At 41.0% G+C, this 282308-nt stretch overlaps 49 protein-coding genes across 72 annotated transcripts in view; 31 read left to right on the forward strand and 18 right to left on the reverse strand.

The window, feature by feature from the left end:
* Positions 1-4390: 4390 nt before the first annotated feature.
* On the forward strand, positions 4391-8455 carry RB195_017417 (uncharacterized protein; the record flags this gene model as incomplete). Of its 2 annotated transcripts, XM_064184411.1 has the most annotated exons (7): positions 5982-6158; positions 6223-6561; positions 6616-6948; positions 7003-7152; positions 8091-8155; positions 8273-8368; positions 8422-8455. In XM_064184411.1, 7 exons carry the CDS (start codon positions 5982-5984, stop codon positions 8453-8455), a joined length of 1194 nt encoding a protein of 397 aa, XP_064040293.1. The 2 variants fall into 2 exon arrangements, with proteins under 2 accessions (XP_064040292.1, XP_064040293.1); XM_064184412.1 differs by lacking the exons at positions 8091-8155; positions 8273-8368; positions 8422-8455 and adding an exon at positions 4391-4494 and having other exon boundaries at positions 6071-6158; positions 7003-7236.
* Positions 8456-16935: 8480 nt separating this feature from the next.
* RB195_017418 (uncharacterized protein) lies at positions 16936-17336 on the forward strand (the record flags this gene model as incomplete). Its single annotated transcript, XM_064184413.1, has 2 exons — positions 16936-16998; positions 17046-17336. 2 exons carry the CDS (start codon positions 16936-16938, stop codon positions 17334-17336), a joined length of 354 nt encoding a protein of 117 aa, XP_064040294.1.
* Positions 17337-21129: 3793 nt separating this feature from the next.
* On the forward strand, positions 21130-23134 carry RB195_017419 (uncharacterized protein; the record flags this gene model as incomplete). The annotated part of the gene is made up of 6 exons (XM_064184414.1): positions 21130-21306; positions 21371-21700; positions 21755-22075; positions 22130-22459; positions 22514-22846; positions 22901-23134. 6 exons carry the CDS (start codon positions 21130-21132, stop codon positions 23132-23134), a joined length of 1725 nt encoding a protein of 574 aa, XP_064040295.1.
* A 2305-nt stretch (positions 23135-25439) lies between these two features.
* RB195_017420 (uncharacterized protein) lies at positions 25440-28324 on the forward strand (the record flags this gene model as incomplete). 3 transcript variants are annotated; one of them, XM_064184417.1, is made up of 4 exons in its annotated part: positions 25440-25540; positions 25856-26413; positions 26452-27607; positions 27686-28324. In XM_064184417.1, 4 exons carry the CDS (start codon positions 25440-25442, stop codon positions 28322-28324), a joined length of 2454 nt encoding a protein of 817 aa, XP_064040296.1. The 3 variants fall into 3 exon arrangements, with proteins under 3 accessions (XP_064040296.1, XP_064040297.1, XP_064040299.1); XM_064184415.1 differs by lacking the exons at positions 25440-25540; positions 27686-28324 and having other exon boundaries at positions 26019-26462; XM_064184416.1 differs by lacking the exons at positions 25440-25540; positions 25856-26413; positions 26452-27607 and having other exon boundaries at positions 27746-28324.
* On the forward strand, positions 26639-27628 carry RB195_017421 (uncharacterized protein; the record flags this gene model as incomplete). The annotated part of the gene is made up of 1 exon (XM_064184418.1): positions 26639-27628. One exon carries the CDS (start codon positions 26639-26641, stop codon positions 27626-27628), a length of 990 nt encoding a protein of 329 aa, XP_064040298.1.
* Positions 28325-28376: 52 nt separating the features above from the next.
* On the forward strand, positions 28377-28628 carry RB195_017422 (uncharacterized protein; the record flags this gene model as incomplete). Its single annotated transcript, XM_064184419.1, has 1 exon — positions 28377-28628. The coding sequence occupies one exon, from the start codon at positions 28377-28379 to the stop codon at positions 28626-28628; it is 252 nt and encodes an 83-aa protein (XP_064040300.1).
* Positions 28629-37426: 8798 nt separating this feature from the next.
* On the reverse strand, positions 37427-37705 carry RB195_017423 (uncharacterized protein; the record flags this gene model as incomplete). The annotated part of the gene is made up of 1 exon (XM_064184420.1): positions 37427-37705. One exon carries the CDS (start codon positions 37703-37705, stop codon positions 37427-37429), a length of 279 nt encoding a protein of 92 aa, XP_064040301.1.
* A 52-nt stretch (positions 37706-37757) lies between these two features.
* On the reverse strand, positions 37758-38336 carry RB195_017424 (uncharacterized protein; the record flags this gene model as incomplete). The annotated part of the gene is made up of 1 exon (XM_064184421.1): positions 37758-38336. One exon carries the CDS (start codon positions 38334-38336, stop codon positions 37758-37760), a length of 579 nt encoding a protein of 192 aa, XP_064040302.1.
* A 117-nt stretch (positions 38337-38453) lies between these two features.
* RB195_017425 (uncharacterized protein) lies at positions 38454-39443 on the reverse strand (the record flags this gene model as incomplete). Its single annotated transcript, XM_064184422.1, has 1 exon — positions 38454-39443. The coding sequence occupies one exon, from the start codon at positions 39441-39443 to the stop codon at positions 38454-38456; it is 990 nt and encodes a 329-aa protein (XP_064040303.1).
* Positions 39444-39734: 291 nt separating this feature from the next.
* On the reverse strand, positions 39735-40049 carry RB195_017426 (uncharacterized protein; the record flags this gene model as incomplete). Its single annotated transcript, XM_064184423.1, has 1 exon — positions 39735-40049. One exon carries the CDS (start codon positions 40047-40049, stop codon positions 39735-39737), a length of 315 nt encoding a protein of 104 aa, XP_064040304.1.
* A 7334-nt stretch (positions 40050-47383) lies between these two features.
* On the forward strand, positions 47384-52931 carry RB195_017427 (uncharacterized protein; the record flags this gene model as incomplete). 5 transcript variants are annotated; one of them, XM_064184426.1, is made up of 10 exons in its annotated part: positions 47438-47573; positions 47679-47811; positions 50618-50705; positions 50770-51108; positions 51163-51495; positions 51550-51882; positions 51937-52115; positions 52182-52269; positions 52323-52661; positions 52716-52931. In XM_064184426.1, the coding sequence occupies 10 exons, from the start codon at positions 47438-47440 to the stop codon at positions 52929-52931; spliced, it is 2184 nt and encodes a 727-aa protein (XP_064040306.1). The 5 variants fall into 5 exon arrangements, with proteins under 5 accessions (XP_064040305.1, XP_064040306.1, XP_064040308.1 ...); XM_064184427.1 differs by having other exon boundaries at positions 51937-52070; XM_064184428.1 differs by lacking the exon at positions 52323-52661.
* Positions 52932-55255: 2324 nt separating this feature from the next.
* On the forward strand, positions 55256-55948 carry RB195_017428 (uncharacterized protein; the record flags this gene model as incomplete). The annotated part of the gene is made up of 1 exon (XM_064184429.1): positions 55256-55948. One exon carries the CDS (start codon positions 55256-55258, stop codon positions 55946-55948), a length of 693 nt encoding a protein of 230 aa, XP_064040310.1.
* A 176-nt stretch (positions 55949-56124) lies between these two features.
* Positions 56125-57114, forward strand: RB195_017429 (uncharacterized protein; the record flags this gene model as incomplete). Its single annotated transcript, XM_064184430.1, has 1 exon — positions 56125-57114. One exon carries the CDS (start codon positions 56125-56127, stop codon positions 57112-57114), a length of 990 nt encoding a protein of 329 aa, XP_064040311.1.
* Positions 57115-57231: 117 nt separating this feature from the next.
* RB195_017430 (uncharacterized protein) lies at positions 57232-57810 on the forward strand (the record flags this gene model as incomplete). The annotated part of the gene is made up of 1 exon (XM_064184431.1): positions 57232-57810. The coding sequence occupies one exon, from the start codon at positions 57232-57234 to the stop codon at positions 57808-57810; it is 579 nt and encodes a 192-aa protein (XP_064040312.1).
* Positions 57811-65525: 7715 nt separating this feature from the next.
* RB195_017431 (uncharacterized protein) lies at positions 65526-67517 on the forward strand (the record flags this gene model as incomplete). 3 transcript variants are annotated; one of them, XM_064184434.1, is made up of 4 exons in its annotated part: positions 66083-66163; positions 66226-66347; positions 66405-66835; positions 66907-67517. In XM_064184434.1, the coding sequence occupies 4 exons, from the start codon at positions 66083-66085 to the stop codon at positions 67515-67517; spliced, it is 1245 nt and encodes a 414-aa protein (XP_064040315.1). The 3 variants fall into 3 exon arrangements, with proteins under 3 accessions (XP_064040313.1, XP_064040314.1, XP_064040315.1); XM_064184432.1 differs by lacking the exons at positions 66405-66835; positions 66907-67517 and adding an exon at positions 65526-65961 and having other exon boundaries at positions 66034-66323; XM_064184433.1 differs by lacking the exons at positions 66083-66163; positions 66226-66347; positions 66405-66835; positions 66907-67517 and adding an exon at positions 65526-66017.
* On the forward strand, positions 66870-67517 carry RB195_017432 (uncharacterized protein; the record flags this gene model as incomplete). Its single annotated transcript, XM_064184435.1, has 1 exon — positions 66870-67517. The coding sequence occupies one exon, from the start codon at positions 66870-66872 to the stop codon at positions 67515-67517; it is 648 nt and encodes a 215-aa protein (XP_064040316.1).
* Positions 67518-67575: 58 nt separating this feature from the next.
* RB195_017433 (uncharacterized protein) lies at positions 67576-68106 on the forward strand (the record flags this gene model as incomplete). The annotated part of the gene is made up of 2 exons (XM_064184436.1): positions 67576-67731; positions 67855-68106. The coding sequence occupies 2 exons, from the start codon at positions 67576-67578 to the stop codon at positions 68104-68106; spliced, it is 408 nt and encodes a 135-aa protein (XP_064040317.1).
* A 203-nt stretch (positions 68107-68309) lies between these two features.
* RB195_017434 (uncharacterized protein) lies at positions 68310-76161 on the forward strand (the record flags this gene model as incomplete). The annotated part of the gene is made up of 3 exons (XM_064184437.1): positions 68310-68370; positions 75146-75222; positions 76039-76161. The coding sequence occupies 3 exons, from the start codon at positions 68310-68312 to the stop codon at positions 76159-76161; spliced, it is 261 nt and encodes an 86-aa protein (XP_064040318.1).
* Positions 76162-81994: 5833 nt separating this feature from the next.
* Positions 81995-85173, forward strand: RB195_017435 (uncharacterized protein; the record flags this gene model as incomplete). Its single annotated transcript, XM_064184438.1, has 10 exons — positions 81995-82098; positions 82154-82244; positions 82309-82397; positions 82474-82566; positions 82971-83055; positions 83682-83849; positions 84144-84257; positions 84353-84528; positions 84645-84829; positions 84914-85173. The coding sequence occupies 10 exons, from the start codon at positions 81995-81997 to the stop codon at positions 85171-85173; spliced, it is 1365 nt and encodes a 454-aa protein (XP_064040319.1).
* A 2833-nt stretch (positions 85174-88006) lies between these two features.
* Positions 88007-96725, reverse strand: RB195_017436 (uncharacterized protein; the record flags this gene model as incomplete). 2 transcript variants are annotated; one of them, XM_064184439.1, is made up of 11 exons in its annotated part: positions 88007-88043; positions 88100-88296; positions 88353-88427; positions 88482-88593; positions 90846-91001; positions 92190-92269; positions 92328-92480; positions 92659-92702; positions 93907-93987; positions 96170-96353; positions 96678-96725. In XM_064184439.1, 11 exons carry the CDS (start codon positions 96723-96725, stop codon positions 88007-88009), a joined length of 1167 nt encoding a protein of 388 aa, XP_064040320.1. The 2 variants fall into 2 exon arrangements, with proteins under 2 accessions (XP_064040320.1, XP_013300221.2); XM_013444767.2 differs by lacking the exons at positions 92659-92702; positions 96170-96353; positions 96678-96725 and having other exon boundaries at positions 93907-94053.
* Positions 96726-97077: 352 nt separating this feature from the next.
* Positions 97078-97410, reverse strand: RB195_017437 (uncharacterized protein; the record flags this gene model as incomplete). Its single annotated transcript, XM_064184440.1, has 1 exon — positions 97078-97410. The coding sequence occupies one exon, from the start codon at positions 97408-97410 to the stop codon at positions 97078-97080; it is 333 nt and encodes a 110-aa protein (XP_064040322.1).
* Positions 97078-97698, reverse strand: RB195_017438 (uncharacterized protein; the record flags this gene model as incomplete). The annotated part of the gene is made up of 2 exons (XM_064184441.1): positions 97078-97510; positions 97583-97698. 2 exons carry the CDS (start codon positions 97696-97698, stop codon positions 97078-97080), a joined length of 549 nt encoding a protein of 182 aa, XP_064040321.1.
* Positions 97699-100013: 2315 nt separating this feature from the next.
* On the forward strand, positions 100014-109046 carry RB195_017439 (uncharacterized protein; the record flags this gene model as incomplete). 2 transcript variants are annotated; one of them, XM_064184442.1, is made up of 9 exons in its annotated part: positions 100014-100115; positions 104691-104711; positions 104917-105133; positions 105426-105554; positions 106316-106434; positions 108408-108560; positions 108636-108783; positions 108848-108942; positions 109008-109046. In XM_064184442.1, the coding sequence occupies 9 exons, from the start codon at positions 100014-100016 to the stop codon at positions 109044-109046; spliced, it is 1023 nt and encodes a 340-aa protein (XP_064040323.1). The 2 variants fall into 2 exon arrangements, with proteins under 2 accessions (XP_064040323.1, XP_013300222.2); XM_013444768.2 differs by lacking the exons at positions 100014-100115; positions 104691-104711 and having other exon boundaries at positions 104926-105133.
* Positions 109047-109881: 835 nt separating this feature from the next.
* Positions 109882-117177, reverse strand: RB195_017440 (uncharacterized protein; the record flags this gene model as incomplete). 2 transcript variants are annotated; one of them, XM_064184444.1, is made up of 16 exons in its annotated part: positions 109882-109995; positions 110336-110450; positions 110509-110571; positions 110634-110891; positions 111012-111100; positions 111182-111282; positions 111380-111473; positions 112738-112812; positions 113198-113295; positions 113429-113543; positions 113603-113741; positions 113823-113880; positions 114017-114193; positions 114838-114858; positions 116487-116631; positions 117139-117177. In XM_064184444.1, 16 exons carry the CDS (start codon positions 117175-117177, stop codon positions 109882-109884), a joined length of 1701 nt encoding a protein of 566 aa, XP_064040324.1. The 2 variants fall into 2 exon arrangements, with proteins under 2 accessions (XP_064040324.1, XP_064040325.1); XM_064184443.1 differs by lacking the exons at positions 114838-114858; positions 116487-116631; positions 117139-117177 and adding an exon at positions 114348-114366.
* Positions 117178-119584: 2407 nt separating this feature from the next.
* Positions 119585-120463, forward strand: RB195_017441 (uncharacterized protein; the record flags this gene model as incomplete). The annotated part of the gene is made up of 1 exon (XM_013444770.2): positions 119585-120463. One exon carries the CDS (start codon positions 119585-119587, stop codon positions 120461-120463), a length of 879 nt encoding a protein of 292 aa, XP_013300224.2.
* A 3398-nt stretch (positions 120464-123861) lies between these two features.
* Positions 123862-124299, reverse strand: RB195_017442 (uncharacterized protein; the record flags this gene model as incomplete). The annotated part of the gene is made up of 1 exon (XM_064184445.1): positions 123862-124299. The coding sequence occupies one exon, from the start codon at positions 124297-124299 to the stop codon at positions 123862-123864; it is 438 nt and encodes a 145-aa protein (XP_064040326.1).
* Positions 124300-129533: 5234 nt separating this feature from the next.
* On the forward strand, positions 129534-138826 carry RB195_017443 (uncharacterized protein; the record flags this gene model as incomplete). 2 transcript variants are annotated; one of them, XM_064184446.1, is made up of 13 exons in its annotated part: positions 129534-129656; positions 134113-134289; positions 134467-134529; positions 134631-134758; positions 135565-135655; positions 135835-135951; positions 136528-136674; positions 136770-136853; positions 137089-137267; positions 137328-137476; positions 137556-137722; positions 137781-137917; positions 138757-138826. In XM_064184446.1, the coding sequence occupies 13 exons, from the start codon at positions 129534-129536 to the stop codon at positions 138824-138826; spliced, it is 1632 nt and encodes a 543-aa protein (XP_064040327.1). The 2 variants fall into 2 exon arrangements, with proteins under 2 accessions (XP_064040327.1, XP_013300225.1); XM_013444771.2 differs by lacking the exon at positions 129534-129656 and having other exon boundaries at positions 134119-134289.
* Positions 138827-139474: 648 nt separating this feature from the next.
* On the forward strand, positions 139475-151305 carry RB195_017444 (uncharacterized protein; the record flags this gene model as incomplete). Of its 2 annotated transcripts, XM_064184448.1 has the most annotated exons (29): positions 140598-140645; positions 140734-140839; positions 142184-142263; positions 142405-142521; positions 142919-143038; positions 143102-143182; positions 143291-143456; positions 143564-143695; positions 144009-144166; positions 144250-144358; positions 144419-144573; positions 144785-144894; positions 145008-145119; positions 145180-145248; positions 145548-145641; positions 145699-145831; positions 147045-147237; positions 147297-147402; positions 148054-148136; positions 148202-148273; positions 148359-148501; positions 148641-148730; positions 148826-148924; positions 149565-149662; positions 149824-149920; positions 150017-150122; positions 150176-150289; positions 150383-150535; positions 151171-151305. In XM_064184448.1, 29 exons carry the CDS (start codon positions 140598-140600, stop codon positions 151303-151305), a joined length of 3279 nt encoding a protein of 1092 aa, XP_064040329.1. The 2 variants fall into 2 exon arrangements, with proteins under 2 accessions (XP_064040328.1, XP_064040329.1); XM_064184447.1 differs by lacking the exons at positions 140598-140645; positions 140734-140839 and adding an exon at positions 139475-139523.
* Positions 151306-151823: 518 nt separating this feature from the next.
* Positions 151824-156006, forward strand: RB195_017445 (uncharacterized protein; the record flags this gene model as incomplete). Its single annotated transcript, XM_064184449.1, has 9 exons — positions 151824-151887; positions 151988-152061; positions 152219-152379; positions 152859-152976; positions 153066-153147; positions 153215-153389; positions 155393-155467; positions 155625-155750; positions 155883-156006. 9 exons carry the CDS (start codon positions 151824-151826, stop codon positions 156004-156006), a joined length of 999 nt encoding a protein of 332 aa, XP_064040330.1.
* Positions 156007-168990: 12984 nt separating this feature from the next.
* Positions 168991-173582, forward strand: RB195_017446 (uncharacterized protein; the record flags this gene model as incomplete). Its single annotated transcript, XM_013444777.2, has 9 exons — positions 168991-169085; positions 169146-169240; positions 170176-170285; positions 170390-170526; positions 170662-170791; positions 170847-170966; positions 171042-171142; positions 172574-172672; positions 173453-173582. 9 exons carry the CDS (start codon positions 168991-168993, stop codon positions 173580-173582), a joined length of 1017 nt encoding a protein of 338 aa, XP_013300231.1.
* Positions 173583-173820: 238 nt separating this feature from the next.
* RB195_017447 (uncharacterized protein) lies at positions 173821-175017 on the reverse strand (the record flags this gene model as incomplete). The annotated part of the gene is made up of 5 exons (XM_064184450.1): positions 173821-173841; positions 173931-174119; positions 174196-174295; positions 174525-174607; positions 174928-175017. 5 exons carry the CDS (start codon positions 175015-175017, stop codon positions 173821-173823), a joined length of 483 nt encoding a protein of 160 aa, XP_064040331.1.
* Positions 175018-177385: 2368 nt separating this feature from the next.
* Positions 177386-182434, reverse strand: RB195_017448 (uncharacterized protein; the record flags this gene model as incomplete). Of its 2 annotated transcripts, XM_064184451.1 has the most annotated exons (6): positions 177386-177587; positions 178614-178753; positions 178983-179092; positions 179325-179543; positions 181260-181341; positions 182192-182434. In XM_064184451.1, 6 exons carry the CDS (start codon positions 182432-182434, stop codon positions 177386-177388), a joined length of 996 nt encoding a protein of 331 aa, XP_064040332.1. The 2 variants fall into 2 exon arrangements, with proteins under 2 accessions (XP_064040332.1, XP_064040333.1); XM_064184452.1 differs by lacking the exon at positions 178983-179092 and having other exon boundaries at positions 178614-178737; positions 182192-182290.
* Positions 182435-183605: 1171 nt separating this feature from the next.
* On the forward strand, positions 183606-184031 carry RB195_017449 (uncharacterized protein; the record flags this gene model as incomplete). Its single annotated transcript, XM_064184453.1, has 1 exon — positions 183606-184031. One exon carries the CDS (start codon positions 183606-183608, stop codon positions 184029-184031), a length of 426 nt encoding a protein of 141 aa, XP_064040334.1.
* A 7110-nt stretch (positions 184032-191141) lies between these two features.
* RB195_017450 (uncharacterized protein) lies at positions 191142-191986 on the forward strand (the record flags this gene model as incomplete). Its single annotated transcript, XM_013444780.2, has 5 exons — positions 191142-191334; positions 191397-191518; positions 191569-191679; positions 191733-191818; positions 191872-191986. 5 exons carry the CDS (start codon positions 191142-191144, stop codon positions 191984-191986), a joined length of 627 nt encoding a protein of 208 aa, XP_013300234.2.
* Positions 191987-193526: 1540 nt separating this feature from the next.
* Positions 193527-193945, reverse strand: RB195_017451 (uncharacterized protein; the record flags this gene model as incomplete). The annotated part of the gene is made up of 2 exons (XM_064184454.1): positions 193527-193756; positions 193837-193945. The coding sequence occupies 2 exons, from the start codon at positions 193943-193945 to the stop codon at positions 193527-193529; spliced, it is 339 nt and encodes a 112-aa protein (XP_064040335.1).
* Positions 193946-206231: 12286 nt separating this feature from the next.
* On the forward strand, positions 206232-206647 carry RB195_017452 (uncharacterized protein; the record flags this gene model as incomplete). The annotated part of the gene is made up of 2 exons (XM_064184455.1): positions 206232-206337; positions 206418-206647. 2 exons carry the CDS (start codon positions 206232-206234, stop codon positions 206645-206647), a joined length of 336 nt encoding a protein of 111 aa, XP_064040336.1.
* Positions 206648-207741: 1094 nt separating this feature from the next.
* Positions 207742-209456, reverse strand: RB195_017453 (uncharacterized protein; the record flags this gene model as incomplete). The annotated part of the gene is made up of 6 exons (XM_064184456.1): positions 207742-207856; positions 207910-207995; positions 208049-208159; positions 208210-208331; positions 208394-208479; positions 209389-209456. 6 exons carry the CDS (start codon positions 209454-209456, stop codon positions 207742-207744), a joined length of 588 nt encoding a protein of 195 aa, XP_064040337.1.
* Positions 209457-211557: 2101 nt separating this feature from the next.
* Positions 211558-235098, reverse strand: RB195_017454 (uncharacterized protein; the record flags this gene model as incomplete). Of its 4 annotated transcripts, none has more annotated exons than XM_064184460.1 (15): positions 211558-211605; positions 216739-216751; positions 216795-216798; positions 216870-217026; positions 217091-217150; positions 228064-228108; positions 228185-228247; positions 229489-229529; positions 229621-229699; positions 229879-229928; positions 230024-230098; positions 230277-230333; positions 231477-231649; positions 234426-234436; positions 234513-234515. In XM_064184460.1, the coding sequence occupies 15 exons, from the start codon at positions 234513-234515 to the stop codon at positions 211558-211560; spliced, it is 879 nt and encodes a 292-aa protein (XP_064040338.1). The 4 variants fall into 4 exon arrangements, with proteins under 4 accessions (XP_064040338.1, XP_064040339.1, XP_064040341.1 ...); XM_064184459.1 differs by having other exon boundaries at positions 229879-229937; XM_064184458.1 differs by lacking the exons at positions 211558-211605; positions 216739-216751; positions 216795-216798; ... (2 more) ...; positions 234426-234436; positions 234513-234515 and adding exons at positions 226811-226885; positions 235070-235098.
* RB195_017455 (uncharacterized protein) lies at positions 213985-214266 on the forward strand (the record flags this gene model as incomplete). The annotated part of the gene is made up of 1 exon (XM_064184461.1): positions 213985-214266. One exon carries the CDS (start codon positions 213985-213987, stop codon positions 214264-214266), a length of 282 nt encoding a protein of 93 aa, XP_064040340.1.
* RB195_017456 (uncharacterized protein) lies at positions 218931-227819 on the forward strand (the record flags this gene model as incomplete). 2 transcript variants are annotated; one of them, XM_064184462.1, is made up of 7 exons in its annotated part: positions 218931-218998; positions 221034-221142; positions 222402-222512; positions 225307-225530; positions 225778-225922; positions 225997-226140; positions 226431-226550. In XM_064184462.1, 7 exons carry the CDS (start codon positions 218931-218933, stop codon positions 226548-226550), a joined length of 921 nt encoding a protein of 306 aa, XP_064040342.1. The 2 variants fall into 2 exon arrangements, with proteins under 2 accessions (XP_064040342.1, XP_064040343.1); XM_064184463.1 differs by lacking the exons at positions 218931-218998; positions 221034-221142; positions 222402-222512 and adding an exon at positions 227676-227819 and having other exon boundaries at positions 225442-225530; positions 226431-226541.
* Positions 234532-234979, reverse strand: RB195_017457 (uncharacterized protein; the record flags this gene model as incomplete). The annotated part of the gene is made up of 3 exons (XM_064184464.1): positions 234532-234539; positions 234606-234725; positions 234865-234979. 3 exons carry the CDS (start codon positions 234977-234979, stop codon positions 234532-234534), a joined length of 243 nt encoding a protein of 80 aa, XP_064040345.1.
* A 1603-nt stretch (positions 235099-236701) lies between the features above and the next one.
* RB195_017458 (uncharacterized protein) lies at positions 236702-250108 on the forward strand (the record flags this gene model as incomplete). The annotated part of the gene is made up of 9 exons (XM_064184465.1): positions 236702-236834; positions 238363-238476; positions 242308-242429; positions 245005-245131; positions 246545-246698; positions 247999-248071; positions 248313-248455; positions 249450-249585; positions 249980-250108. 9 exons carry the CDS (start codon positions 236702-236704, stop codon positions 250106-250108), a joined length of 1131 nt encoding a protein of 376 aa, XP_064040346.1.
* A 1396-nt stretch (positions 250109-251504) lies between these two features.
* On the reverse strand, positions 251505-253448 carry RB195_017459 (uncharacterized protein; the record flags this gene model as incomplete). Its single annotated transcript, XM_064184466.1, has 4 exons — positions 251505-251527; positions 252249-252341; positions 252455-252536; positions 253368-253448. 4 exons carry the CDS (start codon positions 253446-253448, stop codon positions 251505-251507), a joined length of 279 nt encoding a protein of 92 aa, XP_064040347.1.
* An 82-nt stretch (positions 253449-253530) lies between these two features.
* On the forward strand, positions 253531-254790 carry RB195_017460 (uncharacterized protein; the record flags this gene model as incomplete). The annotated part of the gene is made up of 2 exons (XM_013438096.2): positions 253531-253653; positions 254548-254790. The coding sequence occupies 2 exons, from the start codon at positions 253531-253533 to the stop codon at positions 254788-254790; spliced, it is 366 nt and encodes a 121-aa protein (XP_013293550.2).
* Positions 254791-254928: 138 nt separating this feature from the next.
* RB195_017461 (uncharacterized protein) lies at positions 254929-265359 on the reverse strand (the record flags this gene model as incomplete). 2 transcript variants are annotated; one of them, XM_064184467.1, is made up of 12 exons in its annotated part: positions 254929-255069; positions 255130-255244; positions 256052-256129; positions 261464-261588; positions 261733-261847; positions 263361-263509; positions 263571-263659; positions 263735-263867; positions 263964-264065; positions 264980-265078; positions 265142-265237; positions 265336-265359. In XM_064184467.1, 12 exons carry the CDS (start codon positions 265357-265359, stop codon positions 254929-254931), a joined length of 1266 nt encoding a protein of 421 aa, XP_064040348.1. The 2 variants fall into 2 exon arrangements, with proteins under 2 accessions (XP_064040348.1, XP_064040349.1); XM_064184468.1 differs by having other exon boundaries at positions 263720-263867.
* A 593-nt stretch (positions 265360-265952) lies between these two features.
* RB195_017462 (uncharacterized protein) lies at positions 265953-266324 on the forward strand (the record flags this gene model as incomplete). The annotated part of the gene is made up of 1 exon (XM_064184469.1): positions 265953-266324. One exon carries the CDS (start codon positions 265953-265955, stop codon positions 266322-266324), a length of 372 nt encoding a protein of 123 aa, XP_064040350.1.
* Positions 266325-267716: 1392 nt separating this feature from the next.
* On the forward strand, positions 267717-269036 carry RB195_017463 (uncharacterized protein; the record flags this gene model as incomplete). 2 transcript variants are annotated; one of them, XM_064184470.1, is made up of 1 exon in its annotated part: positions 267717-269036. In XM_064184470.1, one exon carries the CDS (start codon positions 267717-267719, stop codon positions 269034-269036), a length of 1320 nt encoding a protein of 439 aa, XP_064040351.1. The 2 variants fall into 2 exon arrangements, with proteins under 2 accessions (XP_064040351.1, XP_064040352.1); XM_064184471.1 differs by having other exon boundaries at positions 268431-269036.
* Positions 269037-271746: 2710 nt separating this feature from the next.
* Positions 271747-279366, reverse strand: RB195_017464 (uncharacterized protein; the record flags this gene model as incomplete). 2 transcript variants are annotated; one of them, XM_064184472.1, is made up of 16 exons in its annotated part: positions 271747-271809; positions 271892-271993; positions 272791-272895; positions 272951-273010; positions 273084-273191; positions 273250-273378; positions 273438-273512; positions 273573-273668; positions 273730-273836; positions 274807-274882; positions 275219-275287; positions 275449-275493; positions 278607-278735; positions 278795-278884; positions 278944-279025; positions 279263-279366. In XM_064184472.1, the coding sequence occupies 16 exons, from the start codon at positions 279364-279366 to the stop codon at positions 271747-271749; spliced, it is 1440 nt and encodes a 479-aa protein (XP_064040353.1). The 2 variants fall into 2 exon arrangements, with proteins under 2 accessions (XP_064040353.1, XP_064040354.1); XM_064184473.1 differs by lacking the exons at positions 278944-279025; positions 279263-279366 and having other exon boundaries at positions 278795-278803.
* A 1748-nt stretch (positions 279367-281114) lies between these two features.
* RB195_017465 (uncharacterized protein) overlaps positions 281115-282308 on the forward strand; it is a gene marked incomplete at both ends in the record, with an annotated part of 7279 nt that continues 6085 nt past the window's right edge. The window contains 3 exons of one of the 2 annotated variants that reach the window (XM_064184474.1): positions 281115-281255; positions 281320-281470; positions 281526-281656. In XM_064184474.1, the coding sequence (XP_064040355.1) occupies positions 281115-281255; positions 281320-281470; positions 281526-281656 (423 nt within the window). The remainder of the gene's footprint in view (positions 281256-281319; positions 281471-281525; positions 281657-282308) is intronic. The other variant, XM_064184475.1, reaches the window with a different exon arrangement.

Below are 282308 nucleotides of genomic sequence, written 5' to 3' on the forward strand. Positions count from 1 at the left end.
CAATTCTCACTTGGTTCTCCAGACCACATTTCACCAAACTAGCCCGTATAGCTTTTTCTCACTCCAGACTGTGTAATGTGCCCACTCGACTTTTACTCAAGGCGTCGGTTATGAAAGGCAGGCAGAAATTGATCTTATTCGAGTCAACCACTGTAGCCTATTCTCGCTGCGCACCAAGATCTGACCTACGGGCTACGTTAGAAGTGTAACCGTCAGATTTCGCGATAGGTTGCGCTAGGTTGCTCGCATCGATCCGCTCCTGCACATTTGACGTCACCCTTAGGTCTGTCCTAAACGTGTTTTTAACGACAGATTTCTTAGTTTTATAAGGGTGGGCGGAAAGACAGTGAACTAAGATATTTTTGTTGCTAGGTTTTCGGAACCATCGTGTCCTCAATTCATCTTGGACCACCGTATTTTACATTAAGGAAAGACAGCCAGTATTATATGGACTTCTCCCTTTTGAACCGTATGTAAGGGACTGCTAGTTTAGAATCTCAAAACAAGTGCCCATCTCGCCCTGAGCGGGGCAAACAATGCAAGAGCCATCAATGTAACGGCAGTACAGGAAAGACTTCCATCCAGAATTGGTTGTTCCACTTTGCACATGAATGCAACGGCTAGTGTGGGAGCTAGTCTTTGTCCCATGTCCAATCCCCTGACCTGTCTGTAAGATTGTCCTGCCCAACAAAAAGGGTGCACTTTAAGCATTCATCCGGGATCCTCATAACTTGCCTTATGGAAAAACCGTGCAAGACTAGGGTGTCTCGGTGTTCCACGAATAGCTCGAACACAGCTTGCATTGCAGCCCTGTTCAAACAAGCAACACTGTTCAACGTTGTGCAAACAATTTGGGATTATGGTAGATCTCGGTTGGATACAGGACGTCGTTCAGAGATGATTGTCCGACGCGTTTTGAATTAGCATCTAGGACAACTCTAATTTTAATGGTTTGAACTAGTAGGTTTAAAAACCGCCTGGTGTGGAATGTAGTAAATAGGTGTGTCTTTCGACGTGCGTTCCAATGGACTGTCTTCTACAATATTGCGACTCAGTTGCTCGTCTATAATTGGACAATATTTCGACCTATCTGGTTCTTTGTGCAGGGAATTATAAAGCTTATGTAACCTACTAAGAGTTATTTACAGTTACTAAGTCCATTTTATTTGATTTCCATGGGAGCTGTACGTATATGCGTTTGTTCCGTATTTCGATAGTGTCGTAAAACTGCTGCATAATTTTGTTGATAGTGATACTATCTCGAATACCTAACCCTTTCAAGTCCCACATAAGAGAAAGATCAGGTAGCTCTTCCGTGATGGGAAAGATACCCAGTAAACGTTTAGTATTGTTTCCCGGTTTACGCCGTGTTCACATCCTGTAATAACGTATCCAAAAATGGTTGAGATTCTGAGAAGTCCCGATGGTAATCTTTCGACAGAATCATTTATTTCTGCGATTTTGTTATAGTAATCAATTTCTAATGAGAATCTCCTGAAGAATATCGAGAGAGCTGAGGAATTGAGGTGACACTATACTACAAAAGTGAGCCTACCTAATATCTAATAATGATAGCGGGGAATTATGATTCTTTCGGTAGTAGTATCCGTGATCAGCAATGTGAACACTTCCTTTTTACCAAATTTATCAATGGTTTCAAAAGGAACGACAATTCGGTTTATGCTATTCACCTCCAAATGTGGATAAAATGTAGGACGCAGCAGGAAAGGATGGGAAGTTGACCCGATCTACAAGAGAAATTAAGATGATGCTGCGACTTGCGCCTTGTGTCAAGAAGAGTATACAGTCATCAGTATTCCGTTGTCGAGGGAATTATGATATTCACTGTTAGTGCCATCAAACGCGATGTTGAAATAGAACTTAAATCAGCGCGAAGGATATATACCATTTGTTCATAGTCGGACGGATCCTCCTCCTGGTCCTCTGCAAGAGTGACATGAGCTGGAACTATGCCCGACTAATACGAAATTTTAAGTGTCCAAGAGTTGGTGAGCGGTGCCCATCAAACGCACGCGGAGGTGTTATGGAACGAGCACTGTGCATCTGAGCTGAAACTGAACTGTACCGACGGGAACGGGATGAAATTTGCGATGTAGATGTTCTTGGGGAGCGGATTTTACTGCGTGTTGGACGATCCTGAAAGTAATTATCACTTTGTTTCGCTTCCGTAGCATCGCGTATACGACTACTGCTTCTACTTCTTGACCGACCACTATCGCAGAGAGAAATGTTATGTAGACCTTGACCGTTTTTACATGGTGGTTTAGAGCAACTAAAGTAAAGAACTAAAGTGTGGTGATGAAAAGCATTTGAAGTACTTATTTCAGCCCTTAATTCGTAATTTTTGTGCGCTTGCGGTCCTATATCTGTTGCAGTTTTTAATTCTATGGGGCCCATTAGATGCTATTTGTAAATGCTTTGAGTGATCCGATTGGACACTGCGTTTACCCGTGCAGAAGTATCGTAGGCTGAATAGCTACTCGGTCAAACGTGCAAATCTGACTTCGTATTTTTTTAATGAGCTTTCGAATCTCTGTTGTAAGTGTCTCCATTGTCCAAGGATTAGCATCATCATATTCTTTTGCGAGTAGTTTCCTCTGGATACTGGGAGGAGACTTTTGACGAACCTTGCTCTTGTATTCCCTTGCATCAATATATTTTTCAGCCCGGGAAAAAGGATTAATTATTGATGATGTGATTCACTAATGTGATTCACAGCTTCGCGAAGCTGAGAAGCATTCTCGGATGATTGCGGACTTTGATTAAGGTTTTGAGGGAACATTCATTTCTTCATTCTGGAACTGATCTTGCTACTGTTTTACCGCATCATTGTAACTAGAACCTTTGCGAAGTGAATATTTAACAGCCCTAGCCGCTTCCCCTTCGCACTTATCTAAAAGGATAGGTAGCTTTTCGATATCTGTGTAAGGCTGTTCATGCACAAGTTCCGAGAACATCTCCCAAAAGGTTAAGATTCCGGCGGTTACCGTAAAACTCTGGAATCTGAAGGTCGTTTCTATACCAGTGAGAGGAGATAGTCTAAAATGGATGTGTAACATCAAAGAATGGAGGGAAAGGTGTGACATTCACAGGCTGCGATGTTGATGAAGTAGCTTGTTGGCCGAACTTTTATCGCTCACGACTGTCAAGATGTCATCTGAGAACGAGGTGCGCATCTCCTGAGTTGCAAGTTTCGTTGATCTCATTTCGAGATTTTGAATGAACTCTCGAGCTATTTCGATTAGGAACTCACCCTGACGTTCAATCCAGAAGCGTTCGAATTCTTGAAGGTAATCTAGAGAAGACTCCTCACCTTTACTAAATAGTAATATGGTATCCCTATATATGGCGGTTACGTACTCAAGTTTCATTTCCAGCTTGAAGGATGATTCCTTTTATGCAATTTCTTTGGGTACGAATGAAAACATAAAGATCTTTGCGAACCGTGGGAAAAGTTCACCCCTCCTCGTGTTTATCACAATCAGAAATGACCTTTTGGATATCACTGAGATGTCGTGTGATACGTTGCTTAGAGATTGTGACAGCAGGATGAGGAATGACCAGAAACGTTGAGAAACACGAGGAAGCGAGAGCGTGAAGCTGTGACGATGAATCTAGAATGATGTTAACTGGATGTGATGTGCCTTCTATATGTTTAATCTTGATATCATGAGGAAGAGGCAAATATAGCGCGGATGTTGATCGAATGAGCACGAGCGGACCATTAATTTACCGTAGATGATCTTTCTTATAGCATGCATGTCACTGTATCTGAAGAATGCATGGGAAAGAGAGAAATAAGAGAGACCAGAAAAATGGAATCCGTAGAAACATCTTGATCCCTCACCGTCTCTGACACACGAGGGAGACCTGTTTATGATTGGGAAGCCCTTTAAGTTATCGGTAAGAAAATGTAAGAATAGTTTACCATAGCAAGTAACGATACTGAAGACTGTATTGTTGTGGTCTTCAATGCGAGGGCGCAGAAAACCTTTATATCTTACAATAGTCCGGCTTTCGGCAACAAAGCCGAATACAACCACGGATAAAGGAATGCTTGCTTGCTACCAACCGCAGTTAACGAGCGTCCTGAGTGGTCTAAAGGATTGAAGTTAAGGGGCTCCGTAACCCTCGTATACGATCCTAAAATTCATCACCGAAAGATAGTGGTACCGAAGTCAATTAAACAATGCTTGGAACAGAAAGTAGGCCGGCCAAGTTGAAAACATGAGAGAATGAAAGATGAATCAATGAAAGACAGAAAAAGGAAAAGTCGTGTACCGAGTGGTGAGATCAAAAATAACATATCCGGGCTGAATGTTCTCGAGGGAGACCGCCGACGAGATGGGGTGATGTTTTCGCCACACGGATGGATCGGCTGAGAACTCAGCTGGATACAGCTCGGGGACCTCGTCAACGTCACTCGCAAAACTCGATAACATCTTGGATGACAATGGCGAAGGAACGAAAAGGGTGGAAGAGATATTGGGGCTAGCACATCCAGTGGAGACGGGGCCATGTTAGTATCTAAGTAAGACTTCATGGAGCTGTGCAGGCTGATGTTTAGAAGGACAAATTGTTCCCTGCATTTAGCAAGGAATGCACAATATTCCTTCAAAAAAAAAATAAGTGTCGCTAGTGTCACTTAACCATTAGACAAAGAATTCTCTCTTCTAGAATAAACATGGATTACAATTTCTTAAAAACTCATTGACTCATTTCTTCTTAGTGCATTAGGGTCACAAACAAAGTGTCAAATGGATAAAGGTCTTTAATCCCTCTGGCGACGATAATGGTCGATGATGGACAAAACAGAGCATACTCGTCATTTGTATTCTGTGTCTAATAGAAACAGTAAAGCCACCGATGCAGAAAACGATGTTTAATATGAAGGAGTTGTACCTAGTAGTACCGTCCGCCGTTTGACTCCGTGTTCTTGAAGAGGGAGATTTTAGCCTCAAACAACTGTGCTAACTTGAGAAGCCAGCAAAGGTCATAGATGATTCGAGAGTTTATTCTCGACCCTTCCCGAAAAGGAAAAAAGGAAAAAAGAATGAAGAAGAAGGTGATGATCAATCCGTTTGAAATGTGCCTACATGTTCGACTTTAACTCAGAATCGTTGAGGTTCCCGAACACTTTTTGTAGCCTATGCCAAAGGCAGCAAGGACCAGCCTGGGGTTTTGAAAAACACCGACCCATCCATGAAAATTTGTCGCTTTATAAATGATCCGTGTTTGAGATCAGATTCCCTAATTTTGAAGAGCACGGAGAAATAAGGCGGGCGGTATTACAACGGTGAGACTAATGCTCCATCCTCAGCACCAGTTCTGGCTTCAGCGGCCTCACTGATTCTGCTACACGGTGAAAACAGTCAAAAATATATCGTATTTCCACTTGACATTCATTTTAATTGTCTAAGAGAGCAGGAATTGATAAATCTTAAAGATATAATAGCAAAAGATTTTTGAACAACATAAATTCTCAGTCAGGTGTATATAAGATTTCATAGACACCTACCTTTTCATTTTATTTCTTAAATTTGAGATAAGAAAAGTCACAATTTAATTCTCATCCCTATATATATATATATATATATATATATATATATATATATATATATGTATGTATATATATATCTGATATATATATCTGATATATATATCAGATTTTCTGCTGTACACACAAACACATAAGTATAAGACAATTATAGGCATATATTTGCTCATTTAAGAAACTACAATGGTGACTTGTTTATAGGATGTCGTCCATACGTTATTGATTAGTTGCAAAACATCTCCTGCTTCTTTTGATTTCAGGGCTCTAACAATAGTCTCTAACGTCTCTCATTGCTTCACCACGTATAATGAGATTATTCTGTTGACGTGGCATTACAGCATTAACGCTAATCGCTACATGTATACGTTTCTTTCTCAGAGGTTTAACATTCTCCTCAGACGTTATGAAATCTTTCATAACGGCTGCGATAATTTTTAACCCCATGTTCTATGTGGGGTTTTCTGTGGCTCACACAAGACCTTCTTACTGCAGAATATTATGTTTGGACGCGTTGCTTCAAATTCATCTTTTCACCCTGCCTGGTTTCAGACTATGTTGTAGAGTAGAGGAATCTAATGAGGTGAAGTTCTTTAAGTGTCTAGTTGGCAAACAACTTTCGATACCATCTACAGATCCAGTTTCAGTGTTACCAGCATCTCTGTAGACTTGTAAACAAATATCCGACATCCGAGTGTCCCGGAATCTGTCGATTCACGGCGGCAGAATACAATAGAATCGGCGCTATAGGCCCTGAAGAGGAAGGCAGAATGCCTTCTAAAATTTGTTTGAACCTTGCTTGGATTACAACTGCGACTCCAACTCCAACAACAACAGAAGCAACAATGCGGTTGCGCGCGGCCCGCTCAATCGCGTATTTCAGAGACCTAGATACGGAATCCAACACTTGCGAAAGACTATGCGAAAGATTATTCAATAGAATTGTTGACGATTCCTCTTCTTGTACTCTAGCCAATGACCGTAAAGTGAGTATGCACACAGCTATCAAATTCTTGTGCTGTTTACGAATCCACTTTCAGTGTTTTTTTAAAAGTTGTCGATATATAATTGGTGACGTCGCTGACCTAGATGATTATGAGGAATGTCCTTCTATATGTTATTCTATGTCAGATGGAATGCATTATCTTTATCTACCTGTGCCATTGACAATGAAGGCAGTTAGAAACATTTGCAACACCTTTGATTTCCCAGAGAATACTAGAAAGCCTCGAAGAACAACGGAAAGTACAACAGCAGTGACCTATCCAAAAAAACAAGTTTTCGATTGCACAGAGCTATGTGAACACGTATATCCTGAAATTCTTGAGCGTTATAAGTACCTTTGTCCGGTTCGAGAAAAAAAACTCTATTACGTGAGTTTACACACACTCAGCTTCTTTTCACGCTACTTACAAGTCCACTTTCAGTGTGTTCTCAGTTCTTGTAAGGAAGTTATTAACCGAACAGTTATGGACGATGGCAGAGATCCCAAGGATGCTTGTCCCAAAATGTGTTTGTCCATGGCAACCGCAATGCTTGGCCGCAACATGGATAGACGACTGTATGGAAAAGAAGACGTTAGTGAATTTTGTTCGAGTATTGATTCGACCACAAAGACCACTACGGAGTCTCCAGCAGATATGGTGACACAGGTGTGGTGACTGGTAGAACAGTTCCTTAACATGAGCAAATAAATTATTTCACGTCCTGATATGTTGTCCTTTTTTCTGTTGCAGCCACGAGTAACCCCATACAGCTATCGTGAAAGCATTGCACTGATATTCTTAGCGCAGTAACACCAGTCTTGCGCATGCATTTATATTGAGGTTTGAGTGCAAATGCGAATTATGAAGAATGAAAACGCCGAGTATGAATTATTTTCATTCTAATTTTCAAATGTTTCTCGAGCTACTGGCAAGTGTAGATCAATTACGTCTTCTTACCTCAAAGGAATAGACAAAGTGATCTTCCACTTAACGTTTTGAGCATTCTTCTTATTCGTCGAAGCTTTCATGGCCGTGAAGGACAATGCTTCGTAAGAGCATAGACTGTGCTGAGATCAGGATCCTTATTTTTGCCATCCACTTGCATCAACTAGGACTTAAAACTGTAAACGTGGTAATTCTGTAATGGAATCTGTGGTCTAAGAAGTCTGTTTTCGAGTTTTAAGATCCTTTGCGATAACGTTTATGCGAATTGTGTGGAGAAAGAAGTGTGATTACGTTATCTATTCCTTTCATTCACATGCACTTTTATGCATATTATTGCTATATATATACATATATATAATATTATATTATATTATACATTATATATTTTCCGGTCGCTCCGTCTCACTGACTATTCGCCGCCATAGCCTTTGCAAGAAATCAGGCAGGTTGCACCATATCTGAAACAGTCTCCTGGTTTACCTGTAGGACAAATAATGCAGTTTGGTGTTGAACAGATAGTATCGTACATGCGATTCCGAACTAGCTGGGATTTCAAATTATTTGGTGCTATTTCAACATTCCAGAATGGGCTATCTAAGTACGCTCAAGCAAGAGACCACCTAATAGCAGAGCTCATTTTAACAGATATGTAAGGAGAGCAGAAAGGGAAAGTCTCGTTTCAAATGTTTGGATTTCATAACCATTAAAAACAGCAATTTTGCGAGTCACAGTTAGCGATTCCGTTCTCTCAACACGCCCACTGTAGATGCTTTTGCGGTGTGGAACATGATGTTAATCACTGCTTTCTTCATTTGAAATGGATGAGCAGGGAGAAAGTAAACCGAGATGTTCTTGTTACTAGGTTAGTGATATTATTTTGTTCGATAAGCCAACCTTAATGTATAAGAAATTAAGCCAATTTCCTTTCTCGCTCTTTAATGGAGTCTGAAAGCAGACATTGTACAACTTCTCGGTCAACTATTGCACTAGCTCCATTGCAATGATTCCTTAATGGCATCACGCCACGAATCTGAGGTGGCACGAATGGTACGAATGTCAGGAGGAGTATTCGTATACGGGATCGTAGATTATGGAGAGAAGGGTGGTTCCGTCCATTTCTTCCTAAGAAAAATTTCATCCGTGAGTGCTGAACTAAATGTTACGTTACTATGTGATTTTAGCGGGTGCGGGACATGAGGTACCTGCGAAAACCAGCTGACCTCACCTCCCTTCAGGGCCGCGCACCTCCGCGTAAATACGGCTGCCGCTCCACCAGCTAGACATCTCAGCGGCTGAAATCACCTAGGCTGCCCTCACTGCTCTCTGATCAAGGCCCCACGCTACGCTCGCCACGCGACGACGCGGAATACTGCGAATTTGTAAGGAAGAGGAGTGGAAAACGAATTGACGCAGAAAGTTCTAATGGTCCTGCTATCCAATTAAAAAATATATCATTAGAGGCATGTCATAAAGTTCAAAGAGTAAAAGATTTGATGATTGATAAGAGTGACATGCACGATCTGCATTGACTTCATTTGAGCAAGTTCTCACAAATAAATGTTAACTCAAAAAGATGCGGCAGGGAAAGGAATAAAATACATATATTTTCGCACATCTCATAATTTTACACATTTTACGTCCTAACTGTTCTGTATAAACGCAGTGCATAAGCATGCGTTTGTCCGATGTCGTTCAACGAATTCAACATTCAACTGCAGCAACTATGCGCACAACAAATTTTCGTCCTTATTACTTTGTATACACTCTTCAAACCCCTTTTTACATTTTATCTTTTCAAAATCTTATATAGAAGTAATGTTTATATAGAGCGTATATCAAATATTTTATAACTTGCTTGTACGTTTTATACAATAAAACTTTGTATATTTCTTTAAACTTCTTTCGACAGCGTTTTATCACTTCATTTCTATCTATTCCGCACTTAAAATCAATAACATGATATTTTTGTAGAATGGAAAATTTTGATGAATTTGCTATACAACTCACAAAGTATCTTTGCATTTCGTGTAGTGACGCTTCGGTTGTCCAAGCCCTCCGCGACCGTTTCAGTCTCAAGTGAATCAAAGGTTTTCTTCGAGTCGACGAAAGTGAGAAACAGTTGCATCTTATACTATCGCGATACTTCTATGAGTGTTGAAACGGTGTGTATGTGGTCAATCGTACTGAAACCTTTCCGAAAACTTGTTTTCTCGGATGACGGTCCTTCATCTAATGTTCTTTCTATCCTGTTTAGAATCACTCTTGTGAAGAGCTTGTAGATGACAGACACTAAGAGGATTGGGCGATAGTTGACGACATCTTGTGAGTCCCCTTTTTATACAACAGCACGGTATTGCTGGTTTTACATTGCTCAGAAATCTTGCATTCCGACAACCAGCAAGTGAAGAGCCTCGCTAGTGCGTTGATAAGGGGTGGTAGAAAGTCCTTCGGATGTTCAGAGTTGATCCTGTTGTCAAGCACTGTTCATCACCAACATGATGGGATGTCGGATGAATTCAAAAGAGAGAACTTCTCTCTTTTGAATTCATCCGACATTCCATCATGTTGATTCTGGAATGAGATATCTATTTTTCCTAAACTGGTTAGAAGGCAAGTAGACGTGGGGGTCGCCCCATACTCATTCCATTCTAGGTCGTGGGCCTCGATGTAAAATGTTTCAGGCGTTCCCTTAAGGCCAATTTTGACGTTGAAATAGCCAGCCATAACCTTGTAGGTGTTATCTTTTCTGGAGAACTTCTCTAAATCCAAATAAAAGGCTTTGACTTCTTCCTCTTCGTAGCCTGTTACTGGAGTGTAAAAGAAGAAGTTCAAAGCTGACGTTGAATCTCATCTTCTCATCCGTTAAAGTCCAATTCGGTCGTTATTTGCTCGATAAACATCGACTCATGATCGTCGATAAAATAAAAACCATATTCGTGGTGAACAGGACACGAACTCCACCAACTTCAAAACTGTCGCTTGTTCTTAAGCGCAGTTCTTCTTCAGTGTCATATACAGCGTTCAGTGAGTGGCGCAGTCTCTTCCCACTCAGTCCGATGGCATCGTTGTTATTCACCCCAACTTCCATCGTATCTTCAGCGACCGCTTCCTATGCAAGTGTACCTGCATTGTAGGTGCAGATTGTCATCATAGTCCTTTTCCTTTTCGGAAGCCTGCAATCCCGTCCTTCCTGAGGCTACTGTGTCAGTTTCCTTCGGAATGAGGAGTCTCTTTCATGTTACTGTGTTTTGCATATAATTTTAAAATCTACGGGCAGGTTTTCGGCCTCTGGTCTCATGAGCTTTGGGAAAACGCTTCGTCCTCTCGGAGTTGACAAGTGGAGCTTATTTGTTGGAGGTGACTCAAAACCGCCTCCTTTCACTTTTCGGTCACTTGATTGCAGGCTTTTGGCCGGACCGGCACAGGAAATGTAGTAATATTATGAACCGACCCTAGCACAGTAGAAACAACTGAGTTCAGGCACTCGTCGCTCTTGGACCGCGATTATCCCCATATCCGCCACCTCGCGGCACGTCACGAAACCCTGCGACTAAGCGGCTGTGACCCCTCCCCTAATGAAGGAGAGCTTCTTACACGTTTATTTCTCACTTGGTTCTTGTCAGTTCTTCAAAAGCAAGGAAATATCTGGGACAATGCTTGACTAAATACCTCTCGTGCACCTGCAGATAGTCTTTAGTGTTCAACGAACGAATGCTTTAAGCAAAAGGTGTGGGCTCACATTTGCAATTTTCTTTTCCTTACTTAAGTTATATGCTGCAAAAAAAAAACACGCATTGTTTCGTAACAATTTCTTGCAAGTGCGTTTTGTTTACGTAATTCTGTTACAAATTTTATGGAAACAATAGGAGACCACAGAAGATGTGATGAATTAAGCATGTTTCGATGTGATGTATCCTGCTTGCGTACGACTTTTCAGTTTGGCGCAGCAACAAGAATGTTGCCGCTGGTTTCTTCCTACTGTAGCATTTCCACAGTCGGCGGGCATATGAGGGCCGACACTCAGCGCCTTGGGACCTGGTCTTATTTTAGCACCCCGCTGCATGCGTCCCCTTTTGAATGGCGCTCTTCTCGCCTTTATTTTGAATTCGCATTTGAAGTTGAATTGTGTTTTTTCGCTGTATCGAAATCAGCCATATGAGTGCTAGTCGGCCGGGTGCCTCTGGTGGAGTATCCGCCATTCCACATAACCATGTAGGGACGACACCCTCAGTCAAATGCCGTGTACCCACGTTATCGTCCTACTTGTCTTATTTTGTATCCTGTTGCGTAAAAAATATAGCGAGAAAAAAATCAGTCAGTGATCATTTTTCAAAGTTTTCTTTTGTGCTACTGCGTCAATCTTTTTTCCTCGTCTCTTTTGTCTTCTATATGTAGCTAAAGCTGCAATGAGCGAAGTCCACAAGTTATTGTTATGAAGAAAATGTGCCCCATTTATCATCTTCGTTTTGCAGGAGGCAGCAGCGACCGAGTGCTCGTGTTTGATTAGGTCCGTATGTTTGTTTGTTCTTTCGTTGAAAACAAGGAACATTGGCTAATTTTTCTTCCCTCCCTTTTCCCGTCCCTCACCCCATTCAATAATGTGCGCCATCTCACTCTCCACTCTTCGGCTCTCGTTTTAGTCATTCCACGATTTTAGTGTCACATTATCGAGAGAACCCTTAGTGACGGTAAAATTTTACAACAACTAAATTATCAGTACAATTTTTGTAAAACAGAAACTGATACAGAATAACGTGTAAAGGATAAAATGTCTGGCGTTAGTCAACCCGCTTGGGATGCACCACCACGTTCACTTCAATTCAGAATCCTTTAAACTTTACGTGTAACTGGTCGTTTGTACCTCTTAAACTGCCCGCAGAGTTGCGCTTTGTTGTGGACTCTCAATAACCATCAAGCGCAGACACGTACGGGAGGCGCCAGCCGCGCGGTTGTGAATTCTGCGGGCTGCTGCGGACGTTTGAGTGTAACTGACCTGCGCAATGACTTGCGGGGGCTAGCCGATATGTCAGGTCAATGTTCTTATCCTCCCAGACAAGTCTGGAACCAATTTATCTACTTAGGAGGGATGAAAAGCTTGGTAAGCATGAGGGCTGATTCAAACATCCACTCTATCGTGCAGGCAGCGGAACCTCTAACGGACTGCGCTGCACCCACGCGGCTGCGCGTAAAACAGGGGTCGGCGGATTTTTGAACATCCCTTAACTGTGCCTCAAGAGATGGTACGAAGAAGAGATTAGGCTACGCTGCTACCTAAATAGCTGACTCTGCTCACCTACCGCTAAACATCATACTCTGCATCATCGACTTGGTTATAACTCACGAGCTACTTAATTATTATGGGGAATCACGCACATCCAGTGGGATTTTGTGATGTGGGGTAATCTCCACGTTGTAACCATACCAGAACCAAGAGACATCCTCGGGTGAAATAAGAGAGAAAAGTGCATCTAATAGCTCCAAATTTTACGTATATGAAAATTTTCGTTAAAAACGAAATTCCAACTTTCAAGAATAGCAAGAATGAGGATTATCGTTATTACATAGTTCCGAAGCTTTTTTGAAGTCTAGTCTCCAGACAAATTTAACCAAAGTCAAGCGTGCGTTGAGAATTTCTCAACAGAAGGTCGTAAGAGGGGTGTTAGAGAAGGAGGTGGTCGTATGGCTTAGTAGAGGAAAAAAATGAAAAGATCAAGGAGAAAAAGAAGAGGGGATTGTCGTTTCCAAATGAACTTATGTTGAGGATGCAAAATGTTAGAAAAATTGATGGCGTGGAGTATTTTTTTAAAGATTTTGTTAGTATAACTTGACATCTTTTGGTTCTAGTTTGTGAAAATAATAAATGATTGAAGGACATCCAGATTAGGATAAATGCGAGGAGTCATGAGTATGAAGGCAAGAAAAGAAATGTGAATTATACAATGCGTTCGGAACGCAGACTTGCGGCTTTTCTTTAAGTGAGTTGTTTAAAAAAAAACTTCATCAAGAAATTACAAAATATTGAGTATGAGAGAAGGAATCAGAGAGTGATTATCCGGTAGTCGGCTGGGAGCTGATCGATAAGACAATAATTCTGGGTGGTCAGGGTTCAATCCATGGCAAAAGCGAGATTCTTGCATTTTGTGTACGACAGTTAAAACAGCACATTTTTCATCTGACAAGGACGAATTTATTATTGTCACTCGAAAAATCAATTTCGATGTTGTTACTGAGCGAAAAGACAGCTACAGTCGCAATTAGTAATGAAATTAGTACAAAGTAGGCCCCACGAGTTTTTGAATATCGACGCTCTATGTGGATTTCATGCAATCATGCTGACTGCGATTTGTAGAAGGAGATTTCCTTTATATTTTCACTAAGCTTGGTGCTTCTAGCTTCCCTTTTTTTGGAAACTAGTTGAGAAAAATTCTAAATTTTGTCTTAAATTTTCGAATTTTTCTCAACTAGCTTTTGAAGGAACCATTACACCTACAGAGACCAAAATTTCCAGTGGAGGGTTCTGCATTCATTTTCTATCAAAATATGGCATCGAATGTTTCAACAGTGCTACAGTAATCTCTCAACGGGAAAGAGTACGAAATTTCAGATTTTCGGCAACGCTTCAAAATCTGTTTGACTTCATACAAAGTCCAGTAACTCAGCTCGTAGTTCATAAAGAAGAATCCTTTTCGAAGTACGTTGTAGAGGAACATTTTTGCTACAAAGGTTCGTTTTACTTTTTTTTCCCGATCGTTTTAGTTCTCTCAAAAGCTATTTGAAAAATGTTGAGAAAAATGTTGAATTTCTCAACACTTTCTAATTTAGCTTTCAAAAAACCCGAGGGTCGCTGAAGAAGATATTTTAGCCCTTTATAATTTAAATCTTCTCTTACAGAAAGCAGCCACCTTGGTCTTCCTCCGCCTCTTCTGTAGTCCGTTGGTCGTATTTATTTCAAGCTTCTAAAATCTGACCAGTCCAGCAATAATTTCCAATCAATGCCTGATTTTAATAGCTAAAATGACCTCTTAATAATACTTATTTGCGCCGAAAAGTGCTCTACATACAATTTCAGAAAAACTTCAGATAAAATGTTGGCCCCAGTAATTTTTTTTTCGGTTTCGCAAAAATCAAGTTTCCGCCGTTTCCGTTGTTGATGAGTAAAATTGTTTGTAGGTAGTCTCAAATAGTGTGAAAATTTTCTTAAAATGTGTTCTCCGTCGTTTCCAGCTGTTTTTTTCTTCTCAATTTTTTCCATTTTGCAGAAATAATGGTTCAGTAATGGTTTTTTTTACAGTGAGCTATCAGTGGCGTCTATATTACTTTATATATTTTTATTTTAATGGCGGCAATTAAAATTAATATCCATTGTAGCGCTACTTATTAATATTTGGCATATTATATTATTTGATCTATTTGTTGAACGTCGAATTTGTTTCTTTGATTCTATTTACTATAATTAATTTTTCATTGCTACGTGGTCGGCTATACTAGAAGGAATGACCAAGAAGGGGTTGCTTTCTGGAGGAACTTCTATGGAGGGGATCGTTATTATTTTTCCCAACTACACCTCGACCCTGGATGGACCCTCTATATCTCTGTCCTGTATTATGCACTGCACTCTGTGTACCACGCAGCGGTGGGACCATGAACAGGGCCAACATTTATTGCCTGAAATATAGGGGTAATTAAATCAAATCAAATCATGAGTACAAAAAGGACAACACTTACAATTACTTGGCTAAACGAATAACGGAGGAAGTGAAACAAAACAGCAACTGAGCGAACTGACCATGTAACAAAGCCAACGAAAAAAAAAACAATTTAGGTTCTAAAAAGTAAGCGTTGAAGAGAGAATAAGAAGCACTACAGAGAAGTGCAGCGCCAGAACCGAAGTGGAGAAATACTGGTGTGCAATGCAAAAGCTCAGACGACAAATCGTCTGCCCTCTTATGAAGCCCTTTGTCAAAGATGTGCATCGAGATAACTCCTGATGCAAAAGCGCCTGAGGTGTGGAACTTCTTACAGCAGTTAAAGTCGCCCATGCAAAAATCTTCTAAGCAATAAACGCAGACCCTTCGTTTGGCAACACTGCGCCTCCAATCCTCCACTGCGGGAACAACGAAACAACGAATCTGAATAAGGATTCCTCGCGGCAGCACAAAAAGCGCAACACATGAAGCGCTCCCTAAAAGCACGAGTAGCGCCGCCTTCAAATCTTCTTTGCGGGTGTTCGTGGCCCCTAAGATCTTCAATTGTTTGATGGAAATTTCCCTTTGCGTGGCAAAATTGCTGTGTCACTTCATGGATTTGCTGTCTCCTTGCTTTCCGCGCACGGTATGCCTCCTCTTTTTGTCCTTCTTCCTGTCGTGTCGCTAAAATCAGCGCACCCTCTTCTTCCCCTTCCCGGTCGCCAATTTCTTCTAGATAGCCTACATTTTCCATAATTACTTCCCCTTCTTGGTTAGCGGCAATCTTCCCTTCTGACGAAATGTTGGAAGGCAGGACTGGTGCCGCGCTCAAACGAGAAGTGTCGTCTACAGAGGTTTTCAGCTCGCAAAGCGCCTCGATTTTCTGCTTTTGAAAGCTCCTAGATCCCTATTACTGTTCCTTCAAGAGCGCTGTGAGAAGTTCGCCAAGGATGATGCGTCGAGCGCACAACATCCGGAGCCGGTCAGCCGTCACAGTTTCGACTGAATCGAGCTCCGTGGGTGGGGTTTGTTGTCCACGTTTTGTTCCTATTTTTTCATAAAGGTCCCATACTGCTTTTGGAAGAACGTCTGTTGATTCGGTGTATTGGGTAGGTACTCTTGTGACATCCTTTGTCCTACTCACTTTTAGCCTGGCTATATAGCCTTAGATATTTTCCACCATGTGCTCACTACAACCACCACCTACACCAAGCCATGAGATCACTTTTTATTGTCCAAATACTACATGGACCGCCGCAACGGTTTACCGCCTCATACTGGCATGGAGGTGACTCTGGGCATCGAACTGCGATGCACAGCGGAGGTTCGTCCTCCGCTAGGGTCTCACAAGCAGAGAAGGAGTCCGACGCATCTGATATTCCGACTTCCTGGAATCGTGAGCCTAGCTAAGAGTAAACCACTGTTAAGATTCACCACCGTCTTTACAGAATGTCGCAAGGTGGCTTCCTGATCCATATAGGTTAGGCGACGACCTGTGATGAAAGCTATGCTCGCTGTGGCAGGGCTGCTTAGTTTGGGGAAAAGTATTTTTGCAACTTCAGCAACTGCCTCAGTACTCACCACACTGGGTCCTGACGTCGGACGATACGGCGACCGATGAGAGGCAATCAAATCTCAGGTTGCTCAACTCTGATCTGCATGCCCTTCCCAGAGCTGCAGAGCGTATCAAATTTCAGGCGATCGCTCTAAGGAGACCAAGTGTTGAAGAAGCGACGTACGACAGATGAATGACGGTACACTCGTCATTCGTGGAGAGAAGGTGCCGTCGCGAAATGTGGCAGTGCTGGTTTTGTTGTGCACTTATCTGTCGTCCATCTTGTCGATTCTCACTAGATCCTGTCACTTCGTCTGGCCATTCTTCGCCTCTTTCCCCTGCGTCAAAAACCCACTAGCATCATCAACTGCTACTCATCAACATCAGAAGCCAATGAATCGGAGTTGGACTCGTTTTACGAAGAGTTGGAGGAAGTGATCCGCAGCAAGACGTCCTATAATTTCGTTGTCGGTGACTTCAACGCAAATCTAGGAAGGATTACAGAAGAGGAGATCAGGATTGGAAGATTTGGAATAGACGAGGAAATGATGGCGAGACGTCTGGGGGACCGGAATGTTTCAGTCCCCTAGTCGTCCCGCCGACATCTCGTCGTCCCGCTGGGGTGTTGTCCGCCGCTCGCTTCTTCCATGAAGGAAGATCATTGTCGGTGGACATAGCAATCACACAATGACACGACTTGTGCGGAGATTGAACACATACTCTCCAACCGGAGGTGGTGTCTACTTGACGTCTCGATAGACCATTCTTTAGTAGTGGTTCTAATCACTGTCTCCTTCGTGCGAAAATAAGACCTAGCCACACGATGGAAAAGAACATCTGCTCGAGGAATCCTTGTTCCAAGGTGGCTGGCACATCGAGGAGGACCCGAACGTGGATTATGAGATGCTGCTCAGGGGATTACGAGCCTGTGCTGAACGTGCTTGGAAGCTGCATAAGACAAACTTGGATTGAATTTCGAGGACCACCAAGGACTTCTGGAAGCAGCACAAAGAGGAACGAGTCTAAATAATAATAATAATAATAATAATCCCGATAATCCCTATTAGTGAAGCTCCACCATGGATTCTCCCTTCAGAAGTGCAATTCGCTATCAAAAGCATGAAACCTGACACAGCCGCCGGACCTGATTTTAAATCAGCACACTTTCTTCGGGCTGGTGGTCATCGAGTTCATGTAATCTTAGCAGCGCACATGACGTCCTGCCTTTAGAAAGAAGGGATCCCAGACCAGTGGAAAACCTCGCGAACCGTTCTTATCCATTAGAAAGGCGACCGAGAGGACCTTCGGAACTACCTCCGATATGCTTGCTGAGCGTGATATACAAAGTGTTCACTAAGATCATCCTTACGCACTTATCTAGGACGCTGGATGAAGCCCAGCCTCAAGAACAAGCTGAATTCCGTCAGGAGTTCAGCTGCTTGGACCATATCCAGACCGTGTAGAGGGTCATAGAGGTTTGCCGGCAATAGCGAATGTCATCTTGTTCTAATCTTCGTGGACTATGAGGAAACCTTCCACAGAGTAGATACGAATATCCTCGCTGGTCGATCAAGGTGTAGACGACTCCTATGTGAGGACATCCAATTGTTACGATCGATGCACCACTAGGATACAGCTTTTCAACCGCCCCCCTCCCCCCAATACCCATTGGGGGGAGAGGGGTACGACAAGGCTATACTATATCGCCGAAGCTGTTCACGGCTGCATTGCAATGGATAATAAAATCACTTTCTTGGAAAGAAAGTTGCATACCTGTTGATGGAAGATTCCTCCCCAAACATCTTTTTAAGGATGACATCGTTCTCTATTCGAGCAGTACCAATGAAGCAGAGACGATGTTCAACGAATTGAACGAAGCAGCAAAGAGAATATGACTACGAATAAATAGAAAGAAGACACCGTTCATGAAGAACGCCTACTGCGAGGACGGAGGAGTACAACTTGAAGGAGGTACTGAATAGAAGAATGAGAACAGCGTGTGCAGCACTCGCAGCCGTCAGGGAAGCTACGGACCAACTGACAGACCAATATCTCCACCCCCTTCTTTTTGACTCGAAAGTTCTTCCAGCGTTCTGTTACGCGGCGGAGACGTGGGCACTCACCACTGCCACGTCACACAACACCTAGCCGGTCTTCGCAGCTCCAACATACGAGCAATGTCCTGTCGTCACGACCCAGCGGTATGTATATCGAAATCAAAGCATAAATGTGCCGGGCACATTATGAGAAGAATCGACGAAAGATAGACTAAAAGAACGCTAGAGTGGATCCCAAGAGATGCTAAATGCCCTCGAGGGAAAACCGCCTACAAGATGGGATGATGTGTTCGCCACACAGATTGACCAGCTGGGAACTTAACTGGATACAGCTCGGGGACCTCGTCAACGTCACCCGCGAAACTCGATAACATCTTGGATGACAAGGCGAAGGAACGAAACGGGTGAAAGAGATGTTGGGGCCCACACATCTAGTGGAGGCGGGCCATCTAAGTATCTAAGTAAGACTTCATGGAACTGTGTAGGTTGGCGTTTAGAAGGACAAATTGTTCGTTGCATCTAGCACTTTTCCTGCGAACGATATCACGTCGCTGACCATAGGTAGTTAAAATCATCCAGATTTCCTTGTTACTGGCGGACATGTGGGGAAATAACTTAAAATGGATCCTACTTGAGTACCAGAGTATAGGATGAAGGCGCTAATACTTGCCACTATTCTGCTGTGGTAACGAACACACTATCAAGTTATTCATTCAAGTTCTGCAATTGAATCAATCATTAAAAGAGATTTCGTAACGTTTAGAGAAAATGTTCGACATTCAGAAAACATATATTTTTAGCAATTGACGATAATGCAATGATACTTTGTGATAGAATGATCATGTTCTACGTGGTGGTGCAATTAGAGACGTTGGAGATGATTGTTAATGCACACAATTTTACGGAGGCGTAATATTTTTCGTATCTAATCGGTAAGGAACGCACAATATTTCTTCAAAAAGGAAAAATAAGTGTCGGAAATGTCACTTAACCATTTGACAAAGAACTCTCTCTTTTGGTATAAACCTGGATTACAATTTCTTGAAAACTCATTGACTCATTTCTACTTAGTGCATTAGGGTCACAAACAAAGTGTCAAATGCATAAAGGTCAAAACGGAGTCATTTGTATTCTGCGTCTAAAAGAAACAGTAAAGCCACCGCTGTAGAAAACAATGTTTTATATGAAGGAGTTGTGCCTAGTAGTACCGTCCGCCGTTTGACTCCGTGTTCTTGAAGACGAAGATTTTAACCTCAAGCACTCTGTGAGACCCTCTGACCCTTAATGGCTTCTTAAGTGAGCACAACTGTGCTCACTTAAGAAGCCAGTAAGGGTCAGAGACTATTCAAGAGATTATTCTCGACCTTTCCCGTAAAGGAAAAAAGGAAAAAAAGAAAAAAGAATGAAGAAGAATTGATTGATTGAAAAGAATTGATCAATCCGTTTGAGATGTGCCTAAATGCTCGACTTTAACTCATAATCGTTGAGGTTTCCGAACACTTTTTGTAGCCTATGCTACAGGCAGCAATGACCAGCCTGGGGGTTTTAAAAACTCCCTAACCCATCCATGAAAATTTGTCGCTATATAAATGATCCGTGTTTGAGATCAGATACCCTAATTTTCAGGAGCACGGAAAAATAAGGCGGGCGGTATTTCAACGGTGAGACTGATTCTCCATCCTCAGCACCAGCTTTGGCTTCAGCGGCCTCATTGATTGTGCTACACGGTGAAAACAAAGGGGTGTCAAAAATATTTCGTATTTCCACTTGACATTCATTATAATTGTCTAAGAGAGCAGGAATTGATAAATCTTAAACATATAATAGCACAAGATTTTTGAGCAACATAAATTCTCAGTCAGGTGTATGTAAGATTTCATAGACACCTACCTTTTCATTTTATTTCTTAAATTTGAAATAAGAAAAGTCACAATTTAATTCTCATCCCTATATATATATATATATATATATATATATATATATATATATATATATATGATATATATATATATCTGATATATATATATATCAGATTTTCTACTGTACACACAAACATATAGGTATAAAACAAGTATAAGCATATATTTCCTCATTTAAGAAACTACAATGGTGACTTGTTTATAGGATGTCGTCCATACGTTATTGATTAGTTGCAAAACATCTCCTGCTTCTTTTGATTTCAGAGCTTTAACAATAGTCTCTACCGTCTCTCATAGCTTCACCACGTATAATGAGATTATTCTGCTGACGTGGCATTACAGCATTAACGCCAATCGCTACATGTATACGTTTCTTTCTCAGAGGTTTAACATTCTCCTCAGACGTTATGAAATCTTTCATAACGGCTGCGATGATATTTAACCCAGTGTTCTATGTGGGGTTGTCTGTGGCTCACACAAGACCTTCTTACTGCAGAATATTATGTTTGGACGCGTTGCTTCAAATTCATCTTTTCACCCTGCCTGGTTTCAGACTAAATTGTAGAGTAGAGGAATCTAATGAGGTGAAGTCCTTTGAGTGTCTAGTTGGTGAGCAACTTTCCATACTATCTACAGATCCAGTTTCAGTGTTACCAGCATCTTTGTATACTTGTTAACAAACATTCGACATCCGAGTGTCCCGGAATCTGTCGATTCACGGCGGCAGAATACAATAGAATCGGCGCTATAGGCCCTGAAGAGGAAGGCAGAATGCCTTCTAAAATTTGTTTGAACCTTGCTTGGATTACAACTGCGACTCCAACTCCAACAACAACAGAAGCAACAAGCGCGGCCGGCTCAATCGCGGATTTCAGAGATCTAAATACGGAATCCAACACTTGCAAAAGACTATGCGAAAGATTATTCAATAGAATTGTTCAAAGTTGCTCTTCTTTTACTCCACGCAATGACCGTAGAGTGAGTTTACACATAGCTATCAAGTTCCTGTGCTGTTTACGAATCCACTTTCAGTGTTTTTTTGAAAGTTGTCAGGGTGTAATTGGTAGCGTCGCTGCCACAGATGATTATAATGAATGTCCTTCTATATGTGATTCTATGTCAAATGAAATGCATTATCTTCATCTGCCTGTGCTTGTGACTATGAAGGAAGCTAGAAATATTTGCTCGACGCTTGATTTCCCAGAGAAGGCTAGAAAGACTCTCAGAAAAACCGCAGCAACAACAGCAGTGACCTATTCAAATGAAACATTTTCCAACTGCGAAGAGCTATGTGAATACCTATTCAGTAGAATTGTTGAGAATTTTCATTGCACTCATTCGCAAAGCAAACAAGTGAGTTTACACTTAGATATCAACTCTCTGTGCTGTATACGAATCCACATTTAGTGCCTCCTTGATACTTGTCTATCTATAATTAGATCTGAAGTGAGCACCTATCACGGAGATATTGGCGAGGAATGTTCCGAAATATGTATATTCATATCAGATGAAATGCCTGACAATGATATAGCCAGATATATGACTACAATGGAAATTAATAGATTTTGTGCGAGCGGAGTATCACCAAAGAGGAGTACAAAGCCTCCAAGAACAACAGCAGTAACCAACCCATACGAAGAATTTTCCAACTGCAAAAAGCTATGTGTATACGTATTTTCTAGAACTCTTAAACCTTACAAGTTCTTTTGTCCGGATGGAGGAAAAAAATACAACACTGTAAGTTTACAAACAGTTAGCTTCTTTCCACGCTGCTTACAAATCCACTTTCAGTGTGTTCTCAGATCTTGTAAGGAGGTTGTTAAGCGAACACTGATGGACGATGGTCAATATGCCAAAAATGCTTGCCCAAACCTGTGCTCTTCCATGGCTATTGCAATGCGTGGCCGAAACCTGGATGGACAACAGTTTAGTGAAGAACAGATCCGTAAACTTTGTTTAGAAATTGCACCGTCAGTAAGGACTTCAAAGCCTCCAAGAACAACAGCAGTAACCTACCCATACGAAGAATTTTCCAAATGCGAAAATTTATGCATGTACGTATTTCCTAGAACTCTGAAACCTTTTAAGTACTTTTGTCCTGATGGAGGAAAAAAATATAACCCTGTGAGTTTACACACAGTTAACTTCTTTCCACGCTACTTACAAGTCCACTTTCAGTGTGTTCTCAGTTCTTGTAAGGAGGTTATTAACGCAACAGTTATGGACGATGGCCGAGACCCCAAGGATGTTTGTCCAAAAATGTGTTTGTCCATGGCAACCGCAATGCTTGGCCGCAACATGGATAGACGACAGTTTGGAAAAGAAAACATTAGTGAATTTTGTTCGAGTATTGATTCGACCACAAAGACCACTACGGAGCCTGCGGAAGATATGGTGATACAGGTGTGGTGACTGGTAGAACAGTTTCTTAACATGAGCAAATAAATTATTTCACGTCCTGATATGTTGTTCTTTTTTCTGTTGCAGCCACGACTAACCCCATACAGCTATCGTGAAAGCATTGCACTGATATTCTTAGCGCAGTAACACCAGTCTTGCGCATGCATTTATATTGAGGTTTGAGTGCAAATGCGAATTATGAAGAATGAAAACGCCGAGTATGAATTATTTTCATTCTAATTTTCAAATGTTTCTCGAGCTACTGGCAAGTGTAGATCAATTACGTCTTCTTACCTCAAAGGAATAGACAAAGTGATCTTCCACTTAACGTTTTGAGCATTCTTCTTATTCGTCGAAGCTCTCATGGCCGTGAAGGACAATGCTTCGTAAGAGCATAGACTGTGCTGAGATCTTATTTTTTTTTTTGAGATCTTATTTTTTTTCCTTATTTTTGCCATCCACTTGCATCAACTAGAACTTAAAACTGTAAACGTGGTAATTCTGTAATGGAATCTGTGGTCTAAGAAGTCTGTTTTCGAGTTTTAAGATCCTTTGCGATAACGTTTATGCGAATTGTGTGGAGAAAGAAGTGTGATTACGTTATCTATTCCTTTCATTCACATGCACTTTTATGCATATTATTGCTATATATATACATATATATAATATTATATTATATTATACATTATATATTTTCCGGTCGCTCCGTCTCACTGACTATTCGCCGCCATAGCCTTTGCAAGAAATCAGGCAGGTTGCACCATATCTGAAACAGTCTCCTGGTTTACCTGTAGGACAAATAATGCAGTTTGGTGTTGAACAGATAGTATCGTACATGCGATTCCGAACTAGCTGGGGTTTCAAATTATTTGGTGCTATTTCCACATTCCAGAATGGGCTATCTAAGTACGCTCAAGCAAGAGACCACCTAATAGCAGAGCTCATTTTAACAGATATGTAAGGAGAGCAGAAAGGGAAAGTCTCGTTTCAAATGTTTGGATTTCATAACCATTAAAAACAGCAATTTTGCGAGTCACAGTTAGCGATTCCGTTCTCTCAACACGCCCACTGTAGATGCTTTTGCGGTGTGGAACATGATGTTAATCACTGCTTTCTTCATTTGAAATGGATGAGCAGAGAGAAAGTAAACCGAGATGTTCTTGTTACTAGGTTGGTGATATTATTTTGTTTGATAAGCCAACCTTGACGTGTAAGAAATTTAGCCAATTTCCTTTCTCGCTCTTTCATGGAGTCTGAGAGCAGACATTGTACAATTCCTCGGACAACCATTGCACTAGCTCCATTGCAATGATTCCTTGGAGGCGTCACTCCACGAATCTGAGAGCTGGTACAGATTTCAAGTGCAGTATTGTATTCGTATACAGGATCGTAGATTATGGAGAGAAGGGTGGTTCCGTCCACTTCTTCCTAGTTGGCGTTCCGGCTCTACTTTCTACAACGAGATCGATTCTATTGGATTGGAGCAGCGTTGAGCATGCGCCGCATCTTTCGGGCCGTTTTTTTACGGCAATTGGGAAGAAATGGACAGAATTACCCTTCTCTCCATAACCTACTATGCTGTATACAAATACCCCAGCTGAAATCCCTACCACCTCAGATTCGTGGGGTGATGCCTTTATCAAGATGTAAGAATAATTTCATTCGTGAGTGCTGAACTAAATGTTACGTTACCACGTGATTTGAGCGGGTGCGAGACAAGAGGTACCCGCAAAAACCGGATGAGCGCTCCTCACCTCCCTTCAGAGTCGCGCAGCGCGTAAATACGGCTGCCGCTCCACCAGCTAGACATCTTCCACGACCGGCTGAAATCACCTAGACTGTCCTCACTGCTCTCTGATCAAGGCCCCGCGCTACGCTCACGCCGCGACGACGCGGAATACTGCGAATTTGTAAGGGAGAGGAGTGAAAAACGAGATCCTTCCATCCAATTAAAAGATATATGGTTAGAGGCATGTCATAGAATTCAAAGAGTAAAAGATTTGATGGTTGATAAGAGTGATATGAACGATCTGCATTGACCTCATTTGAGCAAGTTCTCACAAATAAAGGTTAACTCAAAAAGATGCGGCAGGGAAAGGAATAAAATACATATATTTCCGCACATCTCATAATTTCACACATTTTACGTCCTAGCTGTTCTGTATAAATGCATAAGCATGCGTTTGTCCAATGTCCCACGGATCTCCCTCACTAGAGGGATCACAGCCAGTTAGTCGCGAGGCTGAGGTGTCCCTGGGTGGCGAATAGGGGGCTAATCGCGGACCAGAAGCGACCTTCTGCTTGCCCAGAGACGCAGATGGATTCAGGGGATGGACTCCCTGTTTCTGCTGAGCTAGGACTGACTCATGACATCCTCATGTATCCCGCACGTCGGTCCGGCCAAAAGCCTGCAATCAAGTGACTGGGAGGTGCAAGGGAGGCGGTTTGGAGTCGCCTCCAACAAATAAGCTCCACATGTCCACTCTGGGAGAACGGAAGTTCTCCCAGAAACTCATGGGACTACAGGCTTGCAACCTGCCCATGGGTTTTAAAATTTTTACGCAAAACACAGTAATAGAAAAGAGTCTCCTGATTCCGGAGGAAAGCCTGGTACGGTAGTGCCAGGTAGGACGGGGTTGCAGGAGTTATGTAGGCTACCAAAACGGAAGAGGACTAAGATGGCGATCTGTACTTATAACGCACGTACGCTTGCATCGGAAGCGGACATCGAAGATCTGATAATGCAAGCCAAGAAGATCAAGCACAACGTCATCGACTGACCGAGACGAGACGACGTCACCCTCTCAACGCCGTATATGAAACTGGAGAAGAACTGTTCTTAGGAACATGCGACAGTAGAGGTGTTGGTGGAGTTGGCGTCCTCGTCAACAGGAGTATGGCAAAGAACATCGACTCTTTCGAACAACTTACGACCCGAATCAGACGTCTGCGAATGAGAAGATGTGGTCCAACACCAGCTTTGACTATCTTCGTCGCTTACGCTCCAACATCAAGCTACGAAGAAGAAGAATTCGAAGCTTTCTATATGGAAATGGAAAAGTTTTACCGAGAAGATCATGCCTTCCACAAGGTCATAATTGGCGATTTCAACGCCAAGGTTGGCCCAAGAAGAACGCCGGAAGAACTTCACATCGGGACTCACGGCCTACAATGGAATGACCAGGGGGAGAGGCTCTCCGAGTTCATCATAACGACCAAGACCATCCTTGGGAACTCGCAAATCCAGAAGCCCTCCTCTCTACGCTGGACGTGGGAGTCACCCGGTGGAGGGTATCGTAATGAAATAGGCCACATCATCGTCAATAAAGGTTCTGCCTGACGGACGTCGGTGTTGTACCAAAGTTCTATACGGGATCGGACCATCGCCTCCTCCGAGGAAGATTTCCCTTCACAAGGAGAGCAGAGAAAGCCGCCAAGTTCAGAGAGAGAAATCCCAGGACTACCATCAACTGGGATCTCTTCGCTACGCTAGCCGGCTTTTGGGAAGATTCCGCAATGGACAACATCGACGAGGAATATGACCGGCTTGTTGAACACCTTCACGACTGCGCGAAGAAGGCTGAGAGTTTTAAAACCACCAAGAGACGCCTATCTCTTCAAACTCTTGAGCTGATACGCCAGCGTGGAGCAGCACGAGCTGCAGAGAACCAAGAACTCACGTCCGAGCTCGCAAGGCTTTGCAGAGAGGCGATAAAGGAAGACCTTGAAGAGAGAAGAGCAGAAGTGCTGGCTGAAGCTGCAGAGGCGGGGAAAAACATCCGCTATGCCCGTCGAGACTTCGCCAGTCGCAAGACGAGGATGACTGCTCTCCGGAGCCCAAAGGGAACAGCCATTGCATTAAGAAGAGGGATAGAGGAAATCATCTACGACTTCTACTCTGATCTCTTCGACAGCCATGTCCACTTGCCTCCTCACCATCTGAGGGAAGACGGACAAGTCATTCCAGAGGTTCTCCCGTCCGAAATACGACATGCTATCATGTCAGTAAGAAATCATACGGCATCCGGTCCCGACAGAATAAGACCAGAACACCTGAAGAGTCTTCCGCCAGTACTCATCAACACCCTGGCGAGGCTCTTTACACGTTATCTGTCGGAATGCAAGGTTCCTAAACAGTGGAAGACCAGCAAGACCGTGTTGTTGTATAAAAAGGGAGAACCACATGACATCGGCAACTATCGCCCAATCTGCTTACTGTCCGTCATCTACAAGCTCGTTACAAGAGTGACCCTTAATAGGACTGAAAAAGTCTTGGATGAAGGACGACCGTACGAGCAAGCAGGGTTTCGAAAAGGATTCAGCACGATTGACCACATTCACACTGTTTCGAAACTCATCGAGGTATCACGAGAGTACAAGATGCCGCTCTGTGTCACTTTCAGGAAAAAGGCCTCCGACTCAGTTGAGACGGAAGCGGTCGTGGAAGCCTTGGACAACCAAGGCGTCCCTACTCAGTACGTAAAGGTACTTCGAGAGTTGTTATAGTAACTTCAAGACCGGAATTTCGCCATTCTACAAGAATATCATCATTGACGTGAAAAGGGGGATCCGCAGGGTGATACAATCTCACCAAAAATATTCGCAGCCACCGTCGAGAACGCAATGCGAAAGTTGGAATGGGACGACATGGGAGTGAAGGTTGATGGTCGGCAGCTACACCATTTGCGGTTTGCTGATGGCATTGTGCTGATAACACTTAGCATCAGCCTGGCGGAACGAATGCTGACCGAATTCGACGAAACATGTGAATGCATCGGTCTTCAGCTGAATCTACAAAAGACGGTGTTCATGAGGACCGGATGGGTTTCAGATGCCCCATTCACGCTCAACGGAACGAACATATCCGAATACACCAGCTACGTTTATCTGGGTCGGGAATTGAACATGATGAACAACCTAACTGCCGAGCTGGGCAGAAGGAGACGAGGGGCTTGGGAAGCGTACAAGAGCATCGAGGATGTAGTGAAGAAGACCAAGAATACCCGGCTCCGTACTCACCTCTTGAACACCTCCGCACTTCCTGCTTTGACTTATGCTTCGGAAACCTGGGCATTTCGCAAGCAGGAAGAAAACGCAGTGATCATCACTGAACGCGCAATTGAGAGAGTGTTGCTAGGAGTATCCCGTTTCACGCAAGTGAGGGACGGGACTCGAAGTTCTCTCCTATCGATCGAAGATTAGAGACGCCGCCGCATTTGCCAAGGAAAGTAAAATAAGGTGGGCCGGACACGTGATGCGCTTTGATGACAACCGTTGGACCAGAGCCGTGAGCGACTGGGTTCCCCGCGATATTAAGCGCACTACAGGAAGACCGCCGACCCGATGGACGGATTTCTCCACGAAGTCCTTCAAAGAAAAATATGATGCTCTTCGTGTCCCATGCGAAAAGAGGAGCCACTGGGCCACTCTGGCACGCGATCGGGGCAAATGGAAGAATTACTGGCTCTCACTCGACCAGTTCGAAGATCAACGGGAGAAATCATGACCGAAAAAAAGAGAATTGGGAGTAGAGAAAAAGGAAATAAAAATGAAAAATGAAAAGGAAACGAGTGTTATAGGTATGTGTGACCATATCAACGGATTGCAGGGGCTTCGCTGCTAGCCATTGTTGTAATCGCACGCCTCTTGTTCAACAGTCTGTGCCGCTCCCAGCGCACGGCCTTCCTCCGCGGAAAGCCACAGGGAGGAAAACCCCGGCCCGGACAGTTCGAAACATCTTAACTCGATACATGTGCACTTTCCTGGGCGCGGACTGAGGGGACGAAACGTTGTTAATGGTGAGGTGCGGATGATCGACCTCTATGACCCGAAGTTGGCCCAACCAGGGGTTGTACAGCTTGTGAGAAAGCCCTAGGTGGGGCATGCAATCGCGTAAAAAGACGCGATCACCAACCTTAACTTTGAGTGGACCCAAGTGGAACTGATCGTACTGATGCTTAAACTTGCGACTTTGACGTTCGTTATAAGTTGCTGCTGCTCTCCAGGCTGCGTGAAAGGTAGATACGAGATCCTCTATATAGACGCGAGATTCGTTATCTCCAGGGGTATGGCGCTGCGAATCGTGTTGGATCAATAAGTCTATATTGAAGACCAGATTCCTCCCATATCAGGAAAAAGGGAGTGTTACCCGTACAGTAGTGTTATACATGAAGGTACATGCCGCCACATGTTTGTCCCAATCCGATTGATTATCACTAATATATGCGCGAAGCATTGGATTGAACGTGGCGTAAACCCGTTCGCACGCGAAATTACCCTCATGGTGGTAAGGGGTCGCATAGTACCGGCTGATCTGCAGCAGCTCACCTATCTCGGAAACTACCTCTCCTTTAACCTAAGAGGCGTTATCAGAGACGAGTTGGCTCATTACACCAAACTTCAGATTACATTCAGTGATTATTGCATGTGCTACTGTGACTGCCGAACAGTCAGGTAGCGAAGCTGCGATCACGAGCTTGATAAAAATGATCGATCAACGCTATAATGTTCTTGTTGCCAGATTCAGTGGTGTGCAACCAGTCAGGTCGACATACACCCTGTCAAAAACCGCGCCGCTGATGTCAGGAAGAAGACGCTCGCGGTTCATCTGCTGCGCCCCCTTACGCTGACAAGGTACACAAGAACGGACCAGGGCGAAAACATGTTCTGCCATTTGGGGCCAAAAGTATATCCGAGAAATGAAATCTTGCAGAATCTGAATTTTTGTGCCAGTGAAAATGCCCACCTGCCGAAGGACTAGCATGGAGTGCCAGGAAAATAGGTTCGCGCAACATTTTTGCTACCACCAAGCACTTAAATCGCACTCGTAGAAGCACGAGATGCTCCACTGGCGTAGAGACATCGGTTATTCCGGATAGTGCACTTCTCAGCAAGTGCTAGAAGGTTTTTCGGCATCCGAAGGGTGGTCAGAGAACCTCTGCGTCTCAATCAACGTCATTACCGCTGAGCGATTAGATTTCTGCGCAACTAAAGCACCGTAAGGACGAATTTTCACTGGGCTCCCTGCGAACACTATCGGAGATCTCAGTGAGCAGATCCTCGCCCTACACAAATTGATACTCAGAGGGAATTCTATATGTCATCGGACTTCGGAGAGTCATCTGAGAAACGGACCTAGCTATTTGCGACGCTAGAAAGGGCGTCTGCAACCACGTTCGAGGACCCCTTAAGGTATTCGACTGAGACATCGTAACTCTTCAGCTCAACTACCGATCGGGCTAAGTTATCGTGGGTATGGTTATGTTTCAGCAGAAACATGAGTGGTCTGTGATCCGGAAGAATTGTAGTGTAATTATCGTATATGGTTGCGCGAAAGAACCGAGTTGCGCTTATAATGTCAAACAGTTTGATATGAGTGGGACTCCATTTACGCTGAGAATCAGATAATGCGTTACTGAAGTATCCTACAGCAACTAACGGACCCCCTTCATGGGTCTGTTTTTGAAATAAGGCTGCTCTACCACTACTTGACTACCATCGGTGTGCAAATAAAACTCATCATCAGCGGGGAAAGGCTGAGCAAAACTTGGACGAGAGACACTCTCTCAAGCAGAGGAAGAACTCCTCCTGTTCCGCTCCCCAAATAAACCTGGCTTTGTCCATTGGAAGTGCGTACAGGGGTGCGGCGATTAAAGAGAAATTCGCTATGAATTTGCGGAAGAAATTCGCCATGCCAATGAAGGCTTTAACCCCTTTGATCAAGGAAGGTTTGAGAAACTATCAAATCGCCCTCAGGTTGCGGTCTGCGGGGCTACAGGAATTGCCCGAAATCTCATGACCCAAGAAAAAAATCTTTGATTGCGCAATTTCTGTCAGCTTCTTATCCAATACCTTTTTGTTAAACCAACGAAAGCGATAAAGGACCTTTCTAAGGGAGGCGAAATGGCCGGGAAGTCGTTGTCAAAGGCGACAATATCGTCTAGGTACGCAAAGCTGTTGGTTTCCAAGCCCCCCAGTATACGAGACATAGCTCGATAGAAGTAAGCGCCGGCATTTTTGAGACCAAAGGGAAGGTAAAAGAACTGGTACACTCCACGGTGGGTTACCCACCCACCTTTGTCTTGATTCTCAGGTGATAACAAAAACTGCATATAACCTGACGCTAAGTCCAATCATGATAACGATTATGATTATGATATATAATAACGGGCTTATTCTGTCACGTGTGTGTGTGTGTGTGTGTGTGTGTGTGTGTGTGTGTGTGTGTGTGTGTGTGTGTGTGTGTGTGTGTGTGTGTGTGTGTGTGTGTGTGTGTGTGTGTGTGTGAGTCACGAAATTTAAAAGGGGGAGTGCGACGGGTCCACCGGCGTCAGATACCCATAGAAGGGGGTGCAACGAGTCCACCGGCGTCGGATTGGTGCGCCGGCGCCAGATACCTATAGAATGTGTCGCGACGGGTTCCGCGGCGTCGAATTCCTGTGTTTTCGTGTAGAAATATCGCACAATAACTTCGTGTACATGCCACGAAAGGTGAATTGTACGTTGCAAACCTTTCATAGTCGTATCCACTTTCCGCTTTGCTTTTCACCTCTGCGATTCTTCCGTTCTTCAGAAAACGGGAACATGAATGCCAACTGTTGCTTAGATAGTAGCCAACTGTTTACATGATCTGATGTGGAACGCTATCTTTGTCGGTACGATGATGTCATTCACTTCATTTTATGTGAAACATCATTCTGTGATAACTGTTGGGGAGTACAAAAGGGAATCCTATACTTTGAGTAATGATTCCAAGTCGTGTCTATATTACATTGGTATTGAAAGAGTGCTCAAAAGTGAAGTTTGAATGAAAATGTATGAAAATGTAGAACTGAAACTTTTTTTTGGTGTTCGCTCCGCTCGTCTTCACCGATCAAAAAGAAATAACAGTAGCGACATTTTTTGTAAGATTAGGATTGCTTTTTTCTATCAACGCTTCCTTCAATTTTTTACCCGAAAATTTAAGCATACGTGAAAGATTTTATGGTTTCTCTTTAAACGCTAAGTTCTATATTTGGAGAACAATCAAACTTGATTTTTCATCTATGTTCCTTTCAAATCTCTACAGTTTGGAAACATTAATCGAAGTATGAGTTTCCTTCGTTCTCAACTATTAGCAAAGAACGATTACGTGAAAACATTAAATTACGTGAATATCACTATCGCAGTGATCAAAATAACGTTCTACGTCAGATCGCGTAAACTGTTAACGACTATATACTGTATTTTAGCAGCCGTTCGCAGGTGCGTTTCCTCCTTTTGAAAAAAGGATGACGGCAGCGTTAGAGAGACATGCTGGGAAGTAGTAATGTGAAGGAACCATAGAAACATATTCTACTGCGTTTTACCGTCTCTCCTCACTCTATAATCTTCTGACACCGGGGCGTCATTCCGACCCCATGGCACCCGTTTTACAGTTATCTGGCTCTGCGGCAGGAATTTGACGCCGTAGGACCCGTCTCGCCCAATTTTACCGCGTTGAGGCTCTAGCGCACCAAACCGACACATTGGTATCCGTCTTCCTCTCTTTTTGGAATTTCTTGACTGAGACACACACACATACACGGACGCACACACGTGACAGAATAAGCCCGTTACTATACCGTGTGATAGTTTGCAAGCTTGGGAGTATACATTCACATAAAAGTTTATTTACCCTCACTAACATATGAGAGAAACTAACTCGCCTTATCAAAGGCAACATACATCCCTACACAGCTTTGCACAATCGGTAACAGGTAGAGCGGTCGCCTATCAGGTGCATGGCGATGGTTTGGCACCTCACGGCTGCGGACTTTTGCATCATTATGGAGTATTTTCGTGACACACAGACAAACGCACACACACACATACACACACGGACTAAGCGCGTTATTATATAGCATGATTTTCATTAATCAGTGATGGCGAGCGGAGCGAACACCACAGAAAGTCTGAAGTCTGGCTTTAGCCGGACGCTCAGACTGCTATATAACAACGGGCTTATTCTGACACGTGTGTGTGTGTGTGCGTGTCAGTCACGAAATTCGAAAAGGGGGGTGTGTCGGGTTTGTGCCACGGCGCCAGATACCTATGGAACGGGGTACGACGGGTCCCAGGGCGTCGGGTTGGTGCGCACGGGTAAAGCTATAAAATGCGGTAAGACGGGTTCCACGGGTTCGAATTCCTGTGTCATGGTGTAGCAGTATCACCCAGTAACTTCGTGCGCATTTCCGAAAAGGTAAATAGGACGTTGCAAACGTTTCATAGTAGTATCCACTTTTCGCGTTGCTTTGCACCTAGACGACCCCTCCGTCCCTCAGAAAGTGGAAACACGCATGCAAACGGCTGCTTACATAGTAGCAAGCTGTTTTTATGATATGGCGTGGAACGCTAACTCTATCAGTACGATGATGTCGTCTACGTCATTTCATATTAAAACATTATTCTGCGATAACTGTTAGCGAAAATCTAGTACTTTCAAATGGTGTCTACACTGTGTTGGGAACGAAGGCGTGTTTGAAGCTAAAGTTTGAATATTCTCCAAGTGTGGAAGAAACGCGTTCAGAAAGAAAAGTAGGAAACCTCCCGCCTTTATCTGTAATAAAAAAGAGGAAGAAAGCTTTGTTGGAACTACACAAATTAATTAAACTAATTTCAGAGAACAACAAACTACTATTAATTTTCGTCGGTCAGTGAAGAGGAGCGAAGCCAACACCACAGAAAGTCTGAAGTCCGGTTTTAGCCGGACGTTCAGACTGGTAATGAATATTTCGTCTAATTTGAAGAAATAAGCGCAAATCCTATGAACAGCCCTTCCTTCCATGGAGATGTACCCTCGTGATATGCCAATGGCAGAATTGCGGAGGTGTAAAAGTAACTAACGGGGCTTGAGGAAACTTTGCCCGTTTTCGAGCCACACATTCGTCAAAAGCAAATTCTCGAAATATAATGGAAATCAGCGGCTCATTTACTTTCGAATGATATTTTGCCCACTCCCAACGATCCCGACCGTTTGCGACTTATAAATCCGTCGGCGATGGATTTTGGGACACAAATTAGTAGCGGTGTTGTAGCTCACTGTGAGGAACCATTAGTGAACCATTATTCCTGCAAAATGGAAAAAAAAAATGAAAGGAAAACAGCTGGGAACGACGGAGAACACGTGTTAAAACCATTTTCACACTACTTCTGACTGTTTACAAGCAATTTTACTCATCGACAACGGAAACAAACGGTCGAGAGTTCGATCCCCGTAGGAAATTTGATTTTTGCAAAGAATAAAAAAGATAATGGATAAAGTTTCTGGCGTTAATCAATCCACTTGGGATGCGCCTCCACGTTCACTTCAATTCAGAATCGTTTGAGGTTTACGAACGTGTATCTGGCCTATACAATGACTTGCGGTGGCTAGCCGATGTGTCAAGTCAGTGTTTTTATCCTTCCAGACAAGTCTGGTACCAATTTATCGACCCCGGAGGGATGAAAGGCTTAGTGAGCCCTAGGGCGGATTCGAACCTTCGATCGATGGTGGAGGAAGCGGAACCTCTAACCGTTACACTACACCCGCCCCTGATTTTTGATTTTCGCAAAACCGAAGAAAATTACTAAGACGAACATTTCACCGGAAGTTTTTCTGAAATCGTATCTAGAGCAGTTTTCGGCACAAATAGGTGTTACTAAGAGTTCATTTTAGCGATTAGAACCAGGCCCTGATCGGAAATTTCTGCTGGACTGGTCGGATATTAGCAGCTTGAAATAAATATGAATCAGAGGTAACAGAAGAGGCGGAGGAAGGTAAAGGTGGCCGCTTTCTGTGAGGGAAATTTCAAACTATAAAAGGCCAAAATATATTTTTCAGGGACCCTCTGGTTTTTTAAAGCTAACTGAGAAGTAGTTAAGAAATTTAGCATTTTTCTCAACCTTCTCTAAAATAGTTTTTGAGAGAACTAAAACCATCTTGAAAAAAGTAAAATAGACTATTGTAGCACAAGTCTTCCTCTACGACATACTTCAAACTGAATTCTTCTTTATGAACTACTAGCTGAGTTATTGGACTTTGTTTGAAGTCAAACAGATTTCGACGCGTTGCCGAAAATATGAGATTTCGCACTCTTTCCCGTTGATAGATTACTGTAGCACTGTTGAAACATTCAATGCCATATTTTGATAGAACATAAATGGAGAACCCTCCGCTGCAAATTTTGGTCTCTGTAGGTGTTATTGTCTTGTTCCTTCAAGAGCTAGTTGAGATCAATTCGAAACTTTGAGACAAAATTTAGAATTTTTCTCAACTTGGTTTCAAAAAAGGGGAGCTAAAAGCACCAAACTTGGTAAAAAAAAACTATATATATATATATATATATATATATATATATATATATAAGAAATCTTCCACAAATCGCAGCTAGCATTATTGCATGAAATTCACTCAGAGCGTCGATATTCAGAAACTCGTTGGCCCTATATACTTTGTACTAATTTCATTCCTAATTGCCACTGTAGGTGTCTTTTTCCTCAGTAACAACATCGAAATTTCTTTTTCGAGTGATAATAATACATTCATCACTGTCGGATTAGAAATGTACTCTTCTAACTCTCGTACACTAAATGCATAAATCCCACTTTTGTCAGGGACTGATCCCTGACAGCCGCAAGAAACTGCGATACATTACCATCAAGGACTGCAGATAAGATTCAGCCAACCCCTACACCAGATACACACTCTTTGATTCTCCTTGATTCTTTCCCTCATACCCATATTTTCCATTTTCTTGGTGAAATGTTCTTCAAAAACAACTACCTTAAGAGCAAATCCTCAATGCTTCGTTCAGAACGCATTGTTCTGATGTTCAGACTTGATTCTGTTGGGACCGCGTGGAGCACAGTTTTTCACCGATATGATGGGATGCGGGACCTCGAGGGATAGGACTTCTGGAAGGAGATTTCCATGGAAGTGGTTGTCGAAGAGATCTGAGTAAATCGTGACGGACTTTCTCCATCCCCTTCCGATCCGGTGGTTGATCCATCTGGGTTCCGCAGACCAGTTATTTTCATTTTACGATTGAATTGATTTAAGAGCTGAGAGACGTAGCGAATGCTCTTACTCACCACTTCTGCTTCAGCCAATACTGGTGGTTTTCTCTTTTCAAGGTCTTCTTTTATCTATGCCACTTCTCGCGGGTTTGGATCTGAGTTCATGGTTGCCTACAGCTTGTGCAGCTCCATGCAGACGTGTTAGCTCTCGCGGGTTTGGGTCTGAGGGCATGGTTGCCTAGAGATAACAAATTCATCACTGTTGGATGACAAATGTACTCTTTTAGCTCTCGTACACTGAATGCAAAAATCCCACTTTTGTCAAGGACTGATGCCTGACAGCCGCAATAAAAACGGCCACACATCACGCTGCACCATCGAGGACTGCAGGTGAGATTCAACCAACCCCTACATCGGATACACACTCCTTGATTCCCTCACTTATCTCCATATCTTATATTTTCTTGGTGAAATGTTCTTCAAAAACAACTCACTTAAACGCAATTCCGCAATGCTTCGCTCAGAACGCATTGTATAATTTATGTTCTTTTGCTTCCCTTTATACTCATGACCCCTCGCATTTATCCTGATCTGGATATCCTTCATTTATTTATTATTTTTCCAAACTAGTCCCAGACTAAAAGTGTGAAATTATACCAGTAATATCTAAAAAAAAACTTCACGCCATCTATTTTTCTAACATTTTGCATCCCTCAACATGAGTTCGTTTGGAAACGACAATTCCCTCGCTTTTCTCCTTGATCTCTTCATTTCTTCCTTTGCTGACAAGTCTTACGAACCCCCTCCTTCTCTGACACCAACGACCTTCGATGGGGAAATTCTCAACGCAATCTTGACTTTGGGTCCATTTGTCTGGAGAATAGACATCAAAAAAGCTTCTGACTTACGGGATAACGATAATCCTCATTCCTGCTACTTTTTGAAAGTTGGAATGTTTCTTTTTTAACGAAAATTTTCATATGCGCAATTTGGAGCTATTTGATGCACTTTTCTCTCTTATTTCGCCCGTGGATGTCTCTTTGTTCTGGTATGGTTGCAACGTGGAGATAACCCTACATCACAAAATACCACTCGTACCGAAGTGAGCGGCAAACAGGATTTTACTGCCGTCGAGCGTTTGGTAAAACAACACCCGCAGGACAAAGAACACCTGTTCGATGAAATATATCTCTGTCGTATGAGCACATGTAATGCTTCAAATGACAGATTAGTGTGCTGATAATTGTTACCATAGAGTTTCATCACCAACGGCGGGTGCTGCTTCGAAACTCATCTGTCATGGATCACCTTGATCACCTTGACTTTCTCCCGTTGATCTTCGAACTGGTCGAGTGAGCGCCAGTAATTCTTCCATTTGCCCCGATCGCGTGCCAGAGTGGCCCAGTGGCTCCTCTTTTCGCATGGGACACGAAGAGCATCATATTTTTCTTTGAAGGACTTCGTGGAGAAATCCGTCCATCGGGTCGGCGGTCTTCCTGTAGTGCGCTTAATATCGCGGGGAACCCAGTCGCTCACGGCTCTGGTCCAACGGTTGTCATCAAAGCGCATCACGTGTCCGGCCCACCTTATTTTACTTTCCTTGGCAAATGCGGCGGCGTCTCTAATCTTCGATCGATAGGAGAGAACTTCGAGTCCCGTCCCTCACTTGCGTGAAACGGGATACTCCTAGCAACACTCTCTCAATTGCGCGTTCAGTGATGATCACTGCGTTTTCTTCCTGCTTGCGAAATGCCCAGGTTTCCGAAGCATAAGTCAAAGCAGGAAGTGCGGTGGTGTTCAAGAGGTGAGTACGGAGCCGGGTATTCTTGGTCTTCTTCACTACATCCTCGATGCTCTTGTACGCTTCCCAAGCCCCTCGTCTCCTTCTGCCCAGCTCGGCAGTTAGGTTGTTCATCATGTTCAATTCCCGACCCAGATAAACGTAGCTGGTGTATTCGGATATGTTCGTTCCGTTGAGCGTGAATGGGGCATCTGAAACCCATCCGGTCCTCATGAACACCGTCTTTTGTAGATTCAGCTGAAGACCGATGCATTCACATGTTTCGTCGAATTCGGTCAGCATTCGTTCCGCCAGGCTGATGCTAAGTGTTATCAGTACAATGCCATCAGCAAACCGCAAATGGTGTAGCTGCCGACCATCAACCTTCACTCCCATGTCGTCCCATTCCAACTTTCGCATTGCGTTCTCGACGGTGGCTGCGAATATTTTTGGTGAGATTGTATCACCCTGCGGATCCCCCTTTTCACGTCAATGATGATATTCTTGTAGAATGGCGAAATTCCGGTCTTGAAGTTACTATAACAACTCTCGAAGTACCTTTACGTACTGAGTAGGGACGCCTTGGTTGTCCAAGGCTTCCACGACCGCTTCCGTCTCAACTGAGTCGGAGGCCTTTTTCCTGAAAGTGACACAGAGCGGCATCTTGTACTCTCGTGATACCTCGATGAGTTTCGAAACAGTGTGAATGTGGTCAATCGTGCTGAATCCTTTTCGAAACCCTGCTTGCTCGTACGGTCGTCCTTCATCCAAGACTTTTTCAGTCCTATTAAGGGTCACTCTTGTAACGAGCTTGTAGATGACGGACAGTAAGCAGATTGGGCGATAGTTGCCGATGTCATGTGGTTCTCCCTTTTTATACAACAACACGGTCTTGCTGGTCTTCCACTGTTTAGGAACCTTGCATTCCGACAGATAACGTGTAAAGAGCCTCGCCAGGGTGTTGATGAGTACTGGCGGAAGACTCTTCAGGTGTTCTGGTCTTATTCTGTCGGGACCGGATGCCGTATGATTTCTTACTGACATGATAGCATGTCGTATTTCGGACGGGAGAACCTCTGGAATGACTTGTCCGTCTTCCCTCAGATGGTGAGGAGGCAAGTGGACATGGCTGTCGAAGAGATCAGAGTAGAAGTCGTAGATGATTTCCTCTATCCCTCTTCTTAATGCAATGGCTGTTCCCTTTGGGCTCCGGAGAGCAGTCATCCTCGTCTTGCGACTGGCGAAGTCTCGACGGGCATAGCGGATGTTTTTCCCCGCCTCTGCAGCTTCAGCCAGCACTTCTGCTCTTCTCTCTTCAAGGTCTTCCTTTATCGCCTCTCTGCAAAGCCTTGCGAGCTCGGACGTGAGTTCTTGGTTCTCTGCAGCTCGTGCTGCTCCACGCTGGCGTATCAGCTCAAGAGTTTGAAGAGATAGGCGTCTCTTGGTGGTTTTAAAACTCTCAGCCTTCTTCGCGCAGTCGTGAAGGTGTTCAACAAGCCGGTCATATTCCTCGTCGATGTTGTCCATTGCGGAATCTTCCCAAAAGCCGGCTAGCGTAGCGAAGAGATCCCAGTTGATGGTAGTCCTGGGATTTCTCTCTCTGAACTTGGCGGCTTTCTCTGCTCTCCTTGTGAAGGGAAATCTTCCTCGGAGGAGGCGATGGTCCGATCCCGTATAGAACTTTGGTACAACACCGACGTCCGTCAGGCAGAACCTTTATTGACGATGATGTGGCCTATTTCATTACGATACCCTCCACCGTCCAGCGTAGAGAGGAGGGCTTCTGGATTTGCGAGTTCCCAAGGATGGTCTTAGTCGTCATGATGAACTCGGAGAGCCTCTCCCCTGGTCATTCCATTGTAGGCCGTGAGTCCCGATGTGAAGTTCTTCCGGCGTTCTTCTTGGGCCAACCTTGGCGTTGAAATCGCCAATTATGACCTTGTGGAAGGCATGATCTTCTCGGTAAAACTTTTCCATTTCCATATAGAAAGCTTCGAATTCTTCTTCTTCGTAGCTTGATGTTGGAGCGTAAGCGACGAAGATAGTCAAAGCTGGTGTTGGACCACATCTTCTCATTCGCAGACGTCTGATTCGGGTCGTAAGTTGTTCGAAAGAGTCGATGTTCTTTGCCATACTCCTGTTGACGAGGACGCCAACTCCACCAACACCTCTACTGTCGCATGTTCCTAAGAACAGTTCTTCTCCAGTTTCATATACGGCGTTGAGAGGGTGACGTCGTCTCGTCTCGGTCAGTCGATGACGTTGTGCTTGATCTTCTTGGCTTGCATTATCAGATCTTCGATGTCCGCTTCCGATGCAAGCGTACGTGCGTTATAAGTACAGATCGCCATCTTAGTCCTTTTCCGTTTTGGTAGCCTACATAACTCCTGCAACCCCGTCCTACCTGGCACTACCGTACCAGGCTTTCCTCCGGAATCAGGAGACTCTTTTCTATTACTGTGTTTTGCGTAAAAATTTTAAAACCCATGGGCAGGTTGCAAGCCTGTAGTCCCATGAGTTTCTGGGAGAACTTCCGTTCTCCCGAAGTGGACATGTGGAGCTTATTTGTTGGAGGCGACTCCCTTGCACCTCCCAGTCACTTGATTGCAGGCTTTTGGCCGGACCGACGTGCGGGATACATGAGGATGTCATGAGTCAGTCCTGGCTCAGCAGAAACAGGGAGTCCATCCCCTGAATCCACCTGCGTCTCTGGGCATACACAAGGTCGCTTTTGGTCCGCGATTAGCCTCCTATCCGCCACCCAGGGACGCGCCACGTAGCCTTGTGACTAACCGGCTGTGATTCCTCGAGTGAGGGAGATCCGTGGAGCTTGGGGGTAGTACGACAAAATGTAAAGTTATATATCGATCTGAGGCACTAAAAAAGTTGGAACGATCGAAACGTAGATGTAACTAGCTGCATATATTTAAGGACTCATTTGAGAAGAAACAGGTAGAAGGCATCACGAATTTCATTAATACACAGAAACTTTTATAATATATCACAATCAATCGGGCCTGGATCCGAAAAAGTCGTTCAGGGAATCTTCGGACATCGGACATTTTCGGACAGCGGACATCTTCGAAAAGGAAATTTCTTATGTGATCCTCTGCCTTATCATGCTGCTGTCTTAGTCACCGACTCTAAGATATCTGTGTAGGAGTAACTCTCACAGCTGATTATTTGTTCATATGTTCTTCTCGTTTCATACGGCTGCTGTTCACCATCAACATCGGCATTTGCGTAACGCCACTATTGTTTACCTACCGTACCACTTTGTCACTCGCGTCGCTCTCGGATACGATAATGTACATGATACATTGGCCAAGGTCAGTTGCCACGTGAAACGCACCAACAGAGTTGAGTGAACGAAATAACTTGATTACTATTCCTAATATTAACACTAGAGCATCTTTTCCGCAAAAAGTAACAACATCTTTGCAAACGCTATACCATGGACACCCCTCTTGCGGTGAGTGCAGCAAGTGCTTGATATGAATCCAGTGAGTCCTATTTAAACATTTACGATAACTTGTAGGTGCTGGGGATGTAAGAATGGTGGTCTAACAAGGGCCTTGTCGCGTAACAAGGAGATGAGGGCAAAGTGTAATGATTGCGGGACGTGTTATACAGTCGTGGTCTCCCCGCAGAAAAAAAACATCATTGCTGCTGACGGATCAAATGAGCATGATTCACGTCACAATTTGGGGAGTCTGCGGAATTAACGACGACGGCGCGAAGAAAGTTCGGCTGTGTACGGATGGTGCATCAAAAAAGATGACGTCGACAATTTGCGTTACCTTGGCTACCTTTGGAGAATCCTCACTTATTAAACGCTTGCACGCTTTATTCGGAGAATACGACGCACGATAGTTTTGCCCATCTTCGCAGACATTTGTGTTCGCTTGAAATAAAAAGAATATTTTATTTTCAGGATTCATATAAAGAACAGAAAATTGTATGAATGTTCGAATACAGTGAAATAAATGGCTGCTCGCGTTCCTCCTCAAATCTCCTCAAACTCTCCTTTTTCGCAAAATTTCACGAAGTAGAAGCTACCGGCATTAGGTAATTGCCGGGAGTGCAGGACCTTGCTGTTTTTGAGAATTTCTAATTAGAAAAAGTGGGTTCAAATTTCATTGATCACATACACATACTGACATTCTTGCAAAAAAAAACACGAGAGAATTACGAAAAGATAAAAAGATTGAGAGACTCGGAAATAACTACTCTCTCCCAACATCAGTAACCAAAACTCTGCAGAAAAAAAAACGAACTGAGAAGGTTATGGAAGATAACCAAACTCATGAATATTCAGTGACACGTCGTTAGGTGCCTCGTAAGGAAGTTCGATCGACAACGCCATTTTCCACGCAGTTCTGGTTTTTCTCTTGGTTTCAAAAAATGAGAAACCCACTGGTGCAGTTCTATAGGAATTTTAGAGGGAAGTGGATGTGATCGCACTCATAGAAGTGATCTGCACCTCTAAGTCTATCTATTCGTGGACAGATCTCACCCTTGTCAAATTTGTGGCATACTCTCTTTAAACGAGGTCCATCGTCTCGAAAGTCTTCTGAAAATTTTTCTTTCGAAAAGGCTTTAAAACAAGCTGAAGTTTTGATACTATGTAGTCAAAAAGCAACTTCGTGCTTCGTAAAAACAGAGACGCTCGAGGCCTCACTTTTTTCAAGGAGTTCAAGGATTTTCTGTGCACCTACAGAAACAGAAAAAGAAACAAAAAATACAAGTGGAATACAAATTTTTACAATTATTGTTAATTCTTCTTAATTATCACAATTTACAGATCTAAAGTAGATTTTGGTTTTTCTCTTGGTTTCAACAAATGAGAAACCCACTGGTGGTGCACTTGACCTGCTTATTCCGGCTTGTCAGCAATAGATTAGCATTTGTTCATCGATCAATCTCACTGATGCAATAGTCGACGTTCCAGGCGTCAGAGCTTCCAGGAAGTACGGAGACTACGGTATTTTACGCTGGTGCATGTGATGAGCACGTGGACTGTAAGGCTGATGCAATCGAATTACGGATTCTCAGCTGATGTTTTCCTGTAATTTCAGGATGCTTTTTCTTCTTAGAGCATGCTGCTCTGCTCAAACTCAGAATAAATAATAAAGATGAGATAAACATGTATGTCGAAAAATCTCGTGATCGAGGTATCCAACTGTAAATTTAAAAAAGAAGATCTTCTCCTCTCTTCATTTCAACTTTCGCAAATTTCTACAAGCTGAAGCTATGTTAGGTCTGATACGAATAATATTTTTTATTCCATGTCTTCAAGTACAACACTAAAAACGTCGCTTATTTACTACGTGAGATCGTAGGACCAAAACTATCAAAACTAAATTTTACAAAGCACCTAATTCTTTGGGTTGTGCATGAAATGAACCCAGTACAAACTGAGAGAAAAGCTATCAGCTCTAGTTTATCAATTTTTTAAACAGATTTCCATTATACAAAATAGAACTTTGCCCTCGAAGCTACATGATCCAGTCCTTAAGTGGATGCTTTCATGAAGGTCGCCGTTGTTTCTTGAACAGACACCAATGACGTCGTGGTCTCTTATAGAGTGGATTCGTTGCTGAATCCTTATTCACTGTGACGCTTGGAGCTGAGAAAAGAAGTTGACTGAGCTGTAATATTTGAGCTGCTCCTTTCCTCTCCTCTGCAAAACATTGCACGAAAAGGAATAGACTGCATGTTTTGGTACATGTAACGCCCTATAAACAGGAGGGAGCAAGTCATGTGAAACCCAGCTGACGTCAATGTCGCGTACGCAGTGCACCCTACATCCGCAAGATCAGCATGCGTAAAACACACACACACGCAGCAAACAAATTTTGTGTTTACTGCACAGTAAACTAGCCAAAGAACGCATTGTGTAGAATTTGCAACGCCAGTGAGTTCATTAGAGAACGCGTTGTTGATTTTCGGATTTACCATGTGAACGATCAAATAAAAACTTAGAAGGAAAGTATATAACTATGAGTTTCGTAATATGGACAAAAATAAAATTATCAGTAAGCGCATTGACGCTGCATATTTAATGTGCTGCTGGTGGAGAAGCGGTAAGCTGGCAACAGTAGCCAAATTTCTAGTTCATAAATAAAGTACACAAAAGACAAAAGTTAGGAAAATGTTGAAGAAAATGGACGAAATCTTCTGAAGAATTCAAATTCTATACTTTGTGAAATGTTCTGTACTGCAATTAGAGCGCAGTTATCGCTTCAGCGCAGTTTTCTAATTGTTTTACCGTTGTACTCGTTATACATTTACTGCAGCTCGTTTCTGATACATTATAACACTACTTGGTTATGGCAGCGGAGAGTTTCCGACGAGGGTCTCTGGAATTCATCGACTGTCTCCCCAGCAGGAGTTGGTTGTCGATGAATGGACCAATCATAAGATCTATGTACCACTTTTTTCACTTGAGCAAGCGCAACTCCCTGTACTACTACGTACTTTAGAAAGTCATTCCAGTGGTTGCGTTGTCTCTGTCTAAATTGCTTTTCTAGGTTCTCCTCCTGAACACTAACAACCTCAAGCACCTTCCTGACTCGTCCTCCGAGCAATACAAGAGCAGAGTTGTGAATTGGGTCGTCGTCACTCTTTCTAAGTATTTCTATCCGGTGAATGTTTTTTTAAAGGTTGTCTCCTCCATAAAAAGAATTGGAAGGTTGTTTTCGCATTGTCGTATTTCTTAGTTCAGAGAACAGCAGAAAGTTCGGTCTCGTCTAACTTCATAATAATTCTTCCTTCGAAAAGAAAACTCTTAGCCTTAGCTTCACAAACCGTTTCATCAATTGAATAACACACAATGAAGGTGAAGTACGATCATAATCTCACAAAGTGAACTCCTGCAGTTTTGCACACTCTGACCAGGAAAAGTTCTTTTTTTTACAATGGTTGTTCAAAATGCGATAATCAGCTAAGCGACAGCTACTGCTCCCCTTTAAAACTTTGTGATGATCTACATTCTGTTACTATTATATTGTGAGCTAGCTTGTTCTGGTTGTTTACCAATGAAAAAAGCAAGAAATCAAAGTATAAATGGTACCAGTTTTCTCCGCATCTTCGAAGTTTCGTAGTTCTATATCACTTTGAAAGCGGAAAACTACTAAAAGAAGAATTTCCGACTATTTTAAAAAAGGACATAACTATGGTTTCACAGATACTTAACTGTTCAGAAAAATTCTTCCAAAAATGATGTGGATGTAGTACGGATTTCCGGTGGAGTATTCGTATGCAGGATAGTATATTATGGAGAGCGTTCGAGCGTGCAGAAGTGTCCTAGGCGGAACAGGTACTCCGTCTGTGCAAATCTATTGAGAATCTATCTATCAAATTAAATGCAATATTTTTTAATGAGCTTTCGAATCTCCGTTGTAAGTGTCTCCATTGTCCAAGGATTAGCATCATCATATTCTTTTGCGAGCAGTTTTCTCTGGATATTGGGAGGAGACTTTTGACGAACCTTGCTCTTGTATTCCTTTGCATCAATATATTCTTCAGCCCGGGAAAAAGGACTAATTATTGATGATGTGATTCACTAATGTGATTCACAGCTTCGCGAAGCTGAGAAGCATTCTCGGATGATTGCGGACTTTGATTAAGGTTTTGAGGGAACATTCATTTCTTCATTCTGGAACTGATCTTGCTACTGTTTTACCGCATCATTGTAACTAGAACCTTTGCGAAGTGAATATTTAACAGCCCTAGCCGCTTCCCCTTCGCACTTATCTAAAAGGATAGGTAGCTTTTCGATATCTGTGTAAGGCTGTTCATGCACAAGTTCCGAGAATATCTCCCAAAAGGTTAAGATTCCGGCGGTTACCGTAAAACTCTGGAATCTGAAGGTCGTTTCTATACCAGTGAGAGGAGATAGTCTAAAATGGATGTGTAACATCAAAGAATGGAGAGAAAGGTGTGACATTCACAGGCTGCGATGTTGATGAAGTAGCTTGTTGGCCGAACTTTTATCGCTCACGACTGTCAAGATGTCATCTGAGAACGAGGTGCGCATCTCCTGAGTTGCAAGTTTCGTTGATCTCATTTCGAGATTTTGAATGAACTCTCGAGCTATTTCGATTAGGAACTCACCCTGACGTTCAATCCAGAAGCGTTCGAATTCTTGAAGGTAATCTAGAGAAGACTCCCCACCTTCACTAAATAGTAATATGGTATCCCCATATATGGCGGTTACGTACTCAAGTTTCAATTCCAGCTTGAAGGATGATTCCTTTTATGCAATTTCTTTGGGTACGAATGAAAACATAAAGATCTTTGCGAACCGTGGGAAAAGTTCACCCCTCCTCGTGTTCATCACAATCAGAAATGACCTTTTGGATATCACTGAGATGTCGTGTGATACGTTGCTTAGAGATTGTGACAGCAGGATGAGGAATGACCAGAAACGTTGAGAAACACGAGGAAGCGAGAGCGTGAAGCTGTGACGATGAATCTAGAATGATGTTAACTGGATGTGATGTGCCTTCTATATGTTTAATCTTGATATCATGAGGAAGAGGCAAATATAGCGCGGATGTTGATTGAACGAGTACGAGCGAACCACTAAATTACCGCAGATGATATTTTTGATAGCATGCATGTTACTGTATCTGAAAAATGCATAAGAAATAGGAGAGACCAGAGAAATGGAATCCGTAGAAACATCTTGATCCCTCACCGTCTCTGACACACGAGGGAGACCTGTTTATGATTGGGAAGCCCTTTAAGTTATCGGTAAGAAAATGTAAGAATAGTTTACCATAGCAAGTAACGATACTGAAGACTGTATTGTTGTGGTCTTCAATGCGAGGGCGCAGAAAACCTTTATATCTTACAATAGTCCGGCTTTCGGCAACAAAGCCGAATACAACCACGGATAAAGGAATGCTTGCTTGCTACCAACCGCAGTTAACGAGCGTCCTGAGTGGTCTAAAGGATTGAAGTTCAGGGGCTCCGCAACCCTCGTATACAATCCTAAAATTATTCACCAAAAGATAGTGGTACCGAAGTCAATTAAACAATGCTTGGAACAGAAAGTAGGCCGGCCAAGTTGAAAACATGAGATCAATGAAAGACAGATAAAGGAAAAGTCGTGTACCGAGCGGTGGGATCGAAAATAATATATCCGGATAACAGGTCTATCGTATTTCCGATGGGTCACGGCAGTGCACGGCAAACGTGGATCGATCCAAGGTATTGTTGGAAAAAAGAAGGACTTTGAGGTCTGACCCGAATGGATCGCACATATGCGGTTAGTAGCAAACACTAGCTGCCAAAAGACGCTGCGGGAGGATCTTCCAAAATACAGGCAGAAGAAGATTCTCGAAGTAGCACGAAGAAGGACAAGTCTGAAATAGTGCCGCAGAGATCTCCGCGAATATAATATTCTGCTAGCAGTCCTGTTGAGCGAAGACGAAACACGCACATCTTTTCGTAGTGAGATGGAAATCATTACGGGGAGGTTCTACTCGATCCTTTTTCGTTCATCAACTCCTATGTCAAGCCCGACCATCCCCACCGGTGAAGCTCGACCATGGATTCTCTCTTTGGAAGTGCGATTCGCTATCAAAACCATGAAACCTGGCACAGCCCCTGGACCTGACTTTCCAACAGCAGACCTTCCTCGAGCTAGTGGCCATCCACTTCATATAACTGGATGCACTGGATGAAGCCCAGAAGAACAAGCTGAAGTCCGTCAGGAGTTCAGCTGCTTACACCACATCCAGAAGGTCATAGAGGTTTGCCAGGAATACCGCCTGCCCCTTGTTCTAACCTTCGTCGACTATGAGCAAACCTTCGACAACGTAGAAATGGATGAAATACTGTCAACGCTGGCCGATCAAGGCGTGGACGCGTCGTATGTGAGGACGTTAGTCAATTGCTACGATCGATTCACCACTAGGATACAGCTTTTCTACCACCCCCTCACAATACCCATTGAAAAGGGGGCGACAAGGCGATACTATATCGCCGAAGCTGTTCACAGCTGCACTGCAATGGACAATGAAATCACTTTCTTGGAGAGAAAGTTACATACGTGTTGGTGGAAGATTCCTCTCCAAACTTCGTTTTAAAAACGACATCGTTTTTTTTTTCGTGAAGTACCAATGAAGCAGAAGCGATGCTCAAAGAACTGAACGAATCAGCGAAGAGAATAAGACTGCGAATAAACAGAAAGAAGACCCAGTAAATGAAGAACGCCTACTGCGAGGGCGGAGAATTGCAACTTGAAGGAGGTACTGAACAGAAGAATGAGAACAGCGTGTGCAGCACTCGCACCCGTCAGGAAAGCTACGGACCAACTGACAGACCAATATCTCCACCCCCTTCTTTTTGACTCGAAAGTTCTTCCAGCGTTCTGTTACGCGGCGGAGACGTGGGCACTCACCACTGCCACGTCACACAACACCTAGCCGGTCTTCGCAGCTCCAACATACGAGCAATGTCCTAGATGTACAAGAAGATGATGTACAAGATGGGATGATGTGTTCGCCACACAGATTGACCAGCTGGGAACTTAGCTGGATACAGCTCGGGGACCTCGTCAACGTCACCCGCGAAACTCGATAACATCTTGGATGACAAGGCGAAGGAACGAAACGGGTGAAAGAGATGTTGGGGCCCGCACATCTAGTGGAGACGGGTCATCTAAGTATCTAAGTAAGACTTCATGGAACTGTGTAGGTTGGTGTTTAGAAGGACAAATTGTTCGTTGCATCTAGCACTTTTCCTGCGAGCGATATCACGTCGCTGACCATAGGTAGTTAAAATCATCCAGATTTCCTTGTTACTGGCGGACATGTAGGGGAAATAACTTAAAATGGATCCTACTTGAGTACCAGAGTAGAGGATGAAGGCGCTAATACTTGCCATTATTCTGCTGTGGTATCGAGCACTCTATCAAGTTATTTATTCAAGTTCTGCAATCGAATCAATCATTGAAAGAGATTTCGTAACGTTTAGAGAAGGTGTTCGACATTCAGAAAACAAATTTATTTTTTTTTAGCAATTGACGATAATGCAATGATACTTTGCGATAGAATGATCATATTCTACGTGGTGGTGCAATTAGAGACGTTGGAGATGATTGTTAATGCACACAATTTTACGGAGGCGTAATATTTTTCGTATCTAATCGGTAAGGAACGCACAATATTTCTTCAAAAAAAAAATAAGTGTCGGAAATGTCACTTAACGATTTGACAAAGAACTCTCTCTTCTGGTATAAACCTGGATTACAATTTCTTGAAAACTCATTGACTCATTTCTACTTAGTGCATTAGGGTCACAAACAAAGTGTCAAATGTATAAAGGTCTTTAATCCCTTTGGCGACGATAATGGTCGATGATGGACAATACAGAGCATACTCGTCATTTGTATTCTGTGTCTAATAGAAACAGTAAAGTCACCGATGCAGAAAACGATGTTTAATATGAAGGAGTTGTACCTAGTAGTACCGTCCGCCGTTTGACTCCGTGTTCCTGAAGACGAAGATTTTAACCTCAAGCACTCTGTGAGACCCTCTGACCCTTAATGGCTTCTTAAGTGAGCACAACTGTGCTCACTTAAGAAGCCAGTAAAGGTCAGAGACTATTCAAGAGATTATTCTCGACCTTTCCCGTAAAGGAAAAAAGGAAAAAAGAATGAAGAAGAAGGTGTTGATCAATCCGTTTGAGATGTTCCTACATGCTCGACTTTAACTCAGAATTGTTCGAGGTTTCCGAACATTTTTTGTAGTCTATGCTACGACCTGCAAGTACCAGTTGGGGGTTTGAAAAAACCCGATTGTAAAGTCGCTGACAAACCTCCCTTCGTCTGCGCTACTAAAATGTCCTTACCCTTCCATGAAAATTTGTCGCTTAATAAAAGATCCGTCTTTGAGATCGGATTCCCCATTCTTGAAGAGCACGGAGAAATAAGGATGGCGGTGTTTCCACGGTAACACTAATAGTCCATCCTCAGCACCAGTTTTGGCTTCAGTGACCTCATTGATTCTGCAACACGGTAGAAACAAAGTGGTGTCAAAAATATTTCGTATTTCCACTTGACATTCATTATAATTGTCTAAGAGAGCAGGAATTGATAAATCTTAAACATATAATAGCACAAGATTTTCGAGCAACATAAATTCTCAGTCAGGTGTATGTAAGATTTCATAGACACCTACCTTTTCATTTTATTTCTTAAATTTGAAATAAGAAAAGTCACAATTTAATTCTCATCCCTATATATATATATATATATATATATATATATATATATATATATATGTATATGTATATGTATATATATATCAGATTTTCTACTGTACACACAAACACATAAGTATAAGACAATTATAGGCATATATTTGCTCATTTAAGAAACTACAATGGTGACTTTTTTATAGGATGTTGTCTATACGGTATTGATTAGTTGCAAAACATCTCCTGCTTCTTTTGATTTAAGAGCTTTAGCAATAGTCTCTACCGTCTCTCATAGCTTCACCACGTATAATGAGATTATTCTGTTGACGTGGCATTACAGCATTAATGCCTACATATATACGTTTCTTTCTCTAAGGTATAACATTCTCTCCAAACGTTATGAAATCTTTCATAACGGCTGCGATAATTTTTAACTCAATGTTTTATGTGGGGTTGTCTGTGGCTCACACAAGACCTTCTTACTGCAGAATATTATGTTTGGACGCGTTGCTTCAAATTCATCTTTTCACTCTACCTGGTTTCAGACTAAATTGTAGAGTAGAGGAATCTAATGAGGTGAAGTTCTTTAAGTGTCTAGTTGACAAACAACTTTTGATATAATCTACAGATCCAGTTTCAGTGTTACCAGCATCTCTGTAGACTTGTTAACAAACATTCGACATCCGAGTGTCCCGGAATCTGTCGATTCACGGCGGCAGAATACTATAGAATCAGCGCTGTAGGCCTCGAAGAAGGAGGCAGAATGCCTTCTGAAATTTGCATGAACCCTGCTTGGATTACAACTGCGACTCCAACTCCAACAACGACAGAAGCAACAATGCGGTTGCGCGCGGCCCGCTCAATCCCGAATTTCAGGGACCTATATATGGATTCCACCGCTTGCAAAAGACTTTGCGAAAAATTATTCAATAGAATTGTTAAAAGGTCCTCTTCTTGTACTCCACGCAATGACCGTAGAGTGAGTTTACACATAGCTATCAAATTCCTATGCTGTTTACGAATCCACTTTCAGTGTTTTTTTGAAAGTTGTCAAGGTGTAATTGGTAGCGTCGCTGCCACAGATGATTATAATGAATGTCCTTCTATATGTGATTCTATGTCAAATGGAATGCATTATCTTCATCTGCCTGTGCTGCTGACTCTGAACGAAGTTAGAAATATTTGCAAGACCCTTCATTTCCAAGAGAAGGCTAGAGAGCCTCAAAGAGCAACGGGAAGAAAATCAGCAGTGACCTATCCAAAAAAAGAAGTTTCGGATTGCACAGAGCTATGTGAAACCGTACTTCCTGAAACTCTTAAACCTTTTAAATACTTTTGTCCTGATGGAGGAAAAAAATATAACCCTGTGAGTTTACACACAGTTAACTTCTTTCCACGCTACTTACAAGTCCACTTTCAGTGTGTTCTCAGTTCTTGTAAGGGCGTTATTAACGGAACACTGATGTACGATGGCCAAGATGCCAAAGATGCTTGCTCGAAACTGTGTTCATCCATGGCGTGTGCAATGCGTGGCCGAAACATGGATAAACAACAGTTTGGTGAAGAACAGATTCGCAAACTTTGTTTAGAAATTGCACCGTCAGTAAGGACTTCAAAGCCTCCAAGAACAACAGCAGTAACCTATCCATACAAAGAATTTTCCAATTGCGAAGAATTATGCGTGTACGTATTTCCTAGAACTCTTAAACCTTTTAAATACTTTTGTCCTGATGGAGGAAAAAAATATAACCCTGTGAGTTTACACACAGTTAACTTCTTTCCACGCTACTTACAAGTCCACTTTCAGTGTGTTCTCAGTTCTTGTAAGGAGGTTATTAACGGAACACTGATGTACGATGGCCAAGATGCCAAAGATGCTTGCTCAAAACTGTGCTCATCCATGGCGTGTGCAATGAGTGGCCGAAACATGGATAGACAACAGTTTGGTGAAGAACAGATTCGCAAACTTTGTTTAGAAATTGCACCGTCAGTAAGGATTGCAAAGCCTCCAAGAACAACATCTGTGGCCTATCCAGAGGAAAAGTTTTCTAGTTGCAAAGAGCTATGTGAAATCGTACTTCCTAAAACTCTTAAATCTCATGAGCACTTCTGTCAAGATGGAGGAAAAAATTATAACCCTGTGAGTTTACACACAGTTAGCTTCTTTCCACGTACTTACAAATCCGCTTTCAGTGTGTTCTCAGTTCCTGTAAGGAAGTTATTCACCGAACAGTTATGGACGATGGCCGAGATCCCAACGATGCTTGTCCCAAAATGTGTTTGTCCATGGCAGCCTCAATGCTTGGCCGCAACATGAATAGACGACTGTATGGAAAAAAAAACTTTATTGAATTTTGTTCGAAAAATCTATCGTCTGGGAGCACTGCCAAGTCTCCAATAACAACAGCTATCCAAAGGACCTATCCAAAAGAAAAGTTTTCTAATTGCAAAGAGCTATGTGAAATCGTACTTCCTAAAACTCTTAAATCTCATGAGCACTTCTGTCAAGATGGAGGAAAAAATTATAACCCTGTGAGTTTACACACAGTTAGCTTCTTTCCACGCTACTTACAAACCCGGTTTCAGTGTGTTCTCAGTTCCTGTAAGGAAGTTATTCACCGAACAGTTATGGACGATGGTCGAGATCCCAACGATGCTTGTTCCAAATTATGTTCGTCCATGGCAGCCGCAATGCTTGGCCGCAACATGGATAGACGACTGTTTGGAAAAGAATACATTAGCGAATTTTGTTCGAGTATTGACCACAAAGACCACTACCAAGCCTTCGGCAGATATATTTGACACAGATGTGGTGACTAGTAGAACAGTTCTTTAACATGAGCGAATAAATTATTTCACGTCCTGATATGTTGTCCTTTTTTTCTTGCAGCCACGACTAACCTCATACAGCTATCGTAAAAGCATTGCACTGATATTCTTAGCGCAGTAACACCAGTCTTGCGTATGCATTTATATTGAGGTTTGAGATCAAATGCGAATTAGGAAGAATAAAAACGCCGAGTATGAATTATTTTCATTTTAATTTTTAAATGTTTTTCGAGCTACTGGCAAGTGTAGATCAATTACGTCTTCTTACCTCAAAGGAATAGACAAAGTGATCTTCCACTTAACGTTTTGAGCATTCTTCTTATTCGTCGAAGCTCTCTTGGTCGTGAAGGACAATGCTTCGTGAGAGCACAGACTGTGTTGAGATCAGGATCCTTAATTCTGCTATCCACTTGCATCAACTAAGACTTAAAACTGTAAACGTGAAAATTCTGTAGTGGAATCTGTGGTCTAAGAAGTCTGTTTTCGTGTTTTAAGATCGTTTGCGATAAAGTTTCTGCAAATTATGTGGAGAAAGAAGTGTGATTACGTTACCTATTCCTTTCATTCGCATGCTCTTTGATGTATATATATTATTATATATATTATTATATTATATATTATATATTTTTTGGTCGCGCCGTCTCATTAACGTATTCGTCGCCATAGCCTTTGCAAGAAATCAGGCAGGTTGCATCATATCTGAAACAGTTTCCTGGTTTACCTGTGGTACAAATAATGCAGTTTGGTGTTGTACAGATAGTATCGTACAAGCGATTCCTAACTAACTGGGGCTTCAAATTATTCGGTGCTGTTTCCACAATCTAAAATGGGCTATCTAAGTCTGCTCAAACAAGACCCCACCTAATAGCAGAGCTCATTTTAACAGATATGTAAGAAGAGCGGAAAGGGGAAGTCTCGTTTCAAATGTTTGGACTTCATAATCATTAAAAACTGCAATTCTGCGAGCCAAAGTTAGCGATTCCGTTCTCTCAACACGACCATGATGCCTTTTGCCGCGTGGAACATGCTGTTAATCACTGCTTTCTTCTTCATTTGAAATGGATGAGCAGAACCAAAGGAAACCAAGATTTTCTTGCTACTACTTTTGTGATATTATCTTGTGCGATAAGCCAACCTGGGGGCGGGTGCAGTGTAGCGGTTAGAGGTTCCGCTTCCTGCACAATCGATCGGAGGTTCGAATCCACCCTAGTGCTTGCCAAGCCTTTCATCCCTTCGGGGTCGTTGACTTGATACCAATCTTGTCTGGGAGGATAAAAACACTGACTTGACACGTCGGCTAGCCACCGCAAGTCGTTGTATAGGCCAGTTGCATGTTCGTGAAACTCAAACGATTCTGAATTGAAGTGAATGTGGGGGCGCATCCCAAGCGGATTGATTAACGCCAGAAACTTTATCCTTTATCCTTTAAGCCAATCTGGACGCATAAGAAATTAAGCCAGTAGCCTTTCTCGTTCTTTCATGGAGTCTGATAGCAGACATTGTTCAACTTCTCGGGCAACCATTGCCCTAGCTCCATTGCAATGATTCCTTAATAACATCACGCCACGAATATGAGATGATATGAATTTCAGGTGGATTATTCGTACACGGGATCGTAGATTATGGAGAGAAGGGTGGTTCCGTCCATTTCTCCCTAACTGGCGTAAAAAACGGCCCAGAAGACACGGCTTCGAGCGTTCCGGCCCTACTTTCTACAACGTGTTCGATTCTATTCGATTGGGGCAGCCTTGAGCATGCGCTGCATCTTCCGGGAAGTTATTTTACGGAAAGTAGGAAGTAAGAGAAATTTCCACGGATCTCCCTCACTAGATGGATCACAGCCGGTTAGTCGCGAGGCTACGTGACGCGTCCCCGGGTGGCGAATAGGGGGCTAATCGCGGACCAAAAGCGACCTTGTGTTTGTCCAGAGACGCAGGTGGATTCAGGGGATGGACTCCCTGTTTCTGCTGAGCCAGGACTGACTCATGACATCCTCATGTATCCCGCACGTCGGTCCGGCCAAAAGCCTGCAATCAAGTGACTGGGAGGTGCAAGGGAGGCGGTTTGGAGTCGCCTCCAACAAATAAGCTCCACATGCCCACTCCGGGAGAACGGAAGTTCTCCCACAAACTCATGGGACTACAGGCTTGCAACCTGCCCATGGGTTTTAAAATTTTTACGCAAAACACAGTAATAGAAAAGAGTCTCCTGATTCCGGAGGAAAGCCTGGTACGGTAGTGCCAGGTAGGACGGGGTTGCAGGAGTTATGTAGGCTACCAAAACGGAAGAGGACTAAGATGGCGATCTGTACTTATAACGCACGTACGCTTGCATCGGAAGCGGACATCGAAGATCTGATAATGCAAGCCAAGAAGATCAAGCACAACGTCATCGGACTGACCGAGACGAGACGACGTCACCCTCTCAACGCCGTATATGAAACTGGAGAAGAACTGTTCTTAGGAACATGCAACAGTAGAGGTGTTGGTGGAGTTGGCGTCCTCGTCAACACGAGTATGGCAAAGAACATCGACTCTTTTGAACAACTTACAACCCGAATCGGACGTCTGCGGATGAGAAGATGTGGTCCAACACCAGCTTTGGTTATCTTCGTCGCTTACGCTCCAACATCAAGCTACGAAGGAGAAGAAGTCGAAACTTTCTATATGGACCAGGAGAAGTTTTACCGAGAAGAACTGTTGAAGAATAGAATGTTGAAGAAGAATCATGCCTTCTACAAAGTCATAATTGGCGATTTCAACGCCAAGGTAGGCCCAAGAAGAACGCCGGAAGAACTTCACATCGGGACTCACGGCCTACAATGGAATGACCAGGGGGAGAGGCTCTCCGAGTTCATTATGACGACTAAGACCATCCATGGGAACTCGCAATTCCAGAAGCCCTCCTCTCTACGCTGGACGTGGGATTCACCCGGTGGAGGGTATCGTAATGAAATAGACCACATCATCGTCAATAAAGGTTCTGCCTGACGGACGTCGGTGTTGTACCAAAGTTCTATACGGGATCGGACCATCGCCTCCTCCGAGGAAGATTTTCCTTCACAAGGAGAGCAGAGAAAGCCGCCAAGTTCAGAGAGAGAAATCCTAAGACTACCATCAACTGGGATCTCTTCGCTACGCTAGCCGGCTTTTGGGAAGATTTCGCAATGGACAACACCGACGAGGAATATGACCGGCTTGTTGAACACCTTCATGACTGCGCGAAGAAGGCTGAGAGTTTTAAAACCACCAAGAGGCGCCTGCCTCTTGAAACTCTTGAGCTGATACGCCAGCGTGGAGCAGCACGAGCCGCAGGGAACCAAGAACCCACGTCCGAGCTCGCAAGGCTTTGCAGAGAGGCGATTAAGGAAAACCTTGAAGAGAGAAGAGCAGAAGTGCTGGCTGAAGCTGCAGAGGCGGGGAAAAACATCCGCTATGCCCGTCGAGACTTCGCCAGTCGCAAGACGAGGATGACTGCTCTCCGGAGCCCAAAGGGAACAGCCATTGCATTAAGAAGGGGGATAGAGGAAATCATCTACGACTTCTACTCTGATCTCTTCGACAGCCATGTCCACTTGCCTCCTCACCATCTGAGGGAAGACGGACAAGTCATTCCAGAGGTTCTCCCGTCCGAAATACGACATGCTATCATGTCAGTAAGAAATCATACGGCATCCGGTCCCGACAGAATAAGACCAGAACACCTGAAGAGTCTTCCGCCAGTACTCATCAACACCCTGGCGAGGCTCTTTACACGTTATCTGTCGGAATGCAAGGTTCCTAAACAGTGGAAGACCAGCAAGACCGTGTTGTTGTATAAAAAGGGAGAACCACATGACATCGGCAACTATCGCCCAATCTGCTTACTGTCCGTCATCTACAAGCTCGTTACAAGAGTGACCCTTAATAGGAGTGAAAAAGTCTTGGATGAAGGACGGCCGTGCGAGCAAACAGGGTTTCGAAAAGGATTCAGCACGATTGACCACATTCACACTGTTTCGAAACTCATCGAGGTATCACGAGAGTACAAGATGCCGCTCTGTGTCACTTTCAGGAAAAAGGCCTCCGACTCAGTTGAGACGGAAGCGGTCGTGGAAGCCTTGGACAACCAAGGCGTCCCTACTCAGTACGTAAAGGTACTTCGAGAGTTGTTATAGTAACTTCAAGACCGGAATTTCGCCATTCTACAAGAATATCATCATTGACGTGAAAAGGGGGATCCGCAGGGTGATACAATCTCACCAAAAATATTCGCAGCCACCGTCGAGAACGCAATGCGAAAGTTGGAATGGGACGACATGGGAGTGAAGGTTGATGGTCGGCAGCTACACCATTTGCGGTTTGCTGATGACATTGTACTGATAACACTTAGCATCAGCCTGGCGGAACGAATGCTGACCGAATTCGACGAAACATGTGAATGCATCGGTCTTCAGCTGAATCTACAAAAGACGGTGTTCATGAGGACCGGATGGGTTTCAGATGCCCCATTCACGCTCAACGGAACGAACATATCCGAATACACCAGCTACGTTTATCTGGGTCGGGAATTGAACATGATGAACAACCTAACTGCCGAGCTGGGCAGAAGGAGACGAGGGGCTTGGGAAGCGTACAAGAGCATCGAGGATGTAGTGAAGAAGACCAAGAATACCCGGCTCCGTACTCACCTCTTGAACACCACCGCACTTCCTGCTTTGACTTATGCTTCGGAAACCTGGGCATTTCGCAAGCAGGAAGAAAACGCAGTGATCATCACTGAACGCGCAATTGAGAGAGTGTTGCTAGGAGTATCCCGTTTCACGCAAGTGAGGGACGGGACTCGAAGTTCTCTCCTATCGATCGAAGATTAGAGACGCCGCCGCATTTGCCAAGGAAAGTGAAATAAGGTGGGCCGGACACGTGATGCGCTTTGATGACAACCGTTGGACCAGAGCCGTGAGCGACTGGGTTCCCCGCGATATTAAGCGTAATACAGGAAGACCGCCGACCCGATGGTCAGATTTCTTCACGAAGTCCTTCAAAGAAAATTACGATGCTCTTCGTGTCCCACGCGAAAGGAGGAACCACTGGGCTACTCTGGCACGCGACCGGGACAAATGGAAGAATTACTGGCGCCCGCTCGACCGGTTCGAAGACCAACGGGAGTCGAGGTGATCAAGGTGATCAAGAAAAATTTCATCCGTGAGTGCTGAACTAAATGTTACGTTACTATGTGATTTTAGCGGGTGCGGGACATGAGGTACCTGCGAAAACCAGCTGACCTCACCTCCCTTCAGGGCCGCGCACCTCCGCGTAAATACGGCTGCCGCTCCACCAGCTAGACATCTCAGCGGCTGAAATCACCTAGGCTGCCCTCACTGCTCTCTGATCAAGGCCCCACGCTACGCTCGCCACGCGACGACGCGGAATGCTGCGAATTTGTAAGGAAGAGGAGTGGAAAACGAATTGACGCAGAAAGTTCTAATGGTCCTGCTATCCAATTAAAAAATATATCATTAGAGGCATGTCATAAAGTTCAAAGAGTAAAAGATTTGATGATTGATAAGAGTGACATGCACGATCTGCATTGACTTCATTTGAGCAAGTTCTCACAAATAAATGTTAACTCAAAAAGATGCGGCAGGGAAAGGAATAAAATACATATATTTTCGCACATCTCATAATTTTACACATTTTACGTCCTAACTGTTCTGTATAAACGCAGTGCATAAGCATGCGTTTGTCCGATGTCGTTCAACGAATTCAACATTCAACTGCAGCAACTATGCGCACAACAAATTTTCGTCCTTATTACTTTGTATACACTCTTCAAACCCCTTTTTACATTTTATCTTTTCAAAATCTTATATAGAAGTAATGTTTATATAGAGCGTATATCAAATATTTTATAACTTGCTTGTACGTTTTATACAATAAAACTTTGTATATTTCTTTAAACTTCTTTCGACAGCGTTTTATCACTTCATTTCTATCTATTCCGCACTTAAAATCAATAACATGATATTTTTGTAGAATGGAAAATTTTGATGAATTTGCTATACAACTCACAAAGTATCTTTGCATTTCGTGTAGTGACGCTTCGGTTGTCCAAGCCCTCCGCGACCGTTTCAGTCTCAAGTGAATCAAAGGTTTTCTTCGAGTCGACGAAAGTGAGAAACAGTTGCATCTTATACTATCGAAAACTTGTTTTCTCGGATGACGGTCCTTCATCTAATGTTCTTTCTATCCTGTTTAGAATCACTCTTGTGAAGAGCTTGTAGATGACAGACACTAAGAGGATTGGGCGATAGTTGACGACATCTTGTGAGTCCCCTTTTTATACAACAGCACGGTATTGCTGGTTTTACATTGCTCAGAAATCTTGCATTCCGACAACCAGCAAGTGAAGAGCCTCGCTAGTGCGTTGATAAGGGGTGGTAGAAAGTCCTTCGGATGTTCAGAGTTGATCCTGTTGTCAAGCACTGTTCATCACCAACATGATGGGATGTCGGATGAATTCAAAAGAGAGAACTTCTCTCTTTTGAATTCATCCGACATTCCATCATGTTGATTCTGGAATGAGATATCTATTTTTCCTAAACTGGTTAGAAGGCAAGTAGACGTGGGGGTCGCCCCATACTCATTCCATTCTAGGTCGTGGGCCTCGATGTAAAATGTTTCAGGCGTTCCCTTAAGGCCAATTTTGACGTTGAAATAGCCAGCCATAACCTTGTAGGTGTTATCTTTTCTGGAGAACTTCTCTAAATCCAAATAAAAGGCTTTGACTTCTTCCTCTTCGTAGCCTGTTACTGGAGTGTAAAAGAAGAAGTTCAAAGCTGACGTTGAATCTCATCTTCTCATCCGTTAAAGTCCAATTCGGTCGTTATTTGCTCGATAAACATCGACTCATGATCGTCGATAAAATAAAAACCATATTCGTGGTGAACAGGACACGAACTCCACCAACTTCAAAACTGTCGCTTGTTCTTAAGTGCAGTTCTTCTTCAGTGTCATATACAGCGTTCAGTGAGTGGCGCAGTCTCTTCCCACTCAGTCCGATGGCATCGTTGTTATTCACCCCAGCTTCCATCGTATCTTCAGCGACCGCTTTCTATGCAAGTGTACCTGCATTGTAGGTGCGGATTGTCATCATAGTCCTTTTCCTTTTCGGAAGCCTGCAACCCCGTCCTTCCTGCGACTACTGTGTCAGTTTCCTTCGGAATGAGGAGTCTCTTTCATGTTACTGTGTTTTGCATATAATTTTAAAACCTACGGGCAGGTTTTCGGCCTCTGGTCTCATGAGCTTTGGGAAAACACTTCGTCCTCTCGGAGTTGACAAGTGGAGCTTATTTGTTGGAGGTGACTCAAAACCGCCTCCTTTCACTTTTCGGTCACTTGATTGCAGGCTTCTGGCCGGACCGGCACAGGAAATGTAGTAATATTATGAACCGACCCTAGCACAGTAGAAACAACTGAGTTCAGGCACTCGTCGCTCTTGGACCGCGATTACCCCCATATCCGCCACCTCGCGGCTCGTCACGAAACCCTGCGACTAAGCGGCTGTGACCCCTCCCCTAATGAAGGAGAGCTTCTTACACGTTAATTCTCACTTGGTTCTTGTCAGTTCTCCAAAAGCAAGGAAATATCTGGGACAGTGCTTGACTAAGTACCTCTCGTGCACCTGCAGATAGTCTTTTAGTGTTCAACGAACGAATGCTTTAAGCAAAAGATGTGGGCTCACATTTGCAAATTTCTTTTCCTTACTTGAGATATATGCTGCAAAAAAAAACATGCATTGTTTTGTAACAATTCCTTGTAAGTGCATTTTGTTTACGTAATTCTGTTACAGTCAGTGATCATTTTTCAAAGTTTTCTTTTATGCTACTGTGTCAATCTTTTTTTCCTCGTTTCTTTTGCCTTCTATATGTAGCTAAAGCTGCAATGAGCGAAGTCCACAAGTTATTGTTATGAAGAAAATGTACTGCATTTATCATCTTCGTTTTGCAGGAGGCAGCAGCGACCGAGTGCTCGTGTTTGATTAGGTCCGTATGTTTGTTTGTTCTTTCGTTGAAAACAAGGAACATTGGCTAATTTTTCTCCCCTCCCTTTTCCCGTCCCTCACCCCATTCAATAATGTGCGCCATCTCACTCTCCACTCTTCGGCTCTCGTTTTAGTCATTCCACGATTTTAGTGTCACATTATCGAGAGAACCCTTAGTGACGGTAAAATTTTACAACAACTAAATTATCAGTACAATTTTTGTAAAACAGAAACTGATACAGAATAACGTGTAAAGGATAAAATGTCTGGCGTTAGTCAACCCGCTTGGGATGCACCACCACGTTCACTTCAATTCAGAATCCTTTAAACTTTACGTGTAACTGGTCGTTTGTACCTCTTAAACTGCCCGCAGAGTTGCGCTTTGTTGTGGACTCTCAATAACCATCAAGCGCAGACACGTACGGGAGGCGCCAGCCGCGCGGTTGTGAATTCTGCGGGCTGCTGCGGACGTTTGAGTGTAACTGACCTGCGCAATGACTTGCGGGGGCTAGCCGATATGTCAGGTCAATGTTCTTATCCTCCCAGACAAGTCTGGAACCAATTTATCTACTTAGGAGGGATGAAAAGCTTGGTAAGCATGAGGGCTGATTCAAACATCCACTCTATCGTGCAGGCAGCGGAACCTCTAACGGACTGCGCTGCACCCACGCGGCTGCGCGTAAAACAGGGGTCGGCGGATTTTTGAACATCCCTTAACTGTGCCTCAAGAGATGGTACGAAGAAGAGATTAGGCTACGCTGCTACCTAAATAGCTGACTCTGCTCACCTACCGCTAAACATCATGCTCTGCATCATCGACTTGGTTATAATTCACGAGCTACTTAATTATTATGGGGAATCACGCACATCCAGTGGGATTTTGTGATGTGGGGTAATCTCCGCGTTGTAACCATACCAGAACCAAGAGACATCCTCGGGTGAAATAAGAGAGAAAAGTGCATCTAATAGCTCCAAATTTTACGTATATGAAAATTTTCGTTAAAAACGAAATTCCAACTTTCAAAAATAGCAAGAATGAGGATTATCGTTATCCCGTAAGTCCGATATTTTTTTTTTGAAGTCTGTTCTCCAGACAAGTCGACCCAAGGTCAAAGGTCGTAAGAAAGGTGTCAGAGGATGTTGTCGTGAGACTTGTCAGCAGAGGAAAAAATAAAGAGGTCAAGGAGAAAAAGACGAGGGGATTGTCCTTTCCAAATGAACTCATGTTGAGGGATGCAAAATGTTAGAAAAATAGATGGCGTGAAGTATTTTTTATAAGATTTTGCTGGTATAACTTCACATCTTTTGGTCCGAAACTAATTTAGGAAAATAATAAATAAATGAAGGACATTCAGATTAGGATAAATGTGAGGAGTCATGAGTATGAAGACAAAAAAAGAAGTGTAAATTATACAATGCGTTATACAATGCAGCCTTGCGGCTTTGCTTAAAGTGAGTTGTTTAGAAAAAAATTCATCAAGAAAATAGAGAATATTGAGTATGAGAGATGGAATCAGAGCGTGAGTATCCGGTACGTAGTCGGCTGGGAGCCGGTCCAATAATCTTGGGTGGCCAGGGTTCAATCCATAGCAAAAGTGAGATTCTTGCATTTAGTATACGACAGTTAAAAGAGCACATTTTTCATCCGACAGCGACGAATTCATTATTATCACTCGGAAAAGCAATTTCGATACTGTTACTGAGCGAAAAGTCACAAATAGGGATAAAATTAATACAAAGCAGGATCCTCGAGCTTCTGAATATCGACGCTCAAAGTGAGTTTCGTGCAATGATGCTGGATGCGATTTGTAGAAGGAGATTTCTTCTATATTTTTACAAAGTTTGGTTCCTCTACATCTTTTTTTTTGAAGTCTAGTTGAGAGAAATTCTAAATTTTGTCTCAAATTTTCTTTGATTTGAATTTTCTTGGAATTTTTCTCAACTAGCTTTTGAAGAAACCATAACACCTGCAGAGACCAAAATTTGCAGTGGAGGGTTCTCCATTTATGTTCTATCAAAATATGGAATTTTTTTTAACGGTGCTACAGTAATCTCTCAACGGGAAAGAGCGAAATTTCAGATTTTCGGCAACAATTCAAAATCTGAAATTTCATTGTTTCGCACGGCCACTTCTGTTAACATTGGAAGAGAAGAGAAGGAAGACAAGAGTCTATCGAGCTTGATAGGAAAATTGCGGTCAGTAACGACTGCACACCTATGCGACCTATCACAAAACGAGCACAAACCCGAAACAAATCTGGTGTGGAGAAAGTACCCTTTTGTGTACCGTTTATTTCCGATGAGGTTAGCGCTGCTATTCGGAGGTGTCTGAGGAAAGCTAAACTTGAAGAATCTGTTGCCATCGTAGAGCTCCCCCCTAATAACCTTAAGCAAATACTCATTCGGAATCTCCTATATGATCGTATTTGCACGTCACCGGAGTGCAAAATATGCCCCGATAACAAAGAGGGTGATTGCATGAGCTCATGTGTTGTTTATATGATTTCCTGTGTGCAGTGTGGTGACGAATAGATAGGAGAAACAGCTAGACCACTATGTATTCGAGTCAAAGAACACCTGGACGGCAAAAGGAAATCATGTGACTCCACTGCATTGGGTGGTCACAGGGTGCGGCGTCATAACGGAGAAGATTTTGAAGTTAAGATCACGATTTTGGCGCGCGAACCTAGCATTGCGGCGCGCAAGGCTCTGGAGGCTTTTTGGATCCACTCCAAGAATCCAAACATGAATCGCAAGGAGGAATGCCTCTCCATTACGCGGGAACTCGCGCCTTATTTAAGGCTGATATTTGATTGCGCTAGTCACCTCACAACAGGTATATAGCAGTGGCAGGACAGTCAGCTGATCCTAAGGTACGACATTATCTTCTACTATTAGCTATGAGGCCCAACGGTTAACGCAGGACTTTCTTTGTCGGGCGGAGAGGATTAATCACGTTGGATTTTACCCCTTTCAAGCTCTGAAGAAGGCGATATTGCCGAAACGTTAGCCACGAATAAAGGATTATTACTATTATTGAAGCATCAAAATGCCGAGGTTTATCGAAAGTCGCACATGGAGATTCAAAATCTGTTGACTTCATACAATTCATAAAGTGCTTGTTTTGGTGCATGTACGACCTTACAAACACGATGGAACCAAAATATGGTATCGAGTGTTTCAACGATGAAGTAAGCCATGTGAAACATAGCTGACTTCAATGTCGTGTAGGTAGTGCACTTTAACCCTACATCCGCAAGATCAGCATCGCTTGCATAAAACACACACACACAACCAATAAATTTTGTGTTTACTACACAGTAAACTAGCCAAAGAACGCATTGTGTAGAATTTATATCGCTAGAAAGTTACGACTCTGCTAAAGATCACTTCAAACACATGCTCTCATCATTTAAAGGCAGCACACCACGAATCTGAGATGGTGCGGATTTCAGGTGGAGTATACGTATACGGGGTCGTAGATTATTGAGACGGGGGTAGTTGTGCTCATCTCTCCCTGCATCATTGCAAACAGCCGCCTCTAGAATGCTGTTTTGTACGACGCCATCTATTGCGACGCTCCACCACTTTTGCCGCCTCCGCCCTGCGGTTCGTCGAAAATCAATTCGGACTGCTAGGCAGTGGGAGGCGATGCGCGTGCAAGGGTGGCGCGCTGCAATAGAAGGCCTCGCACAAAACAGCATTCAGGGGCGGCTGCTTGCAGTGATTGAGCGGAAGATGAGCGAAACTACCCCGGTCTCCATAATCTACGACCCCGTATACAGATACTCCACCTGAAATCCCTACCACACCAGATTAGTGGTATGGTGCCTTTAACTAACAAAAATAGCCAGTGAGTTCATAAGAAAACGCGTTGTTAATTTCTAGATTTACCATGTGAATGATCAAATAAAAACTCAGAAAAAAGTACATAACTATGACTTTCATAATATGGACAAAAACAAAATTATCAGTGAGCGCATTGACGGTGCGTCATTTATGTGCTGCTGGTGGAGAAGCGGTTATCAACAGTCAAAATTATCAACAGTAGCCAAATTTTGAGTTGATAAATAATGTACCCTCCACAACGGTTTACCGCTTCATAGTGGCGTGGAGGTGGGCGTCGAACTGCGATGCACAGCGGAGGTTCGTCTTCCGGTAGGGTCTCCCAAACTGAGAAGGAGTTCGACACATCCGACATTCCGAATTCTCAGAATCGGAAGCCTAGCTAAGAGTAAACCACTGATAAGATTCACCACCGTCTTGGCAAAATGTCGCAAGGTGGTTCCCTGATCCATATAGGTTGGGCGACGACCTGTGGTGAAAGCTAAGCTCGCCGTGGCATGGCTGCTTAGTTTGGGGAAAAGTCTTCTTGCCACTCCAGCATATTCACTGCCTCAGTACCCTGCACACTGCCGTCTCAGACGAGAACAGTTTCCACAGACGTTGACCTGCATGTCCTTCTCGGAGCTGCAGAGCGTATCAAATTTCACATGATTGTTCTGCAGGAGACCAAGTGCAGAAGGAGCGACGTACGACAGGTGAATGACGCTACACTCGTCATTCGTGGAGAGAGTTTCGTCGCGAAATGTAGGCGGTGTTGGTTTTGTTGTGCAACCATCTGTCGTCCATCTTTTCGAATCTTACGAGATCCTGTCACCTCGTCTGGCCATTTTTCGCCTCCACCCTCTACGCCAAAAATCCATCAGTACCATCAACTGCTACTCACCAACATCAGCAACTGATGAATCCGAATTGGACGCGTTTTACGAGGAGCTGGAGGAAGTAGTCCGCAACGAGAAGTCCTACAAATTCGTTGTCGGAGACTTCAACGCAAAACTAGGAAAGGCCACAGAAGAGGAATACAGGATTGGAAGATTTGGACTAGGGGACCGGAATGAAAATGGCAATCGTCTCGCCGGGTTGTTGTCCGCCGCTCGCCTCTTTCATGGGAACTCTCTTTTCATGAAAAAAGATCATCGTCGGTGGACATGGGATTCACCAACCGGAGGTGGTGTCTACTTGACGTCTCAGTAGTACCATCCTTTTGTAGTGGTTCTGATCACCGTCTCCTTCGTGCGAAAATACGACATAGCCCCACGATGGAAAAGAACATCTGCTATCGGCAAAACGGCAAACGAAAAAGAAAAGAAGTCGTCTGCGACGATTTGCGAGGACTCCTTGTCCCAAGGTGACTGGTACATTGAGGAGGACCCAAACGTGGACTACAAGATGCTGCTCATAGGATTACGAGCCTGTGCTGAACGTGCCTCGAAGCCGCGCACGACAAACTTGGATCAAATCTCGAAGACCACTAAGGAACTGTTGGAAGGAAAGGCTTGATCCGAATGCATCGCACATTGAGCGGTTAGTAGCAAACACTAGCTGCAGAAAAGCGTTGCAGGAGGATCTTTTAAAGTACAGGCAGAAGAAGATTCTGGAAGCAGCACAAAGATCGAGTCTAAAGAAGTGCCGCAGTGATCTTCGCGAATATAATATTCCGCTAGCAACCTTGCTGAGCGAAGACGGGACTCGCACGTCTTCTCGTCGTGAGATGGAAATCATTACGGATAGGTTCTACTCGAACCTTTTCCGCTCATCAACTCCTGTGTCAAGCCCGATCATCCTCACTGGTGAAGCTCCACCACGGATTCTCCCTTCGGAAGTACGAGTCGCTATCGAGAGCATGAAACCTGGCACAGCCCCCGGACCTGATTTTATATCAGCAGACTTTCTTCGGGCTGGTGGCCATCTGCTTCATGTGATCTTAGCAGCGCACATGACATCCTACTTTCAGAAAAAAAGGATCCCAGACCAGTGGAAGACCTCGCGAACCGTTCTTATCCATGAGAAAGGTGACCGAGAGGACCTTCGGAACTACCGTCCGATATGCTTGCTGAGCATGTTATACAAAGTATTGACCAAGATCATCCTCACGCGCACATCTGGGACGCTGGACGAAGTCCCGCCCCAAGAACAAGCTGGATTCCGCCAGGGGTTCAGCTGCTTGGACCACATCCAGACCGTGTCAAGGGTCATAGAGCTTTGCCGGGAATACCGCTCCTTGTTCTAACCTTCTTCGACTATGAGGAAGCCTTTGACAGCGTAGAAACGAATGCAATACTGTCAGCGTTGGTCGATCAAGGTGTGGACGCGTCGTTTGTGAGGACATTAGCTAATTGCTACGATCGTTGCACGACTAGGATACAGCTTTTCCACTGCCCTCTCACCATACCCATTGGAAAGGGGGTACGACAAGGCGATACTATATCGCCAAAGCTGTTTACCGCTGCATTGCAATGGATAATGAAATCACTTTTCTGGGAAGAAAGGGGCATATGTGTTGATGGAAGATTCCCTTCGAACCTTCGTTTCGCGGACGAAATCGTTCTCTTTTCGAGCAGTACCAATGAAGCAGAAAAGATTCTCAACGAATTGAATGAAGCAGGGAAGAGAATAGGACCACGAATAGACAGAAAGAAGACACAGTTCATGAAGGTGCCCACTGCGAGGACGGAGGAGTACAACTTGAACTAAAGACGCAAGCTCCCAAATCCAAACTCCGTCATACGTATACCTCGGACGTTCTATGAACATGGAAAACGACTTGAAGGAAGAACTGAATGGAAGAATGAGAACAGCATGGGCAGCATTCGCAGCCGTCAGGGAAGGACCAACTGACGGACCTAGATATTCGTACCCATCTGTTCAACTCGACAGTCCTTCCAGCGCTCTGTTACGCAGCGGAGACGTGGGCAGACACCGTGGCCACGTCTAGGAAGCTAACTACTACCCACAGAGCCCTTGAGAGATGTCTTCTGAAGTTTAACCGGCGCACACAACACCTAGCCGGTCTTCATAGCTCCGACTTAAGAGGAATGTACCGTCTTCCCAGAATGGATCCCAAGGGACGCTAAAAGGGAGACCGCCAACGAGATGGGGTGACGTATTCGCTACACGGATGGACCAGCTGAGAGCTCAGCTGGATACGGCTCAAGGACCTCGTCAATGTCACTCACGAAGCTTGAGAACATCTTGGATGACAATGGCTAGGGAAAGAAACGAGTGGAAGAGATGCTGGGCCAGCACGTCTAATGAAGACGGGCCATCTAAGTATCCAAGTTAATAAAGTATACAAAGGCAAAAGTTAGATGAATGTTGAAGAAAATGGACGAAATCTTCTGAAGAATTCAAATTTTATACCTTGTGAAATGTTCTGTGCTGCAATAGTTAGTTATCGCTTCAGCGCAGTTTTCTAATTGTTTTACCGTTGTATTCGTTATACATTTACTGCATCTCGTTTCTGATACATTATAACACTACTTGGTTATGGCAGCTGAGAGTTTCCGACGAGGGTCTCTGGAATTCATCGACTGTCTCCCCAGCAGAAGTTGGTTGTCGGTGAATGGACCAATCATAAGATCTCCGTACCACTTTTTCACTTGAGCAAGCGCAATTCCTTGCTCTTCAAATCTAGGGGCTAGTTTTACATAGATCAGCGGTGATCTCAGTGAATGAAGTATTGCAGTACAGGGATTTCTATGACGAGTTTTGTCTTTTCTAGAATTTTCTGAAAGCACTACGATTGTTTGTACTTTAGAAAGTCATTCCAGTGGTTGCATTGTCTCTGTCTAAATTGCTTTTCTAGGTTCTCCTCCTGAACACTAACAACCTCAAGCACCTTCCTGACTCGTCCTCCGAGCAATACAAGAGCAGAGTTGTGAATTGGGTCGTCGTCACTCTTTCTAAGTATTTCTATCCGGTGAATGTTTTTTTAAAGGTTGTCTCCTCCATAAAAAGAATTGGAAGGTTGTTTTCGCATTGTCGTATTTCTTAGTTCAGAGAACAGCAGAAAGTTCGGTCTCGTCTAACTTCATAATAATTCTTCCTTCGAAAAGAAAACTCTTAGCCTTAGCTTCACAAACCGTTTCATCAATTGAATAACACACAATGAAGGTGAAGTACGATCATAATCTCACAAAGTGAACTCCTGCAGTTTTGCACACTCTGACCAGGAAAAGTTCTTTTTTTTACAATGGTTGTTCAAAATGCGATAATCAGCTAAGCGACAGCTACTGCTCCCCTTTAAAACTTTGTGATGATCTACATTCTGTTACTATTATATTGTGAGCTAGCTTGTTCTGGTTGTTTACCAATGAAAAAAGCAAGAAATCAAAGTATAAATGGTACCAGTTTTCTCCGCATCTTCGAAGTTTCGTAGTTCTATATCACTTTGAAAGCGGAAAACTACTAAAAGAAGAATTTCCGACTATTTTAAAAAAGGACATAACTATGGTTTCACAGATACTTAACTGTTCAGAAAAATTCTTCCAAAAGTGACGTAGAAAAATTCCACCTTCGTTGCCAGTCCTGCATCGTTGAACTGCGTGGTTATAAAAACGGTGGGGACGGTCGAGTGATTTCTAATCATTAAGATATTGCCCCACCAAGACAAGATGTTGACGTAGCTAATTCTAAGCTAGTTCTAGATAAATGATCATGTACGGTTACGGATCAGACAATACTTTAATGATTAACGTCGAGGTGCCAAGTTTTTCCAATGCGATTTTTCTTCTGCGCATTTGATACTTCATGGTCATCATAGGTTGCAGTTCAATTTCATCGGATATGGTATCCGGTGATCCTTCGTTCTGTCTTATGATACTTTCTTTCACTCTTAATTTCACATTCATTGGTATCTCTTCCGTTTCAATTTCAATGAAAAATTGAATGATTGTTCATAAAAAGAATAGCGAATTCGCTTTAAAATTGCACATTTCTTTGAGGGACAGTGGCTGTCAAATGTCAGTGTCACTGTCAGTGGTTTTCATTATCCTTTATCTGTTGCTGTCGAAGATTCTGTTGGTGTCGTGGAGCTCTTCCCTAATAGTCTTAAGCAAAGCTTCATACGCAGTCGCCTATATGATTGTATTTGCAGTACACCGGAGTACAAAATATGTTCAGATAATAGCGAAGGTGATTGCATTACTTCTTGTGTTGTACATCTGATTTGCTGTGTGCAGTATGGTAACGAATACGTGGGAGAAACAGCTAGACCACTATGTATTAGACCTGTGTAAAGAATACCTGGACGGCTAAAGGAAATCATGTGGCTCCACTGCACTAGGTGCTCGTTGGTAGAAGATTTTGAAGTTGTGATCAGGGTCAAGAGCATAGTTGGGAAAACTTCCTCCTAAAAACGACCCCCCCCCCCCCCCTCGCGGACCCTCCCAAAAACGACCCCCTCATCTCGTTCCTACCAGTATAGCTGCCCATACAATCAAAATTTGGGTATAATAATAAAAAGAATTTAAAAAACAAATGAACGCCTAATAAATAAATTAAAATAATACGATATAATAAATAAATAACAAATTATTTTAAGAAATAGTAATGCTACAAGTAAAACAAAGTAAAAATATATATTGTAATACAGCGATATTAATGGAATAAATAATAACTAGAAATTATATGTTCATGTTGATTATATGTTCAAGATGACGCGTGACGTGTGCCAGATGGAAGAAGATCAAGAAAAATAATCGAGGTAGAAAAGCATTCAACCTCTCGATGGAGCGATCTAAACAAGGTTAGAATATTGTGTTTGATTTTCTGTAGAATTTCTGTAATAAGATGTCTTCCAGGTAGCTCGTCTGGAGATGTGGAACAGTGCAGTGAGAAGACAGCAGAGGAAGATGTTTATTGGAATTTGCTTATATAATAAATTTGATAAATGGTTTTAATTTTCTATGTCGAGCAGCAAAGACCTCGAGCGAATAGACTGCTCGAGTAGTTCTTGATGATCCTGGACTTCGCGGTCACGCTTCCTTTGCGGTTTAACAGCGTTTCGTTTCACAGCTCAAGTCTGAGCAGAAATAATGATAATAGCAGAAAACATTTTGTAACGAATTTCAAAAAGCTCACAAATAGACTGGAAAAAAGTGTTTGCAAAAAAAAACCTTTACCACTAGCGCGATGATCATTATCAAAGCGATTAATCCGAGTACTGTGAAAAGAATAGTAGAGGATCGATCAGAGGGTGGAGCTGTCGTCGTCGTCGTCTTATGTTGAGATGTGAGCCATGCATCTCTCAATTTTTTCTTCTTTGGCAACCACTCCGCTGAAGGTCTTGGTTCGGAGTTAAATTCTTAAAACCGCATGGAGCTCTCGTCAGGAGTAAGGGAGGAAATATCCTGGTACATCTGTAAATACTGCAATTAGTGTATGAATAGATCCAATAAATGATTATCATTAGTCGAGGAGATTAAAAGACGTGTCAAGATAATAAAAAAGGCTAACTAGAAGGCAGTCAGTTTGTCGAAGATGCTACCGGTAGGTCGCGACCCATTCCACACTGGCTACTCATCAAAAATATCCTCTAGGTATATTTGCTCGGATTAGTGCGAGGTAGACGTTACTGCAGGAATTAGAAGTGAGTCAGTGTATATGTAGACATATAATTTAAAAAGATAAGTGAGGTCTAAATGTGTATTCGGGAACACAATTGTACTGTTTGACATTGATAAAGAGATGACCAAAGTTCGATCCCCGCAAGAACCATTATTTTTGCAAAACGAAAAAACAGCTGGAAAAGAAGGAGAACACCTTTTAAAACAATTTTCACACTATTTCCAACTATTAACAAACAATCTTACTCATCGTCAATGGAAATGAACAGATAAGAGTTCGATCCCCGCCGGAATCTAGATTTTTGCAAAACCGAAAAAAAAAATCACTGAGGAGAACATTTCACCGGTAATTTTTTGAAATTGTATTAAGGGCACTGTTTGCCACATAAAAACATTGTATAGAGGTTATTTTAGCGATTAAAACCAGGTCTTAATTGGAAATAACTGCTGGGCAGGTCGGATTTTGTTACCTTGAAGTGAACATGAATAACTCACTAACGAAGAGGTATAAGAAGATAAAGCTGGCTGCGTTGTGTAGAGGAAGATTTGCGCTATAAAACGGTCAAAAAATCCTTTGCAGGGACCCTCTGGTTTTTTTGAAACCTAGTTGTTGAGAAAGAAAAAGTTGAGAAATTTGGCATTTTTCTCAACATTTTCTCAACTAGCTTTTTTAGAGACGAAAACTGCCTGTAAAAAAGTAAAAATTATGATGGCAAAAATCTTCCTCTACAACATACTTCAAACTGAATTGGTTTATAAACCATGAGCAGAGTTATGGAAAATTGTTTGAAGTCACACAGATTTTGACGCGTTGCCGAAAATCTGAGATTTCGCTCTTTTTCCCGCTGCGAGGATGCGGTAGCGCCGTTGAAAAATTCGACTTCATATTTGGATAGAGCATCAAGGAAAACCCTTGACTGCAAATTTTCGCCTCTGTAGGTGTTCTGGTTCTCTCAAAAGCTAGTTGAGAAAAACTCGGAAATTTGAGGCAAAAATGAGGATTTTTCTCAACTAGGTTTCAAAAAGACTAGGAAAGCTAGAGGCACCAAACTTTGTAGAAATATAGAAGAAATCTCTCTCTACAGATCGCATAAAATTCGCTTTGTGCGTAGATATTCAGAAACTCGTGAAGCCTACTTTGTACTAACTTTAACCCTAACTGCACCTTTAGATGTCTTTTTTTCGCTCAGTTGCAGCATTATAACTGTTTTTTCGACTGAAAGTAAGAAGTTCGACACTGTAGGATGAGAAATTTGCTCTTTAAATTCTTTTACACTAAATGCAAAAATAGCACTTTCGCAGGGATTGATCCCTGACAGTCACAATAAAAAACATCGCGGAATCTCGTTGAGCCACCCAATCTTGGTGAATTACCAGCATCAGCCCTCTTTCAACAGAGCATTTAAGGGCCAATTAACAGTTGTCCTTATCGAAGTCTTTGTAGTCGCGCACAAATAAGTTTGCACTACACTTACCAACTTGAGCCAGCGTACTTGCTTTTCATTGCAGCTATGCTTCTACTTTTACTTAGTGCTTTTACACTTCTGTTAGCTTCTGAAGATCTCGTTTTTCATCAGTTCCTAAGCGAATTTTCGACGCTGCGTTCCCGTGCAACTGCGGATCTTCAATATATTGAATTGGCTGTGACGAAGAGTGCCGAAGCACTGTGCAAGCTATGAAGATTGCCTTTTATGGTCTCTTAGTACTCAATACGAAGTCACCTCTGGTTAGTTTCATTTCTTTCATATAAATTAGCAACACAAAATTTTGTAGTGTAGACTGTAATTTTGCAATTTTGCTTTGTAGAACTGTAATTTTGTAGTGCTTAGACTTGATGGATTTGACAACAAGTCGATTTTTTGAAAGAATAAAAACTTTTAGGTAGTTAGTTGCATTTAAAATAATTGGTTACCTATTTTATCACATCACAACATTATCACGTTATTTATTATGCATCACATTTATTCAAGATTTCAATTGTTTGCGCTAATTCAAAAGTAACCGAGAGGCTTGTTTATAGAAATCTTGATGTTTTAGAGAGGATGCTATTGTCACTGGTACGTTTCCTTCGTCTACGAGCTTCTTCTTTCTCCTTTCTGAAGGCTTTCTTTTTCGTTCAGGTAATATGGACTCCCTTACCGCCTTGCACGTACGCGACTTATGATTTTTCACGGTTTGTGCCACCAAAGCGACTCCGACGTCATCAAGCATCAGTTAGAGCAGCAAAAAATGCTAAGTCGTCCATCTTCAAGATTGGCTCAAAAAGCGCAGTAATTTCATCACCGGAATTATGAAGAATAAATTTTTTAAAAATCATTTTTTGGTTTGTGTAACCTCTTTTTATCCTAACTTTTTATGCTACTATAGTCTTCCTCAACTGCAACAGCGAGTCTTCTTCAATCGGTTATTCGAATATTAAACAAATTTATTTATTCTATATCATTTATTTTTATATTAAACAGAACTCAAGTACTGAATATGCATCATTGACGTTTTTTCTTCTTTGAGACAACTCTTCCATTTTTTTGTCGCAAATATCGGGACCTGAAAAAAAGCCTTACAATACGTTTCAGTTGTTAATATCTTCTGATATGCGGTAAAAACATACCATTCACTGCTGATCCTCCTTCAAGTTTCAGCACTACGTCTGAAAAAAAGCAGTTTTCACTTCTGTTTTTCTTTCTTGATTTTCCCACCCCTCTTACGACCCCCTTGTTGAAAAATTCTCAATACACGCTTGACCCTGGTTGTGATCACGATTTTGGCGCGCGAACATATCGTTGCGGCGCGCAAAGACTTTTGGATCCACCCCAAGGGCCCAAAGATGAATCGCAAAAAGAAATGCTTCTGCATTACGCGAGAACTCGTACCCTATTTAAGACTGATATTTGATTGCACTAGTCACCTCACAACAGGTATCTAGCAGTGGCAGGGAGTAATCTAATCCTAACGTACGATTTTCTCTGCTTCTTTTCTATGAGGGTCAACCATAAACTTAGGACTTTCTTTGTTTGGCGCATTGGTCGTTTCATCGGATTAATCACGTTCGATTTCATCCTTTCAGACTTTGAAGAAGGCGATAGTGCAGAAAAGTTAGCTACGAGTAAAGGATAGTAACAACCCCATGTCAGGCTCAATTAAAGAAATTAATTATTGAAAGGTCAATATGCCGAGGAAATCTAAAAAAATCCAAATCTAAAAAAAATGCCTTCATGAAAGATTTTCATAAAAGAGTGGTCGATTGTTTCATGATCGTTCATTGAATGATTGCTCATAAAAGAATGACGTATAAGTTTTCAAATTGTGCTTTCCTTTTAAAGACGGTGGCCGTCGAATGTCAGTTGTATGAATAATTTCTGCATCCAAATAGCTCTAACACGAAATTCCAACTATTCCGATTATTTATTAACCAACGTTATTTTAGTTTTTATAAGCTGCTTTCACTAATTCTTCTCACTGCGAATTATCGCTAGTCTATGGGATTGGGACAAAAAAAAAGTATTTCGATCTCTTTTCACCTCTAGTTTCTTCAACCACAAGGAAGAAAATTTGGTTAATTCATTTCATTTTATTCGTTTCCAAAAACCTGTTAAATAAGAATTTAGCTTAATAACGCCATTTTTATTATAAAAACACTGAGCTAGTTATCGGCTGGCTCCGCAAGTCATTGTTTAGGCCAAGACACGTTTCAAGACCTCAACGATTACCAGTTGCAGTAAAACGCGTTGACGCATCCGAAGTGGTTTGATACTTCAGTGCCTTTATCCTCTGACTTCAATACTTATGCTGACGTGACTGACGCTGACTTATGCTTAAAGAACGGAATGGGCAAGGCAAGAATGATTCAGCCGTTTTTGTCACACTGATCACTTGAGTTTTGTGATTCCTTACACAAATTTCAAGAAGAGACTATAAATTTCCGTTTGTTTTTTTTTTCATTCGCATTCGCATGAACTCGTTTTTCAACATAGATCTTCCATGTTTATTGATTTTATTCGCTCAGATGCCAGAAAACAGTCTTCAGTCTTTTTACATTTGGCCTCTGGCTTATCAACTGAATTCCGTCCTTTCGAAATGAGCCTATCAGCACCCTTGCAGTCGTCACTGATCAGTAAAATGTATATTCACTCTTTGTTGCTGACCAGTTTCAAACTGAAATAATCATAATGTCTCATTTGAAATTATATATCCTGCTCTTATTCGAGTGGTTCAAAAAAAACTTTCTATGGTCTTCAATATGTCTCAAATGTCATTTTTTCGTTTCGTAAATATTTTTCACAATTGTAATCATTATTTTAATATTTTTTAATTGAAAAACTTCTATGGTGGTTGTTAAGATAAACAATCGATGAAAGATACAGTATGAGATGTCTAAAGTCTAAAATGACAAGATGACCATGACTGATGAAAATGACGAAGATGACCCAGTAGCCTCAGCAGTTGTCTCAAAAGAATGCTTCACGAGTGTTGAGTGAATGATGAAAAAACCCCTTTAAACTACTAGAAGAACGTTTTATCAGTACTAATTTCGCATTTGGAACTCGTATCCAAGCACAACTCCTAGGATTCTTTCATGTAACAGAGAAATTTTTAATTGTCTGCTCTGTCGTGTATGTTTATATGTTTCGCAAACACGAGCCTCTTTCCAGAAGTTCCAACTATTCACCGTCGTGGCTCTGCATTCTTGGAAATCCAGTTTTGTGCTGAGAATCACAACCGTCGCACTTGTTCAACGGAAACAATTGCAAGAAATCGGGAATGGTGTAATCTGATCTCGTTAAGTACTGATAGAATCAACGAGATAAGATCTTTCACAAAGATCAGTTTGAGTACACCCGCCAGTAGCGAGGTAAAAATTTACCACGAAAATTTGTATATTCGGAGCTCTTGCTTCTGAGTTATATATGCAAGTACAAACGTATCGAATTCCGGAAAATTTGCTTGGTTGAGTGCAAAGCTTCTGCGTTTGAATCATCATTCCTCACGTTGCGTCTACTGTTGTTACTGTGTTCACTGAGTGTTTACTATTTAATAACTACTCAGAATATTTTCTAATATCTGACACTGGTGGCCTTTTTTTTCTCAAATATGTACAAATCCCACGTCGCATTCATTAGTTATTTCAGATTTCCGATTTTCGGTTTTCCACTTCATATCGTAAACGTTCCGTTTTCGAATGGAAAGTGGTGACGTTTCTCGTAACAAACTATTAGGTTTAGTCAAACTACTAGGTTTAGTCGAAAGTCATCGGACAAATTGACAACATTTTTATTTATCTTAAATTTTTTGAACGATAACCATGAAACATTTGAAATATGCCCCAATGGCATCGATGATCTTGTGCAAACGTTAAGGCAGATCTTCCTCCAGAACGCTGAAGACTGATCCTTCAAGGACTGCTCGAGTAGCTTTTGATGTCGTCACGGGTTTGGAAGTCTTGACCATCCAGCTAACGTTGGAGATATGAGAAAAGGTGGTAATCCGAGAGACCCAGGTTTGAGGAATACGGTGGGTGGGATAAAATGGTCCAGCCGAACTTCATCAGTTCAGCCTTGCTCGTTCTTGCAATGTGTGACTGAGCGTTGTCGTGCTGGAAGTAGACTTTGTGCTGCTGCAAACGTACATTTGTTTTTAAATTCCTCAGTTGTTCGATATAGACGAGTGCAGTCACTGTACATCCCTCGGCGAGCAGTATTCGACTCTGTGATGTATAACCTTTTTGGCGTGTACGTTGAGTTTAACGACGTCTTCTGCATCCGCACCTTCGTCAACCCATTAGGCACGCAAGTGAATGTTAGAATAAGGAAACCAAATCTCATCCCAGGTGACAAAGTGCTCAAGCCACTTATGGGTGCGCTTGAGCGTGTGTGCCATACAGCGCAGCAGTCCATGTCACAGTGCGTCAGAGCATGTGGTACCCATCGACCTAGTTTTCGCACCTTGCAGATTCACTTCAAAGCGCGAACAACTGTGGTTTGATCCACCGCAAGAGCGACTGTCAGCTCGCAAGTGGTTTGATACGGATCGGCTTTCATCTGTCTCCACAGCAGGTCCAAACCCAACTCCATCGGGCGTCCTGAACGGTCTCCATCTTTTATGGAATAGTGGCCTGACGCGAACTTCGAGTCTCACCTACGTTTAGTAGGCTATACGTCTAGCGGGGGTTTGCTCCGGGTAATCTTTCTTTAGACGTCTATCGGTAGTCGGGTTCCTTGGCCAGATAAATGAAGAAAGTGTATGACGTTGCGGAGGTGGAGTGACGACGGCTTAAAATTGCGCGACATGGTGGAAGCAAAGGAACTAGCTCATTGTAATTGTTAACCTACACTTCGAAGAGCCTTTTATACTCTATCAAACGGTAGTTAACAGGTTCATTTTCGTTAGCTCTTTGCTGAGTGATGATCTCTAGAAGTCATCACTACCATATCATCCGAGAACCTTCGACTAAACGTAATATATATGCGCGCCTTTGTGCACGCGCCGTACAGAAGCGAGCAGTCGAAGATTAGCGATGTCTCTGAACTAGCCTATTCGAATAAATCCAATGAATATGCTGAGGATCCAATGTATACAACGGGACGTGTTCTAACTACCTCGTAATTGCACACACCATCCCCACGCCGTTTTTTTAGGACGATTGGGGGAAGCTGAGCGGATTCACGCTAGGTTCTGCGATCCACAACCCGGATTCTATGGGTTCTCTGAGGTTTCCAAACTGCGCAAATTTCATGATACGCTGCCTTTAAGTGGTCAAACGTACAACATTAAAACTGCTATTAAGCATATGTTCTTCCCTTAACGCGATGTCGGCAGGTTATTTATGGGTAATGTCAATAAATAAGTTTAGTTATGCCGTCTTCAATATCGTGTAATAAGCGCGACAAATACGTCGTCAGTCATGAGACCGCTCGATATCGGAATCAATTGTTAGCATCTGAATACCTGTTGACTGTTTATTTACGGTATGATAGGATCGAACAACAGCTTCGCATGTATTGACACAAATCAGTGATAAGTTCTCGTTCTTTTCTTCTATTTACTTCTTCATTAGTTATAAGTTCTGCTTTCTAAATTATGCCATCAATACTCAATTCTTTTAGAAAACTGAGTCTTGTTAGTAGCTCTTTGTTTGAAAATACATTATTTTAATATCAATATTGACACTAGTATTATTTTAATTGTCCTCATTTTATAATTCTTTTTATGTACAAAGTGCTTAAATTTTTTCCAGAAATTTTCTATTCACATGACATTGGACACCTTAATTCAATCATCAAAAATTCCATTTTCTCGTGGACATAAACTTTTTGTGATAATGTAATTTTCTGTCTTTTTTTTTGCAGAGGCACTCCGTCTGTTTCCAGCTCTAATTTCTAGCTCTTCCTCTTCCCACTTGGTATGTAGCACGCCTATTTGGATTAATTCTTCTCATCTTGAGATGTACCATACCACTGCCTACCAGCATCGACCCAGAATCTTGATCAAAATCCACAAAAGGAAATCATTAGTGGGTCCAAGGATTTCCGTAAAATGTCATTCATACCTTCTAAGGATTCATTGACTTCGTCAATCTAAGGAGCAGCGGCACTCCCAATTTCATGGAAATCTCTCTGTTTTGCCTGAAACGCTTGACTCCATTTTCTTCATGTGAATTTTGAAGAACATGTCGAGTAAATGTGTGCGTTTACTTTAATCTCTAGGATAAATTGTGTTTTAATTATTCATGTTGTATACGATTTCCTATCATGTGACCATTTTGTGCGCAGTTCATGGAAATAAAAATTAAAATAAATATTTAGCAAAACTTTGAGGCACCAAATTCCGAAGTGCTAAAAACTATCGAAACGTCACTCATGGAATGCACCACCTGTAAAAGATAAGAGATTCTCGAAACTCTTTCTATATCCATAGCGATTGATAGAACAAACGAAAAAGTTCTATCACCACAAATCAAACGATCAAGTCCAAATTGGAAGGCGTACGAAGCTAATTTCATGTTCAAAAGACAATCATAACTAAAGGCATCATACCACCACGCGGTGAAGGGAATCGCGTGAAAAGGTGAACATGAGGCTGTAGATTGCTGAATCTGGCGTGGTTCTGCTCAGCTCTCCCTAACCGTCGTAGAAAAAAACGACGTGGAAACTGTCATAGTTCATACAAGGTTCTCTAGAACGCTCCTATTTGTACACGTTCCAGCCCCGTCAGTAGCCAATTCATTGGTTTCAATTGAAAGGGTTCGTGAGGGAACCTCATAAATCCGCAGCCGCTCGCTCGTGCAAAATAGTAAAGCGTTTTCACTTGCATCATAGGAACAAACACGATATCCGTTTTCTCACTATGATTACGGAGAGATCAACCCTCTCCGGAACCCACGATCTACAGCCCCATCTCCAACTTTTCCTGCAGATTCGCTCATCTTGTCAGATCCGTTGTATGCTGTCCTTAAAGGCATCACCCCACGAATCTGATGTGGTACGGATTTCAAATGGAGTAGTCATATACGAGATAGTAGATTATGAAGAGGGGGGTGATTCCGTCCATTTCTTCCTAATTGCCGTAAAAAACGGCCTGGGAGATGCGGCGCGCTCCAATCAAACTCCTAGTAGAAAATAGTGCGCCGGAAAGCTCGAAGCTGTATCTTCCGGGCTGTTTTCTACGGCAATTAGGAAGAAACGAACGGAATCACCCTTCTCTCAATAAACTCCGATCCCGATTACGAATACTCCATCGGAAACCCGTATAACCCCTGATTCGAGGAGTGATGCTTTTAATCCTTCGATAATAAAGGATTCACCAAAGAAAAGGGAAAAATCTGTCCAAAACAGTCAGACATGTCAAAATGCTCCAAGTTTCTTTTCAGGATAGTTCGTCAAATTTTCGGAGTAGGTTGTAGGTCCTTCTAACCTCACACCTAAACATATTGAGGTAAATCAAATAAATATTATATGTGGTAAAAAGTGGGTAATGTTTAAAATCGTTCTTAATCGGAACCAAGAAATCTTCGTATTCAACAACTGTACATGTTAGCTCAATTCTGTAAATACACCATTTATGTTGAACCTTCTGGTAAACTGTATGTTTTATTCCTCCCTATGACTTTCTCCATACGCGCTTCCCACGTTGATCGCAGCAAACTGAAGGTGAGGAAAGGAGCAAGAAAGAAATTGGCTCCACTTTTCGGCAGTGTATTGTGTGTAGTTATAATCATCGTTACTAACTGTTTTTCCCGAAAAAAAAATTGACTCATATTCCTTATCTGAGGCTCAAAAGGGCATCCCGTCTATCTGCCTGTCTGTTTGCATGTTTTCTACAACTTCTAGGTTGAATTGTGACTTAGTGACTCATACAGTCATCCTTATCTTACATCGACTATTTCGCTTCCAGTTCACGGAAATACTGAGCAAAACTTAGGCTAGAAAACGACGAAATACTGAAACTCTTAGAAAATCGGTTATGGCATGCGGGAGTTATGGTAGGTAAGAGATTCTAGGAATTCTTTCCATAGCTGCTTATTACGTCCCTTTTTCGACCTATACATCTGATTTCGCAATTTAATAAATTACTTGATTGCTTTATCTTTTGAAAATATGAAGGTAAACCTATAAAATGTCTTATCATGACGCTAGAAAATCTACCGAATTTGTTCTGGTTCAATAGATGTGAGCTCCGCAAAATTCCACATCCTCGCCAAAAACACTATTTATTCTGCAGAAGATGATGCAAAACTCCAAGTTACACGACCAACATTTTTACGAACACTACTGAATCCTTCCGTATTCGAGAAATCCCGGAGATGTGATTAGAACCGGATTTCTTGTTTTCGTATCTTTAAAGATCACAGCTGGACATTTATATCATCCACTAGATGATTCGATTTAATTCGTGACTATACATGTGCAGTGCATTCGCTTGCAGTTTTGATCAAGCATCAGATGAAGTCAGTCAGGTGACCTAAAAGAAAGATCAAGCAACATTTTCTTTTTAATGATCACCATTCTCTCAAGAAGTCCTTGAACTTTTAAATGAACTATTGTTTACACTTAGCATAGGACTATATTTTTGAATAAAAATGAGTATAAGCCTATGTTAGAAAGAAAAAAATTCATCTCCTTCATTTCAATGATCCTATGGTAACCTTCTTCTATAACTCGAAATACCTTTTCTCGAAGGATTTTTTCTTGAAATAAATGGTATGATACTCAAGAATTGAATAATGTACCTCTGGATTTTGTACAGCACTTATGTCTTGAGAGTAAATCAGGATTGTTTACTATACATAGAGCACTACATTTTCACTTTACTCGGCGACGCAACTAAAATTTATCTGTAAAGAAAAATTTGATTTATATGATGATTTGATCTAAATGCAACACTCAATCATTTTGTGTTTTCGTCGCCTGGAACTCTACAGCACTTGACTCTCTCTTTAAATATTACTTTTACGGTAGGGTTAATACAACATGAAACCTGTTAGAATTGAAATCGGATTCTCTCAAGTTCCAATTCGCAAACGTACGAAATTGTATCGTTTTGACTCGAGTGTAGTTTTGTTGCTCATTTGAAACACAATCGTGCGTGCACGTGCTATTCAGTGCCTTTAAGATGACAATCTCTGTGGCCGTCACTGATGTGGACTGCAAATTACCGGGGAAATTCGAAATTGATCCGAAGACACCGGCAAAACCAGCAAAGACCAAGAAGATATCGTAGGTGTATTTTAAAAAGATTAAATGCTTCGGAAACGCTTTGCTGTCATTCCAGAACAACCTTTGCACTTATTAATCTAATAAAAGGAATGGTTGGCCCTGGATGTTTTAATCTTCCGATGGCCTTCAAACAAGCGGGTCTTTGGGTAAGTTTATTAATTTCTATAAAACTCAGTGGATCTCAAATGTCATCTTAACACCGATATTAAGACTGCCTTCGGTGTTGATTTTCTGTTCGGCATCGTCTCCATTATTTGTATGGTGAAACTCGTCGTAAGTGCACAATACTTGTGCAAAAGGTGAGATCTGTTGTTCTTTCGTCGAAATTTCAGTGAATCGAAATTCGCCGAAACTGCAATAAATTTCTTCGCTTAGAAATAGATGCGGAACCCTGGATTACGGACAGTTGGCGCAGGAAGCATTTGCCACCAGCTGGAAACCTCTTGCAAAGTTTAAATATGCGGCGAGGTAAGGAAAATTAAAGGCATCACCCCACGAATCTGAGATGGTACGGATTTCAGGTGGACTATTCGTATACGGGATCGTAGATTATGGAGAGAAGGGTGATTCCGTCCATTTCTTCCTAACTGCTGTAAAAAACGGTCCAGAAAATACGGCTTCGAGCGTTCCGGCGCGCTATTTTCTACAACGAGTTCGACTGGAGCGCGCCAGCCTTGTGCACGCGCCACATTTTCCGGGCCGTTTTCTTAAAGCAATAAGGAAGAAATGGACGGAATCATCCCCTTTCTATAATCCCTTATAAGAATACTCCACCTGAAATCCGTACCACCTCAGATTCGTGGGGCGATGCCTTTAAGAGGAAACTGAGTATTAAGAGGTATAAAGCGAGAAAAGAACACCCTCTTTCTCAGATGGTTCGTTAACTGCTGTCTAATCTTTCTTCAACTCGGCATCTGCAGTGTTTTTTATATTTTCGTCGTCGAACATGCTAAAGAGGTGAACGTTTATTTTTTCACATAGAGAATGAGTGACAAACGCTTTTCAGTACATTTAATATTTATTGTCTAATTTTAAAATCTAATCTAAAATTTAACTTTAAAATCCTTTTTTTTTGTTTGCAAAAGGGTTTTTAGTTCATTCAAATGTTTCAGGTTGAAGTTCAGACAATAGGCACAAAAATTTACAAGTTCTGCTCCGGATAGAGTATTCATTCATAATTAAACAGAAAAACCGAATACGTCCTCTGATAAACCTTTTTGCATTGCTTCCCTCTGCTCTAAATGAAATTTTGTCTGGTCAAACTAACTTGACAATGTTTCATTGGCCCCGGTGCAGTTCCATAAGGGGCTGCGGTCTGATTGGCATGTGAAGCCTGCTATGAAGCTGAGACCCTCCCTCCGCATTCCGACTACAGAATCAAGGATACCACCTTGAACCGCTCGCTCCACCACCGCGCCGCTACGGGCCGCCCACGTAATTGTGTCAAACTTCGATCCGACTATAAGCCTTTCCGTTCTGTCTTAATGCAGTACCAAGATACTTCAATCGATTAATTATTTTTATATGACGTTTATTCTTTAAGCCATTGTTTCCGTACAATTTCGACATGTTAACATTTTCAGATCGTTGATCTTATTTGGCCTGAAAATGGTCTCTCACGTGACAACTATTTCCTATTTGCACTGCCAGCATTTCTACTAATATCGTTGGTCCGAAGTATACATATATTATCGTATATTGCTCTATTCGGAAATATTCTTATGACAGCATGCTTATCTATCATTCTATATGTGGGTTAAGTCTACCTGCATTCAAGAGAAAAAAAAACTTTTTGGAAAAAAATCAAAATCAATGTTGGGAAAAATGTAGTTGGGGGCACTCAGTGGCCCCTTCATTTCTCTACACTCTAACTTACTTTTTTGTCTTAGTAACTTTACAAGTTATAAGTTTACATGTCATAGATGCTCCGAGACTAATGATTAGGTCTTAGGGCCCCGATCGATTGGATTGTTACTTCGAGAAATAAGGGCGCCACTGAGTGCCCCCCACTCAGCTACATTTTATCCTTAATATTTATTTTACAGGAATTGGTAAGCGCTCATCATATCCCCACTAAGGATTTGCCAGCAATCACCACTTTTGACGGGGTTGTCGTCTCAGCTGGATCAATACTCTACGCTCTCGAAGGTCAAGCAATGGTAGGTCTTGATTGGAATATCAGCTTCAGGCAACGGCAAGTTTTGACTGAAATTTCAATCTATCAATTTTTTTTCCTATCAATTCCTGTATTTAGGTGCTACCGTTGGAAAATAAAATGAAGCATCCAGAAGATATGAAAGGCTTCAATGGCGTGCTATCCACAGGTGTCGCGTTGGTGACTTTGATCTATGCCGGTTGCGGCTTTTTTGGATATATCACCTATGGGGATGCGGTGAAAGGAAGCATAACGTTGAATTTGTCGGATTCACCGTGAGTTTCCCGTATTTCTAAGCGGATTCTCTGATATGAGGACAGTCTTATTCACAGGGGGCTTGAAATGAAACTCGAAGACAGGTTTGATTTTTCCGCAATTTCGATGTTTTCAGGATAAATATATCAGTGAAAGCCATGCTCCTCTCTGTGGTCTACTCTGGTTTTCTTATCCAGCAATATCCGCTAGTGCACATGCTTTGGCCACTTGCCAAACAATCGCTACGCCGCAAAGAAGTTAGAAGATCTTATATCATTGGGTTGGAGTATCTCTTCCGCTCCTCTATAGTATTTATTGCTTGTGAGTTATTTAATTTTTTTTAAAATTTCCAGAGATAAGTCTAGATGCAAAGAATAGAAGTCATTGAATCTTTGAGATTTTCAGTGGGTCTCTCCTGGTTGATCCCGAATCTCGAACAAATCATGTCACTTGTTGGGGTTACCTCTGGAATGATGTTGGCTTTAGTGTTGCCATCCTTAATCGAAACTGTCGTCTTCTTCAGCGAATGGCGGAAGAATCATCCAAATTGGAAATTTTATATACTTATTAGCTTGAATATTTTCTATATCACATTAGGTTTGTTTTTTGTTGTCACAGGCCTCCAAGCGAACATCTTAGATTTGATGCATAGAGACTCAAGTTAGAATAATCTATTACGGGATTGCATGTACATAGTTTGCTTATAAATTTGTATCTAAAGGTCTCCTTATCTCCGGATCATTTCTCCTAGAAACAGCGCAGCGAAATCTTTCATGATTGCTTAAAAGCATCACCCCACGAATCTGAGGTGATACGGCTTCGAGCACTCCTGTGCGCCATTTTCTACGACGAGTTCGATTGGAGCGCGCACCGCATGTTCCGGGCCGTTTTTTTGTGGCAATTAAGAAGAAATGGACGGAATCACCCCCCCTCTCCATAATGTACTATCCCGTATACGAATACTCCACCGCTCCATAATCTACGATCCCGTATACGAATACTCCGTACCACCTCAGATTCGTGGGATGATGCCTTTAAATGTATCACCCCACGAATCTAGTGCTGCGGGTTTCAAGTGGGTTATGCCTATACGGGGTCTTGGATTATGGGGAACAGGGTGATTCCGTTCATTTCTTCCTAATTTCCGTAAAAAGGGTCCGGAAGATTCGAGCGTTCCGGGGCGCTACTTTAAGAGTTCGATTGGAGCGAGTCTTGCCTTGCGCACGCACCTCATCTTCCCGGGCCATTTTTTTACGGCAATTAGGAAGAAATGGACGGAATCACTCTCCTCCCCATAGTCTGCGACTCCACCTAAAACCCGCACCACCCCAGATTCGTGGGTTGATGCCTTCAAAGCTTCGTTGACGGCTTTATATCAAAGTCATGTATTCACAGAACTATCAAGACGGCTGTTGCGCCCGTGTTAAAGTTAAGGCTGCCCGACAGAGTCCACAGCCGCACGGGGGGCTCCGTCTGCGCGGTCTGCGGTTTGATGGTTATTGAGCCCACGGCTGTGAACGCTGAACAATTCTGCGGGCAGCCTAAAACTCAGCTTTTTCATATTGCCTCAGAAGAATAAATAACTTATGTGTAAGACACCAATGGCGGGTGTAGCGCAGTGGAAAAGAGGTTCACTGTAACCGCATGATCGAAGGTTTGAAACCGCCACAGCTCCTACCAAGCCGTCCATCCCTACGAGGTGGACAGATTGGCACCAGACTTATCTGCGAGGATAGAAACATTGGTTCGTCATTCGGTTATTCGGTACAACTCAAGCGGTTCGATACGCAAGAGACTTTATTCTTTGTCCTTGATTCTTCTGTAGAATACTTGAATACAGTAAGAGTCCTGAATATACGGCAAAAACGAGTGGAAAAGGAGACTAATAAGTTCTTACCTGTGAACGAACTCTACACTGAGATGTTTGAGGGTTCTAATCTCCTGGCTTATATGCGGGTGGCACTCTAAATGCAAGCGATGTACCAGTACTACCGCGGAGGCCGTAAACACTGCTGCGATAGGGTAATTGAGATAAACGTTGCTGTTTTGGGTACGGATCCTTGATCTTGGTACTTGAACTCTCTTTTGTAGGAACTCATGAAGAGAGCTTGATGCAAATGAAGCATTGAGGAATGGCGATTATGGTGAGGTTAGAATTATGCGATCATTGTGCTGTGTTCCGATACTTTCCCACCGATACACCGAAGACGTCTGTGCAGTAGGACCCTCGCTAGACCCTCCTTTTAATCGGAAGCGAGCCGCTATCTGGGCTGTAATGATACGCTTGAGATTATCTGAGACAAACACCTCGGCTTCTAACGTGACGTGAAGAACGTTTTGCACCTGAGATATCTATGACTGATGGCTATTCCCTTGTATGTTTGATCATCTTCTCAATACTTCTAAGCACGGGGGGAATCGGAGTCGGCGTCACCATTAATAGGTTTCCAAGTGCTGTCGTCTACTTCACAATATTTTCATTGTTCTTGAAAGCGAATGCGGCAGGACTAAGCATAGCTAAGAATAAAAGCTAAAAATTATTAAAATAATTTTCAGCTGTTAAGCAACATGATGCCTAGTATCCCATCGTTTTTTTTTTCGCCAGTTAAACACATTCACTTGTCTGTTACGAGCTACTTCTAATGTCTTCTTCTCCGAAATGAAGGCATGCTTTTTATTGGAAGGTTCTCACGAATAACTAAAATGTGAAAGACGGGTATTAGGTGTTAGTTTTCAAGTCAACACATAGTTTGTTCAAACAGCTGTTGGTGCTCCACGTAGATATTTGACTAGATGCCTATTCAAGTAAAACTAATGAATAGTCTGCTGAGGGAAGCAGACCGTGTACGAACAAAAATACGCCGTTTTTCTACGACGATTAGGGGAAATTGCGCGGCACTTCACTCATATTCGTAATCTACATCAATTTAATCCCGAACTCCATATTTTCCATGACACTACGTCAATTTCGTCGTACGCTCTCTTTAAACTAGTAAAGATAATTTTTTTTGTTAACAATAACAATCAGAAACAGTAACAAGATTCGTCCACATTACAAATATAGAATTCAAATCAAGCCCAATGCTAGCAACAAACGACACATGAAATCCACAAAGAAAGACTTATTAAAACCAAAATAGTTTTGCAGCAACCTGTGCAAATAAAAAACTAGCTTCTAGCTTCAGAAAAAAAATTGGCCGGAGAACGGATTAAATAGTTACTATATACTAGTTGTTATGCCAGTACTTGTAGGAATTTTTTGTTCTTACTGCGATGTATCAATGTTTGGAATCGAAAGTTTAAAACAAGGAGTCACAACATATTTGTGGTTCAAAGCTAAATCCCAAATAAACAATACGCTTCTCTTTCACTCTGCTGAGAAAAGCAAACCGATGAAGGTCGAATTTAAAACTAGCTGTCCAAACAGTTCCTATCTTCAAGGAATCCGAAAGGTGCTGAACAATGGATACAAATGAAAATTGGCTCCTCCTACGGAAGCTACCGTATTTTATCCACATATGGCTTCCATGATGGTCTGAACAGTATAAATTTCATCCAAAACAGTTGCAATTACAATGTAATCCAACTTACAGAAACAAATCTTGGCTGATATATTTGTCGTCCATCGTCGTACTATCGTTGTTAAAGAATATGGCATCTTGATTAGGGGCAAAAAATGACAGCCACCAGCCGAATGTCGACATCGGCGTTGTCATCAGCATTCCTCCACATATCTTCGACGCCAAAAAGAAGTCTATTCCTTCAGTGAACGTTGAAAAGAAGACTTTCTAAAGAGAAATATTGGATTCTTCACAAAGAAATGCTTTATTTGATCAGCACCAACGTCTGGTAACATTCTCTCAGCCATTCTTCTCATGAAATCCACATCATCTCCAAAAATCAGGAACTGCGAAAGTTTCTGTCGTGGAAAAAAGCTAATTAAAGACCTTAGGTGAATGGAAATAAACTGTACCTGCCTTCTTGCTATATTCCGTGCTTTTCGCACACTTTCATTCAGATTGGTAGCAAGGTTTAACCGGACAAAGTCTGACCGTCGGATATGTACGCACATGACGCGATTCTTCCTGAAAGAATGAGAAAAACTAGACCTAAACCAAGAAGAAATGAAGACCGTTTTGTCAAAATAAGCAGATTAAAACAATAAAGGATGTAAATTTCTGGTATAAAAATGCGACTGATCAAAGCATTACGGTAGCAAGATAAGAGAGCAGGTCATGGTCTCAATAATGCAGACAGCAGGGTCAAAATTTTAGGTAGGAAAAACCATCCTGAAAACGACCCCCTCCCCCATCCCCGCACATACACAGATGACCCTCCAGAAAACGACCCATGTTATTCTTCCTGGCATAACTGCTCATATAGCAAGCTATAATAAATATTTTTGTAAAGGAAGATTTGAAGATTTGCGCTATAAAAGGGTCAAAGTATGCTTTTCAGAGGCGCTCTGGTTTTCTTAAAGTTAGTTGGGAAAAACTTGAGAATTTTATCAAATTTTCCAACTTTTTTCAACTAGCTTTTGAGAGAATGGAAATCATTTGGAAGAAAATGAATTTCGGTACTCTTCTCTACAACATACTTCTGACCGAATTTATTTTTGTAGACTATGAGCTCATAATACTGTGGAATTCTTAATCCTAGGACTCTCATTTTCAATAGCTCATAATGCTAGTGGGACGATGTTTTGTAAAGTTGTAGGATGGCCTATAGGTTCACGGACCAACTTACAATCAACGCCAAACATGGAAACACGTTTATAAGCAGAAGGTTGCTTCCACCTGACCCATTTCTTCGTACTTTTTAAAATAGAGAACACGAACCAATTCTTGAAGCCAATGTAAAATTTCGAATAGTATAAGCGGGAGTATTAGCAACTTTCAACCAACATCGAAAACAGCGGCATAGAAACTTAACTAGGCATCAGTGGCAGGGGTTTCGAGAAATCCGAGAACTGACATCCACTGGAACACTGCACATCTCGGTGACAAGAGAGAAGAGTTCGTTGTTATGCCGCAAACGCTAGACCGAGACATAACGGAACGGTGTTTAATGGACAATACCATCTATTGCCGAGTTGCGGAAAAAGACTTTACTGCACAATATAGACGTCTGAACGATGTTTAGATGAGCGTCGCAAAGGCTGCTGGGATTGATGAAATTCCTTAGTTGATTAAAAATAGAAAGAAAAAAAACTGTCCTGTCTTTTACAGCCTAATTAAAACGCATAAGCTTTCAAGGAACCACCTGCTATCATTTGCTTTTTTCGTCTCTCATGTAGAATATATATTTCGTGGTATATCTTATCCTTGCTACGAGTAAGTCATCGACTGCGTGCTTTTTTGAATCCGCGGAAGGTTGGTGTCGGTCAACGCAGCGATTACTGTCAGAACCTTTTTTCGAGTTCAGATACGAGTCAGAGTCTAATTCTCCGGAAATAACGGAGGAAGCGGTGAGCTATTCACCAATGTTATGTTAGCCCAGCGGTGAAGCCTATATTCTTATGTGACATTGCGCCGACCACATCATACTCATAGAAAGTACTATAGCCTTCTCCTGTAGTTTTCCACTGCTTGCAAGCGACTGGATATACACCAGCGCATCGACGCAGTAAAGTTAGTGGCTCTGTTCCGCTCCCGTAACCAGTATAACAAGAATTTGACGTTGTAAGGGAATACAGAGGAAAAGCTATAGACAAGGTTGAAAATTGGTTGAAAATTGATGTGATCCCGCTCGTCTCTCCCTAACACTCGTGAAAAGCAGCATGGAGGACGCCTTTTTTTACGATGATTTTGCAAAGCACCACCGTTGTGCACGCACCGCATCGAAATGGGAGCGGTCGAAGATCAATCATATCTCTGCGGCACCTTATTCAAGTAAAACCAATGGATAAGGTGTTGCAGGGACCGCGCACACGGAGGTAAGTTCTAGCGCACCTCGTAGGAACCAATGCGGTTACCACGCCGTTTTTTACGATTAGATGAGCAGGTCCTACAATCTAAAATCCTACAAATTTTAGCTCTCATTCTAGTTTTTCTCCGCGGATCCCCTCACTCACCTCCTCAAGATTCCTGGTATAATAATTTTAAAGCGAACTTAGGAGATTACCCCACCACGAATACGTCCATTAGACGTCCGAAGATGCGGCGCAACACAACGCGGATATCTCGAAAACTCGAACATATCCCAGCGGGAACGCAAAACGCCTTCTACTCATCCAGAGATTGGATCGATCAGAATCATCCAGATTGGTTACCTTATTCAACGAAACAGTGCTTTACCTTCGCACAAGTATAAAAAATTGTGTGGTTAAAATGCTCACATATTCCATCGCTGTAACACTTCGTTGCCTTGCTGCTTTACATCATCCGCAAAGTCAAGAAGATAACGAATCTCAGGAAGTATGTCTTCGAAGTATCGTACATTTTGAGCGTAACGCATTTCGAGAACGAGAAACTGCTGCGTTTTGTCTCTAAGCCTACAAAATATGATTCATCAAAAAGTCCATTGCGCTAATATTTTAACGACACGTTATTTGGTTTACAGCCAAATTCTTCTGTATTTTTAGCATCGCTTCGAAAGTGGCTATTTAAAGGCAGGTTTTCACGGAACGATCTCTTTAGGAGTACATACTTAGAATGAGTGGTTCTTCACGACCAATAACGTGATCGCCTCAGTTCTTCCTACATAGTAATCCATAAGAACACATGTGAAGGAGCCTTGAGTAATCCCATCTACTTAACGTTATAGTCGGCTCAATTCGACATGAAGCACGGTGCAGTTGCGCAAGCAACTGCGCTCGACAGCGGTGCGGCGGAGCACAGCGGTGGGACCGTTGCTATTCATCGCTGGATTTCGCGATCGTCCCACATCGATCTCCCCGCTAGCTCCAAGCGCACCCGCTTAACCAACTAAACCGAGCTTCATATCGTTCTGATCCGACTATATAACTACTGACGCAATAGAGTGCAGAAAATCCTCAGTGCGTCTACGATTGAAAGAAGGACAGCGTTTTAGTTACATTAGTTGGATTGCTGACGTTGGACAACAACAGGGTTGATAGCGTTCTGCCGCTTAATTGGTTGCAACTTTTGGGGAACGGACTAGCACAAAACTGTTTCACACACCTTTTTATGTATTAGTAGGGACAATGAGCGTAATAATGTTAAAGGCATCACCCAACGGATTTGAGGTGGTGCGAATTTCAGGTAGAGTATTCGTATACGAGTGGATTATGGAGATGAATGTGATTCCGTCCATTTCTTCCTAATTCCCGTAAAAACAGGCTCAGAAGATGCGGGCGTGCACAAGGCTGGTGCGCTCCAATCGAACTCCTTGTAGGAAATAGTGCGCCGGGACGCTCGAAACCGCATTTTCCGGCCCGTTTTCTACGGCAATTAGGAAGAAATGAATGGAATCACCCTTCTCTCAATGATCTACGATCCCGTATACGAATACTCCACCGAAAATCCGTACCACTCCAGATTCGTGGGGTGATGCCTTTAACGGGCGCCTACTCCTCATCTATTTGTTGAAAATTTCCAGCATCGTCAATTTCGTAACCTCTGAGTATTTTTGTGTACAATTTTTTGCTACAGGTTTCTTAGCGGGTAACGCCTACCCCTTCAACAAACAGAAAACCAGCACTTAAGTAATAATCCGTGACCTTGAAGGGTCCTCGTACTCACAGCAGCTCATCTCTCCATTTTTTTGAGCAAAAGGCACTCGATATTCGTTCCCTACTTCCTGAATTCGATTCTTTAAGGGTGATTGAAGTTACGTGGAAGTACAGACATAAACCTACCATTACGACAAATGTGTCGGCCAAACGTGGGAATATTTTTTCGATTTTTTCGATATGTTTGGCTATGTGAAACGCACCGATATTTAAGGTTCGGATGTAATGGCGTCTGGAGATCTTCCGTGCTATGGCATGTCCGGAGCATAGATGGAAAAGCTGAAAATTAAATGATCTGCAAATTCAAGAAAATAACGAATCTTTGCCTATTTATTTTTGCGATCCTGCTTCCCAGCGACGACAATTATTACGCTATAAAATGCGGGATTCTCCTTTGCCGTCAATAATCCAATTAATATAACTCAAACATACAAATAAGCAGCAGAAGCTGCTTTACCCGCACGAACATGGATGTGTTGTGGATTGCCATCAATCTATTACCTGTAATAAGTTTCATACTTAAGAAGACGATATTACAGAAAGCTGTTTCATACATTTTTCCCAGATTATTAGGAGGGATTGAGAGCCACCACCCTTGCACTCGTGAACTAAACCCGTACTTGATGTACTTGTGGGAAGGTCCTAGCATCCCCATTCTAGTGATGTCTAAAAAAGCTGAGAAGAAAGGAAGACCTAAAGAAGCTAAAAGCCTTTTTTCTAGCTCAGAAATAGTTAAGAAGAAATAAATATTAGATCTCGAGAAGGGAAACGTTAAAGGCAGCATACCACGAATCTGAAGTAGTGCGGATTTCAGGTGGAGTATTCGTATACGGGGTCGTAGAATATAGAGACGGGGGTAATTCCCCTTATCTCTCCCTGCATCACTGCAAGCAGCCGCCTCCAGAATGCTGCTTTGTATGTTTTTTTTTTGTATCTATTGTAACGCTGCACCCCTTGCGCCGCCTCCGCCCTGCGATTCGTCAAAAGCCAATTTGGACTTCCCGTGATAGGCGGTAAGGGAGCTACGCGCCCAACGGTGGCACGCTGCAATAGAAAGCATCGTACAAAACAGCATTCAGGGGTCGGCTGCTTGCGGTGATTCAGGGAGCGATGAGTGTAACCACCCCGGTCTCCATAATCTACGGCCCCGTATACTATGAATATAGGGTGGTATACTCCCTTTAAGGGAAGAAATATGGTGTGATATTAAAGGCATCACCCCACGAATCTGAGGTGATGCAGATTTCAGGTGGAGTATTCTTATAAGGGATAGTAGATTACGGAGAGGAGTATGATTCCGTCCATTTCTTCCTAATTGCCGTAAAAAACGGCCCGGAAGATGCGGCGCCGCACAAGGCTGGCGCGCTCTAGTCCAACTTTCTGTAGAAAACAGTGCTCCGGTACGCTCGAAGCCGTATCTTCCGGGCCGTTTTTTACGGCAAATAGGAAGAAATGGACGGAATCACCCTCCTCTCCATAATTTTCTATCCCCTATAATAATACTCCACCTGAAATCCGTACCACTCCAGATTCGTGGGGTGATGCCTTTAAACTCAAATACCAGTCGTATTACTTTTGTGCATGGTATACCCAAAAATTAAGAAAAAATGTCTTTTCATGGAAAGATCCCAACATTGTCAATGTTGTCATACGCTGCCTCTAATTCTACGCGAACAGAGGTCGCAGTGTAATTTTCGAGCATTACCTGGTTCCCAATCCGACCTCCATTGCTTTCGATCGCCACAAAACTTCCATACACTGTAGCTGTGTAATGGTATTTGTAGAGCTGTACTACCACAACAACGGTGAGTATGCAAATCGCGATAGTAGAGCGACGGCACGCTGGGATCATCCAGATTGCAATACTAGACTGCAATTTTGCGCGTCAAAAAGCACGGGAAAAATTTTTTGCACTTGGTAGAATATACGGAATACAAAAGATACATAATACTTGAATATAAAAGAGCTCAGACATAATTTGGAAGCTGAGTAGAAAAAATAACGGGGAAAGACACTTTCAAATAATTCAAATCCAAATTTTTTAATCAATAAGAATTCCTCGAAAAAATAACTTCTTTTCTTAAGACATCTAAAAAACGATCATCAATGGTCACGAAAAATTCTTGGAACTTCAAGGGAATCAGCCACACTGTGGAAAACACTTACAACTTGGACTTTCTTAACTTAAACGGCAGAAGGGTATCCTAGACTATCCTATCCTAGTCCTGTTCGATCTTCAGCTAGAGCCGGACAGAACGACCAGACGTGTCATTCTCCGGTACACTACATCCACTTCCGAGTAAAGCTCTTCGTTATGGCACACCGTCGGCCAAAAGCCGAGTACCGGCCGTCGTCTAAACATCTTTCTCAGTGCAGTCAAGGTTCTCCATCACCATCGGCGGCGCTGCTCAAGGCTTCGATCCGTACATCATAATGAGGTGAATTGAGAATAGATATGTAGATTCGCAACCTGTTTTTTTTTTTGGCGATAGGAGTCGAGCACAGCAAGGGATGAATGCTGAGTTAGCTTTAGCGCACCTTTCTTGAGTATCCCTGTCGTAGTTGCATCGTTTTTCAGCATACAGCCCAAATAACAGAACTCATCCAAAGTTCGATAGGTTGTCTATCCACCCTGATCACCAGGATCTCAAGGTGATCCACATCCGCTTGCATTTGTCAGGGTGGAGTCGCAGTCCATAGGTTGCAGCTAAGGTTGATAAAAGATTCACAACTCGTTGCAACTTCGAGCTTCTAGAAGCTAATGTTACTGAATCGTCAAACTCCTCGACGTCAATCAAAAGATGTGCTAATGTTGCTAAAACGACGGGACACTGCTCAACTGTTTTTCTCATGATGTCATCGACGGCAAAGTTGAACAAGGGTTCCACAACGGCACCTTATCTCACTTTTCACTTCAAAGGGTGAAGTAAGTTTGGCCGGTGTTCGAGCAGTTGTTCTTCTATTCATGCCATTAATTAGACAGACGAATTTTCCTGGAATTCGATCGGCGTGGAGTGCGTTGAGAAGACACCCTCTATTAGGAGAGCTGAAAGTGGCTTTGAGCGCCTTCCAAGCCAAGTGCATAACTTTCCAATACCTCTGCCACACTTCGATTACTCTTCTGACAATGAACACCAGGCCAATCGTCGATAGACGAAGACAAAAGCCGATTTGTTCTTCACGGATGGTTACATTGCGATGTTTCATAAGCCAATCTTTTTAAATTACATGCAGCGGTTATGTTTCTCAATAATTCTTGGTTCCATGACGTATAGCTTCTTATGAAGATGAATCACGATAGGTGTCTCCACAGGTCAGATATCCTTTCGTCAATAGATATTTAAGTGGTGATCTTCGTCATCTCACAAACTCGAGAACGATGAAGAGACTTCAGCATTTCTGGGCTAATTTCGTCGTCGTATAACTAAAAAAACTGTCTTTTTAATCTCGTATATTTAAAATCTTAGAGTTTAGCAGTCAGAACGGAATCTAGGACGATAGAAGGGTCGAAGAATATAAACACTGACTTGACATATTCTTGGAATATTGGCTAGCCACTGCAAGTCAATGTATGGGCTAGACACGCGTTCGTAAACTTCAAACGATTCTCGAGTGAACGCAATGGCGCATCTCAGGCGGATCAATTAATGCCGAACACTTCATCGTTTTCTCTGTACATAGTATCAGCCAAATTTTGCACTCCCCATTTTTTACAAGAGCATTAACAAGACAAAAATCTGATCCCGTCGGTGGTTCGCGATGTATAACAGTCGCTGGACATGCACGAATTCAGGCAGAGACGCTTGTTGCCGGTTCAGTAAGGTATTGAAATATTCCCTTCGGATGGGCAGAATTGTTCCCGCAACAGCGATTCCGTTGGCAGTGTTAAGAGCAGCCGAACATCTCTTCATCTTGACGATATACTTCCTTAGCAGATTTACGCTTTCTCCGGGTTGCTCTCCTCCCACCCTTTTCAAATTCCTTCGTTGTTGACGTCCGTTCGTTCTCACAATCACGTTCCAGCTGGCGACTCAAGTTCCTTCTCAAGCTTCTCCTGGCTGGTGTAACCAGTGGTGAATGCATGCAGACGTGAATCTTATCTCCGCAAATGCAGATGCGAACTTCTTCCTTAGCGTCGAAATCGGTAGCGTTCTGAATAAATGATAAGATGTCTGGCGTTAATCGATCCGCTTGGGATGTGCCACCACGTTCACTTCAATTCAGAATCGTTTGAGGTTCCTATACAATGACTTGCGGTGGCTAGTCGACATGTCAAGCCAGTGTTTTTATCCTCCCAGGCAAGTTTGGTACCAATTTAACGACCCCCGGAGGGATGAAATGATTGGTGAGCACTAGGGGGATTCGAACCTTCAACCCATGGTGCAGGCAGCGGAACCTCTAACCGCTACACCACATCCGCTCCCAGCGTTCTGTATACATTTGGAAATTTCCTCGCGCGTACGTCGTCTTTCGGACCTGTCTAGTCGAGTCAAACTTCGGTTGATGTCGAACTCCACGAATCATTTTCTGGAACCGTGTCATCAGGTTGAGAAGGACTGCGGGGTGATAGGAATCGAATGCGACGTCTCAGGCAGAGAAACTGGCTTAGTGCTTTAGTAGAAAAAAAACTGAACTTCAGCCTTGAGATAGAGCGAAATCAATGAGCATTATAAAATATTTCGAAAGAAGTTTTCGAATGAGATGCTAAATCAACTTGATCGCGAAACATAATAATCAAAAGTAGTTATTCATTTATATGTGGCTTCAATTTCATCCTCTTAAACCAGGGATGTTCTACAAAATAAGCATAGAGAGTACAGTAAGAAGAATTCATCTTAGTTCAAAAAAAATGGTTAGTACAGTAAGGAAAGTATACTTAGATACTTAGATGGCCCGTCTTCACTGGACGTGCGAGCCCCAGCATCTCTTCCACTCGTTTTGTTCCTTCGCCATTGTCATCCAAGATGTTCTCAAGCTTCGCGAGTGACGTTGACGAGGTCCTTGAGCCATATCCAGCTGAGCTCTCAGCTGGTGCAGCGTACACGTCACCCCATCTCGTTGGCGGTCTCCCTCGGGGGCGTTTAGCGCCCCTTGGGATCCACTCTAGCGTTCTTTTAGTCCTTCTATCGTCGATTCTTCTCATGATGTGACCGGCCCATCTAAGTTTTGCTTTCGATACATATTCCGCTGGGTCGCGAAGACGGGACATTCCTCTTAATTCGGAGCTACGAAGACCGGCAAGGTGTTGTGTGCGCCGGTTAAACTTCAGGAGACATCTCTCAAGGGCTCTGTGGGTAGTAAGTAGCTTCCTAGACGTGGTCGCGGTGTCTGCCCACGCCTCCGCTGCTTAACAGAGCGCTGGAAGGACTGTCGAGTCGAACAGATGGGCACGAAGATCTTGGTCCGTCAGTTGGTCCGTAGATTCCCTGACGGCTGCGAATGCTGCCCATGCTGCTCTCATTCTTCTATTCAGTTCTTCCTTCAAGTCGTTTTCCATGTTCATAGAACGTCCGAGGTAAACGTATGACGGAGTTTCCACGATTTGGGAGCTTGTGTCTTTAGTTCAAGTTGTACTCCTCCATCCTCGCAGTGGGCACCTTCATGAACTGTGTCTTCTTTCTGTTTATTCGTAGTCCTAAGGAAAGTATATATTAGTGAAATCCATAACGATAGAAGATGAAGAGAAGAACTGTAAAAACTTTGATGTAATACATAAGAAATTTACAACAAAAATACTGTCAATATTTTCACACAGAATAAGCGCTGGAATGGTGAAGCTTGTGTCTTTAGGACACTCATAGACATCTTATCGTTCCCATGCTCGTTCTATTGATAAACATTTCTCTGTAACCTATGCATCAAATCAAATTTTTCATCATTTGTGCATTATTTATTTATTTACTTATTTATTGATTGAAAACACCTGCAGGTGTGCCATAAAACAAAGAACAAGGTGGAACAGAGCTCAATAGAATTTCGCCTGAATTTTACACAACAAGACGGGCCCTTCAAAGCATGAGGAGTGGTGGGTTGGCAGGTCATTCTCCTGCTACTGAAGGGAGAAATCCTCACGCGAGGTCCTTTTCCCAGACCCAGAACGCTACGGTAGATAAACGGATACCAGGGTGTGGGTGACCAACTTAACCTTGAACGGAGGAATCCGTCAAGGACCCTGGGCGAACGGGTGGGGAGGGGGGTGGGGGGGGCAAGGGCTCACCAACTTTGCTATCCTTGAACGGCTTTCCACCACCAGGAGAGAACAAGGACCAACTGTAGGGACGAATTTGAAAAGGAGCATATCAAGGCAGAGTTCCAGCTAGCTAGTGTCATTATGAATAACAGAAAAAGAAGCGGAAAAAGGACTATGAGCTAAGAACATATATCAATCCAATGCTTATTGTGGTCGCTTGTTAGAGGAGAAACTTGCTCTACGTCTCTGAAACAATGAGATTTTAGGTCTCCCTCATACCTAGAATAGGTAGAACATTTAAATTGGATAGCCTGCTCTTGAATATCTTCGAGTATGGACTAGGCATGATTTCGTTATCATTATCATTCGTTTGCTCTCATAGTACAATGGATTATTTAGAACCGCATATTTAATAGAAATATTATAAATCCCCTGCCTTTTAATTTACACAAATCCTGCACAGTATGTTATGGAAAACCTGCAGATGAGGAAAAAATTCGCTATTTCCACACAAGCAAATTCAACTCGCGAGACATTTGATGTGTCGTAAGTACTAATTACTATTGGATGAGGTAATTTGGTTGCCTAGAGCAACAGGATTTACAAAGAAGAAGAAGTTTCCAAGAATTTTCATTTAGAGGCGGTGCATTGGTTAAGAAACTACCAGAAAGAGTACTACTTGCTTAGTCAAATTAAATTATGGACCCATTTCTAGAATCTAAACTATGTATCATACATTTCTGAAATATTGGGGAGAGGTGGCGCTCAGGAGGTACCCGAACTAATTGGGTGCAGCCGACAAGACAAGAAAAGACGAGTTATGATAAGTTAGCAGAAACCAGTTATCACCAACCAAAAAATTGGTATATATTAGTTATCTCATCACTATTACTATTTAAAATAAGTGCTACTGAGGTACAATTTTTGAGGGGATTACCTTGATTACGATACTAAATCGAGAAGAAAATAGAAGAATCGAAATAGTAGCGAGTTGTGTGGTCGGCATGCCCGGATTTCCTCGTTTCCATGGTACTACAAGAGACAATTTAAAGCGTAATAACTTGCTGACTGATTTGCACCCCTAGTCATCGTCATTCTCGCGCTTGCAAAAATTTTTCAATTCCATCGACTTGAGGAAAAGATATAGCTGAACTCGAAAAATAAATAACCTAATTATATCACAACACAAAATTTCATTGGTAATATGCTGCACAAACTTTCTATACGCATAAATTCGTTTCGTTGATTTTTCCAAGCATCAAGACCATCTCAGAAATTTCTCCTATCATAGTGAGCAGTTAATGAAGAATTAACAACAATGCTACGTTTTGTTCCAGATAAACAATAGAACAAACATTTGAGGGAACTTTGCGTCCTAGAAAATCTTTCAGTTTTACAAGATCTTTTTTCAAACTCTTACTGTTGATGTAGGAGGAAGTGATGAAGAGAGAACTTTAGACCGATGCAAAGCAGTAACGATAAGACACACACACATATTGACACAGCTTTAATGCAGTTGAGCGAGGAAACTCTGAGTTATGACAAAAGATGGAAGTCAAGTATAAGGTGACATGTTGATTACCGCGTTTCACATGATTACACGAGTTTTTCCACAGATAAACATGTTTCTCGTGACAGCACGTGAGGAGGCTTCCAATGAGAGCTCGTTGACTTTGCGCTCGCGTATGACTGCATTCGCCAACCTAGGCGGCAATGCTAAGCGGGTGGGTCCCGACGCGCAAATTGGAGTCGCATCGGTGGATCTCTCGAATGTCGATCTAACACGACAACGGAACGCAGCGCGGAACTTGTAGAACTTCGATCGTACTATTTGATTGGAAATGTTACAAAGAGGAAGGGAACTCCATGATTAAATCAGCAAATCTAGATCGTGGCGTGAATCTAGCGGCGAAATGTTTGGACGTTAAAGGCATCACCCCACGAATCTGAGGTGGTGCAGATTTCAGGTGGAGTATTCGTATACGGGATGGAAGACTACGGAGAGGGGAGTGATTCCGTCCATTTCTTCCTAATTGCCGTAAAAAACGGCCCGGAAGATGCGGCGCCGCACAAGACTGGCGCGCTCCAATCGAACCTCTTGTACAAAATGGTGCGCCAAAACGAATGAAGCGGTATTTTCCGGGCCGTTTTTTACGGCAATTAGGAAGAAATGGACGGAATCACCCCCCTCTCCGTAGTCTCCCATCCTGTATACGAATACTCCACCTGAAATCTGCACTACCTCAGATTCGTGGGGTGATGCCTTTAATGGGAAACACTGATAAATGTAGCAGGAGTAGAGCTCTTATCGGAATAATTTAAGGGGCGGAATTCATGACTCCACTAGGATTCTGCTCTGTTCAATCATTCATTCATTTAGGGACTCTTTCACAAAATCATTCATTGAATGATTGGTAACCCTACAGTATTCACTACACTCTACAGTATTCATCAGGATCACTAACGCTCGCAAAAACATCGAAGTGCAGCACCCAAGGAGTGTCGATCGAGCATGAGTTTTATAAAAATAACAAGTAGACTTGAAAAGAAAATTAGTTAAACAATTAATGGACTAGTTATATTTGAAAGTATACTTTTAGAGTTAACAGAGAAAACACGTCTAAACGGTGCTGTTTTACGTCTTAAGGCACGTGCACGCATTTTTTTTTGTTTCATTTTAGGTGGATGAGGTATGAGAGCTGCATCCTTTGTGAGTGATGTCAGTGGGTTTGTGTTATACGTTTAGAAATAATGGAAATAGGAAACGGATCATGTACAGTACCTTTGTTCGAGAAGAAAAATGCAAAAGATAACCACGAGCCGTAGTAGAAAGTGCTGCGACGAATATCAATCTGGATCACTCTAGTCAAATGATGGATTCTCTATTGTTGTCACATCTCTGAGCGATTACTGCAGGATTAGAGTGCGAAACTTGTGTGATTGTTATTCGGACGAGGATCAAGCCAAATACCTTCCCAAATCGTAAATGAAACGCTTAGTTTCATGAGAGCAGCATTCCTTACACCCCAGTTTTTTTTAGTCGCTTTCTGGGCAAGGGATATATGTTATGTTGTTGTTATGTTATTGCGTTGTTATTTTTATTGTTATTACACGAGTAAAATCATCTTAGGAAACACCAACAGAGAGGAAGAAACACAAAGCCTCATTTGCTAACAAAGGACTTCAATAGTTAATCATTACGATTAGATAGTTAGCAACACCTTGAAAATTTCAAGGTTTTCAAACATAATTCAATAAAGTAATGATTTTAATGATTTTGACAAACATTTCCTGTGTAAATGAAGTTCGTGGGGATTTGACAGCAAAGATTGTTTCATAGAGAGCGAAAAAAACATACAAAGTGCAGAATCGCACGATAGGAGATTACGACGACTAAATCGGATCGTAGAACATGAAACGAATGATTCTAGGCAAGCATGTATCGTTTATAGTAAGCACGCTGTTGCAATTATGGTCGCGGTGATTAAATCAATAAACAGAGCTATCATAATTTTGTCAGATACAACCTCTACCAGATTCACTAACCCCTTACATTCGTTCCCTGTTGTTTTCCAATTCATTCACCAGCTTGCTGTACCTTCTTATTGTAGTCGTGTTGCTCAAAAAGGCAACGCAACAAACGTGCGAAGAACTGTATATAGTCGGGTCAAAACGACACCAATCAGTAGTGTAGTTGCGATGCATTTGCGTACGCGCTTGAAAGGCGTGGTGGAGGCAGCAGTTGGAACCGAGTTGGGACAGTCGCAAACTGCAGCGATGGGTGGAGCAGGCAAGAGTTTCACCACGCTCCTAGCCGCTACGCTCCACCGAAGCGCCTCGAGAGAAGCCGCGTACGCAATTGCGTACACGCTTCATATCGTTCTGATCCTTCTATAAATACATATGTGCGTTCTTGTCCCCTTGAGAATCATTGTTCACTGATTGTTTGAAGCTTTTTGAAATAGTGGAGTTAGGGTTTTTTAATTTAAAAATCTGGAATGAATTAGTCTCAAGAACCTGTGTCGGGGCCATTTGGAAACGTTCTTGCTTTGCACTTTCACTGCACTTTGACACATTTGTTTTCAACCAAAAAGACTTGTTAGTAACGAGATACGCAAGTCGAAGGGTAAGTCTTAATTTCTTTGAAAACGTGTGTGTAAGGTTCTACTAGCTCCGCCTACATTACTAGCAACAGCTGTTAGTACAATGTTCGTTAGGTCCGTCACAACAATCCGTCACAACGTTCTAATTACAGAGTAGCTTTAACATTATGTTATCTAGGATATACATTTGGACCCCTTTTTCGGTTTGTGAAAATATCCTTTACTTCGAAAGTATTATAATACTTCATCGGGGAAAAACACAGATGATTTCCTCGATTTGTGAGCGACTCCTATTCTCTCGTAAATCATAAAAAGTATTCACATTCAACACATTCATCTTCATTTACACGTTTCTAGTGAATTTGTGTTGAGATTCTTCTTTTTTCAAATCTTTTGAGTTGGCCATTTTGTTCTTACGAATTTTTTTTTATCATTGGAACAAAAGTTTCATTCCAAATCTGTGATTCTCTAAATTCTTTGCCGTATCTTCCGACGTTTCGCTTCATTCTCCTAAACCATTTCTTCGAACCTTCGATTTCCTGCCATTCTCTCAAAACTCATAAAAAGAAAGGGGGGAACGGTCAAGAGATACCCGTATGATGTGCCGCCGCGTATCCCGGAGGCTAATGAGCGCCCTTAATTGCACCTCGCGTCTTCTGATACCGTCATAATCGCTACAGTAGCCTGATTGCTCCTCTTGTGCTACGTCTTCAAGACGCCCCGTCCACGCCGCCCTCCCCTCCCACTTCGCCGCGTCTACCGCTTTTACGACATTTTTTTTTTTCGCCGCGCCCACAGCTCTTATAATGCGCTTTTAAAATCGAACAAAAAGGAAAGTACCTGGTATTAGATGTTGTTTGAAGGTCTACATAAAGTGTGCTTGTAAGTTAATATAAAAGAAGGAAAGAATGAAATAGGTTTGTATAAGTGATATGCCATTTAGAAATGCGAGTGAAAATGAAATTATCCTGTCTCGACTTGTTAAGTGGAAAACACTCATTCATCTCTGGGAATGCGAGAGATATTTCAAAAAATGTCTCACTGATCGGTGTTATGCTATCTTCTTTACTTTATTCTTTGCTTTCTAAGAATTTTTTTTTGCTTTTCCATTTGGGTAAAACTGGCATCCAACGATTAACGGGGCGCGAATAATGCCTCGCAGATATACACTGTACCTGAAGGTAAATCTCGAAGATACAAAGGTCTCTGTTCGCCACTAATATACTTAACCTGTCATATCGATTTTATACAGAGAATAGATAGAAATGAAGCGATAAAACGCTGTTGAAAGAAGTTTGAAGAACCGTACAATTTCAAATTTCTATTATATAAAACTGTATAAGACGTACAAGCATGTATTGAAATATTTGACATGTGCTGTATATAAACATTATATCTAAGTAAAATTTTGGAAAGGTAAAATGTAGAAAGAAGTTTAAGGAATGTATACAAAGTAATTAGCGCATAAATTTACTGTTATTATAGGTGCTGCAGTTGAGGTTGAACACGAATTCGCTGAATGGCAAACACATACTTATGCACTACTAGTTTATATAAAAAACTTGGGACATGAAATGTGTTAAATTATGAGATGTGTGAAAATATATGCATGTTATTCTTTTTCCTGGAGCATCTTTTTGAGATAATTTTTACTTATGTAAAGTTACATTGGATAGAAAGATCCAATTCTTATCTTTTATTCGTAATAATATGCGCTTAGTTTACTATATCTGTACATCAGAATTCGCTGCGGCAATTCGTTTTTCACTCCCATTCCTTCAAAATCCGCAATATCCACGGCTTCGTTGCGACGCGAACGTCGCGCACGGCGTTGATCAGAGAGCAATAGGGAGGCGGGTGTACTTGATCTCAGATGGTCGTGGAGGATGCCTAGCTGGTGGAGCGGCAGCCGTAATTACGCGGACGAGCGCGGTGCTGAAGGACATGAGCGGTCAGCCGGTTTTCACGGGTACCTCTTGTCTCGCACCCAAAGAAAGGGATACGAGAATAGCCCGCATTCTGTGACAATTCCGCGCTCCATTCCATAATATTACTGTAGCAGCAATGTGTCGTATTCTACGTAGCCTACACTAGAATTTTCGCAAATTAAGCGAATATAAATAGGCTGTGGCCCACGTGGATCACATTTTTACTCCGATTTGGGTTCTTTTCATTGTCATAGACCATTTTTGTTAGGGGAGTTTATGGCCTCACGTAGTATGTTTATATTTTTTTGGAGGAAGGTTCTCTGCTCTCGTTCTATGAGTATGTTAGCAACGTTTATGTTCCTTATTCTTCTCCCGATCTCTTCTTTTTGCATTGGAACCAAGTCTTCACATCTATATTTTTTTGAACGCATTTACACGTGTTTTCGTTTCCTCTTAGCTTTCCTACTTATGCTACGTCTTCTTAAATCTTCTAGAAACAAACCATGTCTTCTGTCGACGGTCTAGCCTCGGAGAAGTCAACGTTCTTGGGTTCAAACATGGCTGTACGCGCTGCAGATCAGGCTTACTTTGGTGGACAACAAGTGTACACTAACGTCTCTCCTTCCACTTCAAAACCGGCACACCAAGGACCACATCATGGTCATAGCGGCCATGCTCATGGACAAGGTCATGGTAACCGTCATGGGCATGGTAAGTATTGCATAAAGAGAACGTTTTAAGTAGTTTTTTTCCCTAGATTCTCAACCTTATAGCTTCATAATGCAAAAAAGGGTGTGAAATTGATCTTGGTTATATGTAGTATGCCGGTTGAGAATGAATGTAAGAGGAGCACAAACCGACACTTACGTGAGATCCGACACTTAAAACGTTCGGTTCTTTGAGCCTTTAAGATCTGAGATATTTGTTTTTTCACCGTAGGAGGCAGCAGTCTTTTCTTATTAGTCTCTAGGGATAGACGTTAAACAATGCGTTTTACTTTTAGGGAAGGAAATCGTTCCGAAGGCCGACATGCACTTGGTACCGAAAGGTGATTTGCATGTTGCCATTCAGTACGCGAAAGACATAATAGCCAAAGCGCTGGCTGAATCAGGCTCTGGATTTGTGGTTGATGGTAATTTCGGACTCTTTCCTGTTGCTGTGGCATGAAGAAGAAAATTTCACGTGCAACTGCAAGCGTTTTACTTCACTGCATCTCGATTTCGGCTGCTGCTCAGAGTGTGTGTCATAGTAGATGAAAATCAACACCTATTCAATGCGTTAAGCACTCAGAATCCATTCACATGTGTAGATGTCATCTGTGTCTGTCAGATAGGTCGTGCATGTGTAGCCAGGGTCAGGTTCGAACGGCAACTATATAACTCTTTATCTCGTTTCGAATCCTGCATTTCAAAGTTGAATCAAGTCGTGTCGAAACATGTAACTGCTATTTATATATATATATATATATATATATATATATATATATATATATATATATATATATATATATATATATATATATATATATATATATATATATATATATATATATATATATATATATATGGAGTTTCTTAGTACTATTTGTTTAAGTGGAAGGAGTTAGAATTTTTGTAAACTGAAGATAGGGAGGGTCAAGCATTTAGAGACAGGCGGCAACATCGGTGTTGAACTGTTCAAAACGACGAAGGGGTGTCCAAAGCTCTTCTAAACAAAAGCTTTACCCTGGTAAGGAAGTGCATGGTGGTCTTATGCCAAAAAGATAATTTTGTGCAAGAGTGCCTATTGTTAATGTGAGATAGTGCTGTTATCACTTACACTCGCATGTATTAACAGGAATAAATGTCGCTAAGTCTTCCTCTGTTTTATTCCTACGAAGATTTCGTAATTTAGAATCTCTCCAACGCGAGGTGAAAGCGCTTAGGAAGGAGAATGAGGAGATCAAGAAAGAGCTTGCAGAGCTACGTGAAGCCATCGAAAAATTCGCTCGCACGCAAGCTATTCCAGCAAAGGTAGTTGTGTGGTTACTTATTGATTCTATTAGGGGTATCCATAAGTAATCAACTTTTTCAATGGCAACAAAAAAAATACATTTAATTTTGTCTTTCGTCGAATCTGTAATCTCCATCGTTATCCATTACCTTTTGCCACCTTGCTGGTAAAATTTCAATTCCCTGTTTGTTAAATTTAGTTTCCTTCGAAGAAAATATTATTCTAAGTGAGCCTGCACTTCATCGATATTTCTGAAATTTTTATTCCTGCGGAATGTTCTCTCGATTGGAATAAATGAAGATCACACGGTGCTATACCTGTAGAATATGGAGGATGTGGTAAAACCTCCACGTTCGGCTGCCTTATTTTCCCTGGGTTAAAGGCAGCATACCACGAATCTGAGGTGGTGTGGATTTCAGGTGGAGTATCCGTATACGGGGTCGTCAATTATGGAGACGGGGGTAGTTCCGCTCATCACTCCCTGCGTCACTGCAAGCAGCCGCTTCCAGAGTGCTGTTTTGTACGTCGCCATCTATTGCGACGCTCCACCACTTTCGCCGCCTCCTCCCTGCGATTCATCGAAATTCGGGCTGCCCCGATACTCAGTGAGGGACGCTACGTGTGCAAGGGTGGCGCGCTGCAATAGAAGATATCGTACAAAACAGCATTCTGGAGGCGGCTGTTTGCAGTGATTCAGGGAGAGATGAACGGAACCACCCCAGTATCCATAATCTACGACCACGTATACGGATACTCCACCTGAAATCCGTACCATCCCCGATTCGTAGTATGCTGCCCTTAATCATGGCTACGTGCAGCTTAGCATTATCGTGCTGCAATATTACCCCGTTCTGTTGACGAGAGCTGGGCGTTTTACCAACCTTCCCAATCTCTTGAGCATGTCTTTGGACTGTTGAGCAATTAGGTCGAAAAGTGTTTGCCATTCTCTGAATACTCAGTTTGGGATCAGTTTCCACCGGTGATTTTAAAGCGTCATTATCAAAATCGATATGACATCCACTTCGGTCGCTACCGGACAAGTCAAAATCACCGCTGGAAAATTTTATAAACCAGCGTTAGTACTTATTCACTTTCAATACATTTCCATACACATCACAAATTTTCTTTGTTGCAACAGTCACACATCGAAATCGAAAATGAAACAGCATGCAATGATGTAAATATTCCTCAGTTGGTTGATTTTTCACCGTTTCACAAAGGTATATTAGAGGAATCATCCCACAAGCCTGGCGTGTTATGGATTTTCGTTGGAGTATACCTATATCGGGTTGTAAATAATGAATACAAGGGTGGTTCTGCTCATCTCTCTGCATAACTGTGGAGAGACGGCCTTGGAATGTGGTTCCCGCGTCGATTGGTCGAAAATCCATTCGGACGAATCGCAGGTGGGGGCGAGCGCAAGGGTGGCGCGAACCGCATTCCGAAGCCGTCTGTTTACAGTGATGCAGGGAGAGAACCACCCCTGTATTCATAATCTACGACCCTACATAGGCGTACTCCAATGAAAATCCATACAACGCCAGATCTATGGGATGATGTCTTTTAAACACGTTGGAAATTAATTGTCACAAAAGTCAAAGCCACCAGCTGTAATATTGCCATATAAAACACCTTTACATGCATTCACGCTCTCAACTAGACTGATGAAAGTATTTCACACTAATAATAATTGATTAATTATTTCTAACCCTAATGTAAGGAGAAGATATGGTAATATTTCGAATATACATTTTAACAATCCCTAATCTGAAATACCACTACCGGTAATTTTGCATCCTCCAACATCTCTCAGTTTCTATGCGGCATGTTCAGTAAGTTGTCATTGGACATTTAACAACTAGGGAAATTATTTCGAATTTGTGTGGTGTGTTCATACCACATATACAAAGAATGAGCGCTATTATTAGTGAAGATCATCGAACTACATTGAATATTTAGCTTTTGTGGTAATGGTGTCATTTGGTTTGTTTAGGATGGCCATCATTCCACTCCAGAAAACAACCACAAAGAATCAGCTGGTGGGGAAGACTTTGATCTCTTTGGTTCGGATGAGGAAGAGGACGCGGAAAAGGCTAAAATAGTCGAGGAGCGCCTAAAAGCTTATGCCGAAAAGAAATCCAAGAAAGTACGAGATGTTCATATGTTTACGCTTAAGATTGATTGTAATGTTTTGCTGAGGTGTCTAATCGTGGTTTCATAGCCTGGCCCAATTGCCAAGTCATCAGTGATTCTTGACGTCAAGCCATGGGACGACGAAACGGACCTCAAAGAGATGGAAGATCTGGTTCGTGGAATCGAGATGGATGGCCTCGTGTGGGGAGGAGCGAAGCTGATCCCGATTGGATACGGTAAGACACAGTAGCTGACCAAAACAAAAAAAAAACCTTTTCTCTGCTGAAGATTGATGTTTAGGCATCAAAAAGCTTCAAATTATTTGTGTGATTGAGGACGATAAGGTTTCCGTTGACGACATGATTGAAAAGATCACGAGCGATTTTGAGAGCCACGTAAGTGTCCTTAACTTTTAATACTGAAATCTTTATCTTCACTTCCGGATTTTCCTTTGCTTCAGGTCCAGTCTGTTGACATCGTTGCATTTAACAAGATCTAAGTAATGTCTACTGCTCAATAACTTTCTCACCCCAGTGTTTTCTGCTTGTCAAATAAGTTATTATATGGTGAAGTTAAATAAAGTTTATGGTTGTTATAGTGTGCTAGAAATAGACGATATTTGACAAATCTCTTGAATAATCACTACGGTGGAATCATTGACACATAGCATATAAGAAATCCTTTCGGAACTCAATTACAGGTCCTTTAAGTTATCCAGGATCTCTACTACTAAGCGAACTCTTTATTTAAATCCAATCTTATTAGTTGTAAATATTTCTACCATTAAAGCGTATCTTCGCATAGCAAAATTCCACTGCTTTCGATAGGAGATTTCAAAGAGACTGACTTCAAGGACCTTGCCTGTTTTTGCTCCAGAATGTTTGGTTCTATTGAGCAAAACGTGTAATGCAGTGCCTTCTCTTTCCATTATACCCTACTTCTCCACTTTTTGGATTTTTCTGTGAAAAAAGTACGGAACACATGAGATTAACAAACGGTGGACACATTTTCATTATAAGTTGTAATTGATATGATAGAGTAACGAGAAAGGTCTTTCAACACACGTACTTGTCCCCTGAGAAAAGACATATGAATCTCGCAAAATAACCTACCCCTCCTGAATCATGCATTATTCAACAGAAAACAATAATAGAAGGAATGCAAATGTGAGACATTGAGAAGGTAAGGAAATGAGGATACTGCGACGACTAGAAAACGCTACGAATATCTCACAGAAGAGAGACGTGTGGCTTACCCTTAAATCATTAAGAAGCACTGAAGCCCTTTGATATTATCATTTTTTGCAAGAAATCTGTGCACAGAAAAGAATGAAATCACCCGTAGACGGACTCGAAATCTTTGCTAAATTTCCGCAATTTATTCATCATCTTTTGCGACCTAGCCGATGGGTTTGTTAGTTCTTTGAGCAAGCCGTCTTTCATAATATCCTGGAAGTAAATTAGATGAGATGGGAAATGGAATAATTGAACTCAGTATTGTTGACATTGTTGAAACGTAAAGATATATGGAGATTAGCAGAGCTAAATAAGTATACTTAAATTACGTAAATATTTTGAATAAACTTTCATAAAGTTTTTCCTTCGGCAACATTTCCTTCACAGTGTGGTAAAAATTTCGAGCAAAAATACTTGTAAATCGCTACTAGTGAAGAACAACAAAAAAAAGTCAGAGCTATTTAATCAAACAACTTTCGAAAAAGATGGAATCAATGTTTCAACACTCTTTGTTGTATTACTGCAGCCCAACTAAGCGTAAAGATTCAGTTACCTTGTAGTTATCCTTCTGTTTTTCATTCCGCTCAAGAGGATAATAGTAGTAGTAAAGCCACCATGTCATCTGAACTAGCAACAGAAGATTTTTGTCGTCCTGACTTTCAATAAACCTGAAAAAATACAGAAAAAATACACTTTAGCCATTATCTTCTTTTAAATGTGACTTACTTTGAAGCACTTTCTCGTAACCGGCTAACATCCCTCTTGTGTTTTACAGAACTTCCCTCGACTCTAAATTTCGAGCTAAAAAGTGATGCTATTAGACCTTCATAACCATGGAAAAAATAACGAACTTTTTCTCCAAAACTTTTACAAGAGGCTTCCACATCTCTTCAAAACGTTTCAACGGATCTTTAGTACCGGTATTCGGTTCTTGGTCCCTATGTGGGCGTCTAAGCTTCTCAATGTTTTTCTTTTTATCCGTTTTAGAAATACAGAGTGGGCTTCGTAAAGGGTCATAATTGATCTCCCTTTGTATCTTCCGCTTGAGTACTTTTTCTGGTTTTTTTACGCCAATTCGCAAGGGAGATTTTGAAGTCGACGTTGACGGCCTAAATTATGTAAAAGGATAGTACAGACAATAAATCACATCTAAAAATTACTAGCATGATGGCAATTCTGAAGTTTTCTGAACAATACCGGCATAAGTGATATTTTAAAATACTGCTCACTTATCCTGAACTGTGGGATGGAATTCTGCTTGTTCTTCCACTTTTTCGATCACCGGTATAGGGGCTCTCGCCAATATCGCCTTCGTTTCCTAAAAAAGAAGAACCATATTCAATTCTAGATCATTTTTTGTCTCCCAGCAGTTTCTTTGAAGATTGTAAAAAACGGCTACCTTCACGTTATAACACGGAATTCGGCTTGCATGTGCTTTCAGAGACAGAAGCTGATCGTTGGTGAGGAAAACAGTCTCCCAACCATCACTTCTTGCATCTACTGCAATAGTTTATGGGATGAATGCGATGACTGTCGTCAATAGCTCTGTCGCGAAGCGGGAAAAGAAATCCAACATTCGCAAATTTTCAAAACTCACACAACGCTTTAATCCGGAAGGCACATTTTAAAATGAAGTCATCATTCACATCTTCTTCGGAGCTTGTTGTAAACCCATCGACTGAGGAGAACGACTAGAAATTTGTCATGTCTATTGTTGTCGAAGCAATGGAGAAGGTAGCACTCACTCCAATACCACCATCATTCTATACAATAACGAGCTCATTCTGTTACGTGTTTGCTTGTGTAAGGAAATTCCAGAAAACAGTGAGACGTCGGGTGGGTAATTGGTGCCGCAAGGGATAAAATAGAGTGAAACGATCTTTGATGGAATGGTGTCAGGAAGCAGCGAAATAGAGTGAAACGGGTCCCACGACTTCTATTTGGTTTCCGAACGGCAGAAAGAGTTAGAATGAGAGGGAAAGGGATCCGTCCGCATCGAAATGGCGTGATGGCGCAAACAACTGGAATCGGCGAGCTTGTTACCGCACCAACAGCGCGCAATAATTCCAAGTGGTTTTTTCAGAGAGCGCTTCGTTCCTGTGACAACTGCATCCCTAACGTTCTACTCTGCTGTACGCTTCGGCAAGTCTACTCCTCTATTTGATACACTCATAATGTTTGCCAGATCTTTTCTTCAAAAAGTAGATACATGCCCGCAAGACAGCCGCTTGAATAGTTGCTAGCAGTTTACGTAATCTGATGTAGATGATTATCTTTATCAGCATGATGGTGATGCTCACGTCATTTCACCTTAACACATTATTCTAGTTAATTACTGAGTAAAAGAGGAGAAAAATCGGAAATGAGAGAAATGTAAATGTAAAATCTACTTCAAATATTCTATAAATGCAGCACATGCATTTTTAGCAGAGAGGTTACAAAATTTCTCACCACTTCCTGAATTCTGATAAAAAGGCGCTGCATAAAAAAAAACCTGATTTTAATTTCTTAACATAAGTTTGAAGAAAGTGTTGTGCCTCTTCTTGAATTGTTACTGATCTCTGAAAGCAAGCGAAGCGAGCACCACAGAAAGTCTGAAGTCTGGCTTTACCAGGACTTTCAAAGTGAGAGAGCATACCTCATATGCGATCGTGCAACCTTCCGAGAAAAAGAAACTAGTTCCATCAATAGGAGTAGCATCCCTGACATCCCTAATGTATGTCAAGGAAAAGTATGCTGGAACAACACAAATCTACCAACACCTTGTTTGCGCAAGAAAGTAGTGCGGTATGTATTCAATTCTGAGATGAACACATTGCTTGAAGGGAAACCTCTTATCCGTGGAGCTCGGAGACACATTGTTAATCTACTGTTTTACTGTAGGTTGATGGAAAAATCTGTACTAGTGGTTTGAGAGTGGTTGCTTTAGCTAATATATCCTTCATCACAACACACCTCTGCGGAGCTCTCCCAGTATATCAACGGAGACCCACGGACGTCCCGTAAGATGTGAATTATTCGAGTTGCTATCTGAAATCATCTCGTTAGAAATTTTATCTAGGGACCACACATGTCGTTTTGAAAGGCTGACTTTTTCGGTACTTTCGGTTTTGCAGTTACAAGGTGTCGAATTAACCCAGCATTCCAAATTTGAATAATAAACATGCTAAGAGAAAGATATTCTAAAGAGTTTAGGAGGACGAACGAATACATGAAACAACACATTTTGGTTGATTGGTTTCATCGCTTGCAAATGACTTGACAAATGACTAGATACTACTTGACCACAGAGATGAAACTAAGACGAATCCAGAAATATCTATTCTATTGTGACTGAAGAAGTGACATAGATCGAGAAACGTTGTAATTTGCTACAGTACAAGTGTAGATCCAGATGGTGGTAGGAGTAACTTACCCGCCGTAATTCTGCCGCTGATTCTGACGTTGAGGTAAGTTTTTTCATTTTGTCCAATTCGTAGAAGACACGGTAGGGAATTACCACCAAGATATCTTCTAAATGCGAAGAAAAATCGCTAAAAAAAAAGTAAGCTGAATAGGCATTTATTTTGTGAATTTGCTGATGCTTCAGTATTAGAACCTAACACTGAAACTGGCAACGATGGAAATAATCTATCCAAAACCTCACTGGAGATACAGTCGCGAATCAAATTAGGATCATCAATAAGCGCGCAAGTGTCAAAAACCACGCAGCTTCGACTCGTACCATAGATGGTAGTGAATGGCTGATGACTTTGAGAATGCTGGAATGTATGAATAATTAAACCATGCCCAAAATATCTCTCACATCTACCTTTCTTACCAAAGGAAGCGTTTCTTTGTCGTAGTCAGAACCTCGTACTTGACGAAGATCCTCGGTGAAATCGATTTCCATCGCTTCACCGGGATCTTTTGGTGACCCGGCAGGCTCCTCCCATTCCGTACAATCCATCATTTCGAGACTAAAAAAAGGACAAAAATCGATTCCCCTATCTTAGCGTAAGTTGGCTTCAAGAAACGCTTGGTCCCGTCCTATTTCTTACCTATCGTTGTCCTCAGTGAAGAGCTTTTTAAGTATCTCCTCCTCTACCGCATCCAGATCTTAAGAACGATTTCATGAGTTACGTAAGAGAAACTTCTGGTCTCGCTGCGTTAGTAATCTCAATCAAAATATGGGCGATTTACTTGTTATGTAAAATTAGAAATTAAATAAAAACAAATGACATTCGATACTAACCTACTTCGGACTTTTTCTTGACGTCTGAAGGTAGGTCCCATACAGACTTATTTGCATCTGGATTGTAATAGAAAACCTTCTTCTTTACGAGATGCATGTAAGCCAACCATGGTTCTGGTAAACCAGGAATTTCAATGAGTTTTTTTCTTCGCTCACGTCCCATAGCACGTGCTGGACCTAAACTACGGAGAGCCGTTTATAAGGAGCAACACAAAGAGGCAAAGCTTATTTTCCAAAATAAGGAAGAAGACAATCTCAAGGGATCAGCTTACATTGCTTGAAGATGTTCACAAAAAAAGTTATGTGAAAATTCAACCAAAGGATCCCTCACGCTTCTCTTTTCCTCTCATAAATTGTTGTAGAGTATTCCCTCGGAGGGAGAAGATATGTGGTTATATCCTTGCGCTTTACAATTGTCCAGAGAAGATCTATCGTATAGAATTATTCCCACCTAAGAGGAAATTGAACCCAAAACATTAGGTGTAAACATCACTTTTCCGAATAACCGCATCATTAGTGATGACTATGTTATCCCTAAGGAGATGCCGGGAAGAATAAGATGTGACTACTGAAGCGCACTGTTGTCGCCCGGAACAACATAAATATAAAACAATAACAATATATAAAACAACAAGTCCATACAAACAGAACTGTGGGAAAGAAAAAGCGGCAATATGTTGATCTTTTTTAGAGAGTAAAAAGCAAAAAAAAAAAAAAACAAAGAAACACTATTCTGGTGAATCGTGAAGCATCATTAACGTCATTTGCACATGTGTAGGTGAAATTAAAGAAAAAAAAACAAAACGTGACCCAACACCTACTAGCAGAACACCAAAGCGCTCCTCAGATTTCGTAGACCGCAACTTCCTATGAGCATTGAATCCAACGTAACATTACACACTGCAACAGAGGAAATGTCTCGAGCACTAGGTTGTAGTAAAAACTAATTCATTTTTACAAATAACTGCATAATTCCTTTCAATTTCTTTTTAGTGTTTGACTGCCCTGGCTTCTTTTGAAATCGACTATTCTGAGTTCTTGGTGCCGGCTATCACATGCAGCATATACAACGAACAAGCAAGTAGGAAAAAAAAGGAGCACATATGAAATCGAGACTTCTGTCAAGTTCACGATCCTTTTTTTCAACAGAAAAAATGTTTCCGACACTGCGTTGAAGTAGAAACTAATTCATTTTCAAAAATATCTTCTCTCGCGGAAGGTGGGTGTATTTAGACGATAAAAGCGCTTTGAATCTTATCGACTTCCAGCGCTATTATTCCCTGCTAAAAAGGCCTATTTATTGAGTCTAGTGGCTCATAACTGGAATTCACATTCATTCAAATCCATTAGACCGCTTCAACTCATCATTGTAGTCGTTTTAGAATCCGGAGGATACCGTAGTAACATAGTCACGAAAGCTATTGGATTTACAAGTTTTTTTTTTTTTTTTTAACTGCTAGCTGTTATCCATTCTCAGCAATTGAAATGTTAGAATTCTTCTCCGTGAGCTGACAACACAAGTTAGAAATCGCTGGGACAAGTTTAGCATAGAAAGCCTCTTTGGTGTATCAATCTGTTTGGGATGCACCAACGCGTTTTGACTGCAATTCGGAAGTGTTGAGAGCTTATGAACGCGTTTTGGTCCATACGTCTAGATGGCGGGGGACATTCGATGTATTATGTCAGTGCTTTTATCCTTTCGGTCATTCCTGATTACATTTTACCGTGACGAAAGGTTTGTTTACCACTCGTGCGTTTCGAGCCATCGATCGTGCAATCACAGTCGGACCTCTTACCGATTGCGCTACACCTGCCGTGGTTCTTTGATATAAGTGTTATGAATGCACAAGAACTCAAAGCGATTTCAGTGGTTCGGTTAAAACGATCTGAATTTATAGTGTGTATAGGTTAGGTTGTGTTTAATTGTAGGCGGCTACGCTCGAAGAGGCACAGTTGAGCGCAGCGATTGAATGAGAGGGGGTTCACTAGCCTCAGTAAGTAGCGGTGCTACTCAGGATATCCTCGCTCCAAATTGCTTCATTCAACTGCGCCGCTTCGAGCGCAGTTGCTTACGCAACTGCACCGAAGTTCAATTCGTTTCGAATCGACTACAACTGACGATAGCAAACCTGTCTAGCTCGTTACCTTGACTATGGTAGAACGGTGCCGATCGCAAAAAATGACTTTTTACAGCACTACCGTTCTCCTCCTCTTTCTAACCTAATTATCACTTTTTCTTTCTTGGCTAGTTATTACTGCGACGTAGGCTATGCACCGTTTATGTGGTTTATTTTCACTTGGTTTTGAAATGTGGCGAAATGAGACAGTGAATATAAAATCATAGTGGAAGGAAGGATGGAATGTGAGATTCCCTCATTTGTTCGATTCCTCTCGATCCACAACAGCAGATCGGCCTATTTCTACGCAGATACAGAAGGGTCAGAACGATCTCAATTTTGGTGCAACCAACGCTCGTAGTTGAGTGCCAGCGTGTTACTTAGGCGTTTGGTCTCCAACCAAAGGTCGGACTTGGACGAAGGCCTCAGATCGCAAACATCAACTGTATATTCATCAACACCATAACGGGAACCAGAACGGAGATTGCTATCTTTTGTCTAGACTAAACATATCATACGGAATAAAATGATGAGGCGCAGAAAGAAGAACGGGTTCCTCTTGAGGAGACAAAAAGTAAAACAAGCGACCAAATCATTTTCTTTCCGTCCGGACCATCCCAACTATGTACTACTCATTCTAATGCCAACGCGTAGAAAGACTGCCGTAGTATCGACATCCCTTGGATTTTTGGAAAAGGTGTGCGAGAACTAGTCCCCATTCCACTGGAAGAATAGCCGAATGCAAAACAAGCAAACGCTTTCAATTTGTATCTCTCCTCTCATAGCTCATGTTCATTCGAACTTAATGCAAAGACAGACGAAATCCATTTCGATTTTCAAGTGTGAGGAAAGCACCATCAATCACGGCTAAATGCAATTTCATTTCAACCGCTAATGCACCAAAATGAATACGTGCATATTCCGGGGTAAATACCAATAATTGTCTGTTCGAATGGGTGAAGAAGCGTCTCAGGTGCAGGTGTCCAAAAGCATCATGCAGCGAACCAACGTCGTAGTATCGGCATCCCTTGGAATGAATCCCATTAGGAATGCCACATGAATGAATCTACTACTCTTTTGTCTTAACATGTGTACCGTATTTATCAATAGATTTGTCCGGCGCGCTATTTTCTACAACGAGTTCGGTTGGAGCTCGCCAGCCTTATGCACGTGCTGCATCTTCCGGGCCTTTTTTTACGGCGATTAGGAAGAAATGGACGGAATCACCCTCCTCTCCATAATCTACTATCCCGTATAAGAATACTCCACCTGAAATCCGTACCACCTCAGATTCGCGGGGTGATGCTTTTAAGAGACAGACTTTCCCAAGCTGGAACACTTCTTCTAGCACGCTAAAATGAAAGGAGTAAACCAAATTTTACCTAAGATATCGTAGGAATACAGGAACACCAGGTTGTACCAAATAACTGCTTGGGGGTACGCCCGCGCTTTTAGTAAAGAAAACCAAAATATAGTCGAGTCAAAACGGAATGAAGCTCAGTGCAATTGCGTAAGCGCGCGGTTGCGATCGATTTAGGACCATCGCGAACTGCAACGCAGTGGTGCTGGCAGATGTAGCCTCGATCCTAACCGCTACGCTCCACCGCACCGCTTTGAACGCATCCGCTTATGCAGTTGCAACGACCTATGGGCTATAAAATGTCATTTCGTCAAAAAATTTCGCTGCTCTCTTATACTTCTCGAGTTTTCCCTTGAAAGGTCAGTACCTACCAGAAATGGCGTACACCAAACGTCTACTTGAAGCTATGAAAGGATCAGGACGGAATCAACATGAAAGAGCTTTCATATTGTCTGGTGGAATTTTTTTTTTCCAATAAAGGCTCAGAAAATATATATTCATATCAAAATAACCTGGAACTCGGCACAGTTGCGCAAGCGGCTGCGCTCTAAGTCGCACATAGCGATTAGGCTCGAGAGGGGACCCTACTTGCACCACTTTTCGCTGCAGCACAGGTGAAGCCAACGATACCCCCCCCCCTTTTCATCCCCACCCCTACCCTTCCTTCCGGGGAGGGCCCCAAAAAAAAGAGGAAGAAAAACCCCCCTGATACATCGCGAACTACAGCGAAGAATGGTGCTAACAAGAGTTCTCCCTGGATCCTAACCGCCATACTCCACCGCTTCGCTTCGAGCGCAACCGCTTATGTAACTGCACCGTTGTTTTCGTTTTGATTCTACTATACATGTGGAAGGTAAAGTTCAATATGCAGCAATTTTCTCTGTCTTCTTTAAAAGTATAAAATAAGGATAAAGTCACTGGGGTATTAATCCTCTTGGAATGCGCCAACCCGTTGTACTGCAATTCGTAATCGATGAGGTCTTGGAATGCGCGTTGACCTGTACAAATGATTTGCGGGGGCCAGCCGATGATCAAGTCAGTGTTTTATTCTCCGCACAAATCTGGCACCAATTTATCATCCCCGAAGGATAAACGCCTCGGTTGGCACTAGGGCGGTATGGAACCACGAGTCGTGCGACCACAGCGACCTCTAACCAACTGCATTATACTCGTCCTTTTTCTTAAAAAAAAACATCATTTATGGATGAAGATTGTGGAATAAAAAACTTGGCTTATTCCTCATTTTCTCTCAGGTGAACAAAAATCTCCAGGGATGCCATGCTAGCGGTGTTGTTATAAGACTGTTAATGGTGCTATCGAGGCAAAGAAGAAGGGTTTCGCTGCAGCTCTTCGAATTATTTTATGCTCATAAATCATCATCATAAAATATATGATCATAAAATGCCATCGGAACTTTCTGCACATGCCGCGTCGATTTGTCCTACATCTCACTTTATCATTAGTTTATTACTCCCGTTTTTGAACTGTTGTCTAGGACCTTGAAGACAACATTATCTAATGAAATACTGCCAAAACAACGAAATACTTATAGTGGTACCGGCAGATACTGCCTGACGGTATACGTTCTTTGTTTTCATTTCTTTCGTGCAGAAAGAGTTCTCATGTGAGAACAAGCGAAAGTCAACATGTTTCCTAGCTATCGCACTTGGATGCCAAATGGAACATGCTTAAAGGTGATCTTAGTCTTAGATTGAGGATTGGCTTAATTTCACGAAAAAGAACTTAACAAATGAAAGGAGCGAGCTTCACCTTTCTTCCTTACCTGTCGCGTGCAGTGATCAATAGTTAGGAAAGCTCCCTTTTGATATCGCTGAACTCGCGCTTCTCTGTGACCCAGAAATTCCTTACAATAAAGAGAACTTCTTAATTACAAATGCACAGAGTCAAGCTAGGAGAAGTGAATAATACATATATCTATTAGGATGTTCGGAAAGTATCTGTCGGAAATTTCGCAGTAGCGCAGATTTTTTGAGATGTTCTAAAAGTTCCCGTTTTAAATGTATTATATAAGGACACTACCGCTTGTATACACATATCTGGCTCCCTCTTCCTTGCCTATTTCATCCTATAATGGCTGAATATTCCACCCATATTCGACACGTACTCCTTTACGAGTTCGAATCTGGCCACCCCGCTGCTGAAGCCCATCGAAACTTAAGTCAAGTATTAGGCACTGATGCCCCTTCAAAGCGGTATGTGCGCGCCTGTTTCCAGCGCTTCAAAGCCGGAAACAAGAAACTCGAAGCTGAGTCTCGCTTTGGTCGACCGACTGCAATATCGTTCGACAAACTGAAGAATCTGGCGGAGCAGCATCCATATGAAGGCATCCATTGCTGCCAGTCTTGGCTGTTCGCTGTCCACCGTGAGAGATGGACTGCGATCTCTCAGAATGGTGAAAAAGCTCGGTCAATGGCTCTCACATGCATTGAGCGACGGCAACCCCCAAAGACGCCTGGACATCTGCACTCAGCTGCATCTAGAAGCCGAAGATTCGACTGGCTGGACACCATTGTTACTCTAGATGAAAAATGGGTCCTCTACGTCAACCATACCCTCAAACGTGCGTGGTGCGCTGGCGGTGAAATCACGGATCCTTTCGTGAAAGGTGAAATCCATGAAAAGAAGGTCATGCTGAGCGTCTGGTGGGGAGTTCATGGAATCTACCGTTTCGAACTGCTGCCAGACAACACAACAGTTACTGCCGAAGTCTACTGCGCTCAACTGCAAAGACTGGCCGACAAGATCCGCAAGGAGCACCCGAAGCTCGACAACGTTCGCCTGCTGCACGATAACGCGCGCCCTCACATCGCGAAGAAGACTTCCCAGAAAATTCTGGAGCTCGGATGGGAAGTTCTATTGCACCCCACCGTACAGCCCGGATCTAGCCCCGAGCGACTAACATCTCTTCCGATCGCTTCAGCATCACCTGGAAGAGAAGCGCTGCGATGATCGTGACCACCTCAAAAATGACCTTTCTTCGCCTCCAAGTCGCCGGAGTTCTACGTCAAATGAATCCATGACCTTGTGAGACGTTGGCAGAAGGTTGTCGATTTTGATGGAGATTATTTCGTCGAATAAGTGTAAGTATAAATGTTGTTAAAAAGTTGATGTTTTGAAATTTTGCCATATTTCGGCAGATACTTTCCGAACACCTTAATATTTCGGAATAAATGTAGTTGGAAAAGAAAGGGAGCAATTAAAGGCAGCATACCACAAATATGACGTGCTAAAGGAGTTCGCGTAAAAATCTCTAGTTAAGGTTGTAGATTGCGAGATCAGAAATGGTTCCGCTCATCTCTCTTGATCGTCTTAAGAAACGGCGTGAAAGACGTCGTTTTTTGAGACGGTTTGAATTGCAACGCGTCACCCTTGTGCACGCGCCGCATCCAAGTGCAATCGGTCGAAGATCAATGACATTTACTTATTCATTGATTGAAAACACTTGCAGGTGTGCCATAAAACAAAGAACAAGATGGAACAGAATTCACTAGAATTTCGCCTGAATTTTACACAAACAAGAGTGGCCCTTCAAAGCATAAGAGGTGGTGGGTTGGCAGGTCATTCTCCTGCTACAGAAGGTGAGGAATCCTCACGCGAGATCCTTTTCCCAGACCCAGAACGCTACGCTAAATAAAAGGATACCATGGTTTCGGTGACAACTTAAACTTGAACGGAGGAATCCGTCAAGGACCGTGGGCGAACGGGTGGGGGGAGCTCAGGCGCAAGGGCTCACTAACTTTGCTATCCTTGAATGGCTTTCCACCACTAGGAGAGAATAAGGGGCAATTGTAGGGACGAATTTGAAAAGGAGCATATCAAGGCAGAATTCCAGCTAGCTAGTGTTATAACCCAGCCTAGTGAAAATTTGTTGCATTTTCTCTAACTTTTTGATATCCTTTCTCAAAATGGACTCCAGACTGGAGTGGCATATTCTAGATGTGATAAAACATATGTCCTGTAAAGAAATACTAGTGAATAAGGGTCCTTAATCTGCACGCTCCTCATTATTATAAAAATAGACGACAGCGCTTTTTTGGTGACAAAGTCAAAATGAGTGGAGAAGTCAAACGATTTATGAATTATCACCCCAAGGTCTCGAACGTGCTCCTGATATTGAATAGTTGTTGAACTGCAAAAGTAGGGAATCTAAGGAGCCTCTCCTACTGTGCAAACGCTAAATGCAACGCTACTTTTTTGGAAAGATTTAAAGGTAGATCCCATTTTCTTGACCATGATACCATTCTCTGGATTGCTAGGTAAACCGTGTTGTGGGCGAAAGTTTGCTCATTAGGTCGATACAAAAAATATATTTTGATGTCGTCCGCGAACATTGGAACTATCGTGTCAGGATGGGTTTTCAAAGAGTTGGGAAGATCAGCAGTGTACGCAAGGAAAGTGTAGCGGTGAGAGTGCACTGCCTTGCGGAACGCCAGTTTGCAATGCATCACGCTTGGAGTAACTGTTATGGACCTTTCATGACCATTCATGTGTCGTTCTTAAAGAAACGATTTTAACCAGCTGAGCAACTGTCCGCGAACTCCATAGTTTTCGAGTTTGAAGAGAAGCTTTTTGTGGTTTACTTGTCAAACGCTTTAGATAGGTCGAATAATATTACATCAGCTGACTTTTCTTTTTTTTTACTTCAGTCATCCAATCATAGATCGAATCAGACAATAGCGAAGTTGTGAAGGATCCAGATTGGAAGCCGTGTTGTTCGAAAGGAATGACATCTCTTGATGATAGCCACTCGTTTAGTTTTTCGTTGATTATTTTTTCCAAAACTTTACTTCCGGAGGATATAATACTGATGGGGAAAAGTTCGAGAGAGCATTAGAGTTGCTTTTTTTGGGTATTGCGGTGATAAGTGCCTCTTTCAAAATGTTAGGAACTTCACTGCAGGTAAGCGACGCATTAAAAATATGAGCAAGAGGAAGAAACAAAACATCTGCACATTTTTGGTAAAATATCTGGGGAATACCATGGTAGGGACACGAAAACGAAGGATTTAAACGTTTCAGAACGGTGAGGACTTCATTTGTCGAAGGACCTTTTAGGACCCTGAGTGGCAGAGAAATCAGTAGTTGGAAACGGCAAATTATGACAGCTTTCATCCAGATTAAAGGAGTAGTTAGAAGCAAAGAATTCAGCAAATGCGTTAGCTTTTTCGAGATTGGTTTTGATCAAATTCCCATTGTCATTCCTCAACGAATGCAGTTTTTGTGCTTGTTCAATTCTTTTAGCGAGAAAGTTATGAAATTTTTCATACATGTTTTCGACAAACGCCGCTCATGATATACAAGGTATTTTTTCATGTGATAGTCAAGATCAGCACAAATTTTTCTATAGAAGAGTGTTGTTCAGAGGGTTATCAAGTTGGTAGAAGAGTCGATTCTTTTGATCGAATAGATTTCGTAAATGCAAAGGATAAGTAGATACACAATTCTTGTTAAACTTCAGCAGGACAAACTTGGCTAAACTATCGTACATCACTGGGCAAAAACGGCGATACATTTCTGCAACCCACTGATAGTTGTCGAAAACTTCCACCCAGTCCACACGAACGAGAAATTTAAGTAACTCGGAATAGTTTACACGACTGAAATCTGGCATGGGCAGAAATCGGTATTAAGGTCGAACTTGAAGGAAATAACATTATAGTCGGAGATGGCAAAGGGTGGCAGAATTTCAATATCACTGATACTAGATCAGGAAGAAAGAGGTCGGGAATCGAATGTAAACGAATGGGAACATCAATGTTTTGGGCTAGATCACAAATTTCCAATAAAGTTTTGAAGCGTTCAGTAGTGGAATTGCTGTTTATTCATGTCAACATTAAAAACGCCCACAATTATGATTTTAGGAGACGAAAGGCAGAGTTCAAAAATAGCATCAAACAGGCATCATCATCAGTCTTAGCAGAATCTGGGGTTTGATAGGTAACTACTAATTTGAGAGAATGAGGTGAGAAAGGAGAGAAGAGTTCATGACACAAAATATCAGCAGCCATTTGACGTTTGTGTGGAATGGGAACCACGTGAAATTTGTCGCTAACTAAGCAGCAGACACCTCAGCCCTTTTGAAGCTTCCTATCTGAGCGAAACACGAAGTATGGTAAATCGGCTATCAGTTCAGAATCGGAAATTGTAGATCTGAGCCATGTTTCAGTAGGAGCTAATACATCAGGTTGGTGCAGACGAAAAAAAAGAGTGAAAAAGGTGCAATTTGTTTACTATGCTGCGTGCGTTAAACAAAATACATTTTGTCTTAGAGAGAGGTCCACAGTGGATTACAAATTTCCCGTCATTGGTTTGTGGGGAAGTTCGGTGATTTGAGTGAGAGCATATTTTTTAACCACCCTCCCCCCCATGCGTAGACGACAGTTTATTTCTTAGACGAGCCTTGTGCCTTAACTCATAATCCCGTTTTCGTTCTGCCGCGGTCATACTTTTACGTACAAACATGTTCGAAAGGCTTGTGCGGCGTACGAAGTGCGCTCTTGACAGAGCCTTTGCCCAGTGGGAACGAGAAGGGAGTACAACTTTAACAAGACGTTGGTTGTTACCGTTGAACTTTCCCAACCTGTAAGCTACTTCGGGCAGGCAGTCAACTTCAAACGGATCAAGGACATTGGCCACTTTTTCTTCGAGGTTCCTCTGTCTTTCCATCAAGGATCTATCAGCCCCCAATTCAGCTAAGCCAGTGATCACAATACTGCAGCCCCTCTTTTCAGCTTCAACTCCATCAGCCACTTCTTGTGTGCCTTTTGTTTTCAAGGCAAGAACCATCTTCTCAATAACAGAATCGGTGTTTCTTTCCAAAATTTCGTTGATGATCTCAACACAAGAGAGCGATTCGATATCAATCTCATAATTTTTGGCATGAGAACCGTTGATGTGGTTTGAGATGTGCTGATAGGTTCTTTCGTTTTGCGGGAAGAACTACGAAGGGTGCGCTGAGTAGATCCAGGCATGTTACTAATAATCAACACTGACGATTTGCAACAGAGAAACACGGAAAACTGAGTTCGAGTCGTGAAGGATTAGCGTGAAAAAGGAAACGAGTTAGCAAAACCAAGAATAGGACGAAAAAATGTGAGTAGAATGTGAAGATATACAATTAATGAAAGCCAAAGAAAAGGGAAAAAATAAGTCAGAATACAGAGAACTGGATACGCAGCCGCACGCGGTGAGTATACGCAGATATTCATGATATCATTCATTTATGATGTCTTCTCATTAGCGTACTCAAGTAAAATCAATGAATAGGCTGTTAAGGGGATCGGAACGGGGTAAAATGTAGTTTGGGGGGGGGACATTCTGAAACGACAGAATCGAATTGCCTTCGTACTGTATTTAGTATTCGTGGCGGGTAATTCGACTGTGCCAGTACTGTAACAAATGTGTTCAGAGCAGGAAAAAGGTCGTTGAGAACAGTTGAATAGCTGAGTCAGCAGAGGCTCTAAAACCTAAGCATCAGTCTCACTCTTAGGAGTGATCAACAACATATGTTGAAGGTACTACGAAAAAAAAGAAGACAGAGCTGGAACTACTACTGTTTTAACTTCACCAAAACCTCCGAACAAGGGGTGGGGAAGGGGGGGGGGGGACTCAGTGGCGCCTTTACTTCTGAATGGTCTCTCTTACTTTTTTCTCTTAGTAGCTTTAGCTTACATGTCATAGATGCATGCTCTAAGACTAATGGTTAGGTCTTAGAGCCTCGACTGATTTAGTTATTACTATTACTATTTATTAGTTATTTACTTTCAGAAACAAGGGCGCAGCTAAGTCATCCCCAACTACGTTTCACACCGAACAAATTTGCGAGAAATAAATAACTAAGTCTTATCATGTGTTACTTCTAAAGAAAAAAAAAAACCAAAAATGAATTCCATTGCAATCCACGATCACTAAGCATGCATGCAACAACTTTTATTCTGTCGAGTTTGATAAACTGTACACGAGCTTGTTAAATAAATTTATTGGCTAACGTTTCGGCTATATCGCCTTCTTCAGAGCCTGAAAAGTGAGATATTCAATCTACAATTCAAACGACCAACCTCTCCACAACTAAACTGATAAACTCCACTCCTACTATGGGTCAACGATTAGCACCAGTACTGGCGATCTGCTTCATGAGCAGAATCGAAGAACCAGTGCTTTTCACGTAGACCAATAATGTATTGCAGATATATTGACGACTGTTGCATCATAACATCAACACAGTCCGAAATGGACGAGTGTTTCCGAATACTCAACAAACAATCGCAATATATAAGACTCACACGAGAAACTCCAAAAGAAGGATGGCTTCCTTACCTCAACACACAAATAAGTACTTCAAACGGCATTATTAGAGTAAAGTGGTATCGCAAAGAAAGTTGCAAGAACATCATATTGCACGCCAAATCTGCACATCCGACTGCAGTAAAACGCGCAGTGATTCGTAATATGTTCAAAACCGCTAGTGAAGTATGCACTGGCAACCAAAAACAACACGAATCACGAAGACTAGCCTTGAAAATTAAAGTAGGAGTGGAGTTTATCAGTTTAGGTGTGGAGAGGTTGGTCGTTTGAATTGTAGATTGAATATCGCACTTTTCAGGCTCTGGAGAAGGCGATATAGCCGAAACGTTAGCCAATAAGTTTATTTAATAACCTCGTGTACAGCTTATCATACTCGATAATATAAATTCGACTATGCCGAGGTCCATTGAAAGTCGAACTTTTCAACTTTTATTCTCACATTTTCGCTTTGTATTCGCAAGTTGGTGGCCCTAAAAAGGGCCATTGGGTTAGCCATTATGAAGGCTGCACACATTCGTCTGCTTCGCGACTTTAACGGGACTTCCGCAATTGGGGCAAAGTCGCTCCTTCCGCAGCAACCCACGATCAGCGAACCATTCACCGAATTCCTCCTTGAACTTCGATGCAAGCTCCGACCAAGTGGCAATCAGTAATCTTAGTGAAGTCACGAAGAATCAGGAAATTAGAGGTACCCATTATGCAAATGGAATGGTTTAACGATGAGAACGGTTAACGTCTTGTCGGTTCTATGGACGTGCTTGCGCCTGTGTTGTTTTCCATGATCTTTTTTCGCGCTCTGATTGCAGGTATTGCAGTGCTGGCACGGTCGAAGCACCCGCCACGGATGACACTAAATACAGTAGGGGAGCAGTTCGATTCTGTCGCTTCAGAGTGCCCCCTCCCCTCCCGCCCTCCCCAACTACATTTTACCCCCATCAGGGAGATATCAATGGAAACATCCCTTTTCCCGCGAATTCTCTCAGATTCGAGGTATGTTGCCTTTAAGTGAGCCCTTAGTTCTAAATAACTAAGTCAGTCGGCGTCCGAGGGCTTAGCATTAGTCTTAGGATCTATGACATGTAGGGTAAAGCTACTAAGAGAAAAAAGGGAGATAGAACATCCAGAAATAAGGGTACACTTCAGTGCCCCCTTCCCAACTACATTTTCCCGTCGATTTCTCTGCAAATAAAGAATAGTTCCTCGTCAACTGGGCCAGATAACTAGTAACTTTTACCTGCTATCTCGTGAATCCAAGAATTCACATAACGATCTCCATTGCTGAACATTCCATGATACGGTAACCACAACAGTGCGTTTGCAATCCAGATCTGCAGGCAAATGAACAAAAGAAACGGGACCAAATACAATAGTATGTGAGAACCAAACACCTGCCAACTCATTCAATTTATTAATGCACTCAACTATGGAATATGTATTCAAAGAGCGTACGAAAACAAATAAGAAGAATCGCGTGGAAGAAATCCACCTATCATTGGTCAAACTTTCCATCCATATACAACGGCGCCGTCTGCGATTTAGACCGTTCCTTGGATGGTCGTTGTAGTCGAGATGAGATTTCACCACTTGACTTATTTGCCGTTGTGGTGCTTGTTATGCTCTCGTTATTTCAAGCTAGGAGTTTCTTTAGGGTAAAATATAGTCGGAGGCGGGGAGGAGGAGGGACTCAGTTGCGCCCTATTTCTCGAAGTATTTCTCGAAATAATTAGATCAATCGGGGCCCTAGGACCTAAGCATTAGTCTTGGAGGGTCTATGATATGTAAACTGGAATTATTAAGAGAAAAAGTAAGTTAGAGCATCGGAAAATAAGTGCGCAACTGAGTGGCCACCTAACTGCATTCTTCCCTTTCTTTATTGGAAGGAAAATAATTCTTGAGAATAAGAACACTGAGGGGCTCCTGTCCGCATATCTCGTGCTGCATAATGAAGTGTGGCTAACTACGATCTTTAACCCAACTTTTGGTCGCAAGAATAGGATGGGGTAAAATTCCGGTCTATTAGTGCCGCCATTCACTTCAGCGAAAGTTTCAGCGAGACATTAATTTTCAATCTTTTATGATTGTACGTTCATAGCTTATAAGTGATACTCTAGAAAAGGCGCATGTTTAACTTCACCAAAACCTCCGAACAAGAGGGAAAGTGTAGTGTGTTCACTTCGGGACGATCTTTCTTACTTTTTTCTCCTAGTAACTTAAGTTTACATGTCATAGATCCTCTAGGACTAATGTTTAGGCCTTAAGCACCGATTGATTCGATTATTTACTTCGAGAAATAATTGCGCCACTGAATGCCCCCCTCCCCCAACTACACTTTACACTTCTTCCCTCCTGTTCACTAGCTTTTTCTTTTTTTATTGGGGTTGTGCATTATTTTGTGATGAGACAGTTACTTTTGTTTAGGCGGAAGTTTTGAAGGCGAAAAAGCCGAAACGTTAGCTGTTAATAAATATCAATACCAATCTTGGCCACAGCTCAAGCAAATCAATGAAAAAGTTACTCTTGTTATTTGCTGCAGCTCTTTGGTTTTCTACTAATAAGGAAAACATGTTGCTTCAAAGTTTATATTAATTTATGCGAGCCAGTTTCTCATCAGAATATTGATCCGTTGCGAAATCACAAACATTTCGAAATGGTTGTCATTCCTAGATTTGAATCTAGTTCTATTTCAAGAAACGTTCGCGTTAAACTTGCGTACTTCTCATATCACTTGAGAATTCTCATCCCGAGATCTCTTGTAGATGTAATTTCCGCAAAAAAACTGTTTTCAAATTAAATGATCAATGATCGAAGAATAGTCCAATGAGCTCACTTTTTCAGAACTACCGTTCTATTGATCAATGATTTACTTTCTGCATCATGATCTCTTCTCGAGAGTCAACACAATGTTGCGAGTCGATTTAATGAAACACACCGGTCCACATACATTGACATTGCATACAAAAACTCTTTACACGTCTTTAACATTGTTTATAGTAGTGCGAGCGAGACTTTCTTGTTTCAGGTCGTAGCTTGAAGTGATTAACCTTATGTAATTTACTGCCCAACAATATTCCTTAGTTGTATAACATTTGTTTCATACTTGCTTGAAGTCGAAAGTAGACCTAATACCAATTGAACACTAAGAGCGCAGTATTTCCTATGTCATTTCACCATAACGTTCCTATTTTTCTAATCTCTTTGACTGATAAACAGGATGGGAACTGATCATCTGGTGCCCACAAAAACGTCTTTTATATTTAGCCAGGCATATCCACGTAATTTTTTCTTTGAAAATTGCATACCTCCTTTCATTATTTATACGGTACACATTTATGGGTTCGTACTTTTTCGTATTTGTGTGCTTGTGTTTGCTTTCTAACTCCTACCACTGTCAGTTGCAATCCCCATTCGTTGAAACAGATACGTATCCTTCTCGCATGAATAGCTCAATTAATAGCCCCGTGCGTTCAGATCCACGTTCCCGAAAGTGGTTCTCTACGCGTCGCATCAGTATTGTGACTGGCAGGAAAACGCAAGAAAAGGAAAGCGCGCACTCGTCGAGACGTGCGGAAAGCGACTGTAGTGGAGCGCTAGCGAGAGAAAGATAGGAAACATCGTAACTGTAGCTGGTGGTGCAACGGTGGTGGCGGCGGCGGTGGACGCGTGGAGATGTCAGCAGTGAACAACGGTGTGTCGGTGCTGGTGCTATTGGTTTTGGTATGAGATCCACGACGCTTCTCTCACCACGACTGACAATCGATCCAAACAAGGTACCGACGGTCACTGTACATTCATCAGACGGGCTTTCACCAAACACAAGAATTCTCATCACAAAACTTGAGGTAATTTTTTTTTCTTGCCGTCATATGAGCGGAACTAGTTCTCTCCTCGTTTTCATCTTCGCTTATTCCTAGTCGTAATAAGCAATTAACTGAGATAGACCCGCTATCTAACGAGTTTCTCCCAATCTTTCCCGCTTCTTATTTAATCGCATGTTACTGTTGAACCCTTATTTTAACGTTGGTTTCAGAGATAACAGGGTTATGTTGATGATAGTGAAAGTGAGTTTCGTTATGTACGTAATGTCAGTTCCATTTTAAGTCATTCGTCTTAGTTGTTAATTCTCCGCGTCATCCCTAGGTGAAAAGTCGTCAATAACCCGTCGATTCTTAACTCCTATTAATGTTTCAGTTCTCCTCTGTTACCGATAATACCGCGAGCTACATAATTTCCTTAATAATCATAATTTTCTGATAACGTGATAGAGAATTTGAAGTCACAGTTAGGGTAAAGTTATCATTATTATAAGAACTGATTAGTGAGTATCCAGATATCGTTTAGAACTTAAAATTGTTGCAGCAGATCTTCTATTTTGGATTTATTTTGCTTAGTTTCTGTTCGAATTCAGTGTACTTCAGCATATAAGGCTGGTATTTTCCTTATCTTCTTGTTAAAAAAGCAATTCTTCAATCTTCAAATTGTTTCTGTTTGTTTCCAGAAAGTGTTCAAACGCATCATACAGACCTCACGTTGAAAGGACGAAAATTTCTTAGACATAAAGCATTGCTCTCAAATTTGTTGGTTCTTAAGCGAACTTATTTGCCCAGCCCAAACACAAACACATCGTATAAACAAGTTTTTCAATGTATGAATACAGTATTTGTTATGTCGATAGCCATGCTTCATGCCTACGAAATTTGCGTTCTTGTTTACATGAGATCTACCTGATGTGTTTCCTTTTACTGACTCAATGTTTTCTAGTATCCAGAGTTTAACCGTGACGAAAGATGCCACGGCAGATAGGGTTTCGGCTCATTTTTGACACACTTGATGTGTTATCTAGATTGGCGATCATTTTATATTCGAATTTCCTGGTTTTTTTTCTCATGAATTCATACCGTCAGTTTTTGTCATTGAGGCTAACAGCTTGACTTCTGAAATGAATTTTTTCCGTAGTAACGCATGTAGTATGGGGAACGCTGCATTGTACCCAATTTCCATCGGATATTTCATCGGCTTATTTGTACATGTACGGCTTTTAATTTACTCAGTGTATCGATTTGACGTCGTTGATGTGTACTGCTATCATTAGTGTATAGAATAGCAATAAGCCAGCTTAGCAAGCTTTGTAAGAGGGTTAATGCTTCGTAGTGGGTTGATGTACATTTTCTTTTCTGGATTTGAAAAATTACTGACTTCGTTATTCATTATGTTTCGTAATTATTTACCCTACTAGAAGAAAATCCAAACAAGAGTGGCTTATAGGGAAATGTAATTTGAGTAATTTACCTTAGTTAGTATGCACAAGAAACTGTCTTATTTTGTTAAAACATATACATTTACTATTTAAAATTTTCGCTTTATTCAACATAATATTTCTCCTACTTCCTACCATACACTTGGCCCAAGCAAAAACAAGTTCAACCAGCCTTGCTAGATTTAAATTTGCAGCGAAGTAGTAAGGCGGAACATATACATACACCTACATATATCTCAAAATGAAAGAGACTTCACATTGAAAAAAACTTTGTGGCAACCTTCTTCTTTAATATTTTTTGAAATGAACCTCCCTTATTATTACCTAGTTTATTACATGGAATCAACTCCCACTTTTAATCCGCAAAATACTGAGCGCAACTTTTTTTTTTGTTTTAGCATTTCTCCTGCTAACACACGGAACCGACACCAATAACATTAAGACGACAATGTGTTCTCACATTTTAATAAAACTAGCACTATAGAGAAAGATGAAAGTGAAGAACGAGAAATGTTATAATATTAAAGTATTTATTCAGAATCAAGGAAGATGCCATCACCGATTACCATTTGTCTTTTTTAATGCGTTGTTTTTTTCGGATTTTAGTGTATTTTCAGTGCTTAAACAACACCTGTGACCATGTGTTGTATAAACACAGAGGAGAGTTTGATCCAAAATAGTTGGATTCGCATCTTAATTCAAGACCAGCAACATCTGCAATTGTTCCTCTCCTACATTCCAAACGCTAAACAGATTGGGTTAGGAGTGTGTTAATGCGCTTTTCTGATTAATTACCGGAAAAAATTGGATGTTTTGCAAAGGTCAAAAACTCTAGCGTGCAGTTAATTCCCAATTTTGCGTTCATAGCTTTCATCTTCCTTATTTTATTTTACCATCGATTTTGTGATTTTTGACTTTTGAAAACCCGTACTTTTTCTATCACGACGGTTTTCTTACTTTTTTTCTGAAGAAAAAAGAAACTTGTGACAGGACCTGAGTGAGTAGTTGTCTGTTCAACAGATCGCTTTCGTGTATCACCTGATGAGCTTCTTCTGCGATCTCTGAAGTGTCAAAGTAAACCCCATTCTGATTTTCTAGACAACTTAGGAATGTTTTTATAAAGGATGTGCGCAGAGCGTGATGATGAATTGCGAACTCTGTGTATTGATCGAGTCACGCCGACATCCCATTCCTGTGTTTCCCCATCATTTGCATGCTTCTATTAAGCTATTATAAGGATAAACCTCGTATTTCTAGGAATACTGCAAGTCTGATAGATTGACCGTTGTTTTTTGAGCTTATTATATGGTATTTATTTCGTTCTTTCGTCTTTTTTCTTGTCTGAGTTTAAAATGGCCGACAAAGCTCCAAACAGCTGAAAGCACCCAGAAAGCATTTCCTCCTGAAATTGCCAATGAAAGCAGTGGTGTGGTTATCTAACAGTTTTCGCAAAAATGATACTTAGGATGTTAACGCAGTGCTTGCTCGTAGGAAGTTGACAACAAGTAACTGAGTGGAACCATTAAAATTGAACTAAATTATAGTTTAGTCTTGTTACTATTATTTCATTTCCGAATCACTTTCAAAACTAAGCGGGAAATAGCACCAGTGTAGAAATCTCCATTTATCTTGCTTCAACTTAATAATCTACGTATTCTGCTAGTTTGTGTCTGAAGATATTATCCTCGAATGGAGCGTATTTTGGATTAGGCGAATGGTTCTTCCCATAAGGTCTGAAAACCAAATATTCCTAAGATATTTAGCTTTAAAAAAATCTGAAATATTGCGAATATGCGAAGTAATTGTTGACAACATAATGATGAATGATGATTTGGTGTTTACAAATCCGATATAGAACTAAATGCACAGCACAGTTGTTCATCGAGCCCTTGCCACAGAATTTTGCGCGGAAGTATTGCCGGAGAATTGGCTTGAATTGGTTCAAGGACTGTATGGCCTGCTTTCGTCTCGAGAAACTACTGTCTGGTGTTTGATTAGCTGCTGTGGTAACGGGAATGCCTTCCGTAGTTTCTAATATAAATCTATTCCTTCCTTTATCGCTAAACTTCTCTACGGCCTCCCTTTTTAGTGCGAGTATCCGAAAACTGATAAACATCTAATAAGTACTTGAGAAGATTGGGAGTCTGACATTCTCTTGGAGGAGTATTATATCTTTATTTCGTTCTTCTCTGAGAAATAACTACCTGGGATTGTTAAAAAGTAATTATCTGGGCTCCTAAAAAGCTCTTTTTTTTTTGAAAACGTGTTCTGTCTGTCTCATAGCGCGAATCGCAAATCAGTGTTTTTTTTAAAGCTTCCATAAGCAATGTAGCAATGACGCGTCTAGTGTAATGTCAATGGAACATATCGAAATTTTGTTGAAGTCTTACTGTATTTGCCTTTCATTGTTTCTCACGACATTGCGAACAAACTTTATTATTATGAGGCTGATAGTTTCCCATTAAAAGCATCATCAGTAATCTTCCAATAATGTTCTGTGAATTTTTTTCTGTTGTGGATCCCGCACTCTACGCGAAATCTGATTAACCAGCGCGTTCCATTAGAACGAAGAAGTTTCACACATAGTATGCTGATTTCTGCCCCAAACATCCACTAAGTTTTCCTTTTTGAGCACTGAACCATTACGTTTAAAACTACATGCTATGTTCAACTATTTTCTGCAATTATTTTCTTTTGCAATATCGTTGGTTGTCCTTTGAAGAATTAGAAGTGGATTCTGACGTATTTTATTTTCATTTGTAGTACATAATATTTCGCTCTAGCCTGGCGTCCCCGCTTCACATACCAGTGTCATACGGAATCGTTCCTTCACTAAAAAAAGAATGAATGAATGAAAATATTTTAAAATGTCTTTTACGAGCAAATCCATGAAGTGAAGTACTTCGATACTTTCTTGCAAGAGAATTAGATGAATTATTCCGGTTCCGCTAAGCAATCTTAGGAAGCAGCGCCTCTATTGTTAGATTCCATTCTGTCGGCTGTTAGTCAATTATTGAAGATTTATGTAAGTTTTTTCTCAGCGTACTATGCTCCGAAAAAGTCGATCGCTGATGTCATTAATGTGTGGTGGTCGTCGAAAAGCAAAAGACAGAGATGAAGGACGACTTAACGGTGGTGACGCTTCCATTTCACATGCTCTTATAGTCATCTTTCTCGAGTATTTCGCTTGGGGTTTACTCACTGTCCCTATTATCAATGTGAGTTACGTTGTTCTTCAGTTTCTTTCCCCTTTTTCTTCAATTTCGTTTCTAGTCATAGAAATCAGGTTTAGTTCTTGTGAAACAACTCATGGTAAAATTTCAAAGGAACAGCTAGGACAGCTTGTGTGGACTTGAATGGCCAACTTTATTTATGTTTTAGTAAAGTTATTCCAGGTTCTCGCAGAGACATTTCCGAATAATAAATTTCTAATGAATGGTTTGGTCCTGGGAATAAAGGTAAGTTTATTTCTTAATTTATGTTTCAATTATGTGATTAGTAGTTCTTACATTTGTTCAATAAGTTTCATTAATCAACTACACAGATATTGTTTTTTAAGGGTATTTTATCCTTTTTGAGCGCACCACTTGTTGGAGCGTTATCGGACGTCTATGGCAGGAAGATATTCCTAATACTTACGGTATTCTGCACTTGTATGCCTATACCATGTTTGAAGATAAGTCCATGGTAAGGTTTGCGCTTTTATAAAATTCTAATGCTCTGAGCTATTATTATTTTCGTTGGCCAATTTGTGTGAGCAACATAGGTGCGATAGGGAGAAGCCAGACCCTCCTCAGGTGAAGGGTGTTTAGCTCATAGGGTGCAGCTCAAGTGAAGGGGGTCTTTTCGCCAACCGCCCAAAAATGAAGGGAGTAATTTTGCCGACCGTTCAAAAGTGAAAGAAGTCCCTTCGCTAACCGTTCAAAAGTGAAGGGGGTCAGGGCACCGGCTCCGACTATGGTGAGCAATGTTTGTCGTAAACCCCAAGTAACAAAAAGTTAATGTCACGAGAAAAGTAGAGACCTAATGAGTTTGTTGGAATTAGCAACGCAATGTGGAATTTCAAGTGTATCTCGAAAATCCATGTGGAATTTAGGTTTGATTTAGTATGAAATCTTCGAGAGCTATTTTGCTAGAGTAGTTTCACCATTTCAACAGTTGTGTACGTTAAAATTCCTGTTAGCAAATTTGATACTGAAGTACTTCTAACTGCTTGTTCATTTCATTGTCATGTATGTATCCTACTTCATTATGTGTGCCAGAAAAACATTACATTTCAAACGGTTCATGAGTGGTCACGATTTAAAAGGGCATGTTCTTTTTCACACGTGCTCGATTTTTTTAGAATGAATGTAATGACTTTATTTTCACTTGTTCATGTGAGTGGAGTAGTAGTAGTGAGTGTACACAAATTGCAGTAATTTAGAAAAGATTTGATATACCCTCACTTTCTGAAAATCATCCGGAATTTTTCAGAAATCTGTAATTTCCAGGTGGTACTTCGCTTTATTCAGCATTAGTGGTTTATTCTCTGTTACGTTCAGTGTTATACTAGCCTATGTTGCTGATATCACAGAGAAGCAGGTAGTTTTGTTTACACATACTTGTTTACTTGGAATACTGTAACAATGGCAGTTTGAATATGCTGAGAATCATGTCCTGTTCTTTGGGCGACTGAATTTTTTCCATAGCGTTCTGTAAACAACACGAAGGGTAGCTGCGAAATTTGACTCACTTCACAGAATTTCTGCCCTTTTTTCTAGGATCGCTCTGCGGCCTATGGGCTTGTATCAGCGACATTTGCTGCATCACTAGTCACCTCACCAGCGCTTGGCGCATGGATATCTGATGACTATGGTGATGGAGCTGTAGTTCTATTGGTAAGCTTAGCTTTTGAGTACTTTTTCTTTACTTCATTTGTTCTTGCGTTTTTATAATTTACTGAACATATGTCCGTTTTTTCCGGTTTTTTTTTTGAAGTTAAAGTTTCTTTTTATTTTTCATTAACAGTACAAAGCATATGTTTTAAATATCGTTTTTCATTCATCTTTGAACGTCATTGCAAAGTGCTGCCGATTATGCAACTCTTTTTCATTTTCTGCTATATCAGCATAGTGCAATAGAAATAACAACGAATAGTAACAATGAAATCTTATATATTAAGATCGTAAATCCTAAACCTTTTCTGTTTGATCAGACGGTAATCGCGGTGAAGAGTTTATTGTTTTCATATCCAGCTGTTACTGTGTAGAAGATACTTTTCTGAGAGTGATGTGTCATTTGGTCCGCAAGATTTCTTGATATAGTTTTAATCGTTGAATTTTTAAAGATTCTTTTCATTGTTATGGGAATCAGTTATCAGTTTTGTTTTCGTAAAGTTAAGCACAGCGTTTCATTCATTACCTCTCGACGGTTCTTTTTTTTTTAATTCAATCTTTATAGAAGTTCTATTTCAGGCAACAATTATTGCTGCTGTAGACGTACTATTTATTGTGTTTCGCGTACCAGAGTCTTTGCCAGTGAAACGATCTGCAAGCGATGTGATAAGTTGGGAAAGTGCTGATCCATTCGCGACATTGCGGCTTGTGTGGGAAGACAGATTGGTGAGAACTTGTTCTGTGATAGACCCACTACGTTCCATACGTTAGATGAAAAGTTTTGTTTCTTGAATCACTTAGTTACTGGAACATGCTTGCAGGTGCTACAATTAGCGGTTATCGTGTTCCTCTCGTATCTTCCGGAATCGGGTCAATTTTCTTGTTTCTTTGTGTACTTGAAATTGGTTAGTTGTTTTACTCATATAATTATTCGGTTTTTGGTTTTGTTATTATTATATTTATTCATGGTTATTTATGGCTATTTGGTAGCTCGTTTTAAGTTGCATTACTTTGACTTTATTTTGTCTTGCTTGCTGTTTTTTCTTCGATATCAAGTTTTTAAATTGGACATTCTTTTTACATTGATCTGAATTCTGGTATATGCACGATTCATTCACGATTTTTGAGATTCACTTGCAGGTTGTTGGATTTTCCCCAGAAGCAGTAGCAGCATTCATAGGACTAGTCGGAATTCTATCAGTTGTTGCTCAAACCGGAGTTCTGCAACTGCTGACCACCTATTTCGGAATGAAGCATGTGATAACGTTAGGTCTTCTTTTCCAACTGGTTCAGCTCACATGGTATGGCCTCGGTACACAGTAAGTACAGATTTTCGTTGCAATTTATGAGATTCAATTTCCGTACCGCTATATCTGTAGATACTGGATGATGTGGGCAGCTGGTGTACTGGCGGCAATGAGTAGTATAACATATCCTTCGATTAGCGCTTTCGTAAGTATACTGTCGGATAAGGATAAGCAAGGTACTGTACAAGGAGTTGTCACGGGGATTCGAGGGTTATGCCAAGGTTGGTTTCGTTTTGATCTTCACACATTCAGTGTAGTTTTCTCCCAAGAAATGCAGCATCATGACATGACTTTGTTTAGGCTTCGGGCCTGCCCTTTTCGGCTTCATTTTCTATCTGTTTGATGTTGACCTTAATTTGGATGGAGAAGCACCTGGAGGTCATGCCGTACAATTTCCAATTGTTCGAATACGACCTCCTCAACCACAAGAGAAAATTTTGACTCCCACAAGAAATGACACGTTATGGGTGAGCTATTCTACCGCTTACTTCCTGTTAACATATTTTACAACCATTTTTTTTTTAGGTTGCAGAGCGACCCGCCTTTACTTGGCAACTAATACCCGGACCCCCATTCTTAGCGGGGGCCATGTTGGTTTTGTTAGCCCTTATGTTCAATTCCGCATTACCTGCGTCACCAGGAGCGAGTAAATACTTCCGAAGGTACATGTTATATATAAAAAAGAGAATGTGTGAGAGTGATCTGTCGCTATTTAAAGGAAGTGCTGGTAGTAGGAAAGTAACGGGCGCACAGTTTTTATTTTATTTGTTTTCTGTTGATAGTGATATTGATACAAATTGAAATTCCTTTACGTTGCTCTTTTTTCTCCTTTCGCTATTTTTGAGACTAATTTCCGCACCAAACAGCATTGTCCATGTAAAAACTAAATGTTACAGATCATCATTTGTATTGCGCAATCAGAATATTTGACCTGTGTAAGGGCTTTCATTTGTTGCAAAGTGGAGAGATAATTTTTCATTGAACTATCCTGTAGGCACATGAAAGCGAGAAATTCATCCAATCAATTTTGGGCCCCATTTTTTAAAAGCAGAAACTGTAATCTCTCGGGATTGTGTTGATAGAGTTCAGTAACACTGTGTCATTTTTACCGCGCAAATCAACTCTGAGAAAGGTACCTCCCGTCTAGTGAAGTATTTTAAATGAACAAATATCTATATTTATACTTTTGTGGTGGTAAACGATGCAGGAGATGAAGAGATGGAAGAACTTTCTTTTTTCTATAGAAATTGGTATTTCATTCATTTCGATTTTCATTATCGGCTCAAAATTCGATCTCTAATTGTTCAGTTTAGTTGTCAATTTTACTTTCGAAGTACTTCGCTGTAGCGTCTGTATTAGAAGAGGAGTCAATCAGTGAAATTTATTGAATTACTAGTACATAATAAGTATTATATGTTTGCATATAATTCATGAGTTTTTGAAAAATATTGGTTTTAAAAAAATGAAATTAATAAAAAAATTATCTTGTCACTATTTACAGGTCACCCACACATTCACGACAGTCGTCTGACACAGCTCGATTGTTGCACACAGACAACGGGCACTGCTAAAATCCCGTTACCAAATTTTCACGTTGATGCAGGTTTACACTCACTTTTCTTACTAGTAATATTGCGTCTGAAAACGGTTAGAGAGAAAGAAAGATGTCAGCGGAAACTGCCTAAAAAGTCGACTCTGATCACATATCACACACATGTCTTATTTACTTATAGATATGTGTTAAATTTAAAATTTAGTTTTTGCTAATAGTTTACGCGGTAATTTTCTTTCTGGTGAATGTTTGTCGCTATACTACTTCATATCTTGTGTGGGTCTGATTTACCAGTGTATTTTGGTTTGTTTATTTTCTTCATTGCTCTCAACTGATGTTTCTCTTTCGATGTTGTGGTCGCTAGTTCCCTTATTCCCTTCCCCGAAAAAGCGCCAGTCAGGTTCATTGCATTATGTTGTTGTGTTAACCGCATTGTACATTTTCTTCAGATTTCTTTTTTTTTTCAATTTCTACATCTTTTTTGGTTTTTCTTTATTGTGTTGTTGATTGTATAGCTTTTGTAGAAGTGAAGCTAACAAAACGAATGTTTTCTTTTTCTTTTACTGTACTGTCATCCAGTGAGCATAACTTTATCTCTGAAATGTGATGAAATTCCACTTGTCATTCAGCATAACCATATATTTACGTCCAGCACTCGTTACCGAGCATGAAATTTAACCATTATATCATAAATGTGTCGAGTATCATTGAAAATGGTAAATTTGTTCGTTACGTTCATATTTTTATACTTTTTAGTGACAGTATGATTCTGACTATATGTATTTGAGAAGTAGCTGCTGACTAAAAATGTAGCAAATCTATGCAATTGTTGCTTGACTCAAGTCCCTTGACTACCACTTTTTTCATGGCTCTATGGTTGTTTTGGACATCCATAGAGTCGCTTTAATTCGTGTTTTGTACTAGTACGCATGCAAAGAAGCTAGATAGAAGAGATTTTGACTAGAAAAATACGTTTTAAATCTCTCTTCAAAGTAGCGCGGTTATATAGACTAGAATTACGGTGTAGAAAGACCGGCCGATTTAATTCCCAACAGAAAGCACTTATTAATCAAAGCTGACACTAGCTGACATTAAGCACGAACTAACTGTAATCTCGTGCTGCGATTTCAAGCCAAACTTCGACCCATCCTGACCTCAGCGATTCTTTTTTGCGTGCGGTTACCCACTGACGCGATGTCTGATTTTGTAGATGCTCATATTAAGGAAAAGCTACGCTGCGATAACTGATGCGTTTATGGTTATTGTTTCATTATATCTTCATTTCTTTTTTCGTTATTAGTAAGTTGATTTCTTCCTTCATAACAGTAGATGGAATTGTTTTGTTAGCGCCGAAATGGTATTGTGTCATCTTTTACTTTAGCGTGTTTCTAAGGACTAAATTGCATCTTCTACCTATGGTGGAGTTGTAATATGGGACCGGTTTTAGTATAAAATGTATTGCTGTTTGGTACGAGTTCATTTCAAAGCGAGCCCAGTACCAAAGCAAATCTCTTATAATCATAGAAGTGATAAGTCATGTGAACCGTACCCATCATGTTATAAGTGCGGACTTCTTATGCGTAACCTAAGAATTGCACTGCCGACTAGGAACCGTTCCAGCCGAATTAGGATTGAAAATTATGGAAACGGCTCTAACGATAGAGGCGGGTTTTGGAACGGAAGTAATTCGTGAAGCGAGGAGTAGCAATTTTATCCGAAAGAAATAGGAGAGAGAAAAGAAAGAGCGGGAAGATTTAGAGCAGATCCGGTTGCAGTCAAAAATTTGCCATATGTTGAAAAAGAGTGGAAATTCAGAGCTGAAGGGGTCGCAGAAAATGGTGGGCAATGTTCTGGGCCCATGTCCAATATATCTGCCCTTGGGAGGTTTAATACGATGTAAATGAATTCATCGGGGACTTCTTTTAGCAATCGTGCTATGCAGTATTATATGGTTGGTTTGGTGACGTAAACTTGCTGCAACGAGACTTCCATGCAGGATCTAGCTGTTTGTTCCAGAAACAGAAAGAAACGAGTAGGAACCGTCGTCACGTTTGCTTGCTTGCAGGCGAACAATTTTTTATTAGGTCACCAACCAGGGCATATTTCTTCGCTAGAGCGCGCTTATTCAAATGGAAGAATTTTATTGTGTGTGGATCCGCTTCCTGCACGATCGATCGGAGGATCGAATCCGCCCTAGTGCTCACCAAGCCTTTCATCCCTATGGTGTCGATAAATTAGTACCAGACTTGTCTGGGAGGATAAAAACGCTGACTTGACACATCGGCTAGCCACCGCAAGTCATTGTATAGCCCAGTTGCACGTTCGTAAACCTCAAACGATTCTGAATTGAAGTGAACCTGGGGGCGCATCCCAAGCGGATTGATTAGCGCTGGAAACTTTATCCTTTATCCTGTAATGCACGACTCATATGGTAGTTGGACCGGTCAACTCTTTCAAGACTTTGTAATCGATGCCATTGCATCAATGGACAATGGAGCGGTTGCTCTGCTCTTCTGAATTATGAACAGCTCTTCAAGGGAGACTTTACCTCCTTGATGAATATTTTTTCTTCAATAAGTCAGTCTAATCTGTAGTGCGGCTGTGGTTAGACTAGCAGTGAAACATAGCATATCCAACTCAATTTTCCGATTTCATTGTTAACCACAAGTTTTTCAAACTAATTTTCGGATTATTATTTGTGTATACGGATTTTTGCTTTAATACCCTGCTTTCTCCAGAAAACTGTTGATAAATGAGAGTCCGTTGGTTTTAGCGTATGTACAGTGGGGTCAAAGCGACATGAAGCGCGGTACAGTTGCGGAAGCGGCAGTGCTCGAAGCAGCGCTGTGGAGCGGTGCGCTTAGGTTCGAGATAGGACCATCGCGAACTGCAGCGAAGGATGATCCTTCCTCGATTCTAACCGCTACTTCCTACCGCACGGCTTCGAGCGCATCCCCTTACGGAAATCAATCGGAGCTGCACCGTGCTCCATGTCGTTTTGACCCTACTACACATTACACTTGAGCAGTCAGTACACGCCATCCTTAACACTTAGATTCCAGCTCCGATTTTTGACGAATATTTCAGCACTGTAGCCATTATTCTTACCTTAACGGTTATCCTACCCACGAATCTGACTCGTTGTTATTTGCCATTCGCCAGTTGAGTGATATGATAAACGGGCTAGAGTTTCCGAGATGCAACGGTCCACAACACCACATAATTATAGCATATTCATCATATTTTTTGCTACTTAGAAAGTATTTTCCCATACAATATTGACTGCTGCGAAGCAACTGACTTTTTTGCACTCATTTTGTTGTTTTTCTAACGCTTTCCCTCTTGGTGAACGAATCACAGTTGTTTTTCTTTACAGCGATGAAACGAAGTCGTCTCGACGATGATATCGAATCACAGTTGATCGGGAAAGCGATGACAAACGCCTTTCAGTTACAGGTGAGTTTAGTCTTCATCGAGATTAATGGCACATGTCTAGAAACAAAGTATTAGTCTTATGGAGAGTAGTTTTGAGAAATGGATGTGGTTTCCTTCGCGTGCGTTTTCAAGGTGTCTTTCTCAGAAAATTTGTGTTTCAAGTGCGAAGATGCTGAGCGTGACCGCCATGCAACGGCTGATACAATAGCGAAGTGGGAAGAAATTGCTAAGAAAGTGGTTCTCACATTAAAAACAAGCAAGATGAAGCATGCTTGTCAGGTGAGATACGATTGTTTGGGTTTTCTGGGGATGCTTAGATGGAAATATTGCAGGTTTCGCCAGGTAATTTCACTGAATTATCATGCGAGAGTGTGTTTGAAAAGTCAGATTGTGAAATTGAATTACATCCTTTATTTTGATGAGAGCGTGGACTCAATACTCTATTCTTAGTTCCATAGAGAGGAGGCGGGATAAAGTGTTGAATGAAGGTGTTCAGTCTACCAGCGAGAAACTGAACTTTCTCCTGAGTGACAGCTCAAAATTGATGGCAATCGATATGTTGTCTGCTAGGGAAAGAAATCAAGATGAATGTAGTTCTATGCTTTACCTACCCTGCCTATTTACATTATCTTATAACCAAAGCTACGTACTAAATTCTCAATGCCACTTTGTTCAGTATAAAGATCTTGAATTGTGGAAGAAACACGGAGTTGAACATCCGCTCATTCAACATGCAGCTGCTATCGCAAAAACCACATCAAGTGTTACTGAGTACAGGTGGTCGGGACCGGATGAAGTAATTGATTGGAATAGTTTTCTTTCCTCTTTCACACTCAGCTGTTTGTTATGTTTGCTTCAGGTAGCCATTCTTTCTGAGTCGGCAGTCGACTTACTAAGATCTTCTTGCTTCGTTGTACGTATTTTTGTTACTGTACCAAATGTAAGTTGGTTTTCCTTGGAATAGATGGCTGCATCGTTAGTCTCATAAGTTTTCGGACGAAAAACTTCTCAATTTGCTCTTCTATTTGGGTTCCTTCCTCGTTTTCAGAGCCTTTTCGGGAAAAGAGACTACATAAATTTAACATATCCTGCAAAGCGTGCCCACTACATGTGTAGCGCTCTGATAGTGCTTCGCAGATCCCTTAAAGATGTTCAAGTCAGTTTTGTGCAAGGATCTGGTGGCGATGAAATTTTTCCAAACTTGAGAGTATTTGGTGAGAATTTCTGTGTGTTTTTCTTTGTTTTTCCTCTGTTTCTTATCCGTTACTGTTCTGGAGGCTTACACTTATATTTTCTTTCAAGTAGTAGATGCTTTTTCCAGATAATACCTCGTCAGGGAATATATTGATTCATTTCGGAGCTGCTGAGTCAGCGCTAGCTAAAACATCACGGTTTGCGCCGAATATCTCGAACCTTCGAGCATCCACTATTTGTCCGGACATTACCGTTAATGGTAAATCAACTTATCAAATTATCAGTTGAAGTTTCGGATTTTTTATTTCATGAAATTGATATCAAATTTTTGACCCTTTAGCTATTCTGTTAAGTAGGGTTTTGTTATTTGGTTGTATTTAGTTTACTGAATCTATTACTAGTGAATGTCAGTTCGTGCGAAGTGCTAAAATTCATTATCCCGCTACAATTGACACTGCTTACTAGTTTTTCCATCCATTACTTCACATTGGCGGGCTCTGACCTAACTTTCTTCCTATTGTGTATCAGAATCTTGTGAGTGAAGACACATGAGCTAAGATTGGTTAATTCAGATGAGGCTGCTACCCCGGTGTTTAATCAGCGTATTCTACGAACGATACTCGAATCAGCTATGATTCGTCGTGTTTCCGCCGAACTACGTCATAAAGAGACCGTTGTGTCGGCTCTCGCGTTAGCCGTGCGCTGGTTTACCTCCCGAGGTTTGCGTGAGGTCAGATCGACTGCACCGCATGTTTAGAATATCTTCAGAATCTCTGTAAAATTTTCGTTAAAAAGGCATTAATAGATTTTCAGTTTGACGATCTTTTTTTGGCATGTTTTATGGTGCGACTTCTTGAAACAAATGTCATCGTGAAACAACAAGACTTGTTGACTGTACTCAAGAACTTCTTCCTAGCTATAGGTACGTGACAGGTTTTGTTCAAGTCTCAACTAGAGCTACTCATATTTTATGTGCTTTCAGTTAACTGGGACACCTCGATCGTTACGGGATTTCATCCGGACAATCTAGAAGATGACATTAGATTAGCTCATCTAGCGGCTTTTCCTGTGGTATTTCTGGATAACACGGGCTACTGGAATATAGCGAATGCTATTTCAAAGGATTCCTTGCTTTTGGTGAGTATAGAGAGTTGTGCATAGGTCGTTAACCGTGATACGCCCAAGCAAAGAAACGAACTAGAGGCTTATATTTATATTGTATTGTAATCATTTTCTTCTATGCATGTTTTGATAAGAAGAAGAAAGACTGTAGGAATGTATATCTCAAACCGCGGTTGTTCTTGGGAAAAGTTCTCATGAAACTGCGACTAGGGGCTAGTTGTTTCAGGCCAAAGCGGATTTGAGCCGTTCACTGACGTCGCTAGGAGACTGTCTTGCGTTTGATACTTTGTTCCTAGAACAACACCACGTTTTCTCATCGTTCGATCATTACTTCAGGTAGTCTTGTGGTTTTTATGTGTCGTAGTTAGTAGTTAGTTGAAGTTGTCCCCAAAGTTTTGAAGATCACCGGAAAATTCTTTTAGAATCGACGAATTATTTCCTACTTTCAGATTAGATCTGTCAACCGAAAACAAGGAACTTCTCTGCAAAAACTCGGATTTCATAGTCGACACTGTAAACTATGACGACCGCTTAAATCGGTTTATAAACAAGCTTAGCACGGTTCTTAACTATCCGTTTTTTAAATAGTGATTTTGGTTCTAACTGAATTTTTGCTTTTAGCACATTAATGAATGCATGGGTGAACGATTTGATAACATGTATATTCAGCGACTAGCGGTTGAGAATAAGGTCAGTTGAGGATTAAAATTTCGTGCTTGTATAGTTGGGTCAAAACGACATGAAACACGTACGCAATTGCGTATGCGGCTTCTCTCGAGGCGCTTCGGTGGAGCGTAGCGGCTAGAAGCGTGGTGAAACTCTTGCCTGCACCACCCATCGCTGCATTTTGCGACGGTCCCACCTCTGTTCCAACTGCTGCCTCCACCGCGCCGTTTCGAGCACGTACGCAAATGCACCGCAACTACACTCGTGATTCATGTATTGACCCGACCATATATATTCAGATTAGGAAATGAGTGGTATTTCAGGAGCGAACAGTGTTCTTGCTCGCATTTCGCATTAAGAGAGGGTGGGCGAATCCGATTACAATGGGACCAGTGGCGACTGAGTCGACAGCGAAATGTACGTGACTAATGAGATCCGACCTTATTTGGATCATCTATACAAGTTCTTTTCCAGCTTTTCGACTTCTTTGGAAGAAGAAAACACAGTTGAGGAAATTTGCTGACGGACGTATTTGTGAATGTATGGTGTGGTCGGAGAGTGCGTCACCATCAATACCATGTTCAATTATTCAATTCATCCTGGACAAGTATGTTTTTATATATGTCTGTTTTATTCCAATTAATATAATATATGTAATTGCCATAATATAAGCATATTACTAATAATGGATTTTTCCTTCCTTTTTGTTCTATATTTTCTTTTTTAAGTGTAATTTTTAGAGCCTAGAAGTCCGAAAAAAACCGAAGGTTTGTGGTACTAATCCGAAAATTGTCACTTGAGTTGTCTTGTTATGCGTTCACGTTTTTTTTTAATTCAAGGAACTCCGGTGCGACCTACATTTATATTGGTTTTCAAGATTCTCTTGCTCATTTTATAATTGCGGCATTTTATAATATTTCTTTGGAGTTGAAGTTCTTGAAAGTAATGGTCTTGTTTTGCAATCTCAAAATTATGAAATCCCTCCTCTCTTTCAAGAAAAAGACTTTTTACACTAAATTTTCCTATTGCTTTGCCTTTTTTATTTAATTTTTTTTTTCGCACAAATGTTTTATATGAGTTATATTGGCCAATTTTGTTTTTATAGGTGTATTCAGGGATTTTTATAGCATTCTTTTATAGCTGAGTGTGCTCTGTTAAATGTTGTATGTGCAAGCTTATACTAGGGCGGGTGTGGCGGAGTCGGTTAGTGGCCCGCTGTTGCTGCACAGTCGTTGGTTCGAAACCGGCCTAGTGCCAACCAAATCTTTCATCCCTTCGAGGTTGATAAATTGGTAGCAGATTTGTCCGGGAGAATAGAGTATTGAGCCAATCATCGGCTGGCACCTCAAGTCATTGGGCCAACATGCGTTCCAAAAACCTCAACGATTGCGAACTGCACTAAAACGCTTTGGTGCAAGTGTACCCCAGTGACTTTATCCTTCATCCTTTTCAGGCTTATATTTTGTTTTGAAGACTACTTTACTATTATTATTGTATGAAAATAATGGTGCCTCATGTACTTGCTGGGATTTTGCGCAGTTAATTACCTTCTGAATCCGTCTGCTTTTCATTGCTACATCTCCTATGAGTTTGCGCACGCTGAGCATGACTGCAGCGCTCAAAGTGATTAGATGAGCATACCAAGATGTGACTATTTTGGAAGCGACAGAAGAGCAGATACGGCGGCTTGTGGCTTTTTTGCAAAATATTGCATTTCCCTTCATAATTCCTTCTGTTGTCAGTCCGAGACTATGCATGGCTTATAGGTGCTCAAACAAGCTCACAGTGTTAATTGAGTTACATTCCATCATATGTTTCAGCCATTTTGGCCTGCCACCTAATTGTGTTTCATGGCGAAGTGTATTCCCATCTGGGTTTTCATCACCGAAAGATGTGAACTCGAAGGTTACGACAGCGTTCGCAAGTTTGAGTGCTATATTGAGATCAGCCAAAGGTCTTCCTCTTATGATCACTAATATACATGGAATTAGCGCATATATTAGAGATACCGAGGTTAGATTTGAAATTTTAGAAGTACTTTGCAGCTAAAAAAATCAATTATGTCTACTTAGCCGTGTGCTGCAGAAGTGCTATGCACTACAGACCAGGGAAACATTGAAAATGGGCATCGCTTACCTGCTCAGCGTGCTGTTCCACCATACACCGGCGCCGTAACAGGTAAATATACGATTTTACGTACTTTTTAGTTGTTAAGTAAAAATTAGATGGGACGAAAGGTTTCTTTGTACATTAGAAGATTTGGTGTTGGTTCATCAGAGTATCTTGCGGTGATAACAGATCATATATTTTCTCTTTTTCCACTTTGTTCTTCTATTTAGAAGGCATGCATAGTTGTTGTTTGGAAAGAAAACTTGAGAAAGATTATGGGTCATTGTAGCCCGATGTGAAAAACATTCTTAGCACTTCTGTTTTATGTTCTTGACGAAAATCATCTGTTGAGAAGTATATTCAAAATATGATTGAACAAGGACATTATATAGTTTATATCTGAATGAATATATTTTCGTATTTTCTTATTCTGAAGATCTATTTCGATTTAATGTAATCTAGTTATAGGGGTCAATCTGTATGTTTCCACAATCTATGCATAACCTTGTCCTGCTTTTTCTCTAGATGTCCCCGCATTGTATTCCGTGTGACGTGTCTGCAAGATTTGTAAAATTATGAGGAGGGGGAACAGTGCTGGGTAGTGCCTAAGGTACTCATATCTCAGTGACTACGATAATGTGAACGTTGGATCTGTAGTCACGGCAAATGCTATGATAAATGCACAAACTTCCAATGGATTAACAAACTAATAATTTCTAGTGCATCTGAAATTGGAATATTCTGGAAAATGGGGTGACACTATTGAGGGCATCCGCCAGCTATCAGCAGCTTTCTACATTGAGGTCAGCTTGAGAATTGTAATATCTAACATCGAATAATTTTCTTGTATGTCCTTCCTATTTTATAGATAGGAAAGTATCTGAAAGACAAGCATCAACTTGTTGTAGCACCAACGATGGATCAGCTGTTTGTTGTAAAGGTTAGAAGGATAATTTTACTTTTCTTGTATAGTATTACAGTTGATATTTGAAAGCCTTTCATGCTTTAGTTTCTTCGAATTTTAGGATGGTGTTGTATTTAAATTGGTGCTAGTGTTGGATAAGATTTCAAAGTTACTGGAACAACGCGTTGCTGAAGTTAAAGCCAGCGGTGCACCCAGAATTGAGATGAGCGCGGAAGGGCAAAGATTGACGGCGTGGAAAAAACTGTTAGTTTCTTTCTTGGTTCAGAATTCCGTTTTCTTTCGAATAAGATGTATTGTGGTAGTTTGTTATAGTTTCCTATCGTTTTCTTTAGTCTACTCTCGTTTTTTTAGTGCCCAAATAAATTTTGAACTGTTTTTTTAGGTACGTTCACGAGGCATTACTGCAAGCATCTTTGCAGTCGTTCGCTACGAAACATCTTGCTTTTGGAGAGACTGTGCAAATTATAAAAAAGTGGGGCTGTGTTTTTGAGTTCATTCACTTCCAAATTTGTTAAGTTCAGAAGTGAGCATGTGTTAATTTTCACATGCGCAAAATTGATTTTTCAGATGGCTATCGATCCACCTGTTGACCGGCGCTATATCTGATCTTGCCCTGGAAATAATAGTGGCTGCTGCATTCGAACACCCAGTTCTTCCTCCGCCACAGTATGTTCAACATTTAGCTTCTCTATTCTTGTGAAAGATTAGATGTATTCGCAGGGTAAAGGCGACGATGATCGGAACACCCATTTCTTGAAAGACTATCGCGCTAGCGCAAGATAAAAGCAGCAATGACAGCGCGATATCTGTTAGAACTGTTTCTACAAACACTGCACTTATTACTTCCTAAGAGCTGTTGTATGGTTGGGAAGGGAATGAATGGTTAGTTCATCTGCGCATTCACCTCTCTCGTATTCACGGTAGCCATGTGTAAAATGTGTAAAATAAATAAATAAACTGAAAAAAGATGTGCTGGTTACTACTACGAGCAGAAAAAAGATGGATGAATCTTCGAATCGTTCTTCCGTGGCACCGCCCACTTCTGGAGCAGAAAGTGAAGTTTTTAAGGAAATCGCGCATGCAAACAATTACAAATAACTATCGAAAAGGCGCGGAAATTCCAAAATTTACTTGTTCGTTTATGACACGTTGGTTACAATCTCCTTTTCTCAAGCTCCTATTTAGTGCTGCGATTATTTTTACATTATTTGAAGTGACTAACCCTCTTCTAAAATTATTTGTAATTTGAATTAGTTAAAATTCCAAGGAAAACAAGTTTCACAATAATATTAAAACTTCTTTTCAGAACTGCTTTAGCTGCGTTTAGGCGGGTCCTACAGCTTGTGAGCAAGCACAACTGGACGGCTCGTCCTCTTTTTATGGATTTTGATTGTGCTTGGAACGGTAGGTTTTGTTTTTTTTTTCATATTTTATCCCGAGTTTGAAAATACTTACAGATTTTTCGTTTACCTAATTTCTTTATCCATTGTTCTAAACTTGTTTTTATTTCCTTCTCAATTTCCGTCTTTTGCACTAATATCTTTACTTAGAGCTGAACTTTGCAGAGGAGGAAATAGCCAAACTTGAATCAAACTTTGTCAAGATGAGACCCATATTACCTCCAATGGTTATAATTACTAATGAGGATCCTGTTGGATCTAGGTGTGCTTATAGCTGTCTTTTTTTCTGTGGCAACTGCTTTCTTTTTGTTTGTGAGCACGAATTCAATGAGCCCTTATTTTGTTTCGGATGGACCAGAGATGGACCAACTCCACTGCTGCTAAAGAGGATCATAGCGTTAGCAAAATCCATGCTCGAGGTACTTGATATGAACTATGGAAATGCGAAGGCGGTGGATGTGAAGGTGAAAGAAGAATCGAGCACAGTTCACGACACTCTAGCAACTATTGTTTTTAGTCTGCTTTGACGGATGTAGATATGTCGGTTTATGATGCTATAATCGAGATCTATCCGAAAATGGTTGTTAGGACTAGCGTTAGCGAAAAGACGCCCACAGTCAATAATCCAGAAGTGAGGATTTTTATTATTTTTTACATGGAAATAACACTATGTTTTGATGATGGGTTAATTCTTTGCTTTTTAGGACTTACTATATGTTTTCAGGCTCTTCCTGTTGTTAGTTTTGATCCGGTAGATGAACTTGTTTATGCTTTGAATGCCCATTTTGAACATGTAGCATTGTTTTTCTGGAATAAGTACGGTGGAAATCATATCGGATTAATATGGAAGCCATACGAAGTCGAAGTACCAGCGAAGGTAAGAAATGAATTGAGGTTTCATTTTCTTTTCAACTCGACAATTCGTAGAATTTTTTGGGGAAGTTGGTGTTAGACTGAATCAAATAGACCTTTCAATTGTCAATTTAGACGATTGTTAACAATGAAATACATGAAAAGGGTCTTTCGAGGATTCTCCCTAGAGGTTTGAGTCTTTGATGCTTTGTCATGGCTCTTGGATGTCCTTGAATTCCAAGAACACCCACTTAGTTTGTTTCTCTGCTTTTTTAGATGATAGGATTCACTCATATACTTCTGTTTTTCTGAGTGTGACTAGCTCAAAGTAGTATTTACTCGCTACCTTTTTTCCTTGAATTATTCTTGCAAGAGCGCAACGGCTGTGCTTTGTGCAATGTGTTTAGCATGAAGCTTGTGCTCTCGCCATCTGCTCTCTTTTGCATCTCTAAAATTTACTCTCCGGTTTCGAACTTACTCGAGGCAGACTTTTTGAAATTTTAGCGTCAGGATGCTGATTCTCTCCCCATTTTTCCTCCTCATGTGCATCCCACTTGAGTACTTTATTTGCCTCCTTTGGCATTTCTTGTGATGTTTTATTCGATATAACGGTCACTGATGGATGAAAAAGCTTTCGGACCTGAAGAGAATTTCATTTAGATTTCGCGGTGCAGTTTACATTATGCCAGCAAACCAGGTGCATCTACTCTTTTGTTAAATAGAGATGAGATTCTGGAAGGGATACGGATTTTAGGTAGAGGAATAGTTAAAGATATACAGTGTAAATTTGATTAAATTTTTATTGGTACTTTAACATAGTCTTATTGTATTTTGTATCCATAGAGCTTGTTTTAGAAAATCCGTCTGTATTTATTGTTCTCTTATTGATCTTCTAGAATGAAAGCGAAGAGTTGAATTTAACTGTTATTGGTTGGATTCGTTGACTTGTTTAGGAAGGATTTGAACTGATTTGTTATTGTCAAAGATCTTGCAGTTTGTTGACTTTTTTGCACATTGTTGAGACATTAATTGTTATTGATTTGCTGTTGGTAATATTGTTGTCAAAAAGAAATCAAATAAAGTGCTTTTCATTTCCTTAGGCTTCCTATGAGTTTTCTACCCGCTGATGTCGGTCTTTTCATTGGCTTTGATTCCTCGATTACTCTGTTTTCATTATTGTGCGATCAGTGGTAATGGTGTGCATAACTTATTTTTTTTTTTAGTTTATTAATCTTTCTGTAGAAGAATGTATGTGCAAGACGTATTTATCTCCTATGTTGCAGGTGACGAAATTGACTATTTAAAAGAACAAAATGGACGACATAGACGCGCTGGTTGGCCAGCTAACCGAAGCGCAGGTGGATCCTACGGCTTTGGGTATAGTATGGTTTTAGAATTACACTTGAATGTTCATGGACGCTGATTTTTGCAACTCTGTGGGCTCTATTGATATTTTGATGGTAACTTATTTATTTAGGTGAACATCCACGATTTAGTAAGTTCAAAAATGCAGGACGTGCTGCGGAACAACAAGCAAAAAGAAGAGAAGACGTAAGTTCGTCACACCAGTGAACGAGTATCCATTCGTACTAATAACTCTTCTCCGTGTTTTATTAATTATTACCCAGTATTTTTAGAAATGAATTTTATACACTGTTTTTTTTTCGGGAAAAGTGTAATGTGAGGTGTGAGGCATATCATATTTTAGGCGATGGAACGACAGCGAAATAGTCGCTTTGACCACTTCAACCACACAAGAAAGTTGGCTGAGAATGAAGATGATGACGAATCAGTGATTGAACCGGAAGGAGATCATCAGAACGACCAAGAGAAGGCTCAGGATTTACGAAAGAAACGTTTCAAGTCGAGGTGAGGGTAAGAATTTGTTTAAGTTGACAACGTAATAATTGTGCAATATGCTTTTTGTTGTGTCGCTCTTTCTTTAAGATATCACATTAATTCTGTGTTCGGTACCAGGTAAAGGATAAATTGTTACTGTTGTTAATGAATTCACTTGATTGAATTGAATCTATGAAGACTTGTGGGAAGCATACAAAGACTTGTGAGTGCCAACTGACGAGTTAATTCAGCACATTGACTCTAATGCTATCCGATACCAATTTTTCGGCCCACAGGGAAGAAAAAACTTGGCTCGCTCTACTGCGGTTTCGAAACTTCCATCGTTCATTCGCAGCTGAACCTTTTACCACTATGCTAAGACCTCCCTTCCAAAAACAGTACAAAATCTTTCAGATTGCTTTTATCCTTGTATTCCTGCCTTCATTTTTCCCCACAAACTTGCTCCCTCGCTATTTTTTCAATTGCAAATTAAGTAGCAATTTTTGAAGATACGCTGATGAACTGATGCTCAGCGAATGGTTAGTGGATATACCTGAACAGCTGTCATCAGAATGGATGATGGTACCGTCGCCGGTTGGGAAAAGGGTGCTAGTAGTAGCTGCAAAGGTGTGTCGTTAAAAAAGTATTGATTATGGGCGGAATTTCCAATCATTGGACATCTTAATGCTGCTTCTACTATTTGCAACTGATTTAAGGGCGCCACAACAGCGTACAATAAGGCTGGAAAAACGATAACACAGTTTCGATCTCGTTTACCGGGAGGTTACCAAAAGTCAAGTATGTTTTATTGAAAGGATGAATTGAGGCAAAGAGTCACTGAAAACGTGTTTTGTTCTATTTCCAGGCGTATACACCATCCTTGATTGTATTATGGATGCAAAAAAGACGTTTTATTGTCTTGATGTGTTAGCGTGGAATGGAATGGACATGAGTGCGAATCCTTTCGATTTCCGGCAATACATGCTCTCTTCAAAGTTGAAGGAGTCTCCGGAAATATCACTCTCTTCGAAACAATTCCCGTGAGCTCTTTTTTTGACTTATCTTGAGAAGATGCGAATTCCATCATTTTATTATCACGTACGCAGTTATGGACTGTGAGATTTCTTTTCTGGAACATTTGTTTTATAGTGACTATGTGGGGTCAATGATGTGATCCATGGTGCAGTCGCGCAAGCGGCAACCGAACCGGCGCGGTGGAGCGTAGCACTTATGATCAAGTGGAGACCCTTACTAGCGCCGTCCATCGCTGCGTTCGTGATGGTCTCACGTCGATTCCAACTGCTATTCCCTCCGTGCCGCTTTGAGCGCAGCCTCTTACGCTTCTACGCCGTGCTTCATGTCGTTTTGAACCTACTATAGATATTTATTTATTTTTTATTTATTCATTTGAAAACATCCATAGGTGTACCATAAAACAGAATCAAGTAACAGCAGAGCTTACCAGAATTTTGCCAAAGTTGTACACAGGAGGGTTGACCCTTCATAGGACATTGTGAATGGGTTGACAGGTCATCCTCCTGCTACAGTAGGTGAGAAATCCTTACGCGAGATCATTTTCCCAAACTCAGAACACTACATATAAAGGGTAACCAGGGATTGGGTGACCAACTTAACCCAGAACGGACGAGTTCATCAGGGGCCCTGGGCGAATGCGTGGCGGAACCTCAAGCGGAAGGGATCACTAACGTTGGTGTCCTTGAGCCGCTAACCTCCACTTCGATATAATAAGGACCGATTATAGGGACGAAGATGAAAGAGAGAAGGCAAAGCAGAATTCCAGTTACTTAGTGTCATGAAAGAATAGCAGAAAGAAAAAAGAAACTAGAATTTTCAGCTACAAATATCAACCAGTGCTTATTGTAATCGCTGTTAGAGAAGGAACTTGCTCGCAGGGTCTGAAGCAATGAACTATAATGAAATGATATTTTTTTTTGAATATTAAAAGCATCACCCCACAATATTAAAAGCATCACCCCATCACCCCTGAGGTGGTACGGATTTCAGGTGGAGTATTCTTATACGGGGTTGTAGGTTATGGGGAGGAGGGTGATTCCGTTTATTTCTTCCCAATTGCCGTTGAAAACGGCCCGGAAGTAACGGCTTCGAGCGTTCCGGCGCACTATTTTCTACGAGGAGTTCGATTGGAGCGCGCCAGCCCTGTGCGGCGCTGCCTCTTCCGGGCCGTTTTTTACGGCAATTAGGAAGAAATAGGCGGAACCACACCCATCTCCATAATCTACTATCCCGTATAAGAATATTCCACCTGAAATCCGTACTACATCTGATTCGTGGGATGATGCCTTTAACAAGATTTTGTGCTTGTGATGAACCCATATGTTTCGAGAAAAGATTCGTACATGTGTGTGAGAGAAAGATCATATTTTCAGCATCAGTGAATAGCGAAAGCCTTGTTTCGTGCTTTCATTCGTTGTCTATATGGAAAGTTTTGACGAGCAAAGTTTCCATAGACTTGTATTTTTCTTGGGCTCTTCGTTTTCGCTTCCTTGCTTAAACTTTCTGCAGTCTTCTCTCAGTTATTCGAAATTCATTTTCCAAATTCAATCCAACTGCTGTGATTGATTTTAGTGTTTATTTATTTATTTATTATATATTTGTATTATATTATTATTATATATTTATATTGTGGGGGTGAGTGTGGTGTAGCGGTTAGAGGTTCCGCTTTCTGCACGATCGATCGGAGGTTCGAATCCGCCCTAGTGCTCACCAAGCCTTTCATCCCTCCGGGGTCGATAAATTGGTACCAGACTTGTCTGGGAGAATGAAAACACTGACTTGATACATCGGCTAGCCACCGCAAGTCATTGTATGGGCCAGACACACGTTCGTAAACCTCAAACGATTCTGAATTGAAGTGAACGTGGGGGCACACCCCAAGCGGATAGATTAACGCCAGAAACTTTATCCTTTATCCTTTATATTTATATTATTATTTATTATTTATTATTTTTATTTATTATTTATTTATTGTGTTTGTGTCATTTCATTAATAATCGCATTTTAGATATCGCTTCTTGTCACTGCCATGTTGTAAATGCGAGAGGGCTTTAATGGAAGAAATGATGCGGAATGGATTTGAGTAAGTCACAAATTTGCGGTGTTTAAACGTAATGTTTTGATTTTACTGTAATTTCGTGTTAATACAATTATCAATAGAAAATACATTTTGACGAAATATGTAGTAGAACACAGTTATTAGTAACCATTGCAAAAAGTACTAGAGCTGTCATTTTCAGCTTTGAATTGGATGGACTCCTTTATTACCACTCCGGAGTGGTCTATGAAGCTGGCCAAAGTCCTTTAGTTGGCTGGCTAAAACCATGGATGTTACCGGAAATTCTCAATGTAACTGTGCCCGAAAAGTGGGTGGTTTTGGTTTTTAAAGAAATTTTTCGACTTTTTCTTCTATTTACCTTACTTTCTTCTACTTTCTTCTTCTTCTTTTCCCGAAGATTTGCGTTTAGTCCTCATAGCTGATATTTTACCGCTTCCAGGTTCTTGAACGAGAATGTGCTGCAGCAGTCTTCGCAGCAGTTTATCGATGCCTTCAATATCGAACATCGACATGTGTCAAAAATCGAAAAGAATATCGAAATGGAGGAAGTTACTAGCGCATAGATAAAAGTGGAAAAAAGATTGTATCTCACATAAAGGTACAACTTGATGTCAGTTGGAGGCGGAGCTTTTTGTTTGTATTCTTGCAGCGGGTTTTTAGTTTCTTTTTGTAAGGCCACGCCCCCGGTATTGCAAACCTTTGTAGCAGATTGTTACGTTGTATATTGTTCACGGTTTTATTTGCTATGTTTTACCTTACTAAGGGTCAATGAAGGATTCCAAAGGGTCTCAATATAAGCAGAAGTATTGAAAAGGCCGTGTCATTATGTGTGGAGATGTCGCCTGGCGATCTCCACACGATGAAGATGAGTGACGGGGGGATGCATCCAGTTCGCCGCGGCTACTATCAATCATGATCGTCAGATCCGGTTGTGATGATGGTTATGTTGGCGCGACTGATGACGTCGCCATTCAACACCCCGACGACGTTCAGGTACCGGTGCGACGGCGATACCTAAGCTCGTTCCTCTAATTCAGCATATCATGCTCTACGTGGGCCCTTTGAAGTCGGTATTTCGACCTTACAGTTATGTTTGATAAACTTGGTAGGTGCGTCTTAGAGGAAATCGAAAGAATTTTGGCATTGAATTTTCTCATGTACGTGGTTTATTGCGCACTAAAAACAGTATCTTTTCCTTTTTTTTCACTAAGCTTTACTCATTTCAAAACAGATACAATAATAAATTATCCTTTTTGGTCCAATATACGTCCGCATAATATCTTAATTATTTGAATGTACTGTATGTTAGGATGGTTTTCTTTGCCTTACTGGTTTGTCATTCCATTTTTCGTTTAGGAAATAAAAGATGAGGACTGGCGAGTGTTTTCTTTGCACCACGTGCCAAGTAATAGTTCCTTAGCTAGTCTCTTATTTCTGGCAAAGACAAAGCAATCGGCGTATCTGCATCTGGATTCTCGCCTTGCTCCGCCCCTCATCATTTTCTCCTCCAATCACAAGCACTGACTGATACTTGATCGGGAACTATTGATATGTTACTCTTGCGCTACTTTTGTTGCTATTTACTGCATCTTTGTATATATGACCGTACTCTTCCATACATTATACATTAAATTATTACGACATCACAATTTGTGTCGCATTTTAATTCACTGAACGGGTGTCGGTTAGAGGTCCGTTGTAGCTATACGGTCAATGGTTCGAAACCTCCCTAGTTCCGACCATGCCTTTCATCTCTCTGGTGTCGATAAATTGGTACCAGACTTGTCCTCAACGGTTACGAATTGTAGTAAAATCGTTGGTGCATCCCAAGTAGATTGACACGCCAGAGACTTTACTTTTTTCAAATTGAATTGATTGCGCTACTTTGAATCGATTAATGCTTAATATTTTTCCAATTTCAAGCAAATGATTGAGCCAAAATTCTTAAAACGTGCTCAGATTGAACATTCAGCCAACAATAAGAATGTTCGATTAAAAAAAGAAGAAGAAATATAGAGAGGTTGACTTGATTGAAGACGTCTTACGAGTTCTTCTACTCTGAAATTTATTCATTCCTGGGCGCATATTAAATGTTGTTCCGCTGTGAATTTCGTTTTTTGTTTAAATAAGAAATAAGGTTAGGAGAACAAAAAAAGAAAAATGAGGTATATTTTCAGCTTGGGCACTGTACCATTGATTATTATTCTTAGTGTTTTTTAAAAAATAGTGAATCTTACCTTAAAAATTTGTTTGAGTAAAATAATAAAAAAATTAATGAAGTGTTAGTACCTTCGGTATATTCGTTCAATTACCATTAAAATTAGTTTAGATACACTTGAGTAGCCTTTTTGAGCGGATTGTTCGAAAATCATTCGGTCAATCGATTGCCACCGGTTTTGTGACTTTCTTCTGCTGCGTTTTAATAAGCTCATCGTTCTCGTACACAATATTCCGGTTTTAGCATTTGGAAGATGCAATTTCGAGCGAAAATGGCGAAAGTAGGGCAATGAATGCCCGCCCATAGGCCTCTGAGTATTATTTTTTGGTCACATTAGATCAGGTCCTCTTGCCACCGTAATAAGATTGCACTACTAGGTTGCACTTCTAGTATTCGTGTAGTAGTTCTTTTCGTGGCACCCCGTTTCCTGTGTGACATCTTAAATACCCTGTACATTTGATGTTATTCTAAAGTACGAGAAATGAATGCAAAAAGAGAGCTTGGGGACTACTTTTCACCGAGTACTACAGGAAATGGAGCAGGTTTGTTCCTGAATGGAATTAATTGTAAGTTATAGCGTTTACAAGAATTTCTAGCCTGAAAGATTTTTGAAATAAGTTTCTAATTTTGAGCGGTGGGATTGCATTAAACTAAACTGGTTCGTTATCATTGAACGCCGAAAACTTCTCTCACGGATAAAGCAGGTCGGAGTCATAAATTGTTGTCAGCCATCGGTTTTACGCTATCTCCTAGCTATTATTAAATTTTGTTGCGTTTAAATGACATGCAATGTGTTTAATATGGAGGGTTAACCTCCTCATTTGTCCCTCGCTAACCTCTGTATTTTTCATTGGATTTGGCAAACGAGGTGTTGTTGTTAAATGTTGAAGGTCATCGTAACCGGAAACTTACTTGCATTTCCTGTTATTGCACTTAGCATCCTTCCGTAAAAGTACGTTAGGGGTATTCTACAATTAAATGTTATTTGTTTTTCTGATATTCTGAATTTGCTTTACTCTCTATAGTCTCTCTCCTCTCTCGCCCCTCACTCTAAACACAATCTATTAACGATATAAGTGAGGCTAGTAACCGTACATCAAACATTCCATAAGTGAATTTAGAGAATAACTCCATAAGCACCGGTTTACTACTCATCTCGTCCTTTTTTTTTACGATTTCCTCGACCGGTTTGGCGTGCGCCATAGTGGATTCGGCATCGCGCCATCGTCGCTGACGATTTCGTGGTGCCGCAGCTGCTCAGCCGTGACAGTCATGATTCCCTCGGAAACAGATTAAGCACTGGAAATGTGTGCTACGGTGCGGCTCAAACCACTTCGGGCCGATGGCCATGAGCGATTCCTGTCCTCGATCGCGTCATCGTTTTTATGACGCGACGCTATCGAACTGAGTTCAATGACATTGGCACAGCGTTTTACTGCACAACAATCGCGAAAGTATTGACGTTTCTATGATTTTAAGTGATGCCATGTGAAGTAATTTCTTTCTGTTTTGAACCTAAATACTATGCCTTTCTGAGTAGAATTTCATGTTGAGGAAGTTTCTTGTTTCCTTCTAAGCTTTCTTTCCTTTCCCTTTTCCTTTCAGTACCGGGAAATAATGTTGTTTTTCCTCAAAACTAACTTTTTTCTGACATTTTTGTCCTCATTCAACGGTAGAGTACAGTGCTTTTATTATCAACGATTATCAACGACCTTCTCTCATCTTGGCATCTTTTCGGTACCGCATCCGTAGAATAAAGAGAGGTTTAGTTTAAAAAAGAGTTTTAAATTCCAAATATGCAAACGGTATTGCTTCTTGGTCTTAAGATTTTTTGCTTTTGGAAAATTTATTTCTTCAAGATTTTTCTCCTCTAACAACACTTTGAAACTGATAGTTGAAAGTCCAAGAATTTGTTTTCCTGCTCACCTTTGCGTCCCAGCTACTACTCAACTACAGCGTTCAACACGTAATAGTTTACAGTTTTACTGCACCTCATTACGTATTGAACGCTGTGTTTTTACGTATTCTTACCAATATTCTTACCAACGAAAGAGATATTTTTATATTAGATTCCTCTTTTTTTAATAAGATTTTTCTTTTTTCATTCATGATATATAATTATGTGCAACCGCGCCAACAAGTGAACAATAACTCAACCAGGATGACCAATGTTATGTTTATGTGCGCAGGTTTTGAATTCGTTTGGTCATTATCCGATGTTTTTACTTTAAATTTGAGCCTATTGAACTAATGAAATCCTTGTAATTCGGCTAATCCTTGTATAATAACGTCGACGGTGTTTTTCCATTCCAGCTAACATATCCTTGAAGTATTAATTTATATGCTTTTTGTGATTGGAAATGTAGGCAAAATTTTCGGATTATTTTTTCTTGGATGAACCAGAGGATCATGTTGTATGTTTACATTGCATTAGCTTTTTCCACGTTTCTCCAGTTTTTCTTCTGCTATGCAGATGATGTTTTTTCTTTCAATTGTGATTCTCGTTGATTTTTGTTTCCCATCTCCTGCTAGGAAACCGTGTTGCCACACCTCTATTCTCTTCAATTCTCGCAGCTCCTTATCCAGCTTCCAGCTTACATAGGTCGGGTGTAGCGCAATCGGTAAGAGGTTCCGCTGTAACCGCACACGATCGATCGATGGTTCGAAACTGCCCTAGTGCCAACCGAGCCCTTCGTCCCTCCGAGGTCTGTACCAGACTTGTCTGGCAGGACACAAAACACTGACTTGGGTATCGGCTGCTTCCCAGAAATCATTGTAAGGCAGCACGCGCCTCCGTAAACCTCAAACAGTTCTCAAATAAGATTGAATGCGTAAACGCATCCCCATAGAGATCGACCAACAACGTGGACTTTATCCTATACACCTTATTATATACTCCTCTTTCTTTGTACTCATTGGATGCTTTGAGAAAAAAAAAAGATAAGATTCAGATATCCTTGTTAAACCGGAAGCAATAAGGAAAAGTAGTAAGGAAAAAGTAAACGAAGAAAAGCTTCTCTTTCCGTATGTCGTAAAATTTTACTTCCTATCAGAAGAATATTCTTCTTCTCTATTGTATTGCATACAGCTCTTACTTTCTGAATCTCCTATGTGTTTACGTTCTCACTCGTCTTACTTCCTCAGCAACGTCAGCAACATGTAAACAGTGGCGCCTTCTGTTTTTTTTTTGGAGGAGGGCGTGTAGGAGGAAGGTTGGCCCCTTAAATAAATTAATGAAATAGATAAGGTGGGATCAGTCTTGTCCGGCAGGATAAAAGCACTGACATGACACATCGGCCAACCACCGCAAGTCATTGTATAGGCCAGTTAAACATTCGGAAATCTCAAACGATTCTGAATTGAAGTGAACTCATCGGCGCATCAAAAGCGGATTGATTAACGCCAGACACTTTATCCCTTATCCTTGATGTGCCTCATCCTTTTCCCACTGAACCGCTGTCACTCCTTCCTTCCTGCTCTGGTATATTCTGCCACAAATGACTTTTCCTTTGACCACCTCTTCTACATTTATTGGCCAGATCCAGCACCCAATCCAGTATGTTTGACCTTGGGAGACGTCAACGATTTGCTTTTCTGGTCGTCCTATCCACTACAGTTTGGTGAATTTCCTGACACAAGCACGGTGCAATGACACCTCGTGTTGTGGGACCTCTCTGTTTGCTGGACTAAAATATTCAGTGTTAGCACCGGGGAATACATATATTTCATTTTCGTAGTGCATTCATTCACCATTTTCCTTGGCGAGTTCTCACTGGATTGTACATCGAACCCAGACCCATTTATCTGCCAAAATCCGCTTGGTTAAGTGATGTCGGGTACGAACATAGGTCTCCCCAAATTTAAAAAAGACCAGAGCAACCTCCTTTGCGTGTTTTGGAGCTGTTAGCGCAAAATTTTCTGTTCCAGCTCCCCAGAATGGTCGCATGTTGTACTTACGAAGACAGTAACGTCCAGAAAGTCTCATTGTACTTATTTTCGGCTCGTCCTTGCGGTGAATTTCGGATGAATGGTCATTCAGTGGTGCGCTATTACAGCTCTTCATCGTACGGACCATGTCGGACATTACCCGTTCATTCGTACTTTACTAACATGACCTTCTTTTGGTACATTTTTCTACCTAAGCATTACATGCGAGGAAATTATGTTCTTACAGCTCAACCTTGAAACTCTAGCCGCGTCAAAGGTGTTCGGTGCGATGCTCCACTTTACTGGGTAGCACTTGTCGACTACTTCTCGACGAGTTCACCGGCATTCACATGCGCTACGGCAATGTTTGTATGCAAAGTCTGCAAGTTTTTTGGACTTCTCTTTTGGTTTTTTTTTTCTCAATTTTCTTTTTTTTTTTGCGCAGTTTGTGGTTGACCAACGAAATCAATACTATCGACGTAGATTTGTTCTACTTCAATGATCTGAGGCAACGTAAATATCGCCATTATTTCCTGGCACTGATTCGCATCAAATTGTCTGTTTACGGTTAAAATGTGCTGGTGCTTCTTCCAAACAACTCGCATCCGTCATTTCCAACCAGCCGAAGTCTTGAAGTGCTCAAGTGCGAATTGTAGTCTAGTTTAAATTCGACTCCAAAGTTGTCCTTATCTCGAAATTCCCTTCGGACCTTTGTGCGTCATTCAGCAAACTCCAACTTTTGAAATCCCTCGTATCTAATTTATGGGGTGAAGTCTCTGCCAATTTTCAGTGCTTCTATTTGTTCGGGAAGAAAGGGCTGACTATTTTAAACAGCCACATCGATCACGTGGTTGAGTTAGAGTTGATGGCTCAGTGGGATTCACGGAATCCTAAACCGTTCGGTGATCTATAGAGGAACGCTACTTCCTGAAAAATCTTCAACAGGAATCGTACAAAGAAATCTTTAGAAAACAATTTTTAGTTCAAATTAGTTTTATGTTAGTATAGGTTAACCAAGTTTTTACGTAACATTTATTTCTGTTCCATATTTCCAGAAAAAATTCGAATAGATCATTTCAAAGATTTCTTTGTACGATTCCTGTTGAAGATTTTTCAGGAAGTAGCGTTCCTCTATAGATCACCGAACGGTTTAGGATTCCGTGAATCCCACTGAGCCATCAACTCTAACTCATCCGTGCTGTTTCTGGTATTCTATGGAGTTTCCTTTTGTTTTTGGACTTTTGAGGAGTATATTATTAGAGTTAAACAATCCACAACCATCGGATCGATCCCATTCTTTGCTATCGTTTGCAATAAAAGATTTTTTCTTTGACTGGGTCCCTTTACTAGTTGGATGGTATTTATGGTCGATCGAATTCCTGTCGTACCCTCGAAAAAACTGAATTTTTTTTTTATGGACATGTTTGTTTCCGCATATATCTTCTAGTTCTGCTGGACTTCTGAGTTAAGATTATTTAGAATTAACCATCATTGTTCATGAATCCTTGTCATCGTTTCTTTATGGAATTAATCTCTTTCTCACGATCTCTTCTACATATGTGGAAGAGGCTAAAGAGGAATAATCTTCAACGGCAAACGTTTTGTTGTGTTGTTCGTTGTTGTGCTTAAAATCTAAAGAAAACAGGAAAATTCTCATTATGCTAAGGATATTTCACTGCAAAATTCTCTCCTGACCTTTACAGTAAATAATCATTTGGTCTCGTCTCTGTTGAACTAATGGGCAAAGCTTCAATACAAAACTAACTTACGTAACTAATGTGGCAAAGCTCTAAATAAAAAATGTTAAATACATACATAGACTTTCCTCTACTAATCTTTTCATCACTCTGTTTCTTGACTCTAACTGATCTAAAAAGTAGGAAAGATCCCGAAATTTAGTTTTTCTTCTTGTTCGCAGAGAAAAAAAAAACATAGAAAATTCTCTCTTAACCTTCATAGCAAATAATCCTTTGGTCTATAGAAAGATGTCATCGTATGAAAAATTCACCGACTATTAGGTAATTTGTTCCATCCATTTAACTTTAAACATAGTGTAGCATCACTTTCTTACTTGCATAGTAGACTCCTTTTCCATTTGTTTATTTGTTTTTGAATCTAATTTCTTTTCCATCAATTACTATTCACCTTCTGGCTTGCTTTTGGAAGTTGATGAATATTTCGTTCTCTCGATGTGTTTCTTCTTCATTTTTTTCATAACGCAGAAAGAAGCATGAGTCATGCTATATAAAAACGGGGCTTAATTCTGCCATGTGTGTGTGGTGTGTGTGTGACGAAATTCCAGAAAACATGAGAATGCTTCACTGCATGTCTATTCCCCTACACGTTTGCCTCATCAGATTGGTAGCATCCCTTCTTCAGAAATTGGAAACGCCAATGCAAACGGCTTCTTAAATAGTAACGAACAGTTTGAATAGTAGCGAACAAAAAAAAAATAAATTAATAAATTAAATAATTCTTAAATAGTAGCGAACAGTTCTCGATCTGATGACGACAATGTCATGATGACATTCACGTTATTTCGTGTGGGTACTTTGTTCTGCTCTAATTGATGAAAGGAAAAAGGAGAAAAAACTCAAGTCTCGAATTATGTTTCTAAATTGTTACGATATCGAAATTGTATATGTAGGTATAAAATCGAGTTTGAATACTCTCTGAATGTAGTACTGTTCCCTTCAGGAAGAGAACCATGAAGTCATCACTTCAATTCATGACGATGCCATGAATACTAGTACTAAAAACTACTACTAAAAAGATACCAATTTAATTCTACGGAAAATGCCACGACATTTTTTTCTATCGATCAGTTAACGCGGATGAAGCGTGCACCACAAGAAGTTTGTTGTCCTGTGCTAGCCAGGCGTTCAGATTGGTAGAATTATAAACACAAACAGTTTTATGCTGCAAAAATGCTGCAGAGAAGTTCTCTGCATTTTTGCAGCATAAAACTCATTAAAACAATGCAAAATCTTATTTATTCATTCATCTATTTTTTATTTGTTTATTCATTAGAGAAGGTATTAGATTAGGTTACATTGTAGGTTACATTCCCAGCCAAGGTGATTTAGTTCAGACGTACCAAAAACTCAGGAAGTTAGGTATTAAAACCTGAGATGGTATCAAAGTGTGGGCAGGCAATAGGTATTATTGGCATCCATTTATATCAGGCGGCAAGATGTCCTCTTCAGAGAAGTCATAGACGTAGCACCTGCAGTTCCGCAAGCGGGAATACAGCCTCACCCCTCTCAGCTAGTGTGTAGAAATGGAAGCACTAGTGTTATAGGCTTGATAAAGAAGAAGAAGAGGGAAGTAGCAACAATGATGGAACAAAAACGTAAGCGTAAAGGTCTGAGAAAGGTATTTATAGCTGATATCTGATCCCTGCTAATAAAGTAGAAAGTGGATAGTTTGGTTGAAAAGCATGGGTAAAATTAAATGTAATCTAGCTGCTAGCGACATAATTAATGAAACAATGAAAGAAAGCAAACAGACGAAAAAGTAAAATAAAAAAAATCAAAGTCATCGAAATGTTGACATAAAGGGGAAATTTGGAAGAACGCTCCGCATGTCGTAAAGGTAGCGGGAAACGCGGTTGAACTGAGGATTGGTTTGCAAACATTATGTGTTTTTTGAGGAAGATGAGTTGTCCAGTGGGAAGGAGTGAAATTAGGAGACAGGGGAGAAATTAGGAGTTGAGCTCACGGAATTGTGAGGTTAAAAAGTTGAAGTAGATCAATATTTCTTGCCTGCATTTGATAACTTCGCTTTTTCGGCCATAAGTACATCAAAAGGAAGGAGGCGAAGCTATTTAGCAGTTCGAATGAAAAACAAATTAGAGAGATGAGGGTATTTTCTGTTAAAGTCTGTGCTACGTAACCCAAATACTATTTTGGAACTAGTTAATCTAAAATCCCAGAATTTAGTGGATACCAGCTTAGTCTCATTCAGAAGTATTCAGAAGGAAAACACTAAATCTGAGACAATTGTTCTTCAAAACTAAGATTTCAATGATAATATTTTAATCGAGTGTTGTAACTGGGTATGTTTTGGTGTACATATCCAAATCTAACGAAAGCTATTCTTGTGAAGGTTTCTTTGGAGTTTCTAAGTCTTAGCAATGTATTTTTTGGTATAGTGACTCTAGATTTGTAAGAATTACTCCAAATGCAATAAAAGAAGACTTATGTAACAACGTAAGAATTTTTGGATCACTGCTGCAAATATTGCGTACGATTGTGAATTGCACTATTGAATCTTTCCTTGTGATGTTGTCAATGTGATTCGAAAACTTCATCGAGGAACTAAACAATACTCCCAGACCTTTACTGATATTGAACTGTTTCAACAACGATCCGTTGCATAATTTAGTGTGTCCCTGTTGTCAAAATACGTAACGCAACGTTTTTTGGGGTCAATTGAGACGGTATTTGGAAACGCAGAGGATAGTACTACCCGCGGCAGATTGCAAAGAGGAGCGCGCATTGCATCTCGGTTATTTGGATTGTAGATGAAAAAGTACAAATACCGTCCGCATACATTTGTAGTGTAATGTTAAGTGTATCTCCAAGAAAAGTTGGTAGGTCAGTCATGCACTATTAGGTAGATATCATCTGTTTCATGCTAATATTTTATTTCAATATCCTCGGATTCCAATAGTTCCTGATTTCATTAGCAGTAACGGGTGCGAAGCTTTACCAAAAGCCTCCGATAAATCAATATAAATCCCCTCGAAAGTTGATGGTATCAATAAAGTTGGTAGTTGTTGAAGCCTTCGGCAAGAAACCATGTCGTCCCCTGGGAAGAACATTAGTTTTTAGTAGCCGAGATGAGAGCTTATCGTTCAAACTTTTTTTTCGTGAGTTTAGCCGGAGAAAACGTGATGCTAATTGGACGAAAACCCGATATCAGACCTGAGTTGGAAGCATAGGGAATAGCTAAAGCTTCCTTGCAGAGTCCGGGAACTTCGTCAAGTAGCATGGAAATATTGAAGATGAGCCAGATGCTGATTTGAAATTTTTGCGCACTTTTTGTGGACTATTTGTGGGGCACCAACGTAGAGTAAAGTTGAGGATGATTTCAAACGTTTAAGTATAATAGGAATATCATTTGGATTAGAATGGATTTTTTCGTAAGGAAAATGGGAATCACGAAGATCTAATTCTTTTTTTTTGCATTGAAATCAGAGTTCCCTTCATCGGATGGACACTTATAAAATACTCACTAATGGCTTTGGCTTCATCGAAATCATAAAGAAGTTTGTCACCAGATTGGTGAATGACAAAAGAACAGTTTGTAGTTGAATTTGTTGTTAACAGAGGAAAATGAGAAACTGGAGAAAAAATCTAAGCAGTCCAGAGGATTTTAATGGGACAAATTTTGAGAAATGCTGATACATAACAATATGAAATAATACAACCAAGACAATTACTAAGGCCGACGTAGTCGATGTTGTGAAAATCAGGTCATCCCAAAACATCAATCCGAACGCAAAAAAAAACAACATTTCTTTGCAAAAAATGAACTATCATATGGTGACGATTTACTTCTCACAGAAATGTGCAAAATATTGAGTTTACCGGAAAGTTCTGTCCGTTTTTGAAATGAAACAAAATACAAATTTTTCTTACTATCAATAAACTTTATTGAATAATATAATTGCAATTTTTATTAATGACCTGTTGCTAGCGTAAGGCAACTTGTATTCCCCATTTTTAAAAATGTTTCATTCTTTGGTGCCAAAATTTGAAACAGCGCTGGCATTTGACATCTTCTTTATTTTCTAATTTTTCGCCATTCAAAAAATACAAAAACAAGGGATACTCGGGGGTGTAAAGTCCGGGGAATATGGTGGATGGGACAGAATTTCTCAGCCTAGTTCTCCAATTTTTTTGACGAGCCTCCAAAACAGCATGTGGCCTCGGATTATCATATTGCAGTATGATGTCCTTTCTGATGAACATTAGCGGCTTTTTCTCTTGGACTGCTGTCTTTAAATTACCCAGTTGCTAAAAATACTTCCCCGAATTGGGCCCCGAATCGGTTTTAAAAACTTATAATGTATTAGTCCTTGAATGTCCCACCATATACACAACGTTCTCTTATTCAGAGTCGAATCTGGTTTGAAGGTGGAAAGCTATCAGAAAGCTATCCTATCAGAAACTTTAACTTCACCAAACATTTTTAAAAAATTTCTACATGCTTCTGTAGCATTTCTCCCTTGTTAAAATTCGTATAGAATACAGTGGCGTAAATGAACTTCATCAGTAACTTCATCAGATTACGTTTTTTTAAATTTGCTACGTCGATATGTACACATTGAAGGCATCACGAATCTGGGGTGGTGTGGGTTTCAGGTGGATTATGCCTATGCGGGGCCGTAGATTATGGGGGGGGGGTGATTCCGTCCATTTCTTCCTAATTGCCGTAAGAAACGAAAGATGCGGCGCGTGCACAAGGCTGGCGCGCTCCAATCGAACTTGTTGCAGAGAATAGCGCCCCGTAACGCCCGAAGCCGTATCTTCTGGGCCGTTTTTCACGGCAATTAAGAAGAAATGGACGGAATCACCTTCCTCCTCATAATCTACGACCTCGTATAAGCATAACCCACCTGAAACCCCCACCACCTGAAATTCGTGAGGTGATGCCTTTAAGCGATAAAAGTAGACAGACGAACATGCGTCAAATAAATATGTGCTTACGCGTCGAAACTGTAGTAACAGAAGTGGATAGAACTTTCTTGTTGAACCCAATATGAACAGATCGCAGCGAAAACATCGGCGATGTTACACTTACACTATTTGAGTGTATAGATTCCAAAATATACGGTACAGTAACACGACGCTCCTGTCCTTGGAATATTGCTTCCTTTGGGACACGATAGCTGTCGGAGCATTGGATTCGTTTAAATCAGTTTAAGATACTGGATTATTGTTAGATCCTAGGAATCAGACTAGTCGATAAATGTCATTGGATAATTCTTAGTCATACGATGTTATTCAGAGACGCAGGCCAAAAACATTTGAAAAATTTTAAATTCTAAAACCAAAAAAAAAACCACTGGAATACCTTCAAACTATGTATTTGGAAGTCATGATATCGAAGAAGTACTAAAATCTTCTACAGTGTTTAGAATTCCTCGGGGATCCTAATCCTAAGTTTTCTTGTACAACCCCGGTGCTAAAACACATTTAGAAATGTTTGCTATTTTTTTCTTATTTTCGAAAATTTTCTTACTGCTTCTGAACCTTTTTCCGTTTTCGTACTTTTTTTTTCTCATCTGAATGCGTCGTGAGACTGATTCCAATACGAATTTGAACGAATTCCGTTAGATATTATTCTCTCGTTATTATTTGTGATCGCCAAAAATCCATGATTTCAATTTTAGATGCCGCGGTTGTTAGGCCTATTAGCTTTAATCACTTCTGTACATTGCCAATTGGACTGTGATATTTTAGATCCAGCTTGTAGAGCCTTATATAGGTAAGTTCCATGAGACGAAATAGTAAACAAAGAAAACAGAAAATAGACGGAGTATTTCAGAAATGGAGGAAGGCATGATTTGCGACGGAGAGTGAAAAGTCACTGCAATTATCAGGATATTTGGTTGATACCAGGTCGAGCAGATGCGTCCTGCAGTGAGTTCAATCGAATTGAGGTCGTCTTTTAGAAAGAAAGAATCGGAGCGTAAAAATATGGCAAGAAATAGAGTCTCATCAATCACACAATCTAATGATTCAACCTTCAACAATTTTGAAGTGCCCCGAAGCTTAGTGCGGCTGCGCAAGCGGTTACGATCCAGCTGGGACCATCGAGTGTAGCGCCTAACGACACTGCACCAGACAACTCGGTACAAAAAAAAAACCACTTTGCTACTCAAGTTGCTGCCGGTTAATTGGGGTAACGTAAGGACTGTAAGAACTGCGACTACTCGGTCGATAGCACCAAGCCAATCGACCTGCTATTCCTAACACTCCATGGATTGGTGCCAAACTTGATTAAAAGACAAAAACATCGAGTTGATACCCCGCCCCCGAAGCCATTGTGTGGGCCACATGTGCGTTCCTAAAATTCACAAGCGATTCTGAATTGAAGCCGGATTCGTTGGCGCATTCCAAACAGTTTGATCAACACCTAGAAACCTTGTCTTTTAAAGGCATCACCCACGAATCTTGGGTGGTACGGGTTTCAGTCGGGTAATATCTACCTATACGGGGTCGAAGATTGTGGGGAAGAGGATGATCCCGTTCATCCTCCCCCGTATCAGCGTAAACAGACGACCCCGGAACGCTGTTTCTTACGACGTCCTCTATTGCGGCGCGCCACTTTGCGTCCTCCCGCTTGCGATTCTAAAACCCATTCGGACATATCACAAGCCGGGGAGGGGTGGCCTAAGGTTGCTTATTGCAATAGAGAACGTCGTAAGAAGCAGGTTCCGGGGTCGTCCGTTTACACTGATACAGGGGAAGACATCTTCTTCCCCACAATCTTCGAGCCCGTAGGTATTACCCGAAACCCATCCTAGATTCGTGGGTGAGTAGTTAGTTAGTTAAGTAGTTATTTCATATTTCAGCACGACCTGGTGCCAAAAGAGTACTAGAAATCAATCCTGGCCAGGTTAGAATCAAACCAGACGTGGTGCGGCTGCCTGGCTGTTTTACACTTGAAATCAAGAACTTACGAGTAAGTAAGCTGATGAATATATGTTTTTGAAAGGAAGCATGTTTTTTTTATCGACGTAAACTATCTTTGATTTCCCACCACAAACTTCATGCTAAATTTCATAGGTGAAAGACGACCCTGACATTATTGGCAACTCGTTCTTTGCCAAAGCAGAGTATCAGTGGTGGAATGTGAAGGATTTCTCAAATTTGAAATGTCAGAATGCTTCAAATAATGGTTGTGGTGGTTATGGGAATAACTGGTGAGGTTTAGCTCTTTTCTTTTTGTGGAGATTTTTCGTGTACTATAGTAATCCTTTTTTCTTGACTAACTGTCAACGTTGTCACCAAATAGTACAACAGTATTCACATTTTATTCGATTACGTTGTTTTTGCAGTTACTACTGTGACGTATGTCAGTCATTGTCCGAAATCGATAACGGCGATGCCGAAATGTCTGATTCCATAGCGAATCAACTGCGAGGGATCAGTTGTCCGCAACGGCCAGGCTTCTATACTTTTAGAAAAGTGCGCGTATAAGTTGCACTTCAACACTGAACTACGTTAAAGTTCCGGAATTTAGGAGTTTTGCTTTAATGACTGGAGCGCTTTCGATACCGATGGCGACTGTGAGATGGATTTCTTACAAGGCGATAAAGGTGACTACAAAGGTGCCCTGTCAAGTTTGCAACAAGTTGGCTACGTAAGTGACTGTTGAACTTTTATTTATTCTGCTTTCAACTATTTCGACTTATTTGAACTATTTTACTTGTTTGAGGGCTCGGTTATTGCAAAGATTCGTCTGGCATTCAATGCAACTGGGAATATTGAACGGAAACGGCTACTGAAAGAAGCTCAAATTGAGGAAAGCGTGGCCAGGTAGTCGAACCAATGCTCTTTTTGGAGTGCTTTGCATATTCAATGCATAACTCTTGTTACAACTGCTCATTTAATCGTACTCTTCATTCTTTTTTGTTGTTGGTCTTAGTATCAATTCTTTTCTAATTAATTATTTTGATTTAAGACTATTCTGAATTTGTGAGTGACTCTCTCGTTTTAACTCGTCTAACTCGACCTAGTGGGTGGGTGTAGCGCAGTCGGTAGGTTCCACTGTCTACACAACCGATCGGAGGTTCGAATCCACCCTAGTGCTCAGCAAGCCTTTCATCCCTCCCGGATCGATAAATTGGCACCAGGCTAGTCTGGGAGGATAAAAACACTGTCTTGACATCGACTATCGGCTAGCCCCAGCAAGTTATTGTATAGGCCAATTACACGTTCTTAAACATCAAACGATTCAAACGATTTTGAAGTGAAGTAAACGTGGTGGGCCCCAAAGAATAATTAAAAAAAACCCCTTAACCCTCCACCCCCCCCAAAAAAAAAAAAAAAAAAAAAAAAAAAAAAAAATCGAGTACGAGGGAAAAGATTCATCTTAATTTGATCTGGAATTGGAAAGGAGCAAAACAGAAGGGATTAATTCCGAGTCTGATTGCTGTCGGTCTTTTTACCAGTGCTGAGGCACTTAGAAACTACTCTTTTCTGCACTAAGTTATGCAATTACTGTGAACCTTACCTTATTTGTTTCTAAAATGCATCCTTTCCCAAAATTTAAGCTTCCAGTACACTTTAAGGATCGCGAACGTTTGTGAAGTATACTGGGAGCGAGCCGGAGATTATTTCCTATACTGGAATTAGCTTGGAGACTTCTGTGAAAATTGAACGTGGACGACTTCAGGCTGCCAGCGAATACCCTGAATTTTAACATCGGACATTCCTTGAATTTCTAATTTTTGATTCTCTTCTCTATGAGTTTTTAAAGCTGATTCATGTGCGACACCGAATGAAGGTGTATATAGTCGGGTCAATACGACATGAATCACGAGTGTAGTTGTGGTGCATTTGCGTACGCGCTCAAAACGGCGCTGTGAAGGCAACGGTTGGAACTGAGTTGGGACCGTCACAAATTGCAGCGATAGGTGGTGCCAGCAGGGGTTTCCCCATGCTCCTAGCCGCTACGCTCCCCCAAAGCGCCTCAAGAGAAGCCGCGTACGCAATTGCGTACGTGCTTCATGTCGTTCTGACCCTACTATATGTACGTTGGGGTTGTTGTGATGAAGAATAACTAACAATAACGAGTGTAGGATGTTGATGACATCAAATTCAAGTTAGAAGTTCACACAATCGTCTGAAATTTTCAGTTTAACAAAAAAAAAAACAAGAGATCTAACCGTTCTTATAACACTTATAACATAAGTGCCAGATTTTTCGCTGGTTTTTACACTTCGTAACTGTCCTTTTTTTATTCAGGGAACTTGAAGAACGTCGACGTACTTGGGATGTCAACAACGGTCAATTTGACAAGTTTAGTCAGTGGTACATCGAATACCGAAAGAACATCTGGCATAAGTGAGTTGATTCTGTTCTGTGCTTCACAAATTGATAAATGCAATAACAAATCATACGTATGGGAATAGAACAAATGAAAACAAGAACTAGGGTTCAGGCGCATTTGATTTCATTTGTGATTGCTTTCGTGGACTTGTTTCCCACTTTCTATACCATTACGACTTTATTACAAGAGTTTGTACCCATATTTTGGTCAGACCATAACAATATGTTTGATTGAGGGAATTAAGAGTACAGAAGTTAGGAGTGTGAGTTTCTCTAGGGAAAGCATGCGTTCTTGTAAACACATCACGAGCAAAGATGAACGGAAGTGGTGCAGTGAAAGGAGGACGGTAAAGTCGCGTTGTTAACCGCTGTGTATGAAACGTCAAAGAAAGAGACCATCATACTAATGAGAATGCGGAACCCTGGTATCAGCGGTAGTTTTACTCATGAATCGTCGTAAATTCTAAAAACGTGCCATAATATGCGCGTTTTTGCTCTCAAAATCTCTAGCGAATCGATCGATCTAATGCGATCTAATCTCATGCGAGGATGCCCAGTTATTCCACTTTTTGTTTCAGAAGTTTCCTGAAAAATCTCTGGTCATTTTGAGACATCACATTTAGCCATTTCTATAGAATTACATAATCAAGAATCTCAGGTGCCGTTTCACCATAGATCTTAATAGCATGCAGTTACATCACAGTTTCTTCAATAATCTTTGGTTTATTGAATAAATCTCTATCATTATGATTTAGAGACATGTAAATCACAGTAATAATAAACGAATGATTTCAGAGATGACTATCTACCATGGCTGCTGTACGAGAACGAGATCTCTTGCCTTAAACTAACGTTTGACGTCTGCGAGAAACCACCGCGCCGAATCAACTTCGGTGGACGTATTAGATATACATGCGAAAACTAGGTTAAGCCGAGTTCAACGTCTAACAGACGTCTTTTAGGCCACAGCATAAGCAGAATTCTTCGTTGAACCCGACTTAAATTAGCAAGAAAGGCGTAACCAATGAAAAATACAGTAGGAAAATCAGTTGTTGTTAGAGAAAATAAGAAACACGGATGAGCATAGCCAAGTTCGCATTTTCTAACCAATAATCAGGAAATGTAGCTGGCATTATATACACATGCATTCTTCCTTCCTGATCTCATAAAGTCGTAGGATTTGCCTGAATTGTTTCTTTTTCTTTTCGCTGATTCGTATTGATCGATAAATCTTCTCTATGATTTTCTTGATTTTTTTTTCCTTTCGACTTACTTTATTGAACCTGTTAGCTTCTTCTGCAGCTTGACGTCGTAATCGAATAGCTTCTGCCGCTTTCTTTTTCGCAGCTACGCGCTCTGCGAGCAGTCGTTCTTGAGCAAGTTTACCACGTTCTAACGCTTTTCTTGCGTCCTCTTTCGTGAAAATATGCCGATGACGCCGGGGAGTACGAGTGGAAGAAGCCTATGAGAAAATCATGAAAGGTCATGTTTCCAACAAACAGCATTAACTATACTCGTCAAGAGTGCGAGGAACCTACTTTAGACGCAGATGATGAAGGTAACGGAATTCGTGGAGTATCTCCCGTCTCAGACGCTATTTCGGACATCTTTTCTGATATCGATCTTCGCAACTCTTTTCTGAAATCTTCTACTTGGTAATCGTGAAAATCTGCTAGATGGTTGAGTACTAGCGTAGCCAAGTTACTCTTGCTAGTCGTTACCCTAATCGGTACATAAGGAAATTGAACGCCTATATTGGATACAAAAATCTCCACCTACCTAGTCACCTCTCAACAAACTGCAGCGCAAGAGCACCTAAAGCCTTCTACATTGCAGTGATTACAAAAGAAACTGGATGATAACTAACCGTAATTTGTCCACATTGCTTTTCTTCTCATTGCGCAGCTGTTCCCGAATAAGTTGAGCATTTTCAGAGGCTTGCTGACGAACCTGTAACTATGACACAGCAAATATACGAATATTACTAAAGCAAGAATCGCCGACTATAAAAATAGCATTGGGTTCGAGAGGACTTTAAGGTTCTCTTCTTATAAAATTAAAATAAGAGCTTAGGAAAAATTTATTTGGGGAAGGGGCACTCAGTGGCGCCCTTATTTCCCAACGCTCTAGGTTACTTTTTCTCTTAGTAACTTTAGTTTACATGTCATTGATCCTCTAAGACTAATGTTTAAGCCTTGGGGCTCCAATTGATTTGATTATCTACTTCGAAAAATAAGGGCCCCACTGAGTGCCCCTACAGATTTTACGACCTGAAGCATACGAGCGATCCTTCTTCGCTGTCGTTCTTCACGAATCAGCCGTTCACGTTCTCGTGGAGTTATGTGTACATTTATGACCATTTCTCCAGCCTCAGAAATGCTAAAATCTCAGATATTACTGCATAATCTACCTAAATTAAATAGTATCACATCGCGAAGAAAACAAAAACAAGAAGTCTCACCGTGCTCTTTATACGGAATGATGGAAAGTTATAATCAGAAAAATGTGGATAACATTAGGGCTAATCATATTTACAAACCACAAGAATTTCTTCTACCAATTGAACTCTATTAGATCCTTATATGTAAGTGTTCTTATATGTCAGTGAGCACCGCCGTCTTAAACACTCATTAGAATCACAAAATGAACATGTACAGGAAAATGTGGAAAGAAACCTAACCGCAAAGAAGAACAGAATAACTGTAACTACGTTTTGAAAAGTAACTGATTCTCAGTGTGATTGGGTTCTGCGGAATATTCACATCTGAACACAAAAGCAACGAACATTCGTGAATCTGGAGAACGAAATTTTCTAACTTCGCGCTGTTGTATTGACGGCTAGGTTTCGCGCTGGAGCACAACATTATTTGCACAGAGATCGTAGGGTTCATCTCAAAAATTGAGCAGATATTGTTGGCATTCTATGAACATTGCGATAAATTTTCTTCAGGAATAGATTCTGACTTTATTGTGAGACATCTCCTAGCTGAGGAACGGCCTTCCACCGATTATTCCCTTTGCTTGGGTCAAAGCGAACAGGTCATGAGACCGGCACGTTGCGCAAACGGCCGGCATCGAAGCGTCGCGGTGACGCCAGCTGCGATCGAGATGGCGTTCACGTTAGCTCCACTGAACTCTGCGATTCGGATGCGGTTGCAACACGCACAGTTGCCCATGCAGTTACAATATAGTAGGGTTAAAACGACATTAAGAACGGTGCATTTGCATACCCGCTGGGGCGTAGCGGTTAAAGGCAGCATACCACGAATCTGGGGTGGTACGGAATCAAGAAGAGCGGGTGATTCCTTCCATTTCTTCCTGATTGCCGTAAAAAACGGCCCGGAAGATGTGGCTTCGCGCGTTCTGGCGCACTATTTTCCGCAAGGAGTTCGATTGGAGCGCACCAGCCTTGTGCACGCACCATATCTTCCGGGGCCGTTTTTTTCGGCAATTAGAGAGAAATGGACGGAATCACCCCCCTCTCCATAATTTACGATCCCGTATACGAATACTCCACCTGAAATCCGTACCACCTCAGATTCGTGGGATGATGTTTTTAAACTGTCGCATTTCGTTTACTTACACTGATTGCAGTTTGAAACTTCAATGAACGTTACTTTGCAAAGATCCCAGGAATCAACAGGACTCAACCGCACTCTTATTTTTGGAAGCTCGATCTTCAGTTTTTATTTTAGTAGCTTTAGACTCCATGTCATAGATCCTTCAAGGGTAGTGCTTAGTCATTCACTTCCAGAAATAAGACCGCTGTTGGGTCCCTCCCACCGCATATCCCCAGCTACCTTAGAACGATTCAAGGCATCACCCCACGAATCTGGAGCGTGGTGTGGTGTTTCATTGAGAAACGGTCGTGTAGTAGCGACAGGAAGAGAGGCAGGGACAACTTATATATTCTGGATTCAGACAGAGTTCTTTGAACGTCTTCTGGCTGTATGGATACAACAGATGCCTTCGGAATGCAGTTCCTTACTACCTCCATTGCAACGCGCCAACCTTGCGCCACGCCCACGTCTGCGATTAGTTGATTGAAACGAATCGCTTATTGGGCATTCGAATGGATTTTCGATGAATCGCATGGGGCGGGGAGCAAGGGTGGCGCGGACCGCATCCCGAAACCGTTTGTTTGCAGTGATGCAGGGAGAGATGCGCGGAACCACCACTGTTTTCATAATCTACGACCCGATATAGGCATACTCCAACGAAAACGCCAGATTCGTGGGGTGATGCCTTTACTTCTTACGTTGTTGAAAACCTACAAGGTTTAGCGTTGCATATTCTCTAAAATGACAGTACTAAAGAATTTTGACATGGTTTCCCTGAAAGAAGCGGCACTTCATTTTCTTGATTCTTCTGCACTTTTTTAATGTGTTTTCTTTGCGCGCTTGCTTATTTCGAAGCATCAGTTCCCATTTCCACAGCGGACGCGTCGCGTCGGTCTGGCTTAGCGCATTTGGAGCCGACTGTAGCATGATGATAAGGTGCTAATAAGGTATGTACACAACATCAACATTTGCAAAATATACGTGTTATCAACAAATTTTTATGAGTGTTATGGATAAGCTTTCAAGGTCCTACAATTACAAGTCAAAGGAACGTAAACTCAAACCACTCGAAGATTAAGCAGATCAGTCCTCTGCATATTTGGCTTCATTTTTTTTAAATGTTGGCTATTATGCAATTTATAATATATTACATTTAGTTTGTACTTCTTTATACGTGCCAAGCTTTCCTTAGTCGATCGAAGTATTGATCCGCAACACTGTCTTGGGTTTCGGTTGTCCCAATGCGTTTGCTTTTGAAAAATCCAACTCTACGGCAGCAGCTTGGAACAGGGATGTTTAAGCATAGTCGTATAGATCGTTTCCATTCACGTAGAATCATTGTGAATACCAGGAATATTCCCACAGCAGATCTAAAAAAAAAGTAAATAGAACACGGAATTTGCTCTATCTCTATTTTTCTGAGGATCTTTGAAAATGGCTGCGTAATTGTAAATGTTGGAATCGACTTGGTCTGAAGGGTGACGTGCTTGTAGTTGGTGAGAAACGGTCGTGTAGTAGCGACAGGAAGAGAGGCAGGGACAACTTATATATTCTGGATTCGGACAGAGTGGTTTGCACGTCTTCTGGCTGTATGGATACAACATTACCGCATGATTTCTACCAAGAAATTTCGCGACATCCAGGAGATAGTTTAAAGGCATCACTCCACGAATCTGATGGGTTGATGAGGTGGTACGGATTCTTACAAGGGATAGTAGATTATGGAGAGGAGGGTCCGCTTCTTTCTAATTGCCGTAAAAAGCGGCCCGGGAGATATGGCTGCAGGCGTTCTGGCGCACTATTTTCTACAGAGAGTTCGACTGGAGCACGCCAACCTTGTGCGGCGCCGCATCTTCTGGGCCGTTTTTTACGGCAATTAGGAAGAAATGGACGGAATCACCCTCCTCTCCATATTCTACTATCCCTTATAAGAATACTCCACCTGAAATCTGCACCACCTCAGATTCGTGGGGTGATGCCTTTAAGAAAAGAGATGTGAGATTCGCTGTGAATGGCATGTGTGCAGTTCCGCCACTCCCATTTATCCTATCTACTATACCAACTACAGTTTCTTGACTTTACCTGACATATCAATTCGATGTTGTTCACGGAAAGAGAGAAAAATCCTACGCATTTCTCAGATACATGCGCTCAGCAGGTCTATTCGCTGCACGAATTCTGAAGCCCGTGCGGAGACTCCACGAGCATTTCCCAGTAATCACATTGGTAATTCCAGAACAACTTTCTAGGAACTATACATGTGCCTTATTTTGTTCGATGCCAAAACATTTTTCAGAGCGGAACATATGAGTGCAAACTTTTGAATGGACGAGAATTTCAGTCCTTCACACCAAGTATGTAGACGGATTATGAAGATGTGTGGAAAAATCACTTACAATGCAATAAACAGATCAACAACAGCAAAGCTGAGTTCTGCTTTGTGCGGTTCATTGCAGAAAGTGACGAAAGTCACTGTCAGTAGTATCAAAATGAATATTATAAGGCAAGCGAAAACGCCTACTGTAACCATAACTACCTGAAATTCGTTCCATTATACAGTTCTATAGTCGGGTGAAAACGATATGAAGCACGGTGTAGTTGCGTAAACGGCTGTGCTGGAAGTGGCGCGGTGGAAACGGGGGGTTAGAACCAAGGACCGCAGCAAACTGCAGCGACGCGTGGTGCCCACAGAGACTCACCACAATTCTAACCGCTACGCTCCACCGCGCCGCTTCGTGCGCAGCCGCTTACGCAACTGTCCGTACCTCATGTCGTTTTGACCCAACTATAGGCAGCGACGCACAGTGAAAGAAAAGATTCATGCTGTTAAAAATTAAGTAGAACTCGCCTTGATAACCCGAATATTTTCTATAAGCTGAAATTTTATGCTCAAAGTGTAAAGGATTGTAGGCCCATCTTTTTCTGTGTTGATGAGATTCCGTAATGTGGATCGTTCCTTATAGAAAAGATAGGCAGATACCATTAAGCTTAAACTGACTGCCAAGGCACAGCCAATTAATATGAGGTTAACTGAATAGAGACCTAGAAAAATAAAGCTGTAGATATTTTCTTTCCTAATGCAGGAACGGAGGTTATGCAGCACAAACCTAGCATGAAAGTTGACGCCAACAACATCGATGAGATGAATTCAAACGTAATAATACTTGATGATATCCATGCACGTGACGTCTTCTCATAATCGACAACAAAGTATGAGGCGTAGATCCTTTCGATAATAGCGGCATCCAAGAACCCAGCGCTAACTATGAAAAACCATAGCCGCAACAGAGCTGCCAATATCAATGGGATTTTTGAGATGATGTAGTCTGAATTGTGTTGATGTGGAGGATTTGCTGGGAAAACAATACCGAACTGTTCATCTGAATGTACTCGTATCAGATAAGTTCAACCGCTTGGTCGCGACGCGTCTGGAGCAATTCGAAACGCATCTGTCATGTTGAAGACATTTGAAGATTGCTTGAGTTAAGATTATTACCTAGGTCTGTGCCGAGATCTTGGCATCTTTACGAACTATTTAGGTACATTTAGAGCCTTTCTCATATTATATTGTTTATTTGTGAAATATTCAAAAATATTTTAGTATAGAAACGTCCTTTACGCACAAACGCACTAGTCAACATACTTACAGCGTTGAACTGTGGAAAAAAAAGTCAGGAAACTTTTAAAGGTATCACCCCACGAATCTGAGGTGGTACGGATTTCAGGTGGAGTATAGTATTCGTATGCGGGATCGTAGATTAAGGAGAGCCGGTGATTCCTTCCATTTCTTCCTGATTGCCATAAAAAACGGCCCGGAAGACACGTCTTCGAGCGTTCCGGCGCGCTATTTCCTACAACGTGTTCGATTGGAGCGCAGCAGTCGTGTGCACACGCCGCCCCTTCTGGGCCGTTTTTTAACACCAATCAGCAAGAAATGGACGGAACCACACCTCTCCATAATCTATGGTCATAATCCATATGCGAATACTCTACCTGAAAATGCCTTTAATTCACCTTTTTTCCTCTTGTGTCTTGAACGATATCGGCAACCATCCGTTGCACAAATACAATCCTGTCGCCGCACGCAAGAGTGCACATAAACAGCTTTTTGGATTTCTTAAGGTTTATGGGAAAAATCGGACATTTTCCAATGTTCAGAAGTTTTTCCTCCGAATCAAAGCAGAATTGGGTGTGGCGCAATCTGATACTTGATCGGGAACTATTGATATGTTACTCTTGCGCTACTTTTGTTGCTATTTACTGCATCTTTGTATATATGACTGTACTCTTCCATACATTATGCATTAAATTATTACGACATCACAATTTGTGTCGCATTTTAATTCACTGAACGGGTGTCGGTTAGAGGTCTGTTGTAGCCACACGGTCGAGGGTTCGAAACCGTCCTAGTGCAAACCAAGACTTTCATCCCTCTAGGGTCGATAAATTGGTACCAGACTTGTCTGGAAGGATATCATGGAATGGTATCATGGAATGTTGGAATCCGTTCACGAGTATATGCGAGGAAGAGTATAATTCCCTTACTCGTAGGATGAGTGGTGAGTCACGCACAGGTCCTCCTAGTTTTGCAGAAAAGGGGTGAGAAACAGTCAAACAGCCTTGTGTAATCCCCCCCCCCCCCCTCCCAACGACGCAACTTATTACAGGAGGTTCACATAGCAATCCACTTAGCATTTCTGATTGTACAATTTGCAGATAGCCCACTGCTTATTTGAGTTATATCAATCGGATTGGGCGATGACGGAGCTGCCTGCATTGTACCGCATTATAAGTTGCATCGTTTGGGAGAAAAAAATAGCACTGGACTGTTTCATACGTCTTTTCTGGAATTTCTAAGGAGAATTGAGCATGATCATGTCTATATTCATTCGTGAACTGTACCGCTATTCCTATCTACCTACTGTGGGCAGATTCCAACATTGCCCGCTGCACTCTGCCTTTAACGAGCGATCTACATTTTTTGTTCTACCTTACTTTTGGTGAGAAGAGTTTCTAGAATGAATGGAGTAAACAGAACTCACCGTCGTAGTACAGAATATCGTTCTGATAAAGGAAAAGTACGATACGACCAGCTACACCGGCGTAGTAGGTTAATGAGTGAGCCTGAGCAAACAATAGCTGCAGTAAGCATCATTTTCGGTTAATTTTTGTGACTTTTCATATACTTAAGCTTCTTCCGCTAGCCATTTTTCTCGTTTAAGTTACTGCAATTCTTCAGGGTTTAAAAAGGCTTGCAAAGTGTTTCTCCTACTTTATTCCTCACTAACTCTCCTTCACAATTGTTTTGCATATGAAATGACCTATGGATCTCACCTTAAGAGCAGCATGCACTAGAAAACTGAACAACTCTGTTAACCAAACAAAAATGCTTTTTCTTGAGTGATTGAATGAAAAAAAAAAACAGATTGATTCCTTTGGTTTTCTGGCAGAATTCGGGAATGGAGCTTTACGGTTCTTCTTACTCGATCCTTGTCTCTGCTTGACCTCCACACCCCCTCCATCTAATGGGTGATCTCATAAGTAATAGAGTATTATATCCTCTATTTCCCAAAATAACCGAATCTTTTCTGGATCTAAAGTGTACATCCATCCATTTGCTGGGAACCTCGTCTATCTTCCTGGTAGACTTTTCAGCAATTTAGTTCTTCGTAACAAAAAATAATGCTGTAGTGCTGCTAAAAAAAACCAAATTATTTACGCCATGACCCAATACATCTCCCCTCCCGCTTTTATCCTAACAGAATGTGAATAATGTGCTGTAACAATTGTCTATTAATAACATTTAAGATAATTTTTTTAATGAAAAAAGTTTGGTGCCGAATTACCCTATCGTATCGTTGGTGGACATTCCCTATCGTATGTATGTAATGAAGGCGATATTCTTTTTTTTAGATCAATCAATCGTCTTATAAGCCACGAGTTCTGGCATTTGTAACAAGGAAATTTTGCTTACCTGTGCAATTTTGCGTAAATTACCATGGAAAAGCGTTGTTCTTGTCAGTGCTCTCAGTAGAAGACCATGAAGTGGCATGGAAATACCTATTGCGAACATTTCCAGAAAGTAAACTATTCGTAGAATAACATGTACTGTTGGTTCTGTTTCGTCATCGTCGTGATTTGGTGCAAGAAATATTGGCACGAAAATATAGAAATCATTCCCTAGAGGAAGTGTCATACGATGATAGTCGCACGACATTCTCTGCAATACCCACTACACGTATAATAAAAGAAAATAACGATAAATTCAAGAGGGCGCCTTGGTACAGCACAACTCGTACAGGAATGAATTGATTTCCATCGTTTTGTTTTTTTTTTTCTAAAGTTTTAGCGTGTAAAGTGGAGGATATATAAATTCATATAAATTATGGAATAAATTCAAGTCATTAATTTGCTAATATTGGACAAAACATAAAAAGGGAATTAGGAATGAGCATTGGAACATTCCATGAAACTTTGTTCTTGCAGCTCGCGGAATCTGATTTGATGAGAGTAGCAAGAATTTTAGGCGCTTAAAGGCATCACTCCACGAATCTGAGGTGGTAGGGATTTCAGGTGGAGTATTCGTATACGGATTGGGAGACTATGGAGAGGGGGGGGGAGGGGAATGATTCCGTCCATTTCTTCCTAATTGCCGTAAAAAACGGCCCGGAAGATACGGCTTCAGGCGTTCTGGCGCACTATTTTCTACAAGGAGTTCGACTGCGGCGCGCCAGCCTTGCGCGGCGCCGCATCTTCCCGGCCGTTTTTTACGGCGATTAGGAAGAAATGGACGGAATCACACCCCCCCCCCCCCTCCCACTCCCTTCTCCATAGTCTCCGATTCCGTATACGAATATTCCACCTGAAATCTGCACCATCTCAGATTTGTGGGGTGATGCCTTTAAAGAAGAACTTGTATGCAGTTCTATAAAGAGGGAGTAAAAGAACAGATATGGGGACTAGAAAAACAAAAAATTGAGGGGACCAATTTCAAAAACCTGGAGCTAGAGAAGATCTCGCAAAAAAGAGGTGTACTTTCTGAGTGATTTAATGAACGTACACTTGGACAACTGCTGCTTGTGCGTATAACTTTAGAGACAATATTCGCAGAGTATCCTTACAGATTCCTAAAGCTAACGATGATTTTTTCGTTCTAGCAATAAATTAATGAGTTATAATGTTAATTCCCCATAAATTGGTAGATTTATTGTTCTATTAAATTTTTGCGCTGCTAAAAACTGACTACTAGAGAAAAATCTCTTGCTAAGCAAAACCAATCTTACACAATTCGTCTCTATGACCGTATCTGCACTGTATATTGGACTGCAAAATTTCTCCGGATTACTAAGAATGTAGTGGATGAGCTTATATGGTTCGCCTATGTGACTATGCTTATTTCATTTCCTGTGACGAATGCGAAAGCGAGTACATTTGCGAGAATGTCTAGATCACTATGTGCTCGAAAGGAGCAGCTGAATGACAAAACGAGGCCATGTCACTACACAGCAGTTGGTGGTCCTTGGAGGCGGTATTACCACGGAGCTGATTTTGACGTTAAAACCATAATCTCAGCGCATGAACCTCACAGCATGAACCTTATAGCGTATTGCGACTCTGGAGAGATGATGAATCCACGCGAAGAGCTCGAAAATGAATCGCAAAGAGGAACACCTCTTTACTACTGCGGGATCTCTTCCCCTATCAAAGGTTGTTATTTGATTCGGCTAATCGCTTCAGCACGAGTTTCTAGCAGCGGCAAAGAAAACTCCTCTCTGATCCTAGGGTACGATTCACGCTTCTACTTGCAGATGTGAGATCCAGAAGTGGGCGTAGGAAGAACGTAGGGCGTTTTTTTCTTGTCCAGGCAAGACCTTTGCATGAATAAATCACTTTCGACTTCACTCTTCCAGCCTCTGAAGAAGGTGAACGAACGAAATGTTAATTGAGAATAGAAATTACAACAACTTTGTGTGCTGCTCGACGCAAAAAAAGTGCTTTAAATTATCCTTATAGCCGAAGTTTATTGAAAGTCGACTCTTGGGGAATTATCCAGTGAGTTTTCTTTCGCAAGGCTAAGTTTTACCGATTTCTGAAGCATCAGTGTAGCGCGTTAATGGTGACGATCGCTGCATTTTATCTGACAGTCATTTAATGTATGTAGATTTACTGAAATTCCTTATTGACATCGTTTCTGGTTAACTATAAGCGGTGTACATAGCGCAACCGGTTAGAGGTTTCGCTGTTGCTGATCTGATCGATTGGAGGTTCCATTCCACCTTAGTGCCAACCATGGCTGATTTGATACATCGGCTAGCCCCCGTAAGTTATTGTACAGGCTAGCTAAGCATTCATAAACCTCGAACGATTCCGAACTGAAGTAAACGTGGTAGCGAATCCTAAGTGGATTGATTAACGCCACTGACTCTAACCTTTATCCTTTTTAAACAATATTAGTTGGAAAAAAAGCAGGTCTTATCGTTTATGTCCTCTTTGCATAGTGTTATTTTATAGGGAATCCTCTGCTTACTTATAAGGAGTCACTTTAAATTTGAACCGTACGTAAAAACAATTTACAATCTCCATAGGTTTTGTTGGACAGTTTAAAGGTGCACATTCCTCCCCATCACTATTGCATGGAAAGGCATCACCCCTCAAATCTGGGGTATTGCTGGTTTCAGGTGGGTTATGCCTATACAGAGTCGTAGATTATGGAGAGAAGGGTGATTCCGTCTATTTCTTCCTAATTGCTGTAAAAAATCTCCTGGAAGATACGACTTCGAGCGTTCCGACGCGCTACTTTTTACAACGAGTCCGATTGAAGCGCGCCAGCCTTCTGCACGTCCCACATCTTCCGGACTTTTTTTTTACGGCAATTAGGAAGGAATGGACGAAATCACCCTCTTCTTCATAATCTACGACCCCGTATAGGAGCTCTCCACCTGAAATCCGCTTCACTCCAGATTCTTGGGGTGATGCTTTTAAACGTTGGTGTTTCTGACTAGAACTTTGTTCAATAAGGTTTCCCTTAGACGTTGTAAGATAGGACTGTGGAAGGTATGGATGCATAGAAATCATTTCTTCATGGCTTAGTTCTTCTAGGAGCTATGCGTTCACAACGATAGTCAGTAATTTCAGAGCGACATTTCCTGCTGAAATTAATTTTTTTGAGAAAGTAAATCATTCAAGTCCCGTCTGAAAAAGGGAAAATCGCAGCCAAGCAGCATTTTTTTTCGCGAATATTAAACTGTAGAGCAATTATTTTCAAAAACAGCGGTAGAGGAAGGACAGAATACCCATACATACAGAAGACAACTGATATAAAATATAGAATTGCAGCAAACTAATAAGTAATTAGACACACATTTACGAAAAGATATGCAAATGCGATATAAAGACGTAGGACGACGTGAGTAAACTTGCTTTCACGGTTAATTAAGCGTAAAAACTTCAACTCTGTTTCTCAACGGGATGAAAAGAGTCATTGCAGCTTAAACGTACTCGCAATTAATTACAAAGCTGACCATAGGTGAATCTATATTGTAGCTACCTCATTGAGATACAATATCGCATGCTGACAGACATGATTACGGAATGGAGGTTTATGAGGTTATGGAGCTCCTTTTAAAGTACCTTGAGTAGCATTTAAAGATAGCATTTCATAAGATTTACGATTGAGATCTCTAGTACACTGACATGCATAGTTAGGAGCAGAGGTATAGTACGCGAGTATGAGCACGATCACGCTGAATTCCTTTTAGTAATCCAGAAAAAGGCGTGTAAAACACCCATGTGTGATCTCATCTCCCAACGACACAACTTATGACGTGATAGAGCAAGGACAACTCTGCCATCGTCCGAGATCCTCAATCTAAGTGACATAACTCAAATAAGAATCAGAATCTGCCGCATCCTCACCTTTTCGAAACGCGTTGCGTCATTCACCTCGTCCTATTACTCGTCATAAGGTGTAAGGTGGATCTTCGGGGTACAAGATGCAGCAAAGGCGGCTTCATACTTTCTGTAGACTAGAAAACGGAATTCAGTGTGATTAAGTCCACTCTCTTGAATTACACCTTAACAACCTATTCCTGGAGAGATCTAAGCATCGTCCATTTCGCAAGCTTTGAAGAAGAAAATTATATAAACAAATAATTGCGTGACAACTACTATAAGTACCGCTTTCCGTATATTTACGGAGAGCCTTTCGTGCACTTTGTCCTAATCTTCGCCACTTTCCAAATTCAATGAGAGTTCTCCAAAGTTTGAACGTCGCCTTCTCAGCTGACAGTTCCATTTCTCTTCCTAACTAGCCCCAATTGTTCAACTGATCGTACACTGCTCGGTTATTGTCCCTACACTCGCACTACCGCACTACGAATCAATCTTCTCTTCTTGGTTACTCTGGGAGCAACACGCAGTATGACAATTTCACGAAAAACATGACGATTTTCCTTCAGGATTACCAGAAAAATGAAGATGGTACTGTTAGCAGATCTAAATCGAATGCCTCTGAAAAAAAGAAGTATATTCGCTTTTCTACAAATAGTGAGGGCGGGTGTGGTGTAGCGGTTAGAGGTTCCGCTTCCTGCACGATTGATCCGAGGTTCAAATCCGCCCAAGTGCTCACCAGGCCTTTCATCCCTCCGTTGTCGATAAATTGGTACCAGACTTGTCTGTGAGGATAAAAACACTGACTTGACACATCGGCTAGCCACGGCAAGCCATTGTGTAGACCAGTTACACGTTCTTAACCTCAAACGATTCTGAATTGAAGTGAACGTGGGAGCGCATCCCAAGCGGATTGATTAACGCTGGAAACTTTATCTCTTATCTCTTATCCTTTATCCTTTATCCTTTATAAATAGTGAAGTTCAGTTTTACTATCCAACAACGTTAGAGATTAAGCTTACGCTGCTGCAGGCGAGTCGAACACATCAAAACAATAGGAAACTCTGTGCCGCCTATTCTCGTAGACGTAAAAGTTAGTAGCGGTAATTCAGAAGTTATAATCACAACAGAAACAGTGAATGCGAGAGTAATAAGGTGTAGGAATAAATAGATCAGGTGACATTATAGTGAACTTTATGTGGTTGGTCGTATTTTTCGCTTTGCAGTCATAAATTGCTGAATGATGCAGAATACGTTATGTTGATGATGTTGCATCGACACGGCAAGCCGTCTGCTACTGATAGCGTTCCGTTCTTTCTCTGGCAAAACCTGGAAGGAGTAAGAAGCTTTCAACTTCGAGTACCCACTTGCGGTGCGATTGATAAAATTATGTTTGAGAAGATTTCTCCTCGCGTCAAAAAAAAAAAATGAGAAAGGGAATTGAAGAAAGGACGAGATTAAAATGAAATAATGTTCAGTACAGTGAATTTCTGTTTTGTTGCATCTTGGTGTTCATAATTTGTTAAAAGCGAATATGCACCGAGAAACATGTGGAATTCGAGGATATTTCAGCAAATACATTTGATCGTTCACTACCATTACTGGTACATTTTCTGTCAGCTGAGATTTTACACTGGGCACTAGTTTATGATTTTTCACTTAATCACGCGTCTTAAAGGCATCACCCCACGAATTTGAGGTGGTACGGATTTCAGGTGGAGTATTCGTATACGGGATGGAAGACTACGGATGGGGGGTGAATCCGTCCATTTCTTCCTAACTGCCGTAAAAAACGGCCCGGAAGATACGGCTTCATTCGTTTCGGCGCATTATTTTCTACAAGGAGCTCGACTGGAGCGCGCCAGCCTTGTGCGGTGCAGCATCTTTCGGGCCGTTTTTTACGGCAATTAGCAAGAAATGGACGGAATCACCCCCCTCTTCATAGTCTCCCATCCCGTATACGAATACTCCACCCGAAATCTGCACCACCTCAGACTCGTGGGGTGATGCCTTTAATTAATGAATTCCGTCAACTTCGAAATATTTCCCCGATACATCATTGCAAAAGACAAAACTAAGAGTAATATAGCATTTAAGTATCATAGTGGGAAGAAAAATGAATGTTAATGGTCGCGACTTCAGTGGAATCCTAGTAGAAATCCGCAAACGCTGATTTTATTCATAATCGGCTACAAAGAAGCATGCAAATCCATGGTCGACTGACACCTTTCTTAGCACACTCGAATTCTTTATGATGAGCCGCGTACAATCGAAGCGACAATTTTGAGGCTGCCTTAGTATCTTAAAAAAAGGTGGGATGAAATAATTGTGCAAGTTTGTGCGTTTCATTACAAATCCCTCTAAAAGTTGAATGTTCTCTGAATTATCCATCTTCAAATTGAACTAAGTTTCATTAAAATAGGAAAATTATAATAGGACTAGCAATTGCGAAGTAGTGTGCTTTGAGCAGAAATAACGTCTTGCGCGTTCGGAGTTGAGAAGATGGCGTTGGATGAATTTTTTCTTAATCTCAAGTACTCATGTTCTTTATTACAACGAGATCTCAAACAGTGATTTAATTTCCATAATGGTCTGTAACATATATCTGACGATTCGTCAGCTTTTCGATTCTCGTCCCTCAGAACTACAACAGTTCCGAGTCGAAGATATTACTTTCGAGTTCCGACTGATCGTTGAATTTTTTTCGGCGAAGGCATCATATGGTAGCCGAAAAGAGCGAAGTCGTTGCAGTGAACAGTATTGTGCGTAGCATACAATTCCAATCCTAGCTGGACAATCTTCAATCTGAGAAAGATATACCTTGTCGCACTTCATGCGTTTCAGCCGAAAAGCGTATGTCAACTTCTGAAGTTGAGATGCGCACCCAGAACACCAGATCTCACCCAGAACAAAGCTTAATCTTTTTCTGATATAGGCAAATTTGGGCTCTTTAGGCATTCATACAGGACTCAAATCCATCCTCTCTTCAAGAAAGTTCTTCTTGTATGGGAGAGAGGCAACAATCCACAGATACTTATCCTTCTTTGTCCGAGTGACGTAGCTGCTGTGATGGGAGCAACTTTATGGTCAAGCCAAAATCATAAAGGTGGTTGATGGTGGTTTTCTTCTCGCAAGTGAAGTCGACAACTCATCGCTGATTCCAACGAGGAACCGTGGATTTACAGGATTCGATGGTAAAAGAAAATCAACAGCTTTGCAGCAAGCAAGCATTGAATTCCGCTGTGGAAACAGGCTACCTTGAGTGCGTCACTGTCACATTTTTACGATACTTAGAAAATTCATAGTATTTCGCAGATAGAGGGACAACTTCAAATCGAATTTCCACCGATCTCTTTCCGTGTAATAACGACTCGCAAATGTCGTGCCTCGTCCTGAACCGATCATAGATACCAGAGATAGATTTAATATTTTTTCAAATGAGCGCTTTTGACCGAAATAGAGGAGCTTCTCTAGAGGGTTCTTGTCCGTTGAGCAGAATAAAAAAAAACAGAGTGACATAGGTTTGGAAAAAGAAAAAAAAGAAAACCAAGAATCGCAGATATTGGTACCAATTGTCATTGTAGGAACTCACAGCAGACGATGCTTCTTAGATGGTTTCCGTCAGTTGAAGTCATTTACACTGAAAGGACTTATAACTCCTCTGAAATGAAGTTCTTAGAACTTTCTACGGTACTCTAGTGTAAAATTGACCTACTTGAACTTCTAATATATTTTAGAAAAAAAGAAGAAATTCATTCAGAACTTTTTTTCAGCCACATCTAAATTTGATAGAGACGATTGTTCTTTATTGACAGATGTTACTGATGGTGTCAGTTTTTTTTGTGATGACATTCCTTTTTCAGGGCTCTGAAATCACAAATGAGATAATTTTTGTATACAAACGTATTGATTTTATCCTATACACAAAACATTATTATATAGTCCTTTGGTTTTCCAAAATCGAGATAAACGAAACTTTACAAAGTCTCAAATGTACTTTTCTTCATTCAATACATTCTTCTTCCGTCTTTTTTTTTGTAGATTTTCCTCTCTACTGCAATCCTCCGCAGACCCGATTTTATGCGGTTGAAAAAACTGCAACTTATTTTTGGGATGACCCGACAGTACGGGAGAAATCTCACATAAAATAAAAAAATCTGATTCTCCCTTTTAATGTTATAAGACAAAAGAAAATATAAGGAAGAACTCGATACGAAGAAAAAGTAACGATTAAGGAGTGTGAACTCATCAACTCAACCCATTCTGATCGATAATAGAACTCGATGAGTGGCACCAAATCCCCTTCTGCTGCTGCACTCAATCCTTCGAACGTTCGGTATCCGTCCCTCTTTATTGTTTTTCAGAACTTTTTTCATTTTCTTTCATTCATTCCTTCATATCCTCCTCCAGCTGTTTTCTCGAAATAATCTGTGCAACTATCTCGTCTTAGCAGCTATTTTTGGACCATAGGAACTCCCAAAACTTTCTCAAAGCTTTTTTCCGGGAACGTTTTGAGAGCTTTAAATTGTGAGAAGTAAAACTGTAAGATGTTGCAGATTTTTGCTCTGCGAAACAGTTTGGTTGGCTCAGCAAATGGTGGCTCATGTGTACTTTGATGTAGTGGATAAGTAGCTCTTTCGAGTTCATTGGGAGCGCGAAGGGGTATGAAATTTGCCATTTACGGTGTGCCAGCGGATTGCTGCGATAATAGGATGTTCCTGCTGATTCTAAGTTCTTTTCCAAATGGATTAGGCGCAGATATTGAAGACCATCACGTTCTTAAAGACAGTCTTTAAGAACGTGATGGTTCACCAGCCCCGCTAGTTGGTGAGAATGGCCTTTGACAAAGACGAGTTTGTCGAAACGTGAGGCCAATAATAAAGTCTCACCTAAACCTCGTTGGCATAACAAGAAAACATAAATACACTCTCCAATCCCGAGGTTTAAAGAAGAAAGGACTTGGAGATTGTGGTTGTAGCTGTTGCTTCTGTTAGATTTATCTACAAGGAAAATAACTGAATTTGATAGAACTCATCATGACTAAAGATTCACAGCTGAGGGTAGGACAAGAGGAAAAGTCAACCGTAACATCCGTTGCCCCTAACGAAAGGTTAAAACTGACACCAAAGTTGTGTGATTGTAGACTTGGTCACCAGTGCCTGCCGCTACCGTACCCCGATTCGTATTGGTTAAGGATAACCAGTGACACGAACACTCATTACTCACTTGGTACGTTCCTTTGCTGAGAAGAAAACTCCACAGGATCATGAAATCAACAGCTGTGAATCTAGGTGCTTATAATCAGCAGCAAAAACTTATCGGAGCTATTGGTGTGATTAGGCGCGTGGGAGATTATTTCGACGTAAAAATTCTGAACGTTGAAGAGCAGAAACTTATCAATACCTATAGAAAGGTACAAAAGATGGAATTTTTCTGTTGTCTTTTGGATACTATAAAATTTAGGTATGTTACATAACAACATTAATGGTCGCACCTGAATTTCGCAAGATTGGCGTTGCCACACAACTTTTACAACGCGCCAGTACAGTACTACTTCAGGAGGGCAGCCAGTTGGTTAGCAAAAACTCGGATTCCCTGACTCTACATTTAAAAATCAACAATTTCAGATATACTTGCATGTTTTGCATTCAAACCTGCCAGCAATTCGGCTATATGAAAAAATGGGCTATGAGAAAGTTGTGGCGATACCAAAGTGAGAGGAATCGAATTGCTAAGCGATCAGTATGATTAAAAATTGACTTGCAGTTACTACACAATTAATGGTGTCCAGGAAGCGGGTTTAGTCTATTGCAAACGTCTTGCTGTACCGGTATGCCATGAATGTCTCGTGAACGGTGGCGGATATTGTACGATCTCGTGATACACGTGCCAATCGACCAACTGCCGATGATTACAAGTGATCTGATGAAGTGTGCTATGAAATGTGTAATCTCGTATAAATGTACGAATTAGATGACTTGAACAAAGAAAAACCTACGAGACAACAATCCTGTCGTATGCCTTTTTACCAAGGAAACGCTATCAGTTTATTTCAAATGGTGATACGTTACTTCCGAACACTTATACAATCTTTAATTTCTGATTTTGCGAAAGGAAAGACTTAAGTACAAACTCTACAAAAGTCAAACTTGAATCCTCAAGCACTCGAAAGATGAAGTAGTTTTTCACCTCAACTAATGACAGTAAATAGATGGAGCACTTCTTTGAAGGAAAATACGGTCACTGTCAGGATGCTTGTTGTTTGTTGCTTTGCAAGCTGTCCGCAGTCTTCCACCATCGACCCTGTGTTTCGACGTTCGGTCAAGAATCAACAAATAATGCAACTTTAATAGTACCACAGCTGCATCGTGTTGCGTAGGAAGGTAGGCCCACAAAGAACATCATGACCCATCGTTCTTTGTTACGGTATCCATGGACAGCTGCAAACTCGTTTTTTTTTTTGCAACGACTGCAAAGCAACTGCCCCTGGTCGGTACTCATTATGTAACGGGCAGTGCCAGATTTCATGCTCTTGACCGGGAACTCGCACTTCCGAAAAGAAAATTCGTGGTGACGCCTTACCAGTGAGGATGATCGCTCTCGACACAGGAGTTGACAAGAGTGACAAAAGGTTCGAGTAAAACTTCTCAGTAATGATTTCCATCTTACGCCGAGAAGAAGTATGAATCCCGTCTGTTCAAGCTGTTAGCAGAATATTACTTTCGTGAAGGTCTCTGCCACACTTCTTCCTTATTTGTGCTGTATCAAATTTTTCTTCTCATTGTGTTTTGAAAGATCTTCCTATAACGCTTTTCTGCAGCTGGTGTTTGCTACTAACCGAATGAGGTGCGATACAATCGAATCGAGCCTTAAAGTCAACAATTTCTTGGTGGTTTCCAAAATTCGGTACAAGGTTGTCGGCAAGGTACGTTCAGCACAAGCTCGTAATCCCTGACCAAGTCGTAGTCCACGTTTGGGTCCCTACTTATGTGTCAATCGCCTCGGAACAAGGAGTTCTCGAGTATGCAATTGTCGTATACGAATTATTTCTTCCTTTGTTGCCAATAACAAATGTTCTTTTCCATCTTGTGACTGAGTCGTATTTTTGCTTGAAAGAGACAGTGATCAGAAGCACTACAAGGATGGCACTATCGAGACCTCAAGTAGACACAACCTTCGGCTGGTATTTGGTCGTGTCATTGAATGATTTCCATGTCCATCTACGATGAACTTTTCCTTACGAAAGAGACGAACGAAAGAGACGAAACAGTCCGGGAAGACAATGGCTGTTTTCGCTCCCTAGTCCAAATTTTCCGATCATGCATTCCTCTTCTGTGCCCTTTCTTAGTTTTGCGTTGAAGTCTCCGACAAAAAATTTGCGGAAGGATTTCTCGTTGTGGACTCCTTCTTCCAGCTCCTCACTAAACTTGTCCAAATGCGTAGGCGAAAAAGGGACAGACGAGGTGACATGATCTTGCGAGAATCGAAGAGATTGACGACATGCACGACGAAACCAACACCACCTTTACTTCACGACGGAACTTGGTCTCTTGCAGAGCAATCAAGCGGGATTTCATGCGTTCTGCAGCTCTGAGAGGCATGCAGGTCAGCGTCTGTAGACTATCCTGTCCTCGCGTTGTAAGAACAAAGTCTGAGACAGTCTCCATGCCAAGTCGAGCATGTGTCGCCTTGGTTCAGAATCAAAGACGTGCTGAGTAACCTGAGACTCACCGACTGCCATACCGTCTGGCGTCTCTGACGGCAGGGTTCGCTGCGCAGGGTACCAGGACAGTGTATGATGTACTGGAGCGGCAAGTGGAGTTTTCTCAATGCCAAGCATGCCTGGTCACAGCTTAACTTTCATTGCAGGTAGATCAGGGAGCCACCTTGCTACATTTTACCAAGACGGTGGTGAATATTAGCGCTGGCCTACTCTAAGCAATCCTGAGATGTCCAGACATCAAAGGTGTCAAACTCCCTCTCAGTTTGGGAGACCCTGCAAAAGGACGCGCCTCCGCTGTGCATGCAAATTTATGTCCAGAGGAATACCAGAGAACAGATGACGTTTCGTCTTCACAATGACTTATTTACTTACATTCATTTCTTCAAAATTAACGACATCGAGAATGAGAATTTCATCCAGCATCACTTACTTGGAACTACTTTTGAGCTTTCGAGGGTACTATACAGTTTACCTAAGAAGGTGTACAAAATAGTAAAAATAAATACTATTTCGGAAGCTAGCGAATAACAGCTTCAGCAATAATAAGTCCACCGTTTGATGTTTTCGCCCAATTTGAAAATGATAGGAGTTTCTATGTGAAAAGCCATTTGTTTACTTTTCTTTTCTAGAGAATATACGATATCAACCTATTTTTCCTATACTGCCAGTGGAATGCAGCCCGCAGTAAATACGGCGGCGGTGTTCCACCGCTGTAATAAAAGCGCAAACAGATTTGATCTTAGCGGTCCGGCGTCAGTGGGTTATCGTTCTGTCCCTTCGGGGAATCTCCCATTGGCACAAACTTGACTGCTATTTTACTTTTTTAGCACTTCTAACTGGCCAAATTGGACGACCTGGTTTGTTTTCAGGGTATCGTAGCCGTAAATATTTGATTTTCGCTAAAGTTCTGCAGATAAATATTTGGGAGTTCAAATTAACTCTGTTAGTGACTTCTTCATATGATCCACAAAATAAGCTTACGGTACATTGGATACTGTGGATGTTAAACCATGTCAGTATAGTTAAAGACCATCTACAGAATCATTCAACCGTCAAATTTCATGAAAGTAAGATTTAAAGGCATCATCCCACGAATCTGGTGTGATGCAGGTCTCAGGTGGGTTATACCTATACGGAGTCGTAGATTATGGGGAGGAGGGTGATTCCGTACATTTCTTCCTAACTGCCGTAAAAAACGCCGCGGAAGATGCGGCTACAGGCGTTCCGGGGCGCTATTTCCTACAACTGGTACGATTGCAGCGCGCCAGCCTCGTGCACGCACCGCATCTTCCGAGCCGTTTTTTACGGCAATTAGGAGGAAATGGACGGAATCACCCTCTTTCTCATAATCTACGACCCTCTATAAACATAACCCACCTGAAACTCTGATTCATGGGTAGATGCCTTTAAATACGGTATCAATCGAAAGAGCGCGCTTTTTACGCTCTAATTTCTATTTTTGTATTCTCTGCCTTAGCTAAATTGAGTATCGGGCCTTTAGGGGAATTTCCCATTGGCACAAACGTGACTGTCACTTTACTTTTTCTATTGTATGCGTGCGGAGTTGTGAATTCTGTAAGGATTTTGTAGAAAATTCTTATAATTGAAAACATTCATCACTTTAAAAATATAAATGAAACAAAATACAAAATTTCAAAGCCGCAAAATTCCGCACGCATTTTGACATTCATGTGATTGTTTCATCAATAATCTTGTCCACGAACAATAATCGACGTGTCTTCGTTATGCAGCAGCGCTGAGTCATCGATTGCATCGATTGCTCGCTGTCTGAAGGCAACGACAAATCGAGAAATGGAAATGACGGAGATTTTAATGGAAAAAGTGAAAGTCAGTTGCACCCATTTAGCTTACCAAATCCATAATTCAATGCTATTTCAAATATTTCGATTTCCTGCAAAACTGTGCGAATTCAAAAAAGGCGGAGCGTACTATAACGAAGGTGTACAAAATATTGGAAGCAAACACTTAGGAATAGCAGATTTTGCAACTTCTACCTGTCTTACGTTTTTTCAAGGTGAAGGATTTCAAGGCAATATCTTTCAAAGCAACCACAGAAAACTATCCGAGACACATCTGTAGATAATAAATTCACCATTTCATGTTTTCACTCAGTTTGAAAACAGTAGATGTTTAAAGAATTATTTACTTTTCTCTTCTAGAGAATAAACAGAGTCAAAATATCAGAATTTTTTCTCCTGTAACAACGAGGAGAATGCGGCCTGCTCTGCGCAGGTGCTGCACCGCGGTGTTCTAGGAACGCCAACAGGTCTAACCATTGCGGTCCGGCGCCATTGAGGTATCGTTCACTCCTCCCTTCGAGAAATTTCCCATCGGTACAAGCTTGACCACAACATACTTTTTCTGCAGTTTCGAAGTCACTATGGAGATTTCGAGGCAGTTGGCAGCAAAAAAAATGAATGAATCCTACAGCTTATCAATTTCAAAGATTACATTACCTTTCGAGTCCTTTACTGAACTTAATTAAGGTAGAAAATAAAATAAAATAGAAATTAAAGTATAAAAAGCGCGCTCCTTCGATTGATACGTATTTATATATTACTTTCACGAAATTTGACGTTGGAATGATTCTATAGATGCTGCTTAACTACACTTACATGGTTCGACATTTTACGGCATCCGAGATGCCATAAGTTTATTTTTGTGGATCATATGAAGAAATTTTTATCATTTTTTTCGTATAATAGTGCATGGAGCGGGATACGTAGGCTTAGTGAAGAGTTTTATACTAGTTTTGTAGTTTGTTTCGCTCTCTGGGAGGGGTGCTCTAAGAGCTTAAATGTAAGGATTCGATTTCTGACCAATTCTGGATAATTGTGCAAGTCGCAGTTGTAGGTGCCAGATCGTTTGTTGATGGGAGAGGGTTACACACCACCTACACCAAAAAAAACCCTCTCAGCTAGGTGTAAAGTTCCCCCCTAATTCCAGGCTATCTCCTGAAAAGCTTCAGTTTATGGAAATTGAAACTCTGTCCTACTTTTTGCGTAGCTGTGCATAATTAGCCTTCGTTAAGGAGAGATTTTAAGATTTTATTATGAGTCCGATCACGAACGCTAGTCCAATTACACGAAAAAGGGTCCTTAGAGGCGTCCTGGAAGAAAAACAAACGATAAAGCTTATAGAAAAGGACTCTATGAACACCATATAGTCCTATTCATTGACTGCTGTGCGAAAAAAGACACCATAAAAACATAAATAAATGAATAAGCAGAAATAATAAATAAGGAGTTGTCGCATACTGTAAAAAGGGAGCCCGACACACGGCTTCACGATCCTTCGGGTGTACCCGGTTAGAGCACGTTTTTTTTTTTGTTTTATATAAATATGATGCGTGAAATTCGACAAGGCATTCAGAAAAAAAAAATTGATTTCACACAAAAACCCACTGAAATATCTGCGCCTAATCCATTTGGAAAAGAACTTAGAATCAGCAGGAACATCCTATTATCGCAGCAATCCGCTGGCACACCATAAATGGCAAATTTCATACCCCTTGGCGCTCCCAATGAACTCGAAAGAGCTACTTATCCACTACATCAAAGTACACATGAGCCACCATTTGCTGAGCCAACCAAACCGTTTCGCAGAGCAAAAATCTGCAACACCACTTTACTTTACAGTTTTACTTCTCACAATTTAAAGCTCTCAAAACGTTCCCGGAAAAAAGCTTTGAGAAAGTTTTGGGAGTTCCTATGGTCCAAAAATAGCTGCTAAGACGAGATAGTTGCACAGATTATTTCGAGAAAACAGCTGGAGGAGGATATGAAGGAATGAATGAAAGAAAATGAAAAAAGTTCTGAAAAACAATAAAGAGGGACGGATACCGAACGTTCGAAGGATTGAGTGCAGCAGCAGAAGGGGATTTGGTGCCACTCATCGAGTTCTATTATCGATCAGAATGGGTTGAGTTGATGAGTTCACACTCCTTAATCGTTGCTTTTTCTTCGTATCGAGTTCTTCCTTATATTTTCTTTTGTCTTATAACATTAAAAGGGAGAATCAGATTTTTTTATATTATGTGAGATTTCTCCCGTACTGTCGGGTCATCCCAAAAATAAGTTGCAGTTTTTTCAACCGCATAAAATCGGGCCTGCGGAGGATTGCAGTAGAGAGGAAAATCTACAAAAAAAAAGACGGAAGAAGAATGTATTGAATGAAGAAAAGTACATTTGAGACTTTGTAAAGTTTCGTTTATCTCGATTTTGGAAAACCAAAGGACTATATAATAATGTTTTGTGTATAGGATAAAATCAATACGTTTGTATACAAAAATTATCTCATTTGTGATTTCAGAGCCCTGAAAAAGGAATGTCATCACAAAAAAAAACTGACACCATCAGTAACATCTGTCAATAAAGAACAATCGTCTCTATCAAATTTAGATGTGGCTGAAAAAAAGTTCTGAATGAATTTCTTCTTTTTTTTCTAAAATATATTAGAAGTTCAAGTAGGTCAATTTTACACTAGAGTACCGTAGAAAGTTCTAAGAACTTCATTTTCGGGGAGTTATAAGCCCTTTCAGTGTAAATGTAAGACTTTAACTGACGAAAATCATCTAAGAACCATCGTCTGCTGTGAGTTCCTACAATGCAATGACAACCGCTGGTACCAATATCTGCTATTCTTGGTTTTCTTTTTTCTTTTTCCAAACATATGTCACTCTGTTTTTTTTATTCTGCTCAACGGACAAGAATCCTCTAGAGAAGCTCCGCTATTTCGGTGAAAAGCGCTCATTTGAAAAAATATTAAATCTATCTCTGGTATCTATGATCGGTTCAGGACGAGGCACGACATTTGCGAGTCGTTATTACACGGAAAGAGATCGGTGGAAATTCGATTTGAAGTTCTCCCTCTATCTGCAAAATACCATGAATTTTCTAAGTAAAAAAAAATGTGACAGTGACGCACTCAAGGTAGCCTGTTTCCACAGCGGAATTCAATGTTTGCTTGCTGCAAAGCTGTTGATTTTCTTTTACTATTGAATCCTGTAAATCCACGGTTCCTCGTTGGAATCAGCGATGAGTTGTCGACTTCACTTGCGAGAAGAAAACCACCATCAACCACCTTTATGATTTTGGCTTGACCATAAAGTTGCTCCCATCACAGCAGCTACGTCACTCGGACAAAGAAGGATAAGTATCTGTGGATTGTTGCCTCTCTCCCATACAAGAAGAACTTTCTTGAAGAGAGGATGGATTTGAGTCCTGTATGGATGCCTAAAGAGCCCAAATTTGCCTATATCAGAAAAAGATTAAGCTTTGTTCTGGGTGAGATTCCCAGGGAATGCCAGATTCCAAATTTCTTCCTGCTGGATTCACAGCTGACAGCAAGGTGCGCATCTCAACTTCAGAAGTTGACATACGCTTTTCGGCTGAAACGCATGAAGTGCGACAAGGTATATCTTTCTCAGATTGAAGATTGTCCAGCTAGGATTGGAATTGTATGCTACGCACAATACTGTTCACTGCAACGACTTCGCTCTTTTCGGCTACCATATGATGCCTTCGCCGAAAAAAATTCAACGATCAGTCGGAACTCGAAAGTAATATCGCCCACTTTTTCGACTCGGAACTGTTGTAGTTCTGAGGGACGAGAATCGAAATGCTGCCGAATCGTCAGGTATATGTTACAGACCATTATGGAAATTAAATCACTGTTTGAGATCTCGTTGTAATAAAAAAAAACATGAGTACTTGAGACTAAGAAAAAATTCATCCAACGCCTTCTTCTCAACTCCGAACGCGCAAGACGTTATTTCTGCTCAAAGCACACTACTTCGCAATTGCTAGTCCTATTATAATTTTCCTATTTTAATGAAACTTAGTTCAATTTGAAGATGGATAATTCAGAGAACATTCAACTTTTAGAGGGATTTGTAATGAAACGCACAAACTTGCACAATTATTTCATCCCACCTTTTTTTTAAGATACTAATGCTGCCTCAAAATTGTCGCTTCGATTGTACGCGGCTCATCATAAAGAATTCGAGTGTGCTAAGAAAGGTGTCAGTCGACCATGGATTTGCATGCTTCTTTGTAGCCGATTATGAATAAAATCAACGTTTGCGGATTTCTACTAGGATTCCACTGAAATCGCGACCATTAACATTCATTTTTCTTCTCACTATGATAATTAAATGCTATATTACTCTTAGTTTTGTCTTTTGCAATGATGTATCGGGGAAATGTTTCAAAGTTGACGGAATTCATTAATTAAAGGCATCACCCCACGAATCTGAGGTGGTGCAGATTTCGGGTGGAATATTCGTATACGGGATGGGAGACTATGAAGAGGGGGGTGATTCCGTCCATTTCTTGCTAATTGCCGTAAAAAACGGCCCGGAAGATGCTGCACCGCACAAGGCTGGCGCGCTCCAGTCGAGCTCCTTGTAGAAAATAATGCGCCGAAACGAATGAAGCCGTATCTTCCGGGCCGTTTTTTACGGCAGTTAGGAAGAAATGGACGGATTCACCCCCTATCCATCGTCTTCCATCCCGTATACGAATACTCCACCTGAAATCCGTACCACCTCAGATTCGTGGGGTGATGCCTTTAAGACGCGTGATTAAGTGAAAAATCATAAACTAGCCCAGTGTAAAATCTCAGCTGACAGAAAATGTACCAGTAATGGTAGTCAACGATCAAATGTACTTGCTGAAATATCCTCGTATTCCACATGTTTCTCGGTGCATGTTCGCTTTTAACAAATTATAAACACCAAGATGCAACAAAACAGAAATTCACTGTACTGAACATTATTTCATTTTAATCTCGTCTTTTCTTCAATTCCCTTTCTCATTTTTTTTTTGACGCGAGAAGAAATCTTCTCAAACATAATTTTATCAATCGCACCGCAAGTGGGTACTCGAAGCTGAGAGCTTCTTACTCCTTCCAGGTTCTACCAGAGAAAGAACGGAACGCTATCAGTAGCAGACGGCTTGCCGTGTCGATGCAACATCATCAACATAACTTATTCTGCATCATTCAGCAATTTTTGAGTGCAAAACGAAAAATGCGACCAACCACATAAAGTTCACTATAATGTCACCTGATCTATTTATTCTTACACCTTATTACGCTCGCATTCACTGTAGCTGTTGTGATTATAACTTCTGAATTACCGCTACTAACTTCTACGTCTACGAGAATAGGCGGCACAGAGTCTCTTATTGTTTTGATGTGTTCGACTCGCCTGCAGCAGCGTAAGCTTAATCTCTAACGTTGTTGGATAGTAAAACTGAACTTCACTATTTATAAAGGATAAAGGATAAAGGATAAAGGATAAAGGATAAAGGATAAAGGATAAAGGATAAAGGATAAAGGATAAAGGATAAAGGATAAAGGACAAAGGATAAGGGATAAGGGATAAAGTTTCTGGCGTTAATCAATCCGCCTGGGATGCGTCCAACGTTCACTTCACTTCAGAATCGTTTGAGGTTTACGAACGTGTAACTGACTTCTACAATGACTTGCAATGGCCAGCTGATGTGTCAAGTCAGTGTTTTTATCCTCACAGACAAGTCTGGTACCAATTTATCGACAACGGAGGGATGAAAGGCTTGATGAGCACTTGGGCGGATTTGAACCTCAGGTCGATCGTGCAGGAAGAGGAACCTCTAACCGCTACACCACACCCGCCCTCACTATTTGTAGAAAACTTCTTAGACTAGAATAGACTTCTTTTTTTCAGAGGCATTCGATTTACTCTGCTAACAGTACCATCTTCATTTTTCTGGTAATCCTGAAGGAAAATCGTCATGTTTTTCGTGAAATTGTCATACTGCGTGTTGCTCCCAGAGTAACCAAGAAGAGAAGATTGATTCGCGATGGTAGTGCGAGTGTAGGGACAATAACCGAGCAGTGTACGATCAGTTGAACAATTGGGGCTAGCTAGGAAGAGAAATGGGACTGTAAGCTGAGAAGGCGACGTTCAAACTTTGTAGAACTCTCATTGAATTCGGAAAGTGGCGAAGATTAGGACAAAGTGCACGAATGGTAGATGGTTTCCGTCAGTTGAAGTCATTTACACTGAAAGGACTTATAACTCCTCTGAAATGAAGTTCTGAGAACTTTCTGCGGTACTCTAGTGTAAAATTAACCTACTTGAACTTCTAATATATTTTAGAAAAAAAGAAGAAATTCATTCAGAACTTTTTTTCAGCCACATCTAAATTTGATAGACGATTGTTCTTTATTGACAGATGTTACTGATGGTGTCAGTTTTTTTTTGTGATGACATTCCTTTTTCAGGGCTCTGAAATCACAAATGAGATAATTTTTGTATACAAACGTATTGATTTTATCCTGTACACAAAACATTATTATATAGTCCTTTGGTTTTCCAAAATCGAGATAAACGAAGCTTTACAAAGTCTCCAATGTACTTTTCTTCATTCAATACATTCTTCTTCCGTCTTTTTTTTTGTAGATTTTCCTTTCTACTGAAATCCTCCGCAGACCCGATTTAATGCGGTTGAAAAAACTGCAACTTATTTTTGGGATGACCCGACAGTACGGAAGAAATCTCACATAAAATAAAAAAATCTGATTCTCCCTTTTAATGTTATAAGACAAAAGAAAATATAAGGAAGAACTCGATACGAAGAAAAAGTAACGATTAAGGAGTGTGAACTCATCAACTCAACCCATTCTGATCGATAATAGAACTCGATGAGTGGCACCAAATCCCCTTCTGCTGCTGCACTCAATCCTTCGAACGTTCGGTATCCGTCCCTCTTTATTGTTTTTCAGAACTTTTTTCATTTTCTTTCATTCATTCCTTCATATCCTCCTCCAGCTGTTTTCTCGAAATAATCTGTGCAACTATCTCGTCTTAGCAGCTATTTTTGGACCATAGGAACTCCCAAAACTTTCTCAAAGCTTTTTTCCGGGAACGTTTTGAGAGCTTTAAATTGTGAGAATTAAAACTGTAAAGTAAAGTGGTGTTGCAGATTTTTGCTCTGCGAAACAGTTTGGTTGGCGCAGCAAATGGTGGCTCATGTGTACTTTGATGTAGTGGATAAGTAGCTCTTTCGAGTTCATTGGGAGCGCGAAGGGGTATGAAATTTGCCATTTACGGTGTGCCAGCGGACTGCTGCAATAATAGGATGTTCCTGCTGATTCTAAGTTCTTTTCCAAATGGATTAGGCGCAGATATTTCAGTGGGTTTTTGTGTAAAATCAATGAGTTTTTTTTCTGAATGCCTTGTCGAATTTCACGCATCATATTTATATAAAACAAAAAAAAAATACGTGCTCTAACCGGGTACTCCCGACGGATCGTGAAGCCGTGTGTCGGGCTCCCTTTTTACAGTATGCGACAACTCCTTATTTATTATTTCTGCTTATTCATTTATTTATGTTTTTTATGGTGTCTTTTTTCGTACAGCAGTCAATGAATAGGACTATATGGTGTTCATAGAGTCCTTTTCTATTAGCTTTATCGTTTGTTTTTCTTCCAGGACGCCTCTAAGGACCCTTTTTCGTGTAATTGGACTAGCGTTCGTGATCGGACTCATAATAAAATCTTAAAATCTCTCCTTAACGAAGGCTAATTATGCACAGTTACGCAAAAAGTAGGACAGAGTTTCAATTTCCGTAAACTGAAGCTTTTCAGGAGATAGTCTGGAATTAGGAGGGAACTTTACACCTAGCTGAAAGGGTTTTTTTGGTGTAGGTGGTGTGTAACCCTCTCCCATCAACAAACGATCTGGCACCTACAATTGCGATTTGCACAATTGTCCAGAATTGGTCAGAAATCGAATCCTTACATTTAAGCTCTTAGAGCACCCCTCCCAGAGAGCGAAACAAACTACAAAACTAGTATAAAATTCTTCACTGAGCCTACGTATCCCGCTCCATGCACTATTATACGAAAAAATGATGAAAATTTCTTCATATGATCCACAAAAATAAACTTATGGCATCTCGGATGCCGTAAAATGTCGGACCATGTAAGTGTAGTTAAGCAGCATCTATAGAACCATTCCAACGTCGAATTTCGTGAAAGTAATATATAAATACGTATCAATCGAAGGAGCGCGCTTCTTATACTTTAATTTCTATTTTTTTTTATTTTCTACCTAAATTAAGTTTAGTAAAGGACCCGAAAGGTAAAGTAATCTTTTAAAGTTGATAAGCTGCAGGATTCATTCATTTGTTTGCTGCCAACTGCTTCGAAATCTCCATAGTGACTTCGAAACTGCAGAAAAAGTATGTTGTGGTCAAGCTTGTACCGATGGGAAATTTCTCGAAGGGAATTTCTCGAAGCGGTGCAGCACCTGCGCAAAGCAGGCCGCATTCTCCTCGTTGTTACAGGAGAAAAAATTCTATATTTTGATTCTGTATATTCTCTAGAAGAGAAAAGTAAATAATTCTTTAAACATCTACTGTTTTCAAACTGAGTGAAAACATGAAATGGTGAATTTATTATCTACAGATGTGTCTCGGATACTTTTCTGTGATTGCTTTGAAAGATATTGCTTTGAAATCCTTCACCTTAAAAAAGCGTAAGACAGGTAGAAGTTGCAAAATCTGCTATTCCTAAGTGTTTGCTTTCAATATTTTATACACCTTCGTTATAGTACGCTCCGCCTTTTTTGAATTCGCACAGTTTTGCAGGAAATCGAAATATTTGAAATAGCATTGAATTATGGATTTGGTAAGCTAAATGGGTGCAACTGACTTTCACTTTTTCCATTAAAATCTCCGTCATTTCCATTTCTCGATTTGTCGTTGCCTTCAGACAGCGAGCAATCGATGCAATCGATGACTCAGCGCTGCTGCATAACGAAGACACGTCGATTATTGTTCGTGGACAAGATTATTGATGAAACAATCACATGAATGTCAAAATGCGTGCGGAATTTTGCGGCTTTGAAATTTTAAATTTTATTTCATTTATATTTTTAAAGTGATGAATGTTTTCAATTATAAGAATTTTCTACAAAATCCTTACAGAATTCACAACTCCGCACGCATATAATAGAAAAAGTAAAGTGGCAGTCACGTTTGTGCCAATGGGAAATTCCCCTAAGGATCCGATACTCAATTTAGCTAAGGCAGAGAATACAAAAATAGAAATTAGAGCGTAAAAAGCGTGCTCTTTCGATTGATACCGTATTTAAAGGCATCTACCCATGAATCAGGGGTGGTGCGGGTTTCAGGTGGCTTATGTCTACAGAGGGTCGTAGATTATGAGGGAGAGGGTGATTCCGTCCATTTCCTCCTAATTGCCGTAAAAAACGGCTCGGAAGATGCGGCGCGTGCACGAGTCTGGCGCGCTCCAATCGTACCAGTTGTAGGAAATAGCGCCCCGGAACGCCTGTAGCCGCATCTTCCGCGGCGTTTTTTACGGCAGTTAGGAAGAAATGTACGGAATCACCCTCCTCCCCATAATCTACGACTCCGTATAGGTATAACCCACCTGAGACCTGCATCACACCAGATTCGTGGGATGATGCCTTTAAATCTTACTTTCATGAAATTTGACGGTTGAATGATTCTGTAGATGGTCTTTAACTATACTGACATGGTTTAACATTCACAGTATCCGATGTACCGTAAGCTTATTTTGTGGATCATATGAAGAAGTCACTACCAGAGTTAATTTGAACTGCCAAATATTTATCTGCAGAACTTTAGCCAGTTAGAAGTGCTAGAAAAGTAAAATAGCAGTCAAGTTTGTGCCAATGGGAGATTCCCCGAAGGGACAGAACGATAACCCACTGACGCCGGACCGCAACGATCGATCTGTTTCCGCTTTTATTACAGCCGTAAAACACCGCCGCCGTATTTAGTGCAGGCTGCATTCTACTGGCAGTATAGGAAAAATAGGTTGATATCGTATATTCTCTAGAAAAGAAAAGTAAACAAATGGCTTTTCACATAGAAACTCCTATCATTTTCAAATTGGGCGAAAACATCAAACGGTGGACTTATTATTGCTGAAGCTGTTATTCGCTAGCTTCCGAAATAGTATTTATTTTTACTATTTTGTACACCTTCTTAGGTAAACTGTATAGTACCCTCGAAAGCTCAAAAGTAGTTCCAAGTAAGTGATGCTGGATGAAATTCTCATTCTCGATGTCGTTAATTTTGAAGAAATGAATGTAAGTAAATAAGTCATTGTGAAGGGGAAACGTCATCTGTTCTCTAGTATTCCTCTGGACATAAATTTGCATGCACAGCGGAGGCGCGTCCTTTTGCAGGGTCTCCCAAACTGAGAGGGAGTTTGACACCTTTGATGTCTGGACATCTCAGGATTGCTTAGAGTAGGCCACCGCTAATACTCACCACCGTCTTGGTAAAATGTAGCAAGGTGGCTCCCTGATCTACCTGCAATGAAAGTTAAGCTGTGACCAGGCATGCTTGGCATTGAGAAAACTCCACTTGCCGCTCCAGTGCATACACTGTCCTGGTACCCTGCGCAGCGAACCCTGCCGTCAGAGACGCCAGACGGTGTGGCAGTCGGTGAGTCTCAGGTTACTCAGCACGTCTTTGATTCTGAACCAAGGCGACACATGCTCGACTTGGCATGGAGGCTGTCTCAGACTTTGTTCTTACAACGCGAGGACAGGATAGTCTACAGACGCTGACCTGCATGCCTCTCAGAGCTGCAGAACGCATGATATCCCGCTTGATTGCTCTGCAAGAGACCAAGTTCCGTCGTGAAGTAAAGGTGGTGTTGGTTTCGTCGTGCATGTCGTCAATCTCTTCGATTCTCGCAAGATCATGTCACCTCGTCTGTCCCTTTTTCGCCTACGCATTTGGACAAGTTTAGTGAGGAGCTGGAGGAAGGAGTCCACAACGAGAAATCCTTCCGCAAATTTTTTGTCGGAGACTTCAACGCAAAACTAAGAAAGGGCACAGAAGAGGAATACATGATCGGAAAATTTGGACTAGGGAGCGAAAACAGCCATTGTCTTCCCGGACTGTTTCGTCTCTTTCGTTCGTCTCTTTCGTAAGGAAAAGTTCATCGTAGATGGACATGGAAATCATTCAATGACACGACCAAATACTCACCAGCCGAAGGTTGTGTCTACTTGAGGTCTCGATAGTGCCATCCTTGTAGTGCTTCTGATCACCGTCTCTTTCAAGCAAAAATACGACTCAGTCACAAGATGGAAAAGAACATTTGTTATTGGCAACAAAGGAGGAAAGAATTCGTATACGACAATTGCATACTCGAGAACTCCTTGTCCCGAGGCGATTGACACATAAGTAGGGACCCAAACGTGGACTACGACTTGGTCAGGGATTACGAGCTTGTGCTGAACGTACCTTGCCGGCAAGCTTGTACCGAATTTTGGAAACCACCAAGAAATTGTTGACTTTAAGGCTCGATTCGATTGTATCACACCTCATTCGGTTAGTAGCAAACACCAGCTGCAGAAAAGCGTTGTAGGAAGTAAGTTGCATTATTTGCTGATTCCTGACCGAACTTCGAAACACAGGGTCGATGGTGGAAGACTGCGGACAGCTTGCAAAGCAACAAACAACAAGCATCCTGACAGAGACCGTATTTTCCTTCAAAGAAGTGCTCCATCTATTTACTGTCATTAGTTGAGGTGAAAAACTACTTCAGCTTTCGAGTGCTTGAGGATTCAAGTTTGGCTTTTGTAGAGTTTGTACTTAAGTCTTTCCTTTCGCAGGATCAGAAATTAAAGATTGTATAAGTGTTCGGAAGTAACGTATCACCATTTGAAGTAAACTGAGAGCGTTTCCTTGGTAAAAAGCATACGACAGGATTGTTGTCTCGTAGGTTTTTCTTTGTTCAAGTCATCTAATTCGTACATTTATACGAGATTACACATTTCATAGCACACTTCATCAGATCACTTGTAATCATCGGCAGTTGGTCGATTGGCACGTGTATCACGAGATCGTACAATACCCGCCACCGTTCACGAGACATTCATGGCATACCGGTACAGCAAGACGTTTGCAATAGACTAAACCCGCTTCCTGGACACCATTAATTGTGTAGTAACTGCAAATCAATTTTTAATCATACTGATCGCTTAGCAATTCGATTCCTCTCACTTTGGTATCGCCACAACTTTCTCATAGCCCATTTTTTCATATAGCCGAATTGCTGGCAGGTTTGAATGCAAAACATGCAAGTATATCTGAAATTGTTGATTTTTAAATGTAGAGTCAGGGAATCAGAGTTTTTGCTAACCAACTGGCTGCCCTCCTGAAGTAGTACTGTACTGGCGCGTTGTAAAAGTTGTGTGGCAACGCCAATCTTGCGAAATTCAGGTGCGACCATTAATGTTGTTATGTAACATACCTAAATTTTATAGTATCCAAAAGACAACAGAAAAATTCCATCTTTTGTACCTTCCTATAGGTATTGATAAGTTTCTGCTCTTCAACGTTCAGAATTTTTACGTCGAAATAATCTCCCACGCGCCTAATCACACCAATAGCTCCGATAAGTTTTTGCTGCTGATTATAAGCACCTAGATTCACAGCTGTTGATTTCATGATCCTGTGGAGTTTTCTTCTCAGCAAAGGAACGTACCAAGTGAGTAATGAGTGTTCGTGTCACTGGTTATCCTTAACCAATACGAATCGGGGTACGGTAGCGGCAGGCACTGGTGACCAAGTCTACAATCACACAACTTTGGTGTCAGTTTTAACCTTCCGTTAGGGGCAACGGATGTTACGGTTGGCTTTTCCTCTTGTCCCACCCTCAGCTATGAATCTTTAGTTATGATGAATTCTATCAAATTCAGTTATTTTCCTTGTAGATAAATCTAACAGAAGCAACAGCTACAACCACAATCTCCAAGTCCTCGCTTCTTTAAACCTCGGGGTTGGAGAGTGTATTTATGTTTTCTTGTTATGCCAACGAGGTTTAGGTGAGACTTTATTATTGGCCTGACGTTTCGACAAACTCGTCTTTGTCAAAGGCCATTCTCACCGACTAGCGAACCATCCCGTTCTTAAAGGCTGTCTTTAAGAACGTGATGGTCTTCTGTTCTTCTTTGTTCTTTAAAGGCATCACCCCACGAATCTGAGGTTGTACGGATTTCAGGTGGATTCTTCGTATACGGGATTGTAGAAGATTACGGCTTCGAGCCATCCGGCGCGCTATTTTCTACAACGAGCTCGATTGGAGCGTGCCAGCTTTGTGCACGCGCCGCATCTTCAGGACCGTTTTTTTACGGCAATTAGGAAGAAGTGGACGGAATCACCCCCCTCTCCATAATCTACTATTATAAGAATTCTCCACACGTACCACCTCAGATTCGTGGGGTGATTCCTTTAAGAACGTGATGGTTCACCAACTCCACTAGTCGGTGAGGCTGGCCTTTGATGAAGACGAGTTTGTCGAAACGTCAAGCCAATAATAATGTTTTACCCAAATCTCGCTGGCAAAAAAAACTACAACCACAGTTTTGCCACTCCCATGACACGTGAACATTTCAGCATGTGGGATGGGTTTCTGTTGTGGGCAGGAACCATGCTATTGGCTAGTACGTTTCATTTTTGCGATCAATAGAACGAACTTACTCTCGTAAACCATGGAAATCGTCGGTCGTGAGTTCCCGGTAGGTAATGTCTGGCGGATACGCGCTCATTAATGAGCATGCGCCACCGACGAGTACGTCAACGCTAGCAAGGGAATGGAACCTACTTTGCTATAAGTCATGTTTTGCCTCAATTCTGAGGGTAAACACAAAATTTTTTATGTTGTAAACAACCGTCCGAGATATCGATACGATCATTTCAACACAGATTAAAAGGATAGAAGGATAAAATCACCGGCGTATCACTCCACTTGGGATGCGCCAACGCGTTTACTGAAACTCGTAATCGTTGAGGTTTTAGAACGCGTGTTGGCCTACATAGTTGACCTGCTGAGGGTAGCCGATGCATCAAGTCAGTGAATTTATTGCAATGGAAAAATTTATTTTATTTTATTCATTATGTATTTATTTATGAAACGTTGCATTGCCGCCCTAGTGCTCACCAAGCCTTTCATTCCTCCGGCGTCGATAAATTGGTACCAGACTTGTCTGGGAGGATAAAAACACTGACTTCATTATCGGCTGGCCCCCGCAAATCATTGTGTAGGCCAACACGCGTTCCAAAGCCTCAACGATTACGAATTGCACTAAAACGCGTTGGCGCGTTGGATTGATACGCAATACTTTATTTCATTTTTAATGGAAAAAGGTAAAGGCGGTAATGCAACGTTTCATGAATCAGCGACCCTGCTAAGAACTATTCTAGGTTGAGATGTGAAAGATTCGTTCCATAGCAGTGAATGTTAGTACCCAGGATACATAGCTGATACCGAAGTTTCTTTGTTGTTGGTCAACGCACTATGAACATTCTACGAAGAACAAAGCTGTTCTTCAGCCATCATATCTTTCTTTTTTTCACGTAACATGTAACCGCTTCACGCAGTTGTCCTGCTTTGTTCCAAACGCCTTAAAGGCATCATCCCACGAATCTGAGGTGGTACGGATTTCAGATGGAGCATTCGTATACGGGATCGTAGATTATGGAGGTTCCGTCCATTTCTTGCTAATTGCCGTAAAAACGGCCCAGAAGATGCGGCGTGTGCACAGAGCTGGCGCGCTCCAATCAAACTCGTAGAAAATAGCGCGCCGGAACGCTCGAAGTCGTATCTTCCGGGCCTTTTCTTACGACAATTAGGAAGGAATGGACGAAATCACCCCCTCTCCTTAATCTTCGATCCCGTATACGAATACTCTACCTGAAATCCGTACCACCACAGATTCGTGGGGTGATGCCTTTAAGCTACACTAGCTTCGTGGTCTTTTATTGATTATCAATTGGTCAAACAATAAGAGGGTTCCGTCTAATGTTCTTCGTCTACCATAGCCGTCACTGTCCAAAATCCATGTCAGGTCGAACTTATTTGGTCTTTTTACTGCTTTTAAAAGCAGCTGTTAATAAGTCACTGATGGAACGCCAACAGATTTGCTTCTGATTGGTTGACAGGAAACGTGGACCGACTTATCAATGATAGTTGCACGCTTACAGTTTTTTTTTTTAATTTTCCGAGTTCTACATGGAGTTTTGATTCTCACCAGTTCAGCTGTCAGTTTTCTTCTTACGCGAATTATAAATATTTATTCCCAACAACGTCACCACTATAAGTTTTACACTTTTTCTAGTTAACAAGACTATACACTTGGAGACAGGGACGAATAGAGTAGTGGTGTCTGAAAAAAAATGGAAATCACCTCTTTACTAAAATGGGAACTGGTTCTTCATTCCAAATATGCAGAAATATTTTACGTATGTAACTCAATGCAGTACTGCTACCACTGGCAACAAACAGAAAATGCACAATAGAAATCATTTGGAATTCGTAATTAGGGAAAATAAATTAACAAAAAGGTATCACATTCGGATAGAAATCACGACTAGAGCATGCCTCACTTCATGAGAACCTTAGATGATAAAGAATCTGCAGATCTCAAACTCGGATAATCGCCATAAAAAAACATACACACACAAAACACGTACATACTATGAGACTAAGAGAGAAAATCCTGGCAATTTCAAATGTAAGCACTCTAAGAAGCACCCTAGGACTAATCACAAAGATATTATGCGTAGAGAAGTAGCGCCCTTAATCAACAAAAGTATTATTGTTACTAAATTATAGCTTCATGTAAAACCCGAAGATCGTAATGATTATGATCATGAGAAGTGGACAAACGCAACTGATCTATGGCATTGATGATGACTCTGAAATTTACAACTATAATATGGGATATTACATACCGATTACTGAAAATAGGAAGGATAAAGATATAGGAGGATACAAGCCCCTTATTTATATTCATTCCTTTCGAAGAGAAAAAAAAGCATTTTGTACGGTTGGAAAGAAATTAAGTGAAATAAAAAATATACGACAACGGTTAGTTCCTTTGGGGATGCGCCAACGCGTTCAACTTCAATTGTGAATCGGTTGAGGTGTGTGAACTTGTATGCAGCTTCGAAATGACTTACAAGGGGAAGTTGATGCATAATTTATATTCATTTATTTTATTTATGCATCCTACTAGACAAGTCTGGTACCAATTTTTATATATTACATATAAATTTATATTATTTCTATTGATTGATCTTTTAAATTATATATTGGGGCTGTGTATACAAGTCTGATTGCTATATACTCCTGGAGGCACTGCTTTCAGTAAAGTTTCAGTTTCAATCAGGCACTCAGGTGTACGCATTAGCAACGTACGAACCATATAACATGCACTGTTATACGGTGCAAGACTTCCATACCTTGCAAAAAGGTGCTGCAGTCCAGCACATCGCCGAAGGTCATAACCTGAAAGGTCAACTTCCTGAAGGGTGAATGGAATCTTTAGCAATAACCATTCGTTTCGTCACGCTGAACTGCCCAACACTGTCGAATGAAGTCCAGCAAACCGCCCTCTCTAGACTTCTACAATATCTTTTTGTGTCTTTTGATGCGCTGCAGGAAACAGCCATCAGAGAGAGAGCAACCGCTGAGGACAACAGTAAGGACGTCCTCTATGATGAACTGCGTTGATGTCTAAAACACCAAGCCAGCAGGTGGTCATTGTCGGAATAGACGCAAATGCGAAGATAGGACTCGAACAGCAATCCGATGTGCTAGGAAAATGGTTTTATCCGGCGAAGCGTACGTCGGATAACGGTGACCGTCTCGTCGAATTATGTGAACAGACAGATCTCATCATCGCTTCCACAATTAGGAGGCATCATCGACACCAACTTGCGTGGCAAGGGTCAACTTTTTTGATCACTGAAGAGCAGCACAAGCGGAAGATGAGGACTCTTAAATTTCAACTCGACCACGTTCTGACGAGAAACATTCCTTAGTCAGATATCCAAAAATCTAGAGCTGTTTGGGAAGTCGCGTTCGACTCCGAGCACCGTCCAGTACTTCTCAGCCTCAAGACATGGTTCCACAAGAGTTTCTCCTCAACCAAAAATCGAAATGACAGATTTGAGAGAAGTAGAATGCAAAACGAAATTCCGCCAACGTCTTTTCATGTTGGAGTATGGAAGAAGCTTTGCGATGCGGATTCTTTCACAATGCGCATCCATGACGCTGCATGGGAAACTCTATCAGTTCTAACGCGGCCGAAGAAGGTTACCTTTGCATCGGTGGAAACAAAATTCACATATAGCTCTGTTTTGTGCCGCCTGCAACACTAGCGTGAAAACTAATGGACGTCAAAAGCGAAAACAGTTTGTGAAGGCATACGAAGGTAAAAACGCGTGGAAATCTTACGTCGCTACACTCAAACAGTATAGCGGCAAAACGTTCTCCAGTCCTGAGCACTGCTAACGGAGTGGCTGTCTGTGACGGAACCCTTCCAATTTGGAATAATCACTCCAAGACTTTGCTGAACCGGCAAAAGCTGGCAGGTCCTGAACTCTAGCCGACATTGTCTTACATATGCGGCTAACGAGGAAACATCGACCGAATCGGAGATTCTGGTCTGCATCCAGAGGATGAAAAATGGAAAATCTGACGGGATTAGCGCAGAAATGCTGAAATATGTTCCTCCGTCTGAGATTCTTGAGATGACGAAAATCATCCGTTCAATTCGGATGGACGAAAGGATGCCTGAGTCGTGGAGATACGCTGTCAGAAATCCCCATCACAAGAAATTATCCGTCACGGACCCTAGGAACTATTAAGGAATCTCTTTGTTGCGCGTTATGTACAAGATTTTGGAGCGGATTATCCTGAAATGGATCATAGTCAAAAGAGTGGTCAAAATCTGGCAGTGGAAAAGCGGCTTCAAAGTCCAGAAGGGCTAAATGCATTAGCTTCAAATACCAACCGCATGTGCAGCACCGTTTGAAGTGGTAACTCGAGTAAGACAGGGGCAAAACCAGGACTTCTACTGTTCATCTTCGCCATCGATGACATGATGAACAGTCGATCAGTGTCGATCCTGTCGACATCGTCTTAGCACCATTAGGGTGGCCCTTGACCGATCTCGAGTACGCCGGCGATGTTGTTATATTCCGGAAAGCAGTACGGAACTTCGACATATTGCCAGTCTTGTATCAAAGTTACCTACACCATATGGACTACGTCCTGATAAGTGCAAGCAGATGCAGGTCACTTCGAGACCTCAAAAGGGAATCAGAATGGAAAGAGACTCGATGGAACTCGTCGATCAGTTCTGTTACCTGGGCTCTACGCTGACGAACAACGTCAGCCACGAGAAAGATACTCAGCAAAAATGGGCTGTGGCACTTTTGCATTTAGCTCAACGAAATGCCTGTGGTCGATCCCCATCACCAAGGAAGTTCAGCTGCGAGCCTACTTATCCGTATCACAGTATACGGATCGGAATCTTGGACAACACCATCTACGGTTATAGAGAGGCTTGATTGCACGCAAGGAAAAATGTTCAGAAGGCCGCTTGGCTACTTTTGGTTTGGGGTATGACACAATGAAGATAATTACGCGAAAATCGTTGTCGTATACCGGATGACACGTGAAAGATATGAACATCTCACGCCCCCACAGAAAGTGGCTATAGAAAATAATCTTTACTTCTCTGCTCATATATTAAGGAGACCAGCAGATCGCCTTCTTCAATGAGTTTTGAGGAGTTTGACGGATTCAAGCTGGAAGAGGCCACCTGACCGAAAGCGGAACTTCTGGACTGAGGTGGTGAAAGAGGACCTGAGGACACTTAGCGTAGGTAGGCAGTTCAGGCGAGACGTAAGGTTTCGCAGGATATGGAATAGCGACGAATGGATTGATTCTATGGAAGCTCTCGCAGAAGATCGAGAAGGTAGGGTAGAGCCATATTCAATAACGACACACTTCGGCGAAAATATGGGCAATCGCATCAGGCGATACTATCATCCTGCCAATTAAGACAAATAAGTCAAGTCAACAATGTTGAAGCTGTCCACCTTTCAAAGAAAGCACCTATTTCCATGTTTTTTTTTTTCGAAACGGAGCAACTTGGCATTTTGTTCATTTTTACAATAATTCCTTCAACCATTTTTCGAAAGAAATACATAGAAATTACTGTAAAGATATTTACCCATCACAAAAAAGAAGCGTCAGTTTCTATTCTCGATAAAAAAATAAATGCGGAGATTTCGTTTTGAGTCGGATCTGATGTTGTTTACTTTTTCGGCGCTGTACTAGGCATATGTAAACAAATAAAGAACTGTCGAAGATATAAAAATACTATCGAAAGCATGAAATATCCGAATTTGACAGAAATCCTTCCATAAAAGGATAAAGAATAAAGCCACTGACGGACCTGGGATGCACCAACGCGTTTTACTAAAATTCGTAAAATCTTTGAGGTTTTAGAACGGGTGTTGGCCTGTACTATGACTTGCGGGGGCCAGCCGATGATTAATTCAGTGTTTTTATGTTTCCAGAGAGGTCTGGTACCAATTTATCGAACACGGAGGGAAGAAAGGCTTGGTTTGCACTAAGGCGGTTTCGAACCCTCGACCGTGTGGCTACAACAGACCTTCCATATATATTGAAAATTTGGTTTCCTAGTTTTTAGCCAGCGCGAAAATACAATCTAAAGACCTACAATTTTGTCAATGAGTAAATACAGGTTAAGAACGCTGTCATCTGACAATATCCTATTTTATTATTTGTTCAGAGCAGCTCTCAAATAGGTAAAAGCCCCAATATCACTCAATATAAAGGGGAGAAGGAGAGCTTACGGAGCAATTGAGTGACATTTTAAGACGCAACGAGGTCGCTTGTATGACATTTATTCTAGCGACCTGATGAACCTTCACTACGACGACGCATCGTTGTTGAGAAATGTCGCCACTTGAAATGTGACCCAGACGTTGTGAATGTCACTATCGTCGTCGATAGCGCAAACTTTTGCTGTCGTGTGTGAGTTCCCGACATACCTGTATCATGAACTCCATTCACGAATTTTTCTTCATGTTTCGGAGTAATTTTTAATTTGCGTGCCTAACGGTCTTATACTATAGTCTATGCATATGGTCTTATACTATAGTTTTCTTCGAGGGATTTTTGTTTGGTTACACACACACCAATGGTGCACTAAAAAAAGGAAACTTTATCAGCCCCGAGTCAATTTTCCGCACTTGCTTTTTTGGGAATTGAAACTGATGCAGTGTTCTTGGTGGATTGTTAGACACCACTATAATTATTTCCATCTATTCCTTTCGCAAATGGTGAAAGTATAAAGTGTAAAGATAAACAAAATGCTAAGTTGTTTCGCTTCGAACGAAAATAGATAGGCATAGGAGGCTTTGTTTGAAATTTCAAGATCTTCAATATTCCTACTTTTTAACATTTATCTGGAAGTAACAATTACTGTTAAATACTTGGCAATAATACTTGGTTTTTTTTAAATTTTAATCTAGAAGACTTGTGTATCATTCAACAAAAAAAATTCCCAAAGAAGGTACGAGAGCACAATAATGAGTGAAGATAAAAAAGGTGCAAGTAATATACTTAAATCAGATGAAAATTGTGTCGTACAGTTCGTGGACTCGTCGAATTTTTTTTTGGCTCACAGACCTGATTCGCAGAGTTGTTAATTGTCAAGAATACTCCTTTTTGACTGCACTTGCAGAAGTCAAAAAATTGTTGTTCGAGACTCAGCACCACTTAAAACCCCATCTATCTTCAAAACCTTTCTTTCTGAGCTACATCACTTTTATTGATCCTATTTGCCGGTTAGCTTTATCGATTGCTGGCAAAGACAGATATCACGTCAGTGATGGAAAGCCGTAATCAATACGTATGATCTAGTGCACGGTCCTGATACATGGACATCTTATTTATTACCGAGAAACTTTTGTTCCAAACAAAAATCCAAACATAAAGCAACACACCTCATCGATGCTCCTTGTAATCGTTTTCATTTGGATCTGGCAGCTCATTTACGTACTCATCTAAAAAAATAACATGAACTTCAAGACGTTTAACAAGAAGGACCCCTTGTTTCCATCATCTTCACACTCGCCGTTCTTCTCCCGATCATCCGGATGTTTGTCCGCTTCTTCACCTCTTCTCATATGTCGTGCTTTCTCAGCTAATTTAGCTACCAACTCTTTGGCTGGTAACAATGTTACCCGTTTGAATGCTTCTGGATTCCGATCAAACGCTAACGCATCCCCAGCCTAGGATAAAAAAAGGATTATATAATGGTGTAACAGAGCAAAGATGTATGAAAATTTCGCGTACTTTATGTTTCCTTTCGAAAAACGCCGTTTCGTTTTGGGTATAATGAGCAACGGGGACTGCCTGCAAATTTCCTTTGTATTTTCATTTATTTTTGATTTTATTTTATTTTGCTAATTTTTCAGAATTAAATAAGTTCTCTTTAAGATAATAAACAATTCATATTCGATGTGTTTACGGCACGTCGCACTTTTTGCTATTGTATTGCAAAAAGTCCTTTTCAACGATGCGAAATAATTACAATTTATGAGTAACGGTTAAGGATTGCTACCTCTTCAATTCTGATCGTTTCAGATACAAATTCTCCCCAACTGTTTTTTTTACAACAAAAAAACCCTCTTCCTTCTCTTGAGTGGCACAACTCCCTCAGAAAATAGGACATTAGGTACAGTATCATTCAGAAATCCTAAGAATCTAGAACGGCTTCTAGCAAACCCGGTTGCATAATTTTCATCTACAAAGGAAGTATTTTCATTATTGTGCTTTCGTGCCGTCTCTTTGAAAAAAAAAACTATTAGTTGGATGTTACACAAGTCCTCCTTTAGATTTAAAAAAAAAACAATAATTACTGCTCAGTATTAATTGAACATATTCACAAAATTTCACCTGAAATTTGCAACAATTATGATTACTGCTAAGCTGCTAAGGTTTCAGGTGAAAATTCGTGAATAAATAATATGCGATAGTAATAATTTCGGGAACCAAGTAATACACGATAGTAATGGATAATATTAATCATAAGAGCACTTTTTCATCAAGCAGGATAGGCTTTCGTCCGACCAAAAAAGCATTGCTTGAACTTCAAGAAAAACGCTTGTGTTTCATTACTTAACTGTTTACTTAGTTACAAATGTTGTTTTGAAATGGTAGACCAAGCTCTTCTATCCTTCCTCCTGTAACTCATCTTACACATTCTCAGTTGTATTTATAACGCTCTCTCAACGCTGAAGTCCTTCAATCTTCACACCACAATAATAAGATGTATTTTTGTTATTGATTCGTCACATGATTGGCATCACAAAAAATTTCAACAACTTAAAACGTTTTGCAGCAGCAAAAATAACACTGTTGGTTTCATTTCACTAAGACATGTTTTTGCACTTTAAAAATTACCGTATTTCTAAGTATAAATCTGTCTTTTCTTTACTCCAAGAACTGAGTTCATTTTCGGTTGCTTTTTCTAATATATTTCCATTGACGAATCCAAAAAAAAAAAACAGAGCTTTTGAAAAAGGGAAAAACAACTCCCTAAAACTAAGACATCTAACTTTTCTTCAAAAAAGGCAACTTTTCAAGTAATATGTTTATTTTGAACAGATAAGCAAGGGTTGAACTCTCGCTGAGCCATTATTTCAATGTTATCTCAGATGAGGGTTAAGAGCTCTCAAAATTTGTATCGCAAATTTCTAAACCTACACTGAATAGAGCTAGACCTCCCCCAGGCTTCGTCGTTATATATCTTCAAATGACCTGTTATCAATGTACGGACCGAGGACCTGGAGAGACAGACGATTTCGTATGATCCAAAAGTTATGGAATTAGCTACCGCATGTTGGACGCCACCTTGAACGGCATGCCGGCCTTGGTAGAATTCACATTAGTAACTTCATTACAAACTAATCCATTTGGTTCCGATCTCAGCTCTCTTAATTTACGGCTGGCGATGAAAAGTTAAGCAGAGCTATACCAAAGATATAACCTTTGATCGATAAGACTGTAAAATGACGAGAGAATATTGAGTCGTCCCCAAGAAACATTGCGCAAGAAGCGGCAGAGAGCACAGACGTCGCATCGGCTGGCAAATGGTTGAGACGGTAGTCGTCGGTGGTCGTCATTCGCAAGCATGAGCGCTTCACGATTGCCGTCCACCACCACTGCTCCAGCACCAAACGGGCTACATTTTCCAGTGAGGTTAGTGAGGTGTGCTGAATTCGTATCGAAATACTCAACATATGAAGACGTTGAGGTGCTGACGTTTTTGTGGAAAAAATATCAAACTGCTTTCAAAATATATCGCTATGTTGAACAATATCGAGGCAGCGGATAAATATTTTGCCTGGGATGGGCAACAAAACGCGAATGCCAACGTCGGCGTAGCCCATGGACTTCGGTCGATCACAGGTATGATTGTGGTCGACCGAATTCTGTGGATATCGTTATCTACGACCAATAGGATAACTGTTTTCCGTTTTTGCTTCCGCATATTTCCAGTGGGTTCCGAATCTTGGAACTGGTAATGTGCTAACAGGTCCTTTATTTTCGGATATTTTCTGAATATTCACTTACTCGACCATGCCCTTCAGCCAAGACCAATAAGTTGGTAATAAGTTCCACAACACATGAAGGAGTGATAAATTTCAAGAAGGCTACTGGTTACAATTACAACTAATTACAATTAATTACAAGGGACAATTATTTTGCCACGATTTCTCTGTCTCTGAAATTTTTCACGATATTATTGTAGATAAATTCCTTCCCATATTTTTTCGGAGTGTCAGTTTAATTCTGGCCTTCAATGATACCAAACGATTATTATCATGTTTTAATCGGCGACCGACATGTACTAGATGAGATGCAGTTATTTTGGTCGATTTCAAAAAATATGTCCTCAGATATTTTTATATTGTAACATGATATTGAAGTACATCCAGTGACAGATGTACCCTACTTTACTATTCAAGTGTAGTGAAAATTTGGATGCAAACGCATAATCCTTCCTTAATTTGAACAATAAGAAACGAATTGTCGGAAGGAAAAAAAATAGTGGATAATTCCCTTTAAATATTTCGCCTTATCTCATTCAATATGATATTGCTACATGTACATGCACATGCTTGCTTTTCTTCATCAGAGAAGATATCTACATCATTCCTTTTCATTCACTCGAATGTTATCTATAAATCTTCACATTTCACTACAAACACACAAACGACTTTTTTCTCTTTCTTCCACTGGAATCATAATTCGAATTTAGTGAATTTATTTCAGAAACGTTTCTTCTTATGCATACAAATTCCCTACAAGACAAAGGTTTTAAAGATATCTATTATTCGATTTCGAATCCTCATCATAAATGCAGTCGGCACCCGTACAGATCTTGAAAATTGTTATTAGTGGATCCCATCAGAAAGACAACTATTTCCAATAGATGAGTTAATAGTCAAAAGAAAAACTACCCAAGATGTTGCGTAAGAGGATTGAAATGCTATAACAAGTGTTTTAAATAATTTTATAATTTCCACCATTGTCAACGATAGAAAAAGTAGTGTGCAAATTTTTGGCCTGACTTATTAATAAACAAAGATTTGGCTTGTAAAACAAGCGATTTCTTTTGCCTCAACGAAATCTTTTCCGTATTTTCAAAACTATATGATCAAAATGCGTAAACCGAACTCAAAAGGAACCTCGATTATTTGTTGATTGTATTATTAACAATTGTATTTTAAAACTAATTTCCCGACACTTACAAACGTACAAAACAATTTCTGACTGACCTAATCTTCTTCTGTTCACCATTTAAAACGCGTCATTATTGTCAATTTCACAAAAGAAAAAATTTTTTAAATGACTCCTTCTGCTGATTATCTCTAAATAATTTTAAAAAAAGGACTTCTAGGATGGATATTTTTCGAACTACAAGGCGATCAATATTCGACAAAGTTGCATCATAAGACTGAGGGAAAGTTCAACATCTTCTGAACATGACGCCGTTCATATCCAATTGAATTTCGAATTTGTTTCTCGAAATCCGAGATTTCCTCCCTCTTCTTCTTCTAAGCGCTTTCGCATATCCTAGGAATTTTCATCTTGTTACATTCTATTCTCCCTGGTGCTTCGGGAATGTTCGAAACTCTGGACCTTCTCAGCAGCAACAACAACTATCGAGTTAAAGGAATCCAACGAATTATTAAAAATTACCACTGTTTTATATCAATTCTGCTTTCAGAGAAGAAGGAAATGAGAACGAAAAACCTCCATACAGCTATGTCGCTCTTATCGCAATGGCTATTGAGGCTTCACCTGAGAAACGTCTCACTTTAAGTCAAATTTACAAGGTGAGCGGGAATCGCATTAATTTTTTCCATAAAAGTTTACTAAAAATTAACAAGCTAAAACCAGGGTCCACGTTAATACTTTCTTGTACATTGAAAATTTCTGGGAATTCTCATAGGCTGATTTATGAGGGCTACTAACCGGCTAGTTTCCGTAAGTAAGCGCTCAGGTTATGTTCATTATACGGGGTATTTCATCGTAGCTCACGATAATATTTTTTTTAACATTATTCTTTTTTGTCTGTCAATTTCAATCAAAATTTCTGTTGTCGGAGTAGTTTATCTTACGGCTGGCGGCTGCATAGAATTTAAAAAGTGTCAACTGCAAATATTGTGACGGTGCCGGAAAATTTTCCACTTTTAATAGATGAAGACAACTTTACAGTATCACTATCTGCTCACGTGATTATGACTAAAGATTCACATTACGTTCATATATTCGCCTATCATATGAGTATGTTGTGAAGCATCGGTGTTAACTGACTACACTGAACGGATATATCATGAATTCTCCGGCGGAATTCGCCTAAAACGAAAGTGGTCTGCGACAACACTAGATGTTAGCGCAGTTCACTTCGTAAATTGTTCAAATACATTAAAATAGATGTGTATTAAGCAAAAGTACAGTCTTTAAAATAATGGACATCGGAGTATTTTTAAATACTGTTCTTTCTTTTGTTTTTTGGTGAATCACTTTACAACTAAATTCCACTAATCTATCACCGATATCTATGACTAATTCCGCGTATTTTTAAGCTCTCTTCTTATCGAAGCTACTCAAGTTGACGCCTCCGATATAAAACATTTTTGCTCGCGATGCAATCAAAACGACCGTACGCCGTCATCGGCGGCGATGCTTGGCATTCGCCGCCGCTTCGCTATCGTACCCCCTCATCAAAACATCGCCCGCGCAACTCGGGCACACTCACTCGAGACGTTTTGTCCTTTGCCTTCCCTTTATTTCGAAATTTTTCTCGAATTGAGAAGTCAATGTCCTTGTCATATATTTTTCAGAAAAATGAGTATTTGAATGTTTTTCTTCTCTTCTCTTAAAGGAATACCGATGAAGATTTACAGATGAAAATTTGTTTAGTTTTTCATTGGAATGCTTCACAAATGTACAACTAACTCAGAAAAAAAGAAAAAACTGATCATTTGCCAGTGATGAGATTATCTCACGTTGCTAACAATAAGAAGCAAAATTTTACATGAAATAGAGCAAGTCGCACTAGATATTCAATTTTCAAAGAACTGTTTTGCAGTTCATCGATGCAAAATTCCCCTACTATCGATCAGCTGATCCAAAGCGTCGCCAAGGATGGCAAAATAGCATACGCCACAATCTTTCTTTAAATGATTGCTTTTTGAAAAGGGTGAGTTAATATGTATGGAGAAAATTTTATTCTTTTTAAGCTTTGACTCAAATACAAGTATTCACTTATTTGTTTGAAAAGACCCATAGAAACAGGAACGCGAAAGGGCGGAGCTCATTAGGATTTCGCCGAAACCTCATAGAGCAATGTAGACCTTTCTTACATATTCGTTTGGGGGGTTAACAGGTCATTCTCGTGCTACAGTAGGTGAGAAATCCCTATGCGAAATCAGAACGCTACGGTAGAGTTTTGGTTACTGAACTTAACCCAGAACAAACGAAAGAATCAGTAAGGGGCCTTGAGTGAACTGCTGCGGAACTCAAAAGAGAAGGCTCACCAACTTTACTATCCTTGAACTGTTGCCACTGGAAGAAAATATTTCTGTCATCTAATATGATTGAGAAACTAATACCACATGTTGTAGGTGGTGAAAGCATGATTTAGTATTGATGAATGTTTACATAATCATAACCTCAGTTCTACTACTTCAATAGCATCCGTTCGCTAATTGTAAGCAATTTCTGCAACTGCAAGCTCACAAGTAATTAGTGACACATGTAGGTGTAACTGATTACTTTCAACCATTTTATGCCTCATGTACTCTAGTTAAAAGTATCTTTCCAGGGTAATTTCCCAGCGTAGATTTCACAAATAGAGGGTTTCTATGGTGTTTTCATCACTACATATACTGTTGACGTGTGTCATTTTGGGTCAACTCATCACATTCTTCATAATTCATATTTCTCATACTTCATATTTCTCTTCTTCCATATCCTTCCTAGTCATAGCAACAGAAAGATGAAAATATAAATTCATCGAATACGCTGTGATGTAAAAAAGACGTAACAAATTTTGGTTTAAAGGCATCACCCCACGAATCTGAGGTGGTGCGGGTTTCAGGTGGGTTAGGCCAATACGGAGTGGTAGATTGTGGAAAGAAAGGTCATTCACGATACGGCTTCAAGCGTTCCGCCGCGCCATTTTCTATAACGAGTTCGATTGGAGCGCGCCAGCCTTGCGTACCTGCCGCATCTTCCTGGCCGTTTTTTTACAGCAGTTAGGAAGAAATGGAAGGAATCACCCTCCTCTCCATAATCTACAACCCCGTACAGGAACTCTCCACCTGAAACCCGCACCACCCCAGATTCGTGGGGTGGTGCCTTCAAGAAAACTACGAGTGATTTAGAAATGCAACCACATTTTCTCTAATTACTTTTATTTTTAATCTCCTAGAACAGCGCAAGCAACATTTTAGAAAAACAGTATGCAGATTTTAAACATTGTTTTTTCATTATAAAAACCTATACTAATTTTATCTACAAGTGAGAAATAAGTTAAGCCTGAGAATGACAAAATTCATGTTTTTTGTTCCTTAAGCTTGGGCACATGTTATGTCGTATTGAGAACGTTATTATATTACTATTGTTTATTATATAGCATGGTACTTTCTGCCTTACATACTATTATGATGATTTTTTTTTTAATTTAGATTTTATGCGCTTTAACATCTCGACACTTTTGTCACCCTGAATGTAAATCTTCCACGTTAAGAACCTGCTGGCGTATATTCGTAACATGATAGTTGAAAAAAAAATTATAGTTAGTAATAATGTGAGGTGATGAGAACCAGAGAGATTCTTATTTGCTTGGACACGCGCTACAAACCCTGCTTCTGATTTTCATTAATTTCCAGAAGACTGAATTAGTTTCGGTAAATGATATAGATATGAACTGAAGTCAGGTTTCTTGTTAGTTTTTTTTTTTAAATCTGTATCTCTCCTTCCAAGTGAAACATAACAGTGTTGAATAATTAAAATCAAAAAAATAGGAACTGAAAAGATGTTTACAGCGATGATAATTGCATATTTAGTAACCAAACATAAAAGTGAATATCGTTAAAAAATGATAATAGTCATGATTAAATTATTTAATAAAAATGTCACGTGTATACATAAGTATATAACGAGATTCCAGAAAACAGCAGACGGGTCCAGCTGCGGCAAATAGATGTGCCATCACCGCAAAGAGATAAATGGGTTGTGACGGGGTCCAACGAAGTCAAATTTGAGGGCCGGCGCCAGGAAGCGGCAAAATGGGGTGAGATGGGAGCCGCGACGAACCAAGATGGCGTACCGGCGCCAGGAATTGAAATCAACGGATTTGTTGGTGCGACCAACACCGCGCAAGAGTTGCAAGAGATTTGTCAAAAAATGACGGAGGCCTAGTGAACCATTTAATGACCGTGACAACTGCATTCTTGGCGTTCTACCCCTAATGGACGCCTAATGTACTCCTCTGTTCGTTACCCTCATCATACTTACCGAATAATTTCTTCAAAAAAATTAGATGCATGCGTACAAAAAACTGTTTAAATACTGGCTAGAAGTCTACGAGATTTGAGGTAGGATCCTCATCTTTATCAGTATGATGATGACGTTGACGTCATTTCACGTTAGTACATCATTTTAATGTTAGTTGCTGGGAAGAGAAACAAAAAGAAGATCATCTATTACCTCGGAAAATTCTATTTGCAGTTGGATCGGAGGATATATATATCTTAAGTATCCTCTAAGTTTAGTGCTGACATCTTTACCGAAAAATCTACAAAGAATATTGATGAAAGCTTCCATCAATATTTCTTTTAAAAAAGGAGCGAAAGAAGCTATGTAGGGGAAAAAACTAATCTAATTCTTTGGCAGAAATTTTGGGAAAGTGGTGTTGTTTCAAATTTTTATTAATCACTGAAAGCTAGCACCACCAAAAGTCTGATGCCCGGATATAACCGGACGTTCAGATTGGTAACAAATATACGCATGTATACTGTGACAGTATGTCACAGTTTTGCTGCAGAAAAATGCTTCAAGGCGAGAATCACAAATTTCGAGTGCATTTCATATTTTTATATGTGAATCAACAGGCACGCGATGGTATGAGCCATGCTAATGATCGTAAGGGGAATTATTGGACGCTGGCCGCCGATTGTACGCCAATGTTCGATAACGGGAACTACAAAAGAAGGTGAGTTTGGTTTTATACAAAAGATCCAGAAATCTTAGTGCGAACATTATTAAAACCTCTAATATAGGATTCAAACTCAAAGCTATGTATATGAAAAAAGTGATGATTTCTGCAATGATTTGACCCCTATTTCCCATGACTTTTTCATCATTACTCCATCCAATTTTTTTTCTCTTTTTTCTTTGTTCTCCAGATATGATGCAATTAAGTATTGAACTGAAGAATTGAAAGAGAATTACTTATTTAGGAGAATTAAGCGCACTCCGCCATATGCAGCACGATTCTCGTCAGTGGTTGAGAACAATCAACTCTCCTATCTTAGACAATGGCAACTTTCACGCATGCATGGCGCCGCAGCTCTGGATCCTATGCACATGATGTTAATGGGAGGGGTAAGTGTTGTGGGTTTTTAATGAATAAGCGACCTCACCCACCAGACGCAAAGATTCCAAAAACAAACGTTTAGAGCCTGCCATATCAAATGCCAGCAGATCTCTCGGCTGTCGGTATGCCATCGTTTGATCAGTCTGGATCATCACTAGCAGCACAACCTCTTCCATCGTACAATAGCGCATTTTTTCCGGCTAGTACAAGTGGTATATTGACACAGGTATATTTACATCTAATTGGTATCTTCACGAGTGAGGAACTAGTGAAATACTTCCATCTCATTTCAAGCCGCATTGTTTGTCTAAACAGTGCTTCTCTTCCGATTATTTTCCAAATGAGATAGAGCACTTTGAACAAGCCAACAAAAAGAGAATGGTACTGCACCGCATACTGAACTCAGACTGAGATAATCTCAGACATCGTTTTTTTTTTCTTGTCCGGATTCTGAAAAAATTATTCTGAAAATTCCATAAGAACTGCATCATTGGAATTGTTATGATACTATTAAAGGATGCAAAATCAGCAATCGATATCAAGCCATCATCACTCAACAACAGTGAGCCTGAAATTCCGCCTCCTGAGCAGCAATATATGACCGGCACAAACAAAGGGTTGGATACGGTAGGATAGAAACTTTCAGTGTTTCCCTCTTCCTTACAGTACTCCTGCTATAAACTGAACTGCTAGTCAGTACCAGTGATGTAACTAAACCAACAGGGCATTTTGAACAAATTATAAATCCACCATAATACTACCATATCATCACCCATACAGAATACTATTCAAATCCACCGCTTAGATGTTACTATACGAGTTGCTGAGATGGATAACGGCTGGGTTATTTCCTTACTATTTGTCAATTCTACAGTTAACTTCTCGTATTCATCAGCTCAGCCGCGTTCCAGTGCCATTAAGAATGTCTTGATGATTCTGTTCACAAGGCTACACATAAGCGTATATTTCCTCTGAACAATCTTGTTCTTAAGGGCAGCATATCACGAAGTTAGCAATAGTTCAAACGTTTCCATATCATAAAACATCGGCATAGTTTTATTTATGTTTTCTAATAATGCCTCTACGTGACCTTTTACACGGAACCATTATTTGTATGACATTTGGGTCTTTCCCCATCTTCAAAGGTCTAAATAGAGGTTGGTAGGAATTGTTCAGCACTTGGCGGAACAAAAGTAGGAAAAAATAATCCTACTTTTGTTCCGTCAACTGCCGCACTATCCCGGGTCAATGTTTCGATAATCGTTCAAAGTAGTGAAAATAGAAGCAATATACATTGAAAATAGTCTTACGTAGGGTCACCGAATGTTGTGAAATTGGCAATTTTAAGATCTCTCAACGAAAACATATGTGTGAGAGTGTAGTTCACGGCATAAGTGCGACCACGCAAAATTCCCCCTAATGAGCTACAAAGAGGCATACGAAACAGTCTCGGTTGTACCAATGTCTCCAACGATGGAACTTATTACGATCAGTGGAACGATAGCAATCCGCCACGCTGAATTCCTCGCGTTCTACCGCGTAACAAGTTGTATCGTAGGGGGGACAGGTGCAAATACCTGTTTCTCACGCCTCTTCTCTGGATTACTAACACAACTTGCAAACTTGAACTACTCCCTCTCCACTACCACCTACTCGTGGAAAGATCCCAACACCGTCGAATTTGCGAAACGCTCTACTTACAATCACTTCGCCTTTGCTTCCCATTCTCAAAGTGTTCGAGAACTAATTACTTCCTTTCAGACCCTGTACGCGAACGCTGGTCCATCCACGATGGCAGCACTGATGCCCGGTTACGGAAGCGCGGCCCCATGGTCTCTCCCAACGATAAATTCCTTCTCGGATCAGGATTCTACCTCACTCTACACATATAATGGGGCAGTATAATCATTCTCATGAAGCTCTTATTGAGTGAGGGATTCTTAAGGAGAAAGAACTACACTACCACAGAAGAATTAACAAAGCGAATGTTTCTAATTACATCATTGTAATTTCCCACTGAGAGTTTGGTTTCTAAAACTGAATCGAAGATATTTTGTGATTACTTTGCAAGTTTTTATTATTTTGAACTGATTATTTCCAGGTTGAATACGCTTAGATAATTTTCTAAATCTATTGAAAAGGTACTCACACCAACATATTTCTTCATCATATCTTCACAACTGGAGAGCGACTTCTGAAAAAGGAAGGTAATAACAACCGAAAAACTATAAAAAATGAAAGATAAGATTTTAATACTAGAGAAGAATTACCCTTAGCCGTAACATTTCTTTGCTACAGCCCTGCATTGCTTCTTCTTTTCGTAGCACAACTTCCTAAAGTGGTCTTTTCATAAGCATAGAGAGTACAGTACAACCAACAAAAACATTAAATCTGTTTCAACCGATCTTAACACTATCATTCAACGGTTCCTCGCGTAACGATCGAGTCAAATCATTAATGCGGGGAGCGTTTAGCAAAATTCTCATATTTTGACTGAAGAATTGGAAACCGAGTTCTTCAAAATTTTCCTTCGTCTTCTTCTATGATTACTAGAACAGTGTATTGCTAATGGGGTTTCGATAATGGTAAAAATCCCATCCTCTTTTCATAAAAATTGCAAACTCCCTAAAAGTCGGACTTTTATTCATTTCAATTCCTCTAGAAATCTAACGTTTGTTTGTAACTTAAATTTCAAACGCTATTGACGTTATACTGCCTAACCTACAGTAAAAATGAAAGATATGGAGAATTCGATTTGTTTGTGTTATAATATAGTCTTAGTTTATATAAAACAAGCTGAATCAAAATTATGAAAAGAAGACACAGGAAAGTTCCGGAGTGTCCCTTGAAAGTGACTCCCAGCGTCTCAAAGAACGCAGAATTTTACTCTCCCGCTTCGATGTATTTGGAAATGGTAAAAACTAAAAAACTAAAGTACTACTTTTTTACTTTAGTGTTACTAAAGTAAAAAAAAATGCAACGAAAAAAATCAGCTCAACAGAAAACCAGCATCACAGATATATCCTTCTTAATTTTTCACCGGGGAGGGATATCCTTGCTTGGATTAGGAGTGACATACGACGAATCTGACGTGGTGAGGAAATCCTCGGGAAAATCTAGGAAGCCGCTCTAGTTCCTACGAAGTAGGCTAGAACGCGCCACCCTTGTACACACTTCGGTTCCCTCAGCTGCCTGTTTTATGGTTTTACTTGGATAGACAGCAGAGGGGAACACACTGTCTTTAAACCTCTAGCACATGAATGCAGAGAGTTCGCAAGAGTAGCACATCGCAACTGGAATCATCATCAATTCTCTTCCAATTTTCCACACCGTTTTTACGACGATTGTAGAGAGATCACTGGAACCCCGGATCCCGCAATCTACAAGTACAAAATCATGGATTCTAAAACACTTCCGTACCTACTACTGCAAAAGGTCCATATTTAACAAGTAATATACCAGAGATAATCCTCTGGACTCACCCATAACTCGAGTTGGAAAAAGTAAAAACAAAAAAAACACGTGGAAAACAAAATTAACAGTTAAAAATAACCAGGAATTGAAATAAACTCACGGTTAAACTCGCGTTAACAGCTTTTAGGGCAGCAATCTCTGCTGAAATAATACTGATTAACATCAACCTTTCTTCGTTAAATGGTTTAATATTTCTTACACTTGCAACAACTTAGGTCAAACTGAGACTCACACTGTAGTTCTGTTATATCTGCATTTTCTGGTTGAGCGATTTGACCTTCTTTGCTGTTTTGGCAGTCAGCAAGTTGGGCCTGCAACAGGCCATATAGCACAAAACAGCACATATACATATACAAATATTATATAACATACATATATGAAAGCAACAGTTGATGCTTGATAATAGAATTCTCATATATCAAGAAAAAAGACTATGGTTTTCTTAAGATGTACTGTTCAGTCTTGTTCGGATTATAAAAGAAATACTTACCGCTACTAAAGTCAGGTTCTCTTCACAAGACCGCCACATAACTTCAGCTGCTGAAATGACTACACAAAAAGCATGAAAAAATAAGTAATCCCACCAAATTAGACGAAAAAAGGAAGATTGGGAGGAGCCCAGAGGAGATTCATACCTTTCATTTTTCCTTGCGAAGCTATCCGCTTTGAATTAAAGATCTTCTCCATTTTGCTCTTATGTTCAAATACAACTGAAAGCATTGCAAAGAATCCCTCGCTTCAGCTAACCAAATTTCACAAAACATTTTTGTTCCGGGGAAAAATGTTCGCTGCACAACAAAAAATAAAAGAATCACAATGAGTGACAAGCGACGCTCCTATGTGAAGCTGACATGTCTCGGGAAACATGAAAATCTGAGTGAAACTCACCACGTAACTTTGCCACCAAGCTTTCGGCGTAGTTTTGACACGACGTCAGATCATTCCCTACAATTTGTGACTTGTATGCAGATACAAAGAAAAAAATGACGTATAAACAATAGAATGGGCCCACAGACCCTAGAAAAAAGATGGCTGCAGTCCATCTCATTGCGTATAGCTTATACTTCATTTGAGATTTGTCAATGAATACTAAATATTCACTAAAAATAGAAACAAAAAAGTAGTCCAGATAAATTATGATCGATGAATATTTCGGTTGCAGAATCCATGCAGATAGATGACTGAAAAGCTCTCTGCAGCTCTGTCACTGATTAAAAAGATAAAACCGTTAAGAATTTCCGCGCACTGTTACACATAAGTAAGACAAATTAACTACAAATTAAGCTTCAAAATGCCTTTCTTTTCAATTCATACTTTTGCCAAATGTTGTTAATTGAACTAGATTTAAATGGTAAGACGAATAAAGTACAAAGTTGTACATCCACTCGGTCGCGCCCTTGTTTCTCGAAGTAAATAATCAAATCAATCGGGGGCTTAAGGCCGAAGCATTAGTCTTAGAGGATCTATGACATGAAAACTAAAGTTAGTAAGAGGAAAATGCAAGTTACAGCGTCGGGAAATAAGGGGGCCACTGAGTGCCGCTTCCCTACCTCTGCCAACTACATTTTTCCTCAATTGTTCTATCTTACCCCACACTTCATAACTATTCAAAAAGTATGACGTTGTAGTCATGGTAAAACTTTAAATAAATGATGAGTGCGTGCTCTTCTGTGGAAATAAACACCGAATCAAAAGTCAAAACGTTGTATTTGGGGTCTGATCATTCCAAAATATCGTAGTCAATACAATTTGTAAACGCGTATAGCATTACTCAAGAATGCTCAAAAGAAAAGAAAGAACTGCTTTCTTTTCAGGCAGAAAACGTTCTAATCTATTTTTTGCTTAATTCTATTTGTCACATGAAAAAGAACAACGATTACCAAACTGAAAGCTACAAAAACCTCCTTCGCATAATTGAACTTTGCAGAACCCCCTGTAGAAAAAGACAAGAATTTGGTTTTCCTCCAATTACGTTGTACTTAAGATTGAATTCTCTCTACTTGAAATTTTCAACTGTCCCCAACGAACTGAGGGATAGTTGTTGCAGCAATAGTTATGAAAAAAGAAACTATAGAGTGCAGCACTTACCAGCCTTTTCTATAATCAACATGAGATCATTATTATGTCGCCAGTGTGAATAGACAATATATACAAGCAGCAGAGCAATAACAAATCGATACTTCAGACCAGAACTCACAACCGCACCGTAGAGGAAGGGCATAATGATCAGAGAAGTTTGAGGTACGCCGTTATCCGACGCCCTGAAAATGTCCCGATACGGTTAACTTAGGCTTAGATAAACACAAACACGGAATGAACGTACAAGTGAAAGAAGTGTGAAAGCTAAAAATTTGAAAAAGCACATCAATGTACAGAAAATGTACATTGCTCATAACTGTAGTGACTTTTGGAGTTAATTCATTGCAGATTCTATCCAACAGCAAAGAAGCTACCTCGCCCTACGTATAGTCTAGCCAAAACAACATGATGCACGGTGTACTTGCATAAATGGCTGGGCTTCAAGCGACGAGATGAAGATTGCGGTTCAAATCGAGGTGGGACCATTGCGAACTGCAGCGATGATAGGTGCTAGCATGGGCCCTCACTCGATCCTAACCGCTACGCTACTTCACTTCGAACACAGCCGCTTAACGCAACTGCACCGTGCTTCATGTTGTTTTGACCTTACTATATGTGTTTGTTTTCGACCAAAATGAAGCGAATGCACGAAAAACAAAGGAAATACATCAAGACGAAGGTAGACTAGAACGAAAACGACGAAAAGAGCTGTAAGTGCAACTGCCTAAGCTCTTAGTCTCGTTGCTACGGACTTGACTGCCTTATTGTCATTTCGATGAAGGTTTTCACTGTGATGTTGATTTCGATAAAAATCCTCATTTTCCACATAGAAACATTTTGAATGATTCAAATTCCTGAGCCATCCCGTGAGTTCTTGCGACAGTGTGGAAGCACTCTAAGCCCAGTGGATGCAAAAAAAAATCTTTCTTCAAGAGGGAAAAAATGAAGTGCAATGAAGACTTTGAATAAATGTCATTCGAGGATACTAGAAGTTGTCGTCTTATTCTCAAACTGGACATTATTATGAATGTAACGTAACATTATTATAAATGTAATGTACGTGTAATGTGAACAACGTGCTACTATGTTTGGCGACCCATGGAATTAGGAAATACCACTCAAAACATCTAACGACACAATTCTAGAAAGAAATAAAGGTTATTGAAATGTTCAAATCAGTCTGAGAACAAATAGGCTGCGCAGAGCAGTGTGAGCATGAATTCTAATGTTGGAGGAATGACGGTGAACATTAGAAATATTTTTTTTTAATAGAGCCGAGACGATAATAACATTGCGAAAAATATCCAACAGATGACCACCAATAAGCGAAAACTATGAACAGATTAATTCCGATTAAATCGGAGTGTATTTTGAAATATGTGTAGCAGTAATGTAAATTCCAAAACTGCGTCAAGCAACGAATGAAAAAACACAAAGAAGAACACATATTCGTTTCAAATTTCAAGGGTGAGTCGTCGGTAATCAATCAAAATGGCAATATTTCAAAAAACGGAGAACGGAACGGAGCAAAGCGGGCTTCTTATTGCTTAAACTAACGCTAAGACGAATCCTCAAGGGGTAACATGAGGGCATGCCTTTGTAGTAGTTGATTGGCAAAAGAAGTGGAATTTCTTATTTTCAAGTATTTTTCTTTTATTCTTCCCAATATGATCAAACGAAACAGCGCGAATGCGTAATCAAAGAAAAAGACTATCATTAAAGAAAAAAGTTTGCATAAACATTACATATTTAGTATTTCTGGCATTATTAAAGGAATAAAAGATGAGTTTCTTTTCTTTTTTTTGTTCCTCTAAGCAATAATTCTTACGCAGAAAATCTAACTAATTCACAACACACGTCAGAAATACTCAACGGGACTGAAATGACTGAAGTTTCGAAAGAGAAACGAACGAGAAAGAAGTGCGTTTCAAATCTGTGATGCCATCCATTCAAAGTGATGCATTCGTGTGACAAGGCTCACATGTAAAACCCCTAGCACAGTTGCCAGTGAGTGAAATCCAACGAACACATCCTAGTTCTTTTTTTCTCGCCTATACATGTGTGATTACCATTCGAACATAGAGACTAGTCACGAACGCATGTATGCACGTAATGAACACCATTGTAAATCAGTGCCAACATCACGAGAATTTGGATAGTACACGTCGACAAACCTTAATAAAAAAAAGAATTCCCAAATTTCTTCATAGAAGAAAAATTCGAAGACTCAAGTAGTTCCTTACTGTTCAAAGATGAAATGTCGACTATAATTTTACTGTATAATCTTGAAATAATAGCAAAAGTGATCCCAGTGATTTATTTTGGAACTGCAATAACTGAAGGAAATAAATCGAAGAATAGAGGGGTCAATGGAAACAAACATAGTCTTTAAGCAATGGATACAAGTGTGCATCGAACGTCTTGATTACAAAGTACATTATCTACTGATTGTTTGATTGATGATTTGATTAGAGAGTTTTTGATATGATTCTACTTTTGATATAGTACGTACAACTGGTCCTTACAGGGGCAAATAGAAAACGGAAATAACATAACAAACAAACACAACATAAATAATAAGAAAAGAACGAAAATAAGATTTTTGTGTGTGCCAAACTTTGAGCTAGAGGTAAATTTTAAACTAGAGGTAAGAAGGCGAATTTGTTCTTATTTTCAGTCAGAAAAGTAAAAAATAAGAAGAAAAACGGATCACTCTAAGGCGTACCAGTTGAAACGGAGCACTAGATTCATCATCTCAAAGAAAACAACTGACTAAAAGAACAAAACTCTCAATTGAAGAGAATAAATAACTGACGAAAGCTTCAACAGTTCACAGTAACTCCTGCTAATAAAAGTGTGTGCGATCTATTCGTTGAAAGAGGATCAGCTGACCATCGTTAAGCAGCTGATCACAACACCAAGTTAGTTTATCAAGCTATAAACTTGTTAATTACTTACTTTTCTTTCAACTGAACCAAAACCAACAACAGCAGAGCAAGCGATTAGATCACGGTTGGAATAGGTTTACGTCAGCGGACGGCACACCATTTAGTCTTGTCCTAACTCAATAGCCTGTAGGCATCCGTATTAGACGGATTTACAGAGGATAAGGATGGTATTGGAATGAGGATCGCTCACTTTGAGTGCCCACACAAAGGAAATAACACTCTGGGTATGCAAGGGAATCCCTGCAATACTTCTGGGACACCCAGCGTAGTGTGTGCCCGTGTTGAGGTTCGTAGTACCCGTCCTGGATGTCTGAACACCACTATCGGCGCTCCAGAAACACTTCAGATCACGCGGCGACGATCAGCACGACATGTCACCCAGCGGGTGGACTTCGACGCGCGTCGCAGTGCGGTCGGCGAAAGCGGCGCGTGTGGCGACGAATGCGCACACGAATCGTGGAGGTGTGCGAGATGCGGCGGTGGCCAGAGTGCGGTGAGAGGTGACGACGGCGGCGGAGACGCTAGACGGACGTCATCCGGCCTTGTGACGAACATCGCCGTCATCCGCGCGGCGAGCGACGTATCGCCGCCGCCGCGACGGGCAGCTCATCCGCGGATCGCCAGTGCCGTACGCGCCTGTGGGCATCCACTCACCGCTCCATATTCCATCGACTGATGTCCATCGATATTGAAATCTGAGGGCTATTGGGAGTCGATTGTTGCTGTCGCTACACACTTTTGCACTCTTTCACTCGATTACACACTTCGTACAGATATGTACACACGCAAAGATATACACGTGAGATCGCCTTGCTTCATGTGATTTCCATAGCGGTCTTGAACGAATTCGTTTCCCCCCAAATCTCATCGTAAACACATGAGAGAACGCCTACGACATTGCACCACTAGTTATTGATCTGCTGCAGTCGAAAATCAACAAAATTAGATTATTCTTTTCTGCTTCCACGTCACTACCACTACAATTAATCTAAATACCTTCTTGATATTCAAAAAAAAATCGGTGATCGTCTAACACTTTTTTCCTTCCAATTATTCCCTTCTTTAATCTAATCGATATCAAGAGCAAACATTAGAGTGGTCTGATCAGCTCGTCGCCTCGAATGTTATGTGGAAAAACTTTCAATTCTTCCGCAATTTTCCCACGCTACGATATTTTCCCTCATTTTTAGCTTTTCCATGGTAGATTCCATCAACAACCACTCGTAGTTTATCAATAGTTGGTCGGAGAAGAATTGATTTCTGTCTCGAACTATAATTCTTTCATAACTTCTCCTTAATTTTCCCCTTTACTTTTATTAAATTTACTGTTAGAAGTGCAATCTCATTTGGATCGATTTTGAAAGTCGTGTTTCTGGTTTGCTTCTTTAACATTTCCTAAACTTCACATTTACCGTCGTATCTGTATGATTTCGGTGGACTTTTTCGACAAATCTGAATATGTGTTCTAGAAAAAGGGGGCTGCATTTGTTTGTAGAACATAGTCGCTCCTGCGTGCTGCGAATATTCATTCCAAAAGAATATTCAAACTGTTGAGCTCTATTTAATTTTATTTTCTTTTAACTTCAAAAACAAGAGTTGATCGGATAGGGTTGCTGTTGGAGTGTCGATATTTTTCATTGGCTAAAGTGGATCTCGATTGTTAAATTTAAACATTCTACCTCCTTTTTCCTGAATATGAAATGTGGCAGCGATATCGTGGTCTATTGTCGTGGAACGATCTATGCTTTGAAGCAGGTTTGTTCTGAGAGGGGATGAGGAAAATTCCTAGACTTTTAACAATGCTACGAGTGTTTGCGATTACTAGTCCTTCCTGCTAGCTGAAATCGATGGTATTATCCTGCTAGGTAATGCTAACTTCTTTGAAAATAGTCTTGCCCGACTAGTTCTTCTTGTTAGGTAGGTTTTCACGCATTCTTATTGTGTTTCGTTAGAAAAAAAGGCGTGTTCATGACGTATTCAAAAATGAAAGCGTGGTGATTTTTTGAAACTCTCGTTTCTGAGGAACTCATCAGATTAATTTCCTATCAGTTGTCATCAGTTTGCACGAAACTTTCGTTGATGGGAATTACATTCCTAATTTATTATTTTCTATTGTTTAAGTCGAATTTTCGCAACGATCTGTTTCTTCATGTAGAAATCGTCCTTTTTCTCCATTCTGCTTATCATTTCTTGTTTATGCCTTGTTTTTAATGTCTGGTTAGCCTTACTCCTTAAAACATATTTTAGTGGATGTTCAGCTGACTAACAACACCTACCATTTCTCGTATGAGTTCTGTAGGAGGCGGAGTAGCGACAGATAGAAGATCAGCCACCCAGATCAATTTCGCCCTGCCTACTGGCTCACAGTCACATACAACCATTATCAACGAAACGGAATTTCCATCATTGGGTGCGCGAAGTGAGTGATTTCATTAATGTCTTTCAGTTTTTTTTTCTCCTCCCTCTTTGCAGTGAAAATTTCGAACAAATACTACGGCATACATTCATCATGACCTGTTCGTGATGACAATAGCCATGTCAGATACCCTTCGTTCCGAGCTATAATTGTCATTGTAAAGCCAGTTTGTTGTCATTGAATGGGTCTGAAAGTGCAAGAATCGGTTTTTGAATTCTGGTGGCAGTTAGTCTATGTTATACAAACATATTGAATACCTTCTTCTTGCGCGAGAATACTATCTTATAAGGCGTAGGCTAGTTAAATTTATACGAAAGTAGTTCAATCCTATCCATACGGATTCTGCAGTGTTTTAAGAAACTTATCACCTTTCAGCTAACTTAGTATTGCAGTGCTGCCCTGTGTTCAGTTGAAGTATTCACTTTTGAGATTCTTTTCTTTGAAGAACAACGTTACAAGATCAGACGAAAAATCACTGATATTTTTGAAAATTCAACTGTTTCTTTGGAACCTTGGTCGTTTACAGCTCTGTGCGCCTGCAACATTTTGTGCTCGTAAATAGACGTAAAATCTCCGTAATTCTACAAAGAGTTGTAAGTTCAATGATAAACTTTGAAAATGAAAGGGTTGAATCCGGGAAAAATGTAGTTGGGGTGGGGGGAGGGGGTTTGGGGGCACTCAGTGGCGCCCTTATTTCCCGAAACTTACATTTTTCTCTTAGTAACTTTAGTTTACATGTAATAGATCCTCTAAGACTAATGCTTATGGCTTAGGGCCCCAACTGATTTGATTATTTACTTCGAGAAATAAGGACTGCGTGCTCACCCCCTCCCCCCCCCCCCCCCAACTACATTTATCCCCTTAGATCCTTGTCAGTAGCATTGTAAGTTTTCGATTGGTATTACTAGAGTTGCTCATCGAAAACTAAGTTCTTAAAATACCGTTTCCCTCACTTCTGATGTGATGAATACATTACCAAATGATTTTTTTTGCTCCGATAAAAGGCAATGTATTACGAATATTTCCCAAGGGTGTATTTTGTAACCCATACGAATTCTTTCAAGTCTCCATGGCCTCCAAATGAATGTTTTGCACTTGAAACTTGTTTCAACTTTTGTCCAGCTTTGAAACGTGCCCTTTCTTCAATGTTAGGAGCAGTAGTAGTCGTTACGCAATTATCGTACAACTATGGAGTTATTATTAGTGCTGCGATTTTTCTTTGTTCTCCCATAAATTATCAAGGAAATTGCTCAATGGGGTTCGGTTGAAATTTCTAGCGCAAATTGATCTGGTGCTGAAACGCTTTTTAAACTGTGTTGTAAGAAACAAGCTCCATAAGAATTTAGAGATTTCCAAGGTGGAATCCTAATAGAAAATCCTTTTCATCATTTTTGTTTATGGTTTCTAATTAATTTATTAATTCAACTAATTGATGCCAGCATGTTATACCAGCTGGCTTTCGAGCTTTTCACAATTGTTGAGGCTTTAGTTCTGAAGAATAGAACACATATTCTACACATACAATATTTAGGCACCCCGTCCGGAGGCGGTTTTTCGCCTTTGCCAACGACGAGTGGTAGTAGCTTCTCGACAAACCAATCCCCTTTACCGTACAAGGACCAAATCAACCATCGAGCGAACTATGGTGAGAGCAAATACTGAGATACTGGTTTTTTGGAACTAAGTGTTTTCTATCTCTCAGAAATTATAATGGATAAGAAACACGACGTTATTATTAAAATGGAGAGTTTAATTCACATTATTTCAAATAAATACAGTGATAGTAAGTCTTCTGGGAAATTATGTGACTTTCTATCTGCCGATCCTGCCTTACCATGAAACGTTCACGTATTTTCAGTATCCACGTGATTTCTTCCCCTTCAAGTAGCTAATGAATATCTTCCCTGAGAAATCAATAAGTATGATCACGTGGGAAGGTTTGGCTCACCTATTGTGCATGCCACTACCAATGAACACTACAGGTCAAATAAGATCACACAAGATGGAGAAAAGACGAGGTCATGTAAATATGTGCATGTATAGCTCGAAATGTGTACTGTGGTCTACTTTTCATAACAAATGGATGTTGTACTTTGTATTTTTGAACGATTGTCGATCATATATGTTCGCATCAAGAATGGTTGGTTGACCGAAGTGGACTTGCGGTTCAGCGATTGCCGATATCAACAGTTATTCACTTGACAAATTCACTTGACAAGTGGTGGCAACTCAGTACCTTCTTCGGGGATGATTAACAAAGTAATAATCCAAAGAACTAAGAACTAAGTCTATCCACGTCGTTACAGTAGACACTGAGTTGGTCAAAAGCCTACAGTGTATCAATAATCAATAGGAATCTGGCGCGGTTACAAATGCTTGCCCGGTTAATATAAGTACGTTTGCATGTGTACGTTTTTCTGTAGGGTCATAGTGTTTATATCCACGGTGGTCATTCAAACAGGTTCAAGTATGGATCACGGTACAAAAACGTAATTACTTTTGTAGGTTTTTGATAAGTTATCGTTGAGAATGTTGCTAGTAAGTCATGTTGCAAGTTTGCTTTTTTGACGTACTTTCTCTTCATTTTTCTACATGAACTACTCTTTTTTGGTCTTCGTCTGTGTTGTTTTTATTTTCAAAATTGTTGTGTTCAAAATAACAATGAGAACCTAATTACACAGTAGTGGAGAACTATGAGCTAACTTCTTCGTGAGTAGATGATAATGTGATACGTATGATTTAGATAAGATTGACACTTCAACATGGCTCGTTTTATGGATGAAAAGGGTGAGAGTTTGAAGAAGGGGAATGTGCGAATCTCAGAATAGGTCACAGTGAAGTCTAGAAATATTTCATAGGATTACAAAAGTTTGGTTTTGGAAAAGTGCATTAAGCATAAAGTTTTTTCTTCAAACATGACGTATGAATTAGTTTCCTCAATTTCAGTTAGAACTATGAGTTTTTGTTCTGCTTTATTCCTTCTTTCGTTTACATGCACCAGTTTGGATGTGATAACGATATGAATTTCGCAATTCATGCAGTTATTGTTAACTCTTGTGATTGAAAGTTGTGATTGACACTTGTCGAACTGCATAACGGTAGTGCTTCTCACATCACAACAGAACTGAGAAGAATCCATTTTGATTGGATTGCTTTGAAAAACTGTTGTTACTTCTGTTCAATCGGCCTTGTTGATTGCTCATCTCCAGTTAAGCGTTTTACTTCAAGAAACACAATATAAACTCGCTAAGTCCATAAATTAAGGATTTAAGATGAACGACTCTATTTTTGGTTTTGTAGAAGTTCCAAGCTATGGAAAGGCTTTTGCAATGTAAAAGTAGTTGTTTTGTCATCATATAATCGCCGGTAATTGTGTTGTTCCGGTAGATCGCAATGCGTATATACATCCATGAATTATAACGTTATTGTTAGGATAAACTGAATGTGGCAAAGAAAACATCATTGCTGGTAGTGATTTACGTGCTGGACACAACAGACGAATACGGTGGCAAATCTCTTTTCTTTCTCGAAGAACATGAATACTGGCGTATATAGTTTAAGATTCTGTTCATATGAACCCGTGCAGTGTTTTCGTTTTCGTTATCGACTCGCGCTACGTTGTCAGTTACATAATTAGTGGAGGTTATATAATATAACAGAGGTAGCTGTGCAAACATTTTCACGTGGGGTGGTGTAAGGGATTCAATAGTAAACGAACTTTGTACTGTTTATGGTAGCATCTTTGTTAGGAGATGTTATATCTGGCAGTCAGAAAACTGATGAAATGAAAAGGAATAGCTTGGAAAATGCAGCCACGTCTAAAACTCTCCTAAAATAGGAGGAATGCTGAGCATTGAGGTGGTTGTCGGGTAGAATTCTACGTCACCCCATTCATCTTCGTCTTAATAGAATTCCAATTTTTACTCTCAGTTTATAGTGAGTTTCCTAGTTGATTTCATAAGTTTTTGAAACGATGTTGTGATGAGTCTTCACGCAGGACAAGTGTTTTTTATACGGTCAGGTCGAAACGAAATGAAGATCGGTACAGCTACGTAAGCGGCTGCGCTCTAGGCGGTGCGGTGAAGCTTGCGGTTGGGATCGATGTGGGACCTCGCTGCAATTCGCAGTGGTCCCACATCGATTCTAACCGACACCTCCACCACGCCGCTTCGAGAGCACGCGCTCATTACACCAAGTTTCATGTCGTTTTGACCTGACTATACCTTAGACTGAGATAGAAGTGAATTTCACGATGTAATGGCAGATGTGGCTATGGTCACGAACAGCAGCTAATGTATTGATTACGTTGATTAATGATATCTTTTGTGATTGTGAGAATCGGATTGGCCATAAACGTCTTGCTGATGTCAGCGATATGCTAAAAACCGGGGTACGAGATCGTAGTTGCTCTTTCGCCACAGAATTCGATCGTTTAGTAATTCCTTTCATCTATGGTACATAACTTCTTATCAATTTCATTTCACCTAAAAAAGGATATGGTGGTAATTTTTAACTGTTCGCTAGCTATGTCCTCTACACCTAATGTGAGTTGGGCGAAAATTTCGCGAATTTTGTCATCTGGTCATTGTTTTGCTGGTTTTTTTTTTCGAGCTTTCTGTGCTGGTTTTAAGAGATTCATTGTACTGGATAGTTTAGTTTAGTTTAGTTTATACCCTTTCTTCGCTTGGAAGCTGTTATTTCCTCGTTAATTGTAAATGTTCAAAATTACCGCTGAAATGGTTATATTAAGTCATTCTGTTTTTGTTGTATCAGTTCGTTTGTTTTCTATGTTCTAAAAGAACTTCTAGGATTACAATTGTGGTGGATTAACTCCACAGTATTGTACTCCATTTTTATCAGAAACAGAATTTTCTTCTCTAAAAACTGCTCATGACAGGCAGGTTTTTGCATCTGATTCAGGTGAAACTCAGTTAATGATTAATTAGTGTTCGTTTTTTGTTATTTCTTATCGGAAAATTTTGTGGTCTTGAATAATAACCTTCACTATGCTTTGTTTTGAGTCCCGACCTTTCCAGATCTTCCGTTAATATGAATATTCGATAATATTGCATTATTTTTTGTGTTTCAGTTGACGAGTTTGTTTACTTGAACACTCTCATAGGCAGTTTTTCTTTGCATCTTCACGGACTTTTCTGTAGATTCAAGAAGGTACCGTAAAAAATCACTACTTATTTATAGCATATTGATTTCATCTTGATAAGAATAAAATTCGAAAATTGGTACATTTGAAAAAAGTCAACTGCTGGAAGGATTTCTTTCTTGGTTTTTTTTTTAATTTCCACTTCACAGTGAACTTATCATCTACAGTGATAGCGGTTTTAAAACTGATTATTATCGTAGCCGTAGCCGTATTATCATAACACAATTTATACTAGCAGTGTATCCTTTCAATATGGTGCCATTTTTCTATTGTCACACTGTTCGTGAATTTTCAGCTGATTTCCATGTATTGCAGCGACATTGATGCGTGGCGTGGAAGCGTCATTAAATCCTGAGTTTCAAATTCAAAACGAAGACTTCCCTGCGTTACCAGGAGCGTCACCAGGCGATCACCCAGCTCAGGCACCTGCGTCGTTAGTGAGTTGTTATGTCCTTTATTTGCATATGTTGAATAGAACAGAGTTTAAGACGCACATATTTGCGTCATCACATTGTTTAATATTCGTCTGAATAACGTCATTTCTTCCCTGGTGGTTTTATTATAAGGTGATTCTAACGTGATTCATTTGTTTGTGCGAAGTTTTGTTTCGCTACACCAGCTTAGCTTTGATTTTTTGGTGTTGTTTGCACTGCGTGATATATCGATCTTAATTGAATCAATGGAGAGCTTACCTCTGACGGGTAGCGGGATTGCTTTGTTCGATCTTACTCACTATATTCAACGTGAATTTGTTACTGCGGAGAACCTTGCTATGAAAAACCTTGTTGAAATTCTCGGTGCATTGAACGTGTCCCTTCGTGTTTGATGTGCTACTGCTATGAAATGTGGTACAATTACTCGTCTCAACTGGTATTGCCTGCGTTTCAAACGATCATTCGCCTATCGCCTGTTATGCTCCGCTCTCAGTGTTCCGGAAGCTTCTTGAACTATTGACAATCCACGATTGTTTGCGTATCTTCTGCCATCGTTCATGCTGATTCAGTTACACTCCAGCGTTTTTCATTTCTAACATGCTGCCTTCCGGCACTTAAGAACCTGACTAGCCTCAGGTCTCATCGCTGCCAAAAGTATTTTTCAACTATTTTAATAGGCTTCTAAGTTCTTGCTTTGTCTTTTTCGATTTTTTCTTTTTATTCTTATTCTATTGCTGTTAAATATAGAAAACTAAAATTTGAAAGCGCTTTGCAGTGTTTTCCTTATCATGTGCAAATTAATGCATGTAAAAGCCGACGTAGACACCTTCATGCATTTGTACTCCGTCATCGTTTCCAAACAGTAATGTGAAGCCTTTTTAATAGGTGCATCTTGTGCGTTTAGAACTGCATGGTTTGCAACGTGTTTGTCGAAAATTCTTACATGAACGAAGATAATCATAGTCGATTAGTTGCATGGTAGCGTTTTGCTGCTGTCCAAAGTTGTTGATCCGAATTAGCTATGGCTCATATGTACTTTTGTTTGCTCCACTTTCTATTTTAGAGGAATTATCATTCTATTTCCCTTTAGTTCTACTAATGATTTGCAGAAGTTGATAACTTTTGATGATTTCACAACAGAGCATGTAGGGTTTTTACTTACTCTGTTTGAATCCGCGTTTTCTCGGTAGTAGGTGCCTTTTTAAATATCGATATCAACGATTTATTGCACAAGTCTATTTATGTATTTATGTGGAATGTTTATTTATGTAGAATCATATTACCATAAAACATTGTTCATCAATGTTATTTTAAGCAGGACTATCTCTCCGTTGACAGAAGTCACGTAATCGGATTACATCATTTAGAATGGCTGAGCATCTCGAATTTCCGTAGCTTTTCGTTCTACATTTGAAGGTTCTCTACAAATAAATTTAAAAAATATTTTGTGCTGTGGTGTTAACTTGACCTCTTCTCCAAGAGAATGACCATTTCCAAAAATTTTCAATTTTTTTCAACTCTTTTTTTTTCTTTCTCTGGGGCGTTTGTTCATGAAATTTTATCTGGAAACAGGAGTCGGCTGTACTCCACCCACCAGGCAGTTCATATAGGATATTGTGTAAAAATGAAGGATTCTGCCGCATAATAACGCCCTTCGATATCACCTTATGAAAACACGAAATTTACAATCATATGTACGATGGGGAGAAGTCGGAGCATCCTCAGGTGAAGGGGGTCTAGCTCATGGGGTGCAGCTCAGGTGATGAGGATCCCTTCACCAATCGTCCAAAACTGAAGCGGATCCTTTCGCCAACCGTCCAAAAGTGAACGGGTCGAAGTACTGGTTCCCACTATCGCGTGTGTTTACAATATTATATAGGAGAAATTTGTTTCCCCTTCCAGAATACCATTAAAAATGGATTTGAGTACATAGCATATCTCATTTTGGCCTGAATTGTCATATGCAAAACATCACAGAAAACATTTGTGCGTTTTGGAAAAGAATTTTCTGGTGCTGGACCCAGTCTCTTGCAAGTCCTTAAGTCAAGTCAGTTGGGGAAAGAGTTATGAGTATTTGTATACTACTAAGATTCGTCTTCTGGTGTTGTACTGGTAGAATTTGCTAGTTTCAGTTCTTCTCTTTATATTCCCTCTGCTCCACGCGTAAACATAAAAAAAGTGGTCTAGTTTTGTTAGGAGTTTAGGAGTTGACCTACGTGAGGTTGGCACAGTTTCACATCAAATTCTTTAAGTGAGTTACAGATCAATATTGAGAAGGAGTAATCCATCTCTTCCGTAGATTTCCGATTAAAAATGACATGCATTTCAGAGCAGATTAGATTACATTAAATTTCATTGGTCTTGAAAATTTACGAAGCATTCATTGAATCAAGCTAATGAGTAGATTTGTTCCCCTAAGTTTATTTGGAAAGTCAAAGTGTTTTGCAGTGTTTTTATTTTTCTATTGTCATTATTAGTGATAGCCATTGACTTAGATATATCATATTGCCTCTGGTGTATTATCCAAAATTATAAGTCTAAAATAGTATTCTTTCCATTCATTCTTCTCTGAATACAGATGACAGCTGCGAACGATTTGCCGATATCGTCGGCAGCAGCTGCAGCAGCGACACCAGCGTCAACAGATCCGTTCGGTGTTCATCCAGCTGGAGAACCTGCTCGGGGTATCATCACCCATCCGGATGGTTAGTTTGTGCAAGGATTTGAAACTGTTTCCTATCACTGTTTGCCATTTCGCTTCTTTGAAGTACAGGTAATGCATGTAGAGCGATGTGTTTGTGAGAGAGAAAAAAAAAACTATTTGCAGCGTGCGAAGAGTTGGAATAGCTATTTTCAAGAGGACCTTTCGTTACTGATATTTTTTCAAATTGGTGAAGTTCTTATTCAACTCTAGATAACAGCTCTTCCAAAATTACACTCAAGACCCGGAGAAAATTCAGTTGTTTGAAATGTGAAGATAGTATCAATACTAGACATCTTCAAATGGTGAATTATCGCTTCCTGCATGTTTTGATGGATTGTTTGTTACTCAAGGTACCAATATTCGTGGAAAAATGTTGCGTATTTTGATATGCCGTATTGTAGTTTAAACGGAGCGTATCACGAAACTGACGATCTTGAGCTCTCTCCGGGCAAGTAAAGAGTTCAGAGGGTAGATTGCGATCATAAGCGTGGTTGTTTCAATTACCCCTGATCGTCCTGAAAACCGGCATAGGAATAGCTTGTTTGTTCCTACGAGGTACGTGAAAACGCGTCACTCTTGTGCGTGCGATGGTCCCTTAGTAGCCTATTAATTGGTTTTACTTCAATAAGCTGCTTAGAGATTCTCATTGATTTTCGATCGCTCGCTCGTATACGTGGCGCCTACACAAGAGTGTCGCGTTTTGTGTTCCTCCAAGGAACTGAGGCAGTTCCTAAGCCACTTTTCTGGGAGATTAGGATAGATTGAGTGGGACCACTCTCATATTTGTAATCTATTTGTCTGTCTTTGTCCAATATTTGTCCTCAGAGACTCCAACATCGTCAGTTTCATGATGCTGCCTTTAATTGTATTTCAACCACTGTTGCTTCTACCATAAGCTATTTCTGACTCATTGCGATCATCTTGTTACCAAAAAAAAAAACTAGAATAAAACTAGAATAAGCTGCTGTTCCCGTTCCCTTCGCCTTATGTAAAATACTTCTTCTAATTTAAAATCTGAACAAGTACGTTTGTCAAGTCATATCCTCCCTCTCACTCCACCAATGTTGGAGTATTTTACATCTGACCTGTCGATTTTGCTTTTGTTATTGAATTAGTGAGGTTTTTCGAAAGCACCATTCTATTGGTGGCAACGAAAGTAGCAGTTTTGAGCGATGACATTGGACGTGAACACATGAGTAGATGTTCGGACCGGATGTCTTTCGTTCCAATGCCACTCAAATTATTCAGGAACACCTTAAGGGGGGGGGGGCGTCAAATATGTTCACATTATTCAGAAACTTGAATTTGAATTCGGAATGTTTTGGTGATGATGTTGGCTGTACCAGCAAAGAATATAGATGTTTTCATTTCATTAACAATTTTATGACTAGTATCATTTCCGTGGTTTCTAAAGGTGAAGTGTCGAACATTCCTCCAACGATGCTTGCGGATCAATTCGGCATGGCTGGTCTCGTCACCTACCTGCGCACAGTCGACAATCCGTCTATAGTGTCATTAGCACTCGGCTACGATCTCACCACGCTCGGACTAAATCTGAACCTTTCCGAGTAAGTTCACTCATACGATATTCACTACTCTACATTATAGGCCTATATTTAAATATTATTTATACCTGTTGTTTTCGATGCTGCTTTGATCATGCACCAAGATCTACTAATTTCTAAAGTATTTTCTTAAGTAGTGCTGTTTCGGATCGGTAAGGGAACTCTTCTGAAAAATGTACACATAAACAATATTCATTTTGACTTTATGTTTTCCCCTTTGTTTTAAGGATGTGATGTTTTAAGTGGATGATTCCTGACTGCTTGTAGGTGGCACCTTTCCTTTTGAAATTTAGAAATTACTTCTGCGAAAGGTACATCATGTTACGGTCTTCCATATCTGTATGCTGCGTGATCGTCTCAGCTGTTCTCTTTTTCGAAAACGAGAAAACGAAATGTCAATACCGGTGCGGTGGTTCTTAATTCTTCACCCACGCCATTGCATCAAATTTCTCATGTCTTCCATGTTTCATTCCATATAAATCGAATGTTTTTAAATTAAAGTAGCTCTGAAAGCTGCATAAATTTGTAGCGTTTTGATGACGTTTTCAAATTCTTATAATTGTTTGATCGCAAATTATTCTACAGACGTTGGTCGTAAATTATTCTATAAACGAAGAGTTGGAATTTGACCTTTGTGGTACTGTATGAACTCAACAATGTTCACCAAATTCGTTAACTTCATTTGCTAAGATGATGGTGTTCAGCAAACACATATAAAAAAGCATTTCAATTAGTAATCATTCTTGTTTTCTTTCAAAGGATTCATCATTTTGACGTTTCAGTATAGTAATTTTGTGTCTTTAAACTTAATACTAGTCAACATCGTGATTCTGTTCGTATAGATTCTAGTATAAAATTGCTTTTTGCACTTTCAACGTTGGCTGAGAGTGGTACTTCCGGTTGGATTGTATAAATTGCCTCTTAGAACAGAGGTTTGATTGTAATTGTGTAGATAATGCCTGTGTACTTTGGAGGTTCTCGCACTCGACATTTTTCTGTGACTATTTCGTGTTGTCAAATGACTCACCATATTGAGCATGTTTGTGAGTCATTTCATTGGAGCAAAGTTCCGCAAATGAGTGATTCGTGTGGATGGTAGTTGGATTGAAAAATTGATAGAAAATCTAAATTCATTACCTCGAATTCCAAACTATGTTTGAGTCCCAGTTTTGAATACACCGAGATTGCCCAGTAAATTAGACAATGTTCTATATTTAATGCACATTCCGTTGGCATTAATTAAGCTTAGATAAATTCGTACACAGATACATGTGATTGATTCTAAATCATTTTTTGGTTGCAGACGACATTTGTACACCTCTTTCGGTGGCCCGTGGGCTGACAACCCAATTCGGCCACACGAATTGGACGTGAAAGTGAGTTATCTTCACCGAATCAATCTTTTTTTTTCTTCTTTATTTCTTCCGTTTTACTTTTTCCTTCTTGTCACTTGTTATTACAAATGGTTTACGTAGGAGAATTCACATGGTTCCGATCGATTTTCCCTTGAAAGCGACATTACAATTTTTTAGGGTACTCAATGTCCTTTCCAAACTCCTTTGTTTTACTTTACAGTTGCTAGATATTTGCCACTAGTGTAACTTTGAACATGTTCAGGTACCCGATGATTATTTGACGAATGCTCAGATTCGGGAAAAGTTGCCACCGGTAAAGTTGAACAAATTGTCAGAGGATGTTTTGTTCTACTTGTTCTACAACTGCCCGGGAGAAGTGTATCAATTAGCGGCTGCCTGTGAATTGTAAGTTCTTTATTTGTGGTCTATTATTTGCGTTAATTTGATAGTTTTCTCTTTACGACTCCTCAATTCGGTCCTTGAAAAGAAGCAGTGTTTATACGAAAATTTTCACTATCCGTAGAAAAATGCGTCGACTTGTTTACGTCGGAAAGTTTTGTTGGACATGTAGCTCCGAGAAAAATCGATTTGCTGCTTGCTGTCCCAAAGAAGTGAAGTCTTGTGTTATTTGGAAACCTCAACAACGCAGTGTTCATGTTACTTGAATTCTCAATGGAATACCGCCCTAAGCATGCACGTTCCATCGTGTGCATATGAGGGGGTAGGATTATCGTTGGAAGTGATTGTGCACAATTTTTTGTTTTGTTTTAATGTGTCTACTATGAATTCGAAGACATCAACAATCAATTTTCTTACAAAGCAGAGCTTGGAAGGCGCTCATTTTTTCCATTTCTTTTTCCTCAAACTCAATTTTCTCCAAACTACGGCATCCGATTCAAATATTAGTTTTCCTCTGAAAGACCGCATTCTAATTTAATTCTGAGAACGCTTTGCTGTGCGCTTTATATCCGAACCTCTATCATCTCCTTTTTTGGATTTTTAATTGTTCTGTAGGCAGAGCTCTATATTTTCCCTGTTGACATAGAGCATCGAAGGTTCCAGAGGTAAATTGTAGTGAAACCAAATATTTTTGCCAACTGCTTTTCACAGTACCGAGTTGCAGATGACAAGTATAAACGGAACAGTGTATGTCCATAAATGTACTGCTAAGTTTTTTAGTTTTTTTTTTTAATTTTCAATCACAAGACGCACAACGATTTAGTTGAAGTGAGGTGTAAGTTGGTGAAACGGAGTGCTACTTCTTGTATTTGCTGCTCAGTTAGCAATTCTTGCAATTACTTCAGCCCAAGAAGATTTTTTTTGACTGATTATCTGTTCATTGTCTTCACTGCTAAGAATTTTCTATGAACTTTGAAGTGGTAATACACTTATTGTTTAGGTATCAAAGAGATTGGCGGTTCCACAAAAGCGACGGGAATTGGTTGACACGATCACAATATGGGGGTGTTAAAGAGCAAACGGGGTCATACGAGAAGGGCCAGTACAATGTTTTCGACCCGTTGCAGTGGCGCAAGGTAAAGTTTTCTAAGCTATTCAACATATTGTATATTAAAAAAGTACCTTTTCGTTCCGAAATTTAAGACTTTTTTGGACGCCAAAAGACAGAATTGAAAACTTGTCGTTCATTTGGAAATTGGGTGTTTCAAAAATGTTACGTGAACGTTGTCAACTCCTGAAAAATAGTCCTGTACTATGTATATAAATGGATTCACAATGTTTTTGTTCATCTATTGTTTGGAACCATCAAAGCAAAATTTTGCTTAATGAGCGGGAATTTCCAAAGGAACAAAAGTAGCTTGGAGATAAAAATGATGATCTAAAAGGATTGGGATAATGTTCTTGAAATATTGCTTGGTTAGTTTCTTGCGACACTTTTGTACTGAAGCAAATACTTGGAAAGAATTACAGATCCCAAAGGAGCTGAAATTGGAGTACAAAGAGCTTGAAGAGCGACCGAAATTGCCGGCTATGTTCGGTGGTGGAGGAGGAGCAGCGGCAGCATCGATGGGCACATCGGCTCCGCGTCCGTCGTCGTAGTTGGAGAGCGGCGCGGTGGCCCGCACGTCGTCGTGGGGTGCCTCGCTACGTGTGCTCGATCAGTCAGGCTCTGTCCGCCCGTGTTCACCTCCAATCACCTCCCGCCACTTCATCGCATTGTATTTATAGCGCCACTCCAGAAAATTCTCATGAGCGTTGTGACGTCATCCACGGATTTTCACACACTCGAAAACGTCGCGACCTCGTCACCACGTGTTTATAAGTTCCCTGCGCAGCGTTGTTGTTCGGTTGTGACATCAACGTCTCGCTCCCCACATCCTCAACCAGTCCGTCGTGCATTGTCTCTGATCTTTCGTGTCGGGTACAAACGGCCGCGGCGGCCTTCCTCTTCTCTTTCTCTTCCCGTTCCTCATCTCACCTAATTCTCTTTCCAAATTATTACGCGTTAAAAGTATTGAGTGCGATAGTTGTCGGTTCTTTGATCTACTTTGCCCAAATCATCATCTTCATCATAATTCCTGTCTGATCGCTGCACGCTTTTGAGTACCATCTAGTCGCGTTCCGCGTGCGCGTATCACCCCATCCCCGGTCGGGCGCCGCCCTTGTCCGTATAAATCTTACTTTTGTTACAATTGTAATAAAGCATTCTTTATATTGTTGTGTTTGTGTGAGTAGCTGTGATGCACAGCCGTTTATAATGATTTCTCCAGTAGTTGTTCGAAGACAAGTGAACAAGTCATCACAAATTAAGGGTCGGACTTTTTTTTTCGTGGTATCTGTCACAACGTTGAGCAGTGGTCTTTACATAGAGTTTTCATCTTGTGTGAATGTACTACTAAAAAACTGAACATTCACAAACAGTTGAATAACAACTAAGATAACACACTAAAAATGTACTAGAAACGCTTCCTTGAAGTTGTGAAGTGAAAGCGATTTGATTACCAGGAACGGCAGAAGTACTACAGTGTGCAACTTATGTGTCAATCTAAGATTTCGTTTATTGTTCAAATGTATTGTTGAAGTCGTAAGTTCATAAGTCATAAGTCGCATGGTGTGCCATTAACCAGCAGAACGATCGTAGTGTTGAATTTGTTTTGTACTATGTACAAAGGAACTATTGTACTTTATCAGCCAAACGCAAAACTAAGCGATGAGCATTCGTCCTATTATTGTGGGAAGAAAGAGACCAGTCAAATGAACACAAAATCAAAGATAAGATGCCAGATAAATTTAATTTTCCTCTCTTAAGAGCTAGAATTGGACTAGTAAAATCAATTTATGGTCGAACGATCTATTTCAAAACTGTCCTAAAATTTAGAACTATGAAAGAACAATTGATGTCTGGGAAACATTCCATATTCATTTCGAACAGTGATAATAAGTCTGATGTTGGCGCAACAAAACAAAATGTACAGTCAGCGTATGTTCGTCCGGTTTATCGAGCGTCGTACACCATGACTGAAAATACGATCATATGATCAGAGCCGGATGACGTTGAATCCTACAGTTACAGTGAAACAACAACAAACAAAATCAACGGATTGGAGAAAAGAAAAGAGAGAGGACCACAGAGTAGACGCAAGTGAATGGAGTGATAATCAAAACCGTCTGTTGAAAGCGTTGTTTTTCGTTCATAGTAATGACCCGAAAACGGCAAAATTACAGTGAAATGGAAGATTTAAGGGAAATCTAAGCGTTTGAAGTTCTTTTGCAAAGAGAATGGAGTTTTATGCGCTCTACATGAATGTGATTAAGTATTACAGCTAGCATTCATATGCAGGCATATATAACATTTAATGTATAACTTTGCTAGTGGTTATTGCTGAGATCATAGCCATATTCTCAAGCAATCATCCGAACTTTCTCACTTTATTTCAGTCGAGCGAAAAACCAAAGACTTATGGATTCACGCAGCAAACGTGTGCGGTTACTAATGTTGAAACGTATCACTATCGATTGAAGATGACCGCATCTCAAACATTACTCAACGACATCTCCAGTAAGCATTTGAATTTCTGAATCAACTCTATTTCGGAGTTATAATATCCTCTCACAGCGTAGTAAGCATTCAATCTCAAAAATGTTTACCATGAGATTACTATTATTATTATCAAATTATTTCTAATGGACATGAAGAATAAGTGTGCGGAAGAAGATTTTTCTGTTCTATCGAACTTACGTTTACGACTCCTCTTCTTGTAAAGGATACGATATCCACATTCTCGGCAGCGGATAGCATCTTTAGGGCGGATTTCGTTCTCATAGTGACACTCTAAAGAACATTAATAGAAGGAATTTCAAATGCACAACTAAATATTTTCTACAACAAGAGAACGTGAAAAAGTGTATAAACATATACGAGTATATAAACATAATGCTAGGCACCTCCACAAATATAAATCATGCTCGTCGACTTAGGGCCGGCCGCATTTCCACCCGGCATTGGAGTCATACCACCTTCCATCGTCTGCAAAAGAAAATTATAGCATTTCCAAGTGAAGTGCTTTGTGAAAGTGAGTTCGCTAGCTGTTTGCTCATATCGCAATAAAGAAGAGTGTTAACATGTACGTTTATGGATGTGAAATGTAAGGTTCTTTTAGAATCAAATCAATCCTCCCATACGAACAAATAACAGAAAAAGTGTAGTTCGGAGGAGGGAGCACTCAACCCAGTCAACGCGCTCTTAGTTCTAGGAACTCTATCTTCCTTTTTTCTCTTAGTATCTATAGTTTACTTGTCATGGATTCTCTAAGACTGATGCATAGGTTCTAGGGCCCCGACTGATTCAGTTGAATTGAGCGAAAATTGGAAAAAAGGACTATCCAGAAATGTAGTAGCCGATTTCGTAGAATAAGATACTTCGCAGTACTACCGCTCATTCCAGCTGATAGACGAGGAAAGAGACAAAAAGAAGGGACTAGAAAAAAGACCTCCAAAGAACAAAAAAAAAGACGTTATAACCGACACCTAAGAAGAGGATGACCCCGAGGGGAATTTAAAAAAAAACTAAAAGATCACAACTTAAATCATTGAAGACCGACACTTTCCATGCGCTGAAGAATGGGCGAAGGAAAATCAACATCGAAATTATCTCTATCCTTAACTAGCAATAGCAAATCTGAATTCGAACCACTAGCGATAGCGGAGCCCGATTTCGTAAATGAATTTGCTCGCCGCGCTCCAGAAAATTTCTCGCCGCGTCGCAACATTGCGAAGCGGCGTCAAGTGAATCTCATTCGAGCTTACTAACTACAGCAGTCACTTGGTTTCAGAGTATGAATTTCTCGGTGGTGTTTACTACTTCTTTCGGCTGCGTTTTCTTTTTCCATCCGGCTTGGATTCCATTAGCTCCATCTTCGATTTGATTTTTCAGGGACATATTCTTGTTCGTGCTACCTCCCTTACTGATTTTTCGCTTTGTTTCCTACCAGTCCCGCTACTGAATAAATTTCAGGCGCAAAATGTCCTCGGAAACATCGACCACTAACACACCAGATGTTGAAATGGTATCTGTAAAGGGTTTGGGTACTGGAGCTTCAAATTCTGCTCCACAACCGATAGAAGCCAGGCCATTTGTGCTCAAAGTGAGTTTTACTTGATAAAACGGTCGTTTTTTTTTGTTGCTGTTTGATATTTTTGTATTCATAAGGAGATGGTAAATCAACTGTAGATTCTAGAACTATGATTTGTACATTTGTTGTCCGGAGCGATGCACAGACAACGGGAGTGGAAGCAAAAGGCAGTGTCATCACGAAATTGATGTAGTTCGGAAATCCCAGGGAAACCGTACAGTTCGGGCTGTAGATTATTACAGCGTGGCTCCACTCAACGTTGCCTGATCGTCGTAAATAGACAGCGTGGGAATTGCGTTCGTTCTTCCGAGGGAGGCTAGAACAGAACTCCTTGTACCCCCTCCGGTCCAAACTTGAGCAGAGCCACGGTTGATTCCGTAATCTACAACCCGAACTCTATGGTTTCTGTACTACGTCATTTTCGTGATACGCTTGCCTTTAAATCCCATACCAAGGTTAAGTTAACTCGAACGACGCAATGAGCAAACTGATTATAAAGTCGTTCAAAGGCAAATTATTTGTAATGGGCTAAAAACTGTACAATGTGAAACATTGTGTATTCGAAAGAAAAGTCGGATAATTAGGGGCTTCAACAAGGAGTGAATCTATTTCTTATTGTATATGGTGACAATTTAAGTTAGATACTGAAGCCATGAAATTAAAAAAGGTTTCGATACTTCTTTTTTGTGTGACTTCTGTACCTCTTCGGTAATAAAGGGACAATTTTCTGTACTTGGAAAAACGCAGGAAACTTATAATGAAATATTCGACTGCGTTAGTACAATCATGCAATTTTCACAAGTTGCAGTTGACTTAGTACATCTTTTTATTTTAAATTTTGGGTAATACCTAAAGAAGTTGCCCACGAAGAGTCAATACTATTCAATGTGACTTTTACTGCTCCAGAAATGGAATGCTTTGGCTACATGGGCATGGGACGTCGATTGTGACACATGTGCTATCTGTCGAGTACCATTAATGGAGGAATGCCTACGATGTCAAGCAGATTCCTCATCAACAGATTGTGTGGTGGTTTGGGGTGATTGTAATCATGCATTTCATAACTGTTGCATGAGCCAGTGGGTACGACAGAATAATCGATGCCCTCTTTGTCAACAGGACTGGATTGTCCAAAGGGTGGGACGTTAATGGGAGCACCCTTTTTTTTCCATATTTTAACAGTTCGTGCATATAATTGTATCAAATTTATCCGGAAGTATAAATTTGTATATATTTTCGTCTGTTATCGTCTAGTTTTAGTTGCCGTTAATGAGTCAGTAGTCGATACTATCGCAGTCGTTTCACAAGCACTTCGCGTTCCTCATCGTAGGCAGTTGGTCGCGACTTAAGTTCAGCGGTCAATATTAATGTAGGCACTGCAAATGGATTTCGTATTACACCGTAATGCTCGAAATTCCAGTTCTTGTCCTAAAATTAGTTCGATTAGCACAAAGTTTGCAAAAGAAGATTTGAAACTGTGTAAACTACCGTTTGGTGTATTAAGATTTGACCATCGTCGAACATCACAATATCAGTGAAATAGTAGTCGTTGACAGAATGAACTTCAATCCACTGCCAGGTTGCTGTGTCCAGTACGCCTACTCTGAATTTATAATACGCATAAGTGAGTTGTCCAGGAATTCCGAAAAATTCGTGACAGGCCGTCTATATTCAGGTCTGACATTTGCTGAGGGATTACAAGGTTGTATTATCACCGACACTGTAATATTTCAATTACTCCAATGTGCGAAGTGAAGCAAGTTTTGGTTGGTCTTGGTGTCCAAAGACAATTTAAAATACATTCATGGGAAATTTTCGCGGATTCTATTTTATGCATTCAAAATGACCTGAAGCCTCTTGCAGTTTCGCAAGGTCGAAGCGGTACAGTGGAGCCAGTGTTTGTGATCGAGGTGGGAACCTCACTAGTTCTACTCATCTCTGCAGTCCGAGGGGAATTTATGATTTACTACCTAGATTACTACCACCGCCTCCACTGCGCCATTTAGAGCGCAACTGCTTTCGCAGTTGCTGGGCCTCAGGTCCTTTTGATCCGAGTATAGAAGCCGTAACATTCCTTCTTGTATCACACTCGAAACCCTTCTGAAGACTGAGTGTTAGGGCGCGAAGTCTTTGTTGCCACAAAGAAACAGTTATAGCCATGTCCGTGGTTGAATATGCGCTTACCGCAGCTACGAAGCCAACGACGTCACAGTCAGAATCTGTCACAGAAGGAAAAAACTTCCTGAGCAAAGGGTGTAAACAGTGAAAATTCGTGGCAAAATTATACCAAGAAAAAGAGAGGAAGACTAATGTACAGAACATTCATTACTTATCTGTAGAATTCTATAGTCAGACTTCTGAGAGAAAACGTAGTCGAAACATTAATTGTAAATATGTGCAAAGAACTCACTTAGCAGATGGGTTATACATTAGACGTCCTCTCATCGTGGTCATGGCTAAGGCGAGATGTAGAAACATTGGTGCAATCCTGAAAAATCTATAGTTCTGAGTTAATCTCGCTATTTCTTATTTCAGAATCAGCCGCAATTAGATAAGGGATCTTTCTTACGAATCGCACACGAACACAAGTATTTTTGATTTCAGTTAAACATCCAACATTCAAAGTACAAATTATTGAAGCGATAAGGTCTTAAGCCAAGGCAGTTATTCCCGCTATTTGACACGTAATCTTCGTTTTCTATTTTTCAGGAATATTAGCTAGGTAAGAGGTTCGAATGTGAATGTACGACATAACAGTGGTTCGAAATAGGGCTATTGTCAACCAGGACTTTCATCTCTCGTGGGTCAATGAATTGGTACCATACTTGTCTGAGAGGAAAAAAAAAAACACTAACTCTACTCGTAGGCTAGCCCTCGCAAGTCATTGCAAGCCTGTATGCGCCTTCATAAACGTAAACGATTCTGAACTGAATCCGAACGCGTAGGCGCAACCTCACTGGACTAATCAGCATGCCCGCTTTATCTTAACTTTATGCCACCGCCCGATTTGCCTACGGAAATCACGTTGTCTGTAACATTGTGCATTAAAGTATGGGACGTAACATATTATATTATACCCGTCTGAGCGTCCGGCTAAAACCGGACTTCAGACGTTCTGTGGTGTTTGCTTCGCTCGCCTTCACTGATCAATGGAAATTAATATTGGTGTTATTAGTTCTATGAAATTGGACTTGTGTATCTCCAGCAATCTTTCTTCCTTTTTTATATTATAACTATTTATTATTATATTATTCCTTTTTTATATTAAAACCGAAAGATTTCATAGTCTTCTTTCTAAATGCGTCAGTTCTACATTTGGAGAACATTGGAACTTCAGCTTCAAACACTCCTTATCAACATATTATAGACAAAATTTAAAAGTATCACGCGAAATATAGGTTTTCCTCCTGTTTTCCTCCGACATCATCTTACTGATAAAGATAACGTTCCACGTCAGATCACATAAATATCTTGCTCCTATTTAAGTAGACGTTTGTATGCGTGTTTCCACTTTCTGAGAGCGGCATGCTACAAACTTGAGGCGAACGAAGAAGGAAATAGGCACGCGGAGGAGTCATAAAGGTGAAAAGCAAAGTGCCTAGTGGTCGTGGCTATGAAACGGTTTTAACCATTTATCTTTTGCGACATGCACACCAAGTTATTGCGCACCATTTCGACACCGCGGGACCCGTTGCACTCCCCATATTATAGCAATCTGGCCCGGCGCGCCGATCCGACGCCGGTGGACCCGTCGCAACCACTGCCATAGGTATGTGGCGCCGGCGCACAAATTCGACGCCGCTGGACCCGTTGCAACCCCTTCTATAGGTACATGGCGCCGGTGCACCAGTCCGACGACGGTGGACCCGTCGTACCCCATACTATAGCTATCTGGCGCCGGTGCACCAAATAGTGCAGGTGTTTGAAATGAAGAAAAACTAAAGCGAGGGATAGTCCACTGAAAATGTGGGTATACTATGTGGGGAGATATGAGAGACGGTACTGCCTTCAAAGAGGTGAACGTTTGAGTTTGAAGGATTTCAATATGTGTAAACTTGTGTTGTTACCTCTTCCAAAAATTAGAAGAAGAGTGATGTTTTCTGCGGACAAAGGGGTTCATACGTGTTGCTCCGGATATGAACGGGGTGGTTATTCAACAAAAAGATTCACAATATACTGAGTCTACTAGCTCTGATCCATTCACAATTTACCTAATATGTTTAATTAATCAGACGTTTATCCATGCATAACATCACAAAATAAGTTTCAGTATCTATGGGTTCATCTACTTCGTTTTAGGAGCAGCCTGGATCGGAAGAGTTTTGCGGTTCCTGTGCAAGCCGGTTTTTGGAACCTCAATGCAAAGATGTCCAACATCAGTGAGCTGCGTGTGAACGGCATCGAGGTCAACCTCATCAGGAAGAGTCCAGCTACGGACATATGACCTCTCCATATGTCCATGTTCGGTTTTCTCCTCCTGTTTCCTTCAATGGTTAGGTTGCGACCATCGATGTGCACTTCCAGTTCTTCCGGCTTGAATTTCGACACATTCAGCGATACTGCGAACTGACTACCTCGTGAGAATGATTCGCAATGTGCAGAATAGACTGGTCCTCATCCCTCCAGTACGGCATCATACGACGCTGGAAGCGATCCATGTCGCGCATCATACGGCGCTCGAAGCGGTCGAAATCACGCATGGGGTCCATGTCACGATCGAACGAGTGCATAGGCCAGAGTGCCATGATGATGCGATTAGTAAGTTAGTGAAGCTACCTTCAAACTTGGGTAATTAAACCTATTAATCGGCGGGTGTGGCGCAGTCGGTTAGAGGTCCGTTGTAGCCACACGGTCGAGGGTTCGAAACCGCCCTAGTGCAAACCAAGCCTTTCATCCTTCCGGCGTCGATAAATTGGTACCAGACTTGTATGTGAGGATAAGACCAGTGATTTCACCATCGGCTGGCTCCCGCAAGTCATTGAATATGTCATCACGCGTTCCAAAACCTCAACGATTACTAATTCCAGTAAAACGCGTTGGCGCATCCCGAGTGGATTGATACGCCACTGATTTTATCTTTACTTTACTTTATTTAATTAATCTCATTCCACATCTCTGCGTCATCATGTTGATCCCTTCAACCACTGTTCGCTTAGAAGCCACAACTACACAATTTCTTCAGCAAGGGAGGAACCTAAATATGTAGTTCGACAGTCACCGTTACTGCAGCTGTTTCAGCTGAATTTCGGTATCAGATGAATACATAAACAGCGGACGTGTCCATCTGTATCATTTATCCGAATACTGTTCTTCGTTCTTCACCTTGTTTGCATTTCCTTATCTGTGATCATTATTTCCTCTCACATTGCTCTCTAGCCAGTTGCTGAACCGCTCAGATAGGATAGCGGGTCAAAACGACATGAAGTAATTAACGTTGCTTAAGCGACTGCGCTTAAAGCGGTGCGGTGGAGACAGCGGTAGGAATCGAGGTGGAACTATGGCGAAATGCAGATGTGGGTGCTGGTAGCGAGGATCCTCACGCGATCCCAACCGCTACTATCCACCGCGTCGCTTTGAGCGCTGCCGCTTAAGCAACTGTTCGTGCTTCGTGTAGTTTTGACCCAACTATAGCTAGCGTGCAGAGAGGGGATAAAAGAAGACCACAAAAAGCAGAAGTGTTGGCTGAAGTTGCAGAGGCGGGACAGAGCATTCGCTGCGCCCGTCGGAACTTGGCCAATCGTAAGGCAGTAATGACTGCTCTCCGGATCCCAGATGGAACAACTAAAGCATCGAGAAGGGGGATGGAAAAAGTCATTCACGACTTCTACTCAGATCTCTTCGACAGCCACGTCCACTTGCCTCCTCACAATCTGAAGGAAGATGGACATGTCGTTCCAAAAGTCCTCCCTTCCAAAGCCCGACATGCCATCATGTCGGTGAAGAATCTTACTTCATCCGGTCTCGACGGAATCAAGCCTGAACATCTGAAGTACCTACCGCCAGTCCTCAGCAACACATTGTCGAAGCTCTTCACTCGTTATATGTTGGAATGCAAAGTTTCTAGGCAGTGGAGACCAGCAAGACCGTGTTGCTGTATAAGAAGGGAGATCCACAAGACATCGGCAACTATCGCCCAGTCTGCTTACTGTCTGTCATCTGCAAGCCCTTCTCAAGAGTAATCCTAAACAGGATAGAAAAACATTAGATGAAGGACAGCCGTGCGAGCAAGCAGGGTTTCGAAAAGGGTTAAGTACGATTGACCACATACACACGGTTTCAAAACTCATAGAAGTATCCCGCAAGTACAAGATGCCGTTGTGTCTCACTTTCACCAATTGAAGAAAGCCTTTGATACAGTTGAGACCAAAGTGGTCATGGAGGCCTTGAATAACCAAGGGGTCCCTATTCCATACATAAAGATACTTCGTGATTTGTATAGCAAACAACACGTGTAGCAACTTCACGACCAAAATCTCCTCATTCTACAATGATGCCATAATCGACGTGAAGAGAGAAGCTTGTCAGTGTGACACAATTTCACCCAAAATATTCAGTGCCACTCTCGAGAACGCGATGCAAGAATCGGAATGAGATAACATGGGAGCGAAAAATGGCGGCTGGAGCTTACACCATCTTGGTTTCGCTGATGACATCGTTCTTATAACATCAAGCATCAATCAGGTGGCCAAATTTGATGAAACGTGTAAAAAGATCGGTATTCACTGAACCTAGACAAGACGATGTTTATGAGGTTTTTGGTGCCCCATTCACGTTCAACGGAATGAATATATCCGAATGCTCCAGCTATTTACTTCTAGGCCAGGAAATTGACATGATGAACGACTTGACATCCGAGCTGGGTAGAAAGAAACAGGCGGCTTGGGGAGCATTCAAAAGTATCGAGGATGTAGTGGAGAGGACCAAGAACATCCGGCTCCGTACTCGCCTATTCAACACAACCGTTCCTCCTACTTTGACCTACGCCTCAGAAAAGTGGGCATTTCGCGAGCAGGAGGAAAATGCAATCAGCGTCATAGAAAACGGAATTGAAAGGGTGATGCTAGAAGTAACCCGCTTTACGCAACTGAAGGAAGGGATTCGAAGTCCACTCCTACGTCACCGATCGATGAACAGAGACGCTGCCGCATATGCCAAGGAAAGCAAAATAAGGTGGGCCGAAACCTGATGCGTTTCAACGACAATCGTTGGACCAGAGCCGTAAGTGACTGGATACCACGCGATATCAAATGCGCTGCAAGAAGACTGCCGATCCGATGGTCAGACCTCTTTACGAAGTCCTTCAAAGAAAAATACGATGCTCTTCGAATCTCTCGAGAAGAGACTGGGCAACAATTGCGCGCGATCGGGACAAATGGAGGTAGTGCTGATGCTCGCTCGAGCAAATCGATGAACAACGGGAGCACAGGTGATAGCTAAGCGTTGTTGGTCCGATTTTAGCAATTTTCTTCGGCAAATTTGTCAAATTAGGCGTTTTCAAGATGCTATCTACTAAGCAGGCTAATCTACACAGCTTTATTCCGTTGTGTGATGAGCACTTACAGTCGGGTCAAAACGACATGAATCACGAGTGTAGCTGCGGTGCATTTGCGTACGCGCTCGCAACGGGCGCGGTGGAGGCAGAAATTGGGACTGAAGTGGGAGCGTCGCAAACTGCAGCGATGGGTGGTGCCAGCACAGGATTCACCACACTCCACAGATGCGCCTTGAGAGAATCCGCGTATTCAGTTGCATGCGTGCTTCACGTCGTTTTGATCCTACTATAGTCTGCTGACGTATAAAACAACGACTTATTGCTGCCTACCACGAAAAATTGTCAGCGGTGTAGTAAAATGCCCTCCAAACGTGACGACTCCATTGCTGAAGAAGCCGTGCGAAGTGAGCATAGTAGCTATCTGCAGGACGGCCATACGTAGTTAGTAATGATATCTGTAAAACTGCATTGGTGAACTAAATATGTATCATATCTGTTGCATAGGATTTCTTTGGTATCGATTCTTTTGTGTCAGATACTTTAGAGTACATCTATCAAAGCTATCAATCAAATTGGAAATGGAAAAGGGAGAACCTAACCTGCCCGCTGGAGCTGTGCAGTGCTGTGCTATCGATTGGTAGCTGATCATGTGGATCGCGTGGGAAACCTGTGTTTTTGTCAGCAGTACATATTACCACTCGCCAGTTTCCAGTTCTGGAAAGTGAACGATATAGCTTATGGTTACATCTTTTTCAATCTATGTTTGTGGAATCAGTGAATTTTATTCCACACGAGGACTTAACGCCCACTCATTTGCCTGCATGCTTGAATTTTTTGCGAGTGCAAACTTTCAAATAAGATAACAAGTTAGTAGTTTCATCTAACTCAGACTGAAGCATAATAAAATTACTACTCCTGGTGGTCTCTAGGTCAAGTCAAGTCTAGATTACTCGTCATCATTTTATCACTTTACTTTAGATGAAAATGTAATATCAAATGTGGACAAGTGGTAAAAGCCGACGAAATTACTCCCTACATTGTCTGCATTCCTGCCTAAATTGACTTCTTCCTTCTAGTTACCTTCAGCAATTTGTTCCGCCTTTAAGAAATATCAGCTTAGAGTACAAAGGCGTAGGCATGGATGGAGAACGATGCGCCTACAGTTTCGCCTATCTTCACACCTCATTTCATTCTGAATATCAAGATAAGATAATACTGGTAAGCTCAGAGAAGTTGTATGGAGATTACAATACCTGCTAAAATTGGCTCCAGGAGAACACAGTCAGTTACGTCCTTTTTTCTCGACGCTCTATCTTTAGCTTACATGTCGTAGATCCTCTAGGACGAATGTTTAGGCTTTAGGGGGCCGACTGATTTAGTTATCTACTTCCAGAAATAAGAGTGCCACTGGATAGTCTCCAACTACATTTTACCCGAGAACTTCACATCGACAGAGAGGGAGAGAAAGTGAAAGAGAACGGAATAAGGAGGAGAAGAAGGGAATACGAAGTTTGGAATGTGGTAACATGGGTGTACAATTCGATGGCCGGCAGCTACATCACTTTCATCTCGCTTATGATGTCGTTCTCACAACATCTAGCATCAACCAAACGAAACGAATGCTGGTTGAAGGCGAAGAAAGGAGAGGGAAGATCGATCTCCTGCTGAATCTGCTATAGACTATATTAATGAAGAACGTCTCTGATCCCATATTCAGTCTGGACGAACATATCCGATCAAACCAGCTACGCATATCTACATCGGAAAGTAGAAATGTTGAACGACCATTTAGCCACCGAGCTGAATAGGAGGGGACAAGCCGCTCCTCGAGTGTAAAGAGTATTGAAAATGTGGCTGAGATGGCCAAGAACATCCAGCTCCTTGCTCAGTTCTTGAGCAGCAATTTACTTCTTGTTTTGACCTATGCTTCAGACACCTAAACACTTCAAAAGCATGGAGAAGTCATTGGAACGCTGAATGGAAAGAGTGATGCTAAAAGAATCCCACTCCACGCAGGTGTAGAAGAGGATTCGAAAATCTCTCTCACATCAGCCACCGAAGACTAGATACGCCACCACATTGGCAAAGGAAGGTACAGTAAGGTGGACTCGTGATGTGCTCCAACTACAACCACTGGACTAAGGTCATATGTGATTTGTGTTCAACGTTTGGGACATTAAACAAACATCAGGAAGATTGCTGGCTGCTAATAGTGAATTAAACATACTCGATATCGACGACAGCGATAGTGAACGGGTCGGGACAGATGCCTTGTCCTCGGTCCAAAAAGAAGGCTAGTTCGCTCAGGCTTATGAACTGCGGTGATTCCCACCGTGACAATGCTGCGCCATGTTGTGACATTACTTGAGCGTTAACCTTAAATTCATATCAACCAGATCACTACATTTCGTTCAGGAAATGACGTGTAGTCACTTACTCTCTGTATAATTAACGAGCAGTTGCGATCTGAGCTTTTGGACCACGGTAGTTTTGGGATTAAATGACAGCAGAAAGTTGTCTCTGGCCCTGAACTTTTTTGTAGCGCTAATCGGTTAGTAATGCTCCGAAAAATAAGAAAAGCTAAACTGTTTAGGTGCCTACTAGAGTTGGGCGGTGAAAATATCACACACTCCTGTTGACCCACGACACAGTGCACAAAAAAGAATGCCACGCTTGTCGTAACACAATAGGTCCTTTCAATAAAATGTGCACCAGTGAAGGAATTCTGATCGAGCTAAAACGCGGCTATTAGATCACGGTTTACATTTTCACGATTGCTCCACGCGCATTTGGATTCAACACCTTGCTCAGCAACATTTTGTAGACTTACTATTATCCCGGTCTGCTTTATATTAGCGTTTAGTTCCGAGTAATCAATCACCATAAACGATGTCGGCGAAATCGCATAGAATCCCAATACAAAACCGATGTCCTGAAATAAGATGTGTCACGCAAAATGGCGCGTGTTTTGTAAATTTAATCTTGGTACACTTAGATTTCATAATTGTTTGCAGTTGCTTGCCAATTCTATGCACTTCAAATGAATACTTGTGAAGTTTTTCGCTCTCGAACCGAACTTCTGAGACAGTGAGCGATATTTGCGCGAAACTACTCTTCCATTGGCTTAGTTTTTCATTTTCCCCAATTCTACCTAACTATTAAAGACGACACTGTCATAATGCTAAGTGGACCACACGAACGACAGTCACAATTCAGGGGAATTTGGCTTCCGCGTACGGATGCTTAAATGCAGCACACCATGAATCTGACGAAGTGAAGGAAACCATTGGAAAAGTGGTTGTAGATTGTGGGCTTAGCGGTGGTTCCGATCATCTCTCCCTAATAGTTCTAAAAAAGGCGGAGTGAAGGACTCTTTTTTTCATTTTTCATGGCGATCTCAGTTGCAACGCACCACCCTTGTACACGCATTCAGTTGCGCATCGGTCGAAACCCAGCTAGTTCTCCTTGACTGCCTATCCAAGTGAAAGCAATGATAGGTTACTGAAGGGACCAAAACCTATACACAGAGGAGCGTTCTAACGTTCCTCGTTAGAACTAAAGTCCTACGTTTTTCCTACGCGGTTTTTTAGGTTGATTAGGAAGAGGTGAGCGGTACCACCCCTCATCCCGGAATTAGCAACCCCATCTCTAGCTTTTCCTACGAGATTCCCTCACAGCGTCAGATTCGTGGCATGCTGCCTTTAAACAACGGTGTTTCCAGTTTGTAAAATCGAACTTTTTTCTCAGACGACGACTATTGCGCAAGTGGATGAAGGAGGAAGGAGATGTGAATGCTAAGCAGTGGATGTGCAAGCGTGGCGGCAGATGACAAATGAGCAAACTTACCTGTAGTCCTTCGATTATGTATCGCGTTTTCACACTCAAAAACATGTCGATGCATTCAAGTTCAAATTTTGAATAATGTATGCGTTCATCGACAGCTGTCTGTAGCATTGAGATTCAGAGTAACGTATAGCATTCGTCGGGCTTAGTTTTCATCTCGCACACCTTCTTATTTCCAAGTATAAACACATAACGACCATTGCCAAAAGTTGCAAACTTTGGGCTACTAATCGGGTGGCGCTCTCCAAATTCCAACTCCCACTGAAATTTCTTGGCATGTTTCTTGTTTTCATATAATTCTTAGCAAATCCACACAATAGGTTCAGGCATCATTAGCAATGCTAAAACTAAGAATTTACCTGCACATACGATCTCCCCGCCATTCCCGACCCGACCCCTTGTTGGTTAGTGTAAAGTAGGAATGAGTACTACCGGTGTAGTCTAGATCCTTAAATAGTTTTAAGCAATATCGTTGTGTAGTGGATACGTAAACAAATCACTTTTTGAAGTCAGAACTTGTGCAGAAAACAAGACGACCACAAAGATTCAGGATAAATTCATATTTAGCAGGTGGCGGCGTCATTGCTTGCTCTCGCATTTTTAAAAAATATCTGCATTCATCTTAGCCTTAATTAACGCTTCTTCTCTTTAATTATCCGTTTTATTGCATCCCTTGTATCTGAGGTCCTTTTTTTTACAATCATCACTCTTTCTTTAACATTCTAACCTTTCTCACTTAGCAGTTTTATTTAATTCACTTACCCCAATCTTCTCAAACTTTTTTTTTACATATACTACCGTCAATACTCTAACTTTCGTCAACTTCGACTATTTATTTTGCTGTAAGTTTCCTCTCAATCTTTTAACCCTCTGATTATCCTCTTTTACCTTTTCTTTTCTTTTTGCATGCCGTTGTGATTGATTGATTGGTTGGTTATATCGATATCTGCTTGGTAGGTCAAAGTTAGATCAAATCATGCCTGTTAAATCTACTCGTACTGCAAAAAGACAAACCCCTCTCTCGTCCCAAGCTACATCTGGTATTGAGACGCGAGCGGTAGAATCTTCTCAACCAACGGAACCGAACTACAGTGAAATGTCTGCATCTGACTTCATTAGCTCTATTGCTGAACGGAACAAAGACCCTGTTATAGGCAAAATGTTGGTAGTACCTGCTGAAACAGTTAAAACGGATTTTGTCGAACAGTTGGAAGCGGACAAACGGTCTCGTAGCATAGTGATAAGTGGTCTGCCTGAGTCTGGGGGTTTCTCGTCCTCCTCTGAGATGCTGGACGACCTTGAGGAGTCAAAGACAAAGACAACGAGATTTTGCTCGCGCTTAATGTAAGCTGTCGTCCAATTGACCTGTATCGGATGGGAAAACCTAATCCTTCTCGTCCGTGCCTGGTAAAAGTTGTCCTTCTGTCTCAGTTCTACTGGCGTCGCGCCCTTGCTAATGCGCGTCTACTTCGAAGTGCTGGTTTTCCTAATGTTTATATACGCAGAAGTATGACACCCGATGAAAGGAAGCGTGAGTATGAACTAAGGCAGGAGGCACGAGAGCGTAACAAGGGTAAAAGTAAGCGAAAGTGGGTGGTCTACCGTGGTGAGCTGTGGCGCACCTCTGACATTAAGCGGGGAACGTCGGGAAACGAATAAAGCTGCACGGTGTCTCTTCAACATTAAAATCATATTTATTTAACGCACGTAGCCTAGTCAATAAAATTCATCATTTGCAAATGTTTCTTTGTTTATATAAACATGATCTAATTTTTATAACTGAAACCTGGTTAAGCAGTAAAATCTTAGATTCTGAGCTGATTGGTAACCTACCCTACAATGTCTATCGTTCTGATCGGTCCATAAAAAGAGGAGGCGGAGTTTGTGTAATTGCTAAGGCCTTTATAAGTGCCCAGATCGTTACTCCTAACTGTGATCTGAAAGCTGACTTACTCTCCGCTGATAATTTCTGCCCTTATAATATGTCGCAGCTTTGTTTCATACTTGTTTACCGACCACCAAATAGCTCTGCTGTTGATGGTAAAAAACTTGTAGAAGTACTCAGCGATCTTGCAGTTGTAAATCATTATGCAATCATTCTTGGAGACTTTAATCTGCATGTAGATTGGGTCAACTCAATAGCTTTTAACTCGGCTTCATCGCTTTATTTGGATTTCTTCTCTAATGCTGGGTTAGTTCAAAATGTGAATTTGCCTACCCACTCCGATAGAATTCTTGACGTTCCTTACCCCTAGCATTTATACTCTTGACGTCAAGCTTCTTCTCGCCGCTAGCCTCATCCGGCCACGCTATTATCCAATTTGATTCACGTGTAACTATGTCAGCACCAGAAATTCCTACGCCCAACTTTCTTCATGCTGAGTTCTCCTCTTTGAACAATTATTTTTCCTGCGTTGATTGGTTTACTCTTTTTGATCAACACTCCTCATGTTCTGACATCTATTTCAGATTCTGTAAGAAAATTTAAGAGGGTATGGTCAAATTTGTTCCTTTTCGATTCCCTCGCTCTTTTTCCTTGATACTACCATGTCAACTGAAATCTTTGTACTCTCAGAGGCTACGTCTTTTTGAGGAGTTAGATGACCCCCTATGTAGTTCACTATACAAGAAAGCATGTTCTGACATTGACTTCCATATGAGGAGATACCTTGCTTATCGGGAACGACGCTTATCGCGCAGAGAATCCATGAAGCCTTTCTATTTATACTTAACGTATAGAATGAAGGCTAATGCAAGGCTTCCGAGTCTCGTGGATCAGACAGGAGCCACCTATGTTACAGATGCTGATAAAGCTAGAGCTCTTGCTATGCATTTTGCAAACGTTTTTTCTTCAAACTGCAGCGATACCATTCCAGAAATTGTTGGCATAGCTCCTGTCCAACAACAGTGCAGTAACTCGTTTTTCCACCCTACTGATATTTACAAACACCTAAAATCTCTTAAGCCGTCGGTTAGTGAAACGTATGATGGAATCCCACCTATTGTATATAAGGAGTGTGCTGCTACTTTATCTCCTCCTCTAGCTCACATCTTTAACATCTCATTATCATTAAGTGAAGTCCCACAAGTCTGGAAAAACGTCATTGTCACAGCCATTCCAAAGTCTCCACGTACAAATTTACTGAATAATTACCGTCCTATTAGCTTACTACCAACGCCGGTGAAAGTGATGGAAAAAATAATCAGGAATAAACTATTATCTTGGCTAAAAAAGTTTCATCTAATTCCCAGTGAACAAAATAGGTTTATTGCAGGCGCTTCGACATGTACTAATCTAATTGATAGTGTTTTTGACTGGCCTCTAGCTTTGAACCAAGGTAAATCGATAGATGTAGTATACATTGACCTGTCAAAAGTTTCCGATAAAGTATGCTACTTGAAACTAGTTGCTAAACTCCATTACTTCGGAATACGGGGCCATATTTTAGACTGGATGATCTCTTATGCTAACATGAGAAGTGTGACAGTCAAAGTTGGCCATAGATACTCAGCCAAATTCCCTTGCACGAGTGTAGTTCCACAAGGTGGAGTTCTGTCCCCTCTATTATTTCTTATCTACACAGTCGACCTACCAAGTGTGCTCAGAACTTCTCCGCTTGTGAAAGTCCAAATGTACGCTGATGACATTAAGATTTACGGCATCTATGATGATGAGAATTCCCATGAAGTACGTGCTGCACCTCAAACGTCACTAGCTAGGATGTCTGACTGGGCTTCTAAATGGGATTTGCGCATTAACTATGACAAGTCCCTGGCTATGAATTTGGGTAAAGGGGATGTGGCTGAGTATAGTATGACTGGAGTAACTCTTAACGCATGTAAATCTGTAAGAGACTTAGGAATTTTTGTCGATGATAACCTCAACTTCTCTGAACACATTGATCATGTTGTACGAAAAGCATACTCTTCCCTTTTTCGCCTTTTTCGGATTGCCCACACCAGTAATCCAACTATTCTCACTCGCTTATACAAATCGTTCGTCTTACCTCATCTTGACATGGCTCTCATATTTGGAGCCCCTCAAAGAAGAAGCACATAGCGAAGCTCGAAAAGGTGCAAGATACTTTTACCCGCATGTTGTTCAGAAGAATGTCAGCAAATCTAACGGTGACTAGCTACAACGATCGTCTGAGAAAATTAGGTATGATCAGCTTGAAGAACAGACGTATATACTCCGACTTGATCTTTTGTTTTCGAGTCCTCAGAAACGAAACCAAGTTAACGCCCAGCAAATATTGGTACTTTAGACTTTCTAGTGAAAGAACTGGCTTGGTCTTGTCTAGATTGTGGTGGTTAGTCGTTTGAGGATCACGAAGGTTAGTGAAACCTCTTCGTTCAAGGTCTCTCGACAGTTTCGCTCTATATTGCAACGTGCTCCTTCTGGGGCTAAGTTGTTCGTATCCCGATATGTTAAACAAACCGTTAATGTTGAGCGTTCTGGATAAAAACTTTTCGCTTATGTTCAACAATTTCTTCTATAGAACTGCAAGATGGTTGGAGCTCTTACCTCGTGATGTTCTTAAAACCGGACACAGTAGAATATTCAAGATGAGTTTGAAGAAAATTGACATACGCCGGTGTCTGAATACTGATGTCTAACAGCATGCTTCTCTTATTCTAGCAACTTTCAGATGTCTGGCACCATTTGCTCAGTATACGGACCGCTCATAGATTCCCACCATTATTAGTTCTTAGTTGTTTACTATATCCCTCTTTTTATTGCCTTCCTTCTCATAAATCTATTCTTTTTTCAGCTAACTGCATGGCCAGTCCTCGCATCCTTCTGACGCATGAAGCCTCACTCGCTCACTGAAGCTCATTCACTAACAAGGATACTAATATCTTATAATCTGATCACTTTTTTTAAATGTCCCGTCATGTCGCCTCTTCTCTATACTATCTCTAAATAACCTCATCTTATCGACTTCCGCATCTTCTAGCTGGCTTGGTCTTGTCTAGATTGTGGTAGTTAGTCGTTTGAGGATTACGAAAGTTAGTGAAACCTCTTCGTTCAAGGTCTCTCGTTAGATTCGCTCTATATTGCAACGTGCTCCTTCTGGGGCTAAGTTGTTCGTATCCCGATATGTTAAACAAACCGTTAATGTTGAGCATTCTGGATTGGGGGAGTAGATGTCATGAGAGGGCTATTCACTTTCTGGAGTAGGAGAACGAAATGTTGATGCGTTTCCGCCACGAAAAGGACTGCGTCAGGCCCCACTGACAATGAGTTTGCCGTCCTTTTCTTAACTATCCTGACAAAAACAAATGTGTTTTTTTCTTTTTGGTGCACTATCTATGTATGCGAATAAATAAATAAATAAATAAATAAATAAGGGATAAAATCATTGGCGTATCAGTCCACACGTGATGCGCCAACGCGTTTCACTGCAATTCGTAATCGTTGAGGTTCTGGAACGCTGTTCAATGACTTGCGGGAGCCAGCCGATGATCAAATCAGTGTTTTTATCCTCCCAGACATGTCTGGTACCAATTTATCGGCCCCGGAGGGATGAAGGGCTTGGTTAGCATTAGGCGTCTCCGAACCATCGATCGTGTGGTTACAACGGACCTCTAACCGACTGCGCCACGCCATGCAGAATTTTTTTGAAGCAGGCTCATTATGAATCTCCTTGATGTAGAGTCATCTACGTACAAGTTGGCGCGCGAACTGAATGCAAATGGCGAGACTGGTTAGAATGAGTGTAGCTAGCTGTAGGTTTGCTATTAAGTGAAGAGTTAAACGGGGATGAGAGCCAGTCTCAGGTATTCGTCATTGATTATGACTTCTGCTACAGCTTAGAATTCCGGAGTTTTCTGTCTGAAGAGAGTGTAAGAAAATTTTCAATGCGAAGCGCATTTCATTTTTAGATTCACCTACAAATCTAATGATCAGAAGAATCAGGAACACCCACCTCAGTTTAAGCTGCAAGAAAACTTTTTGCACTCGTAAGATTGACGAAATAAGGTTGTGTAAGATTGTTGTTGCCAAAATTGCACGGCAGCGCAACTTTTCACAGGAATGCAACTGCTGGTACGCAGTTTCGTTTCATCAATCCTGAAGAGTGGTGAAAGTTATCTCATTCAGTAAACTGGTTCTTCTGAATCCTGCATTTGTAGGTTCTTTCTTATTTATACTAGGACGTTGACAAATAATAATAATAACGCTATCTACAAAGGAACCTAAAATCGAGGTTTTTTTTTTCTCGAAAGTAGAGCTGTGTAAAAATTCACCACCGATCTTAATGAGTTTGATTTACCCTGAGGCACGAATGGAGGCGAGAATTTGTGTTGGGCGGATATATAAAATAGCGCACGAGGCTCGTTTCAGATCAGATTCGTTTGAGGTTTATGAGCGCGTGCTATCGTGCGACAAAAATAAGAATTTGCTTCTGTGGAAAGAAGTATACCCTTTGCACAAGATTTGCACTCGGTACCGCAAGAGGAGAAGACATTTTTACCTTATTACTGTACCTTCCACGTTTTCATTTCACGTTCTTAAGCTGGTTCAATTTCGCGCTACCAACTGTAATCCTTTTGTAAAAAGTACGATCGGGTATTATCTCGGATGTCGAATAAGTACAGTGCTCTTGAGGTCTTGGCCAATTTTTGTAGTTATATCTCACAAACAGAACAGTGACAAAACTTGTTCATCACTTTATCGCAATGATATTTTTTTTTGCAATTTCACAAAGTTTTATATAAAAACGCCTGTATTTGGAAGACTTTCAGCATTTAATCGTTGAGAGAAATCATGCTTTACTTAATTCGGCGTAGAATTGCGTCACTTTCGAGTTGTATTTTGGCATTTTGGCCTGAAAATAGCTAATTCTTTTCTTCAATTACTTTAGGTGATTTGATGGACTTTAATAAGGAAAACGTCGACTCTGGACTTGCCCTTATGTAGTCGAGTGTGGTGGAGTAAACAAAGAAGTATTGCAGTTCGTTGTGTATGCTCAGCGCCCGTTGTTTTCTTATATCAATGGCAATGTCTCTAACCTGCAAAATTACCCGTTGTCATGGTTGGCAAATAAAAATAAGTGCTGTAAATTAGGTTGGTAATCAAGCACTTATAGAGGATTTTCGCACCTTTCGATCAAGAACATCTCTGGGCCAGCAAAGTAAGAGGCATCACCCCACGAATCTGAGGTAGTGCAGATTTCAGGTGGAATATTCTTATAAAGGATAGTAGATTATGGAGAGGGGGTGATTCCGTCCATTTCTTCCTAATTGCCGTAAAAACCATCCCGGAAGATGCGGCGCATGCACAAGGCTGGCGCGCTCCAATCGAACTCCTTGTAGAAAATAGTGCGCTAGAACGCCCAAAACCGTATCTTCCGGGCCGTTTTTCACGGCAATTAAGAAGAAATGGACGGAATCACCTCCTTTCCATGATCTACTATCCCGTATACGAATACTCCACCTGAAATCCGCACCACCTCAGATTCGTGGAGTGATGCCCTTAAGCTTGAATGAGGAGTAAGCGAAAAATCATACTCTGCGGTGAACTGATAAGACTCTAGTATATTGTCAAGCAGCAGCTAGTCGTTACGTTGGATTTTATTTCTATTATTATCAACTGATAATATGATGCTCATGAACTGCTTCGTAAGTAAGTTTGTAAGTGAGTCAATAGGAAAAGTCGACGCCGAGCCTGTTCAAACGGGCTAACGCAGCGCGTGGGCGGTCGTTAGTGCTCCCTTTAACTGGTGCACGGAGCACGTCTTAAGCCTCTTAGCCCAGTCTTGCTATGCTTATTGAAGAGCAGTGTTCAGGAAATGACTCGTAAATCTTACCTTTCCTTCAAATCCTTTGAACAGCCGTGTACATACGGCGTCTATTGCTACGAATGTACCCGTCCGACCGACACCTGCACTACAGAGTAAAGCCACGGGACCTGGCTGAAATTCGTAACCTACAAAAGTGAGCAGTGAATTAATTACAGGGATACCGTACTTCTAATGACTGTGTCCATCTAATTAACCGCAGAACCATACGGCAACTTGCAGGAACTGCCTGAAACGAGCTGTATGCTCCTCATGTTTCAGCCTAGCCCTACTGTACCCTCTGCAGTGATCGCAAAAGCCACCTTCTCGGGCCATGTTGTGCAATGCGCGAGTCGTGTTAATATCGAGTTAGAACATCCGTCAGGCAGAACTTCCAGGGTATATACGTCATACTGATCCATATGATCGATCTGAAGGTAACGTCTACTGAGTGCTTTTTTCATGCATCAAGGGAATATCTATGTTTACCCTTTTATTATTCACGAACATCTTTCCATAGTATTTATATGCGCCGGAGTCGATTGGCCAAAATTCCTCACATGACTGTGTGCCTTCTTCGTAAAAATTGCACAGCAACACAACTCCTGCACATTGCTCCTTAGAAAAAGAATGCAGAAGCTTTGCGAAGAAATTTTTGTGCTGGCATAAAAACTCACCTGAAATATCATTTTCCAGAAATCTTCTATCGTATTGCTTTTTGGTCCTTGTGTTAGTATAAAATGACGTTCTGACTGCAAAATTGAGGATTTCTGTTAAGAGTTGTTGAAAATCCCAAGCGGTACGCAGCAAACCTTTTCTAGTTTTACTTTATTAGCGTGAATATAGTCGTTTTCACCCTGTTCTGAAGTTTGTAAAATCACTCGAGTGGCGTCAAGACACGGAACCTCCTGTAAGTTAATTACTCTTATATGGTGCAGTTTTTGACCTAAGCTACACGATTTCTCTGACCGGATATCTATTGAATTGTGGGCAAGAATCGAATTTGGTGTATGATCCAGGAAAAGGTTTGAAGTCTAGCACATCGCGACATTCTTTGCGTAGTCCTTCAATACCGGCTGAAAGTCAGGAAGGATGGTAGATCGATCTGCAACTTGTGGGAACACTACTGTACTGCGTATTACATTTTCTTAATTGGACTCTATACGAGGTGATTTCAGGGAACGAAGGATTCTTACTGAGGAAGCTTCCGAACATTTTTTAAACTAATTTTTGAGTTCTGATCATGGTTATACACTCTTTCTTTCCATTAATCTTTTGACTTTCAGCGTTGGTCCAAAACACCTCCAAGATTCTGCGAGCAACTATTTCGGGTTCGTACGATAGGATCGTGGCAGCTATGTAGACGGGACCATTTTATAACATTTTCTGCAATGGGTTCCGAGAAGGTTCGCTGCAAGAACAAAAACACGTCGGCCTGTTTAGCCAGTGTATTGCTTGCCTCCATCTTTTGCACGGTATGAAACAAACCACACCAGACGCCATGAGGTTACTTGCCTTGCCAAATGGGCATAGAGTTTGGAGAAAGGCAGAAGCGACCTACAATCCGTTTTGAATTAACTGCTTCTTAAGATCTGTGGGAGGCACTTTCAGAGCTCCCACTTGGTCCTCGAGACCACACCTTTCCAGCGTAGCCCTTACCATTCCACTCAAGCTGTCGGTTATGAAGGACACGCAATTATTGATCCTTTTCGAGTCATCTACTGTGGCATAATTTCGCTACGCAATAAGACCTGGTCTACGCGGTACATTATCAATGTAACAGTTGGGATTTGTAATCCATTATGCTACTGTAACCGCATTGACCCACTTTTCAATTATTAATTTCTTGGTTTTTGGACATGGCTAGGAAAAATACAACCCAATTTTACAAAAAAAAAGAACTACTTTTGATTTCTGTTGATCCGTGAAGGCGAGTGTAGGCGTGGCTCACAAGAAATCTAATGTTCGGAAATAACCGGACGTTTAAAGTTATAGTATATATTCTAGTTAATCTAGCTGATATAAGCAAAAGAAAGGACTGTAAACCTGTTTCTGTAGTGTACTTCACAAAATTTGCAACAGCTTTCTCGACCTCCGGAGGGACACTTGGTGATTTCTTCATCTGGAACAACCGTATTGGCATAGTAAGTCGGCCGTTGTCTTCCATAGCCGTTTATGGAACAAAATTAGCAGTGGCGATTCCTTTGTTTATAGATAGCGTGGCGTTTCTCTGGTGCAGACACGCAGCGACACGCAATGCCGTGGCGTTACTGTCCTAACGTACGCTCTTTGTCTAATTGACCGACACACAACCACTCTGCATTCTACCCTACCCGAATCGAACGAACATCTCTGCCATGTGGACAGAAAGTTTTTTCAAAGACTGTAATATATTAGCTGTAAAAAAAGACGTAATTTCTCCGTATATAATCACAATTCGAAATCGAACGTGTTCTACCTTTCGATTTTCTTGCTGTGTAACATTTTCCACAGCTTCAGCGGTGCGTGTTCTTTGGATAGGCCTATCCTGAAATGCAGCATTTGTATTCGAGTGAATTCATCTATTCTACTCCCTGGAGAAGATAATCTGAGGGTTCTTATTTTTGGAAATCTGATTTCCTCTGCTATGTGGAACCTTAAGGGAATGAGGGAGATCAAAATAAAATATTGTTGTCATAAGTTTGTTACCTCTGCAGTCTCCGTTGCAGCTTTCACGCTTGCACGTCGTCTTTCCTAAATATATGCGTGCGCTTATTTTAACATGTATCTATCAACTAGTATCCAATGATATTGTTTAGAATAGATAAAGTTGCCTTTTCGTAGCTGCACCGCGTCATGTTACGAAAATAGGAAGGGGCAAACGCTCACTGATAATGCCGCTTTCATAGATTTGCTGCATTGCTCCATATCATGCAGAATAGGGAAGCAAAAATACGGATAGGTAAGTTTGAGTTCCCTGAGGCTGTTTACGTCGGTTTGCGAGATCGCGTGGTGAACCGAAGGATTTTGAATAAATTCCAGATGGATCCAGATCACAGGTCTCACTGCACGGCGTTCATCGACCTCATACAACCGTTAAAGGACAAAGGTTAAAGTGTACGGCGTTGATCAATCCCGGTGGAGGTTTCCCCACGCGTTCATGATCAATTCAGAACAGTTTGAGGTTTATGAACGTGCGTGCAGCCTTGCAATGACTTGTGGAATCTATCCGATGTGTCAAGTCAGTGTTTTTATCCTCTTAAGCAAGTCCGGTACTTATTTGTCGACTCCGGAGAGATGAAAAGCATGGCTGGCGTTGATACAGTTTCAAACCAAGTATCGACCGTACAGTCACAGCAGAACCTTTTTCCGACTGCTATATATCGGTCTTGTGCAACTGTCAATATCAAGGTGGAGCTAGTTAACTGCTAATCAGAACGTGAATAAAGAATGGTCACGCTTTTCGCGGTTCGTTCGTAGAGAAGAATCGAAACGAATGATGTAGGTGTGGCGGAGCTAGTAAGAGGTTTGCCTGCAATAGCATGGCCGTTGGATCGAAATTACCTTAGAGCTAACCAAAGGTCTCACTCTCCGGGGTTGGTTAATTAGCGCAAGGCTTGTCAGGGAGGATGAAGCACTGAATTGATACATCGATGCAATGCGTTTCGCCTATACATTGACTTGGAAAGGGCAAAAGCGTTAGTCCTCTCAAGTCATTGTATAGGCCATTCGTACGCCTTCACAGGCCTCAACGATTCTAGATTGCAGTGGAATGGGTTGGCGCGTCTCAAACGGAGCGATACGTGAAAGACTTTGGACTTTAGACGTTCATGAAAATAGCTTAAGTATGAGGTCTCCAAGGTGGATGTTCCCAAATTTGTTGCCGCTTACGGGCTCGCTCCATTATTTTGCAATCTTTCGTTTTCGCTGGCTGTGGAAAAAAAGGTGCTGCCAACAACTCGTTGTCCTTGAAGCAAATTATTGCGTCGTCCTGGGTAGTTGCAAAGCATCAAATCATTTTCCTTCGAATAATTTCACGTGCTGGTATTTCACATTCCGCGATGATTTGGACCGGAGGACTGGAACGTAAACGTCTATCGTCTCGCCGGGCTTCTGTCCACCACTTCCCTTTTTCATAAAAATTTTCTTACCGTAAAGAAAGACCATTGCCGGCGGACATGATAATCACCGAATGGCACGACTCGTGCGGAGATCGGTGATCGGGAAGGCCATCGTTTTGCAGTGGTTCTGGTCGCCGCCTCATCCGTGCGAAAATACGACTTAGCCCACAAGATGGAAAAGAACATCTGCCATCTACAGAAGGAGAGAAGTCGTATACAACGATGCACACTTGAGGACTTCCTGTCGCAAAGTGGCGTGCATATTTAGGGGGACAATAATGGGCTACGAGCTACTGCTGAGAGGACTACGAGCCTGTGGTTAATGCGCCTTGAACCTAAACATGACAAACGTGGGTCGGATTTTGAAAACATCCAAAAAGGTGTTGCAGATAGACTTCGATGCTTTAATAGTAAACACTAGTTGCAGAAAAGCTTAACAAGAGGATGTTTCGAAATGAATTAAGAAGAAAAATCTGGAAGCATCATAAAAATGGAAAAGTCTAAAAAAGTGCCGCAGAGACCTCCGCGAATATAATATTCCGATAATAGCCTTGCTGAGCAAAGACTGGTTTCGCACCTCCCCTCTTCGTGCGATATAAATCATCACGAGGAAGTTCTACTCAAACCTTTTCCGTTCGTCATTTTTGTGTTCCTGCGTCAATCTCGATCATTTCCACTGGGTGAGTCCCACCATGGATTTTTCCTTCGGAACTACGAGTCGCTATCTTCAGGAAGAAATGATCCCAGTGGATGATTTCGCGAACCGTTCTTATCCATAAGAAATTTTATTGAGAATACTTTCGGAACTACCATCCAATATGCTCCCTTAGCTATGCTCTTATACGAAGTGTTCACGAAGATCATCCTCTTTCTGAAGATTCCTGAGGATGAAATACTGTCAGCGTTGGTTGATCAAGGATGTGGACGCATTATCTATGAAGACATTAACTAATTGCTACGATCGCTACACTACGCTACAGCTTTTCCACTGCTCTTGACATACCCGTCGGAAAGCGGTATATAGGGCGACACATGTGCATTACAATGGGGAGTGAAATCATTTGCTGTCGAAAAAAAACAGGCATGCATGTTGACCTCCTAAATGTTAATGGAAGACACGATATCGTTCCCTTTTCGAGAAGTGCCAATGAAGCAGAGGCAATGCTTGAGGAGTTAAACGAAGCAGGGAAGAGAATAGGGTTGCGAATAAACAGAAAGAACAAACAGTTCATGAAGAAGTCCACGATGGAGGAGTACAGCTTGCAGGTTCCCGAATCGAGGAAATGTCGTCGTACGTATACCTCAGACATTGCATGAATATGAAAAACTGTTCGAAGGGAGAAGTTAATAGAAAGATGAGAGCAGCGTGGGCAGCATTGGCCGCAGTCAGGCAAGCTACGGACCAATTCACGGACCAAAATCTCCGTACTCAACTGTTTTACTCTACAGTTCTTTCAGTGTTCTGTTACACAGCGGAGACGTTGGCAGACAACGCTGCCACGGTTACTCACTACCCACAGCGCCCTTCAAAGAAGTCTGTTGAAGTTTAGTCGGCGCACACATCACCTAGCCAATCTTTGCAGATCCGAGTTACGAGCGATGTCCTGTCATTGCGACCCAGCGGAATATATCTCGAGGGCAAAGCATAGATGGGTCGGTTGCAGTATGAGAAGAATCGAAGATAGATGGACCAAAAGAACGCTAGAGTGGATCCCGAGAGGGTAAACCCTCTCGAGGGAGACTAACCCGTATGCTCTTTCGCTTCGTACTGTCCTCACAGAGCGCAGCTGCTGTAGTGAGATCATCAATCTGTTTCTTTCGAGCCGCTTCTTTAGCGCTGCGTAGACGTCGCGTCTCCCGGCGAGTACGTCTTCTCTGAAGTTCAATTTTCTTATAAGAAGTCTAAATGGCGTCGAGCGATGACCTATACTCACTCGAAGCATGAACGAACCGTGCTTGAAGGTGCCAAGTATACGAATGTGGCCGACTGCTGTTTTCGATAACCCTTTCAATGTCAACACTATCTATGTGACGCTGATTGTAATGTGATGCACGGATAGATCTCTTTGCAAAAACTCGTCACCTTAGAGCGGGTGGCAGAGTATTGTAGTGGAAGTCCGTGGCTTTGTGTAGTAGACGGATGAAGTCGGTGCAATGATACCAAACTAAAACAACATCCTGGCAGTTAATAATTAGACCCTTTTCTGGAAGCTTTGTAGTTGCATGTAAGAGATAATGAAGAGGGTTCTGACAATGAACTATTACTTGTGGGGAACCATCATGTCCAAGTGCATTAATTCTGAAGAAGTTTGTGAATGGAACACTGCCTAAAAACCAATCAAATCTATTTCCATCATGGGATGATACACTTACAGTTTCAAGAAAGAAAGAAGTAAACGAACCGAAAATCATCCTCTCCAAAACAAGGAACTTCTACAATCATCTTTTGCACATCTCGAAATATCTCCGAACAGAATTGGTGTAAGACACTATTTGATAGTTGCATGATGCCCGTTTCTAATTCGATCTTCTCCGTACTAGCTGTTTGTGGATACCACTCTCATCTTTTCGGCGCGATTTTTCCGCAATTTCATGCTGATTCTATAAAGAGCGTCTAGTTAGGATCACCATTAATCGCCTTAACACACCGAGAATGTCGAAGTGTTTTATTTTACTAGGATGTGAAGTTTTCTATCCCTACGACCAAAAGCGTGGTGAGAAGATAGCAGATGCGATCGAAGTGAGGTACTTCTGCAGTTCGAATGCAGCAAATGAGTATCCTACTTTCTTCAACGTCAACGAAACGATGCTACATTCATAGCTAACTATTAGCTTTATGTACGAAAATTCTGGTTCATCCGGAAATTACAAATCTCAAAGCAATCAAATTATTAAACAAAAAACCACCGCTCAATTTTTAATTCCCAACAACGGTCAACAATGAAAACCATTCAGGTGGTTTCCGATGAGAATCATAGGGTTCGAAGTGGAAGTGGTATTTTTCCAGGGACTCGTTATCAAAACGAGACTTTACTTTATCATTTTTTCCCATAAAACGTACATTTTTCCGCGCTTGTAGTCGCACCTGCACCTTTAGTACAGCGGTATAATTAATTAGGAATTTATGTTTGTTTTACTACTTCGAAAATCTATATCAAGGAGAGCGCGAAATTCAAACAGTCATTGTCTGATGATTTCAAGTCTGCCCAGAACCCACACAGATCCAGTTCAAACTTTAATCAAAGTGTGAGGTGATAAAAATGCTTTCGAATGTACCGAAATGCAAGGTATGCAAAAATCTCCGCGCCTGACTGGAGGATCTTCCACACCTCTTTCGATTTCGTCAAAGAATCTCTTGAAAACAAGAGAAGGAAGATTAAGCTTTTTTTTTTGCATAAAAAAGGATTTTTGAAACCTAGTTCTTTAGGAAATTTATCACGAAAGCAACGAGTCTTCGAAACAGTGATCTATGTTGGATGTTGTATTGTATGCACTTAGAACAGATTTTTGATCTGTGTTGATTCAAGGTTTTCTGTTAGGGGGGGGGGGGGGGGAGGTTTAGCGCAGTTTGCAGTCTGGTCTGGAAGTCTGGCTGTCAATCTATGGTTCAAAACAGCATTAAAGGCATTGATTCCTTCGAGATTGATAATTGGTACCAGAGTTATCCGAAAGAAAAAATACTGATTTGATGTGCTGGTCGGCGTACGTAATTCATTGTACACAACAACACTCGTTATAAATTTCATCTATTCCGAATTACAGTCAAATGCAGAATATTTCAAGCAGATTGAAACGCAAGAGACCTTGGCCTTTTTAACAGTTCAAAAAAAATCGGAAGTTCTTGCAAGTAGTACCTTTGAAGACGGTTTCTGTGTGTTGCGGAACTGATTTCCGACCTCCGCTTCATAACTTCGTTTTCAATTAACCATGTGCTGTTTTTATTAGCACACGCTGTTATCGGTGCACCTGGCAGTCAAAAGGCAGCGATCAAATGTCGCTGCTTCTCAACAGTCATGTTTCATTACTTAGCAGCTGGCGTCATTATAATCCAGATTTCAGGCTTAGATCTACCTTATCGGCACAGGAATAATGCAAGTATGGTCATCATCGACATCCTTCACGTGACCTTGACGACGCAGAATCACCACTTTCTGGTCCCTCAGTGAGGTTAGCTTTCACATTCAATTCAAAGAAAAGGAAAAGTTGATCAAACTGATCAATTTTGAATGGAATATAAATTTGTTTATCCTTGAGATGAGATTAGCAAATGGTGAGAACACCAATTCAACGTTACTTTTTGCTATATATGTGACAATGAAATCTATACAAAACATATCAATCGCTATTGTTTTCATGCTGTATTCCTGTTTAATGGTGACACTCTGGAAGAAACAGGTAGCAGTCGTTCGTATGCATACATGATGAATCAATACCTGTTGAATAAACATGTATGTTCAAGGTGTATCACTCCAATCTCATTGTCCTACTCATAGTTCTTCCTATCTCTTCGCTTATTGCTATCTCTATGTCTATGGCGATGGATATATTTGGCGTTCTAAACCTTCTTGTAAGTCCCCTAGTAGATGTGATCGAATTCGCCATGAAATCTGGTGAGTTACTTGTAATACTATAAAATGATTCGATCAGTAGTTGCAGTTATTTCAGGGTTATCCGGTGGAGCGATGAATCTTCCAAATTTTATATTAGAGCGACTTGCCGCCACTTTACTTGTAGACAAATACGAAAAGTGGAATGAAAAACTTCCTTTCTTTTCAATTGCATTGGTTTTGATGGAGGTGAGGAAATGCTATTGTTGAAAATGTTCAAAAACAATTAGTTAGGGAAGACTCAATTCAAATCTGTTGCAACATAGATGTGTAAAATCACTTGATCACATCGTTTCCCATTGGTCTTCGAATTGATCGAGACAGTACAAGTAGTTCCTCCATTTGTGCGTGCGAGAGTCGCCTGGTGGTTTCTCCTCTTGCGAGGGACAAAAAAAGAGTACCAAAGTTTTCTTTAAAGTGGTTTGCAAAGATGACGACGGCAATCCTGTAGTACGTTTAACATCACGTGGTCGCTTGCGGCTCTGGTCCATCGGTTGTCCATGAGTCGCGTGATGTGTAGCACCTTATTTTTCATTCCTTAACGAATGCGATATAGTCTCTGATTTTCAGTCGTTGAAGTAGGAAAGAATTTCAAATCCTCCCATTTAATTACGTTGAGTGGGATATTTCTAGCATCGTAGCCTTTTCGAGTGAACTTTCGATGACATTGACCGCATTTGGCTTCTACTTCCGAGCTGATCAAGTTTCTGAACCATAGGTCTAAGCAAGCACTACAGCAACAGGAGTTTCTGTGGTGTTCAAAAGTCAAGCAAACGGTTGAGTGCTCTTGATCTTCCCACCAAAGTCCGATGAATTTGTAGTTCTCCAGGCCGCTCGTTTT

Source organism: Necator americanus, chromosome II, assembly GCF_031761385.1.
Source record: "Necator americanus strain Aroian chromosome II, whole genome shotgun sequence".
NCBI lineage: Eukaryota > Metazoa > Nematoda > Chromadorea > Rhabditida > Ancylostomatidae > Necator > Necator americanus.